This window comes from Passer domesticus, chromosome 4 (genome assembly GCF_036417665.1).
Source record: "Passer domesticus isolate bPasDom1 chromosome 4, bPasDom1.hap1, whole genome shotgun sequence".
Lineage (NCBI taxonomy): Eukaryota > Metazoa > Chordata > Aves > Passeriformes > Passeridae > Passer > Passer domesticus.
The window spans coordinates 26,776,572-27,018,423 of NC_087477.1; the positions used below are offsets into that span (position 1 = coordinate 26,776,572).

At 37.6% G+C, this 241,852-nt stretch overlaps 1 protein-coding gene across 10 annotated transcripts; it reads left to right on the forward strand.

Moving 5' to 3' along the window:
- The first annotated feature begins 12,706 nt into the window (after positions 1-12,706).
- TTC29 (tetratricopeptide repeat domain 29) lies at positions 12,707-240,883 on the forward strand. 10 transcript variants are annotated; one of them, XM_064416703.1, is made up of 14 exons: positions 12,707-12,829; positions 63,431-63,662; positions 128,333-128,429; positions 130,807-130,890; positions 144,162-144,385; positions 153,723-153,908; positions 169,247-169,459; positions 172,062-172,147; positions 186,675-186,766; positions 192,342-192,465; positions 195,444-195,678; positions 230,708-230,800; positions 238,338-238,410; positions 238,791-240,883. In XM_064416703.1, exons 3-13 carry the CDS (start codon positions 128,338-128,340, stop codon positions 238,373-238,375), a joined length of 1,467 nt encoding a protein of 488 aa, XP_064272773.1. In that variant the 5' UTR covers positions 12,707-12,829; positions 63,431-63,662; positions 128,333-128,337; the 3' UTR covers positions 238,376-238,410; positions 238,791-240,883. The 10 variants fall into 10 exon arrangements, with proteins under 10 accessions (XP_064272773.1, XP_064272770.1, XP_064272771.1 ...); XM_064416700.1 differs by lacking the exons at positions 12,707-12,829; positions 63,431-63,662 and adding an exon at positions 116,018-116,171; XM_064416701.1 differs by lacking the exons at positions 12,707-12,829; positions 63,431-63,662 and adding an exon at positions 125,038-125,170.
- Positions 240,884-241,852: the final 969 nt, after the last annotated feature.

The following is a 241,852-nucleotide window of genomic DNA, read 5'->3' on the forward strand; positions in this document are numbered from 1 at the left end:
AATTGAATTTACTTCCTATTTCTGATTTTTTCCCCTATTTTTAACTCCTACTCTGAAAGCAGGAATGGGGCTGTGGCAGGGAGGTGTGGAAATTAGAACTATACAACTTAACAGAGGTTTGATATAACTCTGTCCATGAAAAATTGAGATTATTTGGTCATAGCCTGTAAAAAAAAATTAATCCTAATTCAAATAACCTATGTCCAAAAGAAGGAGAAGAAATTTGAAATATTTGCATTTGAAATACTGAGGCAATTTGTAGGTAAGGATTTACCAAGACAAAGTATTAGAAAAAAACTTTATTCTGATTACTATTAAGTATAAACTTCTCCCAAGTTATGTCTTTATACTGTATGCATTCTTCATTGTCTTCACTAATTCTGGCTAATAAATGATGATGGGTTGGCTAAAATGAGTATAAAAAGATTGCTTATTTACACAGAACAGTTTTGAAGACCAAAGTCATTTAGGTCTAATCCTTAAAAATCTATTGTTTCTTTAGACTATCACTGAGCATCTCAGCTAAATATACTGCAATATTTTTTTTGGGGGGGGGAAGGTGGTGGGGAGAGAAACACCAGAGGCACTGAAGACTTTCAGTAAGACTGAGATTCTGAAGAAAATAAAGGCCAGGTCTTTAAAAATATTTGGTACTTTCTATTAATTTCTCTAAGAATGTGACTGGGGAGGAATTGAGATAGACTGGGAAATTGAAACTGACTGGGAAATTGAGATAGAAGGATAATCAAAAGTTTTATTCATGATGTCAAAATCTTCCTTCGAACTTTTTTGGGGGAATCACAGCAGTCATAGAAGAGAAAAGCAATGAATTCATAAATCTCCAGTTGCATATTCTTATAGGTGATACTGCAGGGGAGACCTGCCCAGTGGTAATTTCACTCTTTGCTTCATTTAGGATTTCTTGTAAAGCTTGTTTTCAATCATGCCTACAAGTGGAAAATAAAATAGTTGCTGTGGTTAAAGATTTACTGAGAGGTTAAAAAGTTGGTTTAATGGTATTTTAGGGTTTTGGTAACATTTTCTCATGTTTCACTTTTTCACCACAGATGTAACCAATTTATCCCTTTTCTACTTCTCAGACTAAAATCCAACCAACCAAAAAGACCCCCAAAAACCAAAAACAAACAAAAAACCCCAAACCATGTTTATTGTGCTGAACAACACCTTTAAACAGTGCCACTGATTACTTACCACTTCTTAAGTAAAACAAAATTAGAAGAACTTTTCTTATGGTATGATTGTTTTTTATGTCCATAGAAACTATGGAACCATGAGAAGTTTCACCCTTGGCTGAGAGCTTGATCTTTACAAAGAGCCATTTTCTGCTTCTGTGGGAATGTGTGTGTTGATAGATCTCTGAGAAGGTCATACAAACAACATATTGGATACGCATTTTTATGGTGCCTTAAATGTTTAAAAAATCAGACAAATTTGCATAATGTTTGGAAGTATTGTTTAAAAATCTCCTGTGATCTCTTTGTCGTGGCTATATGCTAAGTGTTCTGATTTGGTTTTAGAAGGTTTTCTGTATGGCATTAATTGTCATTCAACTTCCTAAAATGTTCCAGTGTTTATCTTCTGTACTGATGACAGAAATCTGACATTTCATACAAAGCTGGGCTAATAAGCAGCTTTTGAAATTATTAGACAAGCAGTACCACTGCAAGTACTGAACAATTTGAAATGGTGACTCAAATCAGCTTGCTCTGAGCCCTTTGAAATGAACAAGCACAGTGTTTGTGTGCTAAGGAGTCTCCTAAGGAGTTCTCTGTCCTTATCATAAATATTCATCCGTTCTAAGAGGCATTGCTTGAAGTGCTTTTAAACCATGTTTAGTATTCTAATAAAGGATACTCAGATAAGGTTCACACTGTGTTGTGTTGCTGCTCTACAAACCCATTGGAAGAGTGGGAGTCAATTCAAAGAAGAGTTCACCATTTAAACAGGCTAGAATAAAATAAGAAGATAAAAAGTGGGTACATGGGGACAGTAATTTGGTTGATCTCCATCAGACACAGTTGGGAATAAAATTCAGGCCAGGACTCTGAAATATAAGAATCCGAAATTAAGTAGAAACAGCACAGTTCTGTGAGACATATCTTGACTTCTTCCAGTAGGCTGAGTGAATAGAAATGGTGACTTATATTCAGGCTATTCCTCTTTGTTTAAAGACTTTGTAGCATTACAGCAGGCCTTTTAATTTTCTGCAACAGTGTAAAGGCATAAAACTGTGTGCAAAGCAGTTCTTTTATTCTTTTAGTGTTTGACATGCAAAAGGTATACTTGATGAAGGTCAGTTCTTTCTCCAAGTCTGAAGTCCCAGTACACTTTTCTGTCCTAAAATTACTGTCCTAGTCTTAATCTTTTTGGTATCTGTTAAGAATACTTGGCTAGCACCATTTATTTGTGAAAATAGTGAGGACCCTGCTCCCATAGACTGGTTTAATGTCTTTGCTACTTTGAGGGGCCTTCAAGAGATTTAAATTGGGTTACATACGTAGTACATGTATGTAATGCAAAGAAAATATTACAGTCCTATTTTTCTCAGCCTGGTGGATTAATATCACTTAGGAATACTTTATCCTACAATAGTCTTCTCCCTCTGGGCTGCAGCTGAGCTGAAATTGCTGGGGCTGATTCAGCCTGAAATGGTGGCTTTGCCCACTGAAGAATTTAAAACACAAGAGAAGAGCTGCACCATTTAACTCAGCAACAGTCTGGGCCAGAGAGTGCAGGAAGTTTTGATACCATGAAGCTCTCTGAATTTGTCCATGTCCATAGGTAATGCTCATTCCTGTCCTGTAAGCTGGCATACTGGTGTGGACTCATGGGAGATCATGTATGTAGCAATTCCGTTCTTTCTTGGCAAGAGTGGAAGTATTTTTAACTCCAAAAGAAAGTTCAAGTGCTGTGCAGGATCTTACACAATATTGGTGATTCCAAGTTTGCAGCCTAAGGTAGGAACCCAGTGCAAATAATATATCCATCCTGCTGTTGGTTCATACTGTGTTACAAGTCAGACACAAATATGGATTTTATTTCAGAATCAAGCAAATGGAACAGGGAAGGCATTGTTCAGGAAATAATTACAAACAAAAGGAGGCCTGGCTTTTGCAGAAGAAAAACACATTTGTATTTGAATTAATGATTTCTTGAATTAAGCGTGTGTTTCTTATGGCCAAGATATAGAAGATCTGGAATTTACTGCTATTTAAGTGCCAGTTCCCGAGGATGGCTGTAAACTGCTGTAACTTGCACAGCTAACTTTTAGTAAATGATGTCTTTGTTCTCATAAATCAATGCAGTTTTTTTATCTCTTGTAAATCTTATTCTGTCTCTCTTCCTTATCTTGTGGTTTTCTCATTTACCACCCATGACTTTTGCAATTCAACAGTTTTTAGCATGTCAGATTAATATAAATATGTAGAGTTTTTGTGGATTTCTAATTCTACTCCAGCTGCATCTGGTTTTATGCTGTGCTTACATACTTTGTTACCCGAGTACTAGTGCATGTGTATCCCAATCAATGATCTTGCAGAAGTGTTAAGACCTTTACCTCTTCTCGTTAAAGTCTAGAGTTTGCCTTTTTTCCATTTGTCTTCTGGTTTCAATCTTCAGTTTTCTGAAAAGGACTTTCATTTCAAATGAAAGAGGATGCTCCTGGGTATACATTTGACTGCAAGAGCTATGGTGTTTATTGGAGGAATTTTATAAATCTGGATGGACGTGTGAGATTTGGCAGCTCTGATCACAGGCAGAAAGGATCCCTAAAGTAAAGAACCAAATTCTGGTTAGCTATGTCTCCACTCCCTCTACTTTTCTTTTGCTTTTCTGAAACTGTCTAGACACTTACTGGAAGAAACTCTCATGGGGCAAATAAACTGTAAGTTCAGTGAACTATGGTGGGAAATTAATTTGGAATTCATCAGTAGAAATGCTGGTGTAATTCCATGAGAAACCTGGCTGTAAGAGTTAGTAATTTAATAAGTAAATCATCACATTACCATGTGGTTTGCATCAATCTAACCAATGTTGGAAAATTTGAAAGCCTCTCATTTAGCTGTTGATAAATTATAAATCAATTGTTGGTAGACGTTGTGAAAGTAATTGTTACAGAATTAATAGAATCAATAATAGTTTATGCTACTCACAGGATAAAAGGCTGCCTTTGCCAAATCAGTTACTGTATGGCATTTGCTATTCTCATGTATGGAAGTATTTTAAAATACAAATGCTTAACACAACAAAAACCTCCATGTCCAATTGCTATATTTACTCCATGAAAGAGAAGAGAGCTGGAAAATTGCATAAGCTGAAGCTGGTTTCTGTATTCCTGGGGATACTTTCAGTGGTGCCAAGTATTGATTGGATAACAGAAAGCAGGATTCTTCCTGCAGCCCTAAGGGATCCCTGGGACTTCTTTTCATTTTAGGTTTGTTTCCTTTCACATCAGCCATGAACATGGATGTTGAACCTTTTGTTGCCTTATTTTCCTTGCATCCTTCCTGATGGTCCAGAATTGGTTCCCTGCTTTTCTACGATCCACTCACACTGTTTTTTGCCTGCAGTGGTTCACTGGTTTTATGCTTTTAGATATTGACTAGAAATTGATCCATTATTGATTTCAAGTAACTGTCCTTTTACAGCATGACGTGCACCTTGACACAGGAGAAAGAAGAATGTACTGCAGGGAAGAAAAAAAAAGGTGTTTTGTGGAACAAATCAGAAGGTATTTCTAGGATAGGATAAAAATGCTGAAAATGGTAAGTCCTCCCGAATATGAAGCACATGAAATTACACCAAACATTACCAATTGTGAGAACACAGTAAATGTGGGGTTTTTTTGTTTGTCCTCATGTAAGAATGATTTGATAATGCTTTGATGAAAAAAGGAAAGAAACAGAAAAAGGTGTTGTAACGCGACTCCGTCCAGGTGCAGGAGTCATGGGGTTAACAAATTATGTTTCTGTATGATACTGTGTGATTTATACCTTTGAAATTTCCATTATAATGGATTATCAGTTTGCCATGAACACTGTAGTCTTTCTAACTTATTCTTACTGAGTGATAAATCTGCTCATAAATTTCTGAGATCTTTTTGCTTGACACTTTCTATGCCTGACATCAGCTACAATGTCCAGTCTTCAGACACCTGAGGCAAATAACATTCAGCTGTTTTGAAGGCAAAATTTGAGGCAAAATTAGAGTTTTCTTGTACTCCCAGTGACACTTCTGTGCTTTTGTAACTAGCACAGCTGCTGTTATAAATCTTGAAGTAGGATTGTTTCATCATTTTCAAACTGGAGTGAAAAACAAGCTGAAATTCAGAAATGTGAGTTCATTATTTCAAAAGCTGACATTTGCAAATGCACAATAGAATGTCCTTTCTCTTCTTTCTGTCTGGTTAAAAGAATAATTTAAGGTCTTACACATCAACAAACAGTGTAGTAATTAGGACCATCTGAGGCAGATGCAAGCAGTGTTTCCTCAAGACTTTAATTCAACATTCTCAAAGTACGTGCTTTAACTTAAGGTATGTTGATTGAAAATGTGTTGTTCAAAGGACAGTTTATTTTAAAATTCACATGCTTTTTTTTTTTAAGCCAAATATCTTTTTTCAGTGTTAGAACTCAAGAAAAGCAAATGCAATTATAGGGACTAATGCTGTGACACTGAAGCACACTGTACATATTCAGAAATAAAATACATGTGTTCAGTTTATCTTAATTCACTTCCACAATTAATTATGATAAACACATAAATAGTGCTGGGCTGTTTAAAGTCATTCTACAAATCTATTTCAGAAGTTCATTGAGATTATTTCCTAGAGTGTATATATACAAATATATCTTAATTTGAAAAGAGCTAGATAACTATATGAAGTAATTAACCTCTTTTGTACTTTTGTTGTTTTGTCTATGTTGTAACATGAAGTTTAATTAGTGTATCTGCTTCTTTGTTTAACTTTATTGCTTTTTATGGTAATGTGTATCTTTTTTTTTGGTAATGTGAATCTTACCAGTATCAGCAGAAGAAAATTTTTCCAAAACTAGAAAAATCACAAAAGACCTCAAGCATACACTTTACAAAAAAAAAAAAAAGTTGTCTCATCTTTTATGATAGATAAAATTTACATTGCTTCAGTTCAGGAGTATGAAGATACTTTGTGTGGGTCTTGTATTTTTCTTAAAAGTTAGAGAGCATAGCTTTTAAAACTATATTTTTTTTACAAGATGCAGCCAACATCTGAACAATCTGGAATCAGGTCTGTCTATCAGAAAAGTTTTCTGCCATCCATCATTATATACATTTTCATATATCCATTTTCACTAACAAACCTAAGCTTTGGCTGTTTTTAGATACTTATAAAAATAGCATGGATTTGGTAATACTAATTTTTCTCTTCTTCATGTAAAATGGAGGCACTATAATATTTGGAACCCCCCTTGAGTGCATGGTTTGACACAGCTTGACATTAATGTTTTGTTTCAGCACAGTAACATTATAAAACTGAAGCCAAGATCAGTAATAACATTTCTCCAGACCTCTTTTAAAATCAACCATATTTGGGATTATTTTTCTTTCATAAAATGTTTTACAATAATTTTGTTTTCCTGTCTTCCATGCCACTCTGTATGCATGCCCATGATACACGGCAGTCTTCTGCTGCGAAAGATTAAAATCTAAGATAGATCAGGTGGTGTATAAGAAAGGAATTTTTCATTTTAGGTTTACCACTATCACTAGGAAAGACAATATTGTTATGGAGACAGCTGCAGGGAAAGCTGACAACAGGACAGCATTGATCACTCTCTTAGGTTTGGGGATACTGTGGGTAAGGATATATTCTCACTATCAGCCAGCCTTGATGCAAAGCATTCTAGCTAAATATCAGTGGTCTATCTGTCCTTGTAAAGATGTTGTAACATAAACTCATGGTGCTTATTCCTCCTTTGGTAGTTCCATTTAGGATCATGGTGCTTTTATGGTAAATGTGATTCATGTACACGTGAAAGCTGAACTAACCAATGCTAGTAGCCCACCCTTCACAGGTGCAACAGAGCCTGAACAAGATTGATCCCTTATCCAAGCCTATTGCTCTCCTGCTTAGAATTTCCTAGAAAAGCTGGATGCAAAATTCACTCATTTAAGGAAAAAAAAAGGGGCGCATAAAATATGTCCAGCTCAGAAGAGGGCCCCCCTGAACTGTGGCATTAAAGTGCAGTGTGTGCTTCATTTTACATTGCTGATTTTATTTGAAATGCTTTTGTCAATTTGTTTCTTTACTTTTGGGGGTTTCACTCATAATCTGTATTAATAGAGACATGCTAATCACTTCTGGTCCCCATTTAAAGAAATTGCAAATAGCACATGCCCGATACCTGCCTGATACCCATCTCAGTTTGAACAAGGAAGAGGGGAATAACTGCTGGTGGCCATGAGTTAAAACTCTCCCAAGGAAAATAATGGCTTGGTTGCTGGTTTTACAGAGCATAAACTTTTTCTCATACTTCTTTTCATCTTCCTCTTGCAGACTGAGTTGTGTGTATGTCAAATGGTGCTCTTGGCCTGGTGTCTGAGAAATCTGCTGCTTCTGACGTATTTTCCCCAGGGAATTGCAAATGTTTGTGCTTGTCCTTTGGCAGCCCATGATCAGAATATTTTAATTGCCTCCTAACAGCTTTAAAATGGGACTGACTAGAGATGCCCCTTGCCTTTGCTTGGCTCCTTCTCCTGGAAGACAGTCTGAGTATTTTTGAGGTGCATTGGAAGTGACTTCCCCAGTCCTGGAGAGTTATATGTTTCGCTCATTGCTAAGGGCTATCCAAAGATGAATTCAAGTATAGAAATTCCCATTTGGAGATGTTGCTGAGAATTAAAAGAACAAAAGAATAATTATTCTCTTCTTTAATAATGCTGTATAAGCTTGAGTCTGGGCAGGGAGTCTCGGCAGATAAGCCAAGGTGTGAAGCACACACAACCCTGTCAGAATTTCCTGCCTGGATATTTGTATCTAGTGATATACAAATTAGACTACAATAACCATTCAGAGACTGGAAAAATTTACTCAATGGGGGAAAAACAAGAATGTTATTTAGAATGACTATGACAATTCTCCTCCTTGCCTAACAAACCTTAATTTGAAAGAGGGCATCAACATTGCTGTTACCTGCTCTGGTTGCGTGTCAAGCAATTCTGACAGGAGAATTCATTATAACTGGCAGTCAGTTGATTAGTTCAGAGTTTTCTTGGGGTTTAGTTTTTTTTATTTTATAAGGCTGTTATGATAAAGTTCTACTGTTGAGAAGGCTGTTTTGTCATCCAGGAAAGATTTCAAAAGTTACAGGCTGCACCAGGGGTGGAAAGGTCTTTATTACACTTCTTCTGTCTAGCCAAACTTGAAAACTAGACATGTTTGCTCACAGACTGAAGTTTATCAGGCAGAAAGAGTAATTAAATTTTAATTGTGTCAGCCAACTACCTTGAAATGAAGAGAAGTCACTGTGTGTTGCTCCAAGGAGAAAGAAGGAAATGATTAGTTATAATTATACTCAGTGTCCAAGAGAATTGCTTCACATCCCTTGCTTGAATCTGTTGCTAAGGGAGGAAAAAGATCTAAACAAAGGATCTCTGATCCTTTTCTTAATGTCTTAGAACTTCTTGAGTTCAGGATTCCCTTTGGGAGGTAGAAGAAACCAGATACTACTGAATCATAATATTTTAAGGATTGACAGAAGAACTGTTAGGTGGATGAGGAATTGGTTGCGTTGTTGCATCCACAGGGAGAACCGCTCACAGTCCTGATCAGGGACATCAGTGACAAGTGGTGTCCCTTAGGGGTCCATAATGGGACCAGTGCTATTTAATGTCTTCATTAATGACATAGACAGAGGGACTGAGTGCAATCTCATCAAATTTCCTGTGAAGACAGTCTCAGAGAAATGGGATTGTCAGCCTGGAGAAAGGAAGGCTGCAGAGAGAGCTTGTAGTGGCTTTTCAGTACGTAAAGGGGTTTTATAAGAAGGATGGGGAGACCCATTTGGGCCTCAAAGAGTAGGGCCCATTGCAGTAGGACAAAGAGGAAATTGCTTTAAAATAAAGATTTAGACTAGACAAAAGGAAGAAATTTTTTACAATGAATGTTGTGAAATAATCACACATGTTGCCCAGAGGGGTGGCAGATGCTCCATCCCTGGAAACATTCAAGGTCACATTGGATGGGGTTCTGAACAACCATATCTGATTGAAGATGTCCCTGCTCATTGAAGGGGTTTGTGCTACACAACCTTTGAAGGTCCCTCCAACCCAAACCACTCTGTGATTCCATGGGCTCTCAGCAACTGAGTGCAACCAACAAAGCTCTGTTAAAAATACACTCACAAGAAACTTGCTGATTTTATTTTAATTTAGAAACTGTTATCAAGAGGAGATCTCAAAATATTTGCATTGAAACCTTGGCTTGCAGTTTAATCTGGAAGTCTCTGCAGAAATCATTTGTAGAATGTCACACAGCATAAAGTAGGTGGTCCTTTGCTGAGAAAACAAAAGATAAAATACTCTAATGTTAAAATTTGGTTTAGGTGAAGCTGGCAAAGGTGGCTGTCATTGAAGTTATGTAATACATTCTTTATGAGACCTTTTCCATGCTATAATTTGAAAAGTGTGGACCTGATTTCTCCATGGATATCATCAGTCTTAGGCTCATTTTCTGGGCAAAGTTTCAGTAGACAAAAAATTCAAGGCAAAACACAGTCTACACAGTGGGTTTTCTTTAAAAAAAATTTGCAACCACCTTTATCAGGTGGTTAAAGAAGCTGGAGAGCCTGGAGTCAGGAACCTGTGTAAATCTGTAGTCTCTATGCAAGTTTGGCAGCAGCAGTCCCTGAAGATTCCATCTGTGCTGCCCATACTCTCGAGCTCAGGGGATCTGGGCTCAGTAGGGGTTTTCTTAATGTTTGACATCCAAATCTCCCTGTGGCTCCTGTGGTTTATCTGTTCTCCCTTCCCAGCATCTTTGTAGCTCTATTTTATTCGTATTGGATCATGTTCACTGATGTTGAGAAAGGCAGATGAGAGGGATTTACACCAGTGAAGCTGAATATTCATGGTATTCATGGCACTTTGGATATCAGGTTTTACTTACAGTGATACAGGGATAGAGGTCCGGAGTTTTTTGCAGGTAAAACCAGCAGGATTTGGAAATGATCCAAATGTGGGATTTGGAGGAAAGAAGAAAGAAAAAGAAAAAAGCAACCACAAAGCTTAATGAAAAAAAAAAGTGAATTTTTAAGTGATAAGAGTAAAGAGGATGGGCTGGATTCATTTTTTGTTGTGTTTGAAGGTGTGGTGTCACAACAGAGCAAAAGGCTGGAAGAGCCCAATTGGAAGGGGACAATCAGAGCTTGAAAGAAGGAACAAATTTTTAAGTCACTGATGTTCACAAGGTGAAGGTAAAGACACTCTTTTCAGTTTGTTGGCCTTCCAACCCCAGAGACAAGGTACTCTATTGAGCCCCACTTTGAAGAGATTACTGTGCTTTGTACAAATGCTCGGCTAGATAAAGCAAGAAGCTTGCAGACCTATGGGATTTGTTGTCAAAAACTGTATGCCTTTGATTTCCACAATAGGGATTTAAAGAGAAACTGAACAGGTGGTTGGAAGAGATACCTATTTGGGTAACTGAGAAGGAAAGCCCCAGGAAGCTTGGAAAATGCCCTAAATGGCTCTGATTGGAGGCCGAGAGGTTGTACTGGGTGAGGTGCACTCTTGACCTGCCAGTCATGTACTCTTAGGATGACAATTTTTGGAGCCCATGTTTCGTTCTTGCACAGTGTTAAGGTTCAGGAGCTTTAAGGAGGAAGGGAGAAGGCCATTTTGAAAGCTCCTGGGCTGCAGACAGAGCACAGCTGAGATATTGAACAGGATTAAAAGGGCTTCCAGGGAGCTGCTTGCTGACCCCTGGGTTACCTTCCTGTACAGTCTGGCACCTCTCTGTTGCACTTATACTTGCTGAGTGCAACTGGTTGGATTGCTTATTTATTCTCCTATATAACATTCCATGTCACATAGAAATCACCCTACATTATATTATCTTACAAGCCATGCCCCCAAAATATACATTGACTCTTTAATTTTAGAAGATAAGATTTCTCTCTAAAAATTAAAGTGTTTCTCCAGCTATTTCACTGACTCAGAACAAAAAAATCTGTGTATTGTTTAGATGTAATTAGCTGCAATAAATTACTGAGAAACGGCACAGTTTGTGGATTTATTTTGTAAAAAGACTGTTCTAATTTGATGTTAGATAATGACACTAATAATTTGGTAAATAATTTATATTTAGTCTCTCTTTTTGTAACAGTATCTCACTTTAAAATTATGTTTATATTTATAATTTTTTGTTACATTTTTACTTCTTGGCAATGTAGTAGGAGGGAGGAAGAGATAACTGCAGGACAAGAATAAGTTGTTCCTCCAGCTCTCTGTTTCCTTGCAAAGAAAAAGGCAGGAGACAGGTAAAGAAGTGACCTGGTGCTACATATTGTGAGTGATGGCACAGAGAAGAAGCTGTTGCAGTAGTTAACCCAGCAAAACACAGATGAAGTTCAGCCAAAAGCAGATGGCTAGTGGTCCTATAATCAATAAAGCTTTTATTTTCACTGTTTTTGGTCACCCCAAGTTAAATCACTCATATAAAATCTGCTTTCCTAATAGTTAACATCATTCTGGCCAGAACTTAATTAAACTTATCACAGGTTGTGGTGAAACATTTCTCTCACAACTACAACAGGTGTTCTGTATATTAGCTGTCTCCAAAAATTAGGCCTCCAAAATTTTGCCAAAGATAAATCACAATTTAACCAGACTAATGGTATCTCTTAATTAAAATATATGTGGCATATTTAAGAAAGGAATACCTGAAAGTAAGTATGGTAAGGAATTCTATTTAGGTGTTGGCAATTACTGTGTCTGAAAAGAAAAAAAAATGACAAGTGTTCATTTATCTTTTTTAATTATATGTAATTTGTAAACTTAAAATTGTTTCCACTTTTAAATTAGATCTCAACTACATATTACTTACATACCTGCAATTCAGAATGCTACTTGAAGTGGAATTGTTATGATTGATTTTCAAATTGTTATGAAGAGAGAAATTATAGGGGATGCGCTCAATTAAACTTCCATTTATTTTTCTTAGCTGAAATTTGAAACAAAAGATAGTCCCAGAAAATGCTTTATCGTGGATTCCTTTTGGCTGTGAAATACAGATGAACCAGAATTCATGGTGACTGGTGGAACACAACATTCACGAGTAGTTTAGTTCTTTTCTCCACTTTCACTTGTTTAAATTATGTCTGAGAAATTAATTCCTCAGAGATAACAGTCCATGTAATTTTATTCAAAATATGCCAACTAATACAATTTCCAGGCCAGCAGAATGAGCACAATAAGTATTTTACAGCTTTCAGTTTAAAGGCTATTGAAGTATATACAAGTCTTTCAAAGAGAATCCATTTGGCAAAAATTAAACTCTCCAAGCAAAGGTTTTCCTAGCTGGCCATTTCTTAATGTCCCCTCAACCTCTTTTTACTTTTCCCCACTGAGAACAATCTGATTTACTATCAGATTCTTCCTTCTGCTCCTGCCTTCCCCAGCTCAGCTGAAGGCACTGCCTGGGAGGTAACTGCTGCCACCTGGGCTCAGGATGCACCACGGGAAAAGCACTTCATTTCCTTCCCTCTCCTCCTGCAAGGACAGGAGCAACAAGGTGCTACCTCTTACTTAAGCCATCTGATTTTTCTCCATGGTATGTAATGAATATTTATAATTTGTTTTGTGGGGATTTTTTTAATTGTTTTTTGATGTATTTCTGAAAATCTGGTTTAATTCTTTGGTTTCTTGGTCTTTTCTGCCTGTTCTTGTTTTGGTGGGCAATGTATCAAAAGGGAATAGAAGTGTTACTGAGTATGAAATGGTCTGCCCAAGTCCCACTGTGTTGCTGGCCTCCAGGAAAAACAAAATCTCTTTGCACTTTATGCAACTTGGTTGATTTTACTGCTGGTGTGTTTAGAAGAGTACTTCACATTAGACACAGGAGAGCTTTCTGGAGGGCAGAAAGTAAAAGGATTATGTTCAGTGCTCTAAACAATATCCATTTTCTGCTAGAACCTGAGAATTTAGAATACAATTAGAAGGAATCTCTTTTTCAGTGGTGTTGCCAGTTGGCGTAAGAACCTCACAATTTTTAATTTGAAAGGAGAGAAAAGAGATTATACAGCCTAAGAGAGAAAGGAGTAGTATTAGTAAAATAAATTTAGAGTGAATTTTCTTTCAGGCCTTTCTAAATAAAGTGAGCTTTCATGTACATGCAAATAGAGAAATGTATTTGTGTTGGATGATGATGGAAGGGTTTATAACAGCACTGTTTCTGCAATTGATTTTCCATCAGAAACATGGAGGTGTGTTGAGTTAATTGGTAGTTTAGTGCTTTGAGGACAAAAAAATAATTAGCTGCTACAGTGCTGGTTTTCATGTATACTGAGTATGGATTTTCTCCATATAAATGGGCACAATCATGTGTTTTTCATATGTTAGCTCTGGCCTTCGTCATCTTACAAATATGTTTGAAAATATTGCTAAATTTCGTGCAATAGGAAAGAACAAAGCATTAGAGACAATAATTTCATGCTTTGTACAGAATAAACAAAAAACCCCAGAACTTTCCAGGCAAGGGAAGGGAGTGTGTCAAATTAATCTATAAAAGTCAGACAAAAGGACTTTGCTTGGAAAAGAAATGCAGAATGGTTTTAATTAACATTTTGCTGCAGGTCATGCCATGTTCTTCCAATTAGGACTTTGGTGTAAGAAGGCCTGTCTCGTCCTGAAATGTCTTTACTTCTTTAAAGAGAAAGACTTGGTCATTTTCCAGAAATTGGGGAATGGGATACTTTCAGTTATCTTTAGTTTGGGGCGAGTATGGATTGTGATTATTTTTCATTTTTGAATATAATTGAGAAGAGTTGGGATCAAGCATGTTTAAGAGTCATTCTAAACTCTTCAGTTTTTTTCTTTCAATTCAGCTCTGTTTCTTCAGGATATTTTTCCATTGCAAAACTCTGACATAAATAATTTCCCTTCATGTTGTAGTCACTGTTTTTCTCTAATGCTCTGTTTAATATTTTGTCTGTAGCATTTAGACACAATGGGAGTAGGTTTCTCTGTGTTGTCATTCAGTGTTATGTGTATGTTAGAGTTTTAGGGTTTGTAAAGGCGTCACTCCTTTTTCATTATAACAACTCCTTTTTTTTAACAGTCATGTGTTTCCTCTGTGTCTCTGCCCTGCAATGGGCCCCTTTTGTTTGCAACCTCCTAGTTCTGCCTAGAAAGAAGTACTGAGGTAAACAGGATGGTTTACTGAGGGAAGAGTTTCATGCTAATCTCCCATTTCATCCAAGATATATCCCACTTCCAGCTGAAACACACAGAATGAGCAGCACAGTTCCCATCAGGCTGATGAAACCAAAGCTATACAAGCAAGAAGGATAAACTAATATGTTTCTGTATCTAAAGCAGACTGACAAAAGAACTGTGGTAATCTTATTCGTGGATATTTCTCATGTCAAACACTATTAACAAAAGATGCCCCACACTGCCAACCATTGGGCATTGCCATCCATTGTTTTAAGTGCTAAGACCCATTTCTGGGGAAAAGAGTATCTACATCAGAATAATGCTACATGAGGTCATATAAATATCAACCTAGGTCTTTAATTATGTGAGGAACAATTAATAATTATGCCCTCCTTACCACAGAATTTTGCACTAATGGAATAGCACAGGTGTTACTACAATTATACTCTAGATGAGCTGTAGATCAGCAGCAGTGGGGAATATTTTTTTATTAGTACTTGGTTTGCACACCAAGTCGTCAAGAGTTCAGAAGTTCCAAATCCAGACTTGCCCTTGATCTATCATTGGGGCACTCTACACAGTCCTACTCTCCCTATGAAAAAACCTGTTGCATTTATGCATGGTCCTCTAATCAGAAAGGATCATTGCATCTTGATATAAAGACATATAGGTAATTGTAAATTTACTATTTCCCAGTGTCTGGTTTAATCCACTAGACAGTGAAAATTATTTTTAGAAATTCTCTTAGAGCTACTTTTTATTTTAGAATAGGAAAAAAAAAAAGGTAAAAGAACATTTCCTTGTCATTCTTGAGTGCAGCATGCTGCAGCTGCTGCCCCAGAAGTGGTGTGAGTCAAACTCCTTCTCATAGTTAGGGCCATCTTTTTCTTTTGAGATATTACCAGTATTTTTCTGTGGAATGAATGTGGCAGGGGAAAGTTTTTTGGCCACATCACTCACTTCCAAAAAGAGGGACTTCTGTGTATCCTTTACAGACAATTTCAAGTGTTTAATGAAAATAATGTTGGACATCCTCAGGCAAAGGTCAGAGGAAGTTTTAAGACTCAAAAATCTAGCTTAAATATGGGACTGTGCTATGAGATCCCGAAATAAGTGGAAAAAAGGAATTATTAGTGTTATACAATAGAATGTACTTTTGAGTGCACTGGTTTGGGGTTTGGTGCTGGCCAAAAGCTTGCTAAATACTTTAACTTATTAACAATAGAAAGTGAAGAAAGTTTGGGTTTGGTGGAAAGGGTATTATATACAAAAATATAAACAATACTTGCTCTAGCAGCCAATCAGCATCTGCTGTTGGGATCTGACATAATCTCACAGGCATGTCAGAACACTTCACGCTGTTATATTTACAGACCAACATACTGAGGGCAAAAGAGTTCAGTTTTTTTGGAAATTGTGTCTGGAGATGCTCCTGTTATTCACAGTATTGAAAAGGAATGGTCAGAGCCTACGCAATAGTTGTGTTGCTGTGTTCCCTTCAGCTGTGTTTATTTCATTTAAATAGTAATGGACACAATTGCTATGTTGTTTTTCTCTGAGTACTTAGCCATTTACAGGCATTTGCACTTCTAAGATGGATCCTGTTTTATTTTTACCATTCAGCTATACATTACTCTACATAATGTAAATGAGACTCAGCGATGAAATCAATTTGTTGAAAGTATTTTGTACTTTCTAGCTGTCAGGAAATGCAGTATATTTTTGGTGCCATGTTTTAGCTCGTAGGCCGAGTCAAGTGTATTGAATTAATTCTAAAAATTAGGATTGTCAAATGCAGTGTCATTGCTTTAAATGTGTATGGATTTTCTTCCAGCTTGCAGATGCCTTGCAGCCCATTGCATGCCTGAGTTTTTCAGTGCTGCAGGAGCTATCATTAGGTGCACAAAGCTTTGAGTATTATGTGTACTTTTCTAAATGGGCTGGGTGCATGGGTGTCCTTGTGTCTTTAGGGGAGAACCTGTCAGAATCCCTTTAAGGTTTCTGTTAGGACTGGGGGATGGCAATTCCATGTAGATCTCTGGCATTGTTGGGGTGAGGAGAGCTGCCAAGGGGAAGCTTTCCTGGTGCCCTCCAGTAGCCTCAGGATCCAGCCCAAGGGTGCGAGGCAGAAGTTGAACTTGCTGGGAAGAGTTTGGATCAGGCTCCTCTCTGAGAACCAGCACTCTGCAGAGAGCTGAGGGGAGAGATGGCAAGCAGAGCTTGACCCAAACAAATCTCAGTCCCAGCACTGGGACAGCTTGGCCCCTGCTGGTCAGGGAGGCTGATCCCTGGAGATGCTGGCACTGCATAAGAACACTTTGAACTGAATTCAGCACAGAGAATCCGCGCAGCTCTAATTGAAACAGCCTTTTGTTGTAATGAAAAGAAAGCTGCAGAAGGGATGGTAAATGATGAATCCCTTCCTTTTATTTGGGGCCCACAATTGGCCTGCTAGTGTTATACAGAGAACGTTCTGCACTCCAAGTCTATTTGAAATTTAGTCAAGCATTGCAGTAAATGATGTAACTCACTGCTGGGAGCTTCTCCAGACCTCTACTGTTTTACTTGCTTGTTAGTAAGGCATGTTTCACAGTGCAAATACTTTAATTCCTTTTTGTAGCTTTCTCTTTCTTTTTTTTTTTTTAATTTACAGATTCTATATTTGCTTTTCTCAAATATTCCTTACTTAGGTCTTTGCTTAAAGCAATTCTAATCAAATGATTGATTTAATTTGTATCCTTTAAATCATGGACTAGGATCTTTTTGACATGTAATAATATTCCACATTCATTAAACCCTCAGCTCTTCAGCTTTAATAATTGCTTCCAGGCTCTTTGGAAATAAATAAAGGCTGGACTCTTCCACTTGATGCATTACTATATCCTTTATCATGAGTTGCAACTCTTACTATTTTTTCTAGTCTTCTGCTTATGTCATTTTAAATAGTTTTTGATCTCAAGTCTTACAACACAGTAAATTAGCTTAAGGGTACACAACTGAACTTTTTCCTTGTGACATTCAGATGTGTTTATAAAGAAATTTAGGATCATTTGTGGCTTTTGAAAACAGTTAGGGAGCTGTAGATTCCTTTCCTCCTTCAAGTTACATATAAACTTTCATACATATATGCTTGCTTCCCCTGTGTGTAAGGGACGTGCTTACTGCCTTTATGGGAGAGAAGGTTGGATGCATTAGAAACACTTGAGAAAATCTGTTCCAAATTTCTCCTCTGTTGCTGCAGTTTTCTGCAATAGAGGGTCAGAGGGTTTTTTTGCTGAGCCAAACCCCTGGTTTGAGTTAACTGGAATTTAGGGGCAGATATAACTGGTTATTTTCTCTACCAGCTACACCCAGCTCAACCAAGAGGTCTGTGAACTCCAAAGGGGATGCTCCATGCATGGCCTGTTTAGCTTTACAGGAGATCAGCCTTTCAGTTCTAGCTTGTCTTGGACACTGTGTGAATATAAAGCTAGCCAGGCCTTAAAGTCACTGCTGATCATGTTTTGTGTGTGTGCAAGCTGGTCCCAGCAGCCAAACTTACATAAATAATCTGCTATAAGAATAATGGTCTGCCTTACTCAGTCTCCCAGCTCCAGAGACTTTCCAGAGCTTTGCTGAGATCCTTTTCACCCTCCCTGTATCTTTTGAAGACAATAAATAAGAGATAGTGGGGCTGCAGCAGGCAAATGTGGAGATAAGAAGCCAAGGTTTATATAGTCAAGGTGCAATATTTTGCAATGTATTGAGATCTGAGAAGTGTAGGCATCCCTGTAGATCCTCTTGAGTGCAACAGAACCCAGTCCACATGTGATACACTGTCTTTGTCTGCAAGATTCCTAAGTTCCACAACTTTTATGACAGATACACAGATATTTGCAGCAGGGAGGATTTTCAGGAATATCTTTAATTTCTGTTAGAATCCAGGTTTAATGTTTAATATGCTCTTGCCAGAAATTACGTACTCAGTTTGGAATTTTTTTTAATCATCTGATAAGAATTTTACAAATCCACCTGGAACCCCTGGAACAGGGATTTTAAATGTAGGATGTTGAGTTGACCCACAGATGTTCTGTTCATAAATATATGATAATGCAGAAGATGTGTTGTGCCCCAAAGTATTGACTTCCATATGCAGGAAGTCTTTGTTGTAATGCTGTGTGGTTTTTACATTATTTGAGCTACTAAGAGAATAGTGTGGATCAGATCCCATGGGGGGATCCTTGCAGCTGGCTGACAGATGTGATTTGTGACTTCTGGGAGGAAGAAGAAAAGGGAAGAGTCTTGCTGCAGGTGTCTCTTGGTGGTACGATAATACAGGACCTATGTTTGTATACAGATGACTGAGTTCCTGTGTTGTTCCTTTTGTCTAAAAAGGATTTGTTTGTGTGAATATTATTTTGATGTGGCGAAAAGGGACTTTTCTTGCTGGGCCACAACAGCAAGCATAGACCGCACAAGAGAGGAGAGCTATCCCAAAAGTGTTAAGTGTGGTAGCATCTTAACTAGAATAATGTCTCAGGTTTGTGAGTTTGCAACTCAAGTAGAAGTTGGCCCACTGAAGGGGTTACAGATGAGGACAACAAAAATGGTCCCAAGTCTAGAAACCATGAGCTATAAAAAAAAGTCAGTCTGCTGCTTAGTCTAGAGAATTCTGAGGCCACCACTTAGTCAGTGTCTAATAAAAAACCACAATCACAGATGGTAACTTTCCCCCTACATTTGGGTGGGGTAGGAGGACAGTAAATTCTGTGAGCTGAAACTGCCACAAAGACAGCCTGGATTAGGTTTTAGGAAACCTACCAGGAAGGTGACTCACTGGAACCCCACAAACTGTCTGCCATGGGAAGTGCTTCTGAGAACAAATGAAGCAGCTGTTGGTCAGGAAAGACATAGGTGTAGGTGTTGTTCCACATGGGGTACTTGTGCAGAGAAACAGGCCACATGGCTGTTTAGAGGCTCTCTTTAACCCCATAGTTTCTCGGAGGATCTGATTATACTAAATGTTAATATTCTCTTTCCCTGAAGATCTTCAAAAGCCATCTGGACACAATCCTGAGTAAATGCTCTAGGGAAGGCTGCTTGAGCAGGGTGGTTGGACTAGGTGACCTCCAGGGGTCCCTTCCAGCCTTGCCCATAGCAGGTAGTTTTCCAGCAGGGCACAGACTGAACACTGACCCTTGTTGTTGACAATTTGGTGTGGTTTACAGCCTGGAGCTTTCCAGGAAAATGCATCTGCTTATTAACCAGCAGCTGGCACTGCCTTCTCCCTGGCTTCTGAGGGAGATGATGCTAACCAAAGGCAACAGGAGGTTCTCTGATTCCCTGTTTTGAGCAGCCATAGCACTCCAGGCTTCAAAGGGAAAGGAAGCTGGAACACTCTGTATTCAAATATTAAATATTGCTGTCTAATAAAAATTGACTGGAAACACATTTCAGAGAGCCAAACTCCAAACTCTTCCACTGGAAGTGGTTATCAGACCATCAGTTTGATGCTTGCCCAGTTAATATATGCCTGCTTCAGCTTATCTGAATTTAAGTCTTCTCAGAGAACACTGCTTCTCTCTCAACCTTTTTAGTATTACTGCTCTTTTCTTCCCAAATAAGGAAGCTTCAACCACAGTGTGTGCCTGCCAAACTTTAGCTTTTTGGAGCTGCAAATCTGAAGCAGGATGCTATCTGGTTTTATGAGGTCTTTCTGTTATTTCTATAATCATCAGCCAGCCAAGAACCCCTCATTTATCCTCCTGTTCTAATCCTCCTGTGTAAACAAAAGGCAGACACAGTCTTGGTTCCAACTCAGCTAAAAATCGAGGCAACTCAATGTGCAAGTATAACTTAGAGAGGGACCTATTTTCCAGAAACATATATGTTATTTCAAAGGAATTGTATTAGGGTCCTCTACTGTTTGAGAAACACCTGAAAAATGTTACTTTCTCAAATGCATTTAAATTTGTGTTGAAGGAGAGTCCAGAGGCCTTGCTTACAATTAGGGTTTAATTATGCCAGATGTGGCTGAGCAGTGCCTATGGTGAAGAATTTGTTTACTTTTAAAACTGATGAAGGGTTTGTCAATGAAACTCAGAGCATGATAGCGAAATAATGGGATTATGGGCATAAACACTTACTTGAAATGAAATGAAGTCATATTGGTAAAATCTGTAAGACTTAAAATAAAGAAACAAAAATAAACAAAAACTCTCACATGAAAATGTTGACATTACTAAATCTCTGGTTTGTTTGTTGTGGCCTAGCCTAACATAAGAGACATCCCAGCATTAATCCCTGCTATGAGCACATAGGCAGTTTTAAACTTATTTTCAAGCAAAAACCCTGTGTGATATTCTAAAGGCTGATGCTTTCCATAGTTTATCAATTTGTTTAAATATAGAGCTTTTAAAAATGTGTTTCATGACTTTATGATGCAAATTATAAAGCCTTTTGTTTTTTCAAGATGATTTTTAATTCCAAAATTCTGGGTTCTTCCTCCAGCCCTTAAATATTGCAGATAGTGGGGTGAAAGTCTGACCAAGTCAGAAGTTAATGGAAATTTGACTTCATAGAACACCATCTCAATAGTAAAATTACACAAAATCAAGTTAAATAATCAGCATATGAGAAACATGGAAACATTTGGTGGCATAATATTTGTCAGCAATCAGTAAACTCACTTAAAGTCTGTCTTTTGAAGATGTTCCAGAAGCTGCACAATTTCCATAGTTCCTGAAATCTTAGGAACGAATATTTTCATTGGATCAGTTTTCTGCTCTTCAGTAAGACTTAAATGAGTAACAGCTCAGACTCGAATGCATTTGTTTATTAGCCTTTCTTCCTAAAGGCAAAGAATCAAACCTTTGTCTGAAGTAAAGTACTTCTACCTTGCAACAACATTCATCCTATGCCAGTTAATGCCAGCAAAAGATTTCAACATTTATGGATATTAAAATGTATTACAAATATAAGAATAGTTTTAAAATATGGTCAGACAATAATGGCAGACTGGGGTCCACAGAAAGATTTAAAATTGATGTGGAGATAGTTTGCATTCAGAAAACAGCAGATAATACACAGATCCTACCTAAAGACATGAACCAAAACAAAATGAGAGCCAAAAAACCTCAAAACAAAGAAACACTGGAAAAGGCAAAGAAATGGGTAGATAAATCCGCTGAATAAATCATTACTGAAAGAATGTGCCTTTTGAGAGCTGGGCTAATTGCATACATTCCTCAAGCAAAATGGAACCTGACTGTGAAAATGTGAAGATTGGCAAAAATCAGGACAAAATGAATCCAAAATATCAATAAACCTATTAAGGGCCATGTGAGAAACCAATCAATAGGGTGGCCAGTAGGGCACAGCTGCTGAACAGTCCACTTTAATGCCATCAATAGCCCATGGGGACAAGTCAGCCTGTTGGTTTGGGAGCATGAAAGACAAAGATTAAGAGGAAAGAGAAGGAAAAAAGAAACAAAGTAAATTCAGTGATTTTGGGGGGGAAACATACTCCTTGCAAGAATTTAATTTAGGTATGATTTAAGTGAAGCATCTAGTGCTGATTTGAGAGATGTTTATCATCTGCACTGGAATTGAGAAGGGAATGATGGTAATCTTAAGGTAGATTGTTCAGAAGTCAAATGGCCGAGTTCTGGTCCTCTTGAGTTTCAGTGGCAAAAATCCAAAAACTGCAGTTAAAGAAGAAAAGGATCAACACATTTGGCTCTGCAGTGCTCCTTAGCTTTCTTTTTTTTTTTTTCCCAATTGTTTGTTAATTTAATTGTCATGCAGTAACATTGTGAGTTCCTTTGCTAAAGCACCCCTGGCAAATTCTGTGTGTCAGAATACAGAGCTTGTATTTATTTTAAAATCTTAGTGGAAATATTTTTGAGACTAACACACTGATGGAGACGGGGGGGGGAGCTTGTCAAATAACACTAAAGCTGTTAATAAAATGGGCTTCCCAAACATGATGTGTTTCAAATGTGCCTCTCTCTGTCTTGGTAGTTTCTATCACTGCCAGAGGCTTTGCTCCAGAAGCATCTTTTTTGTATCTCCATAGGAGCACAACCCAAGCCTTCCCTCTCCCTGTGAGCTCTAACAAGCCTGAACAGCAGCTCCATTACTGTTCCAAGATGCAAAGCCTTCCCTGTGCTTTAGATTGTAGATTTAGGAGACTAAATAGACTGTAGTTTTAGGAGTGGCTGCCATGCATCCTTAAACTTTCTTTAGTTCTGTGTTGAGCATCTTCCAACATCAAAACCACAGAAGGATAGAGTTTTTGACTCTTTGTGAAGTAAAGAGGGAGGTCAACAAAACATTTGTCTTGGACTTCCAGAGGATGGCCTTTGGCCTGTTTAGGTTGCTGGTTTGGAGGTTGGTTGGGAAGCAGTCCTTAATAACAAAAGTCTGGACACACTTTAAGAAAGAAATCTTTAAGGTGCAGAAGCAGGACATCCCTGTGTGCTGAAAGAGGAGCTGGTGAGGAAGAAGACCAGCCTGGCTGTACAGGGTTAAAAAAGAAAGAAGAAGGAGCAGGCAACTCAGGAATAAGGATGTTGTTAGGTCATACAGAAAGAGAATCAGAAGTTGTCCGTCTGACCATCACAGTAAAATCTAACAAAAAGTGTTTTTATAAATTCAGCAACAACAAAAGGAGGGCCAAGAAAAATATTCATCCTGTTTCAGAGGTGGAGGGGAACACTGTGACCATGGGTGAATGAAAAGCTGATGTACTTGATGCCTTCTTTGCCTCAGTCTTTAGCAGAAAGAAAGGTTATCCTGAGGGGAGCTGGTAGATGGGGACAGGGTCAAAATACATCCCCTGCAATCCAGGAGGAATTAGTCAACAATTTGCTGGCATTTTGACGTTCAAGTGTCCAAGTGGGGCTGGATGGAATTCATCCAAAGATATTGAGAGAGCTAGTGGGAGAGGTCACCAAGCCATTCCATCATTTGTCTTTAGTCCTGGCTCACTGGGGAGGTCCCAGACAACTAGAGGTTTGCCAGTGTAACACCCAGGCACAAGAAAGGCTGGAAGGAGGATCCAGGGTGCTACAGACTTGTCAGCCTGACCTCGGTGCTAGGGAAGGTTATGGAACAGATTATCAGGACAACCAAGGGGTCAGACCCCAACATGGGTTTAGGCAAGGCAGGTCCTGCTTGACCAACCTGATCTCCTGTTATGACAAGATCACCTGTCTGGTGCATGAGGGCAAGGCTGTGCCTTTGTCTGCCTTGCTGCTGGTTTTAGTTCTGTACCTCTCTTGCTGACTTCCACAGCCTTCCACTGTAAATGCTCCTTGTATATCCCACATCCTTGGCCTTACCGGCTTGCCTGGGAGATTGGATTTTGACCTGCCATGGCTCTGCCATCTTCTCGGGCAAAGTCCCACAGGTGATGATTTGAGTAGTGTAACTTTGCTGTCATTAAATTTTAAGTTTGCTTGGTGACCTTTTCTCCATCTTGCTGAAGAAATGCTTCGGATGCACCTTCTTGCATCACCATTTTCCCCATAATATTTATCAGTTGTCTTCTGACACCTGGAAGGGAGCCCTTCTGCTAACTTTGTGGGCATCCTTCTCTTAAAGCTTAATGGAGGATAAATGATATTTCAGACCCTCTTAATCTACACTTGCATCTTCTCTACCAGTCATGAGTCAGTTTTAAGTCTTTGATTCCCTCTGAGCAGCCCTAAATAGTACTGTTGAATTTATTCTGGATTTTTCTTTTAATATTAAAATTTCTAGTTCATATGCCAGAGGCAATCCACTAAGTTGGCACTGTATTCTGTTTTTTCTACCACAGAAAGAATGATAAAATTAGAAAGCTGAAGGTTTATTGTCCTTTTGCTTCTTCTTGTTTATTCTCTCCTTCAGATTAAATTTCCACGTTCTTAGGTTTCTTCATGCTTCCCAATATTTAGAAGCTGATCATTGCAAAGAAAGTTTTTCAGTTTTCTTTTTTCTTTTCCAATGTTTTTAAAACAGAATCTGGAGGAAAAAGTTTTCAGATCACTTAATACTTGTTTAGTCTCTACCAAAATTTATTTTAATTTAATAGGGTTTATTTCAAATTTTAAAAATCTAATCTCTATGAGTATAAGAACAAAGCACTCTGAAAATTACTCTAGGTCATAAAAATAGGATTTTATTTAAATTTATTTTTTAAAACTGTAGTTCTTCTAACACAAGAAATAAATTTAAAAAATAACTGCAGCTCTATCTTAGTTCCTGCTGTGGAGATACATTTAAATGTGTGTGTGTATTTTTTAAAATTTAAGTTATTGACCTCAAAAACATGATGTCAACAGCTAACACATCTAGAGGTATGAACGTTTCTGAGTGCAAATCATCCTCGACTTTCAGATAATGTCCCAATTGTGCTTATGTGTCAGAGCATACAGCTTTAAAGAAAATCTATTTTGGATGTCTCAGGACACTTTTGTTTCAAACGGTTATGTTTTTGTGACTAATAGTGCAAAATTTACTCTTCTAGGACATCTTTGCTGAAGAGAGAACTGTGTTTGTCTTGTTTTGTCTTTTCAGTTTGGTTTTCAGGGTTCTCTGTTCTGATAAAGTTCATTTCCCACAACTGGAAGCTGTGAGTCCCACAGGACTTTACAGCAACAGCAGCAAAAGCTCAGCCTTGATTTCTCATTGCCAAAGTACTGCAGTGAGATCTATGTGTCTCTACTCTCCCAACCAAATTCCTTGTTTAATTCACAGTGATTTTTGTCCCACCTCACCACCCAGGTTTGTGTGTGTCTCTAACATTAGGAGCATGTACAAGACCAGCTGAAGGTTAAAGCCTGTGTGCTGACAGGACACCTGGTGTGTCAAACAGCAGCAGCTCTGGCTGCTCCCATCTCCAGCCTGCTGGCCAGAGCTGCTAAACATAGCTGGGCTTATCACAGCCCCAGTGAGGGAAGTGTGGCATTCCTGGGGCAGGGAGCCAGCACCAGGCACTTCAGACGTGCCTTTCATCACTCTCCTTCCCTGGGATAGAAGTGGCATTCCTGGGTCTATCAACCAACATCAATTTTGGACAAGCGCCTGCCATGCAGAGCGCTCACAGTTGTTTGGCCCGATAGCTGCTGAATTTATTTTGTGCTAATCAGTTTTGTTATGACACTCTGCAGTGAAAGAGGCAAAACAGGGCTGGGATAATGCAGAAATAACTAGAATTAGTGTGTGTGCAGATGGACAGCTCTAGCACTGCGTGTCACTGTGACCTGTTTCCACTCGGTGAAGCCAAAATGACCTTGAAACAGAAGGCTCTGCAGCATGTTAAAACCAAAAACAAACCTGGAGAGCCTGGAGATTTGCAGGACAGTCATTGTCTCTGTTTCCTACTTAATTAAAAAGTGAATTTGAAGGTGATTAGGATTAGTAGTCAACTAATGTTTGACTACTTTATGTATTTATATTTTTTTAACATTAGGAAACTTGGACACACGAGGAGTTCTGCATCTCCCTTTCCATTCGTGCTGTGCTGAATGTGCACTTTCTAAAGGCACAGACCATGTAAATGGCAATGGCCATTCTTGTCTGGGGCAGGCGAGCACCCAGCCCGCGTGCTTCAGATGGAAATGCCCCTCACAAAGGCTGATGTGGAACTTGGAGGGCAGTGGAGTAAGTGCAGGACTGTGACAGGGGTTTCACAAATAGTTTGAACAAAACCTATGCAAGTCACACTTGACCTCTTTCAATTTTAATATTGAAACTTAATGACAAGAAAAAATTATCCCATTACATATAAATATATATTTAGGGTGCTTCCTGCTTTTCCTGGGTTTATAAATAGCATAAGGACAAGCTAGCAGGAAAGCAGAAACATGCATATTTGAAACCCTGTTCTCTGAAAGCAGCAAATCATCCAGAAAACACTATTTTCAAGATATTAACTTCCCATCTGTACTATTGTGGTACTTCTAATACATCTCTGCTGGAATCTAGGCACTTAAAATTTTAAAAATTGCAATTAAAAAAAAATCCAATAAGCAGAAATTTATATGTGTTTCTTCTAGAAGTAGTTTGTACTTAGGGATAAAAATATGGATAAAGCTCCCTCTATTATAGTGACCACATTCTCCTGAGAGAATTTAGGCCATGGAAGAAAATAGAAAAACAGAGGATTAATCAATATCTAAATTTGACTTGACTCTGTTCTGCTTCTCAGCAGACAGGAACTGCTGTGGGGAGGTGACAGTGCTCTCCTGGGAAAGGGACTTGGCTGCCTCTCCTGCAGGGGCTGGCTCCTCTCTAGCCACAGGAGAGGTCCTGGTGCCAGCTACAGAGGTCACTGCTCATTTGCCCTCTCCCTTGAAATGGAAAAAATGAAACATTGCCAAAGAAGAGGGGAAAAAAATGCAATGGAGAGGAGGCAGTGTAAGGCCAAAGGCAGAAGCGTGGGTTGTTCTGGGTGTGCTGGAGAGGAAACGGCTGGAAAAGAAATGTAGCAAATTGAGACATAGACTGAACATCCTGGGGCAGGATTGATGGTACTGGAAGTACAAACCACCCTTTTAAAGGGAAATATCAGATGGGAAAAGAGCAGGAAAAGGGAGGGAGTACAAGGGCAATGAAAGGAAATACAAGGGCAATGGAAATCTTTCATTCTTTAATGATCTATATTGTATCACAATGTAAACAGCACTGCCAGAGAGGGAATACAACATTGTTTCTTTGTCTCTCAGTACAATTTGGCAGCCTCAGGCTGATAAAGCCAGGGCAGGAGAAGCTAAATTGAAATTAAGTTGCAAAATGTCTGTTGGTTTTTTGAGGGAAAAGGAAAAAAAAAAAAAAAAGAACCTAAATGTATATTCAGTGTTTAATGAATCTCAAAGACTTGGTTGTTGAGATGGTAAGATTGTGTGCTCTGGGAAAGCCATTAGCAAACCTTCAGGTACCTGGCTTTGACAAGGAAAGATGGGTTGCTCTGCAGGAGCAAAGTGGATTAGAAAGAAATTGGAGAGATATAAATGAGTGGAGTGAGATGGACAGGTGAATAGTGGGGACCTGCCCAAACACCATTACCAAGTTCTGCTCTATGAGATCACTCTTTGCCACCTTTACTCTGAATATGAAGAGTAAAATCCCAGGATCTTCTTATTGGCTGCCCATGGGCTGCCCTTGGATGGGCAAGTTCTGTGAGCCTCAGTGCTGTGAGCAGGACAAGCATGTTAGTATGGGCTGGGTGTTGTTTTGGGATGGGTTGGGACCCCATGGTAGCACTGCCTTGCTTCTGTTGGCCCTGGAAGGAATCAATGTGACCAGCCCAGATGTGAGTTTCTTACATTGCACATACCTCAGGACCTGCTCAAATGTCCCAAATCCTATCTGGAGTATATTTCTCTGGACTCAAGTGTTCTGGCATGCAGCTGAAGCATCAGCAATATCCATAGATATTGATAAAATGGCATAGATGGAAGGACAAGTTGCATGATTTTTATTCATTCTCTAGTGGCTCCTGATAAAGTGTCTTCCCATGGCACAAATATTAACCATTTTTAGCTAATATTTGTGAACTAGTTTTCACTGAAATGAAACCTCTAGAGAGACTTCAGGTCTGAGTAGGTTTATTCTGGGTTTATGAGAGTGAGGAAATACTTGTAGACTGGAGCACTAAGATTTTTTTTTCCACAGCTATGTGGAAGAATTGAGTAATTGAAGAAAAAGACAAGGTTTTGACTATGCCATTCTGGAATTAAAGCAATGAACTTGAGGAGGAGCAGCTATTGTTAAGCTGATTGTTTTTCCTATCTTTCTATAATCCTGTCAGTTCTGCCAGCGTGGCTGTGCTGTGAACCAACTCAGGGAAGAGAACTGATTTTAAAGTAAGGTTTATAGGGAAAAAAAGGAAGAGATGTTGTGTGTTTTTACTGAGTCAGATCAGCTCTCCAAACCAGCTGATAAAATGCTCACCCTAATAATACCCAGTTTTAACTGAGTGGTTTTGGAAGTCAGCTGGGAAGAGGAGAAAGTGGGATGGACAGGGCAAGAGCAGCTCCAGCTGATGTTGCTGGCTAGGAAATGTCTCATTGAACCTGGCCTCAACTCAAATGCATTTCTTTTAAGGCAAGAGTGGTTTATAAAGTACTTGGGTCCATCTGGTTCCCAGCTCTCCTTCCTGCTCCCAGACTGTCCCTGGCATCGATGCTTGTAAAGCCACATGTTAAACAGATGTGAATCAAGTGAAAGATCCTCTTTATGTAAGGATGACTATGTGTGAGTTCTGGACAATGGAGAGAAATGTAAGCTTACCTTTATCTTCAGGGCTCACACAGACACAGCTGTACTAGAGACAGCTAAGAATTGATGATACAAACTCTCCCTACTGCTTCTGTCACCCAGCCTGGAGGATCACGTTTGCACCATGAATGTACTCAGAGGGATACAGAAGGAAGAACTGCAGAACAAGTAGAAAAAGTGGAGGTTTCCTGTCTGTAGAAATCTGTCAAAATTGGTTAGTCAATCCTTGCTGTGCAAGTAACAGAAAGATGATCTCTGAGAGAGCCCTGGAGATAAGAGATAAAATACAAGGCTGAGACTGTCCAAGACTTGAGATGAGCAGGAGCACAGTCTGGTTTTTTCCTGGTCTACATGTAACCTAGTGACAATATTCACTACAGAAATATTCCATAGCAAGGATGAATCAAGAACTTGCTTTTTGTAGCAACTTGTCACTGCAGCAGGCCTCAGTGATCAAGTGAAATTAACCTTCAGGGTGAAAAATGAGTGAGACTAGACTGTGTATTTTGAAATCCAGTGGTAGTAAGATGTGTTCCTTAAACCAGTAATCACAATTAAATGGGTGAGAGGAAATTTTCAGCTCTGCTGTACACTGGCTAGTGTTAATGATTATAAAGAATTTGAAATAAAATCAAATCTTTGTATAAAAGGACTCTCTTTGGAGAGACCTAAACATCTGTGAAGGATTGGAAATTCCAAGCCTACAACTGCAGATTTATCAACTATAATGTGATGTTTACTTAGTGTGTTTTATTGCTAAGCAACCATTGTGCTCTGGAAAATCAGACCATTCTCAGCACAGCCACTGGACAAATATCAGCCATATGAATGGGTGGGAATGTGTCTTGTGTTGAAAGTTGCATTCTGTTGGTCATGAAGCCTTGATGATTCCTGTCTGCAGGGGGAAGGGAAGGGAAGGAAAGGAAAGGAAGGCATTCTCCCTCCCTAGGAAGCAAGTTCTTGGCATGGCTTATTAACTTGACTGTAAAAGGGTGCCACTTGCTGTTTAGTGCTCCTGAGACTCACCATGGGATCTTAAGAAGCCAAGAGACTTTTTGTCCCACTTCCCATTTCTGTCTTGTGGAGGCTTCTTTCTTGTGAGGATCTTATTTCTTCCTTCTAATTAAAAAAAAAAAGAGTAAAATAATGTTTTCTTGTTTTCTTTTTCTTGCCCTTTGTAAAAGTGTAGGAGACTGAAAATAAGTAGATTTTTTTTCTTCTTTTTTTTTTTTTTTACCAGGGTTCCAAAACCATAACAAGGCTCTGAGCTTTTTTATGCATACATAGCTGAAAAACAGAACCTGGAACATATTTTGCCTTGCAGCCTGCTTAGATCTGTTTTTCTCAGACATTCCCAATTTTCTATACCTTCACAGCTCCAGACAGAATTATTGCATTTTTGATCAAGATAAATTTCCATTGCTGTTCCTTAAACAGACTTCTACTCACTCAAACTCTTACGGTACTGAAGTGTTGAGGTGGGAGTTAACAAAGGCTGTTTCTGGGACAGAGGAAGAAGCTGTCTGTGCTTTGAGCAAACCAGAAATGTTGTGGGTGAAGTTACACAGTACTGAGCCCTAGCAAGCAGCTTCTGGGGGCAGGATGAGACTATATGAACTTGTAGCAAGTTCATGTAATCTGCAAAATCCTTCCAGTGATGGGAGCAGACACAATATAGACAAGGTTTTTCTTCTGAAATCTAGCTGTGATCTGCAGAAAAATTAAACTGGTAATTTTTTTATGCACCCTTATGGCTTTCTTCCATGACTAGAATGAACTTTATTTGCTGGTGGCTAAATCTGGATTCTGCTTCCTGTTCAGACTTCAATGGAAGTAATTATGCCAAAATAAGTGTTTTCATGCAATGCACTTTAAATATCCAAAACTACAAATTGATTACAGGTGTCCACAAAAAAAATTCTGTCAGGATTCTCTATCAATATCTTTCCTCAGGCATACCTTAATATTAATTCATTAGCTTCATGATAGATGAGAAAAAATTAGGTATATTATGTGGATTTTTTTGTTTGCTTGCTTGCTTTATGCCTTGCTTTTTTGTAATAGATTTGATGGTTTACAAATATGAGCTTTTAGCTGTGTCCCATGTTTCCACTTTATGTCTGCTTAGGAGAAGTGAATAGTATTTCTCTAGAGACTATTCCTCAGTTTTTGGAGGGTGTGTTTTCCTATTACCATGATATATTAACAGACATCTGGCAAAATATAAAGCATTTTCGTGAGTAAAATCGATGTCTTTAAAAGCTTGATATTCACTCTCAGTTCCTACTAGTCCATAATTGACATCATATTGCTTAAGCCATTTTTGAGGAGGTTGTTTTGAAAACAGAGCAAAGGAAAGGACAAAATTAATTCTGTGCTTTCCTGTATTCCCAGAGATGTGGCTCTCAACCATGCCTCTGCAAAAAAAGTGTGACTTGAGGTAAGGAATGAGGGAGTCAGAGAATGATCAGAAGCAGGATAAATGGAAAAGTGGAACTTGGTTTAGGAATCTGCAACAAAATCAGAGGATGATTTTGACAGAATCACATAGACAAGATCAATATTCATAGGAAGGTTTATGAGGCTTTCTTTTTTATGGTAGTAAGAATGGAGTACAGACTCGTATGAAGTTCTTAGAGACATCTTCAGAGGTGAAGTCAATAAAGAAAAGATAATCTCTTCTGAAAGAATAAAATCTTAAAAATCAGAAAATGTCCTGAATAGGAGAGCTGTTCACATACAATGGTTTTGTTCACGGCAGAAACCTGATAATGACCTTTAGAATTTCAGGGCAAAATTTGCTGTAGGATTGACTTGGGCACCTTTTCTGATTTTTGACATTTCTAATAGTTTACAATATCAAACTGAATTGAAATCAGAGTTTTCTCCTAGCTGTGGAGAGTCCAGTGTCTAGTTCTGTTCTAAGTATTCAAAGATGTTAAATAACTTAACAGTTTCTGAAGGGCATATTTTCCTGACTTTAATCAGCCCCACTGATTAAATTTTTATTTAATAAATTAATTTGATCCCCACTGCACTTCCAGTATTTCTTACTGTGAAATAAGTAGATGCAAACTGAGATTAATGTGCTTTCTTCTACATTACTTGGAAAGATGCAGCTTTTTTTTGGATGAGGATATTAAGTATTTAAATGTATCCTTTACCATTCTAGATGGTAAATATTTCTCTGGAAAAGGTGCCAAAATTCATAGAAATAATGTCTCAGATAATATTAGAGAAGTGTCCTCTATGTTCCTCCTACTGCTTACTCAGCTCAGATGTTGCTTTCTTACAGTTATCTACTTTACACTGACAAAGATCCCTTTCCATGGAAAAATCTCTCTTAAAAACACCAAACATTCCTGTGAGATCACTGAGACTTACTTTGAACTTAGTAGACAAGGTGCTGCTGTTCATAAGGTCTTAATGAAACATTTGAAGTATTTGCCTATTTCAGACATGAGAGTTAAGTCATACAGCTTCACAAGGACACTCCCTTGATTAAAGTTAGGCAGGGGGCTTTAAATATTCGTACTGGTCTGTGCACTAGTAAACCATGTTCCAGCTGCTGTCGCTCACTTATGAGACTCAGTAACATTCTTCTGCCTTTAGGAGCATACTTAAGAGAGAAAAAATGAACTGTTTAAAAAAGGCTTTAAATTAGTATGTCAGGTGGGTTGGTTTTTTGGTGGTTTTTGGGGGTTTATTTTTGAGATAAGGTGGCATCATCCTTTATCTGATCTGGCTAGGCATGAACTTCAAAGCTCTGTCAAGATAAGGAATGTGATACCCAGATTATACCAAGAGAATGTTTGCAATAAACCAAATTATTCAGTGCAGTCACTCGATCACATTGACACGATCTATGTCTGCTAACAAACCCTCTGTACAGCACCCTGCTGGTTCTCATCTCCTACAGCATATGCTGCTATTGCTCAGACATGATAACTTTTTTCCAGTTAACAAAACAAATGGTGATTTTGACTGGCTAAGTTAATTCCATCAGCTTTGCATTGCTGTTTCCATTTTGGAACACATTTAGGGTTTTCCTTTATACTTTCAGAAGAAACTCTTATGTATTCTAGGGGATGGGGCCAATGGTGCCCTTACTGTTGTTTTCTGCTACCTAATGAGGAGCTATAGACAAGGCAGAGCAGGCTCTTACTGGTGTTCACAGGGAAAGACCAAGCAGAATTAAAATATCACATCAAGAAAAACTTTCATTGTGCTCTCTTTCTTTACAGATGTAGCAGTCCTTACTCTCAAATCAGTCCCTCTGCATCCAGAAGGGTTTGCCCTGTAACTGTAATTTGTAGTCTAGGAGTTATGAATGCATGTTGGAATATATAAGTTTAACTGCTGTATATCAGGAAGAAAAATCTAAGTCTGCTTTTTAATCTAACCTGCATGAATAACACCGAGGGGAGGGCAGCATGTCTAAAGGAAACCATGCAGTTAAATCCTCAAGGTCCTGTGTGTGACTGATTAATTTTAAATTGTTTTCATCACCCTGAAAACTGGCCTGGTCTGTTCTGGCATAAAGAGGGAAAGCAGCTCAAATTCAAAAGATAAGTTAGTTGTTAAATGGTCGGTGTGGGGACTGTGGCTTTGACTCTGAACATAAACAAGATTTTTCCTCATTGCTTAGTGCTGCAAGGGCAGTGTAGCTGTTCTAAATGGGAACCATGTGGAAGAGGTTAAGGAGGGGACTTCTAATCTGACAGGCTGATTTGTAGGTATGTGATGATGTCTGATGTCAGCCAGAATTGCCCATAGGTATTGCAGGGTGAGGATGGTTGGGTTTCATTTTTTCTCCCCCTTTCTCCAGGCCTGAGAGCGCTGTGTTGTTGCTTTTTGTACAAAATTATGGGGAACAAAAGGGTTCTTTTCACTATTCTGTGTGAGAATACCTGGAAAAACCTTGGTGTACTCTTGGCATTATGCTAGCAATAGACTTCTGTGAAGTTCTTTGGCATCAAGAAAATTAGGGCTGGCAGTTTTGGCTCAGTGCTTAGAAGATAAATTCCTGAAGTTGCATACCTAGACTTCCCTTGTGTTTCTTGATTAACAGGCTATACATAGCACAAACCAGAGCTACTAACCAGTGCAAAGAGATCCGAAACTTGCCTAAAACTTGGTTCCTGCAAATGTCTTATTTATAACTTTAAAAATTCTCCTAAAGCACCAAAATGGGCAGGTTAGTTGGTGACTCACAGATTTAAGCAGTGCTGCACTTAAGGGGGGATCAACAGAGCACTCCAGTATGTAAGAGACAAAATATGAGGAGTGTGGTTATTCCTCCTTGCATTTTAAGGATATTAAAGGGAATAAAATTGACTCCTAGGTGAAATGTAATCTGGAAGTATTTATTTTCACTGGCTCTCAACCCATTTTGACTGCCAACTATAGAAGGTTGATTGATTTCCCTTCAAAATTTATAGCCAGCTGCTTCAAAGGACAAGTTTTGAAAATCTTAACAATACCAAAGGGGATCCACTATTAACAGTGGTAGAAGTGTTATTGTGGAGCTGCAGTTTTCCCAGGCAATGTAAGATGGTGGCCTTAACTCATAGGGTAACACATGAGAATTCCTAGCAGTGCTCCACTGCACAAATGCAGTGTTGGATTTGTATCATTCTGCTTGCTGAGTTGGGTTAAAGGACACAGTTCTGGAAGTTTGAGTCCACACAACTGCATGTGTAATATTATCCTAAATTTGAATGTGTACCTAGTGACCAGGTAGGTTGTCAGGTTAGTGATGGCCACTTAGGCATCTAACTGTACCACAGAAATCCTGGAAAAACAGAAGCACAACCTTGGAATGCCCAAATTGCAGGGCTTAGTGGATTTTTTTAGCATATTTTGAACTTAGAGGGATATGGGAGGCTTTCCATATCCCTCTTTAAATGACTACATTCATGTAGTGGTGTGGGGGAAGCCAATCACAGAGAAACATAGTTGATTGATTATTAAAATCACAGATGTCTGAAATCGTGAACAGGTCAGCAGCACTCATGACATCCCTCAGACATTTCTAGTAAAAGGAGAATGAATTATTTACCCCAAAAGTAAAACACAGAGCTTTCAAAGACCAACTCAAGATCTCTAAACTCAAGTCTTGTTTTCTTTTCTTAGTAAAAAGTTTTGTGGGAGGCCATGTAGGTGGAAGTGATGTATATTAGCACTCAGAGCTATGAGTTATGTAACACTTCTTAGTTTTAGCAGCGTTTGCTGCACTCATTGGATGTTTATATTGTGATAAGGCCTAGAGACAACATGTATTAGACACATGAAAGTGTGTCCCACCCTTAGGATGAGGAAGGAATGAGAAATAGCAGATGTCCAAGACAAATACTTGTGTCAGAATAAGAAAACTACCATGATATACAGCATCTTACCTGTCAGGCTGAAACACCACAGCTTATCCCTTGTCATGTAATGGTTCTGGTTAATTCTGTCCCTGATGGAAGCTGTGAGGTAGCTCTTGAGAGAAAATGCAAACAACTTTGCAGCATTGGCTCCAGTAGAAGTGCTGTGAGAGAAATCATGATCCTGTTCCTCAGGTGAATGTAGAAATGTGTGAACACTGAAAGCCTCTGGCAGGTGTCACAGCAGAGCTTGTCACCTGAGACTTAAAGGAAAATTCCCTGGTCTAGACTGCCTCTACAAATGGATAAGCCAAACTGGCTTTCAAAAAAAGGTTTTACTAATGACATTTCCTACCCACTTGAAGCAGATGTCCCCTGAGTACCGTTTATGTTCACAGCTTAGTTCAGTACACATACACAAAAAGAGATAAAATGGGCCAATAGGGTCATAATATATTCTTGCTCTTCTCATGTAAGAGGAAAATACAAAGGAATACCTACTGAAGAAGATGAAGGAAAAATGATCTCTTGATGAAGTTTTTCTGTGGTTGGATTGTGGTTCTTTGCTTCTTGCTGGAATTAACAGATCTTTTTGTCATGTAGCTCTGCTAACCACCTATAAATGGTACTTTCGAAGGCTATTTTTTCCTTTTAAATTTAGTTTGTTCTGTTTAAATGAGCTACTGATGCAATCCTCTTTTGTCCTTTGAACATATAAACAGATGATATTGAGGAAAGTCAAAAGTTCTATATTTTTATTCCTAAAAAGGAATGCCAAAAGTGAAATTTAAGCTAAAAATAGGAATAAATACTAGTCTCTCAAATTCTCTTCAATGAGACCAAGATATGTGAGCTATCAGAGTGCTGAGATAGGCATGTGTCATGCATTATGTCCTGCAAGATGCACTGCAAATTGAAATATAGGATAGGCTTACTAGGGACTTTTTGCTGTGTTTGAACAGTTGAGGCTTATTCCTTCTTCAAGTCTTCAGATCAACATCTCTCTATGAGTGTGGTATTTGGTTGTTCAGTATCTCAAAGAAGACTGGGTTTATGTTGCCTTTTTTTCCCATTATGTTGTAATTACAATAGTACTATGGGGAAAAAGAAAACTGAAAATTGCAGGAATAGAATATTATGCAGTGGTGTTTCCCTGAGGGCTGGTTACGGTAGGTGGTCTAATAGATTGTACTAATGTGACTGGGTAGTCTGCATTAAATGCATACTTAACTGTGATTAAAGAAGGACTTCAGTTTAGTTTTATTCTATAAAAAAAAAAAAAACCAAAAAGGTGATATTGTGCTACTTTTTGCCCATTTCTTTAGTTAGGCTGCTTGGAATGAACAGTCTTTATCTGTCAAAGTAAATAAGAACTGTCAAATAGGAACTTTGATAGCAGTTGTGATAAGAGGTAAGATCAGCTGCAAACTGAACTGAATTTAGGATGGCCAGAGAACAGCACTGAGCGTTCTCCTTGCTCCCCAGGTTAAAACCACTCTTACAGACGCTGTGGTGTGACGTCTGCCTGACATCCGTGTCAGAATGAGCACAAGGCTACGGGTGCCCCATGTGTCTTCTGTACTCTGTCACTCATCTTCAGAGACACTTTCTAGAAGGTGGCTTGGGACTCCTTTGGACTGAGGACAAGGCTGGCTTTGCATCTCCAGCTTTTGCGGGGAGCTTTCTCAGCACCCACCTGTTCTCTGGGTGATGCTCTGGCCCTTCCCAGGATTAAAATGAACCTGTTGGTGTCTGGTTTAGTTGTGGTCTGTGCCACAGCTAAATCGAAATTTTTGGTTGGATATTACTGGGATTGTGCATCCATGGGCAGAAACAGAAATTTGCTGCTGCTCTCAAGCTCTCATAGTGACAATACCCAATCTCCTCCCTGTTTATGCCTGTGCCCAGTGGGGATGTCCAGAGCAAACAAAGGTGAGTTTGGTCCTAAGTACACAGCACAAACCATTTGGGTCAATTGTTTGTGTACTATATGCTTTATTCACTTACCCAATGCTATTAGCTGAGTATTATACAGTTAGATTTTCCTGGCAAGTGACTAAGTGGTTTTCATTAGCATAAATGCCCAGCTTTTTGCATTTGTGTCAGAGACCTGCTAAGCACTATGAGACAGCTTAGACTCTCTCACAAATTACTTATTCCCTTTTCCCACCTCTCCAATATACTGTTAAATGACAATATTTCTAATGCAGTTGCTCCATGTGCTTGCTTTGATTCTCTCCATCAGTAGTTTTAATTTTTGAAATTATAATAATTTTCTCTGTGATAAAGATTCAGAAGTGAGTCTCAAGGAACTGAGAAAATAATGTTGAGGGGTTTTTTCTGTTAGCTGAAAGCTGCCTAGTGTTTTCTTAAAGTGAAATGTACCTATTTATATAAATGATATCAGGGAATGAATGAGGGAACAGCTCACAGTTTGTATTGTACCTATTGTGTTTCATTTTATACAACTAATCACAAAGGTTTCTGTTGGGGTAAACAACACATTTCCTACAAAACACAGTTTTGGCGAGTCTGAGCTGTAAATTATTTATGAATATTATTCCTGGCAAAATACATAGGTAATCATATGGGATGCTGCATCAGGAACAAGATACCAAGTTATGCAGTAAGTAGGACAGTGAAGATTAAAGTATAAAAATAGGTGACTTCACAATGTACTTCTGCTATATTTGTCAGTATTAAACAAGTCAACTAAATGGAAGTCCTTCATGGTGGATAGTCAAAGGAAAGTATGGAAGTAAAATACTATTTTATATATATTTTATATACTACAAAATACTATTAAGAAAAGTACTGACAGTGTTGTTTAGTCTGTCCAAGGAATAGCCCATCCTCAGAGTATTTATTTCATGAAGATTTCATGGAGATTTGCATCCTCTCTGTAGATTAGCCAGAGAGAGAAATAAACTTTTTGTGACACATGTTTAAGCCAGATCCCTCAATCACTCACCCAGCAGAAATGTTTGCCTCTGCTGTCCACCCCATGGAGCTCACAGCAAACATTCCGTGTGCAATCCCATAACATCCTGCTGACATAAAAATGCACTATTGAGCAAAAACGCCAAAGCATGCCCTCACTTACTGAATATTTATAGAAAGATGCTATCAAAAGATGAAATAAAGAAATTTGAAAAGAGAAATAAAAATATTTTTGGAGGAATTTTTAGTAATATGTATTGATATTTGGCATCAATTCAGAAAACATACCATGCAGGACCTTGGAGGGCTTGCACATGGCGGTAAAAATATTAATGTAGTTCACCAAAATTGCAGTGGGCCTGTTCATGTTCACCCACCCACTGCTGTTCCACTGAAATCCTGGCAAGAGTGTGTGCTTTTACTTTAGACAGTGGGGTTTTTTTAGCAGCAGAAGTTGGTAGGGTACATTCCCATGTTGGTCTACACTGGGAATGATGACAGATGCAATCTGCATCATGTTATTCTATTTATTCTTACTTTCAAACTAGAAAAGTGAATGTCTGTCTGCTAATGCTGCTGCTCACAGCTGGGCCACAGGCAGAGCCCTTCTGAAGGTGAAGAAGAGACATAAAGTGGGAAAACTGTTCCTGAAATTACATTTTTTTAGATTTTTTTAAAGGGAGAAATGTCAGGTTCCCTTTATTTGTATTAATTTCTAAGCAAGTAGAGATATATCTATATTTTTTTCACTACTGAGTATTTCAAAATTTGCATATTGAAAATGTCAGCCTAAATTTATCTACAAATTTAGTAGCTGAATTTTATAGCCTATTAAAGGGACTTCATGAGAGCATTTGAAAGTGAGATCAAGAATAAAACAACCCTTGTCAAAATGAACAAAAATACATTTTGTTGCATAATGGTCTGTTGGTTAGTTTGTTGGGGTTTTTCCTAATATATTTGCTCACTAAAATGTTGATTTACAAAATTTCTGTGTCTCACAATAGGACATGAAATCTGTGTCCAGTAGAGGGTTTTCTGAAGTAATACACTGTTGTGAACAATTTAGAGACATCTGTTTCTAATCTCAAAAAGCAATTGCAGAATGACCCAAGGCTTTCAAACATTAATTTTCAATAGGCTGCATCTTTTTTTCCTTTCTGTTGATTCGTGATGGACCTTTTCTGCCACAAAACATGTGTAAATTAAAATGCATGTGTGAAAACATGTTTGTACTGTATGATGTGTGCATTAGTGCTTTTGGAAACAAGGCATTCTTTTCCTGGAGTCAAATTTCTGAGGTTTGCCCCTTGACATGAGCAGTTCACTTCCTGCTCGCCAGTTCTCAGCATAAAGCTGGGGTTGGATTTTTTTTTTCTATTATTTCAAATGAACCATAGGAAAATTGATCCCATGTGATGTAAAAACTTCTCAGCGTGGTAAGTACACTTCTTTCTTTTAAGCTGCAAAGGACTGAAGTTAACATTTGTTTCAGATTTCCTGCAATACCATCACTGCTGTGTAATAGCTGAAATGGTTCCATCCATCCCATTATGAAGATACTTTACTTCTTGACAAGAAGACATTAAGTACAAGGCAAATTGGGGGTAGGGAGAATCAAAACTGTGTGAATTGTTTAACCTTCCACCACGGTTCAACAAAGTTTAAGAAAAAAAGAAGAGCCTTTGGCAAACTGCCTAGATTTTGTAAGGCCACTCGCACTTTGTGAGCCCCCAAAGATCACAGTGTTTCTGGCTCAAGGCTGAAATCCCATTGAGCCAGGGCTGAAAAAAGCCTTTCAACTGTGTTGAGTAAACACTTCAAGAAACAGCTATTTGTCATGATGCTCTTAAATGTTGGATGGGAGCTGACTGCCACATCTTGGACAAAGATGAACAGTAACATGAATACGTTGTTTGACATGAAACACTTTCAGAAGGCATGGCTGTGCTTGGTGCTAGGTGGAATAGGGTGTTTGTTGTTTCTGTTGAAACTCTGGGCTGGAAAAAGGAGCAAAATGATGAATTTGTGAACTGAACACTAATACTTCTTGAAACTCTACTGAATAAATCATCTTGAAAAAAAAATGAAGCAAAAGCTTCTTCCTATAACAAGAGTCCTGATTTCTAACACCCAATTTTCTACTTAGGAGCCTAGAAGAAATCATGACTCCAAGAAATATACTTCATTCTGAAAAATTTGGACTACTGATGAATTCAATGTGGGGATCAGCTAAGAATGCAATTGGTGGTCTTATAGCCATTTGTGTGTGTATGTTTGCTGGTTTTGTTATGGTTTGAGTTTTATTTGTTTGGGGCTTTGTTTTGGTGGGAGAGTTTGAGGGGTTTTTTTTGGTTTGTTGAAGAAATGCTGGCAAACTCAGGAGTGAGCATGTTCAGTCCTGTGGGCTCAGGCACCATCCACAAGACCTTCTCAACCTGTGCAAGGGTTTACAGAGTTAAGATAATATCCTTTTGGTCACTGTGATGTCTCCAGACCACAGTAGTTTTATTTTAGCTGATTAATTTATAAAGTAGAAAAAAGGTTTGTACCATATTCAGTGCTTGAGGGCAACTAGGGACAATGAACACTGCTCAAAATCTCATCATCAGCTGACTGTTTGGATATTTGTGCAACTAACTTATCTAGTACAATTCAAGATATGGAGAAATGGGTGTTCATCAAGTTACCCAAGCTGCAGTGACACCTCAGACTTATCTGTGCAGCAACATAAGTAAAAGGAAGGTTAAAACTGCTGCTGTTTTTTCCCATTGAGGAAGATATTGGACTGCTTACATGAACAGAAGTTGTCGTCGCCTCACCTTTCCATGACACTCAAAATTAGTCCAGCATACTTAAATACCTAGCCTTGGACCACATTTAGTACTGAGCCTTACCTCACATTTAGTGGCATCCTCATCCTGGCTTTACTTTTTATATGGCAATTTTATAAATGCTTTGATTTTCTGTGCTATCAATCTCTCTTTAATTAGAAATACACAACCTTTTCCAGATAAGAACTTTGTGTCCTTTTAAAATCAAGAAGCACGGGGATTTGTTACCTTCTTGAACTTTAAAAAAAATTTGTTTAGATTGCATTTCAGGTTAATATTTGAGGTAGGGTTGAACATAAGCTAACTAAAATATTATGGGCACATTCCTTTATATCTTGCCCAAGGAATAGAAAGTTTTTAACATTGGGGCATGTAGTAAAGAACAAAGAGAGAAGGGATGAGAGTATTCTGCCTGGAAATGGAAGCACCTCCTTAAATACTTGATGAATTTGATGACTTCTTTGCTGTTTTATTTATTTGTAGAAAGCATAGATTTATTGACAGATTTGTTGTAACTGGGAATAAAATTGTCAGGTTTGTTCCTGCAGCATCAGTAAAAGGTATTTAGTTACATTACTAGGCAGTTTCAAAAACAATTTGGCCAATTTAGGTTCAGACAGCCAGTACAATAAAGCAGATGGTATAAAAATTAGATAAAAAATACACCAATGAAATTAATATTAGAAGCTTATGAAACTTTGTATTTTATTAATGACATTGAAATGATGCTGATAATATATATATATAGTGGAGTGTGGTATTTGATGTTGTAATATCTACAGGGCTTAGTACCACAATTATTTGGTCTTCAGACTCACTCAGCAAAATATTCCTGAATCCTGCTGCTGTTCCACTGCAGGACACACCTTGTCATGTGTTTCTACTTAGAATCTGTGTCACTGGACAAATGTTTGTTATTAGCAAAAGTTTCTACAAATGAGTTTCACCATATATTTTCTGGTTCATTTCAATTCAACAACAGTTTTATATTTTGCCCAAAGGCTAGAAAGCTAAGTTTATGTCAGAGATGTCTACTTCAGCTATCATAGTTCAAAATGAACACTTTGTTTTAAAAAGAACTTAGAAGAATTATTTCTAAAAAAAGGAAATGTAATTTAATTAGACATTTTTAAAAAAACTCTTATAAACAAATATTTGATTTATACTGTACAATAAGTATTCAGTTTCACAGCAAATAGCTGAAGATGGGCCTGATAAAGTGCATTGTTTTTATAGTAAGTTATGGTGGTCATAGCAACGTCAAAGTTCTCTACTAGATTTTAACTTTTTTTTTTTGTGCACTGCAACCCAAGTTGTTTGTTTGTTTTTTCCATGGATAAGCTCTGTATCTGTTGTGATTGCAGGGAATAATTCTGACACTCAATAGCATCACAGGAAAATACTAAGTGTATGAAAACTGGTCATACATTAGAAGTACTGTCAAAGATGTGCTGAATCAGACACTTGCATATGGTTTGCAGTTAGATTTAATGTTTTGTCTGTAAACAAATATTGGAGTGTCTCAACTTCATGCTTAAGTAGTGACAAAACTGACTTAGAGTGTGCAACCTTTTCCTGTTTAAGTGGTATGGATTAAAACTCCTGATAGGTATGCCCAGAGGACACAACCAGTTTACAGCGTGTCACTAAGTTTTTATCACTAGGGATTTCACATATGTGCATAGTTAAAGTTCAGGGCAGGTAAGGTAATTAATTTGTGGATGTAATTTGTAATGTAACTATGCAAGCAGGAAGGCCTTTGTCCTCATTCCCATAACAATCTCTGACACTTTTTAGATTTTCTGCTTTTAGACTAAAGCTTCTCGTGTTTCATTTGAACTCTGCTTGATTTTTGGATGGAGAAAATGGAGCAAAGGGAATGTAAGATGTTGATGTTCCTCCCACACATCCCTTCTTTTAATGCATGTGTAGGAGGGACAAAGAAAAAACTATAATTTCCTTTACTTGCTACAGCTTTCATTTCCTTTCCCAATGTGGAGGCAAAGACTGTAAGAAATAAACAATGCTCTGGACTGTTTGTTGGGATTTCTTGTTGAAATTTTAGTGTTTGAGTTTTTCTTCCACAGGAGATTTTGCAAACTTGCCTTATAGAAAACACATGCCCAAATCAATTCCTCCTGAGTCATCAGTCTCATTCAAGGATGTGTGCTTGATTCCAGGAACATACCTAAACATTGTGCTGAAAGTTTGTTGAATTGCAAGTTGTGCGAATTGCCCTCAGTCTGTGCTTGGGCAGGCAGGCAATTTTATTAAGACATCATTTGCCTAAAGACAGAGCAAAAAAAAGAAAATATTTACTGTAAAATGAACTAAAAGTAGACCTCATGAGATCACAGGCAAGGCAGGCTGTGCTGTGGCATTCCTGAAAACACTTCCCTCATCTTTTCTTGAAGGCTTTTGATGCTACAGATTTTATGACTTTTCAGGTAATCTTTTCCAGGCCTTCACTAATTATGGCATTAAAAAGGTGTTGTTTTGGGTTTTTTTCCCCTATATGCCTCTGTAAGTTCACTATTTCTTTCCTGTCTGCCATGGGCACAGTCAACACATTAATCATTTTATTCCTTGCAGCAGCTTGTCTGCTGTTGAAGATTGTTATCTTGTCTTTGCTAAGATACAGAATCATTATTCAAAGATTTTCCAGGTGGTATTTTCAGCTGTTCCCAGAGTTTTACAATCTTCTCTTAACTTCCATCTTTGGTTCTTCAGGAAGGGTGATGGCCCTCTTCCAAATAAGTAAATATAGGAAATGGATCAAAAAAGTACTTTTAATAAGGGAGTAGAGAAATCTAAGAAGACACCTGCCATCCAAATTAGGTATGGCAGCCAGCCAGCTGGCAGCCAAATATGCCAGGGGAGGAATTTCATGTCCTAACCCTAGGATTAGACCACTGAAGTGGCCTCAGAGAGCAAAAGTAAGGTCTATAGCCAATGTTAGTTGAGCTAGAATTGAGTCGTATGGAAAATCTTGTAAGACTTCAGTAGTTACAGCTATTTATTTTAGAAAATAGGTAAGCTATATAATAGAAAAATTAGCCTGAACATGTTTTTTCTTTGTAGCAAAGGGGTCTCAAAACACCCAAACCAATGCAGGACACAGAATTTTTTGGCAAAGCTCCATTGGCAGATAAAGGCACGTGCATGCCACTGTGTTGTAGTTAAAATTACCCCCTTCAGTTGAATGTTTAGTACAGTGGTACTAAAAATTCTTTAGGATAGTAACGCTTCTTTTATTCATCTGGCAAGATACTGAAGCACATACATAATTCCAACCTTGTGGCCAGTCCAGTTAAGTGAGTAAATCTGTTCATGTTCTGTTTTCTGTCAAACAAACAAAAAAAAGCCCAAACCTAGCAGGTTTCTTCTTAAGAAGGAAAAAAAAATTAAATATAGCCTTCTTTAAATACACCTCCCTGTCTTCTTTGTAGAGAAAAAGCACTCATCAGTCAGGAGTCCTTCTAGAGGGCCCTGTAGGAGCTTATTCTTGTTCCTTAGTTATTTAATATTTAAAAGAAAGTAAAAGATAAAAATTAAAATAGCAAGTATAATGGGAACTTATAAGTAAGGAAACAGATGGAAATGGATCAGGAAATGGGAACAGGAAAATATTAGGATTGTCTTGGTCTGAGCAACCAAAAGATATTTCGTACAACAAAACAGATATTTAGGAGCTAAGATTGTTGGCTGAATTTCTGTATGACATTTCTCCTCATAAGCAGTAATTTTATTTATCATACAGTCCAGGCCTTCCTCAATCAGCTTTATTGAAGTTCCAGGAGTACTTAGAACAAATGTGTATAAGAAGCAGTAGAAATTCTTGTAAGAACAAAGTGATAAACATAACTGTGTTTGGTGCTAGTTCAGCCACTATTGGAACACTGTGTAATGTGCTGGAAGCCAAACTCCAAGAAGTATTTCCATAAACTAAACATGGCTCGGGGAGAAAACACCAAGGTAACTTGACAGATTCTTGTGGCTTGAAAAAGGTGTTGGATGGTAAGTGGTCACATTTGCTCCAGTCCTGTGGAACAGGGCTAGACAGTCAGAGGCTCTGTTATTTATGATATATTTCTCCTGTAATTTTTTTCTCTCACTGGTTCTGCTACATTTGATCCAACAAGGTGGTTTGGTTATTTTTTAAGGGATCCAGAGAAAGGCTGTCCTTCAAAGATAGTTCCTCCTTTTCTTGAACTTTTCCATTTGTGGAACATCCCTGAACTTACCTTTGACACCAGTCCTTGAGTCATCACTTGATCCTGGATGTTTTGTCTTGCTTTCCTGCTCCTTTTGGAGAATTGAAAAATATCCACAGAAAATTGTCTTAGCCTTCCGTGGCTTGCGTGTATTCTTCATCTGCTTCCATTGCTTTGTTCCACTACCCCACCCAGGTTTTTCTCTTTAAGTGGTTAGGGATTTTTGCTTCAGTTCATCATTGTTTTCATTATTACAACCCTTTTTTTTTAACAATTTCCAGCTTTGCATCTTTTTTTTGATAACTTGTTTGTGTCCTTGTACCACCCTATTCCTTTAGCACATGTAGTTCTTCTCTGTTCCTAGAATTTACTAAGACTTATGTCCTGTCATCCAAGTTCCGGTTTATTAGGATAAACAAATTAATTTAATCTCCTTCATTAGTTTTGTCTTGGTAGGATGGATGAAATGGGTTTATCAGATCAGTTATCAAAGACTTGCTTGTGCAGAAACATTCTGCTGTCGCATAAAAACCACTAGTCCTAAGAGAAAGCATAAAACATATTGACAGTTATTCCACACTGGAAATCCAGTGTGTTCATTGACAATATTACTGGCAAGCAGCTTGGTGCTAGGGGGAGAAAAATTCTGTGCCTACAGTTAATCTGCACAACACATGAAATTCATGGTCCTATATTAACACATGGTCTCTGCAAATTTATTGGAGAGGGATTAAGCAACAGTTTAAAAAAATAATAAATTTGCCTTCAAAAAGGGCATTTCTTTACTAAATGGTAAATGGTTGCAGCTGTTAAGTTCCTCCTAATTGTGGGAAGAATAGTAAAAGAAGAGGTTTTTTTCATTAGACTACCCTTTCTTTCTCTTTAAATTCTCAGGCTCATTGGGGGAAATTAATGTTTTCATTTCCAGGAACTCTTGCTCCAGATTTCTCTGGTGTATTTGGAGCTGACTTAAGACCAACAGAAGTCAGAAACAACAGCCCAATGCAAGTCTGTCATTCTTCAAGTAAAATTATTTTTGAAAGTGTATTATCTGGGGTCCTAATGGATTCGGCAGCTGGAAAAAGGAACAGTGGAGTAAAAAATTAGTTCTTGCTGTAGACAACATTAAACCTGTCTCACTTCAAGAGCAGGTCAGCCCAACTGGGGAAGGAATTCTTGCTTCATTCAGTTCACTTGACCACATGGTAATCCATTAAGCCACTGTTGACCATTCCCTCTTGATACTTGAGCCCTTCCTTGGCAATGTCCATGTTCACTGGCACTGAGTCTGTTCCCATGTGGATGTTTTAAAACTTTCACTCTCATGTATATCCATGAAAGTGTGGGATCTTTTTACATGAGGGTATAAATCCCTGTGATAAACTGTGATGCAGAAGAGAGTATTATTGAAAGCATAGCTAGAATTAAACTATTTCTGTAATTCAAAGAAAAATAAGGCTAGTGGCCTTCTTTTCCTTTTTACTGAGATGTATATACAGCCTCATAAAGCATGTGAGATGAAGTTTCTGTTCAATCAGTAGTTTCCACTGCAATCTGTAGGAACTTTTGTTGATTTACTCAAAATAAAAATGCTTATTTAACCTTAAAAATATCAAGAACATCAACTCATGACTTGTCTGTTTTTACTGGAGATTCCTCTGGATGACTGGAAAAAGTTGTTCTGAGTTAAAAAAAGAATAACATGGAGAGAAAGCCAAGCTAATGCCAAAGGACAGTTTAAAACTGTTGAGGACAGATGTTTTGTGTGTTCTCTGGGTCACTTTGGGGAAAAATATGCTGCTGTGACTCCTTAGAAACTGAGTCGATACTTACAATCTGGCTTATTTCTTCATAAATAGAAAAGGCATCACATCAGTTACCAGTAGTAGTGCATTTAAAATTTATCTCTTTAGTTATGATTAATTACGTCATTAGCTTAGTCAAGATTTAGTTAAACTGTGGGCAATCAGAAATAAAAAAGACAAAAATGGAAAACAAAAATAATCCTGTAAGCTGGACCTTATTAAACTGGATGAAAGAAAATCGAGTACTTAGAGGTCTTTCACCAGGACAGACAAGCGCCTGTGAAAACATTCAAAACATCACCTTTAAGGTTGTTTGGTTAGGCTCTGCTCTAGCATGGGTTGGACTGGGAGTAAGAGGTGTGGGTGAAAATTATGACTGGAACAGAGAGAATCTCGAAGCTGTCCCACAAAGAGCCCTGTATTTTAGTCATGTACTGAAATGGGTAATTATCAGCCTCCAGAGCAGTGCAGGTTTAGGAAAGTGCAAAGGGTGCTGCCTTCGAGGACAACAAGCATTGTAATGTCCCATTGTGCTGTTCAATATCATTCCCAATGCCTTCCTTGCAAGACCTTCCCAAGACCTTCCAGGTCTTTCTGGATTCTTCCACTGAATCATCTGTGAACGACGTGAAAGTGGCAAATCAACTAAGGGATGGCAGAGTAACATCAGTGTTGTAACACTAGGGAGAAATCAGCAAGACATTTGTGTGGAAAAAGAGAGGAAACAGTTCTCCTTAAATCTGGCATTACACTGGGCAAAGGTAAGGGTCTGCCACTGAAGGTTTCAGGGTTTTTAGCAGCTCAGAGAAAAATTGGCTTGAGGTCCTCAAAGGGCACCCTGTAGAGAAACAAAAATATTTTGGCTAAAGTTATGGTGCTGGCTGAGCACTGATGGGTTGTCATGGGTCTTACATGGGAAAGATGGCTTGGAGCTGGGCAAAGAGGACAGCCTTCAGAAAGGTTTCTTTGATCCCAACAAACTTGCTGGGGCACTGCACCTATTGGGAATCAAATTCTGCTGGAGCTCATAACTCAGTCCTTGGGCTGACACGGAGATTTTTTTCTGCCCTGTAGTGTCTGTGTAGGTTATACACAAGTGGGGACATTGCCTCTCTGTATGGGCTCTGCATGTGGAAGAAGCGTGTGGTGCTGGGCAGGGCTTTCCTGAGGCAACTCTTTAATGCTCAGGAATGGTCCAGTATGTGGCCTGAAAACTGATGTTTTTGGTGCCTAGGAAGCAAGTACCTAAGCCCAAAACCTGACTAAAGATTCATCACAGTGGGGTGTTGATCCTCCCAGATAGCATCAGCTCTTCTGCATCCTGCTGCTACATCCTGAAACATTCAGTCTTTCTAAAATTCCTCCTGACGTTAGTCTTTCCATACCTTTCCATACTCTCTTGCTAACAGTTCTTGGAAGGCAGAATGAAGAAATGAGCTAAATGTTTTCTGACTGTTCTTCTGGCAATGTGGACGTGCATCTGCTGAATTACACTTTCTAGGCCAAGTGCACATCTGATCAAAACTCAGAAGGGAAACAAAGGGGCAGCTCCCCTTGCAAGGTACTGGGTATCCCATTCACCTGGGGGAAGGAGACATTGAAGCAAAAGTTTTCTTATTATTGATGCAAATTTGACACCTTGAACAATGCAAGAAGACAGAAGAATCCAAACAAACTCAAAGTAACCCTGTCGGAACAGAAGGTGCAACTCATTCCCTATGATTAAATGTATTGTTTAATGATTTACTGAAGCTTCAAGTTTTCCTCTTTAGTGTGAGAAGTCCTGAATCTGCTATATAATGGTAGCGTATAACCTTCACATTAGGGCTGCAAAAAGCACCAGCACCATCTTTAGGACTGGCTACCTTGACTTAACCAGATCTTCCAGTTTTTCTCAGAGAAAAATTACTCTTTTATGAACATGCCTCATCTCCAAACTGAGGCAAAGCACTTTCCAGACTGCTGTTGACTCCTGCAGTATGAACTTCACAGTTAAATATCTTTTACTGTAGCCAAGAGTACAGACAATACAGACTTTGCCTTAGAATAAAGGATCCAAGGAGAGTTGTTGACTTATTGATTTTACAGTACAGGGCACAGTTACCACATTTGTTCTTTGATCTGACACTCCAGATATCAACCACTACCAAGAAGAGAAGTAACTGTAAGAAGCTGATATTTATAGTGGTACTCTGCTCTGTCCAAGCAACAGACTCCTTTGTCATGGAACAGTGACCCCTGCTAAAGCAAATCACTCATTTCTACTACATGAAATAGTAGCTTCCTCTGAAATAACCAGTTCCAAGTGCTAGATGAACAGTGCTGAGGTGAGGTAGCAGGCGGTGCTGTACATGAAGGAATATCATCTTTCTCCCTGCAGCAGCTGAGATGCGGGGATGCCCTTTGGAAAGCCTAGTAGGAGTTTCCTGCTGACACTGTGCAAAGCAGCTTTCCCACCAGATGACATTTGAACACCCACAAACATTTACAGCTGTGGCAATGTAGATTTCCCTTAAACTCCAGGAAAAACACCTTGCAAGTGGTTTATTTGCATAACTCGAGAATGCAATTTGAAAGGGAGAAGACAGCTCACAGCTGTGTATTCTTACCCTCACCTGGGCTTAGCACAGAGTGCCTGGTCTGTGCACCAGTGCATATAAATAGAGTCCTGTTATCCCAAAGCATGGCAAACACTCCAGTGATATCAGCACTGCTGTGGCTTTACCCCTTAGCATGCAGCTCAGCTCCTTTTAGCAATAACCAGACATTGTGTTTAACCGTTTCACTGGCAGTGTTGCACAGCTCTCCTTTAAGGGACCATCTACATGTTTTCATAGCAGTTTTACAGCCTTAATTCAGAGTGGGTGATAAATAAAGTCGTTCCCAAACTTAGAAATGCTGAGAGCCAAGAATCACAGTTTCTCAAATCTCCAAAATAAATAAGTCATGTGTCAAACTTGCCTATCCATTGGCAAGGGAGTGCCATGAACGCTAATGTCTGATTGTTGATAAGGGAATGTGGATGTTGTGAAGTGTTGACTGATATAGCACTCTAGGGAATGGAAAAGAGAAAGTGGTGGAAGATGCAAAAATGTGTCAGCTGATATCTCAGTAGGGCCTTTATTTTTTTTCTGGTTCGGTGAGGATACAGTCCTGATGGGTTGCAGAGGAGAATAACTCTCTAACTTCCAGCAAAATCAGTTCTAGGAATTTTATTCTAGTGGTTTTGTGGTGATGAACAGTCTGAGTGAGGTGAACAAGGCTTTTTTAAGTGACTATCAGGGCTGGTACCCTTGGCTTTTGTTTTTATCATCATCTTTCATCTTTGATGAATTACGACCTTTGTTATCTTTATTAGAACATCCAAGAGCTCATGTAACAGAAATGATACTTTGGCTTGTTCTTTACTCCATTTACTTGTCTATAAATGAGGGCTATTGTATTCCAAAGGAGACTTTTCCATCTTTTTTGTTTTGTTTTGAGTACCTTCCCATGTATCTTGAGGCTTCTCTTTTCTTTGTGGTACTTCCTCTCTAGAATCATACTTCTTGTTCTGATAGGATGTGTCAGTCACTCCTCCTGTTGCCTGCAAATCAGCCAGGATCATTTCCAGTAACAGAGGCCAGTGTCATGATGCACTAGCACTGGTATCCCACAACTATAAATAGATCCTTCCACAGACCTCAGAAGGATAAATAGACATTCAGAGTTGCTGCAGTCATATAAGAGAAGAATAAAAGCTCTAAAAACTAATGCCAGGACCCAATGTTTGGTTATTCAGAGGGCTGCTTTTTCTCTCAAAGGGCTTGGCTTTTGTAACTCTTTAGATGTTTTTAAATTTTTTTAAATAAATTTTTATTTTATTTGTTTTCTTCTGGCACATGGGCAAACTGCTGCTACCCAACGTGTGCTGTAGTTTTGTTATTAGTTTTTAGGAGAAGGAAAGGTTTCACTGTTATGGTAATTTCTGGTTTTCATATGTCCTTTTCACAGCTTCTGTCTCCATATCTGCACAGAAGTGTGATATGTGTGTAAGAAGGTTCCCTGTATGCTGTGTATAAGAAATCTGCTTAATTCTCTGCTGAATCAAGCAAGAGTCATTTCAGTCAGGGGCACCCAGGAAGTATTTGAAAATACTTCATCTTTGCCTGCTTGGAGTGCAGGAGCTTTTGGCAGCACATCAAGGATATATGTACTCTTCTCAGCAAAAGCAGTTGTGTAGTCAGGAAACTCCTACTTGCTGTGGTATACATGCTAAGCCTAATCCCCCTCCTTGCCATCTTGTAGGGTACAGCAAACCCGGTGGATGTCCGTAAAAATTTCACTGAGTTCTTTTTGATTTGGAGACTTAACCGACAAATTCTGGTGAATATTGATATGGTATCTTAAACTGTCTCCTCAGTCTGCAGGTCTCCGCTGTGTCTCTGCTGGAGGTTTCTGCCTCTGAGTTGAGTCAAGGAAATGCCTGGAGTCTCAGCTATTGTAATGTGAAGCATATTAGCTTTAAACAGGAAAAAGTGTGTATTTCCTTCTTGTAAATCAGATTTGGGGTTTGGAAAGCAAGCTGGGGATGGTAGAGATGTGTGGCTACAGCTTAAACCATCACAGCTCTATTTGCCTTTTGCTGAAGCCTGTGACAGGATAAACCTCCTGACCTTTGTTCTGGTAAAAACCAAAAAGAAGCAGAAGCCTCTGCTGGCTTCTGTGGATGACAACTAAACGCAGGGCTCTCAAAACTTTAGTTTTGGCTAAAGAAACTTCACGTGTCACACTTCTGGAGGAATTGATCCCATGTGCTCATGGAGGCATTATATGGACGAATCTTCAAAAGGTTTTTGTCATGTACTTAACATTTCCTATTTTTCAAGGACAGCTCCAGCAAGTGACTTTTATTCCTTCTTAGAAATTTTGGGTCAACTTACATGGGTGTAATAAAACACGCAGGCTGCAAAATAGATCATATTTAATTTGATTTCCTTGTGTAGCCTGTATAAATTCTAGACTAGAACAAAAATGACCACATTTTGCCTGTGTTTGCTCAGCACTCCCATTTGTAAGGCTCTTGTTTCAACTGATTATGACGTGCCAACTTTAAACCATTTAGCCTTGGCATTTCTATGGCATGTTTTCCCAGTGTCACTATTAGGCTGAATGAAGATTTCCAGAAACAGCAAAAATTACTCAGCTTTCTAAGATAGAAAGGTGGAGAAATGTATTTTGCCATTGTGGCCAGAAAATAACTCATAGTCTCTTCAGTAAGTGGTTCTTGATACTTATTTATTTGTTTGTTTGTTTATCTGGCACGAGGTGTACTGAGGATTTTTTCGTTTTGGTTTGGTTAGTTTTTTTCTGAAAAAGCAGCTGTGTATGCTGACTGGGGCCTTTTTAGAGTTTGTCATATTAAATTGGCAATTATGGACAAAAGAGGGATACTTTGAAGTGCCTGAGGGATGAGATGTTACCCGAGGCACCTGGACAATCTCAAGAAGAGAACCCATGGGAACCTTATGAGGTTCGACAAGGTCAAGTGCAAGCTGCTGCACCTGAGTTGGGACAACCCCTGGTATTAGTACAGGCTGGGGGAGGAAGGGATTGAGAGCATCCCTGCAGAGAAGGGCTTGGGGATGCTGGTGGATGAGAGGCTGGGCACAAGCCAGGAACATGAACCACAGCCCAGAAAGCCAATAGTAACATAAAGCAAAAAGAACAACCAACCCAAAAAGCAGCTTGGCCAGCAGGTCAAGGGAGGTGATTCTGCTCCTCTGCTCTGGTGAGACCCTAGCTGCAGTGCTGCATCAGCTCTGGGGTCCCCAGCACAGCAAGGACGTGGACCTGTTAGAATGGGTGTGGAGGAGACCATGAAGATGATAAGAGCACGGGAGCACCTCTCCTATGAGGACAGCTGAGATAGCTGGGGTTGTTCAGCATGGAGAAGGCTCCAGGGAGACCTTAGAGCACCTACAATAGCTAAAGGACCTACAAGACAGCTGGGGATGGACTCTCTAGAAGGGCCTGTTGGGGTAGGACGGGGCAATAGTTCTGAGTTGAAGGAGGATCGATTTAGACTAGTTATGAGGAATAGGGGTGATGAAACTGTAACATGCCATGAGAGATGGCAGATGCCCCATTCCTGGAAAAAAAAAAAAAAGGCCAGGGGCAGGATTCTGAGCAACCTGATCTAATTGAAGATGTTCCTGCTCATTGCAGGGGGTTGGACTGGATGAGTTGCAGATGTCTTTTCTGACCCAGCAGCCCATTCTGTGCCCCTGACCCTGTGACATCCCTGGTGTCCCTGCCTGCCCGTGAGGCACGGCGCTGTTCCCGGGAGACACATCTTCCTAGGGAGACACATTCCCCCTGGGACACAGATCTCCCGGGAACACAGATCTCCCGGGAACACAGATCTCCCAGGATCGCCGCTTCCCGCGGCAGGCCCGGCGCGTGAGGCGCCCCGTCCCGCCGCTAGATGTCGCCGTTGCTCTTCGCCGGCTTTTCGGCGCCCTCAGAGCGTATTTCCAGGGAGCGAGGTGTTCCGTGGAATCCCAGTGTGTTCCATGGAATCCCAGGGTCTTCAGGGCTGGGAAAGGACCCGTGAGACCGCCGAGCCCACCCGTTCACCCAGCACAGCCAGGTCCATCACTAAATCGTGTCCCCAAGTGCCGCATCTACGTGTCTTGTAAATACCTTCAGCGGTGGGGACCCAAACGCTGCCCCGGGCAGCCTGTCCCAACGCCTGACCCCTTCAGTGAAGAAATTTTCCAAATTATCCAAACTTAAACCTCCCCTGGTGCATCTTGACTCCGTTTCCTCGTCTTATTGCTTGTTCTCTCGGAGAAGAGAGCCATCCCCTCCTGGCTGCAGCCTCCTTTCAGGGAGGTGTGGAGATCAGGAAGGGTTCCCGAGCATCCTTCTCTCCAGGCTGAACATCCCCAGCTCCCTCAGCCGCTCTTCACAGGATGTATTCTCCAGGCCCTTTCCCAGCTCAGTCACGCTTGTCTGGACTCACTGCAGCCCCTCAATGTCCTTCCTGTAGTGAGGGGCCCGGAACTGAGCCCAGGATTTGAGGCACAGCCTCACCTGCTCCAAGTACAAGGGATGCTCGTGGCCCTGGTCCTGGTGGCCACAAAACACACCCGAGGAGTGAAGGTCACCCCAGCTCCAGGCGTGTCTGACACAAGCACCCGTGCATGGGGTAGGTTTCCCAGAAGTGCAGTTTTGGTTAGTTTTATCTAGAATTGTGATGCTCTGGGGGTTGTGCTTCTTCCAATGGATAAAACACCCAAAATCCACATCTTTCACAGAGTTCACTATGCCTGAAAAACACAAGTGGAAATAGTAAACTTGCTTTATTCCGTTCTTACTGCAATGAATTATGATTGTCTCAGTGCCAGAAAATTAGTCAATATCACATAATTAACAGAACTTCATGCTGCAATTTGTTCCAAAGTAACACATCATGTTACAGTTCCCAAATTGGTACAGAATCATAGAATTGTTTGGGCTGGAAGCAATTTTTAAAGATGACCTAATCCATACCCCCTGCCATAAGCAGGAAAAATGGGTTACCCTTTTATTCAAAGTTTGAGCCTTCATCTCTCCTATAAATTCTGAATACTATGTAGATGAGTTTATAGCATGTTGCATTCAAAAATCTGGATTAACAAAGCATTGTTGAAGCTGAAAAATCAAGCACAGTTGTCTGTACATCCCATGTTTTCTCCTTTGTACAGAAATAGAAATGACCTGTGTATACAAACACACTGTTTATTTTTGCCATGTCAATGTGTTTTCTTCTTCACCAGGGATGGTCTTTACCTCATCAGCATTCAATGCTTTGTTCTATCTTCATTGAAAAATATGAAATATGAGATTCATATTCTGTGACGCTGATTGAATTAGTAATTTATTGTGGACACTTCTGTAATACTTCACAATATCCATACAAAATCAGGCAGTGTTACTGAGCAACAAGGACAGTGTTTTGAGACAGTTTAAAATTATCAAACAGCTGTTAATTCTGGTGAGCATAGCGAGACATCTTGAAAAAGCTTTCCAAAGCATTCTGCATTTTTATGCTATATTAGGTATTCAGAAAACTACTATAATAAATTAAACTTTGGCTGAAACTGTGAGTGCTCAACAAACCTGGCCAGATGTTTCACATGGGATGTGCAAGAACTTAGAGAGTTTGTGGTCATCAGGTTAGTTAAGGTTTCTGCTTAAAGTTAAGAACTGCTTAGTTCTGCCTTGTGTTATGTACAGAAGCAGATATAGAATCTCATTTTTTTAGGCAGCTTTTAACTGTCTTGACCCTAAGAATTTACTTTTTTTTATTTTTGCTATAGTGATTTCCTGATTTGCCACTCATCTTCTGCATTATTAAAAACAAAGAAAAACAACAGAAAAATAAATGAGACAAAATTATAAGGACAGTAGCATTTATTACCCCTGTAGAGCAATGTGCATCACATGAAACATGGAAAGAAGAAAGCACATTAGAAAAAGAAGAGGCATTTCTAATCTTGATACTGCTTATCTTAATACATTCTTTACTTGCAAGCATAATATTGTTTTTAATATTGTGTGTGATTTCCGTTGGTATTTAGAAGAGCAAAGTGAAAACATTGAACTAGATTTTGTGGAATCATAACACCCCCCACAGGGGTCATCAGCAAGATGGCAATCTCTGGGTGCATCTGACAGCCATCTGCTACTTGAGCTAACAGTGGCACTGACAGCAGTGGCTGGGAGTTATTTCTGTGCTGCCTGTCAGTAGAAAGGAAGAAAGGGTGTGCAACCTCTTGCCACGTGTGGGGAAATTTTCCCATCCAAGTTTCTGGGAAGGAAGTCTTGGCTGATGGACTGGATCCTCAAAGACTGAACCTTTCTGTTGACTACTCCTCCTTTCCCTGTTTCAGCCTTCCATCTCATCCTCTTTCCTGCAACTGTAGTTTGTCCCAGTATTCTCCCCTCAGTCCTTCTTCTCATTTCTCTTTATCATTTGTAGCTACCTCAGGGCTCTCTCTGGTTTCCTGGCTCACTTCTGGTTCAGCTCTCCCTGAGCTGCTGTCTTCTGAGCCCAGCCCTCTCCAGGATTAAATTAGATTAGCAGATATTCCTCCCAAACCTACCAGTTTCCTGTTACCTCCTGATAACTCCTGATGTCAGGCTCTTACCCCAGCTGGTAGCACTTTTGCCCTGTGCTTGCCATTTTAATTTCATTTCCTCCTGCATCAGTTTCTCTCACCCCATCCTGCACAACAGGGTCCATTCTATGTCTTGGACCATAGGGCATTTTCCTGAATAGGGTCTCCCCTGCAAGCCAAATTATTTTCCAGCCTGTGTTTAAGTTAAAATTTTGTTTTCAGCTCTGAAAAACTTTACATCTTCTTCAGTGTATTCTTTCCTAGAAGCAGTTTTCACAGAAGACACCTTCAGAGCTATTTGAGTGAGTGAGAAAAGAGCATAGTCAAGGACTGGCTTAGATTCTGTCTCAAATTTTGTACTTAAATCAGTTTGGTCATATTAAAAGGAGACAGAAGGGGGACAGCACATCTTCCAGCTCCTTGCCTTCAGTGCTGGGTGTCACAGTAAGGCCAGAAGGGATGATCAGATCATCTTGTTAACTCTCACATGCTGCTAGCCTCTATATTTCACTCCCTTCATATATATTGAAGCTGATAAATTGAGTTTTGACACTCAGATGATCATAGTTCCTTAGACAAGGATTGGAAAGCCTGAGGATAAACACTGAGAAGCAGTGTGAATCACTGCCTTTGCAATATGGATGGTTTTTTTCTGGGAGCTGACATGATGGCAGTGTATAATACAGTCATGAGCAGATTAAGCAGGTGATGTCATAGCATGTATCCGATGCTTTCTGTCACATTTCTTGTTGCAGGGCTTTTTTTTTCCACTATTTTCTCCTATTTTCTTCCACTTAATCAAAAATATAAAACATGAAAATTATACTAATACTTTGAGTAGTTGTGCAATTTTCTTTTTTTATACAACCAGAAGTGAGGAACAAAATTTATTCTCTTTAAGCTGAATTTTATTTGATCCTCTCCTAAGTAGATTGCCATTTAAATACTCCATTATAAACCTGCAGAAAGCAAATGATGCCACTGAGGACATTCCCTGAAAATGCAGGAAAGTGAAGGATTGTGGTTTGGTTAAACCTCAGTTACTCGGTTTATGTCAATTTATCTCAACACTGAGAATATGGGTATTTTACTTGGAAAACCTTATAATATTTAGACATTGATGAGTGAGGTAAGTTACTTTAAAGAGCTCTGCTTTTTATGGGTTTATGCAGCTAGAACAGCAGTCTAACAGATTTCCAGAATTTCTGTTCTCTTAAAGCTGTATCATGCTTAATTCAGAAACAATTTCATGAGTTCTGAGTGCATTATACACACCATTATCAGTTCAGGATCTGGGATGTTCAGGTACTTTTTGCCTTTTAAATATCCTTACATTTATGAACTCTTTCAGAAACTTTCATTTTGAAAAATCCTCTTCTGAAACAACTTTCAAATTAGGAAGAAACACAGAGAAGTTTGCTGGTTTTGTAAGAATAAGAAAATTTGCATCCAAATCCTAAATAGGCCCAGCACATTAGATGGACAGAGGAAGGTGATGACTTTTTTTTAATTATTATTTTTTTATTTACTATTATTATTTACTATTATTTTTTTCTCTTTTGAAAGAACACCTGGAGAGCCCATTTGTGATGGCTGCCCAGTGAATATTACATATCCACAGAACAGCCCCAGGTATGCAGAAGGTCAGACAAGGTGTTCTAGTCCCACTGGCTTCAGCCTATAAATGATAGAAGGATTTTGCTGCCCAGTGTTTGCAATGAAAATAGAATGGTAGATGGTGATGAAATATGGAGGTGCCCTGAATTGCCACTTAATATCTGGATAATGGAGACTGATAGGTGACTTGGCTGGTGTCACATAGGAAATTGAGTTAGTACCAAGATTTAGACTGAGCTTGGCATAAGCCTGGTCTTTCTCTTGCACTGTCTCATAGTTAACCAACTGATCTGTGCGAAGGCTGGATACAATTGCCAGCTCCTCTTTAGTTCCCTGTGAGGAAGTTATACTGCTATGAAGCAATCTTTGTTGTCTCCACCTGTAAAGGATGCACCAAGTCCCAGCCTTTGGGCTCATGTAAATGTGCTGGAGCAGGACTTTGCAATTAACTTCTTCTCTGAGCCCTTAATGAGGGTGGAAAACAGCCTCATGCTAAGCAACAATGCTCATGAGTGCATTTAGCAAACCAAATAAGCAAACTTCAGCAGTGATGGATGCAAGTGTAAATTCTCATCAGGGACTCACTCTTCACAGAGGTGCCTGCCCTTTGGACTGCCTCTGTTCAAAGTTTAAATCTTTGCAGCATCCTTAAGGATTCTCACTACACATAAAGTTGGGGTTTCTCTGCCCATCCCAGCTCCTGTGCTCTGCTTTCTGTATTTCTTAAAGTGGACTCTGTAAAATACATGAGAGTAGGTAGAAAATGCTGCTATAGCTGCTCAGTGGTTCTGATATTTGCCCAGGAAAGCTTGGGTGTGCTGTGACTAAATTTATCCTGTGTCCCAGAAGAAATGCTTTAGTTGCCAAGCTCTCACTCTCTCGGTTAGGATTGTGCTCACTTCCCTTTATTTGCCACAAAATGCAGTGTGGTTCCTGCTTATTATGCTGGGATAATTTTTGAGTCTCCATTCAGAGAATCTACATTTCTCCACACATCAGCTTTAGGAACACAGCAGCACTTCACAGGGAGGACCATATAACCCAGTATTTTTGTCTTGTGCAGACAATTTTCCATGCCTCAGGTTCCAAAATGTGAACTGGAAACAGTGTACCTTATGCAGGGGAAGGCAGAAAAGAGGAATGTTTATTATTCTCCCACACATATGGAAATCTAGAAAAAAAAATCATCTGGAAAAATGTGTGCTGTTAAAATAACTGTACTAACACAAAATGTTTTTAGGTATTTCATGTTATTTTTCTGTTGCAGAGAAAGAGAGCTGTTGCTGCTTTTTCCTTGTTTCAAGCCCTAATCTTATGTGATGCATATCTAATTCAGGCTTTACAGCAAAGATTTCTGGTGTAGTGAGAAGTGAAAATGATGGTGAAATTTTCCAGTATTTCCTCATTTGCTTTTTCTGGATCCAATTGTGTTTGTTACTGCCTGAGTTGTGTGCAGACTCTACACTTATTTTTCCTCCTGCGTAGTTGTGATCTCTTTAATGTTTATTTTTGAAGTCCCTAGGAATACTACAAAAGGGACAAAAGTTGAGATGCAGTTACAAGGGGCTTTTTAAGGCTAAAATTTATTGTTAAGACTCTGCATGTCCCAGACCACAGAAGTAATCAGGGTAAAAACTTTCACAGTGTTTCTTGAAATGTATTTTCTCTCACATTTAAACAGTGGAAAAAAGTCTTTGTGTCACAGTAGAAATGGAGTCACTAGCAGGAACTCAAATGACCAAATGGCCGAATTTTCACATTTGAGTATTCTGGGTTTGGGTCCTCTTTGTAGGGTTTTAGGTTTTGTTTGAGAGTTTTTTTCTGGTTTGCTCTCAGCCAAAATGCAGGACATGGACAAAGCTGAAGTAAAAACTTTTTGCTTGAGAAAAATTTGAAAATTTTTTTTTGTTTTGCGCAAACAAAAATGTCTTTATTTTCTGTGCCTGTGCTCTCAACAGACATTGGTCTTAATGGAAAACAGAGCTTGGGATTTCCTACTGGTCAAGAAAATTTTGACTTTTTCATGTAATCAGAGGCAAATAAGCATTGATTCCAGGGCTGTTTGTTTCAGTGGAAGCATCGAGGTTGCTTTATGTTGTTATAGTGGAGATGTGCACCTATAAACTGATTGCAAGCTATGCTAGAGATGTAGATAAAAACAAGAGTAGTTTGAAGAAGACAGAAATGCAGCTACATTATCTGAGAGAGAGGCACACATAATATATGTGTTTTGCAGGTTTGATATTTTAACTCCTGCTTAAGACACATGTGAGTCAGTCACTGCAAAGCTGGCACTAGTTTTGGAGCAGAAATGTAAGGCTCGCAGACTGCTGTTCTTAATTCCTCTGGAGCAACTTTGGGAAAATTCTGTGTATAATTCAACTGACTTTTGTGTAGTTTAAGTATGACTTAGTCTGTGCACAGTTTACTCATGTGCTTGGATGTATGGATGTACAGAGAAATGCGAGTGGAAGATTAGTGTTCAATTAACACATTAAAAAAAAACCAACAAAAACCACTTCTTCATCTAAATAATGCTCTATTTATTTTGACTGGATAGTTTTGCTTTTAAAAACTTGGATGAAATTCAGCCCCAGACAGTTTGAGGGTATTAATTGTTCTTAAAGTTGTATGATGTTATGTTTTTCAAGATTGCCTGGTTCTTAAAACGTTTAAAGAAAAAAAAAAAGAGGTACAGAAACATTATTGAGGATGTACTCCATTTCCAGGAGAGGGAAAGAAAAAAAAAGAGGAGATCTATTATTTAAGGAAGAAATACAGCCAGTGTGATAAAAGTGCCTTCCCACGTCTTGTGGCCAGGTGCTACGTGCATATAAATGTTTCACGTTAAGCTTTAAGATCAAGGAAGAGTCTGTGGGGAACCTTGTTTCCTGGAGATCTGCTTGCTGGAGTAGCTCCCAAGTACTGACTTCCCATTTTTTATTTGGTTATTAAGGATGAAAGGCAACATCGTTTTCTGGAGCAGCGTTCCTTGCATGCCATTATCTTTGTCCACAGCTATGAAACATTCATTTCTATAGGTTCATGTGGATGCTTAGCCCCACTCAGCTTAGACTCCTGCTTTATGTAAGTTTAATTCAAAGGATCACCTTTATGTCGTCCTGTAGACTGAACAAAAGACAGATGGTTTCATTAGTTGAGAAACTGTCTTTTTTACATACAGCTGAGTATCATGGGTGTCCAGCCTGAGTAATTCAGGGCACTCTCTGGTACTGCTGAAAAGGAAACTTTGAAAGTCTAATTTTCTGCCATGATTCACTCTGGGCAATGTGTGTATGTGCAGACTTACATGTGCAAATTGCCAGTAGGAAGTTTTGCATGCTCCAAATGTGTACAGAACCTGGAGGAAAAACGTGATTGCAACCCATTTGTACTCAGTTTGCATCAACAAATCATCCCTAGAATTAGAGATTCCAGCACTTACCTATTTATTACAGTGGCTCTGCATAAATATCCCTTCCAAAAATATTTCTTTTTTTTTTTAATGACTGGCATCATTAACAGATAATTAAAATATAACAAGCTTAGCAATTTGGGGTTTTTTGCTTGGATACAAATCCTGGTTTAACTACTCTATTTTTAAAATTTAACTAATTATTCTATTTCTAGTAAATGCTATCAACATTAATGTTTCTGGAATTAAAACCAGGCATTTGCCTGGCACTTGCTCTTCAAAAAAAATAATCTTTAAAAAAATTCTAATTAAGATTTTTTTTTTAAGCTAAGCAATTACTGCAAAATATTATTAGCCATATGAGTGTCAGAATCATGCTCAATCAAATGTAGCATGCTGCTGTAAGATGGGAAATGATAATCATTATACAGAGGTAAACAGGAAAGCACAACAGATGCAGAAATTTAGAGTGAAAGAAAACCCTTCTAAGTTAGCAGAATTTGGTATTTTACCAAGGCTAAGGGGAGTAAGAGTAAGTTATTTGGGGTTTTTCAGGGATGAAGGATCCAACCTATAGATATTCCTTCCACTCTGACCTGTGTGCTTCTGTCTCACTCTTTAATGTAATTGAAGGTACTGAAAACAGGTGTCAGGGAGTTGCTTGGGGAAAAGCTAATAATGGCAATCTACTGTCTGGAGAATTTATGCTTGTGCATTTTCTCTAACATGACACTCATATCAAATATAAACTTAACAAGGACTGATCTATATTCTGTTCTCTTCAGATGGTGTTACTGAATCCATTTCCTGATGGCTCTGGGGAAGAGTAATTGTGTTGCTCAAAACCAGGCACGTGGTTAGTATTGTATAGAAAGAGAAATATATTTTTGCCTAAACCCAAGGTTTCTTTGCAGAGCCACAGAGCCCATGCAGATATATATTTATGTATATGTCTGAATGCATCTATATATATAAAACTCAAACTTCTTAATCCTTCTGACACAGACATCCAAGCGCTGCCAACTTTGAGTTTAGTTTAGAGAATAAACACAGATAAAAGCACAGTAAGCAGGGATCTTGGCAGAGGAAGGAGACAGACACTCTGCATGGTCCATTGCCAGCAGCTTTTCACTGCAGTAAGTACTTCAGCCTGAATACTGTTTTTAGAATAGTTCAGGCAAGTTTATGAAACCAGTGTAGGAGTAAGAGCTCAAAGATTTCTCACAGATTTTTCAGACCTGGAAGGGGATAGCAGGGAAGGGAACTCCACCTTCCCCATCTGAACAGAAATGAGCACTCATGCTTATGCTCCTAATTTGAAAATGCATTTCCTACCTCTAAGGATGTGTTTGAATACACTGGGGAATACATATAATTTGGGAATACCTTCACTGAGAGAAATGATGCATCCTAAGGGTTGTGTTATCTAAGGAGCTAGAATTGAGTGCCCAGTATCCTCTGCTTTAATGTATCTTTGGATGGCAGGTCTGTATCAGTAAAGGTCGCAGGAATAAATGTTTTCCTAACTTTCCTGTAGAAAGCATGGCAGTACAGTTTCTGAGCATTTTAAACTAAAACACCTTTTTTGTGGGCCCTATGATACACATTCAACTTTGCTCTCTGCCTCAGACACTGTATTTGGTTCAGTAAGCATGGGTTTTTTAATTAAAACACTTGCTATGTGGTTCATTGTCTGACATAAATTGAATATTTGGTGGGGAATTCTGATCTTGGATTCCATAATATGACTCTCTGTGACTGCAGGGTAACTGAATTGGGGAGCAATGAGAAGGCTATGTCCTTATTTTATACCTTTATATTTTTCCTTCCCTCCATGCACTCTCATTCTGATTTCCTACATTTATTCTGGTTTATTTGGGGTTTTTTTGTTGTTTTGCGTTTTGTTTGTGGGGTTTTTTGTTGTTGTTGTGGGGGGTTTTTTTTGTGGTTTTTTTTGTTTGTTTGTTTGTTTTGGTTTTTTTGGGTTTTTTTGTTTGTTTTTTTGGGGTTTTTTGTTGTTGTTGTTGGTTGATTGGTTGGATTTTTTCCTTCAGGAATCTTTTTTATTCACTGTGGATGCTTAACATTTTCTTTTTTTCCCCAGACTTATGTTAAACTTAACAGATACATCAAAGTAAATACCTTTAGTTCTAGAATTTCCATTTTATCACTGTACAGTTTCTCTCTTTTTATTGTTTCTAGTCCTGTGGTTTTGATTGTCTTCTTGTCTATCTTCTGTCATCTAATCTTTGTTTTCCTTTTCTACTTCCTATCTTTCTTAATTTATCTGTAATTGTTCCCATAGTAGGGTGTGATTTTTTTGTTCCCCCATAATATGGAATAGCTCTATTTCTGTTTTTTATTAATTCAAGCCTGAAAGATAATTTTGTTTTGGTTATTTTATTTTTTAGGCTCAGCTTTCACATTATAGAGGGACAAGGTGGAGTCTTGTACTTCTGTGTAAAGATGTACAAAAAAGTTTGCTGGCATTTGCCCACCATGAGGAATAAGGCCTTGCACTCCAAAAATAAAAAAGTAAAGAAAAATCCAAAGTGAAGGATCCTGGAGGAGCCCCTTGAGAGCTAAAAACCACCCTCCCCTGATGTGAAAGACTCATCATTTACGCTGCTTCTAGTGGGTCAGGTAAACCTTTTTTATCAGTAACATTTGTTTGGTTGTTGTTAATTTGGCAATGCTTTGGTCTGTTTGTAGCTGTGAATTTCAAAGATGTGTTCTGGGAGGGAAAGGGAAGTTTTAAAAGTAGCGTTCCTGCTTGGAAAGTGTACCCTGAGATAGCCAGAGCTTGGATTCAGCTGGATGCACCCTCGTGCTTTCCCTGCTAATGGAAGTGCCTGGTCATTAACACAGTGAGTCACAGTAATGTGTTATGATCTGATCTGGCATTTATAAGGAAATAGAGTGGCTGGCCTTGGATAGCTCTCCTCCAGGTCATTTGTCCTAGTGATAAAGAGAGTGCTTGCTCCCCAGAGGAGGCAAAGCTGCCCATTATGTCAGCTCACACCCTGGAAAAGGCTACTGATTCCAGTGCCTCTGTTTGAGATGTGCTCTCTCAACGGGGTCAGTGTTATAACTGGGAGGGGGGAGCAGCTTCAGCTGTGAGGGAGTGCTCAGAGAAATGGCATAACTGGCTCTGTCACAGATGAATAAAGAATGTAGACAAGCGGGCTTGTTTTATATTCACTTTAAAAAAAATACATATATAATGATTTGTTTTTTGGATCATTGATTTATATGTCAGACAGATGAAAAGCAAAATTTCGATGATGCCTTTATCATTATTCTGACAAGGACTGCTTTTAAGTTAAAGAGTGATAAAGAATGCCAACTTTTGACATTACTAGAACAGCCCTATCAGCTTTAATTTTCTTTTGTTTTCTTCATGTCAAAGAAAGGCCATTAGAGATAAATTGTGATCTCAAACTAGTTAATCTAACGTGCATTTTTTCCCCATAAATTACCCCAGCCACCTTCTAAAGCATTATATAATCTCAACGAGAGGCGAGGTACAGAAAGTAGAAACTGCAGATATCCAACGTCATCCGTCTTTAGGCCAGGGGTTCTGAACTCCGGGAGAGCTGCCCAGAGCTGAGGCTGTGTCACAGTGGACAGACGGACGTGTGGAGCCGTGTGTCCTGCCTGCCTGCGCTTTGGTGTGCGCGGCGTCAGGCACCGCTAGAGTGTGCTCGGCTACAGCTCTCATCAGGGGCACACGCCGTGCAGCTCGGGGAGGGGTCAGGGCTGCTGAAAGTTTGGTTTTTCCAATAAATTAGGGAGCTAGTGCTCTTGTCATGATAGATCAAAGTTAACTGACCTCACGGCATTAGCATCAGTGTGCCCGAAGTGCAGAGTTTATACGTAAAGCTGGAGAGTTTCATTTTGATCAGTCTGTGTCTATGCTGGTTTCATGTTTCTTGTGAGAAGCAGCTGTGCAGATTTCATGCAAAAGTTTGTTTCTTTACATCACACTTGAGCTTTGATTTTTGCTATTCCAAAGCTGTAGTTTCCCCCTTTTTCTCTATTTTTCTTCTTTCTACTAATTTACCAATTTGATGAGTGTTCAGCCATGGTGTTTTCTATAAAACATTATTGACAGCTAATAATAACTTGCACCTCTTTAGCCAGGCATAGTCTGTGTTTTCAAAGCCTTTATAAGCATTGCCTGAATTAAGAGTTACCCAATCAAGAAGGCCAGTATTATTCATGTATTTTGACAAGTAAACCAAGCTAGAAAACAAAATCAGATTGTTTCCTTGAGACCACAAGACTGTGCAAAAGCCAAGACAACATCTATCTTTTCACATCTATTCCTGTGCTCAAACATAAAATGCTTGGGTTTCCAAATATGTGTATGATCAGCATTATGATTAAAGGGTTTTGATTAACATTTTTTGGGAGTAGATAATATGACTTCTGTATATTGTTGCTAGAAGTTTTCAAGTGTAATTTATCATCCTGAGTATGTTATAAAAGGTCTGACACAAACAGAGAGTACACTAAAAAAAATTCCTTCCTGCAGCTCAGCTGGATGTTACCATAGATAAATAAGGCAGTATGTGAAGTTTAAGAGAGAAACAAAGAACTGGCCAGAGAAGATGCTGAGAAAATCAGCAGAAAATATAAAAAATGACAGGGGAAAAAAAGGGAGAATAAATATGAAGAAAGATGAGTAAGATTGTATTTATTTATACCCAGGGCTAAATTATATATTATAGATACAATATGCAGCATATAATAATTAGATTTTATTTAGTAAAATAAGGGCATAGAGCCTAGAATCACCCAAATTTGAAACAGAAATAAAAATCATGTTTTCTACCAGAGTATGTAGGCTCTTCTGTCAGTCTACCCTGTTTTTAATGCATACTGGTAATGGAATGGAAATATTCTGTATGTCTCACTATCGTGATGTGATATATCAGTGTGTGTCATAGCATGTCATATTATATATATATATGTGTGTGTGTGTGTGTGTGTGTTATAAGAATTGAAATATTTGGAGAGAAAATTAATTGAGCCATGAGTAGTAGCATACTTGTAGGAGTGCAGAGGCCCAGAATAACAATGCCATGCAGAGAGTTATTGTAAATATAATCACCCTAGATTTTAGCTTGTAGACTGTGTTTGCAGCATCCTCCTTCAAGACTTTGGGATCACAGAATAACTTTCAGTGTTTAGTCACTTTCTGCACCAGTGATTCCATCTGATGGGGATTCAATTGATTTTTCACATCTCAGCATAAGAAGGCCCAGACTGTGCCCTCTTGCCTGTGAGTGTTTGGTGGCACCAGCAGTAAGGCATGTGAGGAGAAATGCTTTTAGGAAAAGCAATGAAGACACAAATACCACAGAGAGCTTTCAGGTTTCATGGAACTGCAGACGTTTTTTATCTGAGCAGTTCAAAATGTGGATTTTACACAGAAAGAAGCTTTGCCTGGTAAAAATCTTGGCTTTTTACTTAAAACATTAAACAAAAGTATGTTACTGTTTCTTAATTTGAAGCTGCATTAATTTCCTTTTACAGCTGCATTTAATACTCAACCCTTAAGCATGAAATTAATTCATATTATTTTCTTAATCCTGTTAAAAATACTCCTGAGAAGGATATCTTTCCTGGGAAGAGCAGAAGGTTAGAGACAGATGTGGGAGCAAAGCAGTTGATGCTATGTTGGGTGACATTTTACTTTCTGAATGTACTGTACCACCAGGCAGTTTATTTGCATTAACTGCATTTAGTTGCTGTCAGGGCACTTTAAACTTCTGGACAAACTGAGAAGAATAATATATTCTCCCTGTGTCCTTGCTGCTCTCCTCTGCACTTCTCTGATCTCAGTTTCCTGAAGCAAAATGCAAACAGACAGAGGCCAGTGGAACTGTACTGGCATTGTCTGTTAGTGAAATGAAAAATGGGACCACCAGGAACAAGCATGTTGGGAAATATCCAAGGTTTGGAACTGGGTAACATCCATTTTGTGAGGTGGGGTGGGAATTAAGGGCAGGAAGTGGTAGTAGAATTTATGTGATCATGGAAGCCTTGAACTTACCTAAAGAACAAAAAATGTCCACTGAAAAACCCTACATATGAATACCGTAACTTCTTTTCCCAAATTTATTTCCAACAAAGTCAGGTCTTGGATTTTCTCTGAAGTAAACTAAGGTAGATTTGTTGGGTTTTTTTGGGGTTTTTTTGGGGTTTTTTTTTTTTTTTGGGGGGGGGGGTTTCTTTTGTTGGGTTTTTTTTCAATTTTTATTTTTCAACCAAATGATCAGTGAACTAGCAAAAAATAATCATGTGTAATGCATAGTTTCTCTGAACAGCAAGACCTAAAGGGTCTGGACATAAAAACTGTACTTAGACCAGGTTCCATATTTGGCCAAATTTCTCTCTGAGAAATGTGAAAGATAAATCCATGGTTCTGGGGCTTTAGAATGGCAAACTGAAAAGCAGAGGCTATTTAGTGACTGCTGGGAAGATTACATATTTGAATGAGGAGGAGACATATAATACTCTGAATCAAAAGAAGTTTTAGCAGCAACCAAGATGATACTATTAGGAAGGGGTACAGCTCTCCCTGGAATGAGAGTCATCCTAAGCTGTGTGTTAAAAGTAAGAAGAGAACCCAAAAGGAATGAAAAAGGGGATTGTTTAGGAGGAAGAATTATGCCCTGGAGGTTAAAAGATACAGAACTGAAACAGGAATGGCCAAAAGCTGTGTTAAACCAGACTTTACTATTCATTTCATTTCAGTTCCCTGCAGAGCTCTTCAGCTTTGCAAACAAAAATTGAACAAGGAGAAAAAATTCTCATCCTGTGTCTTTTCCAAGGAGCATGCTAACACTGAATAGAGAGATGTGTTGGTGGCTTTAAACAACACCTCACACACCTGAGAGCACATTCCTTGGTATTGAGAAGTGCTGAAAAAAAGGGGCTACTGTCCCAATACTTCCTTGTGCTTTCTTCCTTTCCCAGAATCTGCACTCCCTGGCTTCTGTGGTATAAGCACAGTTTCTTCTGCCCTGGTTCTTGTCTGTAATGTGCTCTTTCTGCCTGTCTGAAACAATAGTGCATTAAAGTGAACTAGAGCTATAAAACATGCTTTGTAAACAGCATCATTACAGCAATGCTGCTCATAATGTTAAAGTACAGGATTAGGGGTTTGTTTTTCTGGGTTTTTCTGGGTTTTTTATGAAAAGGATGAGCTTCTGAAATGATCATGCAAATATCATAGCTATTCCAGCATATCTGCCCTTCCTGAGCTCCTGTTTCTCTGAGATCCATATAAAATTTGACTGTTTTTTTCCCCTTTATTTTCTACCCTTAAATATTGTAAATCAAACACTCAACAGATTCAAAACATTCCTTTGAATCTTCCTGGAAGACTCCCTACTGTGCTCTCTGAATTTTTAAGCCTTTCAGCCTCTCATATGACAAGTGTGTTTGTTTCCAATGGACACGTGCACAGCACAGTCTGTCGGATTTTCCCCAGCGCTGTCGCTCACAACGAACTTCAGCTTTGCTCACATCAACTTCTTTTTGAACACTGGGAGTGTTCAGGTCTTTCTCAATGAGTTCTGGAACCATAATTTTTGCATTGGAAGAATAAATGAAGATTCCTGCAGCCCCTTGGTTAATCTTTGCTCACATTCAGCTTTGCTTTTGGGCTGGAGTCACCAAGGCAGGCAGTGTGGTTTTTTTTCAGCCTAGCTCTGTGTGCTTCCTCTAGTGATCCAGCCATGTCAAACACTTCCTTCTGAGGGGGGAGAGCTGGAATTTCCCAGGTGCCTCACAAAACGTTTAATGAAGTGTGTAGCACAACCATTTCATTACAACATATTGTGTACTTTTGCCTTTAATAACTGCATTCCTCATCTAAGATGTCTCTGTAGCTCTCAAAAATGAATTACAGTGGTATTATTTTTCTCAGAATATATTTTTCCATGACAAGAATAGCACTTTCCTAAACTATTGTATTTATTAGCAACCTGTTACCCTCTGACACTACTGTCATTTTCATCAGCTTGATAAAGTGAGTATCATTTAAAATCTCTTTAAAAATTATTAAACGAGTTCTAGCGGTTTCCCTTTTTATTTCTCTTTTTTGTTGTTTTTTTTTTTTTTAAAATTCTGATTGGATGGCAGTCAAAAAATCAGATTAGCTCGAGGGTGAAATAATTTCCTGTGGTGGTACAGAGGAATCACAGTGTCTGGTGAAGAACAGGCTGAATTAGAAGGTGTTGTCCATCTCCAAGCCAAAGCATGAAGCTCTGTGCTGCACTATTGCTTCAGCTTCGGGATGAGCTGCTGCTTTGTTTCTTTGCTCCTTCACTGCTTTTGCACATTGCTTTCATCTACTACCCTTTTCTGGCCACTAAAGATGGGAAGTTATAGATCAAGATTGTATATTGATGGGGAAGAAAAATTTGTTAATTAACTTTGTTCGTGGCTAATGAATTTTACCCTGTTAGAGGGATATTGTCAAATCACAGAATGGTTTGGGTTGGAACAGACCTTAGAGATCATCCAGTTCCACGCCCCCTGCCATGGGCAAGGACATCTTTCACTTGCTCAGGGCCCCATCCAGCCTGGTTTTGAACACTTCCAGGATTGGGCATCCACAGTTTCTCTGGGCAGCCTGTTTCAGCGCCTCACCACCCTCACAGTACAAAATTTCTTCTAATATTTAATCTAAACCTACACCCTTTCAGTGAAGCCCACGTCTCTTGTCCTGCCACTATCTGCTCTTGTGAATAGTCCCTCTCAATCTTTCTTGTAGGCTCCTAATGATGGCATCAGAGAATTTATCCTTTAAAAGAAAAAACAAAACATAAAAAAACCTGATTAATACATTGCCTCTCTGTACCTTAAGAGTATCTCTGCCGTAAGTAATCATTCCTAATTTAATAAGCAAGTTTTTAAAAATAGTTAAATAGTTACTGGTGGACAGAGCTGTGAATTAGTTACCACTGGCACCTCTTAGCTAGGCTGTGGAATTAAAGGCAAAGAGATTGAGCTGCCTTTTGATCCGAAAGTCATCCTTCTGAAATATGCTCTTACATCTTTGGAGAAATCATGTGTGACCTAGTTGCAGTGGACAGGGGTAGGATGCAAACTACTTCCAAAGAGGTCCTTTCAGTTCAATCCCCTGTAATGAGTGTCATTATGAAAAGCATCACCCACTGTGGAACTCAAAGGGGTTAGAAGAGTTGTGATCAAAATAATTTCATTTCTCTTATAGTTGAACAAAATTCTCAGAACAAACTATTCATTTTTTTAAACTCTGGCTTTATTGTTCATATCTTAATTCTATCCTAGGAGCAGCAACCAGTAATTCTACATTGAAAACAATCTGTAGCAAAAGCAATCTGCAATTAGCCTGATAGCAAATTTTGTCCATTTCTATTGTACCTCAATATTTTCATACTTTCTGCTGATGTTTCTCTCAGTTAATTCCTGCAATTGAAGAAAAAAAAACCCCCGTAGATTATTTCCTATAATTAAAAATCAAAGAATTATATCAATCAAAGAAAGAAAGAAAGAAATCAAGTTCTGTAGACGGTTTCCCCATGCAAGTCAGAGACAAGGGGGATGTGAAAGCACTGGATCATTCCAGGTCTACCAAAAAATATGAACTTGCTGAGTGGATGGTGCAGATCAGCTAGAAATTAGCATCTCTAGGGACAAATAGGCAGGAACTGCAGGAAACTGCAGCGTTTTCACTTGCAGGGATGGAGGTAACAAAGCTGAAAGAGATTTCTATAAATCATAAATAAATATGATAATATCTGGGAGATCTGTGCATATTTCTATCCATTTGTTTGAATGCCTTGTAAAAACTGAAACCAAACCAAAAATAACCCAGTTCCTGGATATCAAATAGAGCCAATCCAGCAAACGAGAAAATTCCTGAAATTTGTCTGAAGATTGTGGGCTTCAGCAAAGGGGTGATGGAAGAGAAACCTGATCCAGAAGGAAGGCTTAGTAGGGGTATCAAAATGGATCTGAACACTTCTTCTCTATAATCATGACACATTCAAAGATGCTTTCTATTTATTTCAATTTTTTTTCCAAAATGGAGTAGTATCTTTATTTTCCCTTTCCCTGTGTTAAATTCCTTCCTTTCCATAAATGAAGTACTTTCTTCACACTGCTTTTGATCCAGTATGAATCAGCCCTTCAATGTTTTTTAATCTGTATTTAGCATCCTGAGTGTTTCCAAAAGTGCTTGACCCTCCTCTGCAAATCATATGGTATCTAATACTGAATCCTCCCCCCTCATTTGTGACCTGAGTCCAGAGAAGCTCTAGTGGAAACTAGAGAATGTGAAGCCAATGTTTCCATGTATTTCAAATAAGATAAAGGTAGATTTCCATTTTAATGTAAATGTAACCTTGCCCTCCGCCCCTCCCCCCAAACCCTGAAACCAGCAAAGAATAAAATAACAGAGGAGTTGATCTGAAGAGTTACATCAGTCAAATGGTTCTCCAAAGCAAGGGAGCAGCTCAAATACAATTTTAGCACCTCTGCCTTTCAGAACTCAGTTGGATGTAATGTCTACATCAAGGAACTGACAGAATGAAGCTAACTGGTGTGAAAAAAATCCACTCCTTCTGAAGAAGCTTCTAAATACCAGTTGTCTAAATCTATTGATAAGCAGGGATGCATTATTAATGAAGCCTGCAGCCTGCCTAGTGCTGCTCAGATGGTTCAAGCATTTAGTAGGAAATATTTCTGTGAAGTGCTGCACGGAATAATGACAGTGTCTGTCTTAAATCGAACAAATGACTGTAGCAAGCTCTGGGGAGGCTCAGAGCAAGCAGATGCTTTCCAAGTGAAAGGCAGTGGGGTACCACCTGCTGTAGGCAGGCAGGCAGGAACAGTCCACTAAATATTGACTTGTTAATAATTCAAGACAACAGGAACCCCTAGCTCTTCATGGATGGCACTGCCCCTTCATCATGTGGCTTTTCATCACCCTAATGAGCTACTTGAAGAATCAGACACTGAAATGTCTTGCAGATATTCCCCAAAGACTGGGATTCAAGCTGCCATAATTCTGAATAAGAAGTTTTTGGCAGTACACAAAATCAAGAGAATTTTTAAAATGGCAGGATCAGTACTTTAGCTAAATATTGCTGCTTGCTGTGTAGTGACTCAGTCTGCAGCTTGTGCAGCTCCTGGGGCAGAATGTCTGCCTTGTGTGACATTTCTGTGGCTAAGAATAATTGACATTCCAGTTTATTAAGGGTATCAATAGTTTTATTTGCAACAAAGAAAATCTACAAGAGATTACTTGCAACAGGGATTCTCAGTCAATATTCTCTGAAAATGTATTAGAATGTGTTTGAGACCCTCCACAATTCCTACCTTCATCATGGATGTAAAAGCAGCATTTTCAAATGAAGACTCTTCAACTGAAATATTTGGAATTGAATAATCCATTAAAAATTAATAACCCCTCAAAAGTCAGCAAAGCTTCTATGCAGACTTTGTGGGCCTCTTGGTTTGCTATCAACAGCAGTTTGTTCTGCTGTAGCATTGCAATCTTTGATAAAATGCAGAAGATCCTGTGTTTGTAGTACATGTCCTGGTGATTGGTGCTGTTGCTTCTCTTTAAGATGCAACATTAAAAGAACCTTCCCATTCATTCCCTGGATTTGAGTCAAGATGTTTTTCTCCCCCAAATATATATTTTTTTAAAATTTTGTAATTATATTATTTGCACAATTTTCCCAGCTGTCAGAGAGTTACCACTTAGCTACCTGACTTCTTTGCAAACTTCACTGGATATTTTGCTGCACTTAATCAAGCTAAGCTTCACTTCATGAACAGTTAATAATTCCAAGTGAGCTATGGTAGGCTCTTTCATAAAGCATGTGATTATCTATGAGGACCTTAACCCTGAGTAACTTTAAATTACATCATATTCACTAGTGTTGCTACAGTGTGCTTCCTCTGAGTCACAGCCGGTGAAAAAGTCTTGTGACTTTCCAGCACTGAGCACAAAGCTTTAGTTGGAAAAGCCCGGAGTGTGTGTGACTTTCACTGCCAAGCTTCTGCTTATGGCTTCCCAATTTTTTTGTTGTCTTCATGCATTCATAAAGTTCAGATTTGCAAGGACTTAGAAAATTATCTGGGCTCCCTTGTGCAGCTGCCATTGCTACACTGGTGCAAATATTACTCTTCCTTCTGCCCCAAAAATGCAATTGCTTCTGCTGCATAAAACTCCTGCACTTTGTATGCTAAGGAGAAGCAATATGAGCTTTTACTGAAGTTGAGGTTTTTTTGTTGCTTAGACAAAAACCTGTTTTACAACAGATCAGTTGTCTGATTAGACATTATTGCTAGAGAGTATAATTTCCTCTGCAGATTAAAACTGTCTTTATCCTGCTTGCTAGTTTTGGGATAAACTTGAAATGCCAGAGCATTGGCCTGCTGGAATGTCCTAGATGTCTCTTTCTCAGTTTTGCTTAGTGGAGATTACTGGTGCTTCTAAAATGGTGCATGTTCCCTGTGACTTCAGATAAGATAAAGATTAAAAAATGTCAAAACTTCTCATGAGCAGATACATGTAAAACCAGAAACAGATGAGTATTTGTATTGTGTAGGTATCTGCAAAACTTGAAGATACTGGCAGATGAGAATACTAATTCTTATATATTTGCTTGAGTGTTCATTTTTCATGCAGAATATGGAGAGTCTGATTCAAACCTTTTGGAGGTGGCCACAGGTGCTAATATTTTGTAATTTGATTTTCTTTTTTTCTTTTTTTTTTTTAATTTGTGAAAATCAAGTATTTAAAAGCCAAGATCAGGGTTTAGACTACAGAAGAATACAACCAGGTAACAGTAGGTCACAGACCCATGTAAGAAAGGGAGGTAGCTGGTGTCTTTCTCAGAGCTCATTTTCTTTGCGGGAACAGCTGTTGCCTTCCTGTCCTTTCTCCTCCAACTTGAGCCAACAGATAGGAATTAAAGCCCTTTAGTAGGCTGCAGTATACCTAATTTTTATCCCAACCTCTTTCTCCCCTCCTGGGCAAGAAGAGAAGTTGTGTTTGTCATAGTGGCAAGGCTAAGTAATCATGCAGGTTCCATGGACAATTTGAACATTTAGTGATATTAAGCTATGTTGGTCAAACAGAGAGATAAAACAGTTTAGAACTGAAGGTTTTTACTTTATGCTAATAAATCCAGGTGTATAAAACACACGTAAGGAGCTGTATGGCCAACTATCATTTATGGTGAACCAGCTGGCACCTGCACAGAGCTGTCTGGATACATCCTGCCTTTGCAGATAGGAAAGCAAAGAAAAAAAATGGCGAGAAATTTTCAAGTCAGAGACTGAAAATTTCGTCCCAAATTTTATTTTCAAATAGATGTTACTTTCAAGGTATATGACTACAAAGTGGCACGTACATGTTTTTCTTGCCTACAATGTTATTACTAAACATTGATCACTTTTCTGCTTTCTAAATTAAGTGGTGGGATAAACAGCAATCTGGTTTTCTCAAAATACTGCTATGTGTTGTCAGATCCTGAGATGTCAACAGAATATGTGACACTGTGGAGGAGCTCTGTGCATGCAGTTTGCATGTTTCAATATGCTGCACGAGTAGGAGCAATAAATTGCCGAATTCCTCACCAACACTGCCAAGCAGACAGGATTTAAGGAGGAGAACATAATAGTGTGATTCAGGAGTGCCTTTGATCATGAGAAGCTTAAGCTTTTGAAATATCTTGCAACTGGCTAGCTTAGAATGAAATTTTTAAAGGCTGCAATGATCTTAAAGCCTTCAAAGGTGTGCTTTCTGTCAAAAATGGCTGTGATTGCTCTGCTGTGTGAGGCTTTGCTAACAGGAGAAGTGCTTGCCTGCTACGTCAACATTAGCATGTGTGAATGCCAGAGAAGTGCTGTCAGGGAATGAGTTTTAATGGCCATTGAGCTCTGTAGTGCTTCCAGGGCCCCATCAGTGCAGCCACCAGACGATATGTTGGGGTAGATGCTGCAAGGGATCTACCTTGAGAAAGCACAGCAGGCGGACAAGATTTTGTCCAATGCTGAATATCTGTTTGGAATCAGAAATTCCATAGGCTGCACCATAATTAAGTCTGAACTAGACATTTCTTAAAATGTTTGCCTGTGTTCTTAACCAAGCAGAAAGTCTTCATTTTCCAATTGCTTTAGTATGATCAGAAACAACGCTCCAAAAATCTCTACCAAAACATCAGAGGAATCCCAACACACTCTTTGCAAAAGGCTGAAAAGGGAACAGAGTAAAATATGCCTTTTTATTAATTCAAACTTCTTCTGTGATTAAAATTGTAACTAGTTTTCCTCTGCAAAACCAATTTTGCTTCATCTGCTGTTACTCTTGTGAGTGCTCCTTTGACAGAGGAGAAAAAAATTTGTGGGAATTTTGCATTGTAGCAGTGCATGAGATTGCATCTCCTTGGTGACACTTGCTGCCTTGTTGGAAACTACAGTTGCTGCTCCATTTTAAAAGTTTCTATCCTGCCCTTCCTCATACCCCTGCTGATTTTATTACTTTTGTTTCTCTCTGAAGAGAGACGAGTGCTACAGGATGCAGTAGGTTAGGAATGCATATATTCAGTGCCAACTCTTAATTTGATGTAATTTTTCTTTAATTATCTGGACTCTCCAACTCCAAAGCCAAAAATATCCTCAGAATTTATGCTATTGGTCATGCAAACAAATGTGCTGATTTTTCAAATAGGTTGACTAACAGGCTGAGGGGCTTTTAAATGGAAAAGGACTAAGCTGTTCCACTACCACAGGTGGAAGTAAAGCTCAACCTGTTGCTAATCTGCCTGTGTCCTGGTCCTACTGTTGATTCATTCTTATGGTCTTGGTCCCTTCCTCTCTTCCTCTCTCAGCCTTCCAGGTTTAGGCCCTCATTTAAATTATTTCCATGGACTGAATTGTAGAAGCTGAAATGCACAGTGAGATGAGAATCTGATTTGCTGGCTGAAGAAATTAATCACTAAGAGCATTATGCAGTCCTGCTGTAAGAACTCATGGGGAGGGTGTTTTGAAAGGATGCTCTAGAAGAGCTGCCTAGTCTTGTATCATGACTCCTGACCAATGCAGATAAAACCATGTAGATGGAAAGTTATAGTCTCAATTAAGTTATAATATTTATGTTCAAATTCATTTTTTTTCCCCATATTTGTTAAACAGTAAGAGTTATTGGATATCTTCTTTATTCAAGTAAGCAAAATGAAGCAAGGAAGTTATGTGGACTATAATTCTTGGTACCTAGATGTTCTGTGTAACAACTTTTACAGGAACAAGGCTCTTACCTTGTGCAGCTTTGCAAGAGTGTAATGTGAGGAAAACATGCCAGACACTACTGCACCCCTAAGGAAACAGACCTTCAGAGTCTTTCAGCCTTGGTTTGCTGAGCAGCAGAAGTATCTGGATGTAGAGAGAGCAGGAAGCCATTTCCACACAGGTTTTGTCAAGGGAGCAAGAGTGGAAGGTGTGATGCAGTACAAACATCATACAGAATACATTGGCTCTGATTATAGATACACGGATTTTATCATCATTGGTGTTACAGCACTAATGGTCTAAAGACAGAAATGAGGCAAGGCTTTAGGAAAAAGAAATCTTCCATGCAGAGCAGCTTTCAGGTGCATGGATCTCTTCCTCATACTTCTATAACATACTTCTATAACAGACTTCTATAATATACTTCTATACCCACTGCAGCAAGGGCTGGAGCCCTGAGAGCTGCTGGCTAGTGGGGAACATCTCCTCTAGTGAGGCCACCTTCCATCCACAAAGAGGTGGAAACAGCAAATGGAAAGGATCTTCCATGCAAAATGAAACTAAAGCTCTTGGAAAGCTGCTAAATGCCAGGATGCAAACTTCATTAAATATCATTTACATTTAAAGCGTTTTAAAAATCCTAGGAGATTTTTGTTTACAGTAGCTATGTAGTTTAGTGTAATTGGTTGTTCTATCACCTCAAAGTCATGTTGTTTTGGTTTGAGATATGATGTTTCCTGCCTCAGAAAATGACTGTTCTTTTTTCCAATCATTAGCAAATCACTGCCTTAGACACCTTCCGCCTCTGGTTTTTCACCAACTGATTGGTTGCAAACCACCTTATAATGCAGTGGCAAACTTGCTGGCATACAAAAACACATGGAGTACTCTTTTCATTATACAAGAGGGAAAATATTCTGAACCCATTCTCAATATTTTTATATTAGACCTGAGATCACATTAAGTCTCTCAGTTTCACTTTTTTTTTTTTCAATTTTTGCTCAGGACTGTCACTTGATGGCAACTTTCAGAAATGATTGGATGCTTCTTTCAATGAACTGATCCTTCCAAATGATTTATTTTAATATTATTCTTCCTTTCCTTAGCAGTATTCACTATTTGATACTACCTTTAATAATATGCTGAGAAAGAAAGTTTAAATAGTAAGGCAATTGGTCAGTGAGAACATGACCATGGTATTTAACCTGGTTCCATGTTCTGTTATAAAATATTCTCACCAGAAGAAGTAACCTTATTCCCTTTTTTCCAATTTTCCTTTTAAAGAACTAGTGCATTTTTAAGTACATCTTAAATAAGTTTGTAGTTTTTGGCATCTTAAGGTGCCAGAGCAGAGAAATGAACCATAAATGAGAAACATCAAAAGTAACTTAGAATTTTTTTAATATTAAAGCGATGAATCACAGGCCAAATTAACAAGTAAAGGAATCCAGCTATAATGAAATCTTTTTTTCTAACATAACACTTCATTATAAAGGGAGTTTTTCTATAATAGTAGCAAGTGTAATTACATTTTTATATATAATTAGGACATTATTATCATTTCACCATATCAAAGTTCATTATAAGACATCTCCAATGCATTTTTCATAGAGCAAAAATAAAAAGAGAACAGGGGTCCTTCAATTAAAGTGGTATAAGGACATCCACAGAGACTGAGGAAAGCTGATCAAACAGCTTAGCCCAAAAGGGACCAGGTGGAAACTCAACGCTTCTCTGGCGCAGAGAAGTTGTGTTTTTACATATCCTACTTGTTATTAATTATACTCTTCACCCCTCTCATCTACCACTGCATTGTCTGAGAGACAAAAATTCTTTTAAAGTTGTAAACCAACTGAACTGAATATGGAAGATATGAAATACCTGGGTTCTGTGAATCTGAGTCCTGAGATCTCCTCTACCATCTTGTGCATGTGGCTGTTATGCCCAGGAAGGGAAATCTCTGTCACCAGCAGGACATGCAGCTGGAATGAATGGGAAGTGATCCATTTTCTAGATTAGTTTCAAAGTGTTTAGGTTCTCTTTATTTTCTAGTTTGAAAAATAATCGGACCCTTTCCTCTTTCAAAAATCCCTTTCTTCCTGAGTAAGGTGAGGATTAAGGAACTGGCACAAGAACAGTCAAGTATCATATTGGTTATTAGATTGTGTATTCCTCAAACACTGACAAAACTATGCATCATTTGACTGTGCCTTGCTTACTTTCCTACTCCTGTAGGATTTTTGTTTGCTGATCCCCCCAAACACACAAATCCCTGTATGTTTTTTTAACCAACATAAGTGGTGTGTTCTCTTCTGCCTTCAAAATGCATGTTAAATTTCTCTGGCAGAGCTGTGGGCTGGATGGTGTTTAATTTTGAATTAGCATTAGGCTGAGGGTATTTCATGCCATTTACCTGTTGGTCTTGAAGCAGGACACAGGTAGGTTAAATCACAAATAGAGCAGGAAATTGAGTATTTCTGGCCTTGTTTCAAGCAATACATTTCAGACCTGCATTTTGGAGAATACTTCCTGTTCATTTCTGGGTCTGGCAGAGGCTGGAGGTGAAACCCCATCCCACACTGCCAACAGCCCTTCTGCTCACCTGCCAGCTTCCCAAGCTGACAGGAAAAGGCACCAGTCTTGCAGGACTGAGATCAAGCTCCGTCCTTTAGAGCAGCAGTATAACACAGGTATAGCATCCCTAAATTAAAACAGATGGATGTTCTTACGTTTCATTTCTTAATTTTTTACTTTTTCCTTTCTTTTCTCTCCTTGCAACTTCCATTAATTGTTTGCATTTAGTCTGGGATTATCTCCTGTTAACTTGTTTTCCTCTTCTCACTTCCTCTGGACTTAAAACCCTTCTACACTACCATCTATAGGCAGCTATATTATCCCCATGGCTTTGCCAGATATCACCAGATTTGCCAGAAATCACAGGATTTTTATCCTGTCAGGACAAAATTAGTTCAATTGTCAATTCCATTAAATTAGTTCAATTGTTAAAAAATGAGATAGCATTTTTAGGGATCTGCCAGCTCTCTCCTGAAAGGAGAAAAGACTGAGATAACAAGAAAGGGATGACAAAATCTGCAGACCACCTGTGTACACACATAGGCAACTTCTATAAGTAACCACAGGTCTCCACTAACCTCACCATTGTCTGTTAGGCTCTCTGTAACAGCATAAAAACTATTTTCTTTTTCAAAAGATTTTTGAAACGGGTCTAGAAGGAAAAGAATGTGGAATCTCAGCTTCAGGTTATGTTATGTCTTTGAGTCTCTGACACAAGGGCCTCTGTAAATCTTTTAATTCCTGCTGCTATTCCAAAAAGACAGAGATACTCCCTTCCTTATTTACCAAACCAGCAAAAACACAATCACGCAAATATTGGCTGCTATGTAGTGCCATGTGAGTGGGGTTTGGATGATTAGGGAAATGAAAAACCAGTGAACTAAATAAACTGTATTTACTGAGGGACTTCCTTTAACTGCCCAAAAGAAGAAAATCTGTCACTTCATCTTAGCAGTACCTGGTAAAAATCAGGTGAATTACCATTTTTAATGTGTCACAGCATATAGAGAGTCAGATGTTATGTAAATTTCCTATTTTATTAATCACATGGAGCTCAATTACTTCATTGCACTCACAGCCAGTAAAAAAATGGTCATGTGGAAAACTCCCAAGCTTCCTGAACTGCTGCTCTGCCTTCTCAGCACTCTTTGTCTTGTAGAGTGGCTTCATTCTCTGAAATAATAAAATAATAATTTTTAGAGAAAAAAAAAGACATAAAAATGATTTTGTAAAGAGCAAAAATATGTTAAACCAGCCATGAGAGGCAGAAGATGAAACTTCTTATCATTATATTATTTTATTTCTGAGACAGTAAGGCAACAGGTGATGTTTATGATAAGTCTATGAACTGTTTGTAACTGGATGTCATGAGGCTCTGCTGCATCCTGGGCAGCTGAAGCCAAATAATCCCATTACTGTAATGCTGGTTTTCACTGCAGAGCCCACTGCTCCAGGTTCATCAAAGCACTGGCCGTGGCTGCAGGATTTCAGCTTGGAGTGATCCATGCCTGGAAAGCCCAGAGAATGAACAAAGTGGGCTCTTGTCTGTTTGAGAGACTGTAGATATCCCCATAACCCCTCACCACTGCAGAGCCTGACTTCCAAAGTATTTATGCAGCAGCTATTTGGCCTTTGGCCTTTTCTGAAAAAGATTTTTTTGCACTCACATAGATACCTGGTGGCAGCACTGTGAATTTCTGGTGCAGGAGTGCTGAGCTAGAGGAAATCAAATCTCAAAGACCTCAGTAAGATGCTGAGAATCCAGTTTCTTGCACCGAAACTTTTAACACTTGGACTTCTACCTGATATAATTTGAGTTTAATTTTCTGTAACAATGAGCATAGACACAACTCTTCTCAGCTGCAGCTGGGAGAGGCCAATATCTTATAGACAAAGAAGGAGCACAGGAGGAGAACAGAAGGAGAAAATATGGACCTGGGCATTCAAAATGCAAGGGGCCAAAAATGAAGACCTAAAAAAATGTTTAGGCAAAACTTCTGTCTTGGTTTTTCTTCCCTGTAAAGTAAGGATGTTAACAGCTACATCCCTCAAAAACTGTTTTTAGAAATTTTAGGAATTTTAGTATTTGTTCAAGTCCTGAAGAAATCTTGTCTCCTTAATTAAGTTCTTGGGAAGAAAATTAGTTTAGTGTTAACATGATTCTGTCTGCCTTTCTTTTTTCTTCAGAGATATTCCTGTCCCTAGCAAAAGTTCCATACTGCACTTGAAATGTGGCAGGTAGGAAAACAGCAGGAAATATTGTCTATGGGAGCTTCTCACACACAAATATTAACACAGCTCTCTGCAAACATAGGAAGGTATCCATGACTTTATTTGTACTTACATCATATTCTGGAATTTTTCTTTATGATTAGGAGTGTTAGAAGAATTTTATTTCAGCAAAAATGTAATTCTTTTGAGTTTGATGAACTTTTCATGAACCTTAAATGGGAGGTAAAGGCCTCTAGTTGTTCCTATAGCCACAATTCCTGGTGTAAACATCCTCAGGAGCTACTCTGTGCAGGGAAGGTAGAATGGATATGGGAAAAGAGCAGCATAGAGCACCCATCATTGTTTTGACCACTAGTAAAATCTTATTTCTGACAGTTTCAGTCAATTAAATTTCCATTGCATTTTTTCTTTTACTGGTCTTGATCAGTCTCAAGATTATAGTAAATTATTTCAGCTTTTTGGATGAGAGAAAGTACCTTTTTAAATAATTAATACTATTGGTATTCTCCTTTCCCAGGAACACATTTCAGTATGAACTGATTCTTTTAAAGTTGACAATAATGTGTTTCTAGTGATTGCTCCCCTTGGGGTCCTCTCTTCTTTCTCTTGCTGCCCAGTACAGCCAATCCAGCAGTGCCCAGCAAATGAGGCATTTCTCAGAAGATTCCCAAACATGTTACAGATGCACTGGCAATGCATCCTCACTCAGATGATCCTCACCCTCACAGCTGGTTTTGACCAGCTGAATCACTGTTCAAGTGCAGGGTATGCATTACCTCGATTATTATAATACAATATTTCCTCAATTATTATATATGACAAACAATCCATAAAACAAACACAGAAGAAGAAATACAATTGGTCAAAGTGAAATACTCACCTTGGTACAATCTGAGAGAATACTGAGAGGTACTTCAAGGACTGTAATGACCACCAGTCGTACTGAACTAAAAAAATGAGTACTAGAACTAAATTAAATTATTGTACTAGAACTAAATAAAACTAACTAAATAAAATTATTCACCTGGTGCATTACATTTTAACAGTATAAGCAAGTGGAAAAACTCAGTGAAGAGACATAGCCCTTGATTTGGATAAGCAGCATGATAAGCAGTATCTGGTGAAAAAATGACAAAATCCATTTGTGTAGAGAAATTCATTTAAATAGGATGGTACTGAGATAAGCTGAGTACCAGATGCCTGCAATTGAGGAAATCATATCTGAATTGACTGGAGCAGCACAGACTGTCTCACAACCAGGAAATTTTGTATTAAGCAAGCAACTGTTTACCTTAATCACCACACTGCAAATGGAAGGCTGAGAGACAATGTGGATTAAATTTTCTGTAGAAGAATATTAATGCTGTCAGCCAAATGTACTAAGAAGGCTCCTTGAGATAAATCTCCTGGTGATCAGCATGCTCAGGTCTAGAAATTTGAAGTTAGCAGAAAGTCAAGGTAGTTCATGTCTGCAACATCCTTTTGCTTCTACAAGCAAGCTAAGGAAGCATAACTAAAGTAAGGGAAAACAAGAGAAGAAATGACTGCCAACAGTGTTATACAGGGGTCACTTGCTCTCTGTCATGAGGGTTCCCTAAACGTGGAAAGGCTAAAGGGACATGACAGCCACCCATAGTTGAAGTATGCCTTCCTCCTAGTGAGGAAGGACAGGCTGAGAAACTTTTAATATCCGTAAATTTTCGGAACTAAATTATTCCCAAGCACTTAAGGTGTCAGTGGAACAAAGATGTGGACACAGCTGCTTCATCTTGGTGCATGCTGTGTGTCACCCTGGAGCAGGTGACTGGCTGTTCCATGAACAAATGCAGGATTCAGAAGGTAGGGACAGACAGAAGATGGGAAGCCAACAAGAAAGTATCTGGAACAATACTGCTCCAAAAACGACACCAGGCACCTTTCATATAAAAGCTGCTGCTGTCAACAGCATGCAAATGATGAAAGTAATGAATTGGCTTTTTTAATACAAAATTTTGTCAGTTCAATTTTGCCATTTGATAATTGAAATTCAGTTTGAAAATAAGTGTGAGTAGTCAGAACTTTTCTTAAAACCAATAGAAGTTGACATCAAAATATTTTCAATGCATGAAGCTGAAATATCTATGTTACCTTTATTCCTCAATTTAGATTAATTGAACAAGGTACAGATTGTGGTTGAACCTTGAAAACAGCAGAGTTCCAATATTGTGGTAAAATATATAAAAAATGTTCAACCTGCAAGAAATACAAAAGATGTGTAAAGTCTGCAAAGCTATCAACAGACAGTCTTTAAAGTAGCTGGAAATATCCAAAGATGAGAACAAGAAACAACTAAATATTTGTTGGTCTGTCAGTCTGGCCAAACATCAGGAGCAAAGGACCCCATGTACACAGTGAGTTCAAAGAAAAAGAATTATCCTGGTAACTCCTCACAATATCCAGGCCATGGAAAATCTGATCTCTGAAAAACAAAACAAACTCTCAGATAGAATTGTGAGTGCTCTGGAGTCAGCACATGCTGCCCAGACATCACCCAGGTAAGCAGTGACCTGAGAAGGGAGTTTTCCCATTACCAAAGCAAAAGCTGCCAAATCTGTGTTTCTTTCAGGTGTCCAATGCATAAGACAAATATCAGAGCAGAAAAAAAACCAAAATCAAGCACAAAGTGCATGGAGTGTTGTGTCTAAAAAGGAGATTTGGACAGATTATTCCACTGTCTCAGCCTTACCTTCTGTAAGAAATGTTTGGTTCTCCACAGTAAAATTGTTTGTGTATATTTTATTGTAACTGTAGATTTGTAATTATTGTCATCCATGGAGCCAAGCTGACATCTCCTAATTACATTTTGTTTCCCCCAGTTATCTGAACAAGTGTGGCAGTGCTGTTTAGATTAGGTTTGCTCTGTTTCACCAGGATATTTTAGAACAATGTGATTATGCATAGTTGCACCTAGCTACTACTATCATGACAAGTACAGAAGTTAAATTATGAAGCAAACGTAAGCTTTGAAGAAATTTTTATTTAATCTGTATTCCCCTGTTTCATCTGCTCATCCATCCAGCACAATCTGCATCATTATTAACCACACCATATTTCTAAAAAAGGAGTATAAAAAGTAAGACATCTGTGTTATAGCATTAATATATTCAAAGGTTTTTACTTTCATCTTCCAGGCATTAACACTATGTAAGTGCAATGTAGGCACAACTTACAGCATCGATGAGATACCACAAGAAAAACGTACTAAGTGTCAAAAAAGAAGGAAAAGAAGATACAAGCAGACTGAGTATTATGTAAAAAGAGGACTTTTATTCATAAATAGAGCACTTTCGCCTATTGCTCCTATATACATTTATTTCTAATTGCTACCACAATTTTTAAGGCACTGAGGCAAGCCTCCAGCAGTGTGCTGAAGGTGTGTTTGTGCTGTTATGCCCTCTGGCTTTGCTGCCAGCCTATTCCCTTAGATCAGAGCCAGAAGGCAGACTGTTTTCGAATACCGATCACCTCACCCGGACCTAATCCTTTGAGTTCTCTTTGGCATCTATTCCTTCTGCCAGTTTCCTCTTCTGTTCCTCTCTTTTCTTCTGAAGTTGACAACAAAGACATCCTCAGGGCCCTCCTTGATGTAAGACCACTCTTGATGTTGTTACAGTGTGGTTTTTTTTTTTTTTTGTACCCTAAAGTTGTGCTACTTTTATATTCAGCTAGCACAATATTTGCACACCAGAAGATAAAGAAAATGAGAATATGTTACACAGAATGATAGTTTCTTTTTTATTTGTACACCTTGGTCCTTTCAGTGGAAACCATTTTTTTTCTTTTTCTGTCATTCATCTACATACCTGATCAAGAACCTAAAAGTATCTTTTTACAGGCTGTGCTTCTTATATACCTTAAATTGGCCTGACCTGCCACTTTTAATTTTAAAAAGATGGCTGTATGGGATGTGGATGAATATGGAATTTCTATGAAGCACAAAACTTTTGAACGGTTCCTGTCCTCTGTGATAGTGAGTTTTAAAAGGGAAATCTCCAAAGAGCTAATTAGTAGACAAGTAGAGCTCAGGCTGAACAAAGCTGAAAAGATAGCAGATAACTAAAAGGACCTGGCCATAGCTGACAAAAATCAAAGCACTGACAGAGAGCTGGCAGTAACCTTGGGCTGCTAACTGACAGGGACAATAAAAAAAGCCTCTGAGTGTGGCAGAGAGTGACAGCCACAACCAGAGGCTCTCTGAAGAGCCTGAAACCTCCACCAAAACGAAGATATAATCTTCTGCCTGGCAGTGCCATACATTTTCCCCTCCCATTCCAAACTGGGGAAATTGGAGCTAATCTAAATAATTCTGCTGCATGAATGTGAGCCAAGAATGGAAACATCCAAGACTGGTGGGCAAAGTTTAGTGCCAAACCTATGGTCTGAGGGGACAAGTCTGCAAAAAATGTAAGTTTGACTGGGGGACAGTCAAGGTTTCTTTGCTTACTCTGACACTTTTGCTAGAGTAGCCACAGAGCTGCTTGTTTCTTACTCTCTGTAAACCTCCATGAGATAAACATTTAGCACAAGCTATGAAAGAAATTTAGTCACCATATGTTCCCTGAAATGTAATATAAAATGGAAAAAAAAATTAGCTTCTCTGCAGTTGGTGGGATAGGGGAAATGCTCGTTGCTGCATTGTGTTCATGGAGGAAAATGTGCTTGATCTGATTATTCTAGAATTCACTTAATAAATGGTGGCAATGCTTTGTATTTGTATGCCCTCATTGATTGTAAACATTTGTACACTGTGATCGACAACCTTGGGAACACTGTTCAGTAAATGATCCCTCACAAACTGAGATATTGAGGAAGGGCACACATTGGACCAGCAACCGTGCAAGTGAGTTGTGCAAAAAAGCCATGGAGGTCATTTCAAGAGACAGAGGAGAGGGTAACTGCAGGGAAACTAAGGCTGCAGAGGGCAGAGAGCATTTTTTGCTTCTCAGCATATTAATTTTAAGACAGAGATTTAACATTTTTTTCATATCTTGTTGTTCTACCTGAAACCAGTTGGTCTTTCATAGAGGAAAGACTTTGTGAAACAGTGACAAACCATTTCAAAAGTGGCCAGTTCCTTTTATCCTAAAAACCACAGTGAGCCTACTAGATATCCCTCTAAGTCACAGAAAATTGTAACACAATTGGGAAATGTCTTTTGTTTTTTGGAAGGGGTGGAGATGATTTTGACGTTAAAGAAGAACTGAACTTTTCTTTATGGACTCCAGAAAATCTTGACATCTCTTAACAGTCCTTGGTTTACCCAGTCCTAAACCCATCACTGAGGCCCACTCTCTTGGATATGTGTGTTTAACTTGATCTTTCAGCTAAAGGCTCAGTTATGAAATGTCATGCATGTATTTGAAGCATCAAAGGAGTCTTAGAAATATCTTAGTATCTATCTGCCCCAGATATGCAAGGACAGCTCATATACCTCAGTATTATTATTTCAATTTGCTTAAAAGCTTGAAAACATCTCAGTCCTTTTTTCAAAATTAAGACTGCAGTTTCGTAGTTTCCACCTGTCTGCAAACCAAAGCAAATCCAAAATCTTATAGAAATTGTCTTGCAGCTTCTCAGCCTCATAAAAGAGATAATATTTTGCTTCATTTATATCTGTAATTTCACAACTTCAAGACTGGGAAATTCTTTTATATGGAATTGTTGAATGTTAATATTTTTGTAAGTTTCACTCATTCTTCTTATCATCTATTTTCATTCTTGATTTCATAAGACCGAAATAGCCTTTGGCTATGCTTCATTTCTCTTTATTCTAAACCATGTTCTTCCCTCTTAGTCTTTGGCCTGAACTGTCCCTGTAAGATTCCTTTTTCCCTTCTTTCATGCTACATGTCTCACAGTCTCTTTTCAAGCCTTTGAGTTCTACTCCATGGCTCCCACTTTCTTCTCTGCAGGCGTTCCTCATTCCTTGCCTACATATATTTCACTTGCATCTCCTGCACAGGATATGTTTCCCTTGCCTTTCCCTCAGAAAATGACTTTACTCTTCCAAATATTTATTCTTTATTCATTTTTAGATACAGCTCTGTAAACATATATGAACCAGAAGGGCCAGCAGCAATATGTCCATCTCCTTCCTGTCTCAAACTGTAGTGTTTTCCTCTGTTTTACTGCACTGTCCTGGCAAATGCCCTCCCATTACAAAAAGGTTCACAGCTTCATCCTCTGTTCTTATGCTGATACAGCTGAAGAGAAAAGCTTTTACAGTCTGGTTTTGTTAATCTTCATGCTTTAATTCCTCACTGGCTAAAGGGCTGCTCCAGGTTAATATGCTAACACATATCTAGACTAAAACCCTTGTAAATTGGTTTTGGAAGGTAGCACTGCACTGCATTATACTCAATACATTCAAAATGAACACAGTTTGTAAGGGTGACATTCATTTCTGGTAGCAACTGAAACAAAATTGGGCCAGTTTAACTGAGATTGACATTAATATATCACTGAGCAGTTAGTTATATCACATGAATTAGATATTACAAATTCAAGAATCATTTGTTATGCTTTTAATACAAATTTTCCTGACATAAGTGAGATAGAGATAAATAGCCACTCACAAAGATGTCATTTGGTCTCTTGGGTCTATATTGATGATTCCTGCTGAGAAAATTTAGCAGCAGTTTACCATGCAATAAAATGTGGAACAGGCATCCATGGTTTTTGTAGGGGTCTTTTATGATTGGTTCCTTTATTTTTAGTATTGATTTTTATGAGTAGTACATGTGTGTGTGTTTGTGTATTGGCAGAAGAAAATCCATGGAGAAACTTTGGAGTCTCCTCCATTTACCTAACATTAAAAGAAGTGTCATATTGTAATGATGAGTACTTCTTTGCTGCTTCTTCCAGTGGCAGGAGAACAGCTCTAATGAGGTTTTATTTAGATGTTAACTCAGATAAATCTCTACCTCCCTTTTCTCAGAATTATCTTGCACAGCCCTACTGGATGTCAACATATTCAGTATTCCAGTAATTGCCTTTAAACTGTGGATACCTAAAAAAGCTAATGTTTATTATTTGCATGTCACATTTTATTTACGTAGACAGCTTCATGTATTGCTATGTATTATTACATTAGGTTGAATGGTTCAAAATCTTATCTCCCTGAGGTTTGTGGGAAATTAGGAAATGCTGCCTTCTTGTTCTGCTTTGAGGCAGAAATTCAGAAATGACAAAATTTTCTCTTGGGTAAATATGTAAGCCTCTTCTCATGCACCAAATGCTGACGTTAACCTGTGCTCAGGCTGTGTAATCTTTCTCAAGTACAGCTTGGTGACTCTGGGTCTTGTGGGCAGCACTTGTGTCCAGGAGCATTCCTGGTACTTGGAGGCAGCAGGCAGGGGCAGTTTGTCCACAGGTGTAGATAACACCAGCAGTTGTTCTTGCAGCACACAGGGCTTCATTTCCCTAAACAAAAGTATCCACTACTCAAAAGATGCTCACTGAACATCATGCCCATTTAGAAACATCCAAACAGAGATGGAGATCAGCTCTTTTTATTTCTTGCATCCTTCCTCTCAGGATATGAGTCCTCCTGTCAGGATGTGAGTCCCGTCAGGCTGCCTTTTCCCCTGTCTGCAGGGTGGCAGGGTGGCCTCTCCGAGGCTCTCTGTGCACACAGAACCCATTACACTGACGAATAACTCGGTGCTGCTGTGAGCCTGAGAGAACTTGAGGCCTCATGGGCCTCATCTGACTCTTCTGCAACTGCTTCTGCATTCCAGTGATGTAAATGAAAGCGCCCGCCGCTCTTACAGCAGCAGAAGCTTGAAGTGCCTTTTCTTTTCATATGTACATTCCTTGAATGCTGCCTGAAATGACCAACAGAAGAATGTAAAAGAAATGAAAGCTGGATCTCCTTCTACCAACGAAATCCCAAATAATCTGTTATGGCAGGACTGAATATTTACTGAAGAGACAGAGTCACAAAATTAAATTAATATGAGTGCCGCCAACACAGCCTCACAGAGAAAATGTGGAGAAATCTAAAAATCTCTTTTCTCCCAGTCATACTACACTGCACATCCTTCTGTAGTTTTTAATTTATACACATAATAAAGCTGTCAGACATTGCATGCATACTTTGGTCCACCATACAGAGATTTTCAAGGGCTATCTTTAAGCAGCACCGACAAGGGATTATTTTGTGTACATCTGGTTCGTGAGAACTCTGTCTAAAAAATTAATATGAAATTTTCTCTTGTTAGAATTTTGAATTAGTTATTGTGGCATTAGTCAAGTAAGATCTTTTTCAGTCTTTTCACAAAAAGAATTTCCTTTCTTCTTTTTCAAAAATTTTATTTGGATAATTTTTTTTTATTTAAATGAAAATCAATAAAACCCACATTGCAGCTATTGCTGTTAAATGCATTTTAGGGAGACCCTAATAGTTGCTAGAGTTTTGCTGTTTATTATAAGGAAATGGCATCTAGTAAAATACACCTGATGGAAAAGCAAATCTATGCAAAATATTAATTTCCCTATTTTTAATGGGCTAATAGTAATATTTGGAGCCAATAGTGCTTTCTTCCTTCATTCTTTTGGCAAAGAGAAACATACATTCTCCTTTTGGAGATTCATCTCCACACTGTTTTGCATTCAAGCTGAGCTAAATCTGATGTCTCTTCATGTCACAGGATGTGCATGCCTGCTTGCTGTGGTGGGATTGCTCACAGGGAAGCTTGCAGTTGCTTCCAGATTGTTGCCAAACACAGGAGTTTTATGGTTCGAGTTACTGATTAAAGGTCACTTCTCTATTTGTATTCTACTTTGACACTTCAGGTGAGATTAAATTCTTGAATTATAAAGATATTTAGGCTGCTATGAATTGTGCTGAGCAGTGAGAGCTCAGAGTTCAGCTCCCTGGTGACTGAAAAAGCCCCAGATTGTTCCCCTAGAAGCTTCAAGGGCTGACTGTTAGAAGAGCCTATGTTGAGACCAAAACCTGCAGTTTTGGAGCAGGCTTTTAATTGACAGTGCCTCCACTAGTCTAATGTATTTTAATACCATACATGATTTTAATCTCATAAGCATATTTTATAAATCAAAAGGGAGATGTTCTGTTGTATTTAAAGCTGTTAAAAAGAATATTAACGTTATTTAAAAGAACCAAATAGCATATGGGGATAAGTATGAAATAAAAATGGACTACAAAATAACCTCTTCACAGTAAAAATATTACTCAATCATGTGAAAAAATGTTAATTGCAATCAAGCGTAAAGTACAATTAAGTATCAATATTCCCTATTCTTGTCTGTTCATTTACTGCAGTAAAAATGATTCCTGAACTGGATCTGGCCTAGTGACCTCACCTACCTGTGCCTGAGGATTTGAAATGATGCTTCTGATCTCAGGTCACCACAGCCTCATGGGGCACGGGGCTGAGTTACTCTGGGACTATCAGAGCTCCCACTCTGCCAGGATATAGCTCCTTCCTCCTTGGCTTCCCCCAGGACCCATCAGATGAAAATTGGTGGGAGGGTGATCTGTAACTTAGGCAAAATAATCTTCAAAACATATAATTTAAATTCATTTTGTGAGTTTTCATTTTTATTTTTCATTTTCATTCAATGTCTTCAATATTACCTCATCACAAGTTTCTATATTTCATTTGAGGGGGGAAGCTGTGTGTGCACATCCAAATAGCTGTCAGAAAGATATTTCCCCAAATTCCAGTGAACACACTGGTTGTCAGTAGAACTATTCACCAGCAAAGCTGCAGGTTAGTTTAACTGAAGTCCCAATTGTCTTCCCTTTCTTCCCCCAAATTACCTTACATGTATAAAAAACCCCATGGGGGAAGTCGCACACACTAATTCAGGGACATGCTTGCTTTACTCCAGTGCAAGGGAGACAAAAATACATTCTGAAGAGTTGGTATTATGGCTTTTGGATGCACAAACCAGGTGTGTTAACTTGACTCTCTTGCTGTGTAATGCTAAAACATTGTGTTGATTCTGCATAGAAATTCTCAAAGTGCGCAGTCTTCCGGCACTGAGCACCAGTAAAATCTCTGAGTACCTCATAAATCAGATAGAGAAAGCAAACAGTTACGTACCAAAGCTGCATAGCAGTATATTTGGCTTTTAGAAGTTATTTATTGTCTCTCTTTCTAACTGTAAAGAGCATGCTAAGGGCATTTGATTTTAGTTACCTGTTGCTAACTGCTCCATTTTAGTGGGAAAAAAAAAAGAAACCTGCTGCAGCTTTTTAATAATTTTGCAGGTCTACAAAGACAAGAAAACAATGTATTTAGATCGAGCAGAAGCAGTGGGAAACATGGGAGTTGCAGTTCACTTTTTCTCTATGTTTTTCTTAATGTTTATTATTAGGGTGATGTATTTTTATATTCTGATCCCTGTGATCTTCAAAGTCAAGCTTTCAGTAGTTATAGGCCTATGAAGATGTTTTTTTAAAGACACATATTATGGTGGGGGTTTGGGTTTTTTTCATTTGCAAAGTGGCTGTTCTGTTTCAATTAGGCTAACTCAAAGAGTAACATGAATTAAATCTGGAAAGGCACCCCAACTAGGTAGAACACTTCTCAATCTTCAGGAGTGAATGAATTATGATAGCCTTTGGCTAATCATTTTGCAAGATTTATAGCCATTGCATATTCAGTTGCTGACTGTCAACCCTGTCAGGGCACAGAAAGCCCAACATGATGAAAGAATCTGCTGCTGCCAGTGGCTTTTCTCCACTACCCTCAAAAATGCTTTTCACATGGAGAAGTCAGAAAAACACAGAAGGGCTCAATCAATCACTCAAAAATGCTTTGAGTGAAAGTTGTTTGCATCTTTCTAAAAACCAGCCCAAAGATCTAGTCCAAGTGTCCCTGTCTAACAATTCAAACATCTTGGATGATACAGAAATCACACAATACAAAATCCAGACCACCAAGAGTTGATGGGTTGCTTCACATCACAGGTGTGTTACAGTGCTCCTCTACTTCTCAGTAGAGATACAAGAGAATTCAGCCCAAAGGTCATGGCAAAATATTGACTCAAGCATTCTGCCCTCCACTGAGACAATAATAGTGATGTCCCCTTCATCTGACAGATACCTTTCACAAAAAAAACATGGCGAAACTTATTTTTCACCAACTTTGTTTATATTTACCACAGGCAATGCATCAGCAGTTTAATGGTCAATAGGAAAACCTGGATTATAATTTAAAGACTTGAGTCAAAAACATGTTTCTTACAAAGGTGTAAAATTTGCCTGGGAGGACAAACATGCCAGTGAACTAATAAAAGAAATGTATAAACATGTAAATATTATTGTAAACTGTAATGATTATGGCAACACTTTAATTCCCTAAAATTACCACTTTGCAGTCAGGCTATGCTTCTGTAAGACTTAGCTTGATTATTTTGTTTGGTTTTTAATGACTACCTGTTTGTTATTTTAATTGGTCACAATCTCCTCTAGTGATTCACTAACAGCACTAGGCAAGAGAAGCTTCTTTATATCCACAAATAATCAGGCAAAAATTGCTTCACAGTCATCAAACATTATTTATTCATCTCCATCTTTTCAATAGAACTAAAAACCCTTACTGATAGTTGCAAACATGCTATAAAAGCAGAGATACAATGGCACCTGCCACTCTCAAAGCTGTTGACTTGAAAATTTCTCTTCCATCAGTCCCTATGTATTCTAGAAGCAGTCTCTCCAAAAATCTACCTCAACAGAGACACCCAAAACTATGCAATTTGAATGAGACTTTTAAGACATAAACCAGAAGTGTAAGATTAAAATAAAACAGATTGTTGTTTTTTATCTTCACAATTGTAGAAGCTTTATTAATTCCATAGCCAAGTTCATCTCTCTTTGGTCAATAATTTTGTGTGATATGTTGTTTAAACCTTCTCTCAAGATTGGAGAATTCAACCTTTCTCATACTCTTATCATAACTCCTCGATATGAGATGGAGTTCTCATCTCATCTACTTCAGTTCTTTATCAATAAATGAGAATAATAGTGCATTTCACAGCAAAAAGATATTGGTGAAAATGTATTGATAGCAGGTGCTTTAAGAAGCATCTCACATTTTGCTGGTGTTAATCATTCTGAGAAAGGGTCAATAAGTGGTTTCTTTTGTTTTTTTAAACTTTTTGAGAGAGTTTTAGAAAAAATGTGAACTGGGGGCAGGGGACTTTCTAAGCTGCAAGACTTATAAAAACAATAATTATTAAAGAGTGATTGGTAAATATAATTGCTTAAAGGAAACTGAGGCCAGCTCCTTTCCTAAAATTAATCTGTGCTTTTTGATATCAACTACACATTCTTCTAACCTATCTGAATTCAGATTAGTTTAACTGTAAGAGGTTTCACTTACTAGAAGGCTGTTGCAATTAAACTTGCAATGGATAAACAATTTTTAAAGATAGTAAATTATACCCTTTCCTTGATACTGCTGCAAGCAATTCCTGCTGGTGAAAAGGGATGTATGCTCCTTGGAATTATTTTCCGAGAAATAATTTATTCTTATGAAATAGTGAAAATAAATACAGTCTCCTACAGCCAGGCATACTGAGCATTGGATAATTGTATCCCAAAGACTGCAGATAGAAACACTGACAGAAAGTTTTGAAGATAAAACAATTGCCTTTTAAAGATTCACTTAACTGTTGATAAAAATGAAATGGCATATCTGAATAATAGTGTTGATGCAACTAAAGATTATGGACACAGATAAAGTCACTCCTGGCACTGCTTTATTAGCAATACCTGAACAAGAGAAAGGAAAATTTTAAAGGCTTTTGGAAAAAGATCAGTTCAGTACAATGGACATTAGATTAATGTCAGGCTTTCAGAGCTATTTTCAGAAAGGAAGAGTATTAAAAGTGTTTTCACCAAAAACACCAGGTGATGTACTCTCTTGTAAACCAGACAGATTACTTGCACATGTGCCAAGAATGCGCTGAGACTAAGAAGTAACCAAAACAGAATGAGGGGAGTTGGGTATTTCTTGTCTTGGACACTGCAGAGATGTTTGTGTCTGTGTTATTTATAAACAAATATATTTAAATAATTACTTCAAATGGCTAAGCCTAGATTTTTTCAAGCACAACAGGACCAGGTGTATCAACATAGGAGAAGGAATTAAAAAAAAAGATAAAAATAAGTATTTTGCATTAATTGCTCCATTCACAGAGATTCATATGTTCTGTCTAGCCTGGTGGCCTTTTTCACCCACTGAAAGGTGTTGCCTAGACTTGGGATTCCTTGGGATTCAGGCATAACTGATTCAAGTTAGAATAGTAACATCTATTTCTCTGAAGTGTTCTTATGTATTTAAAAATAAAATGAGAGTTCTTATCCAAATCCTGCAGATGAGGAAACTAAGACACTGAAAGTTATGTGATTAGAGTAAATTTGTCCTGCAAGTTAAGGGACACGGTCCACCAAACTCACTGCTATTGACCCTGGGTCATGTTGATGTCCCTTAGGCGAGGACTGCATATATGAGGTGACAAATGTCTTATTTTTTAAATATATGGCATTAGCTGCTTAACAGAAATACTGATTTATGTTTTGGACACATAGAACAAAAGTGAGCAAAAGGGTTCACTGACTCAAGTGAGTCAAGGTCAAGCTATATAATAATAAGGAACTTATGTATCACATATCAAAAGCTGTCTGGACCTCAACTCTCAGAAATTTGCTATGGGGAAAGATATTTGAGGTTATCAGTTGTCTCTTGCTTCGTTATGTGCCTTCATTTCTCATCCTCCATCTCAGCTCCAGTTCCATCTAAAACCTGCTGCCTGTGCCTTTATTACACTTCTCTCTGCACCAGATTCAGCTCCAAGGCTCCACAGCACTCTTCTACTGTAAGACATAGCTCATTGATACATTGCTGGGAAATGGGAATGGGAGGAATAGAGCTTAATCCAGTTTCCAACCCTGGCTCTCCGTTCTCCCCACAGCTCTGCCTGTGCACGGAGTTTGGAAAGGCAGACCAGTGCCACAAGGGGTGCCATGGCTGCTCATTCTCTCTTCCTAACCCTTAAATGTTCATCTGTGACAGAATTAAGGAAGGCTTAGATAGAACTGGATATACTCTTGTTCTCTTCCCATGCATCCTAGTAAGAAAAGAAATTGCATGTGTGAATGTTTCATTTAAAATGTGAAGGTTCCATGTGTTTTCCAGTCCCTTCAGATTTCATTGCACTACATCTGAAGGCTTACTTGAATATAACCCAGTACACATACTTCACTGATCTCAGTAAAAATATTGCCAAGTAATTGTTGATCATTAAGTGACCAGATAAAGAACACTTATGTTCGATAAGTTTGTGTGGTTATCACCTGAAAATATGTGCTGAGGCAAAAGAGCTTAGGGAATTCAGCAGCACAGTGGATGAAACTGGAAATTCCTCTAAGATTTTCATTGTTTTCAAACTAAGCAACTCTTTGAGCAGACATGAAATTATTCATTTACAGTCCCCAAATTCCCATAAAATGATTCCCTTTCGACTCTCCATTTGGATGACAGTGCAGTGCATTAGAAACAAGACTGTTTGCCTGATGGGCTATATGTTTTTATTCACACATATCCAGAAATAATAGAAAAAGTCCCTCCAACTTTCAAAAAATAATTTCCATCCAACAGAGACCTAAACTATGAAAAATTTCACTCAGCAGCCAGAAGTTTTCAGAAAGTTATGAGCTGAAAATGGGGATAGCATGGCAAACGTCACCACAGCCTGAGCAGTAGTAGTCATTTTCTCTCCTACTGTAATATGTAGCTGTATAATTTATTCATGTTCCAAAATACATTAGGTAAAGGAATGAATTCCTAGTGCTGGTAGACTTAACTCAAATCCTCTAAAAGTCAATACAGTTTCTCATGTGTAAGATTAAAATGGGGGAGTTTCCTCAATTAATTGTTTTCCAGTTGCACTAAATGAGCAAGATTCCATTTTGGTTGGAAATACAAAGTGCTTGTCAAAATGCCACTTCCTACTGAATTTCATCTTCCTGCCCTGGGAAAACAATCCCTAATAGCTTTCCCCTCCCTCCATTGACTAGCTCTCTTCATATTTTCTCTGCTTTTTTGAAAAAATTACTTCAATCCCTAAGAATAAAAATGCTTGCCTGCAAAGTATATTGTTTTAATTTAATTCTTCAGAGAGGAGAGCTCTTCAGAAATTAAAACATATTCTTTTCTAGCTATTGAGCTACAGTGCCTCCTTCTGCTTTTTTTGTGACCATCTCCACTTTTCACACTGAAATGAATTCCTTTTGTTCATTTCACAGAATTCCATGGCTTGAATTTTTGTTTTGTTTTTTTTTTTGCATAGAAATTAGATTGTTTTTCCCCCCTATATAAAAATCTGTTCGCATAGGTCCAGATTCAGGGCAGAGTATGTATTTAATTACCCATTAATGTCTTATCCTTGGAACATCAATGGGTAAAGACAAAGTTTGTTTTCACCGGGAAAAAAGTTAAGCCCCTAACGTATTTAAATTGTTTTGAGTTAATAGGCAGCATTCACTGCAAAGTTTGTTTTTGTATTACCTTTTTTTCTTGAAACCATCAGAAATTTCTGTTTTACGGTAAGGATTGCAGTGTGTTCTAAGCAGGCCAGGACTTCCAAAGCATTATTTAAATGCCTCAGCTGAATACCAGCATTCTTTCATCCTATTTCACACACTGAAGTACCAAAAGGGTAAATAACTTGCAATATCATTTTTGACTGACTTGACTTTGAAAAAGGCACAACCTACACAAACAACTGAGCAGTTGTTAGGTGCTTAACTGGATCTCTAAATGATCCCATATGCTAGTCAGCTAATGCTGATAATGATTATAAACACCTCAGTTCATCATATTAATGAGTTATGGCCAATAGAAAAGGACAAAATATATAACTTTTCCACAAACTTAGTTAAATGTCAAGGTTTTTAAAGGCCTAGTTAGCAAGTATATTAGATGAGATATGTCAGTTTTCCAATTTACGACTCTGACTTGTCTCTTGTGATTCCTTATAGCCTCTAGCCATTCTCCTCTTACCTGAGGCATTCTCTGGCAAAAACCTGATGCTTCCAGTCATTCTGCATTCTTGTGTTCCTTCAAAAATAATTGGACAGGCACCTCTCCATAAACAATCATCATTAGTCACATAAGGTACACAGATAAGAATACCATACAAATAAGTTTCAATAGAATGTCTTGAGCTAAATAATAATAATAATTTGGCCAGCATGCTAAAAATGTGATTGACAGGGAGTTAATGCACTTAACACTTTTTCCAGCAGGCTGTTAAAATTAGTTCCTTGATGCTCAAAAAGTCCTGCTCCCAGAAAAGTGACACCGACATTGACCAGTGAGTTTGTTGCTGTTCAGTAACCTGCTCCATTTCCAGACTATATGATTAAAGTCATTATGGGAACTGTCAGGAGGAGGGAAAAAAATGAAAACTGTCATAAGAAGCAACTGTTGGAAATCTTGGGATTTTTTTTTTATAATGCTAAACTATTTTAAAATATTTTCTGTAATTTAAATATCACAATATCCAGCCATATAATAAGGATCCATGTAATAAAATAAATCCTTTGAGGTTACACATAAAAATGGTATATATGAGCATCTTTATTACATAAAGATATATACATATATATATATTATATATAGTAGGAAGAAAATTAATCATAAATGTCCTTCTACATGAAAGGAGTGAATTACCTTACCAAAAAAAGATTTTTCTTTTAAAATTTACTATCAGAATTAAATCCTCTAAATTAAATAAATGACACGGAGAGCAGAGAGAGAGAAAAAACAAAGATTTGTAATTGAAAGAATTTTGGTTTTTAAAAAAAAGCTTTTTGACAGTGCAATGCTTTCTAACATTAATCCTACAAAGCCAATAAGATGCCTCCTGAGAATGCACTAAATTAGAAAATTAAAATGTCCTGATTTCAACTTTCAACTTTTGTAAATTTATTTTAATACTTGATGCAATTATAGATTAAGAATTTTACAGAATATTTTACAATATTAAATACCCACTCAGTTCTGGTTTTGCTGACCCACCAATTGCACTGTAAATTGTTGTTAGTTATATAGAGATTGCAACATAAGTAATGTGTTGCTCAGACATAAATTATAATATTTGTCTTGGATTGAAAATTGATTTAACAAATTCACAAATACTTAAAGTGTTTAAAGATCAGGAGGTTTTACATTTCAACATAAAGATCTGACTCTTTACTTACTTTCGTTTAAAATATTTTTATAGATCCAAAAGGTGTTAAGACGACAGCGTCTTTTATACAATAATATCAACAATATAATTATCTTATATTTATTTTTCTTTTCTCACCTGCTACGCCTAGGTTTTGACATTAAGAATATTGCTTTTGATATTTTCAGCATTAAAAACCACTTTATGCTTTGGTTCCATTTTACTCCCAGTCAGAAAGATCAGAAAAATCTCAAGTCACACAGTGAGAAACTTTATCCACTGAATGAGACATTATCCATTCCACCAGACTACAAATCAAAGAGTATCTCTTAGGCTGCTTAAAAATTCATTTTAAAATCTGATCCTGATTGTACTTTTATGGTAATTTCATACCATCAATCATCCTTTTACCTTTAGTCTCTAGGTCCACTGCTTTCCCCATAGATCTCATTCTCTCTACCTCATTATAATTCTTTAGGTGAGAAAACAGGGTAAGAAACCTTAACAGAAAATGAGAGAAAGATGTAAATTTCTTGAGAAAAGTCAGGTTCACTAAGAAGCACAGCTAATGATATGTTCTGATCTAGGATTTTTTTTTAAATTAAAAGATGGAGGGCGATAGAATAGAGTGAAAAACACATTTGCCATGCAAATAATGTGTTTGTAATCTGCATTCTAACTCAACAATATCATTTGTACAACCCAGCTGTCAAAATATCTTCTTAGATGGAGTTTCTGAAAAAAAAGAAAGAAAAATAATAAAATAAAGATTTTTGGATCTCCACAGAACTTTTTCTAATTAAGTGCTGAACTTTCTAGAATTCTGTACTTTCCATTACCAATGAGGCTGAGCCATTTTTGCTAATCCTATAGATTATGTGAATTGCAGTAATTAGGAAAATGGAGGTAACTGAGGCGAGCTAGAAACATACTGATCAAAACTCCTTTCTTACACCTAAAATTTAAGCTGCAAAATTATGTAAAATGAACATAAAACCTTGTTGGTGTGTTCAGCAGTGGTGGTGCCTTCATCAGGCTGATCATGGGAAGGAAAAGCTGCTCTGTGTTGTTCCACCAGTTCTTTGTGGCAAATACAATTCTTGGAAATTTTCAAAGTCTGGTCGACTTGCGGTGGCTTCTACAAGAGCTGTACTTTCCCAGGAGCCAGTGTTGTAGTTTCACTCCTTTCATTGCAATCCTGGCCATAATGAAAAGCCTTTTTTACAGCATTGAGAGATATAAGAAATAATGAAACGACTGTTCAAGACATCTGGGTTGGAAGAAAAACTATTGTTAATCACAAGGGAAAAGAAGGATTTTTTGAGTACTTTGGCTCATCCATGTTACAGCTCCTAATGTCTTTAACAAAATGTAGCCATAAACCACTGAATTCTGGTAATAGCAATAATCCCTCCAAAATGGTTTGTTACCAGCAGTTAGTGACCAGTTTCTTAGTTAATGGCCTGAGGGGAAAGGCTTTAAAAAAGCTGTATGCACTGTTTCCTCTCAGGCAATTTAACTGGCTGTATTAAACTGTATTTTCATTGAGCTTCCTAACATTTGTACTCTGATAAAATTCTAGTCAGGGAAGGGAATGTGGTGGTGGTGGAGTATGTCATCACTCTACTTTGTAGGAGAAACACCAAAAAAAAAGCTATCTAGTGTCTTCCTAATCTGAATAATGTTAGGACTTGGTTCTGATGGTAATAACAAATGCAAGAGTCTTTAAATATCATGTAAAATTAGGAGTAATTAGCAACTTTATCTGAAGAAAGATGAAAGAGTCTTCAGCTTTATGGTATGATACAATGCCCTTGGAACAATCAGGGAATACAAGAAAAAACATTATGTGCTTTCATGCAAAATCAAAATGCTAATCTGAAATGCTCATTTATTTTCATAAACCGAGTAAAAATAGTGCCTTATTTGGAGGAGTATCACATTCTAGCATGATACTTGATAATATTAAAAAGTTAATAAAACATGAGTATAGGAGGGCACATAAAGCAATTAATATACAGTTTTCATTTGTATTTTACTGACTTAATACATTGTTTCATAAAGTGTTTTCAACTATGTCACTAATGTACTGACTTACACAAGTGTTTGTTTTTTTTTAATTCATGCTTTATCCATACTTTATAAAAAACATTTTCAGTCGATGAAAATATTGTACAGCACAGTGCTCTCTTAAAAGGTAAAACAAGAATAATCATTCACTATCTTAGTTGTGTAACAAGCTGTAAGTCAGTCAAATCCACAAACAACCCTATACTGATTCCTCTGCCTGCTCCACAACTCACTGGGCTTAAATGGCATCTCTTCGTTTTTTGCTCACATGGGTAAAAAAACTCATTAATCAGAAAGTTTTTCCCAAGTATAGCAATAAAGTCAAAGGAATGATTGGCATTACACAGAACACTCTGTAACATACACACAGGAATATAGGCTCTCATTAGGCACAGCATATTAAAAAAAAATCCAAAACAAAATACTGTACGTCTTAGCTTGTGCTATATAGGATGCAGGAAAGGCAGGGAAAAGAACCACATGTAGGGAAGTGGGGGTGAATGGAGAGAATTTGAGGGTTCTGGAATCCCAGCAGGAATAGCTCTGGGGAACTCTGACAAATCTCCCTTACTGCTTTGGGGAAGGGCTGTAGATGGCAGAATCCCAAGGGATGCTGCTTTTGTGCAGGTCACTGAAGTAAGGAATTGTTGGGACAGAATTGCTCCATTTCTGCATGGCCTGTGTGAGGCCCTTGAGCAGCTGGTGCCATTACCCAGCCACATCATGTGTGGTTAAGACTTAGTGAAATTGGCTTTTTCATGAATCTTGCTTTTGTCAAAGTGATACCAGAGCATTTTTTGCTGTCAGATCCCAGTTCAAGTCTCTCTTCCACCCACCACAGGAAGAATCCTACTCCCAGTAATTTGGAATATGCCATAGCTATTATAAGGACTAGACTAATTTCACAAAACTATCAGTGGTTTAAAACAGCACTCTTGTGCTGAGGTGGGCTCATTCGAACTGTGTCATCTAACTAGAAAGTCAACTGAATTATGGAGAGTAGATCAAGTATACCACAGCCAAATATTTAGAAATAAACAGACATGATGCACATTGGAAACACACCATTCATGCAGTCATAGACCATCTTAAGTAAATAAATAGTGGTAATAAACAGCATTAAAAATTACCACATTGAAAGAATTACATAGCAACCCTGGAATTTTAGCAAAGTTGTGTAGAAACAAAGGGACACAGAAAACTAGCAAGAAGTGGAGAGATGGGCTTATGATTTGAGAGTAGAGACTAAGGTCATCTTGGGAAAGAAAGGCTGAATACACTTGGGAAAGTGTAATCAAGAAAAATACTTATTTCAAAGAGCAGACCTTATGTCACATTTCCAATTTCCAATTACAAGCTGAAACATCATTCTTTAATAACAAAATAGTAACTGCCTTTTTCTTTTTGTTTTCTCTGTGTGTGATATATAAAGGGAGCTTGAAAACCTTTTGGTTTTTGGGGTTTTCGTGGCCTTCCTAATCCTCAAAATATCAGATGTTAACCCCAATTTTGCTGGAGGACGTTTTTGCGTTTTTGCATTTTTCCTGTACTTTAATTGAACTGATAAGAGAGAAGGGACTGAACATTTAATAATACATTCTTCCTTCAAAAAATTAATGAAACAAGAGTATGAAACATTAATGGAATTACTTCATATTAAACTATCCAGAGAAAGTGCTAAACATAAAGGGCCTTCTCATTGAGGTGATGGTGTAGGTTAAGTGCTCTCTTTGCATGGATGGGGATTGGAGGAATCTGGGTTCCCCTGGACATTGTTTCATCTCTCATCCCTACAAGGGGCTGGGCTGTTATATTCACTTGTCTGAGGCCAGGCAAGGTTCCAAAACATCAAACTGAAGACTAGTTCCTTTGAGCTGAGGGACACCTCAGTTCAAAAGCTGAGCAGAGGAAGGAAAAGAGTGGACTAAAAACAAGAGAAAGAGATGAGAGAGAAGAAAGGGACTTTCTTGACATCAGCGCTGACTTGGTGCTGTCTGATTTGAATATTTGAAAGCAGAATTACTCAATTTGGATCACCTCTGTTAAAACAAAACAGTTGGTGTTCATGTTGAGTACAAAGACACCCAGAAGCTGGGGCATTTCTCTTTTGGTTGTAGAAATCTTAGAGCCATTGTAAAATCTTGATTCTGCTATGACTTGGAATGCAGCAGCATTCATTTCACACTGAGCTGACAATAGAAGACATCCCATGTAGGAAAAGTTCCTATCTCTGAAAGCCTCCACAGAAAGAGTTGGACTGGCAACAGCCAGTTGATTTCTAGACAATTTTCTTACACTGATAGTGAAGAAACAGCTGATGACTGAAGTTGGAATTTGAGGAAATTGCAGCTGATGGCTTTTGTGTTTAACAGTATTGTGGTAATTTACAAACTGCCAGGTAGAAAACTAACCATTTTAAGGTTACTTCTTCAGAGCATTTTATCATTAGGATGACTGTGTTCCCTACCAGTTGTTTTGCAGGAAGTTGTTAGCTCAGGAAGACTGGCAGACAAGTGCCCTGCTGGTGCCAAAGCAGTGATTCTTTGCTTACTTGGTTTGTTCCTGTCATTCTCCAAAGAACTCTCAACTTGTTTCACTTCCCAATGTTTTATTTAAATCTCAGTGAGATAATGGATCATGGGAAAGTGCCTCCTATTTCATGGCTGAGCCTGCTTTCAAATCTGCAGGCTCAAACAGAATTGCATAGTGTTATGTGACCCTTTGCACTGCCTGCTCTGTCAAAGCTTTGGCCACATCCTGCCCAGGTGGTCAGTGATGAAGAGATCTCTGCCATGATTTCTGGATTAGAAATGGCGTGAAAATACAACTCTTCCATTTTAAAAAATAAGAAAGAGAGAAATACACAAGTTGGTTTTGTTTAAAATCTTTTTCTACTTTACTCCTCATGCTAATACATTTGTGACAAATATTATTTTCCCGGATGACATTTGTACAGTCGGTCTATAGGAAATGTCAGCCAGAGAAAAAAAAATCCTGCATTAATCTGCATTCTGAAAGACTCCTCATTATTTCTTATCCAAACTAGGAGCTTACTAAATAACAAAATAGAATGCAAATAATTAAATAATGCAATTAAGCTCATATAAAGTTAGAGCCATCCAGAAATAGCAGGGGAAAATTGTACACCGTATTTATAGGTGTATATATGATTTATAACAGAAAAAATGATGGGATATTGATTTTATGCATACTTTATATTCTTATCACTCAAATAATGTAGTTAAAAAATATCTAAATTAAGGTGGTACTGTGCTATGGAACAACATACAGTGATGAAATCAATGGAATCTGTCAGGGGTCATCTTCATAGACCTTTTCAAAACAAATTTCTGTATGGGATCTGCAATGGGGACAAAAAGGAAAGTTCAAAAATATCATCAATGTGTGAGATTTAAAAAATGAATGAGAGTAATTTCTCCATCTTTTTAGCAGATTAGATTACACCTAATGTCTGCAAGAAATTATTTCCCAAATTTTTGTTCTGAAAAGTGGGACAATGAGCAGTCATTCCTTGATGACTTTCTTCCTAACAATAATGATTTAATGATTATAGCAGCTTCCAGTTACTCCTCTTTTATAACTCTTTCTAGTTTATGACAGCCTTTCTCTTACAGAAACTCTTCCCTACCCTCAATTGTCCCAATGATTATGCACAGATCCAAGAATGGACCTCCAGGGGAATGTCATGGAGAACAGGGGAACTCTATACACTGTCCTAGTCTCCTAAGAAATGAGGAATGCCCACTAAGCCTGTCCAGTCCAGCCCTGCCTTAGGAATATAAAACTGTGCAGTTTCATAAATGTGCTGGTCCAGAAACTGAGGCACACTGACTCATTACAGAGTCTCCGTGCAATTTTCTTTAACAAGACAAATTACTGTAATTAAAGAGATTTTTCTTCATATTTATTTTAACAAGGAAGGTTTAGAAAGTTCCTGATACCAAAATCAAAAAGGGTCCTAGGGCAAGAAGAAACATTCTTTTGACTATCTTAAAAACAATCCAATTTAAGCTTAGAGCAGAGAACAGAAGATAACTGGTTCAAGAGGTTAAACTCATCCCCCTGGGGACAAGGAAACGTGTGACCTGCATGGCCAGACAGAGGGAAGAGTCTTTATAGTTTGGAAACTAACCAAAAAAACCAATTGCACAGCAGCTATTGGCAGAACATAATAACTTTGTGTAAATAATTTCAAATAGATTAGAAAACATATGCTTGTGGACAAGCAGCATTTATCTAAATATTAGAGACCCTTTCTTGAGTCAGGTTGTGAAGTTCATTCAGTTGTAAAACACCAAGAAATGAGTCTGAGAAAAAAGCTTTTCATATAGCTGAGAATTGAAAATTAACTATTTTTAATTTAATAAGATCAGTCAAACTTAAAATTCAGATAATTTTATATGTAATCCTTAGTCTATTGAACAAGTAAACATAAGTAAAACTCAATACAATCGCAGGAATTAATAACAGAATATCTAAGGAAGGAGAAAACAGCTCTTTTTGCTAACATGCTACAGATGATGAGAAATAGTCTTAATTTTAAATAATTTGAAGGGTGTTTGACACTACAGTAGGGAGCAATCAAGTAATAAGAACAATTTTCTCTGTCTTCTAAAGGATCTCTCTTTATCTTCAGTATCTTGCTTAGGTTCGCTAGTCAGATCTGACTACTGCATCCTATTTTCAACCGATCCCTTACACCCTGTTAGTCTTCAGCCTCCTGAGAGTATTTTTATTCTAGCCTAAATTTAGGGACTTTAGAGAGAGCATTTGGGAAGTTGAATTAAATTGCAATTAGTTTCTTCCTGATTTTTTATATTGTTGGCATGCCAAAAGACAATCAGAAGCTGCTTACAGGTACTTATAAAGTGAATTATCTTTTAAACATACAAATAGGCACCACTAGCAATGAAAACCAGTCCCTTATGGACCAAATCATGAGCAACACACCCAGGCCATTTTAGACATCTCAGGAAAGTGCTTCAAAAGTCTCTGTTCTACAAAGACTATGAGAGTCTGACATAAAGAGTGATCTCTGCTGAGAAGAGCAGCAAAAGTGCTGCTCGTAATCGTGAGGGCAACTTTGCTCACAAAAACAAGTAAAGCAGAAGGCACTGAAGTTACTCACACGGAGTTGCAAAGGTCCAGGTGTGCGTGTGATGCACACCCCCAGTAGCTCCTCTGCTCCACAGCCATGGCAGCAATGTCAATAACAGACAGCCCGTCCTACGTGCCTGAGAATCCACAGAAGAGAATGCTCTGAAGAGTCTTGACAAGCAGTGCCCTGGGAGTTACTCTGCTTTCAAGAGGCTGACTGCATTCTTTGTGCTTTTGGCAGCATCACTAAAAAAAAGGGAAAAAAAAAAAGAATAGAGAGGAAAAAAAAAGGCATTCTTGGATCTCAATTTTGTTTTCTATTGTTGAAAACTATTTCTGAAACCAAAAGAATACAGCCTTGCATCTGCTAGACCGGAGCTACAATGTTAAAAAGATCAAAAACTTATTTGGGCTGGTAAACTGAGCAAACAGTATGGAAGTTAAAGAGAAAACATCTACAGAAACGATGCTTTTAGACCCTAGATTTTTGAGAGAGGGCATGTCTTAGTTAAAAGAAATTTAATATATTTTTCCGTCAAGTTGTTTTTTAATAAATTTTAAATTCTCTGTGCATATTTTTGGGTAAATTCAAAATTTAACTTAAATTTGAAAATCATAGATATCTTGTTTCTCTGCTATGTCTCCCCCCTCCTTGTTTTTCTTTTTATCTGTTTCTCCTGTTGACAAAAAGTCAACAATTTCAGTGTAGTATTTTTCTAGTGTCACAAATGTGACCTTGATCACCCTTTCTTCTGTTAAGTCTTCAGAACCTTCTTGTCACAGCCAGCCATACTTTTCCAGAATAATACTAAACAGCTTGAGAATTTATTCAGTCTTCAGTTCTAACTATATCTTTTTCTGCTCCCTCTGATCAATCTGTCTTGAGTGCTGCTTTACCCTGGTGTATTGTTTTCTTTCCTGCCCATATTTCTGAACAAGTCTATTTAGATAGTCTGTTTCATCAATTTTAACATCAAACTCTATCATTACCTGTTTTGCCTTAAAAAAAAAATAAACTTTGTGGAATCCCATAACATCCTAACTTCAGAGCAGCTGTCTACCTAGTAAATTAAAGACACAACTTCTTTATCATGTGTCGGCATCCCTGGTTAGTTAAACCCAGCTTGGTCTGGAAACAATAGCCCAGCAAAGGAGGGTGCAGCATGAGCCTTGTGAGGCAGGAGTGCAGAGGATCCTTTTCCCAGGATCCTTGGAAACACTGCACTTGGCTGTGCAAAGCCAGCACAGCCCCTGATCTGACCACAGAAAATAAGGAGCTGCTCTTTCATGAGGGCCTTGTTCAGTGTTCTAGACTGGACACGTCTCTCTTCCTAGCTGTATTTAATTCATTCATTCCCTGTCTCTGCCACTGCAGATCCCACCTACTGTCCTGAAACAAAAGCACAAGCTGTGAGTGTGGTCAAATACTTTGTTAATGATTTTTTAAAATCCAAAATAACACAGAGCAGTATCATAATTTCTCAAGAAAACATTTTCTGCACTATTTAAGTAACATCCCTTATTTATCCTCACAAGAGGATAAATACACCTGCCAAATCAGGCAGAAACAGATGTCCTCTCTTTATGATAATTTTTCTCTCACCTATAAAAAGGCATATGACATCTCAGTGCAGAATTGTGACACAGTCTTCCCTGTCTGGATGTTTTCTTCTCACTCTTCTATCTACTGGTTTACACTTGGAAATAATTCTATGTAGTCTTTGTCCCCTTTCAAAGCTAGTCACAGTTCTATGGTTGAGCACTAAACTTTTTCCTTTTTTTCTTCTTTTTTTTTCTAGTTGACTATTTGTTGTTGCATTTTAAAGTGCTATTCAAATCTGGAGCACACTACATTGATGAGCTGCTAGACTTAATATGTGCATATAAAACCACATATATATTTATATATGCTAATCCGTTTGGAACACCCCTTATTTGGGAAATGCATTATTAATTATTATCTCAATAACAGCAAAACAAGTAAAAATCAATGCACTATGAATAATTCTGAAAGTAAAGATGTTCTATTCCCTAAAAATATTTGTTAACAGGTATGAACTCTGAAACATCTGTTTTCCTGACTTTCCTTATTTAGAGAATAATTCTGAAAATCTCATTTGTTTCACTTTTTTTTTGTTTGTTTCTATCATGTGATACAATAAGTGAAAGGAGGTCATAGGCATGTTCTCAGTTTATGAAAAATGGCATGGCTAAGTGAAAGATCCTTTATGCTAGGTGAGAATCTAGCCCCACATTTCTAAACACTACTCCTTTACTATTTAAAACACATTTTTAATTGAAAGAGAAATGAAGAGATCCAGTGAAATTTGGTATATATACACAAGAAGCTGTGAAGCATACTGCCTGTAATTACAAAAATGAAGGTCAGATTAATACCTAATATTAGGTATGGCTAGGATAATTTATATCACTTCTAGACAAAATAAATACAAACTATTTCTTATGTGCACTTTAGAATGGAGCTGACTACAATGCTGCATGGGAGTTAATTTTTGCAGTGGAATTTTTAAAAGAATGTATGCAGGGAATTCACGGAAGAGGAGACACTGCCATGCTGCATTGAAGGCTGAAATAGTCAAGCTAAGAAGAAGCTACGTGTAGAGTTCATAAAGTAGTTGTGAGGGGACAAATCACATGTAATACGTTTTAAAAATATCATGGCAATTGGAAATGAATAAATCAAAGCTGAGAGGAAGTTTCAAACAAAGAGAAGCACCCAAATATGCAGAGATGAAAATCACACTGAAGGCTGGACTGATTTCAGTGACACAAAATGTAAAACTGCAGAACACAAAATAACCTATTTAGGGACTAAATATGGAGAATGTTTATGCAAGACCAGGTTAAACTTCTGAGCAGGTTCAATTTTCAGAATTACTGTTAAGTAAATATCTACAGGCTGCAGAAGGAAGTTGCAGTACATGGGAATGACAAGTTTTAGGGACAACTTCGGAGCCAGGAAGTCCAGGGCATGTTATACAAAAGCACAGATTCTTCCACACAGAACAGGATTGTAACTGGGATTTCATTCAGGATCTTGGACTAAAAGGGTTCTATTAGTGCCACATTATTACATTTTTCCAAGTCACCTTCAGTTTAGCTAATCTCATCCCTAGCACAAAGAGACTCTGTCTGCATTTGCTGTCTTGTCCCATTTCCTCTGATGCTCCTGCAGTTAATACCATACCAAGGTGGGGGATTTGTAGGTCTAGCATTGATTTTATCCCTGGCAAAACAGGTCTGAAGAAATGGGCTGAGCAGGGACTGCTTTTCAGCTTCAAATCTGGCTACTGGGTTTGTGTGTTTTGCTGGAATGTTTTTTATCAATGTCATAATTTTAAAATTTTTCATCTAATTCCCTTCCCAGCCATAACTGATCACATTCTATAGCAAATAACTTATATGGGAGCAAGTGTTTTGCCCAAAATCTTATGGGGATTCTTAAACATAAATCCTCTCTCCTATAAGTCTACCTGCTCTGCTGGAATTTCCTTCTCAGAAAAAAATTCCTTTTCCAGCATCAGTCACTCCTTTATCTCAGCTCTGGCAACACTGTACAGAAAAGGTCAGCTCCAAGCAGCACTACTGTGTGTCATTCTCTTGACCTAGTACTGGATCTCTCTTCTCATCTCTGCTGGATGCAGCAGTGCTGGTTTCTCTTCTTTCAGAAGTGGCTTAGGAAGAGCACTCTTCTCCATTTCAGAGTCTGCTGCTTTCCTTCCTTTTTATTTAGGAAAGAATAAAGCATAAAGGTCAGCACCTCCTTCTAACACAGCACCAATTCCCTGGCACTCAAACAAAAAAATCAAAGCCAACACTATTAATGTGGTTTTTGCAACTGAGATAATATGTTAAAGGATAGTTTTTGTTCCTCTCCTTAAGAGAAATGCCAGATAAAACTGTTACTCTGTTTAAGTGGTGCCTGACTGAAGATCTTTAACATGTGGAATAAAAAAAAAGCAGTAAGAAAATAGTTCCCTTATCAGGACATTCCCACCTGGCAGCTCAAACCTATCCTGCCAAAACTAGCTGAGAATGGAAAGTCTGTTGACATATCTGCCAATGCCATCTCACCTACCCTTCACAACTGCAGGCACTGTACTTGGCAGCTCTGAGATTGGTTCACTGCATATCCAGTTCTATTTACCTGCATTTTCACTTTCCTTTTCTCACACAATCATCAGCCTGACAGTGTTTTTCCTATCTTTTCACTCCAGAAGTTTATTCAACAGGTTTCCAACAACTCACTATTTTCCACTAATATTAGTTATTCTTCTTTTTCACATTCTAATATCTATACCTTTCATCCTCCTCCACACTTCCTGGTGTTTCTTCACTAACCATTCATATTTCTTTGAGCTACTTCTTTCCTGTCAGAAGTTTATTCTCCTTCTCTTTCAATGTTTTTCTCAATGTCAGTCTTTATTTAAATCTTTATCTTTTTCTGAAAAGTCACCCTGAGTTTTCACATACATCCTTTTCCAAAAAAAATTTAATTCTTAAAGTGATGTCCTTAGTCCTCCTAATGGTAAGTCTCAGGTCAGCTCAAAAACAATGATGGATGAATGTCTACAAATTTGCACTAAAATACAGTTTGTTACAGTTGATCTCTCCAGGGTTTTAAGCCCCTTCTCACTTTAAAAGTTCCTTTACTGTATTTAACTGCATCACTGTGAAGAGGCTTAGCATGAACTGACAACAGTGGATGTAAAGGCAAATTATGAAATGCACCAGCAATGTTTTCATATTTTACACAGCCCTGTCCAAGATTATTTTACACAAAGCAATCTGGGCATTTTCTCCTCACTAATAACTAGCAGCATCTGACCTGGATAATTAGAGAACAATATAACCACTTTAAATTTCACCACTTAACATGTCATTTACTAGCCATGAGTATCTATTTTGATTTTTAAGTTTAGATGAGTCAGTTTCATAGTTGGTGGTTTTGTAATACGACAAAATTCTAGTCAAAATAAACACAGAACAAGGTAAAGACACTGCATCACAGAAGAAGGAGCCTTCTGCCTCAATGAATAATTCATTTGTGAGCCATGGAGGCCATAAAAATCTGAGAACAATAAATAAACATAATCTGCACCACAAAGCTTGGGAGTGCTGAGTGGGGGTTACTCACTTGAGCCCAAAGCCAGTGATAACAGTTTGGTTCTGGCTGCCCTGCCGAAAGCTCCAGGACTGTGTTAATATAATAAAAGCTCTGATCAGATCCCTTCAACCTTAGGTGCAAAGAAAATGCTGCAGCAGAAAAGCAGCTGTCAATTGTTTCTAAAACAACCGAAGAAAATAAGTAGAACACGTTGCTAATCCAAGCTGATGAGAAGAATGTAGAAAATTAAGAGACCTTTACTCCAAAAAGATCTTCAGTGGCTGGAGGCAACGAGTGTAGGAAATTTACTGTGGGCTATAATAATTGCTGCCTGCCCTGGGAAACAGCATCAAGGCCAGAGCAGTCATGGCTCCATGCAAGCACATCCTCTAATTATTGAAAAACCTGTGTGGAGTCTCAATGTTAATCAGTCTCTCAGAGACTTCAGCTTTATGTAGTTAGTGCAGATTTATGGCATTTTTCTTTTCTTGTTATTAAAACTGATATTTCACAAAGAAGAAACTATCTCCAGACAACTGTTAAAATGCAAAGTTTCAGCCATAAAAGAGAACTGCAGAGTTATTCTGAGACTGTTCCACAGAGAACCCAAACAAGAAGGCTAAGAAACAAAACATCAAAGACACAGGGAAAAATGGAGGAAGATGAGACTTTAAAATATTAACTAAAGACGCAACAGTTGGCCTATAGATTCAAGAGGTTATAGTGTAATTAATTAAATGCTTGTTACAATTAGGGAAATAAACAGCACACATGCTAATGCAACATGAATAATGCATAACTATAAAAAAGTAAAACAAATTGAGAGGTTTGCACAGTCACATTACCAGAGTCATTTGCATTATTGTATCAACGATGTACTTAAAAAACAAACACAGAACCTCAAAAATCTATTGCAAGGCTGGAGTTTGCTTCCTTTTATGATTGCTGCAATAATATTATAATGTACAAATTCTGATTATTCCACTGAGATGATTTTATAATATATTTCGGTCCCTAATGCTGGAGCAACTTTGAAACATTATACACAGTGGTCTTGGACAAATAATATGTTTAATCAATATTTCAGATTTTCTACCAGCTGGGTCTGCAGATTTCTGGAAAATAAAGTGGGAAAAGTTGTGTGTCTCAAGATCTTTTCTCTTACTCTTGCATATTACATCAATCCCTACTTTCCAGAAGTACCTGCCACTTCATAAATAGATGAACCCTGGGAGAGTTCACAGAAAAGAAACCATAAAAATTGCGAACTTCTATGTCACTGACAGGATTTGAGAAGGGCTTGGGGGTGGGGAGGGCAATAGATGTGCTATTCACACCTCATTGGGTTGTCATCATTCTGAAAAATATGAAATAATAGATCTGATTTGTCTACAGGTTTTAATTTACTGGTGATGGCTGACTTTACTCTTCAGTGGCCTAAATTAGCATCAAAATAATCTTTCTGGAAAGATGTGCATAAATACTGCATAAAAACTGACCATAGATAGTACTTATAACCCAAAAGTGGTACATTTATTCTGTCTAGAAAAAGACTGTGCAAGATACCCAATTATCTGTATGGGAACAGGAAGTTCAAAAGATGTAACTGGAATAAGCAGTGGGAATGCCTGAATCAGAGCACAAGATTGGAATCAGAAAAGGAGATGCACACTGACACCTGACATCGGCTCTTTATTCCACTTAAGATGCTAACACTTGAAAAGAAAATAAGGACTAAAATACCGCGGCCATATGTGCAGGAAAGATGCAGAATCATTTGAAGTACAAAAAATGTTATGCAAAAGCAAGCAATGTGTTCAAGAATTCTCTTATCAGTGCAGAAAGCTCTTAGATGTAAAGACATCTGGGACATTATTTTAGACAAACTTGCAGCTGTAACTTTAACTATGGTCGTATGATAACTTAAATCGTGTTGTGCACTCAAAAGTGAATCACTGCAGATTTTACTGACTGATTTACTCTGAAGGTGCCACCAGTTACAACAACAAAAATACATTAAAGCATTCAAGCGTCTTATCTTCTGTAAAGATTGTGACCTAGTCCTACTCACCACCAGAATAAATATTTCTCATTTCAAGATTTAGCTTAAACAAACACCAGCTAATCCTAGGAGGGAAAACATGCAGTGGGATTGGTATTTTATTCCCAGAATGACGTTTGAAAAATGTATCCCCATGTGAAGTTGGCTGTTACCAATGCAACAAATACTGCAATAATTGTGGCAATAGCAAATAGAAATAGCAGGGGCAGAGTGGAAAGCTGTGTGTGCTGCTGTGTTTGTGAGCCAGGCTGTGCTGGCTTTGGCTGCAGCAGAGTTTATGTTCTTCCCAGTGCCTGCTGTGGATCTGTGCTTTGCATTTGTGCTGAACACGGCGTTGGTGTTTTCTCCTGCCACACAGGCAAAGGCATGTGGAAATGTGGGAGAGACACAGCCAGGACAGGTGACCCCAGCTGACCAAAGAGATGTTCCAGACCATGTGACATCATGCTCAGTATATAAACTGGGGGGGGGGAATTAGGAAATGGAGGATGTTTGAGGTGATGTTTGTCTTCCCAAGTCCCCTGTGACGGGTCCCTGCTCTCCTGGAGATGGCTGAACCTGCCTGTCCATGGAAAGCAGGAAATTAATTCCTTGGCTTGCTCTTTGCTTTTTGTGGGTTTTGCTTTCCCAGTTAAACTGTTTTTATCTCAGCCCATGCATTTTCCAGCTTTTACTTTTCAAATTCTCTCCCCAGTCCTGCTGGTGGGGGAGTGAGCAAGGGAATGCCGGAGGCTGGGTTGCTGGCTGGGGTTAAACAATGACACAGGTAAAAGTAATTAGACCAATGATTACTAATTACAAATTATAACTCAGATGTCTATCAAAGAGTAAAGCCACTCCATAATAGCTGATGTATTGCATTAGCTCTTTAGATCCACATATTCTTACTGGCGTGAAGTTCTGTTTTGCAGCATTAGCTATCACTTTCTGCCTTAGTAGTAAGATCCACATCCAGAAAAACCTGATGTCTTCCTCACCTTTTTATAATAACAACATGCTGAAATGCAACTCTATGCAGATTATATGAACATAGGCAGGGAAGTCTAGATTTTCACACTTGTTTCTCTATCTGCATAATTGTATCTTTGCACTTTATTATTTACCTGTTTACCTTACAGCACATTAATTTTAAAACATGAGCAACTGAGTTTTACTGGGTGAAATATTAAATGCCACCTTTATAAAATATCGTATTCTATAGTAATTACTGCAAACTGCATTATTGCCCTCATTACTTAGAGTGTCTGAAATCATTGCTACAGAAATCCTGTAGTATTTTTAAAGGAGGAGAAATGTTGATTTGTGTAGGTACATAGGATTTTCAATCCCAAAACATTTTTAACCCTCAGGAAAATTAACAATACTTAATTAATTTTACTTTCAAATTATACATACAATTATCAGGTATATATATCCTCTGCTTCAACTTTTATGCATGTCTATTTATATTATTGTCAATTACTGAAAATACAGCTGGCAGCTTCGAAGACATAAACAGAAAGCAAATTTTTCTGAAGACTTGCTTCACTGCTTTTCTAAACTGCCAGTTATTGGCATTATAATAATGAGATATTATTTCACCTTTTAAAATAAGTAAAAATTTTTTTGGATAAGAAACTGTTTGAATGAACAGAATCTTTTAAGACTGAGTGGCAGATTTTACTAGACCTTCTTCACTTACAAACAAAACAAATACGCTGCAAAGACTTAAAAATTTTAAATCAAAATTGTTCCATTAAGTGATCAGTGACTGTATAAGAACAGATGTGTGATTTTCATTTTATTTTATTATTTAATGGATCTTCCTTAATTTTATTTTATAAATCATCTAAAAATTTTTGTTGATATCCTACCTTTGCCACTACTTTTACTAGACATGTGGTGTCATGATGCATCTTCATGTATGTGAATAAGAGATCTGAGATTAATGTTTCTTGACTAAATCTTTCCTGGGAAGAAGGAAATATGTAATTTTTGCTTACCTTCCTTGTGGATATGACTGTGTCATAAGCGTATGACCTGCTTTTCTGGGCATGCCTGCCAGTGTTTCTGTATGTTGTGCTGCCCTGTTTGCCTACTCCCTATCTGTATGGACACTGAATTATGTCCCTCTTCAAAAGACACCATAAAAATACTGAGAAAAATATAGTACAATAAACAGCAAAAACAAAGGACTGCTCTTTTAGGGAGAAGGTCCATATTGCTATGAGTTCTAGAAAAACAAAAATTCAGCTGTAATGACAGAAAGAAACACCAATACTTGAAGGAAAACACAAGGCAGAAGGAAAGAGAATTACCAGCTCATCAGAAACAAGCCAGGCAGCTGCCTGTATCTCACACCATTTTTTCAGCTCTTTATGTTGTTAAAATCTAAGTAGGATCTGTACACTGCCTGTATTTCATACACTTCAGTCACATATTTCTCTGCCGTGATACTTTAAGAACATTTGCCAATTAATTTGCAACTGAGAAAAGAAAGGAATTCCTGATGGCTCCTGGGGAGCTTGTCTTTGTAAAGCCTTTCCTGGTTGGACAGCAGGGACCCAGCTGTCAGGGACTGTGCAGGGAAACGGCAGCTAAGGCTGAGTGCAGAGGCCAAAAGGCAGTGCCTGAACTCTGCTCAGGTTAAAGAGGGCAAGGCTTCACTATGAGGCCTTCAGGAGAGTTCAGAGGCAAAGTTCACAGGGAGGACAAGAAGGCAGTTGTTAAAATTGCAAAATTAGATGATTATAAGATTACAATGTAGGTCCTTATAATCCTACATTATGCAAGATTCTTAACCCTGACTTTATGTAAATTGTTATGGCAGACAAGACAGTTCTGCAAAGAATCTTAGCTGAATCCTCCATACTGGGTTCTGGAGACCAGAAATTCCTCTCAACAAATCCAGCACAAAGGACAGATGGATGCTGACATTACAGTGAGGAGGAGTTAATGTTGAATTTCATTATGGACATTAGTTTGCAATATTTCTAGCAGTAAACTCAAATTATTATCTTTACTATTGCCATAACTCATCTCCCAGCTGGGCCATGTTATTAAAATACAATTTCACTTCAGCTTGTTCCCATGTACTTAGCTCAAACTGTTTAAATAGCTTTGTCAAAGAAATTATCATTAATCACACTGTAAGAACATCTATCTGGCAACACTTAAGGCAAAGCTGAACTGATGTTACAAAATAAAGGTAAAGGGCTGTTATAGAATCATAGAATGTTAAGGCTTGGAATGGACTTTAAAGATCACCTAGTTCCATGCCACGGCCATGTGCTGGGACTAGAGCAGGTTGCCCAAGGCCTTATCCAACCTGGTCTTGAACACTTCCAGGGATGGGGCATTCACAGCTTCTCTGGGCAACCTGTGTCAGCATATCACTACCCTCACAGTAAAGAATTTCTTCCTAAGATCTAAGGTAAATTTCCTTAAATTTTCTAAATATCCTCCCACTGCAGTACCCACCAAAGAGTCCCTCTCTGGCTTCCCTGTACCCTGCTGTAGCCTGAAAAGTTGCTACAAGGTCTCCATACAACCTTCTCTTCTACAGAGTGAACAGCCCAAATTTTCTCAGCCTGTCTCCCTCCATAGGAGAGGTGCTCCAGCCCTCTTATCAACTTCATGTCCTTCCTCTGGACTTGCTCCAAGAGTTCCATGTCCTTCTTATGTTAGCAGGGCCAAAACTGTGTCAGTACCCCAGGTTATGAAGGTTTTGAGCTCATGGTCAAGTCCCAAGAAAAGCCACCTTTAATATCATCCTTTCCAGAGCTGAGAGATTTAAAATTCAGAGTAAATTTGTGGAAAATGCTGGTCAGGATAGAGCAAGATAGACAACATGCCTGAATTCTCTGCATGTGAGGAAGCTGTGGTGTAAAAAGGCCAGACAGATGTGTACCACAATTACAACAGTGTGAAGCTTGTCCATGGAAGAATGCCAAAACCATCTGTTTTCAATAAACATGCTCTCCCAAAGCCTAATTCATGAGAAACTGACACAAATGTCTGTTTCAAATTTGGGGGAGAATGTGACTCAACAGCCCGGGCTTTGCAGCCACCACAAAACAAAGGCATTTACATCAAAGCCTACTGCAACTGCACATAGATCCAAGTTCTGCTCTTAGCTTACTGATAATGCTTTTCTCAGGATTTATGGCCCCTAACTGCCATTTCCAGCTGCTGTCTTCTGCTTTACACTCCCCAAAGATTTTACTTTGACCAAGATAAGCAAGCAAAATAAGGGTAAGGCTAGACTGAACCAGTATTAACTGGAGTTACACTTGGGCATCCCTGCAAACTGAGGGACAATAAATATCACCTTCATCTGTGAACACTTTGTTTTGAGGCAGATCCATAAAGAATGAGTGAAGCCAGCGGCTTTTGCTGGGAAACTCCTGCTTCCCTATTCTGGACATCTTGCAGGCAGCCAAAAATCTTCCTCTTCTTTGCGTGGTAGTGAAGAAAATCAAGCAAATGTTTCTGATTGCAGTAACGTATCAGTCCAACAGCAGCACTTTGCTGAATTCTCTGGCTTTAACTGTTCAGTTATTATTTTTGTATTATCTGGTAATTTTGATACAGTTATTGTGGATTCTTCATCCTATGTTAGGTACTCCCTGTACTCCCCAGAGTTTTGTATCCTGTTTTATACTTCTTCTCTTGTTTTTATCAGTTGTCACCTATTGTGCCTCAGTATTTTACTCTCGGGTACTTCAATTATATATGAATGTGATGTGCTTCACAGCAGCCACTTTCCATTTGCCATCTGAATATCTTTGTAGATGAATGTAGTAACCTACATTTAACTTCACAGGCAGTTGTGCAAATCTACTGCATTTCAGCTTTTGTGTTTTGGTGTGGTTATTTTGTCTGCTTGCTTTTATTTGATAATTGATTTCTAGATGTTTTGGGGTTTTTTATCCTCTCTTTCCAAATAAAAAATAAAATGGGAAAAGAGAAAAAAACCAAGTGCTTTGGAAAGTCACAGAGCCTGTTCCTAAATCTGAAGGGAAAGAGGCCAGCTTGGGATATGAGGGCTCATCTCTAAGGTTTAATCATATTGGCTCCCTTGGTGGTGCTCATTTACTTAAGTTCAGCAATTTTTTAAAGAAAAGTTTTATTACAAGACAAGGTAGCTTGTCTGGTTTCAATGTCTTAGCAGAAGAAGTAATTATTTGCAAAGCATTGGTAATACCTCACCAGACTGATTTTCAGAAGTGCTTTTATCTCACAATTAAGCAGAATCTGTTTTCCCTGTACTCCTATAAATAAGACACTTTGAAAACAGAGAAGCAAGATCCCTGTTCTAGTATTGCCTACAGAGATAAAAGCCAGGTAAAGAAGGTGGCAGGCATATGAGCTGGCATTAACATTTATAGAAATATCCTTTGACTTATTTCCAGAAAATATCTGTAATCTCTAAGACACAAATATTTGTATGACACTTTTGTAATGTTTTTGTGTAAATATAAACACACTGAAGGAAAATCAAGTATACCTCACATCATACTTCCCTATGCTCCTTAAAAACAATCACAAGATAGTGAAATAGAATTTAGTATCAAGCTCTTATAACTTTGAGGTTGGGCTGTAAATCTTATTAATGATGTGAAATAAGAATCTGTGCACTACAGTATATAAACCATTTTTATTTTTATAAATTTGGCTTTTTTTTCCTTGACTACTTGTAAGATATCTTTTCCTCAGTCTACAATATTTAGAAAATGTTCCAGGTAGAAAACATATGCTGAAAAAAAAAATTAACCTGCCCACAAAGCTTATGGCTGACCACAAATGTTTTAAGGGCGTTCTCAGTTCCTAAAGGTACTTCACAGAGCAGATAATGATCTTCTCAAACTCATGAAAAGTAGGGGGCTTTTGTGGAAAACTGAATTTTAGACTAATATAACGGTTTCTTAAGCAGTCGTCTTGCTGCTTGAATCTAAAAATACATTTAATGTAATATACCACTATTCAGGAAAATATATAAAACAATAAGCATATATTCTTGCAGGAAAAAAATCCCAGTGCTAGAAGAACAGAAAATAGCTGCATTGGACAAAAATAATTCAAAAGAGAAGCCTTCAATTTATAGCAATAATACATCACATTTGTGTGGATTTTTGCTTTTCTGAATCCCATGAGCACCTAACATATCTTTTAGACTATTTTGAAATAATTTTAAAAGTAAATAATTTGGTAGGAATTTTTAAATCAATTGTTAACCCATCATTTGAGTGGCAGTCTGACTAATCAGGAAAACAGCATGAACAAATGGTAAGTAAATACAAATCAAAACACATCAAGAAATAAATGTGTAGAAAAAAAAAAAAACAACCCAGAAATGCACTAGGGAATTCTCTGACTTCAAATGCTGTGCAAATACAGAATGAACTTCAGATGTGTTGTTATTGGTTAAACAATTTTTAATGAAATATAAAGACCTATGTGCTCTTAAATGGATAATTTATGTGCAATGTTATTGTCTCTCAAGGTTTAATTAAATGTTTGCCTTGTGGCTAATCAGCTACAATTAATAAATGAAGCCTATATTCATGTCACTGATAAGGAATGTTAAAATGGCCTCCACTGTAATTTCAGCATCACTTTTGTGTCTGGTTGATAACAACAATCTAATGTATAAGAAACTTCCACAAAATAATTTGGTAGGGACACTATGACAAAGTTCCAGTAGTATAATGGACAGGTTTATCACAATGGCTAATTTCAAGTTTGGATGTAAGTACCCAGTGGTACTGGATGTGGAAGTGCATAACAAAGTGCTTTTCACCCCCAAAGTTTCCAAAATTCAATTTAAACACCAACTCTGCAAAAAAAGGAGCAACATTTCTTAGCCTTGTGGATAGAAAAGAGTTAACACAGTCGAGCATAAACATCCATTAATCACCAGACCTACTGAACCCAAAGCATGTGAACTGTCTCTGGCATGACACACCTAAATGTTGCCTTAGACTGTGTAAGAACACATTATTTTCCTAGACATGACCTTTCCATGCCTTTTCACTCCTGCTACTTTAAGTTATAAACCTCTGTAAGTAAGCCTTTAAAATGTAGGTGAGCCTCTGCTGGGTATTCTCCCATCAGAACACATCCTATAAATCGTGGGCTAACAGAGAACAGGCCAAAGGCAATGCTGGCTGTCACTGACACTGCTCCAGAAGTCATCTAGAAAGAGAATTTTAGATCTGCCAACCTCAAAAGACATCTGTTCTCTGTAGTTAGCAAGTTGTTATTTGTTAGTTATCATTTACACTGCTCTAGTGCACACAGGTCTCAGGGCTGGGCTCCATCACAAAAAGGGATCTGTTGCCTGTGTCAGTGTTTTAGATGTTCCCTGCAATAATAATTGCTCTTGCCTGTATCAGTGCTCTAGATGAGATGCAATCAACGGGTGTGACCAGAAATAGAAAATGATAATGAAAGAAGAGTTTAATAGCAATTAAGAGCAAACAATTTTCAGGGACCAAGTGCAAAACTCTGGAGTTTCAGCTTATTGGGGAAAAAAATAATTTATCCGCCAGCTGAATATGAGCATGTCTTGCTGGCAGTCTTTCTTATTATCTCAAATCATTTTTTTCACCAATTTAAGCATAATTTATCATACAAGGAACAGAACTGTAAAGGATAATTCCACTGTCATCACTTAAGTCATTCATTTTGATTGCACCTCCCTTGATTTAGTTAGAGTCTCATTCAGCCACAAGCCATACCACGTACAGCATCATGAAATTCACTCAGAGGAGTGTGAAAGGCTGTAAATACTGCTGTCTTCCATTAGGATAAAGAAAGGCATAATTAATTGCTGTACAGTAAGAATATTGGCTGCATATTTTGTCTCAGGAAATGAAAACTTATTTAAGAATAACTTATTTCTCTTGGGGTTGTAAAGACATCTTTATCTGTACATCACGGTTCTTGTACCCAGGCTTCCATTTATTACAGAATGAAGACTATACAAATTAATGTATTAGAACTATTTAGCTCAGTTTTTCATGGAACAGCTTGTCCCAACATACAGCAGAATAAACAGATAATCACAGATTGAATACTGAAAATACAATGGAGTTTTCTAAATGTGATTACAGTGGCTTTTTCTCTCAGTTACTAATATCAGTTCTACACATAAAACATTTTTTTAAATGCTCTATAGGATAAACAGTCATAACCTAATTCTGATTACAATTTCCCATTCAGTCATGAAGGAGACCTTCAAACTCACTTGCCTGAGGCACTGAGAAGCTCCAGGTCTTTGACGCTCATGAAAGAAAGATAACAATCACTCTTCAGGGGAGAGAGATTTTATTATACATACCCCGTGGGTTTTTTTTATCCTTTATCAAACTGCACCTTTGTGGGCCTTTAATTTCTTAATGGGTTGTTTATCCTTTCCCCCATAATTCATGATGATAAGCTAGATGTCACAAAGATATTGTTATTGTGATGAAAAAGTTGCTCTGATGAGCTGAGTCAGTGATGTAGTTTGATTAACTTTTTATATAAATCTTTCTAGACAGCTTTCAAAAGAAGGCCAAACAAGTCAGTTGACATTGTAACAAATTTTTCAGTAGGTGAAAATCCATCTGATGCAGACCTATAAAAATACCTGAAATAAGTGAACAGAACCAGGAGGAGATATTGATGGCATAAATTTCATTTTATCACAACATATAAAGTGCATGCTGAGGCACATTTGTCTGTAATGCACATAGAATATAGAGTTACAATGGCATAATATAAAGACTTAGAGCATGACTTTTACAAAGTAAAAGTATTATTTGCAATTCCAACATTCACGACTAAGCTTATTAGGTGCTCTCAGGGAAATGCCAAGAAAATCTATGTACACTGATTGCTACCTGATAGCATGCTCAGTGTTGCCACCCTTCAGTTCCCTGGTTTTGTATTTTTAACAGTTTGGCCTTTCCTCCTTATTTTTTTCCTTCATACTTTTCACACCATCATACTTCAGTTTTCACCAAGCCTCTCCCTCTTCCCTCCCTTCTAAAGAAAAGGACTGGGGACACTTCAGGTTTGAGGCATTTTTGTGTAGTGGACAGGTGGAGAAGTAACAGGAAAATCAGAACTGTCAGGGACCAAAGAAGAACAGGTAGGCAGGAATCAAAACACTTATTTTTTAAATGAGCAGTATTCAAGTATTCAGTATTCAGGAGTATCCAGATATGTCCTGGTAAGTTCTGGATATTGCCACATTTAAGCACAGCAATTTGTTTTCCATGTAACCATTAAAGGTGCACAAACATATTTCCTAAGGGTAGCAGCTACTCATAGTAATCAATACATTGCACTTTTTGCCTCGCTAGGTTACATTTTTGAATATGCCAATGTCTGAAATCAATTTTTTTTCAAACAAATTAACTCTTCATGCAGTTTTTGAAAAGAGTATCTGCTATAAAATACTGTCATTCCTTGGACATTATCATTGCTTACAGAATTGGGAAAAAACCTACTCTAATGATAGGAGCAAAGAAGTGCTAGCAATTGAATTTTTTTTCTATAAACCGACATCCTTTCTCTTCAGGACCTGCAGGCCAAACATTTCTAGGCAAATTAAATTGGTGCTAGAACACAGCACTGTAATAGGAGTTGGTTTCATCCTTAACCACAGAAAGGCTACTGCCTCTTTTTATTACTATAGAGATGTAGACTGCCTTTGATTCTCTGCTAAAGAGTGTTCTCTCTAACTTACATATTGTTTGGCATGCAGGATCCTTTGAACACATCTCCATAAAAAAAATTCTTACTTTGCTTCCAAGTAAAATGAATTATATATGTTTAACACAGGAGATGTAGCCATGGCATAAATGTCTGCTTGTGAAGTACTTCAGATATCATTCCAGAATATTAAAAGTAATTTTAAATCTGCTGGTTTATTTTTTCAGTTTTTACAAGTTTTCTTTGTAGGTTTATGTACAGGATACAAACAATTGTCTCATTGAAGTGCTTAATCCAAAAAGCCAAATGATAATAAGTCCAATGCTTTACTAAAGTCACATTAAATTACATCAATAAGCAAAATCTGCAGCTTCATTAAGACAGCAAAGTCTGATTGCCAGACTCTATTTTTTCACCAGGATATAAAGATTTTTTTAGCAGGAGCCCACAGTAATTGGAAATGTCTCTCTTCTTTGAAATTATCTGTTAACTGAGTTAACAACATTGTCTATTCCATATTTTGCCTGATCAATGTCACATTGGTAAACTATTATTATCCCATTTATTATTATAAAGTATTAGAACAATACTAGCTTCACCCTCCTTAAAAAGTCTTAGTGTTTCAAGAACTTCTGAATATTAACATTGATAGATATGTTCATTCCAAAAGCTTTAATGGCAGTTTTCTTTCAGTAGCTGAACCATTCTCCCTCATCTTTGAATAGAAAACAACTCTTCAACATATTTAACAACATATTTACAACAACTGCCATCTTCCCAAATGACAGAACAAGTATGTGTATCTTCAACATTTGAAGTTTCTCACTGATTAATGTTTAAGCTCTGCTCTTGGGGTCTTAATAGGGTCTTGCTATTCAGATAATTTCCTGTATCCTATACTTGCAAACCCCCTCCAATTTCCTCATTTTAACTCAGTTGAACATATCTGTATTTCCCTCATAACCTTTTACTTGCCACAGCAATTTTCTGCAATTCTTGCCTTTCAGAGTACATGAATGACACCACATTCTTTCTCCAGTTTTGCAGATGTTTGCCTTGTAAACCACCCTGGCTTTTCAGCAAACATATTCTTTAGTTGTGGCATTCTGGCTGAGTGGGTATCTGCACTACCACCCTCAAACCACTTCCAATTACTATTCTCCCACTTCAGATTAAATTTCTTCTCCCAACAGACTTACCTTATAATAATATTCACCTTTATAAAATTAGCACTTCCAAAGCATTAAGTATATGCATTATTGGCTTAGACTTAATTCTGTTTGCACATATCAAATGTGATCAAATCATTATCAGTTATACCTAAGCTATGGCTAATTTTTAGTTCTGTGATCAATTCCTTTTCATCTGACAAGATGAGGTCTAATATAGAATTCCTCTGTGTTGGATGCAACATTTTTTGAAGAATTAGGAAATTGACATTTTAAATATTTTGAAATTCCAAGTACATTTTAACGCTGGCAGCATGAGACCTTCAGCATTTATCACTCAGACTGAAATTCACTCAGTACAGCAGTGCTTTCCCTATGTGTTGTGGGTGGGTAAGGCATAGGTCATGCTGTTCTCTAGTGTGATTTGATATCAGCTAAGTACCCTGTCAGCTTCTGACTTATCCACTAGAACATTGACCCATAAACATGCAAGATTCTTTGTTTCCGATTGCCATCAACTCAGAAACAGGTAATGCCATTTTTAAGTGCTTTCTGTCCACTTGATCCTTCCAAAATAGATTACAGCAATTGATTCTGACATTCCTGTTTTCTGAACAGTTGTAGCAATAAAAACTAGGTCAAATCTGTGCTAATAAAATGATCTCCTGCCAGTGTCAAGTTTCCAACACAAAAAGAGAAGTCACTGACAAATCTCTGTTCTTTATATTCTGTGACATCCCAATTGGGTTTCTCTTATAGTTTTCATTTGCACTTAGCAAAAGCTCATTGATTCCTTCTCAGTATTTCCATTTCTGACCAGTCCCCAGACATCCAAGCAGGCCAGCCCCTTAGAACAGCTCCTTGGTGACAGTATGTGCATCTTTAACATTAAATTTAAATTAAGCAGCAAACCCTCATCAACAGAAGTTGAGGACATTTGCCACAAACCAAATGCCTTCATGTTGTCACTGAGAGATTCAGTCTAATGTTTTTTTCTACTTGCTCTTTCCCTTACTCAGAAGTCCTGAAGGACTTTGGGAAGGTTCAGAGGTCCTGAAAGGATGGAGGGCAACAAAGACGATTCAGGGACTGGAGCATTTGTCTTACAAGTAAAGGCTGAGAGAGATGAGCCTGTTCATCTGAGACAACTGGGAGGGGATCTCATGAAGGTCTGTCAGTATCTGTAGGAGGGATGCCAAGAGGATGGACCAGGCTCTGCTTGGTGGTGCCCAGCAATAGGACAAGAGGCAACAGCAGAAAATTATGCACAGGAAGTTCCACATGAATATGAGGAAGAATTTCTTTACTGTGTAGTGACCACGCACTGGAACTCATAGTCCTGAGAGAGTGTGGCCTCCCTCACTGAGATATTCATGGACCATCTGGGCACAATCCCGTGCCATGCACCCTGGGACCACCCTGCTTCAGGAGGGAGGTTGGACCAGAGACCGACTGTGGTCCCTTCCAACCCTAACCATTCTGTGATTCTGTGCAAGAAGAAAACCTGCTCACTGCAGGTGACCCTTCAGCATCAGAGAGGCTGCCCACACTCCCTCAGGTGTCCGTACGATCCTGGCTCTTTGCGTGCCAGCTTCAGAAACTCGCTCAGCTTTGAGGGACGCTCCCGTTTGAGGCAGCTCGTTGGGAGCTCACCTGAGCCCCTGGAAAGCACACCAACACCTCGGGCCGTGCCGACTTCTCACAGCCCCCGCGCTTTCCAGGGTCTAACCGGGCTTCGGCGCCTCCCCAGCCGGGCAGGGAAGGGGCGGGATGGTCCGTGAGAACTGCGGGAGCCCGGCCCTCAGCGCCGCCCGGCCCCAGCGCCGCCCGCCCCCGTCGCCATGGCGAGGCCGCGGCGTCCCGTGAGGGGCCGGGCCGCGGAGGGAGAGCCCGTCCTGCGGCCGCGCCATGGGCCCAGGTCTGTCCGCGGGGAGCTCCGGCTGATGGGGTGCATTTATCGGTACCCGAGCCAAGCGCCAGGGCTGTAGCGGGACAGGTGAAGCACACGCTGAGGTGTCCCCAGGCGGGCAGCAGCGGATGGCGGCTGCATTCCCAGCGCCGCAGGGACCGCGGGCATTGAGGGTACGGGTCGGGCTGAGGCCGTGACCTCGTCCGCGTCACTTGGAACAAATAGCCTCCATCACGCTGGCTGTAGATTTCAAAAATCGTTTTTATTTTTTAAATCAATTTACACTATTACTTTCAGTGTAGTAAAGCAGCGTGCCAGTAAGTCTGTCCTGTCACATTCTGATGTGCCTTTATCTTACGAGGTGCCAAGGAGCAGCAGAAATGCCCACAAAGACAGCCGTGTGGTGTATCCATCCATCCATCCATCCATCCATCCATCCATCCATCCATCCATCCATCCATCCATCCATCCCTGCTTCCTCTCCTCCTTCCTGGGGAGGGAAATCCTCAACCTCCTGTTAATACCTCAGAAAACGTGTAAGAAGAGCAAAGGGATTTCCCAAAAGGTGCCGGGAAAGGCACCATTGCTCTGAGCGATCAGCTGGTGTTTTACCTTCAGTGCTCCTTGGAGCAGCTGCAGTCCATGGGGAGATTCCCTCCATTGTGAGATTCAGTGAAGCACTTCTCTAGAAACAAACTGCACCACCTCATGTTTCGCTGAATTTGGTGGCTGTTTGATTAAGTAAATGAGACATGGCTTGGACTTTATCATAAAGGATGTAAAAAGATGTAAAGTGGTCTTTAAATGACCAGCAATGAAATAGCATGGGTTTCAGAAGAATGTGGCACCTTCTGTCATGTGTCTGTGGTTGTAATTTACCTGTAAGAATTAGTTACCTTGGGAATGAGAGAAATACACCCTCCATTTCACTCTGAAAACAATCTCCCACATCTAAATTAAAAGTGCAGTTGGCATTATTATGAAGCAGCTTGGGGTTTTTTTTCCCCCTCTCCCAAGCTTTGAGTTTGAAATAGAAGCCAGGGCAATATTTTAGTTCTTGTGAGGCAGAAACATGCTAAGAAAAATGTCTGCATATGTGCCTGCTGTGAGACCTGTGTGCCTGATAGCCTCTTTTCCCACAGAGCTGATTTCATGGAGCGTGTGAGCCAGCAAGGACTTGTCGTGTGCTCCAGCCAGGTGCTTTGTGGCAGTCCCCAAATTACAGCTCCCTATCAATAGCTTTCCATGGCTGCAGTGGCTCTGTGGGGGTCTCCTTTCAGCTGCTTCCCCCCCCTTGTCTACCCCACAGCTGCAGTCAGCCCCTCTGGCTTGCCAAATTCCTCAGCCTCCACTAAAGCATGGCTGTGTTCATTTTCCCACTCAGTACCTCACAACAAAAAAGCTTGTAGAAAGCTTTGCATCTTCTCTGGGCTTCAGTATTGTTGTTCCAAAAGTCCAATTACTATTTCTCACGGAATAGCATCTTCCTAAAAAGGGGTTTTCCTTTCTATATAGTTTTTTGTATACAAAGCTGTCGTTCTCTGTGAGAAGTATAATCTTTTATACTGATGAATTACCCATATGTTTTTTGTTCTATTGATTTTTTTTTATTTTCTAGGACACGCTTCTGTTAAATTTTGCTGCCTCTAATTGCAGACCAGTTTATCTATAAATAATATCTATTTTCTTTCTGTAAAAAATATTATCATTAGCACGAGGTCCCAAAATAATTACTTAGGAGAAATATCCTATCCTGTCATCCTTTCAAACTATAATTCTCCTTATCATTCAGTTCTAAGTAACACAATTTAAAAAATTACTTCAATATAACCACAGCAAAATACTGCATCAATGAAATGGCTTTTGATCCCAGAAAAGCTAATATATAAAATATCTGCTAGTTTGATGCTGATCATTCAGTAACAAATTGATTCATATCTAATACCTATTTCCCAAAAAATAAATTTCCTTTCACTAAATGTAGCAAATAGTTAAATTCTTTTCCCCCTCTTATTATATTCTGTTTTTCCATCCCTATTAAAAGTTTATGCCTTCAGGCCTACCAGCAGGGCATGCAATACCTACATTAAACCAAATTTAAAAGTAAGGGTGCTCCTGCTGCTAACGTCCTCAGATCACAGACATGCAAAATGAAGGAACTGGCAGCTGAAACTTTAATGGTAGGAAGTGTAGACTGAATACTTGGGGAAAAAACACAGTAGCTCTATATGACAAAAAAGTCCTATTAGCATTTATGTACTTCAAGATGACAAGCTAGACGATTCTAAATAACTGTGAGGCTTTTGGCTTTTGTTTTAAGTACAACCCTGTGTTGTAAGTATAGCATTACTTACATTTTTTTCGCCTTCAAAAGCTTGTTTCTAGTATGATTATGTAGGATTTTGAACATTAACACAGTGCCTGTCGTTGCTTTGCACTCTGTGTATTCCATCATCTGTCCATGTTGTGTATTAACTTAAAATATTATCACTACTTGGACCTAGATAGCTTGAGGAAGTAAATGAGATAGCTCAAATGAATCCCATGCAGTTATTGGTTCCTGAATCAGCTATTCCTATGGAAATCAAAAGCACCTCAGTGAAAGAGAGAAATCCGTGGAAAGTTAAATAATGACCATTCCAGTGCTATGTCCTACTGAAATAATGCTGTAATTTGTGTGGAACCAGAGTTGGGTTTTAATGCACTGGAAATAACAAAGAGTGGCCTGGGAAGCATCACAAGAAGGAAAAGAAGCCACATTGCTGTGAAAGGGTTGTTTAAAGTAATGTTGGTTTTGTTTGTTTGTTTTAGTGAAAATGAACGTGTTGCCTCAAGCAGTCCTCCAAAGCCCAGGGGAGCATCCCAAGTTCATAGAGCAGCCTCTTTGCCCCCCATTAGAGTTTGCAAGGTAGGTAACTCTTCTCTTTCAAAGCATCATTTTTGCTGTGAACAGCTTCAATCAGCTGTGCCACGGTGACAAATCATGTTTGCTTTTTTGCAATATTTAAAACTACAAAAATCATAGGCAAGGAAATTCTCTCTTAGAAAAGTTCCACAATTAAAAGAGAAAAAAAAAAAAAAAGTGTCCATTGTATTTAAATGGATTTCTTGTTAGCAACTGAGTGATTTAAAATTAAATAGGAGCCAACTTACAGGTGAAGCAGACTCTTTTTCTGCACTTTATGAAGTACTGTGAGTAATTATGGAAACACCAGAGAAAAAAGGATAAAGTAGCTTGGAAAAGGCAAGTGACAACCTCTGGAAGAAAAGAAATTGTGTCTTTTAGCAAATGCCGTCTTCAACTCAATTCTGTAAAAAGAAGCAGTGTCCATTCCAAGTCACAGTCTCTTTTCTTCACATTGATTAATTACTTAATTAATTTTAATGTTTTTAATTCTCATTGCATATAGGAAGCCATAATGATTTTCTTGAGTTGATGGAATTTCCTAGTGTATTTTTTCCTAAGTATCACCTGCCCATGTTTTCTGTGTTATTGCTATACTAGAATAACAGCCTGGGTGACATGAGTATTTGTTCTTTTTAGTAAGCTCAGCTCTTTATGATGGATGACCATGTTTGTAGTTGCATCAGTCCAATACAGGTTATTACAGAACTTTGTAATACAGTAATTAGTTTGCAGGTTTTTGCTTATGGTTTGTTTTCCCTTTGACTGTAGTTTTCTTTCAGTTTGAGGGTGTTACCAATCAGAAGTCAGAAATTCATACTTTGGCTAGAAGGCAGGTGACATTTTAAACTGTATATGATTTTAAGGGCTTTCCCTCTGATTTTTTAAAAATTATTTATTAAGATACCTTTGTAAAGACAATGGAAAGGCATCAGGCTTTCCTTTGTTTCATTTTGAAATGTTTAACTGCAGTGTGGATCGAATTGCAGTAAGCTGATAGGAATTTGCTGCTGTAGTTCAGTGTTTCTGTTTGGGGGTTTTGACATTCTCTCCCTTCTTCCAAAGATCTTCCTAAATGTTGATTATTCTGGTGTGAAAATTTTGATACTGAAAACATTTTGTTGTTGATTATAAGTGAATTTTCATGGCAATATCCATAAGGTGTACATCAGCAGCAACTCCTGTGGATTGTGTTAAGTGCAGCCTCGAAGCACAAGCCTCTGCTGGTGCCACTCAGCAGCAGCAAATTCTGGAACAAATTTAAAGGCACTATTTGTGAGGGAAGTTTTCACTGTTACATTGTTTTAAATACAGATATGTCAAAATATCTCTGCTTTGCTTAGCTATTTTGTTTTCATTTAAATGAACTTTGTGAAATGTCTTCAGTAGTCTCAGAGCAATAAGGAGCATGACACTTATAATAGCTAACATTATGAAAAGAGTTTACTCTCATCACTGTAATGAAAGACAGCAGTGTAATACAGACAGAGAAAGAGCAAAGTAATGGATTTATGTGGAACACTAATGCTGAATTTCTTTTATCTTTGAGTGATTAACCAGACAATCTTTGTGCTCTTTCTCAGAAGGATGAAAATAAATTCACATTACTTTTATAAAGATAACATCTTCTACAGCTGGGATATCAGATTGTATTTATATTCACTTTATGGCCAGTAAGTGCATATTACCCTTTCCAGGCCTCTCGTGTGTGTCAGAGTGGAGATGCAAAGGTATGGTGGCTGAAGTGAAAGGTGAAATGGTGCACAGTTCAAATTTTAAACCTAGATCCATGCATCGTGAAATTTGCTCTTTATTTTGATGACCTTCAAATTATCCCCTCAGTGGAGCTCCTTTTGCACTATGCTACTTAAACTGTGGAAAGCCAGGAGCAGTATTAAAAGATTCCATTGCACCAAGGAAAACATTTTGAGTTGCATTTGGGAATTCTTTTCTTGATTTGCCTTTGTTTTTTAATTTTGAAGAAGCTAAATAGGAAATAGATTGGACCACTTTGGTCCATACTGATAATACAAAAATGTAACGGTTTTGATTTAGGAAACAGTTTAAATATGGATAGCTTAATCAATTATTACTGATTTAGCTAATACACAATTTCTTCTAGTTTAGACAGAAATATCAGATAACCAGATCCCCTGAAAGCTTATATCACCTCTGTTTTCTTTCAGAAATGAAGATTTGAACTAGCTACCGACCAAAAAATTAAGGCTATTTGTATGTGCTTATAGAATGTCTGATATATTACTGTGTCAATATTTCAGTGTTTAGCTCTACTTGGCAATGATAATATATTATACATGCCGCAGAAGTCTATGTTAGCACCTTACAGTGTTTCTTTTAATTTTTTTTCATTTAAATTTAGGATTCATTTGATCAAAGACAAAGATGCCATAGATGATTATTTGGCGAAGAATATCAAAGGGGTGTCAACACAAGAAGCTGCTGCGTAAGTTGGCTTTTTTGAGGCATTTTAACATCCATAAGTTTATTGTTTCCTTTGTTTCTAGTCATCATAGTAATTTAAATTTAAAGTTCCCTAGGCCTTACCCTTTTTAGCGGAACTTGGCATTTAAAAATTGAAGTTGATATTAAATAATGATGTTTCATTTCTCCTGATGTTAAATATATCAAAGCATTTATCTCCTTGGTTTTACTAATTTGTATATTTACCAATTAGATAAGATTTGTAACATTATTGTTAAGATTGTGTCAGTAATTATATTGTGCTGCCTTTTTTGTTTCTTTTTACTTCTCTTTTTTTTTCTGAGCCTTTGTGAAATATCTCCTTTGGGGTGGGAGCTCAGTGTACCGACACACACGTTCTTGTAATTTTGAATTACTATTTAGCCAAGCCCAAGTGCTGAATTCTGTGGTGAAGCATTTAATACCCCATTAGTTATTTAAAAACCCAGTGAATGAAAGAAATCTAGATAACTTTTGATTTTTTTACAGCTGAGGTATTTACATTTAGAAGTTGCAAGAGACTATGACTGACTTATTCTTCCAGAGTCTTTTAACAGATCTGGGGTTCAGCACCATCAAAATTAATGAAAGAATTCTAACAAACTGGATTGCTGATTGCTTAAGTGAGCTGATTTATTTATTTCAATATTTAAATAATAAAAGGATGCATATACAAGGGCTCTAGGCACCTTAACAATGAATATTGCAAGATCACCCTTGCAGCATAAAAATATTCTATCAGTCAGACAGGAATTCCACCAGCTAGTTTCTTGCACAACATGCTTCTTTACTCCTTCTTAGCCTAAGAATGTGCCTGCAAACCTTCCCTAAAAACTTCCACATTGAAATCTAGAAAATTACTGCAAGTATCATACCTCAGGGAGTAAGCACAGAAGTGAGGACCTTCCCTTACTGTCCCCCTGGTTCCACAGAAGCTCTGGAACTGGCTGATCTGCTCATTACACTCCAACAATTGTCAGGCTGAGTTGCCTTCCCAGGGAGCCGTTTCAGTCCTCAGCCCCAGTGGATTTCCATACACCATGCCAGGCACACAGTTACTCTGAGGTAATACACAAGAGGTCACTGCTATTTTGGGAAGGCCTTGGGACTTCAAAGTGCATTTTACAAACAAACAAAAAAACAACGCAAAAAATCCTCCTAAGTGATGTTTTTATATCTGAGCCCTGAGTCTGAACATTGTGGAAAAGGAAACCAGAGAGGACAGCCACAGGATGGAAGAATTTTATCATCTGTTCTGTAATACCTACACAAGTGGAGTTCCCTTACAGTTTTGTAAGAGGATTTTTCCAAAGTTACCAAAGCCTCTTAGAAGATTAAACTGAAATATCATATGTATTCTGGTGTACTTCTATGGAGATTTTTTTAAGTACCTACTTTAAAAGGTAACATTCATGTTCTGTGCATTTAATTCTCTTGGAATTTTAGCTTTTGATAATAAATCAGCAGTTACAAAATTTCTCTCCACATATATAATTTACTAATGCTCTTCCATAACCTTGACAAAATAATTTGAGAGCAAACAAAAGGTAGCAAACTAACTACACAATTACATTAGTACTACACAAATATAGTTAGAAAAAACTAAATGCATCAAATTTAATCTAAACCAAATTTATTATGTAAGGCAATGCCATGTCTATAAATGATCTTACTAAAATCAGTGTAATGCTTGGTATGTCTCAGCAGGCAACGGGTATTATTATTTTAAAAATATGAGAGATGGCTTGTAATATGCTGTGTAGTTTTTCAATATTGTTTCCATTCCAGAAGCAGATTATTACACTTCTTTATAAAAGGACCAAATTTCCTTCCTCTGACATATAAATATCTGTACTTTTGTTTAATATTGAGGTTAACTCTATATGTCAGTGATTATTGCACTGACAAATTCTTGTAGCCACACTTCTGCTTAACATTAAATACCCTTTTTTAAAATGTACATTAGGCAAACAACAAATTTATTATCTTCTAAATAAATGATTGTATAGGTAGTATCACATTTATAGAAAAAAGCAATATTCTTTAAAATTTTCCCCTAAAATTCTATCCTTCACAATATTCCTTAAAATTGAGATGAACTATTGAAGGAAAAAGGTTGCAGTTATTCTTGTATTGTAAAATATTGTCCTGTGTTCAAAACTTCAGCAAAAGAGAAGAATTCCATTAAGTGTCTTCATGATATAATCTCTCTTTTTTTCTGTGGAAAAATGAGGAGATGTTTTTCATTCTTTTTCTTTGTAATAATTTTTTGTCCCAGGTTGAGATGAGGGAGAAAAAATAGTGCTTAAGAAAGATAGTACTTTAATTATATTAAAACCGGTTATTGCTTTGTTTTTTCGTTGATTTTGTTTTGCTTCCTTCTCAAAGATTTTAACTTGAAATAAGAAGTAAATGTGGTGCAAGGATCTGGAAATAGAAAAAAACCTAAAAATTAATGAATGCAGAATGTGAGTGCTTTCTTGCCACAGAAGCAGGCTTTGGTATGCGGAGGTTGGCTGACTCCTGTGGCCTTCAGTGTGCTTTCCTTCATACCTTCTCTTCTTAGTCCTGACTCACCAAGTCATTAACAGCTCAAAATCAAATTGCAGTAAAAATTAAAAATAGTTCATGTGGCTGAACTAAGAGTCAAGAAGTTCACGATGAACTGTGAAGTAAAGCATTTTTCATCAAGAGATCGATTTCAGGATGGAATCTTCAAATTAGTTTAGAGCCTAAAGTGGGCCAGAATTTGATATTGTCATTCTTGTTTCCTGATCTTTTTGTCAGGGCCAGAAAGATCAAGTAACAGTTCTCTCCTCTTCATACAAATGAAAATTGTTGAAAGAGGAGGACATCATTAGAAGAGAGTTGAAGACTAGAAAGAAAAACTTTGCAATGTATTTGATTAAAGGAATAGATTTGCTTAGCTGTAACTGAAAAAATAATTCCATTAGTGGTGTTACTACATGTATTTTAAATACATTTGAGTTGGATCCTCAAGGCTCTGGTAGTCAAATGAAATGCAAATAGTTAAACAGAGATTGTAAAGGCTTACCTAGGTATGCAGAAAATTTGTATTTGTGTTTTCTGTCTGTTGAGTGGTGGATCAATGTGTTATGGAAAGCTTGCTTGATAAATCTGTGTCAGTAAAGACAGGCTCTGAGATAAATTTTTTCAGGCAGGTGATGACATTCTTTTACATGCATTCTATCAGATGTTTTTGAGATACAGTGGACTGTTCTCCAATGGCTGCCCCACTTTAGGGTTACCTGAAACAGAAGAAGGCAAGGCTTTAATTCTCAGGTGTGCTGTGTCCCCCAGAGCAGCTGTTGGCCATCTCTGCCATACTGGGAAGATGGGTCATTAAACTATTTTCAGATTGTTGGCTGAAAAGTGGCACGTGAAATTTCTGCTCTAGCAGTGAGGAGTGATGAATATAGTGAAGCACAGCTTCTGTAAACTCCCTGCAAAAAGAGCAGAGGGATTTTCACCCAAGTTTGACTGATCCAGGTTAGTAACACCAGCCTTGTGATTCGTTGAGCCCCATCTTTCAGGATCCAAACAAGTGCTTTAGAATAAAGTGAATGAGACTTTTGAAGCACCTGTTTCTCTCCATTGCTTATAAAAAGATCATAGGGTGATCAGATCAGATCAGCTAGACACATAATTTACCACTCAATCCCACACTGGAGAACTGTGGAATTTTGAAAGCTGTAAAAAGGATGACATAGAGGTCTTAGAGACTGATTCCTGAGGCAGCATTTTTACAGGAAGTTGTCAACTGCAGAACAGAAGTGACCTGGCATCCATTTTAAAACTTCTGTTGGTGCCATCTGATAAAAGATTCTTTTTTCCATTCTTCAGTCAGAGACTGAAAATTATTTACTACCCTCCCCAAGTTTCTGCTCTTTTCAGTGTCAGCATTCAGCTAGGTAGAGTTAAGGAAAAAAGATGTGGGAAAATTTATGAGGGATTAAGAGTTAGAGGAGTTAGTGGAAATAAATTCTTCCCTACATCCTGGTATGTCTTCTGCCAGTGATCTCTAAATACTCAACCCTATCTGTCCTCCAGGACTAAAGAGGGAGAAACTTCCTCACCTGACTAGAGGGCAGGAAGATCTGGAGAGTTCACTGAGGGAGAAAAATGGGATTTGTGGGCTGATGGAGAGGAGAATGAATGAAACCTACAGTGAAGGTTTGTTCTGTACTTTCATCATAGCCATGATGGACTAGTAAGCATTACTATTAGACTGGGATTTTTCTGACCTTGTCCTTTGTTAGTTATTTCAATCATGAGAGTTTAATTTATTTATTTGCTTCTTTATCTGTCTGTGTTCTGGTCTTTTGCATTGGAGGACCAGTGCTTTAAGGAAGCTGAACACAAATAGCTGATTGGGAATTTGATTAACCCATACTTTTAGTAACTGTCACCTTTACCATAAATTAAAAAGGTGACTTCTTAGGTTGCTAAAAAAATAGGTGGGGACCTTTTTGTCATTGACATCTTATTGCCATGTTGTCTTTTTCACTACCTGAAATTTTTATTGGGCTTCCCAATTTGAAGGGGCTTGGTCTAGGCACAGCTGTTTTATGTTGTAGGGTAGATTGACCATTTCTCTGTTAGTAAGCAAGGCTCTCGAGGAAGAGAAGCACTACCAGAAAAAAGGTGAGGAATATATCTTGTTGGTGTGGGATTAAGGCAAGGAAGCACGAGATGCATCTGCTATTACTAACAAACTTTCAAAAGGCAATTTGAGATGCAGACAGATAATGTGTCGGAGCAGATTCTGCTTTTCCCTTGTATTTCAGCCCTTGATTGGACTGATTGATTTGGTTCCAGTGATGCACTGCTGTGAGCTGCTTCCATTTCTTCTGTGTAAAATGCTGTGGAGACAGAGGGAGGGAGGCAAGCTCAAGGACACAGCAGCAAACAGAGAAAAAGTAAACTTCTTTCCCTTTCATGTTCAGTCCTAGCAAGACTTTGCTGTTCTTCCTGATGTCAGTCTTTGGGCAGGACCTGTAAGCACCTTATGGCCTCTTTGTTCACATTACTCTGGTTGAAAACTTGTGGAATGTTGTGTAAACTCATTTACATTTTATGAGGGTATTTCTTCACTTTTAGATACTAAAAGCTATGGAAGAGGGTAAATCAGAACCAAAGAAATTTATCCTTTCATGGTAAAAGAAATTTTAAATTAAGGCATTCTGTCCCAAACTCCCTGCTGGTTGTGGAAAGGGAGATGGCACAAGTCACTTAGTGAGCTAGATGATAAATTTTAAATTCCTTTCACAATATTATTTAAATATGTATTTTTTTCAGTCTGAATAATTCCTAACAATCTCACTTGCCATGACCAGGATTCAATGTTTATTAAACAACTTTCAAAAAGAGATTTTAGAACTTAGAGGCACACATTCTTTTTGGTCAAATGAATGATCTCTGTGAATTTTGAGCCTGATAAGCATATTATTTAGTGTAATTAGGCAGTGATCTGAAGAACAGAACTGTGTAGGAAGCGAATGGTTTGCCTTTCCTAAAGAAACTTCTCTGTGCATTTGTGTAATGTGGAAGATTTTTCTTGAAAAGGTTAAAAAAAGTTCTAATCAACTTCTGTACATTATGTAGAACTTCATTTTCTAAACTCTGCAAAAGAAAGTTTCATATTTAATGGGAAATCATGAATTATTCCATTTATTATCTACTTCCTCCTTTCAAAGACATGATCTGGATAAAAGGCGGGGTGAATAATTTCAAAAAATACAATACATTTTTAATGGGAAGGTGCAAACTACAGATTCTCATGACTATTAGCAAGTATAGAGGAAACAGAATTTTACTTGCAAAAACTCATCAAACTCTTGCAAAGATAAAATACATGACATACTTTAATAAAGAAGAACACAGCGAGCTGAAGTTTTTCTTTTTTTATGTAACTTGTTGTTTTTACTAAGTTTGGTCTTACGGTTTTTTAGTGCTTTCATTTCTCGGTCGTTCAACAATATTTACTACTGAAGATAATACACAAGCAGTACACAACTGACTTCTATTTTTAAAAGACTCCATAAAGGTGAAGCATCTCTAACACACAAAAAGAGGATGAGATAAAGAAAGATTGTCTAATCTACCTTGGTACAGTCAGGACTTCCTAATAATTTTTGCAATGAATCCTGCATTGTGTAAAATCCTCGCCTTTCCTTTCTTCTCAATCTCTGTGTGGTCTATTTGTCCTTATCCTACTGAGTAAATTCAGCTGGGGACTTGAATAACAGATCTCCTAAACAAAAGCAAAAGTACTGTGGGAATTGTTCATGTCAATACTGCAATAAATGCAGAACATTGTAGAGGGTTTTATGAAATTTCATAACAGCAGCTTGAGAGGATACAGAAAGTAAATAATTGTTTATCTGTAAAAAAAAAAACTTGCAGAGAAATGTAACAACTGCTTTGATATCATGCAAGTCCAATGGAAAGGATTCCAAACTCACATGTTTCCAGCTCTCAGACCGTCAGGTGAGCTCTGAAATAAAAGAGGGAAGTTGAGAAATACTTCATTTTGATAAATAGTAGTCCATAAAATATGGTTCAAATTACTTTTGATTAATGAACATTATTAATATAGAAAGAAAAGCAGAAAGATTAATGAAGATCATGTTTTTTTCTGATTATTCTGGAAATAATCACAGGTGTGTGTACTTCTGTAGGATGAACATTTTTGAAAGGGTAGAACTTTTGCCTTTCGTTTTAGTATTTTCTTTGCATTTATGTTTAGGGATAGAATGTTTCAAAAGTTCATTCCTAAATTTATATTTCCATTTTCTGGGTTAATGAGGATTCTTAATTATTACAGTGCTTACATTCATTTTAAAACACTTTTTATGTGTCATCCTTTGATGTTTATAATTGATTAATTTTTCATTTTATGTAGCTTTGAACAAAGGGAAGTGAGTTCAATATATGTGTTCTTTGCAGGATCCTACTGACAGGGTGTGCATCTCCCTTTGATTGCATGATTTAGGTTAAAGTGTGGTTTGACAACAATCCAGTGACTGAGGCAGCAGATGAAAAACACTGCATTGTTAAAGCTGAAAGTTCTTGTACCTATATATATATATTTAGTTTAAAGTACCTAAACCTCCTTTTATTAATATATGCTTTATTTTCATCTTTCTGTTAATAGTTCTGGATACATAGCTCCATGAAGCTTTTTTTTCTTTAAAAAATCTGTATTGTTACAAGTCAATTCCAAGTGCTGTTTTTCCATCTCATGATGTGTACAAATTGTTGTGCAATATTTTTTATTTATAATTAGAATAGGGAATCCTTTTTATAACATTTTGGGGGGTTGTGGATTTTATTCTTTTTTGTAATAAGATATTAGCTATTGCAAGTTTGTAATTTGGAATTAAAATGCAGGCACCTCACCCCAATGTAATTTAACACTCAGCCTTAGTAGTAAAATATTCTGAAGTGTAAGCTGTCTATTACTGCTTAATGGCATTTACTGTACTGTCATATCTTTTTTTAATGAGATTACTATAGTCTACAATTTAACATATTACCATGCAGTAAATATTTCATTAAAAGAAAAGTATTTAAATGGACAGTCTTTAAAGCAGGATTAAAGAGGCTGTGCCCTGATGCAGTTAAATAGCTTTGTATCAGTAGCAGAACGTGGTACTGAAATGTGCTGAGTGCCTGGACCATACGAGGGCTTGACTTACCAAAATACTTGTGTAGGTAAATTTTCCCGGAGAATTGGGATAGCACAGGACTTGGATGCATTTTGAGTTAGCTGTGTGCTCACCTTTGGTGGGTTACAGCCCAGGGACGTGGCAGTGTAGACAGCAGCAGTGTGAGTACAGGGGCTGGCATCACTGGAACCTGGGTGCTGAAAGCACCTCACCTTCCATATTTGCCAAGTGTTTGCACGAGCACTTTCTGTGTTCAACAATTCCCTGCACAAAATTGAGCTCATTTTGGGCATGGGTCACCAACGGTGTCGCAAAACTGTTCTTGGTTTTTGGCTGTCCAGCTATAATTAAATAATAATTCCTCTTTCAATTCCTAGGCAGAGCAGCCTGAATTTGTAAATTCTTACAGCATATTTGGCTTTTTTTGTATTTTATGTACTTTATTTGTTTTCACATAATGCATATATTTTTCAAATTTTAGGGAGTAAATTTTGATATTCCCATGTTTATGATGTGATTTTTTTTGCATATAGGTTAAGGAAAAAGTAGCTAAGTATTCACATACTTTATGTAATTTTAATTTTCTTGTAGATTTATAGACAGAAAATAGGGGGGAAGTAAAATAAATTTTTTAAAATAAACATAAGCAAAAATATCTTTATTATTTTTTCATAATTTTGTGATGCTTATCTAAGGCATTTGTATCAGTCATTGGCTTGCCAACTGCAGAAGGAAATCCCAAGTGGATGAAACCTATTTGAATACAGTTTTTAAACATTATAATAATTGGTAGAGTAATTATTTTACACTGGAAGTACACTTTAATATTTTATATACTATCGTTGTTTAATCCGTGCCATTTTGTTCTTTACAAAATGGGATTGCTACAGTACAATACAACTACTTGTATTGTAATCAGCAGCTGGAATTAAGTGGAAATACTAATTAAGTCCTAAAAAATCAAAATATATGAAACCTAATGTTAAATATATATATTTATAAATATATAAATCTGCCATCTGAAAATAGTAGTCTTCTGGACTTATTTTGCATGTCTGTAATTGACCACATCAGACAGGAGGCATAAAGAATTAAGCTCCTGATAAATGATTCTGTTATGCTATGCTGACTGTTTTGATTATTTCTAACACCAGTTCCTGCCTCTTGGCCTCTTAATTTCCTTTTTCTGTCCTCTCTTTCAGTTTAAAGGGTAGAATGCAAATAGCCTTATTGTGGAGGATTTTAACTTGGAGGGAATGTTGTGAGGTGCTGTGCTGATCTCCCAGCATTGCTTAAGGGTCTTGTAAAAGTGCAGTACCATAGTATAGGAAAGTCCTTGAGACTGGAACAACAGTGTAATTTCATTAATCTTACTGAACATTGCTATTTATTATTCTTCTACTGGTAAAGACAGATTAGAATCAGGTTTCCGTGATTTCTCAGCGTGACTGGAGATTGTTTTGAAATAGCAATGATAATGCAAAAAGAAATCCATATAAGAAATTACTGAAGTAGCTGTATAGTTTAGGAAAAAATTTGAATGTCTGTAGCAATATCTGAGTACACTTAAATTAAGCACAGTGTTAACAGCAGTGTCTTTTCAAGCTCACAGATCCACATTGAGTAAGTAGCTCCTTCCACCTTTGTGATATTACATGGCACAAAATCGTCACCTGTACCAAGGTGCCACTAAAATGGCAACTTTAATTTTGGTTATTTATTTGGTGCTGAAACTTTTGTGACACACAACCCCCATCGTGACACAGAGACTCTCAGAAGATCACCGAATTTTTCAGCACTTTCTAATGCTGCATCACAGTAACTGCTGGTGTAGGATCAGATCCACCTGGAGCTCCCTAATGTGTAAATAAACATTTAGCAACATCAGGGGTAGCAGCAATGACAGAAATGACTGCACAGGCAGAGAGGATCGGGGGATTCTTAGAATCAGCTGGCTCTGTGGTAAGTGTGGTTCTGATCTCTTGAGTTACATGGATGAGAAAAGCGAACCAATTCTGCTTTAAATTAAAACCTGATTAATTGATATCTTTGTTTTAACCATAAATACATAGGGATGCTCCAAATTTCATTTAAAAATCGTTTGCTTTATTAAAAAATCCATCTGAAACCTTTTTCTCTGGCATGATCTGATCACCCTGGGGGAGGGAGGACTTCGGGTTTGCAGTCACATCACATTCGGTTTCAAAATGAAACCCGGCTGCCCTGACGAAGCTGCCCGCTCTCTCTGCTCCGGCACATTCCGTGCCCTGCGGGCGGCCGTGCGCGCCGGGCCAGCCCCGCGGTGGCCCCTGGTCCTGTGCCCCGTGCCCTGTGCCGGGCTCGGCCGGGCCCTTTGTTCCGCGCCTCCTGCCTGCAGTTTCCCACTTTTCCAGTAGATGCCCCCAGAGACCATTAAACGCCGAGAACGGCTCCGCTCCGAGCTCTGCAAAGGGCAGGCAGTCTTCGCTCATTTCGCTCCTGGAAGTGACTTAATTGTTCAAAGGAAACCTCAAGTCAGCGCGGACCAATGCAGAAAAACAAACTCGCTTGTTTAACAATGAATCTTCATTTATTAGGTAGCAAGGTTCGAAAGTGTTTAGTGTAAGGTTGTTTATCAACGTAGAAACATATTACACTAATGCTAAGGGTGGGATTTTTTAAAATAAATCACAGAATCATAAACTATCCAGAGTTGGAAGGAACCTTAGGTATGATGTTTTAACATTGATATTGGAAATCAAGTAATCTTTAGTTATCTAAAACATGAGTTGTTCTGCTTAACCTCAGATTTTATATGCTGCATGACATCATAAAAAGCAGGATGGAAACTGTTCTGAGGACTGAGGATTTATAGTTTATCTGAAGGTATCATGAAAAGTTTGCTGCTCTCACCTACACTATGCCTCTATTCAAAAGGAATGTTTGATGGGGGGAAAAAAGGATCCTGGAATTTTCATCTGGAAACACTGATAAGTGTAACTATTTTAGATTTCATTGCAGTGTCAAGACCTCTTAGGTGATACAGATACCATTTATCCCCATAATACCATTGATCTCTTGCCCAGTTTTACTATTTGTGTGTGATCAGTCACTTGTAGCTTATATATTACAGAAACTTAAAGAAACAATAGTATTATTATTGTGTGCTTTGTACATATTAACTGACATGACTTTCATTTTTATGCCACTAAATTTGAAGGGTTTTTACAATCGATAGCTTCATTGCTTGTGTGCTAAAATCAGTCCTCTTTGGCTCAGAAAAGAAATGTGCTCTGCACAGTAGGATTACCTCAGCGTTATTTCAATTTCTCCATTAATTGGGATTGGATTTATTTAAATGCTCTCGGTTTTTTAAAATTACATGTTTTACTATATGCTTTGTTTTCCTGTACTGGTTTGCTAATAATGCTTTCTTGTGGGGAAAATGTGCTTTGACTTCAAGTAAAATACATCAGTCTACAGAAAATAACATGGACACAGTTTTCTATTGGTATGAATACCAGTTCTCTGCCCAGTGAGTGTTAAAAATTACCTGAATTACATTTTGGGTAGTGACTGCGGAGATCTTTTAGCACTGCTTCCTTTTTACTTCCAATATATCTCCTGATCTAATGCATGCACACACAAACATATACAGATCCCATTGTATAAATAAATAGTCATGTGTGTGCCTGCTATGCAGATTGTTATTCCACTGCTCTGAGTTAGGTTACTGTAGGATTCTGTCCTAGGCCTTTGGAGGTTGGTAGGAATTTTTTACCTATGCTCTTCAGGTTGGGGTTTTTGGGGTTTTTTTTGTGTTTTTTTTTTTTGTTTTTGTTTTTTTTTTTTTTTAATTACATAGAATTTTTAACAGTAAAAAAAAGGTATTTCATATAAAAAATAGAGAATACTATATTAGTATAGTATCTTTACAGTATTTTGAAGCTATATACTGTACATTTGGTGTATGTCAAATATAGTATATCATAGCAAATTGAAACTTAAATATTTAAGCATATTTTTCATATACTTTTATAAGACAAATGTTGCAAATTTTTGTGGTGCAGAATAGTTATATCTTTTCCCTTATCTGTCTGAGAAATGTGTGATTTTCAATCTCAAAAAACATCTATTTATATATTAAACACAAATTCAGTACTGTCTGGTCTAAATTGTATCAGGATTATTTAATATTTTTATGCTAAGTTCTGCAACTAAAATGTGAAAAGTACATGTGAAGGATTAATATGCATCTGTGTGGCAAGAGATTTTATTTTAATTATGTCACATATGAAATAATGCAGATTATTTGCCTCCAACATCTTACATTGCTGTCTTTTTTATTGGCATCTAACTAAGAAGTTTTTCACATCAAATCCATCTTATCAACATTGTTAAAGAATTGCAGTAACTGTTTTTAAGATCAAAGTATTAGTCTCATTGCGCTGTTATTATTACACCTGAATTTATTACATACACTATAAATCTCATTTTTCAGAATTCGATATTGATTTTAAAGCTGAGATAAATTTGGATTTAAATGGTTTTTAATCTAAAAGGACAGTCTTGAAAACAGTTTGGTAACTTCATGGAATATACACGATAAAGGTAACACATCTGTGGCCTTGACATTTTATTGGGGTAAAGGTTGGTTTTCTCCGACTGGATGACCATCCCTGCAAGCCTTTACATCTGTACCTTTGTGTTGCAGTCCCATTGGACTCATATTTTTCTCCAGAATAGGACACAATATGATTGTTTCATGCCATATAAAAGAAATATTTTGATTATTTCCATAAATAATACTTCCAAAGGCGTATTTCCACTTGAGAATATTTGATTCCACAACTTTTTGATATTAATATCTTATCAGAGTTTATGAAGCCACTAAATTCAATAAGAATTCATCATAGCATCACTTGTTTGTAAAATTAGGGAGAAATTATCAAACTTTTGCATCATTAAACCAGATGAAGTCATATGCTAAATGGAAGGAAAATAATATCTAATGATTCTGGCATATAATATGTTTCTGGCATAGCATTTGTTTGACATTTTTAAATCAAGCCATCCTGTCCTACAGCAAAACTGTTTAATGTATATATATGTAGCAACATATACATATATATATAAAACATATAATAACAATGTTATATATAACAACATATATGTTGTTTTGACATGAGCCTCAATTTGCCCTGTGCACTGTCTTAAAGCAAACTAAGGGTTCATTGTGTTTTCATGGACTAATGTAAACATGAGGGGGTTCCCATCAGTCAGCCTTTTCTACCAAATATCAGCTAAAGAATACCAGTGAGTGTATTTTTGACCATGTTTTCAATATATATATTGGTATTTATTGATTATTGCCATGTTTGCTTCCCTAGGGTATGGCATTTGCAAGCAGATTTTAGCAGATCTCTTTTTGAGCAGGAGAAATAATACCAAATAATACCCGCTCCCTGCTGCTGAACTGCAGAGGTCTCTTCCTGAAAGCTGTTGTAGTTATCTGCACTTATTTGGTAAGGTGGAGAACAGAATACAAGTTTAAAGGCTTAAAACCTCCCTTTCTTATTCCCAGTTACAGGAATTCATACAAGAAGAACATCTGCATAGACATGCTGCGCCGGGGTTATCACAAGTCCTTCTCTGAGCTCCTCACTCTGATCCAGAAGTGGAATGCCTTCAGGGAGGCTGCAGGGCCTGGGTCAGCCATATGGCATGAGAAGTCCCTGGAGGAGCAGCCTGATAAGCTGGATCAGCTTTACCACTTCCTGACCGGGGCTGAGGCAGCCCGGCGAGCAGGTAAATGGGGGGATTGTGGGTAGCGGAGCAGCGGGAGCCGCAGCCGCCAGTGCCTGGGGGAAGCTTCCAAATTGTTTCATGTATGAATTTGAAACGCTACTGCATCTTAGCACATTGCAGCCTTAGTCAACTGAGCTGTATTTATAGAATAAATGATTAGGAGCTGCAGATATCAGGAGAGGTTTTGTGAAGGAAGGGGAAAAAAAGGGAAAAACATGTAGAGTGCATTTTGATAACATCAGAAATGTTTGATGTATTTATAGCTTTGATAACGTCTCAATTATTTCTTCATAGTTTCATTATTTATTGTTTTTCTTCCTGTATTGATTTGAGTAGCTGGTTTTGTATTAGAAAAATTTAATAGGTGAAATACTGTTTCACACAGTAATACTTTTATAAATCTGTTTTTATTAAATACCCTGCTAACTGTGTTTGGATTTGTGACTGACTTAAAAAGGATTGTGAACATGTCAAATAAAATACAGCACACAGATGTAACATGCCACCTGTGAATTACTAGATATTAGTGAAGACATAACTCCAAATTACTGTATTTTCTCTATTGCCTACTATTTACTAAGCACTCACATTTATCATTTCCTTTTACTATAAATAGCAACATAACTTACTCCATCTTTTTTCATTGGAATAATTGCAGAGATGGAGGCAGACAAAGCTCTACCTGCAATCTTGTGTCATAGCTGAGTTGATTTCAGTGTAGTTGTGTTGTTTCAAGTTGCATTTTGATCATTACAAATATGAAAACATACAGTAAAGATTGTGAATCTGGAATCTGAGCTTTTTGACTGAAATTTAGAAACAGACAGCTTCATTTCAAAAGAAAGGAATTGCAAAATAAACCCTTTTGGCACTTAAAAAATATTAAGCGTTTATTTGATGCTTGCCATGAAAAGCCAAAAGTTGTGTTTCTTTATTTAATTCACTGTAATTCTTGACAGGAAATCCAATCAGCCATAATTGGGAAGAATCTTTATCTTTGCCTGGAGTATGACTAAAACCTGAATAGGCACCCCTGAATCTTGCAGAATATGAGAGAGAAGTCTGGGGCTTGGACTGGCCTGGCAGAAGAATTCTGCCAATAGCTGATGGTCAAAAAGTACCAGACATGGCTTATCTCAATGCTCCCTGCAGCCACTTGAGGAGAACAGTTTGTCTGCCTTCAGTGCATGATATTTTTCAGTGTTACAGGCCGATGAGTGACAACAGAGGGGGCAAACATAAGAGGCAAGGCATTCCCAAACGTGCAGTTCCTGCCCTTCTCTCACTGAAACTGGCATTTCTTGTGTGCTGGGCTCTGCAAGTCTTTCACCTCTCCCAGAGACAAGGTACCACCACCAGCTGCCTGATAGCACCTGGCCTCTAGGAGAGAGTATCTCCCAACTTTGCCCATTGATTAAAAAGAAAGAAGAAAACATAACGAGGACTTAAGAGTTGGCTAGTGTTGTTACTGAATTGCTGGATCAGGGCATAATTTGTTTTGATTTTTTTTTTACCGGTTTCAATGCAAATCTTTGCACAAATGTCTTGTTTGTATAAAATGAGGTTTGAGTTGCCTGGCACACGAAGGAGTGGATGGTAATTCCTGTTGCAGGTCTGGGAGCCAGCAGTGCTGTGAAGATTCACATGAATTGTGCAGCTCATCAAACACTAATTCAGTAGTTCTGCTAATCCGGTTACTCTCTGATTCTAATCAAATTGCTTGGGGCTCTGGCTTATGATCTCCTGACAACTCCAGTTGACACCATTTAAGAATCATTCAGCAGTTCACCTCAGCTAGAACTTACCATGATGTAGCAGCCACAACAGCAGCTGACCTGCATTTGCTCTTCAGCTGCCACAGTTCAAGCTTAAAAGGGTGAAGGTAATATTTGGGGCAGCAAATGGTGAGAGTTTCATACTGTGGTTGATGTTGCTAATATTAGGTTGGCTGAAATTTTACCTATTTCAGGTAACAGTTGTACTGAAAAAGATAGCAGCTATAAATGATGACCATGACAATTCATTGCTTGTAAGTTTTTTTTATTAATTGAAACTTCACAGAATGTTGGGGTTTGAACCTGGAGTGGCATGTGGAAAGCAAAACACTTACTTTGTCAGTAAAGAATTTTCTTATTGGTTATTAATTTTCCTCATCTGTTATTTTTGAATAATAGGGTTTACTGTCTTAATTTTGAATATAACTTAGAATGTCTCATTTTAGAGTTTTATGGTACTTACCATAGTGTACAGAGCAAGCTATGTACACATTCAGTTTTCATATTTATTGGTGGAAAGTGTTAATATTGTAATGGTTTCCACAGCTTATATTCTAGGACACTACAATTCTGGACATAAATAATTTGCTTGAACTGAATCAGAGCCATCCATCACAATGTGCAGGCTGATATCAAAGAGCAATTGCTTTCTTTACTGCTGGGTTTGAAAATACTAAGATTTTGATTACCAGCATTACACTGATTGCCTTTATACACACCAGTAAAGTTTCTCTTTGTTTTCATTTTCAATAGAATATTTTGGTTGAACTTCAAATGATACGGGAGTTGTCTTTTTTTTTTTAATTGCCTATTACCTGTACTTTACTGTGTGCAAAGAAAACAGCTTTTCTGGCCAACTTAAACTCATTTTTGTTGCATTTGAATATCTCCCAAGTATTTAAAAAATAGGGAACTTTAATCCTTGCAGATTCTCAGAAAAATGACTGATGGAGTTATTTTGCCCCGACTTCAGCATTATTCTAAAAGCACTGGCAGAAATATTGCCAATGCTTGACTATATTTTTATCTTGCCTTCTTTATACAAGTAAAGTAAATGTTTCTGACTTCAAAATTGAGGAAGTTTTAATTATTCTTTGATGTTCCTTTATCCTGGACTAACCTCTTTTTTTTGCTAGTTCTGGTTTCAGGAATTTAAAGGGGAAAAAAAGGAGGTAGTTGAGCTGTTTAAATATGCAAAGTTGTAGGTCTTTTTACAGAAGTATGCAGGATAAATGCCAGAGTAATGGATCTGCACAGCTCAGCATTTCATGTATACAGTGATTTCTTGGCACATACATGGGGGCTCCTTCAAAAGGCAAGCTGTATTTTGTATTTATCAGTACTGATAGTACTCTATCAGTATAGAGTGAGCTGTTTTGCTTGTAGATGTGGAAAGCCATACAAAGGAAGTTCCAGCTGAAGAACAATTAAATGAAGAGCTGTCCCAGCTGTTAACTCTGCTTTAAATATAATAAACCAGAGAAAGTGCCGCAGTTCAGTGGCTGCAGCATGTGTTGGGCACTCAGCACTGCAGTGGCAGATCACTGTGCCAAAGCCAGAGGATGGAATCCATGGGTATGAACACACCTTCAGAAGGGCAAGACACTGCTTATTAGCTGATCACTGGAGCAGCTGCTGGAAACCAGGAGTTAAAACCTGGGAGCTGCTGCCCTTCTGAGGTTCCACCTGCTCCTGGTTCCTGACCCCACTCAACCTTTGTGCTGTGCTGTGTGCTAAATGCTGAATCTGTGCACGTGCTGTAGGCTGCTGACCCTTGTTCTAGACAGTACCAGACACACACAATTAGAAAGAAGTGACAGCTTGGCTTTCTTTCACTCTAGTGTAGAGAAAAATTTTGACAGTATGAGTTAACATTAGTTTTTGTTGTAAAAGATTTCTTTTCATAAAGTGTATGAAGAAAGCATGAGTATTTGATGTGCATGCACTGGAAAATCTTTGTCCAGTATACTCAAGGTTGAAAACAGTTTAGCATTTTACAGTAGAAAGCTTTTCTGTAAGGTTTCCCACTTATGCCCTAGGCTTGGGCTAGAAATATTGCAATAACCATATTGTCCATGCTATTTTGAAAAAAAAAAATGGAAATAGCTTATGCCTTAAAACAAAAAAGTATAACAAAACCCTCTTTTAATATTTGCTTGAATGAGGCATAGTTTTGTTTGCTTTTGAGGGGCTGGACAGGGGAACACTGTTTTATTTTCTAAGCAGGTTTGTCACTCCTGACTTAATATTTCATCACAGGAAAAAATGCAGAAGTTTCTGGAGACCAGTGGAGAATGTTATTATTTTTGTAGTTATCTTAGAAAAAGTTGAAGTGATTCTGTCCAGGAAAGAAAGCAAACCATCTCAAAATACGGCCACTTGTAGTACTGCCATTGACTTCAACAGAAGCAGGACTTTTTAGAAAATTTCTGTAGTATATTTTTGTGCAATAGCTTGGAGTTCCCTTTTAGCATTCCAGACTACCAGTTAATTGACTCATATTTTTATCATTAGCTGGTTTTATCCTTTACCCAGTAAAATTATACCCTGACAATTTCCTTAGCATTTTTTTTTTATTGACTGCATTGATTAAGCATTTTCCCTATACATACCTGGCAGTGTTGGGAGTGGTGTGCTCTGTGTACACTCTAGGAAACAGTCTCTGCCTGAAACTTGGTGTCATCATGCTCACAACTCACATTTTCACTTTCTTCCTTTGTGGACTTACTTACTTTCCATCCTGGATCTTTCTCTGTGTAAATTCTTCACAGCATCAGCTGTCTTGCTACTAAGTCACTGATTTTGATCTTCCTGGCAAAAGAAAAATTTGTCTTCCAGCACTGTGTGTGGTTCTGACATAAAAAATTACTCCTAGTGACTTAATTTACCTTAGGCCACACCTTTACGTGCCTTCAAGAGTGAAGGGTCAGTTACAATCCAGTAATACATGCTTTAAACAGCTAACTGGAGGATGAGTGTTAACACCCGTTGAAAAGTTTCCATATGGCCTTTGTCTGGCAGGAACAAAGCACTGACTGGTGGCTTTCTGAGTGAGAAATAAGGACTTGTAGCTGGATGTTGAAAGATTTCTTTCTGATACCTGTAGTTTAAAAATCAGCGCAAATTCTTGTTAATGGAAAATGGAACACCTGCCTCTTATTCTTCAAAGGAAACACCAAGCCGGGATCTCTTCCTGATGTTTTCATCTGTTCTCTAAAGACGATTCCCATACTTCTTTCCCTTTTTTCCACTGCATCCTGTCACAAAGGAAATCATAGAGATATGGCAGCAAGTTGTACTTGAGTCACACTAGGATGGCTTGCTGACTTTCTGTGTGTTTCTTTCCTCTCATTTAGCCCTGTTGGGGTTCTCAGACTGCACCTCACTATCCCTTGCATTGCACTGCTTAGTAGTGGTCTAGCTGAGCACAGCAAACATGCAGATATGGATTTGACTGATCCTCTGCTCTGTGCACAGCCTTGCAGTTCTTGAGAAGAGTCCAGGAGCAAAGGTATTGTTAAGTGGGCTGATCAGGGTCTATGGCTTGAGCACAAGAGAAGATGCTGCTTGGCAGCTGAGGTGCATCTAAAGAGATCCTGATTCACAGCAGGGAATACCCTGTGTGTTTGGCGTTTAATGTTTAAGCTCAAGTTGAAGAGTTGGTTTCTTAATTTCTGTTTACCAAAAAGATCTCAGGAAGGTTTGATAGCCCAACTCTCCTTTTGTGCATAAACACTCAATTAGGGAGTTGCTTTTCGTTTTTTTGATCAACAGATACCTAAAGATGACTTGTCTACGTGTATTTTATAATCAGTTGTAGAGAATGTACTTTACAAAATCAGAGAGTTCAAAGTTTGAATATCCAAACTACTTGGAGCTTTTATAGTAGAGAGTATTTACCTATTCCTGTATTCCTCTCCTGGGGATATAAACGTTCATTTTCACTAATTCTGGCACACTGGCTTTGCCACTGTCAGTTAACTCCTTGATCGGTAACTCAGACTTTGGAGTGAATCTAAATCACTTGTAAAAGTCTGGGCTTTGGGGCTTTGTTTTATGGCCTGGGTGTCTGGTCAGCCGCTGTCCAAGGCAGTGCCAGAGACAAGGTTGTCTTTGTGCACTTCTCATTGTTATGCACCGGCAGGATCCCCATCAGAGGGTCACATTACAGTTCATTCAATCAAAGCCCTGGCAGTAGCTGGAGTCTGCCTCAGGTCACTTCCACCCCTTGGGATTTGTAGGGCACTACCTGAAGTTATTTGTGTAATTTTATGTCACATAAGTGCCTTGATACTTTGTAGCAATGATTTCAGAGGAGCAAATCTGTATCCAGTGTGTCTGTATCCGATGATGATACAATTATCTCTTCACTTTCTGGCTTATTGCAACTATTTTAATGTATCCTCTGGTATCTTGGAGTTCATTTTCACTTAGCTGTGATCTAATGTGTATTACTATTTTATGTTAGTGGTTATAATTAGGTTTTGAATTTCGCTGCTCATGTGGTAGTGTGCTTGTGGGAAGCTCTGCCTCTACTTCTGAGATAATCTCTAAAAACATTCCCTTGTGCTGCAAGCATTGTTCAAGATAAATCTCATCCAAGAAGCATCTGCTTTTCTTCACTGTGAGGAAAGGAATCCTAGGTAACTCCTATCCATATCTAAATTGGTTAGTTTGGATGAATCCCAACTGGGTGTTGACTTGATCTGTGTGTGTTGTCCTGGTTTTGGCTAGGATAGAATTAATTGTCTTCTTAGTAGCTGGTACACTGCAGTGGATTTAGTATAATGTTGATATGTGTGATAGATAATGATGTTGCATAAATGTATAAATATATGTTATAAACATATACAAATACAGGCATATATATGTATATGTGTGTGTGTGCGTGTACACACGTAAATATATATATATTAAGCCAAACCTAGTTTTGTTATTGCCATTCCAGAATCATTTGAAGAGATTTTTATGAGGCTACTGTACCAAAATTGTCTTAATTTCTAATGTATAAATAGGTTTTATACAATGCAGACTCCAGGATATTGTGAAAAAGAGGCACCCAAGAGGTGCTTCTTCAGTCCTGAGGAGAAACAAAAGGCATGAAAACTCACAGCCATGAAGAATATTCAGATTAGGAATACTTGAAGTCTGTATATTGATAATTATTCCTCTCAAAGCTGAATTTCAAAATTTAATCTGATGTTTTGGTTTGAAACCTTAGATGCAAATGATGAGATGATAATCTAAATGTAATTTCTGAGCTATTTCTTTTTTGGTGATTTTAAAGAGATTGTGAATCACTCATTTCTTGGAAGGGATGTTATCTCTTTTAAAATACTAGAAATAGAAATTTATATAATACACATTTCTTCAAAATCATAATTTTATATATTTTAATGGGAATTATTAGAAAGGTAGAAATCTGAGGTTACAACTTCCCATAAGGCAAAAATCTGAGAAAATAAACAAGAAAACAAAATAATAAATAAAAGTAATAAAATAACACAAGCAGTAAAAAAAAGCATTTTTTACCATTAGAGGAATGAATTTTTAAATCAAAAGATAAAAAGAGTGTTCAAGAATGGGGAAAAGGTTTCAGCTTGATTTCAAAAAACTTTAAACAGGAAGAATTCAGACAATGTCTCTGAAATGACCAAGCTGGAGCAAAAAGGAGGGGAAACAAGTAGTAGATGAACATCTTGAAGACTATGGACATGATTAGGTGGCAGCCCTTTTTCTCAAAAGAATAGTCTTTCCTTTGTTGTGCAACACACTGAAGAACTTTAACAGGATATTCATAAGTCAAATAACAGTCATGACAACAGACTGAGAGATTTACATTTATTCAATTAGATCCTATGTAATTTGTAATTTTAAGAGAGAACATACTAGAGAGGAGGCTGACAAATCCCTCTTGTGTGGTTTAGTGATGAATTTAAAGTACTTGTTTGGGTAATTGCTGCTGTGTCCAAATAGTGCAAGTGACTTGCATAGGTGGTGCAATTTAGAGCCATTAAACTCATTGTTTTGGAAGTTGGATTTCCTCCAATTCTTCTTGTAGATAACAGAAGAAGAGAATTTAACTGCATTTTTGATTGAAGTGTTTTGGTATGGTTGTCATAGTTTTAAAACACTTGTGAAAGATCTGGACTTCAAGATCTTGCCGACACTGAAAAGATTTCTTCTTTTGCAGTTGATTTCTGTGTGGTGCTCCATACCCAGAATTAGGAGGGGTTTTTCTTTTCTCCATTTTTTCTCTTTCTAAGCAAAGCTTACAAATTGCAGAGCTCCTGAAAACAAAGCAGTTCTGTTCACACATCCAGCTTAACCCAAAACTCTCTTACCTGCTGCCAGACCTGTGCTTCTTAACTCCTTCTTTACCCAAACACGTGGAAATTTCTTTTAGAGCTGGCTGCTTGGCTCATATTCATTTAACAGCCACAAACACACTAAGTAGCCCACCAAAACTGCAATGGAATTTTACCTAATTACTCAATTTCACATCTGACAGGAGCAGAGTTTGCACAGGGAATTAATTTATATTACCCATGAAACATACAGGTTCATGCTCTACTTTATTATTTCATAGATTTTTCAGCATTGTATAAGAAATAGATCTTTCAAATTCACTTTAGGGTGGGAACAGTATGATAAGATTTGTCAGGAAAGTTTTAGGTTTCTACTCCAAATTAGTAAAGTTTTGAAATAATTCAAGGCTGATATCTTGTGGGGGTTTTTTTTTAAGGTGGTTTTCCAAGGGAAATAAGTTGTTATTCTATAACTTTAAATTGTAAATAATTTTGTATTCCTATTCAGATTTAGGACTTGCAGGTTTTTTGTAAATTTTAGGGATAATATATGTTCATTCAGCTGTCTGAGATGATAAAGAGTAGAATCCAAACTTCAGGCCGTGGAGAAAATCTGTGACTTAGAATCCACTGCTTTCCACATTTGTTCTGAGAACAATTCCTTGGTGAACTGGGTGGGGGGTTCCTAGGGAAATGGGTGTAATTTCAGTTTGTCTTTAATTTCTAAGAGTGCTAAGGTACTAAACATGGGAATATACATGGAAACTCAAAGCATGTCTTGTAAGTCATACTTTTAACATGTAAAATTATATTAACTAATGGATTGTGTTTGCAGAGTGTTCTTTTTGGTTCTTCATCTCCATCAACACAGTTGTTACCTTAGAGGTCCAAGGTTTGGAAAGCTCTTAGGCCTTGTCAGGGCCCAGAAGCTCAGACAAATGTTTCTCTGGTCTCACTCTGACTTCTCTTTTGACTAGCCAGTGTTTTATCCAGGTTCTGTGTGTTTTATTGAACTGAATTCCAGTTTTGCACACAGAAAGGAGAACAAAAATATGTTTCCAATTGAGCCTGATTTGTAAGGTTATAATTTTCCTCTTCAATTTCTCTGAGTGAACACATAGCAGAACTTGATGGTATTTGAATGGTGGAAATAGAAATAGCTCTTAATTTTCATTGTGATTATTGCTATAACATGCAAAATTTCTGAACACTGATGATAATAAAACGTTTTTATTTTGATTTTTGTTTTTAAAGGGCACTATGAGAAGGTGTATGATAACCAGCTTAGCTTGGCCTGCTTTTTCAATGACCCTGAGGACAAATGGTTAAGTAACTACTTTTATGAGCAAAGCTATAACACTGCTCAATTAGTAGAAATTGATGGTGGGAAGAGAAAGGCACAAGCATATGTAAACATGGGCATCATCGAAGAGGAAGAAGGTAAGGCACTGGCATCACAAAGCTGCTTTGGGTGGCATCTCTAGTTACACAAACTGGGCTGAAATAAAAGAGCTGGGGACGTGTAGTTCTGTAATGTTTAATCCTGCTTCCAGTTTACACTTAGCTAAACATCCTGTATTTTTGTTCTTTTTAAAATGAACTTCTGGCTCTCTTGACCATAAGTGACACCCTCTTTGTTTGTTCCTGACTGTCACATTGGTGTTTGCTTCAGCCTTAGACCTCACCACCAGCTCCCTTTCTCCATGTACATCCTTAAACTGTGAGTCTCTGAAATCAAAAGATATTAACAGAAGTGACTAGAATCATAGAGCAGCCTATGCTCTGAGGGACCTTGACAGATCATCTGATCCCACTTTTCTTGGGAAAGGGAGCCTAAATGAGGCTCTTTTAGCACCCTGTCAATCGCATCTTAAAAACCTCCAGTGATGGGGGCTCTACCACATCCCTGGGGAGCCTGTTGCAGTGAACAGTTGTTCTTACTGTAAACTATATTGCTTTCTTATATCAAGGTGAACCTTGTTTCTGTATGTAAGAGCAAATATTACCTTTCATGGCAGAGGGGTTTGTGTGTGGATAGCAGTCTGAGTATAAAAAAGGCATTTTCCTCTGCCTAAAATCCTTTCATGGTGTGGGAGGGCAAGCAATAAGCCTCAAGTAATTGAATGAAACTGTTTTCCAGTTCTAATTTGTAAGTGTACTGCTGCTGCATGCCTAACTATTGCTTAAAATATGTGATTTGTGTAGCCACTATGGTTTTATTTCTAAATTTCACTGTGGGTTGAAACAATTCCAACTCTGAACTCGACTTGTGGTTTCTCATATGAAATGGCTTCCCTTAAAAAAAAATTGACAGAAATTGAAATATTTTGTGGAAATAGTCTAATTCCATTAAATGTCTGGTGGAATGGATGTGTTTTGAAAGATGGCCCCATTTCCCAGGAAAAGCCTTGACATAAAACAAAAAGTCTGCAGCTTTTTTTTTTTTTTATTGAAAGGGTGTTGTCCTATTTTTCCTCTTGTTCTCTTAGAGCTGACACATGGCACCTTTTTTATATTTCCTCACATCTTTCTTGCCTGCAACACCCAGACCTGGATTCAGTTTTAAAATTTGAGCATGTACCAATAATCAGTAAAATGGAAGGATTACTTTTCCTACCTGGTATCATCCAGGTTCCCAGTTGATAAGATAGCAGTTGCTTAAAGCCCAGCCAGTCACAACCAAGCCATTTTTCATTTTGAATGAAAAATGCTTAGGTCAGTTATCTATCTCTTACTCAGTAGAATAACATTACTAAAAATTTGCTGGACTTTAATTTTCTTTTTTTTTTTTTTGCAACCTTTTTACTTGGTCCTTTGGTTACTAGAAAATAAAATTTTAAGAAGGTGCAGACAAGCAAGCATTCATGTCTACTTGTAACTTCAAAGGCAGTGTGACTCACTGCTCTTACCCAAGCACTGCCCAAAAAAAAAAAAAAAATTAACATTTTCTACTTTATGATGTCTTAAGCAAAAGTTGTTGAATACTTAAATATCTTCAGGCCCATTATAAAGGCACATAAGTAAAGTTGTGAAATAGCTTGAGATGATCAGAGAAGCAGAAATTTTATTTTCCTGCTGAAAAATATTAGAAACTTTTAGAAGAGAAGCTTCTTATTAACCTTATTAATGAGAGATAAAGCAAAGTGGATTTTCAGTGCCCAGGGTAAAACTCCACAGAATCGTGGGCTCTGTCTGTTGAAAGTATTTTATTTCCAGAGAGAGAGAGGTAAAAGAAAAAAATCAAGACGCTGAGAAAGTAAGTATAGAATTTGCTTTGAGGGACCACTGAGAAAAAAGACAGCAGATGTATTCCATGCACTTTGTATTTTCAAGGGTGAAAAATTCAAGGGCAAGTTCTGATTGGAGAAAAAGTGTGAGAGGACATATTGGGTTGGCATTCTATAATATTCTATCAGTTTTAATGGTGTTATAAGTAAAATTTTAATTCTGCTTTTTTTTTGTTCAGTTATTTATAATTTGATAATTAATTTGTGAATCAAATTAGTCAGATTCCCTCTTCTCTGGGGGTGTATCTACAGGAATAAATGTAAACATCTGATCCCGGTTATTTTCAGTTCTCTTATCCAATAGTGTATTTTTCATTACTTGGGAAAGGAAGCTGTCTGTATATGCTTAGGACTGATTGCTTGGGAGTATAAAGTTAAACATGGACTTGTAAAGATTGCTGTTTGCCTTGGAAGAAAATCAATAAATTTGCTGGGTAATTTTTGTGTAATCAAATTTAAAGTTCTTTGACTTTCAGCCTGGTCCCTGTCCTAGAGGCTGGATATAACCTGATGTTCATTAATCTTCAAAGCTAAATATTTGAGGTGTTGGTGGTGTAGACTTCAGTCATGATATTTGGATGCAGGTCATTAGTAGCTGCCACTAAGGGAAAGAAAACAATAAGAAGTGAGTAGCCTGCTACAGAAACAAATGGAATGTTCTGCTTGGAGCAAACATTATTTTAATGGCATTTCTTCACAGAATGAGATTTTTAAGCTCTTCCCTAAAATACTCTGCCCGTAAAATAAGGTCTGAAGCATTCATTATTGTAGGGGTGTTCAGATTTTGATGCTGTTCAATTAGCTGTGCTATCCCCCTAGTTTGTCCTTCCTCAGAGGGCTGATAATAAGTCCTTTTATTACTTTTTGTTACTCATCATTTTACTTTATTTACTCATTTATTGCTTATTTTTTCACATAGCTCTTTAATGTGCTGATGTTACTTTACAGACACTGAAATTGCAATGACCTAACACATTTTTCACATGTTAAATCCGGAATTACTTGTTGACCAAGTAAGCACAAGCTTTGTGATAGAATCTTTTAAGAAATGTAAGTTTAAAAAAAAAAAAAACAAAACTTTTCTTCCTGTACTTTCAGTGCATCTTCAAAAGTAATATCAGTCATTATAACCATATCAGAGAGTAAGATTATAATCATATTTTATGATAGATTATATTAATGTGCTTTCTGCTGAAGTTAATTGTGAACCTGAGGTTTACACTGTTGTATGTTGCAGAAGAAACAGTTGGAGTCCACTGAAAAACACCATGTCTAGTATTGTTTTGTACAGGTTCTTGTGTCATTGCAATGTTTGAGTGCTTTCTGTTTTGTGCTAAATGCTTGCTACCTATCATGCATGAAGTGATTTGCACCTTAAATATATGCACCCCAAAGTTTAAAATAACTTATATCAATAAAAAGAGGAGTCTGAGGGAAATCCAGGAGTTTGTACTTGTAGGAGCTCTTTGCTTCAAATATGTTACAACAAAACCAGATAAATTTGTATATTATTCAAAAGCATAGCTCAACCATGCATCTGAAATTAGGGTACCTGTTAGTTGCAGTGCTTTAGGAACATTTCTGGACACATTTAAATAACTGTTTGAGAAAGCATTAAGTGTCACAGTAGAGTCCAATGAATAAAACTTTCACAATTAATTACAAATGTGTATCAGTGCCACTCCAGAACCTGGATGTCCCCTGCTATGAGAGCTGTGTGGAAATCATGACATTATTCTCAAGGCAGTGGTGGCTTTGAATTAGTCATCAGATTTAAATTCTGCTAGCACATAAGGATCAACAAAAGTGGAGGTAATACTTCATCTGAAGTCTTTACAGGCTGAAAAGATTAAAGCCAGTCAGAACTAGGGAGACAAAGGGAGCAAGTGCAAAGCAATGTTGGCAATCTCAGAGCTGATTCCCACTACACCTAATCCAGAAACTCAGTTTTGTCCATGTGTGTGTTTTTTAGATGGTGAGCCTTACGAGACCTCAATAAGGAATTCCTTTAGTCCTTTCTAAAATAGCTTAGACATTTCAAAAATCTGCCATATCCTGCAAATTAATGAAGGGTTTATAAGTGCTCAGTCCTAATCCAGCTCTGCCTTGATTTTAAGCAATGTTAAGGTCGGATTGCTTTTCAAACAGAGCAATGTTATACCAGTGTTGATCACTTCTGATCACTTTGCACCTACCCCAAAAATATTAATTAGTTGCACCTGATTTATTTGAAAAGGTGTAATTGTTTATCTGTGATCATGGATAAAATATGGTCTATTTCATGTGTTGATAGAAAATTTTTGATAGAAACTTTTCTGTTTGAAATACCTACTGAACGGGAGGGACTTAGAAGTTTCATTAATTTGTTAGGAAAGAAACCACCACAGGATTCTTGCAGAATTTAACAATCTCATTGAAACTGAAGTGTAGTATTTTCCCTGTCACTTTGTTGAAATGCAAGTTTTTATTAAGGAATTGCAGAAATTGATGGAAAGGTTCTGATTGTTTAAGGGGCATTTCACAGAATGGCTGGATTGGAAGGAACCTCTGAAGATCACCTAGTCCAATTGCTCTGCTAAAGCAAGTTTCATCTGAAACAAGTTGCACAGGATAGCTTTGAGTTATGAAGCTTAACTATTAATTACTGGATATATTTATCCAGTAATATATGAACAACATCTTAAAGCTGGTTCATGGCATCTTTTGGAACATAAAAAGTCTAAACTTTTTATTTTCTTGTTCTTAGTCAGGAAATTCTTGCTAAGAATCCATTCTTACTAAGAAGTTGTTGATTTTGTATTTTGAATTGTTTATGACAAATGCTTTTTAATTGAAAACTGTAAAGTATAAATAATTGAGAGAAACTCAGCATAAATTCATGAGTATCTATGCAGAGGAAATATGCACGTTTAAGCAGAATTTCCCCAATTGGTTTGCCTTCAGGCAGAAATAATTTATATTCAGATATAAAAAAGAGAATGTTAATATTGCAAAATGAAGTACTAAAAAGGTTTAAAAAGGCAAAAGTTAAAATTGCTTGTGAAATTTCATATGCTTTTGTGTGTGCACAATTTGCAACTTCATTGTAATTACATAAAAATATAGTTTCTTTTTAAGAGATTCCTAAGTATAGCCAGAATAAAATTTATCTGTGGAATTGGTGTCCCACATACACCTTCTACATTAATAAAGCTTTATGTTGTTATCTGTGCTGCAAGTCTGCCAAGCCCACTTAAACAGCAAATCCTCCATAGTATAGTTTAGAAACGTTCTGCTTTACAATCTGATTGCATAATTGCCAACAGCTGGTAAATAAAACAAACCAGGGGGACAGCATTTGTGAAGAGAGATTAAATTCTTCCTCACTACATGTGGAGTGCAGAGCTGTCACTGATAACAGAATTGCTGTGTTTGAACAATCCAGCCTATTTAACTGTGTTGTTTCCCCCATAAGGTGTATGGCCAGTAGCTGAGATCTCCTTACCATCGTATCCACAAGCCCAGGTTAGACACTAGAAGAAGGCAACCTAAAATGAATCCAATCTCTTCATTCAGGAACATAAGCAATTCAGAAAAATCTATCTTTTAGATGATAATTTATCCTTTTGTCCATGTTGGAGATTCTGTTCTGTAAGCAACTTGTCTTGGTACCCAGTTACCTTTGTGATTTTTGATAAAATATAAAGCTGATTATCTTTCTCCTTTTTATAATGACATTTGTCATTGTGTGGACCAAAAAGAGGAAAAGTATTCAAATATATATATTCCTATGTTTTTTTATAGGAAGCTTGTGTGCTAGTTAAAAAAATGGCAGTGGCCTAAAAGGGAGTCGTAGTTCTAGATTTAGAGGTTTTATTGTTTCAGACAGGATGCACAGGTTTGTTCTGCATTTGTACAATACCCTTTCCTCTGTGCTTCTACAGCACTTGTGCTAGGTGAGGTTTGGTGTGTGCTGTGATAAACTAAAGCTGGATGAGAACATGCTGCTCCCTGGCCAAGCAGAATGCTGCTGTCTCAACATGTGTGGCAAGTTCTGCCTGCCTTTCCGTCTATCTGGAGTTTGGATCAATGTCTATCCTCAAGATATTAATTGTCTAAAAACATGGTGGAAACTCAATGTCCTATTGACATCTTACCAAATTTGTTTGAAACTCACTCCAAAAGTAGCTGAAGAACAGGATGATCATATGGATTTGTTCCCTGTGGAGACCACCCTAAAAGTGTTCATTGTGTGGAGAGAACATACATATTTATATAACAGACCAAATCCAGTAGTAACAAAATATAGTTGGTTTATCATGGTATTCCTCCCTCCTCACCCCAGGTTGCATGTCCCAAACTATAAACTTCTCAGATTTATTCCTAGTTGTGATTATATTTTTTTTTTGTCCAAACAGTTTATTCAGGAAAAGGCATGTAAGAATAGTTTAGACCTAGGAACATACTTGTTTCCAAATCCTTTGTCGTTAACTACATAAACTTGTTCCTAAATTTTAAGTTATAAAGAGTCTCCACATCAAGCAACTTTAAAAACAGAAAGAAGCCTGGGACATGAAATTCTGCAGTTTGACCATTTAAGGTACTTCCATTCACTGATTTTCACCATATCAGCTGAAGTTAATTCTCCTTTGTTACTTTGCATTTACTCTGTCTTACTAAGTGTTTATATTGTTTTCTGATTGCTTAAGAATTGAATATATAAGTTGGCTGGGAAAAACTTAATTGCAGAGCATAATTTAAAATATTTACACGGCAATTTGCTAGGAGTTACTCTTTGGATATTCTGCTTTTCTCTGTCAGTCAGAAGCAGCCATAAATCCTTCTAGATTCTTGGGAGAACAGATTGAACAGGTATATTAAATAATTGAGCTCATCCTCCTGCAAGTGTGCAAAGTAGTTCCCCAGCAAATGACATCTTATTATTACAGGGCTGTTACTGGTATTGAACTAACAACTACTGTCTTGAATTGATGCTATGGAAATTAGGAATATTTTCAGCTCAAATTAGAAATCTTAAAGTCTGAAAAAAGTTTCAGAACATGCAACATGAAAGAAAAAGGGGCCTGTTAAGGTCATAAAAATATTCTTCATAAAATTATTTTTTGTTCTTATTTTTAAAAGATTTTGGTTGGTAATGAAGGTATTTTGAATAAGAGAACTCAGGAAAAATTCTGTAGTGATCCTACTTCTGAAAAGAAATCCTGTGAAAATGTAATACTTTCTACATGATTTTACTTCACTTGATTTAAATCAAGGTTTATTATTAAGCACAGGGAAGTAACGATATTCTTTACACTAAGGAAAAGTGAGTTTCTTTAATCTTTTTGTGGCCACTCCCACTTTCCTGCCCTAACTCTTCAAATGAAGAATCTTTTAGTTCATCTATAACACCTGGGGACCAGTCTGTATTCTTGCTTTCCAATAAGATCTTCAGAATATTCACAGCAGTGCACAGGTGCTGATTCTAAATTCTGTCATTTGCATTGTCATTAAAAGTTTTGACATATGAAAAAAAATATCATAAATTAGTTTTCATTCCTCTGTATTCAGTGATTGTAAAGTTCATTTTCAAGTCATAAAATTACTGTAAAAAAGCTATGGCTGTTTACTTGAACTATGAAAGATGAATCAGGAATATTTTAGAAAATATTTGATGTGTGCTTGAATATAATGTGTTACACTCAGGTGAACTGTTTATATAGATACTTCTGTATGAATTGCATTCTAAATGTTTTTGGTATCCAATATTGTTCTGTTTGCTTTATGTGCATGTTCATAAGACTATGACATTTAATGAAGAGATCTTTTTAAAGTATTGATAGCCATGAGTAGATTATACTGTGTTTGATCTGTGTTAAAGATTCAAAGTCCAAGATATTTGAATAGAACTTAGAATAAAAATGTAATTAGGTTACATCCCTAAAGTCTGATATATCTTTAAACAAGACTGCAAATGAAACTTTATTAAAACTTCAAATGAATTATTTCTTTGCTTTTTTAAATTCTTTTTCCCTCTCTTCTCTTTCATGTCTATTACTGACATTGCTGCTTGTATTTTACCTGTCTTTTCCAGGGTATTTTAATTATTTACTGCTTAATGACTAGTACTGAGATGAAGCTGCCCTCTCACAGAGATTTTTTTCCTTTGCTTCAAAGCTTTGAGAGGTCTTGGAATACTGTAGCTGGACCAGCAGTTGTCATCATAAACTTTCCTGGAGGCAGTGTTTCCTTTCAGTAATTGACAAAGGAGGCCATTTCCAGAGGTGCCTTTCCAGTGTCACTGAGAGCTGTTAGGGTTGCATGTCCTCAGCCATTACCAATAAGCTGGAGAAGCCATAGGTAAAGCAAGCACAAAGCTGTTAATAAAAATATATCTTGCTCTTCAGAGAATCCTTCAGGTTGCCTGGGATCTTAGCAGGTCATTAATCCAACTGCACTTCTGAAGTAAATCAGCTGCACCACAGAATAGCTCCAGTGCTGGAGTGCTGCATCTGATAATAAATTTATTATTGGAAGCTATGGAAAGTAAGGGGAACTGGGTGGAATCTGAATAAAATGTAAACACTGCCAAAAAAAGTATTTAAACCAAGGCAGGTATTTAACACAACTTAGCAAAAAAATTAATTTAGTGAAACCAATCTGCTTCAGTGTCACTCTATTTAAAAGATTATGATCACATTAATCTGTGAGGTTGCATACTAATATGACTTGTTTTCATTATTTCTGTTGAACTTAAAAACTTCCTATGCATGTGCCATTCATCCCTGAGTTTTCTGTTCCCTTCCCTTTCTGCATTGAGATATCCACCCACAGACATTGAAATATTTGTGAAACCTGAAATGGGAGCATCCCACTGAGTGTGGACCTGCTCTTATCCAGAGCCTGGAATCTTGCAGTGTGAGCTTCCTGAATGCTGAAAATATTCTTCTGAATATTTTCAGTATTCCTGAATGCATTTTGCATCTTGGGTAGCCTTTGCATATTGAAAGCACTTTGATGCTCTGCAAGTGTGAAAGAAGGCTTGAATAATACTGTGATGCAAGAATTCCATTCTCTCTAAAACAGGTGTGTGATCATTCAGCTCATGTTCAACATTGTTTGAAATGTTGTCCTCCAGATTAAAATGGATATATATAAAAAAGTGTTTATTTAAATATAATAAAAAAAATCAGAAGGCGGCATGTGACAAATGCTGCTTTCGTAAAATGTGTTAACCTAAAAAGATAAAGGAATTTTAATTGTAAACCAGAATTTTGCATGTCGGTTCTTTTGAATATGAATGTAAGACAGACAAGTTAGTGGGATTTTCATTTGGGACCTGTTTGGTTGTCTTTTCTTTTCCCCTTGCTGGTCCACAGTGCACCATTCCCAAAGCAGTTGTCATTTCAGCTGCCTGTGGGAAAACCCTCCTGTTTGCAGCTCAGGAGTGCTGGCAGCAGAAGGGGAAAGGGTTAGAGAGCAGCCAGGCAGCCAGAAAAGCCAACATTATCCCTACCTTGTGAGGTGTCTCTGGGAGAACCCTTAAATAAGCCCTTTTTAGAACAGGTTTGATGTCCCAGTGTGCTGATGGTGTGATACAGAATCTGTGAACTGTCCTGCTGCGGGTTCTACAGTCTGCACTGCCCTCTAGGTTTGTGTAGGTGTATTTTGAGTGCTTGAGATTTAAGGCAAGTAATATGGGTCCTCAGAGGACAAGACTACATATGCTCTAATGCTCACTGGATTACTACAGTTATGATTTTCTTTTCAGACAACACACATTTGTTTAAGTAATGTAAACAGAAATAATGTATCATCCTCTAAGGTGCAGTACCTAAGACTAGCCTGGCAGTCCTTCACCCAGAGAAGGGAAGATAAAAAACTGTCCTTTTGCACTGCTGTCAGTCCACCAATGCTACATCTCAGGTTGTGTGAAGCTCAACTTTCCTTTTCTCTCTTCCTCTCTCCTTTGTGTCCCCAAGTGCTCTACTTCTCAGACATGGCTTCAGCTGGCCTTGGGCAACTTGGACTCCAGGTAAGATCTACTGGTGTATTGTCAAACTGGAGGAATGGGCAGAATATGCCCTAATGAGCCAGCATGTTCATTGCAATATTCTTATGAATTGCCTATGTCATTTGCTATGGTGGAATCTTTCTGGGAAAAAACAAAATCAGCTTCTCTAAAGTAAATTCATATAAGGTTTTACTCATTATCTTAAAAATGCTCACTTTGATTGTTGGCTGATGACTGGTTCTGCTTGAAAAGGATTTGGAGAGTTATGAAACCACAAAATTTTGTCTTATGTTCATTTTACCTCAGGAGTCCAAGGTGGTTCAAGTGAATGAGAGGTGTTTGCTAAATGAGTCTTGTTTTATGTTTCTTGTGAACCCACCTCTGTTAAACACTTTTATAACAATCTCTGTGGCAGACTTAAGTATTTCAGCATGAGTAGTGCTGTCATAATTGAACATAGAAACTGAGCTTAATACAAGTAGTTCAAGCAGTTAGACTGAAATGTAAGCATTTATCTTTTGAAAGACAATAGCATTTTTGGTTTTCCTTGCCAATAACTGATGCTTCAACCAGATTTTGCGTTCTCATTGTATAGTGAAATAACTGATGGCAGAAGATGCTCTAGATTAAAATATACTACAATATACTCAAAGTTTATTTTACCTTTAAGTTGTTTTAATCTACAGTGGAATATTTTCTGGAGCCCTCAACAACTGTTTGCAATTTAGAATTAAATGTGCTTCCTGCTTCTGGTGGTGCTGCTGGGGCAGGTTACCTAACAGACCTGTCACTTTTCTTGTGCAGTTGTTTCTGTGGCATTATTTTCATTGGCAAATACGCGAGCTGATAGAAAAGGAAATCATTAGGTGCTCTCAGTATTGCTGAGGCATGGAGCTAGAGCAGGTCAGTCACTGCATTTTGCAGATTGTGACATTTTAAATTACCTGTACACTACTGGAAGCAATCTGTGGACCTAATTAACATCGCACCTAATTAAAGTCAGGAATGTATGTATAGAATTCTAGATATTTTTGCACTGCCTTTATTTGTTAAATACCACATTATTCAAATTTGAGTCTCTAATTTCAGTATTGAAAACTTCAGGTTTGTGTGCTGTTTTCTTAAGTGGGAGTAACTTTTTTTTTTCCTCCTTCAAGTAATCAATGCACTGCTGAATGAGTTCATTTTAATGCACTCAATCATGCCTCTAATGTTTGTAGCTTACGGGCGCAAGCATCAGTAATGCAGGAATGTTATATGGCTTTAGTTTGGGCCATTTCATAAAATATTCATGGAATCAAAAATGTGCATCAAAATAGCGGCTGGGAGAATTACATTTATGTGCCTGCTTTTATGGCAGCTTCACATTTAAACCCATTTGTGTTAATATCTAGTCAATCTTTCTACTTAAAAAAAAGGCAAAATAGTAGTCTCCATATATACCCCTTTTGGTTTGGTATCTATTTCGATATAAAAAATCTGTATTTTTGAATTGGGTTTTGAGAAGGAGAATTATAAATTAACTTTTAGATGACCTAAAAACATTTATATATTTACAAAATTGCATTGAATTATTTTGCTTGAATGAATAGATTTAATTTTTTAATTTGAAGCAATTTAGTGAAAACAGTAGCACAAATCTGTCAGAATTTCTTATAATAATATATTAACTATTTAAAACTGATTTTTTACTCCCAAAATTATATTGTGACAATGTTAGCCTCCCATACTTAAGATTAAGCTGTTGCTGATGGGACTTCCTTTGTTATGCCCTGAGTTATATTAAACTATAAAAAATTATTAAAGTGTAAAATTTTGGTAGTGGTAGTACATATGTTGTAAGAGTTACCATTCTGGTTTTTGATTCCTTTTATAAGAAGAGAAGAGAGACATCAGAGATTCTACAAGTCCTTTTGGTATCCACTGAGATAAATTCTGCATGGCAGTGTGAAAATAAAGATACAATTCCTATTAATGTTGCCAACTGAAAATAGCTTTACTGCTTTGTGTAACATTCTGCAAATAGATTTTTCAAACATGGATTTCCTAGAAACACCTTCTTGATTTTCTCTTTGAATTCCTAGACCTATGAAAATACATTTCTGCAAGCTGTTCCAAGTGATTTTCTTACTCCATTGTTTTTTCTTCTCATTTTTCTTTTTTTGGTCTTCGGGGTTTTTTTTATTTCATAATATAAGTAATTTAAAACTCTGCCTTTTCACTGCCTAAGTGAGATAATAATGCTTTTATTCTCAGAAATGTTCTGCAATTGGCTAATTGCTTTCTTTTAATGTTTTTTCAAGATTTTCGGATGGCTTTCTCTGTGTGTCTGTAGTCAGCACTTGCAGCAGTTCAGTGTTTAAAAATTAGAATGCACTGGCCTGATCAGTTCTAGCTAAACTGACTCATGACAGGGAGTAAACTCACCAGTCCCCTGAAAATATGATTTTCCCACAACATTTGAGTTTCACAGAAGCATTATGGATTAAATAAATAAGCTGATGTGTCATTTGCCAGTGGCAACAAAAGATTTCAGTTTATTTTCATGGAAGAATAAGTTCCAAAGTCTTAAATGTTTTACCTTCCACGAGTTAGAAATCTCTAAATAGCTCTTTTTATTTGAATGAGTCTTCAGTAAGCAAATTCCTAGCCATGTAAGGGCTTTCGTGTCAGGAATTCCATCTCTTCCTTGTTTAGGAAATGAGGTATTTTGGCTTTCTGTGCATCACTTTCTTTTTAGTATTTCTGTGAACAGATTGTTTTACATTTTACTGTGTAATTTTTCTTGGTAATTCAGTGTAGCCAGATGTAATATAGATCCATTTGAATATTACCAAAGAATCCTATTACTTTATCATTTTGAAGCTTGATGTAGATGGATTGTTTCCAAAGAGTTTTCATTGAGATCTGGCATAAGGAGTGTGGGGTTACAGCTCTTAGGGTTAGGCCAGCTCCTGAGAACTGTGAGGGGTATGGAGTGATGGAATGTATGAGTTCCATTTTTAGTCTGATAGAAACTTTCTCAACTTTTCTCAAGGGGACACTGCAAGAAAGGAACTTGGGTAAGAATCACCACACCTGATAGTTCGAACAACCTGAACAATAGTCCTTAAGATTGCAAGTTTTATTTACCTAAACAATATGTCCTGTTATCATGTTACAGTGTCCAGAGAAACTCAGATAGTGTTCCACTTCGTGGTAATACCACTCATTTGTTTGCTGCTTCCCATTCTTACTGAAAGTTTTTGGGTAACACATGAATCAAATTCTAGTAAAGAATCCATTACACATGTAGTTTATCCCCCTGACTCAAATGTATGATAATACCATTTCAGAAGAACAATCCCTTCATTAATGAACTTGGGGAGAATTCCAAGGAAGAGTATATGTGCTTATGAGAAACCAAGTGAACAAAATGCTGGCTCTACCTATTAACATTACATTTTAACTCAGCTTTCAATCATTTGTCACAAACCCAACATGAGCTTCTTCAATATCTTAAATCTACCTTTAGCAAATTGGATAGCTGGAATTCTGTTGACTTCAGCGTTGACTGTGCCCTAAGAAGTTAGCTGAACTGAACAGACAAAAACTCAGATTGGAAGCCTCTTGAGAATGGACAAGGGCTTTCATCTGGCTTTAGCAAATCTACATGTCTGTCTTCTGTTACATCTGCTGTCAGGGAGTCTGTTAATAGCTTGTACTGGTTGTGATAATTTCCCTTTGCCTTTCTATTTGTGCAGTCTGATGTCAAGCGTGTGATATTTTGGAAAGAATGTATAGAATTTTTCCTGTTTTCCCAGTGTTTTGGCCTATCTCTCCAATACCTGTCCCTAGGTAGGATGGAACTGAATAAAGTCTGCTGATTTCCCTTTCACCTGGCACTGCACTCTTCAGCACCTGTTGTCTCCTGTGGGATTCTTACATGAATTTTAGGCTGTAGAACCATAAAATTATTTGTCTATGACACTCATTTAATTCATTGCATTTTTGAAAGAGGAGTTTCTGCTTGTCAGTTTTAGCTGAACTCGTTTTAATCATCAGAGAAACTTAATATGAAAATAAATTTAATTCTAATAAAGATGAGTTATGTTTTATATTGCAAAGTTGAAAGCATGGTTATAAAGGGGTAACCTATGCAAAAGACAAATCTAAATTGAGTTAATAAGAGAAATCTGTCATAGCTGTTCTGCTGCCTCTAGGTTGGCTGGAGGCCTGGGGAGATAACCTCATTTTCTCAAGGAATGCTTAAAGAAGATTCTTATCCAAGCTTTTCTCCTTTCCTTTCCTATGACTGGGAAACAACTTTTCTCCTTCCTGGTTTCTTTTTGCAGTTTGAATTCAGCACTGTAAAAAAGACTGCAAAACAGCAATAGTTCCTTGTGAATCTCATCTCAGAAGAGGTGCAAGCTACAAACACATAAATGAACCTAGTTTATAGTTTTTTTCAGCTGTTAATAGAAATACAGTTGATATATTGATGATCTATGGGACAAGATTCCTCAGTCACACACAAAGTTATGAAGGCAGGGTCACATTCACAGTTGTCCCTGCTGCAGAATAGTCTTTGCTAAACAAGATATTATGACCGAAATGCTTGCTTTAGAATTATTTTTACTGTAAATAGTCTTATCTTACCTGCTTCCCAGAAATACCCATTATGTATGAGAAAAAGCTTTTTTGTTCTTTCCAAGAACTTTGAATTTTCATTGTCCAGCAGGTATGGAAATCTCCTAGACAGAATTTTATGCACAGAGATAAATCCAGCTGAAGGTAGAGGAAAAACTACTTGGATGTGAAAATAAATTGAATTCTATTTTCAAACTTCGCCTTAAAAATGTTTGAGTAACTTACATTTGAAGACCTTGGAGTATATTACTTAAGGCTCAATAATTAATGTATCAATGGTTAATGCTCTTGCAGTAAAATCTACTAGATAAACTCACCAGAGTTGGCCTTGCAATAACTGTTGAATAAATTACTTTGCATGATAAGTTCTTTTTTTCATTGATTAATTTGTTTGAATGAAGGTTTTTAGTTTTTTCCCACAGTTCTGATACCTTTATCCCCCACACTTCAAATCTTTCCCCACAGGTTTTCATTGTGGAAAAAGAAACTTGAGGAATGGTTTCAGTTGTGATTATTTATGCATAGATGCAAATTTGATGTATGAGAACCACAAAGGCTTTATGAATCTAGAATAAATTTATTTTCTAGAAGATCCTGACATTGCATCCATGGAATCACATCCCTTCAACATGTGGAATTTACAAAGGAAAGCTAATTAAGAATGTGATAAATTTAAATTAGAGCGTTACTGGGTACTGTGAAATTTGATCATATTTTCCAGTGATCTGTGGGTTATGTATTGAAGAGTCATGAAAAATCTGTGGAATGTTTGGCTGCAACTTACTTATAATGATAAAAATATTACAGACTACAAACTTTAACAATTTTTTATGATTGCACTGATTTTAATTATGAATTATGTTTTTCAGGTCATGTCACGAAAGCTGCGGAGTATTTTGAAACATTTTATGAGCTAACAGAGGGCACATCATGGACGGATGAGACAGGCCGCACTTACACTTCACTGGCATGTCAGCATCTCTGGAGAATTTATACGTTGCTAGCAGACAAAATGCTGGAAAATAAACAACACCAAGAGGCCATCAAAATGCTAATAAAAGCTTTAAAGATGGCAAAAGAAGGTAGGTGGAAAACAATGCTTTCCCATTCCTTCATTCAATGTGCAGGCCATGATTTTCCCAAGAGTAAAGTAGAAATTGTCATGGGTTTGAATGGGTGATTATTTCCTATGAAACTCAAATGCTATCAGTACTCTTGCAGATCTCTCTGAAGCAGAAATGCCTTCTTGCTGACTACAAAGATACTTTTAGGTTCCTCAAAGCTTTATCTCCAAAAAAAAAAATCCTGACAAGCTTGTGGGAACAATAATATAAAACACTGAACCCATAATCAGAAAGTAAAGTCACTGATGGAAGCTGATGTCACTGATTTTAACTGGCTAGTCACTGTTGATTTGGCATTTTTTGACTGATATTATCTGCTGGAAAAGTTACCTTTTCACTAGACATAGTTAATTTATACTTGGGAAAAAAAAAAGGTTTTTATAATAAGCAAACAAAATTTTCTACCTTAATGTACATACTTACTTTTAAACCTAAAGTAAAAAATTACAGAATCACAGAAAAACAGAGGTAGGAAGAGAAACCTCTGGAAATCATATGGTGGTCCTGAGCAGGCTGCTTAGGACTACATCCAGTCAGGTTTTAGTATTTCCACAGGTAGAGCCTCTATAACCACGCTGGAAAGACTTACCACTGTTCAAACACCCTCTCAACGAAGAAACTTTTTGTTTAAATACATATTAATTTGATATTTATAAGATAAATTAGGGTTTTCTAATTTAATAATGTATGCCAAATATATAATCTGTGACCTAGTCTTTGACTAGTAGTTGGAATAGATAAACTGTCAAAAACGGCAAAAAATGAAAATACTTTCCAAATTTAAAAATAAGTTCTGCAACAAATAACTTTGTGACTGTATAGGTCATAATACAACCTTGTAGTGTTTTCTACAGCTATAATCTGTAATATATGCTTAAATTACTGCTACAGTTACACTCCTCTTAATATTAGGTACAGTAACTAGAAGGACTGCTATGAAATTACATATGAATGTCTTCTTAATGCTAGTGAAAACTGCTGGATATTAGGTGGTTGTCAAAATGGATCTTACGTCTTTCCAAAACTTATTTTGACCAGGCAGGTGTTCTGGTTGCCTTTTTTCAAATTTCAAACCAATCACTTTCACAGCTTGCTGGGGCATGTAGCACATACCACTATGCGCAATATATGAGCTGTCCTCTTTAAGCATTAGGAATTTCTTTCTGAGGAGTTCTCCAGTCCTCATTCCAGCGCCATACTGGCTACTGGATGTTATCTGCAATGTCCATTCTGTTCTTCTGGACCATCATCTGTGTTTCTGCACTTTAGGAATTAGGGTTAGGTATTACCTGCTTCGGACTGTCAAATCCTCTTAAGAGAGGAAGAAAGTTCTTCATGTCCCCAGCAACTTTTAACTGCTATTCTTCTGTAAAATTGTATTGCTGTATCCTTATGTCTTATTATGCCTTTTAAGGGATGTTGAATATTGGAAAAGACCATCAGGTCTTTGAGTTACATACTTTTAATCATTGTAAGTAACATATGAAGTGCTATAGATAGAGCACTGCTGTGGCCTCGGTAATTATTATCATTCAGAGAGTTTCAGAAGTAGGTGTAGGCTTCTGTGTGTTTGGACAGAAAAGGCTACAACTGTAAGCAGACAATCTCCTTTTTCATTGTAACTGTATTTATTTATGCATTTTACAAAATACTTTGATATGCATTTATTCTTCAGGTTGATTTTTCGGTATTTCTTGTGTTGGAGCAGATGGATATTGAGCAACAAAGAAACTGGATTTTGTCTATTTTTAATATCATTTCATCAACAGGGTTCTTTTATGGCTACTCATGTTCTGGAGCTAAATTTTTGGATATAGTGTGATACTTTAAGAACTACATCATTAGTTTATATTTATTTTGGTATCAAATAGATGATTTTCTCTTGAATGAGCCATGCGAAAGAACCAGCAAGCAGTTTTTGTTAGACTGGTATCAGTGAAATAAAGCCTGGCATGGAAAGGTGGGATGCACCTTAGCAAGAGCCTGTCCAGGATTTTCTATAAGTACTGCTTGCAAGTATAAATTAACTTTTTTTTTCTTTTTTTTTTTTTTTAATCTGGTAAAACAAACAGGAGAGTAAGAAAGATGAGAGTGGTCAACTGGTAGTTCTCTCTTGGTGTTTCACCACAATTCACATTAGCAAAATATGTGGGTTGAGATACATTTTGTGTTTATATATTAAGGTTTATTACCTATTTGTACCCACTTTTATATTGAGTATATATAGAGACACTAGTATAATTTTCTAATGTGAAGACACTAGGACCATGATTAAACAATTAATGACAGAGAACCTTACACTTGTCAATTTGATTGTACTTTATTACTGGAACATATTTTCTCTGACTTTGCTGAACTTCCTTGGTGAACTCCATAGCCTTTATTTTTAATTGCTACTGTATGTTTTCAGAAAGAGATACATGTTGGAGATAAGGAAAGGGAAAAATTTACCACAGTATTTTAACACCTGTGTCTTGTTTAAGAACCCGCAAGAACTGTCTGCACCAATGTCATTTTGTGCAGATCATGCTGGTAACTCTGCCTTTTACCCTTCCCTTAGGAGGTGATATAAAGATGCATGGAGAAGCAGCCTATTGCTTAAGTCTAGCATATCATCTTTCTGGAGAACATGAGACAGCATTAGCAGTAAGTTTATTCTTTGCTTTAGCTTTCTCAATGTCTTCCTCTCCCTCCTCAGCATGTTTGGTATTTGCAGAGTGGAAAAAACTTGGAGAGACTTGGCTTATGGACCTTTCATAACTTTATCTAGTTCTGTAGGCAGGGACCCACATGGCTCAAGAATTTGTGGTTCCAGTAAATTCCAGATTTACCTCAAAAACCTGATTGAGTCCAGGTTTTCATGCTTGGATCTGTAGAAATTGAACATAAATTGACTGTTCAGGTTATATGTCTTCTGCTTCTTGTATATATGTGAATATCAAATAGTCTCTATTTTGTTGGGTTTTTAAAACACCAGTTTTGCAAATTAGTTTGGTACAGTGTATTTGTGAGAAACAATGAAAAATATATCAGTTCACACACTGAGATTGTTAGAACATCAGTAATTTAGAAGAAATATTAATTGCTCTTGAAAAGCTGTAATGCTGATGCAATTCCTGCTGTGGATACTTGAGTTCAAACTCCTCTTCTGATGTTTCCCTTGAGCCTTAATAATTCTTAGACAGTGAGAGCTTTGCATGTGGAATTCTAGTCTAGGAGGAGGGTTTCCTTGCTTCCTCTTAGGTCGGGATGAGAGGAAAAGTAAGCAGAAACTTGATTCTTCTGTGCCAGTCATCAGTCACAGTCCTCCATGATCCTCTTAGAAATGTGGAAAATAAATTTGAATCTTTTGTTCATAATTATTGCAATTAATCATGTGAATAATTTCTCTTTCTGTTTGTTGTTGTAACTGCAGAATGACTCAGTATCCTATTAACGAACTTGTTTTATAGAGGTCATTCATTGTGGGTATTTGTTATGATGGTTTTTGTTTGTTTTTCTCAGAAGTAGACCAATAGAAATCCCAGAATAAATTCACCATGTATATCAATATTACTTGCTTGGCTCTTGCAGTGTAGGACGTCTTCTAGATTTCTGTCTGATTTCATTTCTGTTATGATTTTTTTAGAAGTTATTGACCACCTTTATGCATTATTCTTCAATGCTGAAAGTCCTATCTTCTGCATAAATAAGTTGAAGGCTGGAAAGGGGGAGCCTGTTCTCAGTGAATTGCAGTTAAACCTGCAGCTGAATGTAAAAATACTTCAAAACTAAAAAGCTCCAAATAATTTTATAAAATTCTATCTAATATTTGCAACAGCAATGAGAATATTTTACAAGAAGTCAGTGTGATAGATTAGACAAGAATATTTTCTACTTCAGTTTACCTGCAATTGTTTTTTGCCTGACAAGCTTGCTGGCATTCTTACCTGAGCAACTTTTCTCAGACTCTCAGAAAATTAATTTAACTTTTTATTTCACATAATATACTTTGTGAATTCTGAAGCCTATCAAGATAAACAAATGTGCTAAATGAAGAAGTCTGCATCTTAATCTCTCCAAAATATACAAAGGATCAAACTACCCTTGAAAATGTCAAAAATATTAGTTGTCCTGGCATTGTTTCCTCAGAATCAATTTTGACTACGTTTTGTAGCTATTCCCTTCTCTTCATTGCTCTCCCATGTCTCTTGTCAAAAAGTTACAAAAATCATTTGGAAGTTGCATTTCTTTTTGTTGCGTGCAGATTTTTTTTTTAAGGAAACTTCTGAAACCCTGAATTTTTTAATGTACTGCTACTCATTTTAAATATGTAACCAATAGGTAGTACCTAATGTTTTCAGTCCTACAAAAACACCTGACAGTTAAGGAAAGCAATGTGCAAGGGCAGTAAGGTCTCTGTAGTACAAAAACAAGTTATACATTATGTTAAAAGTATAAAATGTTATTTTAACGGTAATGGAAATACCAATACTTTTCAGTGGTAATAATACAGTGGCATTTTCTAATATAATAGCATTGCCAATATTATTACATGAAAAACTTCTAAAGTACTTTTGTTCAAAAAATGCACTGTGTTCTCTGGAATTAAGAAAAAGGGGTACAGTTTTAGCTCCTTTGTCCTTTGCAGTGATCAATATAGACAGCAGTAAAATATCCATGGTTGACAGTACTGTTGAGCAGAAGTTGTCTTCATTCTCCAGTTGGAAATCATCGCCTGAAATTTCCCCTTCTGTTCTCAGTTTAATGGTCTCTGTATCCAAGGGGAGCTCAGATGCTTACGGAGATGAAATCATTGCCTCCTGTTCCCAGGGGCCCACTGGTTATCATTACACATAACATGCAGACAATACTGCTAGGAGCCAGTTTGCCTCATGGTAATATGTAGTTCATCACCAGCTTCTGTAGCATGCTAAAGAGGTCTTGCCACACAGCTTGGGACTATTCGGATGTAGACTCAGGGGTCTCAGCAGTTATTTCCCTGCTTTGCATCAGTTTTCATCTTCTTTATCCCTTTGTGCCGTGGTCCACCTCAGGCAGTCTCCTTCTAGGGGAATCTGAAAGGAGCAGCTGTTACAGGCACCATTTCCTCCAATTGTTGCCACTTGGTTCCTTTTGCTCTTTAGTCTCCCTCCCCCAACATGCACACGCAGGATCATGCATATGAACTTGTTTCTCTCTCATTCATGTCTTCTAGCAGGGCAGAGAAGCATATGTTCAAAATAGTCATTATCTGATGCAGTAATTAAAGACTGAAATGATTAAGCTGCAGCCTATTCTATAAAAAAATGCAGTCCCTTTGTATCAAATGGGCTGGTTTTGTTAGAGAAGGTTTTTATTTGCTAGGGACTTGGTGTTTAACATGATTTGATTTGGTGCATAATCTGTATAATAAGTTTAATTTGATTTGATATATATGATTGATTTCACTGGAGCTACTCAGATGTAAAAATATAAGTGCGTGCAAGTTTAAATAATTACGTTTAATAACAGTGGGGTATGTTCATAATATTTTTCATATCATCTGGTTTCTGATTTTATAATCAAGCCTAATGATTTTACAACAAAATATTAATCGTTCACATTATATAGATTTCATCTTAAACATTATAGATTTTGTCATGGAAAATTCTCCATCTGGGCTAATTTTAAAGTAAAAGTTACTGTTTACTTGTTTTTTCCTCAGACTCGTAATACAAGCAGAATATTAAGTGAAATATTTCTGTGTCATTAGAAATCTTGCATAAGGTATTATAATCTAATGCTTGATGTGGGATTATTTTTTTTTTCTTAGACTGGGCTTTCAAGAATTCTTCAAAGTGTAGGGTATTGTGGATTTTTTTCTCTTTCAATTAGAGTTGCATCCCAAATCATTAGGAAAAATCCAATTCTCATTCTTCATTTAAGTACTAGGGTTTTTTCTAAGTGTTTTCTAAGTGTTCCTTTCTTTTGGATATTGAATTCTGTGCTTCAGATATGTTACGCGTTTAAATAATAGAGGCAATGTTCATGATTACTGAGATTCATGCCAAGATAAATGTGGTAATTTATGACATAATGCTGTCTGCATGAATTGTCAGAATTACAACACACAAGCCACAGGCATAAAATTATCAAGAAAATTTATTAATTTGCATAGATATCTTCCCATTCAAAATGACCCTGTTACAGGAATCAGAGGTGATTAATGGCCATAAACTTAATTTCTGAAAAAGTCTGTGTCAAGACAACTGGGAATTTTGTGTCCTGTCATGCGGCTGGGGAGAATATGAGTGGGGTGCAGATATTCTGAATTTGGTATGAACAGTCTATTTTATCAGATTACATCTGCTATATCTCATGATATGGATTATGCCCAGATGGATGGATGGATGGGTTTGGTAAGTCAAGGAGGATCTTAGCAAGTGAAAGAACTCCAAAAGGTAGAGTGAATAATATTCTCTTTTCTTTTAAACATTGAGTAAGGTTGTTGAGAAGAATGAGCATGTGAAGTTAGAAGGCTGAAATTCAAGTCAGTGGTGTCTGAATAGACCTCTGAGTTTGGGTTTCAGCTTTCATTATTGTTACCTAAAAAAAGTCCCTTTCAAATACGGACTCACAATACACATCCAAAGATACTTTTCAATGGAAATTATTTCAAACTTCCTTCTTTTAAATCAGACATATTGTCCTTTATTCATCTCTAAGTGATCTTTAGCCATTAGTAATGAAGTGTAACATTTTCAGCTTAGCAAATGGTATCACATGCTTGGAAAAACATGTTAGCATACCAGTTTAAGAAGAAGTCTCATCATTCCTAGAGGCTTCACTTTCATTGGAGTGATTTTTAAACTGTATTAAAAATGGTATTCATATAGGAATTTAGTGGTTTTCTTATCTGAAGAATAAAACCCCAAAACTTTGAGCCTTCTTAGAAGGTAGGCACTTCTGATTAATCTTGACACTAATAGATTATGTCCAGAGAAAGGAGTGGCCCAATTGTGAAATGGCTTAAATTTTATCTTCCTGAAGGGTCCCACTGCTGCTAGACACTGGTGAAGATAATGCAAACAAAATTATGTGAGAGGATTAATATTGGGAGGGAACTTTGTCCTGACTGAATATACTGACTCAAATGCTAAGGGAATTAAGAAATTAAAAATCATTTGTGTTGACAATACTAAAGAAGACCTAGAACTTCAGGAAAGAGATGAATGTCTCATCATTCAACAAAATCATTGTTGTTAATTTGGCACTTCATTCTTAAAGTGAAGGACAATTCTAACTTTTTATTTGGACAAGAAAGTTAACAGTCTCTTAGTGAAGGAAGGAGTTCTTTTGTTGGTTTAAGGTAAATAAGATTTTTTTCCTATCTTAACCAGTTTCTTGAAAACCTGTTAGGAAAAGTGTTTTAATTATGAGAAGCAGCAATGCTACTTTCCTTCAATACTTCTTTGTACACCACACAGTTTTGCACCTTGGTGTTATGGTGTCCACTACACTTGCCTTGAAACATGGTGTCATTTTCCTTTTCAGCCTATGGTTCAGTTTTAAATAGAGCTATGCCAGTATGACATTTTCATTCTGTTTGTTTCTACTTCTGAAACTTTATATATATTTATAAGATTATGTAGCCTTACTTAAAATACATGTATTAAACATATGTATTAAATAACATTTAGAAGTTCTGGTATTTAACATATCAAATGTGGTTTCCCAAACTCCAAAACCTATTTTTGGTAATATTTTGACTCTACTTTAAAATGATAAATTGTAATATTGTATCATTATTTATTTATTTTTTTTTTATTGCCTTGCACATGCAAGCACTTAGACACACTTTCTGTCTAAGTATGGAAAAGAACTGGAGGGGAGTGCAGTGCAGCACTAGTTAAAGGATATTTACATCATAATAGAGATTCTAAATCAAGAGAATTGTTTTGATAACTCTGAATTACTTTTGGGACATTGTTCCTAATCGTTGTGTTTGAACTCAGAAGAAGCAAACTGCCCTTACTGGGGGTCTGCTCAGCTCTAATATCTTGAAAAATTGAGGACAAAGCCATAAAAATCCCTTAAACTTCTCAGCTAGTGAATAAGAATATCTTTACATCTGGTTTTCACAAGGCATGGCGGGCACAGCACATGGCAGTCATGGAGCCTCAGCTCAGGTCTCACCCTTTTGGTGTTGCTGCCAGGATGGAGCAGCCTCTGCGTGCTCTCCACTGGTGTGCCCAGTGCAGGTGGCTCTTCCTTGTGCTTTGCCAGGCAGGTTGGCAGCCAGACTGGGGACATAGCTAGACTGGGTCTGCTTCTGGGAAAGATGGTTGCAGTTAGCTTGTCCTGACTGAGATTTCTGAAACTCCAATAACTCTCTTCTGTCAGTTACAGGATGTGATTTAGGCATTTTCTCTGGAATCCATCAAAACGTTTTTTAAAGTAGCTAATAAAATATGCTCCTTTTTTCCTGTTACCCTGTTTTTCTTTTTTTTTTTTTTTTAAGAGCCTGCCAATGTAAAATTCCCCCTCATTTCATTCCCACATTGGATTTCTAGCTCAGAACCTAAATGCTGTACATAATTGAGGGAAAGGTACAGCATATCTAAGTCCATAGTTTGTCATCTGATAACAATAACATACAAGATCTTAGGAACTGCCAGCCCATTAGTGAGCTTCCATTAGTGAAACTGCACATTCTATATCCAGGGCTGTAGGAAATGGCTGAGGAACTGCAAGAGAAATTTGCTAATTTTGTTGGATAATCTACTTACAGAAGTCAGACTCTTAATGTGTTGTGAGAAAGGAAACATTTGTAGCCACACTACAAATTCAGGAATTTCAGTGCTTAAATGCGTATGTATTTGCATTTTAAATGCAAATCTGGGAGGTTTTGTTTTCCGTTATACAGTCAATTCTAATGAACAGGTTATAAAAAAAATCTGTAAAGTAAGGCTTTTAAAATTAGATTGGTTTCTCAAATTGGTACAGTTCAAGCTACAGCAATTGACTTATTAGATATGTGTTTAAATTTCAATTCAGTTATTCTCAATGACTTTGGGGGTACAAGTCATGTGTTCAGGTATTAACAAATGCTCAACAACTTTGCTTGATCAGAACCATTGATGGCTAAACTGGAGAGTAGGTCTTGATTCAGGCATTAGATCTTGAGGAATGTAAAATTTATCATTTGATAGATAAATAACCTGAGAAGTTAAAACACTGAGGCATGTCTGTGTAAAATGGAGAGCTTGATGCCTCCTTGCTAGAAGCAATTTGTTTTGCTGTTTTGCTTTCAGCTTATGTATTATTTCAGAGCTGATCAAAAGAATTGGTAGCAAAGTGTGAAATAAATTGTACTTCGAAAGAAATCGATTTCACATTCCTTGGTGCTTTAAATGATTTTAGTAATATTAATATTTAAAATATTTCTGTCTGAAATCTCTTTATGACTGCATATACCAGTAAAGGTCCCCATTTCATTCAGCTGTTTTTCATACTAGTATATTACACAGTAAACATTGTAGAAATACTATACGTTAACACTGAAATGGATGCAAAAGATCTCAAGTGTCTATTTGCATCTAAATGACTCAAGTTTTATCCAGTCAATAAGAACAGTCTATTAATCCTTTTAATGCATTACATGGGTTAAAACTTGAAGAATATAAGGTTTTCAGCTGAATAAGATCCCTTCTTGAACTTCTGTATTGGTTTACAGAAAAGTACCCACTACATTATCTAATTTAAGTTGGTTTTATACTTTCCTAGTTTATCTCTGCAGTTTTTACCACTGTTATGCAAATTTAACTGTTTGTTTGTTTGCTTCTTGCTTGCTTTTAGCTAGGAAAACTTTGTGTAGTTAAAAATATCTGTTCAAGATATTAGTAAGTATGAAGCAGAATATTTATAGGTGCTTTGTCGAAGAAGTAATGGGCATTTAAGCATGCAGATATATATTATGATACTATTAGCTTAGCAGGTTACAGTGAGTGATCCGACAGCCAGGTACATTCATGTAGACACAACAATCTTATAAAAACAGTCCAGACATCTGGATCACAGTCCTGCTATACAAAAACATTTCTTAACAATTCACGTTATTGCACTTACCCCAATTTCCATTCCTGTCCACCCTTTTCTCCTTGTTTCTTCCCCCGGCTCTGCCTTTGTCTTTTATGTGCTCGCAGAATCTCGCTTTTCCTTTACAAGTCACCTCCATCTGCTTATGTGTCAGAGTGGCCCCGGTGCCACACATCACATAGAGGAATTCTCAAGATGAAGGGCTGTATTCACATCACTACTTCTGTCTCAGCACTGTTTCATGCTTGTCACTGCTCAGCACTCAGCGCCACACTGCCTTGTTTTGTCAATAACCATTTATTTGTTGCTGGAATAGTAGCAACCATTACATCTGACCTCCCTGTTTCATCAATTATGAATAGATTATTGGATGTGAACATCTGCAAAAGCTTGCTGTTGAACTTACCTCCTGGCTGGGATTAGATAAAGTATTAAACTGTTGTTTATTGTCAGGCCAAAACTCTACTGGGAAGCCAGGGAATTCCAGGACTAGCAGACTCCCATCAGCAAGCACCAAAAATTGTTTAGTATTGCCACCGTTTCCCATAAGATCGTAGCCATTTATTATTTACACTTATTACTAGTTGTTATAACATACTTGATAAAAGCTCTTGGCAGGCACAGTGTTTCCAGCTATTGTCACATCTGTCAGGATGGAAAAGATACATAAACTGTTTTTTCCTCTTATATTGCTGTTAAAGGGTAACAGATGAAGCTTCTTCACTCCAGACTGTTAAGCCATACTTTATTTTGAAGAAATATGTCAACAATGTCTTGCTTGGAAAACATTACATTCCTGTCCTAAGTATAGATTGCAGTAACCTTTACTAGGGCAATGTCTTTTGCAGGTGAAATTTCAGATTGTACAATAATAGTAAGTGAAAATACTTGGATTTGATGTTTGCATAGTTTTTTTGCTCTGAAGGACCTGGATGATTTTTTGAAAATTTTTCAAATATGAATGAATAATAAAACCTTTTATTAGATATAGGAAATAAGAAAATTATTACTTCATTCCTGCAAAATTGTTGTTTAAAGAATCAGAATTAATATAATTCTTGGTGGCACAGAAGTCCAGAATTAAGGAGAGTAAGGCAGAAATGAAAATTAACCTTTATTCAATCATCTGTACATTTCATCTCTTTAAGCTTTCTGTGCAGCAAAATGAAGCATACAGGGTGAACTCCTGACCTTGTGGAAGCCAATAGAAGTTTGAAATTACTCTAGGGAAAGGAACCTTTTCAATTAGTTACTTGTATTTACATATCATCCATTCAGAATCAAAGCAAAATGTACATGCCTTGAGTATTATATGAAGCAGACAATACTTGATACAGGCAAAGAGCCTTAGGTCTGATCTTGATAGACTGTTAAGGAAGGAGTGAAATGTTTGCCTTCCTCCCTTAATCCTTCAAGCAGATGCACACACAAGTAACCTGAAGCATGCATTGCTGAGTGTTTGTAGAGCATGAGGGTAAACACTGCACTTGATAGCCCAGTAGATCAGGGGAGGAGGAGTGTGGACCAGATTAGTTATCCACAGGGAGAGTGGAGCCAAGCAGCACCTCAGTGGTAGCCATGTCCTAGCTCTGGAAACTCTTCAACAAGGATGTTCCCCTTTGACATTTGGCTTGGACAGACTTCTGGCTGGTTTCTTCTACTTCCCTCCCCTGTCCCTGACCCTGACCCCTTGCTCCAAGATGTGTCCTTATGCATTATCCAAATCAAGTCCCTGGAATAGGAGTTCTGGAACAGACCAGTTCCAATTCCAGCTGAATTATTCCTGTCTCTTTAAGGAGATTGACAACATTTGTGGGTTTCTAGTAATTTATCCAAGACTGTAGCCTGTGTAAGTGCATATGGCTAAGGGCAAGGAGTTAACATTCACAGGACTGAGTTGGTGAATTTTAGTTATGAGTAAAGAGGGAGAAGTAACAATTCAGTCAAATCAGGGAGTGCTGTCTCTTTCCTGGTCATGGCACCCAATTTCCGTATCCCTGAGCTGTGAGCATGCAGATGGAATATGTGCAGCTTCTACCCTGGATGCTCACTATTCCTGAGCACATATAGCATTGCACAAGGTGTGGCCTGCCATTCAGTTACTGGTGTGTAATATTCCTGGGATCAATGAGCTCTGCACATTGTGATCAATACATTTCATGAACAATACCCTTTTCTTTTGCTGCCCAACCTCTCCCACGCTGTGTTTTGGCAAAAAATAAGAATACATCTGGGTTTGTATTGTGAAACTTTTCTTTGATCTTACTCGGCACGGCCACAGGTGTGTAACCACTCAAATTATGGTAGTAAAGACTGCACTTTTTTGTCATTTTTAAATATGCAGTTCTGGGGCAGCTACTGGTCAGAGTTCATTGAACTGGAGAGTGCCTATGCATACAATTCTGTTGTCTCTTATTTTCACTGGGCTATATCAAAGTGATTATTTAGTAACCATCAGAACTATGTGGTTTTTTTCTAAAAGTATTTAAGAGGTAGGAAGTGGTATGAGTCCTGTGCTCTCACTTGACTTCATTGTCTGTCTACCAACACCTATTGTTGGCTTCAGAAAAATACTGTCAGATGCTGCTAGCCAGGCTGGGCCTTGGCCTGCCACTGCAGTGCCTGTCAGGAATCATTAGCTACTGATCTCTTTGACTAATGGTCCAGTTGATTGTCTGATTCATGTTCAAGATCTGTAAATGAGGCAGAAGCATCTTTCCTGCTCACCAGCTGTGAAATGGCTAAACACAGCTAGATTTGAAGAAATCAAAATAAATGTATTTCCAATAAAGTTTGGAAACAATATCAAATCTAAAGCTGAAAACAGAACTATGTTTTTGTGTTTTTTAAAGTTACAGTATTATAAATCAATGTTATCTCATGATGTGCTTGTCAGAGAAATGTATTTTGCCAAAACAGTGAAATGCTGGTAGTAGCATTAATCTTATATTGAGTTGGATAGATGTTCTTTATTCAACATAAATTCATATTTTCAATATTTTCTCTTTTGTCCATTATCCCCAGATGTATCAGTGTTCAACAGAGCCTCTGTGCTTTTGTCTGAGTCTTGTGTATGCTAATGGGGTGTGTGTGCATGTTTTTGTTTCATATAAAAGAATTACAGATGTGACAACAATTAAAAATAACGGGTGGGATTTTCGATGGAAGGGGTTCCTGAGGGAGGAGCTCCTGTATCTGTTTTATATTAATGGAATAAGCCCGGGAGGGTCAGCCTGGCATAATGCTGAGATAACTGAGAAGTAAATCTGAGTCTGAGAGCTCACTAACATTTTTCTTGGAAAAGCAGGTTAATATGAAATTCACCACTAGCTAGAGAATTAGTGTGAGAGCCATACCACAAACAGGCTCTACTTTGTGGATTTAAGCAGAGCTTAAGACTTTATTTTTACACTGTAATTGTAGACACAACAGACTTACAAAGACACTGAAAGAGAGTTGATTTTGTGAATGGGTGCTCCCACAGGAGCTATCCTGTGGTCTGTTATGTGGAAGACAAAGTTCAAGTCCACCTTCCACTTCTACCTTCCCACATCCTGCACAAAGGAGGAAAAGTGATTGAAACCCACTGTTCATTTCGGTATGAGACTTTGACTTTCATGTTATTTGGGTTTTTTAAGCTAGTGTTTCCACAGACCCACAGAAGTAAAAATTTTGAGATAGTCAATGTGCTTGATCCAAAAAATAATCTGTGACCAGACTCAGTGTGTTTTTTGTAATTGTTATGTTGTTAAGCTTAGGTTACATTTTTATATAGAGGTAGAAAGAACTGTACATTATTCTAAGCTGTTCAACGTCATATACAACAATCTTTTCCCACTAGTTGCTAGGAGTATCAAACTGTCTTTGAAATAATATGGAAATTTTACAATTTTATAATGGAGTCTAGCATGATCAAGATAAATCTATTGTAACAGCTTCCTTCCTCAGAATTCTTTGTACATGGCTAATTCTAAAAAAAACAAACAAAACAAAATATAAAGGAAAAAACAGACATTTTACCCCTTCAGTAACTCTAAATCTCTGGAGACTTTGTCTAACTTTTGAGAAGGAAATTTGGCTAAATATGTGTAATACCCAGAGTAGTTTTTATTATACATTACCAGTATAGATTCTTACATTGTTCCATTCAATATCTATTTACACATTATTACATATTTTATTAATGGATAATTACAAAGGAAATTACCAATATTGTTTTCAAATGCAATATTTTCTATAGAATACTGCAGCAGAAGCATCTTACCGAAATAAGATGGTTTTTCTTTTGTTGTCTGAATTTTTCCCATCCAGTAGAACTTCACATTTGTGTAGGAGTTTTCAGCATTAATTATTAATTACTCCACCTCTTCCTTGGATGTCATTTTCCCCTGCACAGAATGGCCAATATGTGTGTATATATATATATATATAAATACTATTTTCTGGCTATGCTTCTGTCTAAAGGCAAACTTTTCATTGGGAACCTATAAATTCCATTAGGTCCAAATGCTAATCAGTGTTCTCAACATTTATCCACTTCCCAGAGAACTGATAGATGACTGGCAGAGCCCTGCCCACTCAATACTGTCTGCCACATGCATGTCTTTTCCTATATGGTATCCATAGGAAGCCAGTTAGATGGATAGGTTGTTCCTATCCCATAAAAATAATCAGGAAAGTTTTCATGCTTATTTGTTAGCTTTAGGCTTTTTACAGATTCTGTCAGGCATCGCTGTGTTGATCCCACTTGATTTTCCAGCATATAAACTTTATAATTTTCTTGTTTTAAATGAAAATTTAAAATGTGCTGTAATTTCAAGAGACTCTCGGTGAAATCCTGTAATGCTTATATGTTTAACCATCATTTTAATCTGTTCTATCTGTTCCTCTTTTTTTCTATCCTGAAATGTTTCTATCCTGAGTGTAGAAGATTGGACATACAGAAGAGAAGAGCCCTCTTCACTTGTTTCATATAAATGGATACTGGGCAGTTGTGGCATCCAGGGATGCACAGCTCCTTTCCATCAAGCCCGTGTCCCTTCCTGTGTCCCCATGTCTTACCTGAAGCTGGAGGAGTCATTTGAAATATAGACATAAAGAGTACATTTTCTATGATAATTTATCAAGATTTCCTCCCTTTCATGGAGATGATTTAATTAATGTTATTTCCTCATTATTTAGAATGAAATATCTGATTTGTGTAGAGTAGTAGTAACCTGGGACCAAAATGAGCACTTTTCATCAATATGAATGAGGGGCTTTATTTATTTACTTCCTTCTTTCTTGCAGCTGTTGCAGCAATGCAATGAACCAACTTTTTACTTCAGCTATGCTTTGTATGATTTTTCCTTGGGTTTATCTGTACTTTTCAGTCTTTTTGATGTCTTTAATAGAAAAAAAAAGTGCAGTAACCAAAGCCTTAGGTTTCTAAGTAACCTTTCTGTGTCAGATAGTAATGACTGCAGGCCCTGTATCCAAGTTTAATATTGTAGAGGCCAGTTTGAAGTAGGAACTATTTCAGTCCAGCACATAACATTTGTGACACCTCCTGACACTCTAATAGCAGGTTTTCTAATATGGGCACGATTATTACAACAAATGCTGTAGGTCCCCTGAGTTAAATGCAATACCAGGAATTATTTCTCAGACACCTGTGTGTTTCCGCTACCATCGTGGATTATTAGAAGGATGTACTGCAGGCACTGACAACATCATATATGTATTCAGTTTAGGGAGGCTTCTGAGCTGATGTGACAACTTCCTAACTGAGGTGCCTTTGTACTCTTTCTGTCACACCTAATGCATTGATAACTCAATTGGCAGTGACCTGCAAGGATAGGATGCAACATTAGAACACTACTGATAAGAAAGCACTTGAGGGATGATAAATAGGGCAGTGCACATTAATAAATGCTACTTTTGGTGCACAGAGAGCTTGTGGAGCTAAAGAATAAGAGCCATGTCCAGGGATGCTGCTGCATGTAGTAAAACTCTTTCAAGAACTAGGAAATCTGAGTAATGGAAGCAGCAATGGAAATGGTGTCACACACACAGGTTGTCTTCTCCTGAACCATGCACTTTGCCAGTGACAGGGGTGCACTCTGAGTAGAAAATGCCCAATCTTTTACCTCAGTATAAATAGGCATCCTGGGGCATGCAGGATACTGTCATATGTCCCTGGGCATCTCCCATCCTCCTTCAGAACTGGTAAATGACATTCACTACTCCTTTCTTGGAAATGTGCAAAAAGGATTTCCATAGAGAGTCTTTGGAGATTTCCTGTTTTCTCATGTGTGTAATAGATTGGGTCAAGCAACAAAGAGGAGGGATGAAAGAATAAGATTTAATTTTATATGCACTCTCCTGTCATCGCCATTGAAAAAAAAATGGATGAAAAGAGAAATTCTGCAATACAGGTGATGTCAGTGTTAAATTAAATTAAGATCATATGATTTTATGCAGCAGCTGTAAGCCTTCAGTTATGGCAGGGTTCATAATAATAGAGTAGATTCCAAGCTAATGTTAACAAACTTCTCATGTGTGAATAATTAATCAGAAAAATAGCAGCATTATCTACAGTACTTTAAGCCAACATAGATTAAACGTATAACCTAATTTATTCAGTATAATATAATTTATTCCATTTTGGGGCATCTGAATTGTACCAAGATTAAGTTATGACAGATTAAAGAAAGAAAAATAATACTGAGTTGTATTTCAGCATATCATTCTAAAACAGTATGGATGTAAAGGACACCATCGTAAGTTATTGATTATCGGAAACTCATAAAAGCATGGGCTCTTAAAATCTTTTAAATTATGGATAAGGAAATTTATACTGCAAATCAGGGAGTACCTCTTTGGTTTTCTGCAAATTGCCAAAATACAGAGAAATAATTGCAAGTTACATCCTTTTGATTTGTAATTGTTGAGTAGTTTCAAACAACTATAAATAATGATCAAAACCTTAGTCCCATCATGGCTAATTAGAGAACAGTTTTAGAAATGGGAAAGCTTTAATTTTGTGTTCTCTGTGAGCAGAGAGATTAGTAGGGGAAGAAAAAGTGGAAATTCCTATTGGGGTATTTACTGTTTTTATCTTCCTGTTTCACAGGTTTTGAACACCTCTGTAGAAATCTTCACAACCCTTTGTGATTCTGCTGGCCTGGGCAGAGCATATGCAGCTGTAGCCGAGATCCTGGCAAGGTAGGTTAGCACATCCTTGTCTGACTGTCAGTGCAGATTCACTCAGCTGTGAAAGACTTCAATTGTTAGAGGTCTGTCGCTTTCCATTACTGACTGCTTAAATTTTAAGCAGTGCCCTTCTAGCAGTAAGTGACCCTTTCATCGAAAGTTATTTTAAACTATTACACATTTTTTAAAGTGTATGGTTCTAGTTTTTCTTTGCCTATAAACTATAACGTCCTTTTTCTTCCACATTTTGAGGGCTTTTAAAGTGTTGGGTTTGGTGTTTTTTTTGTTTGTGGAGGACCTTACTTTACTGGAAAATAGAAATAGAGACCTATTTTCCATGTTAAGAAAGAAAGGAAATCTGGAAGAATGTACCAAGCTTCAGTAGGTGTCTCAGTGTAATATTTTCTAAACTGTAAGTTTCCATTTATTGCACTCCTTTCTTCTGTGGAGGCATTTCTGGTTTGTGCATGTGTAACTAGGTACAAATTTGTTGCAAATATAATGCTTGTTTTCAGTATTTTTATTTCAGCATCTGGCATTAAAATCTTCCTCTGGGTGAATAGTTCAGATACAAATAATTTTGACATAAAGTCGTCTAATGAAATTATCATATGAAATAGGGAAAAAAGAGATTAAAGTGAAGGTTGCAGCTTATTCTTGACTTATCCTATGTTTGAAGACCTCGGTGCATATGATGCATGGTAGAGCTTGGCAATTGTTTATGGAGAGGGACTTGTCACTCGGCTTATTTCGGTGTGCAGAGCAAATTCTCCTCTTTGAGTCAGGTCCCTTGTCTCTTGGCCTTATGCAAGCATGTAGGGATCAGCCACAACCACAGTCTTCTTCAGCTCTCTGATGCATAATTCATATCTACATGTATTCTGAGCATCCTAAATAAGGACAGGAGAAAAGATATTAAAAAAGACACAGAACAGACGAAGAATACCAGGTCCCAGTTTTAAAACTCTCTTAAAGCCTAAACAAGAAAGATTTAGTAGCTAAATCACCAGCTGTTGCAATGAGTACACAGTTTTCTGAGTTCTCAGTAGCATTCATGAGCTCCTTGTATTCTCAAAAAGCAGCAGTCTGGGTAGAGGCTGGGTTAAGAGAACATCCCTGGTAAACCATGTATGTTAATTTCTTTTCTGTGATTTAGGCATTCTGGAATGAGAGCACATGCATTTGTTCACTCAGATGTTTCAGATTTTGAGATCTTTATTAACTTAGTTTACCAAACCCTTCATCTGAAAGATCATGCCAATGCAATTCTTTTCTTAAAAGCAGATCTAAACACAGAGTGGCTAGTGATTTTCTTCTGTATCAAATCTGTATTCCACACCTTCTGGGGGCATTCTTTAGCTATCCAGGAATGGACAGTCCCACTGCTATCCAGTTGTTGCAATTTGAAAAAAAAGAAAAACAGGAAATGAGGACCAATGGAAGCAGATACTAAGAGCAGTAAGATTCCTCAGTTTAGTATTTAAGGCATTCTCCTGGAAGAGGAATATAATTAATATAATTAATATAATTAATTTAGATGAAGGAGTAGTTCGATCTCATATGTAGGATCAGGGATTGAATCTATTGAAGAATAGATTCGAGAATAGATTGAGTCTTCTTGGTGAGGACCCAACCATAAATCCTTTCTCTGGAAAATGGCTGTTGTTTTACTTTTTATAAAACCCATCTGGTAGTTATGCCATGAGAGCATTTACGAAATTAAACACCTTACATATATACCTGCTCTGATGAGCTTTGGGTATGTGATAGGCATTAATTGTTCAACCCTGTAAAATGTCATGATGGTTCTCAGCAACTTTCAGTTGTCTGAGAAATTTACATGTGGAAAAGTCTGGGCGCCTATGAATCCTAGAATGATAGAATCATAACATAGTTTGGGTTGGAAGGGATCTTTACAGGTCAGCTAGTCCACCCCCTATAGTGAATAGGGACATCTTCAACTAGATCAAGTTGCTCAAAGCCCCATCCTGGCTGCCTTGAATATTGCTCAAAGCCCCATCCTGCCTGCCTTGAATATTTCCAGGGACGGGGCACCAACCCCCTCTCTGGGCAGCCTGTTCTAGTGTTTTGCCACTCTCATTGTAAAACATTTCTTCCATACATCTAATCTAAATCAACCCTCCTTCAGTTCAGAGCCTTTGCCCCTTGTCCTGTTGCAGCAGGCCCAACATTTGCTCAACAATTTGTCTGTGTCTTTATTATAAGCTGACAATAGATACTGCAAGGTCTCCCTGGTGACTTCCCGAGGCTGTACAACCCCAGGTCTCTCAGCCTGTCTTCATAAGAGAGATGCTCCAGCCCTCTGAGCATCTTGGTGGCCTCCTCTGCATCCACTCCAACAGATCCATATCCCTCCTGTGCTGAGGATGCCAGAGCTGGACACAGAACCCTTTGGATAAATGCACCAATAATCTGTCACTGCTGGTGACAGATTCCCCATATTCAGCTTGTTCAATTTTCCTTTACTTGTATTGTTACCTGATCTAGGCTAGATTTGTGTAAATAATTTTAAATTTGATGGATAACATCTTCACAGGAAGATGACCGTCTCCCAAAACTAATGCATTACAACCATAATGTCTGTGAGAATTTGCACTTATTTCCTCATGACAGATTGGAGAAAGTGCCTGGGCCCTCCTGAATGGCTCAGAACCTCTCTATGGCTTTGGAATATTTTGTGAATTCTTTGCTGCAGATGTTTCCAGAGACTATGGGAAACTGAAAATCTTTATCATGTGCATTTAGTCATGTCATTTTCCATGGGAAAGAATCTGACATAATAGCATCATGTTCTTGACTTATTCTGCCAGTGTCCACCATGGTAATGACTTCTTGTGGACACATGATTTATACATCCAATTCCATCACATGAGCAATCCTATAAAAGGTGCATATTTTCATAAAAGTCTAATAGGGGTAAAAATCTCATAGGGCATTTTAGCATGAAACTGGAAAATGAGTTGCTGTAGATGTGTAATCTCTTCTGCTGAAGTCATCATAACTGTTCTGTGGGATCATGAATGACTATATCTTTAGGAAATTGCATTTTATGCATTTAGGAAGGTGATGTCTAAGGAGATAGAAAGTATATGGCTGTATAAAATAACATGTAGATTTTTGAAGGAACTATAAAATATTAGCCCTTTGAGTAGGAAAGACCTGTTTATCATGTTATCAGGTCTTGTGCAGGATAAAGTGTTTCAGTAATCTTTCTAGCATACTTTAAATATCTCAAGCTGTAGTGCTTCTAAAAGTACTTCCTTTGAAAAATTGTTAAACTGTACCAACTGATTTCTAGCTGGCCTAAGTGAAGTCCTAACAGTGAGAAATATCTTTCTGATATGTATCAAATTGATTCCTGTTTTCCTCAAAGAGGTTATATGGCCTAGCAATTTTCATATCTTCTATATGTGGAGCAGAAGTTTTGATGTGAAAAGTAAAAAATGGCCAAAAATACATCAAAACATTTCTATTAATTCATGAAATTAAGAAAACCTTTTTACATTTTCTCCTGTCACTGATTCCATTTGCTTTATTACTTTCAGCCTCTAGCCCACAAACTTGGTGGTACAATCAACAAACCCCTTAGTGGCTGTTTCATCTCTGCTCTATTTGATTTCTCCACTCTGAGTAAATGATTAAGTTTTCATGCATTGGTTCAACCAAAATCTATGTTCACTCAACCACATCCTTTATTGATTACTTCTACTGCAAACAGTAGGCCAAGTGTGATATACATAATTGGACAGTTGTCAGGGGATGTGGGTGTTAACAGTCCTGTTTTCCCAATTGGAAACTGGAATCACCTTGATACACAAATATTCTGCACTGTTTCATTCTCATTCCTTGGACCAAGGAGTCCTTTTCCTCAGAATATATGTTTTTAACTCTCAAAGGTCTGGTTGAATGGATTTAATGATTATACCATATAATATGCTCTTCAAGTTGCACCTGTGCACTGCATATAGAAAACTAGAAAAACTGGAATTAATATTTGTCTAACACTTTAACCTTGTCCTTTAACTTATCTAAATCATATGCTGTATTGCTGTAGGGAAACATTTGATTTTCTGTTCTTTGGAAAAAAAAACAGGTTAAAAAAATATATGTTTCTAATTCTGAAATTTAGATGCCTTTTGACATTTGGTAAATGTTTACAGTCCAGTGTATTTTGTATTCTCATGATAATAAAATATTTAACTTGGGAAAGTTTAGTAAATCCAAGTCTGCTAAGTGACCTCTATGCTTTACAGTAGCATATACTTGAGCATTTCAAGAATGTTAGTTTGCAGTGATTTAGCATTCTTTTGTAGTAATCTTACCCTCTTAGTCACATGCAGATAATCACTGCAATATTTTAAATTTGCAGCTAAGCTTTGCTGTGTTTCCTGTTTCATGGCAGGCTGTTGTAATTAGTCCAACAGCATAAAAGAAGGAAATTCAGAGTTCTGCCAGATTTTGAAAGTACATATCCCTAATGTAGTTTATAATAAAAACTGTATTGTAAATAAATGCCAGGCCATCATTTCCTGCAGGAATATAGCAGCTGAAGGTAGTTTAAGATGGTGAGAAAATAAATCACAATTCTTTATCACTTACAGAAGCTCCTTTTTTTGTGAATTTCTTAATTAAGACTGGATTTTCTGTCTTGCTTGGTGCCTTGACATTTAGCATGCTACACTCCTACATTAGTGACTCAAGTTCATGGCTAATATTGAGGTCATCTGGAATAACACTCCAGCCTTAAAGGGAAAAAGGGCACCCAGCCTTATTCACAAGAAGCTCAGATGTCTGTCTTATATCTTGCAATCACACTGCTGAGGTCTTATATTGTTAATATGACTGGCTTTATTAAAAAAAAAAAAAAAGGAAATCTGCAAATGTTATTGTCAAAGTATGTTAGCCAATTTTCAAGTTAGATGCAGCTGTGACCTCAGGTTGCTCTGAGCTCACTGGGATTTGGGGCTGGCACCCGCAATCCGTAGTTTATAGGTTTGCCTGTGTGACCCTGGCCACCTTTGATCCTCCCAGCCAAAGGGCAGTATTGTGTTCAGGGAAAGGCTGTCACCCCAGAACTGAGATACAGCACTTTTATGGAGCTGCTGCTGCTGCACCACCAGGTTCTAGAGCAGCTCTGAATGACAGAAAGCCTTACTGAAAAAAACCCCTTCTTACCTCCTTCCCCTATTTTGGATGTGAGGTCCAGTCGAATTGAAAATATTATCTGCAGCTCAGTAGAAAGAAAAAATAAAATAATGGAAGGTTCAAAAGCCCTGTTAAAACATCCACCTGTGTTTTGATTCATGGCCTTAAAATATGGCACAATATTCTGAAAGAAAGTTTTGTTCTATTTTGCTGAAAGGATCCAGTTTTGCCCTCAGACATTCTGTGTGAGGTAGTCTCACTGGGCTCAGCACAGGTAGTGCTGGAGGCCATTTGGAAATAAAATCCAGTCATGGATGAGTCACCACAAAATAAAGTTGCTTCAGAACAAGGGGGAAGATCTTCAGCATTTGAAGAAGCCATCTGAGTAAATATTTCATTTTGTCCCTGTCCTTTGCTTCAGTCAGGGAAAATCAAATGAGGCTGTGAAGTACTTGGGAGAGTTTATGAAGGATGCTGAGAGCGCTAATCTAAGCCAAAGCCTGGTGGATGCAAATGTCCTGCTTGGAAAAGTTCACAATGAAAGAGTAAGTACTGTTTGTAGTAATGATCTCAAACAACTTGATTTGCTTCTTGGTAAAATCTGGTTTTGCCTATGAGATGACAGAGGAGGATTTGATCCAGGTGTTGCATCTTGCAGGAGTTACCCCAGGAGAAGTCACTGTGTGACTAAATGAAATGTGCCTTAATTTTCTGAGAAAGGTGAAAATTTCACATCAAATTTAACACAGAGAGTTTTGTTCTAAAACAGATGAATAAAAAACTCCAAATTCAGATCAGGACAAATTTACATGCTGTGAAAAATCTGCATCCAGATCACCATTGGCGCCATATATGCCCATAAAGAGTCATTGGTTAATGCAAATGAAATTTTATTGCACTATATATGAATGTATCCTGCATTGCATACTAATGGAATGTTTACAATCTTAGCTACATTTCTTCTTTACATTCTCTCAGCCAAATTTATGACATGGATTCTAGCAGCAAGTAGTTTGTCAAAGGTCTGTTAGCAGTGGAAGGACTTTCTCTTGTCTCTACTTGCACTGCAGTGACACTTGGGTTTTGAAATCAAAAGGGTTAAAGACATTGCTGCAAAAGTGGAAGATTCACGCTTTAGTACCTTTTTTAGATCTGAATTGCTACAAAAAATTATTTAGATACAATAAGTAATAAAAATAATTTGTTCTGTATGCTGGATAATATGGAACTTAGGAAAACTTCCACTACGAATAAAATAAAAAATAAATACCCTTGCCATGTTCTGTTGTGTATTTTTTTGGTCATAATTTCTGTGTGTAATATATTGAACAGAGTACTTTCGCCTTTTCACTTACACTATCCCTAAATACCCCTTTTTTTGTTTCCTGGGTTGCTCTCACTACTGAAATTGATGTCCTTTTTGTCCTGTTTTTATTTCATAAGCGGTAGAAATTTTTTTACTCTATAATCTCTAAATTGGCCTGAGAATGTTCTGTTTACATGTGTCTTAATATAAATGCTGAATTTCCCATTGAAAACTAAGTTTTAAGGTCTTTGACAACTTGATGAAGTAACTATAAAATGGGTCTGTAACTTAGAAGAAGGGTCATATAACACTGTGCTGAATTATTCTCCTCCAAATCTGAAAAATAATTAAATAAATTCTGTTTAACTACCTTCAGTATTTCATTCCTTCTTCCACCATTGCTAATAATCAATTCAATAGAACTAGTATTTTAATAACTTATCTCTATTTGATTATTCTTCAAATTCTCTTTCTCAGTTCAGAATTTTCTGCCTTTAGCTGAGGCAGTGGTGTAGAAGGGCACAAGTGCAGCAACTTAATCATATTAATGTATACAAAATATTTTGTTTAAACATAAATTAAAAAATCTTGACGTTTGCAATTCCCTGTTTTCTATATAATTTTTTCTTCAAGGTCAGAAGTGTTTAGCAAAACTGAGTGTGACTTAACATTTCCTCTTTTGGATCACTGCCTGCTGGTGTCACCAGTATTCTCTAAGTCATTATTAGGGTCTTTTTATTCAACGATGTATATCCCCCAGTGATAAAATTTGTAGAAATACAGTCCATCAAATTAAATATATTTCTGTTTATATCCAGATCTATCCATGGGGACCTTTAGTAAACCTGGGGTATAACTCTTCCTCTTCTTCCAAACACAAATCACTTTGACCAAATTCACTTTGCTCTGTCCATACTGTTGCTGTACCTTTCCAGTTTTCTCATCTCACTATTCCCTCACCAGCATTGTCTTTCTTTAATGCTGTACCCACAATTTGCTTTCTAGTCACAATTGTTTCATCCAGATGTTTCTTGTTTCCCAACATGCCTGGGTTTGTGTTATGCAGGAGTAGTAGTTCTCATTTCCCCCAGTTCAATAAGCAGGTTGCTTACTTAATATATACACTCTGAAGTTTGCATGATAACTCTGTCATTTCTCATTTCACTTTTTCTGAGTTTCTTAGTCTGATTTGCTACATTCCTCTCACTAATTGCATCACTTAACCTGCTATAGGTCTCATGAGTATGGTAAGTAGGTGTTTCTGCTTTTTATTATATTACAGCTTATCATTCTTTATTCATTGCCATGTCCTCATAGGTCTAATTCTGCTCTTTTGCAGTATTAAACAAAGCTGAAAGACTACCAGAATTGCCATTACTCTTTTTTTTTCCTTTTTTAATCATAAGCACTGCTAACTATTTTTAGCAGTAATAGTTTTCATCCCAAAAAGTGGTATCAAGTGAAACAGGTACCAGTTGGAGTCTCACCTCCCAGTCTCCATACAAAAGAGAATGTCAGTCTTATTAAATCAAGGTGAGAGTGAAGGTATAAAACAAAATGAAAATGCCTGAAAATGTTTTCAGGCAGGAAGTTTCTGCCATCAGAGCAGCAGAATTCCATGTCAATGGTGGGATAGAGAGATAAGTTATTTGAGTTTTCAGTTCAGCAACAGTTGAGCTATATTTTTCCTACTTTTTCTCTTTTGTGATTAGGAATATCCCTGGGGGTTGCATACCCCTCTCTTCCCCCATAAATGAGTAAGTTTAAATTTCTATTCTTTTCTGTGCTTTAAGTCTATCACTTCATTATCCTCTTTTTTTTTCCATTTTTAGGATTTATTTTTTAAGATTTAATACTACCATAAATTAGGACCTTTTCTCACACAGATATGTTGAATGCAGGGAAACAGTAATTTCTAAACAGCCTGGCTGCAATCTGTATTAATACTTAGCACTGATATTCTTGGATTTGTCTGCTCAAAATGCTACAGAAATAACCAAAAACCTGTTCAATTCAAATATATGAGCAGTGTTATCTGGATTTGAGAGGTTAGGAAACTGCAAGGGAGAGTGATTTCCTTAATGCCTGCCATGAGTCACTCCGTGGGCTGCCACACCTCTGAGGTGGCAGAGGAGCAGGCTCTGATGTCAAAATAAAATACAGTTGACTACAAGTAGCTTTTAACATTATTTTCTGGTTTTCTCTCTTCTTTACTAGGGGAACTATAACGAAGCTCTGGAATATTTCAGTCAGGCCTCTGAGGCAGCGAAAGCTTTGAACAATTTGCCCTTGGTGGCTGAAACAGAGAGTTACTGTGGCATCGCCAAGGCTCATCAGCTGATGGTGCCGTTCAACAGCCACGTAGCAGCAGCAGCCGATCCCCTCAGCCTGCAGTGCCTGCTGGCATGGAAGCAAAACAGAAGTGACATGTGCACTGACCCTCTTCCAGCCGGTAAGGCAGTGCTTATGAAACACATTAGTGCTGCATTGTCCTCAACACTTAAGTCATTTTTCTTGTAGAGTTTTATTAAATTATTTCCTGGGTTTAATCCTTGTATGGAGCAGAGGTTGGGCTTTATTCCTTTGTGCGCTTGTTTTAGAGGCTGAATTAAACAGGTTAAAATATAACTGGGAGAAGTGGAAAATAGTAGTTGCTCTGGATGGTAACTTTCAGTAATTTTTTCAGTGCTGTTTGCCAGAACATCACAGTTACATGTTTTAGTCAAAACATTATTGTTTTAATCTTTAAAGATAATAGTAATAATCTCCATTTGCAGTACACTTTTCAAGTGCATCCAAAAATAAGATCCCTTTTACTAAAAGTGAGAAGTAATTTCTGCTTGACATAGTTCTGAATGCAGAAAAACACGCTGCTTTATTTTTGGTATCCTTGTACTTGACATTAGAGAGAAAGGGAAAAAATAAAAGCAAGTCTGCTTACTTTACCATGTTTCCTTATCTCAGAAAGAGCAGAGGAGGGCTTTGTGTGGAATAGCCCTCTTTCTTCATGGGTTAAATTTTCTTTGCTCTTTTTCCCTTGTACAATACATTAATACAAGACAAACTGAATTATGCATTATCTCCAAGTACTGATAGTAGGAAACTGTGTTGTACTGAGGACAGGGGAGGTATATGTCTACTCTACCTTAAAACTTCCTGCTCTGCATTCCTGTGAAGAATGTGAATCTGGATTGCAGTGGAAATAAATGACAACTGGGGCAGTCGCAATATGGAGCTTCAGGGTTACTTTGTTATTCCCTCAATTATCCTACTCCTAAAGACAAAGAACTGCCTGGCTGCTGCTTTCTTGTGTATCTCACCCTCTCACAGAAGTGGAAAATTAAGTATAACTTCAGTGGTGAATTTTGTGTATTAAATAAGTGGTAATTGAAGATATTAGCAGTTTAAGAGGATCCAGGATGCCAGAGGCAACACTGGGAGCTACTGAGAATTATGGAACAAGGGCATACATTTGGAGGCTGAAGAGATTAATTAGATAGCATTCTGTTTAAAGTTCTAGTGATGGTAACACTTTTTCAATGGCTATACATATCTATATTTGTGATTTGTGTCTCAATAAGTGAACATCTAGCACACTGAGAGATTTTGTTGACTGTCAGAGTTATTTGGGTGTATGTCTCCTGTCTAGACCTGTAGTGCAAATGCCGAGAAATCCAGCAGAGATGGTCAGGAAAAATAATTCATAAAATAATTTTATATACTATAATATATATATTTTATATATATTTTGTATAAGGACTACTAACTGCAGCTGATAAAAATAAAAAACAAAAATCAACAATGGCAACAGCAAAAAAAACCCCAAAACACAGGAACCTCACAGACCTGGAATGAACTTTGTATCTCCAATATGAATTTTAGTTCTTGCACTTAAAGGGGTTTTCTGTTCAACTTTTATATATGGCTTTTCCCAGTCAGTTGTGAAACTCATTTATATCCTGAACTGATATGTTCCCCTTTAAGCTCAAGAATCCTGCTCCTCTTTAACAGTACTTCAGGGATAAACAGAGTATGATTAGAAAAGCCCTTTATGTCCTGGCAAGCGTGGTACCACAAACAAGTTTTGCCTGCTGAGATTCTCTTCCTTCTGTATTTCTGCCTAGTTTACCCTCTGTTACTTTCAGTATTGCAGTTTTCATTTCAGTTCCAGTTCACTCCAGGAACCCTGTGGCTACTGCATATTTAGCAGCTCTTCCAGTTCAATATCATTCTTCTCATTAGTGCTCCAAGCTTACTCTCATGATACCCAGATTACATCCAGGAAAACATAGTGTCACACTGTCAGCACAATCTGTAACATTTCTCATGTTTCGTGTGCCAAATCTCTCGTTAGTACTGGCATTACATTTTTAATATCTTTGTCTGGCAAAACATGACCTGGCACCAATTCAAGATTAGGATTTGCTGGCTTTGAGTTTCAGGTACAGCCTTTATTCTACCTTCCAGGAGAATGTCTGTGCATCCTATGATGAACTCATCACTTAGGAAATTCCTGCTGTGATAATAGAGCAGTATTTCTAGCTCTTTCAAACAGCTCAGTGTTGATAATCTACTAGATTTTTCTCAGTCTTTTTGAGGATAGAACAGAGAAAGACAAGATACAATGGTAGTTCTTAATCAGCAGGGAAATTTTATGAAAGGGAGAAGAAAGGCAGTACGTTTTTATTTCTAACTCTTCTGACTGAAAAATTTTTCTGTGTCAAAAAAATAACAGTAATTTCTGTATTCGTAGGCAAAAGAAATACTTAAACTAGTGGGGGAACAATTACATTTGAATTCAAGTACTGCCATATTACCTTATGTCTTTCAACCAAGACTTATTTTCTAAATCAGTCATTCCAATAACCAGACAGGAAGAACCATTAATTACTCAATTTACCTCAACATTTATTAATAAAATGGATGTTTTGACCAGAGTTGTCATGGACAAAAGGGATGGGATTGTCAGAAGACAATGTTTAAAAATGCAAAGGAGAATGTGTTTCTATCTGCTGTCTTTGACTCAGTCACCTGACTTCACTTACAGGAGAGTTATTTATATCATTGTGAGATGCCACTGCAACAACAAATATGGTTTTATTGTTCTTTTTATGTTTAGTAAAGTGGATAAAAAACATTATCAGCAGAATCAGTAGGCAAAAAGGATTGTGACTCCACATAAAATCCAAAAAAGGAGCCTACAGCCTAACATTGTCTGATGAGAAAACATTTCACAGGTCTTTCAATAAATAATCACCTGACTTGCTGCGTTTCTAGAGGAAAGAAGAATAATTAAAGGTGCTGAAGGCAGGAAATTTTTGAATCAGATTTTGCATGTTGATTACATTAAATGCTGACCAGAAATTGTTTTCTGTGAGTCTGGCAACTCTCAGTGCAGATTTTTGCGTCTGGCAGGGCTGTGGCTCAGCAAAAGCCCTTGAATGCTTGAAATCATCTGAACACTTTCAAGAGTAGATTTAAAATGCATTGTTTGCCTCATCCTACAAAGTCTTCAGCTGTTTTCTTGAGAAATAGATGTGCTTTTGACAACAATTTAGATTTACATTCCTTGACTTTGGAGAACTTGGCAAAACTGACACATTTTACTGTAGATTTCCTGTCTTTATTTTGTTGGAGTTTTTTTATGATAGCTTTAAATACTGCATATTGTCATCAATTCTGAAGTCTTATGATCAATGGAATTATCTGGTATCATCAACTTCAGCATGATCAGGACTATTTCTAGTATTCCACACCTGAGCAGCTTTCAATATAATTTAAAATGCATGCACCATCTAAGCCTATAGCTTGGAAAATACAATCCAATGAGCTTTTGTTCTTACTCCCAAATATTCTTTCTCCAGCCTCCTTTCATGGATGTAAGGAATGATACATTCCATAGTGTGACTGTGTCCTTTTGTGTTGTGTAAAAAATTACATTTTCATCCTACTGATTCACATTTCTGAAGGCTCTTTAAGATGTGTTATAGTCATTTTTCTGTGAAGGAATGGGCTAGCACAAAATTTCCAATGTTTTGGAAAACAGCAATCTGACCAGGTGCATTTTAGATTGAACGTGTGTGTACTATTGTCATTTGTTAATAAAAGGATTATCCATAAAGAATGGGAGAGGCAGAAGTGAGATGTGAGATCAAGAATTATGCTAGACAAATTCAGTTAACATTTTTCTACTGTAACTTACCAGGGTGGTGTTTGTGGGCCATTTTGGTAATCATGTCCAAGAGCAGAACAGACTGCTTCATAATGCAATAAACTGCACTTTTTTAAATGTCTCTTTTGTCTAAAGTACACTAATTGCAGGAAAACTTCTAATGTTACATCCTCCCTCTCAGCAGTCTGTGCACTGTGTGCTTCTTTGGAGATAGGGAGAAACTAAAAGGATTTTAGAGACAGATTTTGGGGTTTCTCAGAAAATGCAGCTGAACATGAAGGGAATTATGAACACAATTGTTCATCTTATATAGTGTGTATTTAATGACAGACATTATTGTTCATTATTACTGACAGACAGTAATAAGAACTGTGACTTTAAATTGTATAGAGGAGGTGTGTGAGCAAGTACAGACTCCAAGGCTGTCCCTGTGCCAGAGGCACAAAGGCTCACTTCTTAATAAGCCCGTTTTGAAAGGAGTTCAAATGCTTCAGTCCCCTACTGAAATTCACAGGATGGCTTCTGTACCTTTTTATGGGGTTTCTCAAACAGAATTTCTCCCTTCTGGAAAAATATAGTGGCTAAAAGATGTGAAATATATGCATTTAGGAAAATTATTAGGAAAACGAAAAGTTGAGAGGCGATTCTGTCTTTTTTTCTTTAAAATTTGGTAAACTTGTGCTGCCTCTTCTTTATTCACATCACCTAGCACTCATTGCTTTCTAAATTTTATCTTGTCTCACCTTTAGCTTTTAAAATATCAGTAATTTTTTATATTAATGCTAGATATACTCTTAAAATATTCCTACTAATACTCCTAATACTTACTAATACTCCTACTAAGTCTTTATGTAGTCTTAACTACGTGTTGAAATAGACCATGGTTGTGTATAGACGTTTATGGCTTGGAACAGGTGTGTTTCTAAAAATCAGCTTAAGTGGTTCATATATGTTATTTATGATTAGTTGGGATTTCTTTTTTAAGTATGTGTTAAGTGTGCTCAGAGATACACTGATTTTTAGCAAGTGAGAGTAATTATTGCTTGGACTACAGAAAGAATCAAGTGTGAAGAGAAGAGCTGAGGGTGACAAGGAAGTTTTTCAGCACGTTGTGGTCAGTGGCTGGATGTACCAGATTCTCAGTGAAGAGCCTGAGAACACGGTATAAACATCTGTGTCAGTTTTGCCAGGTGTGCAGTAGTTTGTTCTATTTTCTGTTGATGGCTGAAGTTTGTCTGAAAAGAGGGGAGTGCTGATATTCAGTGTTCTCATGCTTTGTACAAATGCAATATCCCGGGGGTTTTACTGTGATTTCTTTTAAATACCAACGTAAATAATTGGGAATTGCTAGACAGGATCAGATCTAGGTCAGGTGTGTGGATTATCCGTGCCACATTTAAGAGGAGGATTCATGGAACATGTTCATGTTTAACCATGGATTAATGCGTTAGAAGTTTCTTCATAGTTTTTGCTGAGAGCTGGCAGTTTTTTATGACTAAATGGTGTTATAAGTTAAAAAAAGTCACTATCACCCTGACTATGATTGTGAGTGTTCTTGTCACCAATAGTTACATAAAAACATTTTACCCAGAGGAGAATTTGGATCTTATCTAGGCTTTTTGCCATCTGATGTTTCGTTCGGAACCATCTAAATCTTGCCACACATTTCCTTTAGACACATCCTGTGCTAAATATTGTTGGCATCCAGCTGTGTTTTCTCAGACAAGCTCCCTAGATCAGCAGAAAATGGTTTCCTAAATAAGGTGAATTGTTCTTTCTTGTGGAAAAAAAAAAGTTGGAAGTGATGTTCAGGCTGCAGTATATTGTCAGACCCTTTAGTGTAGCTTTATGCACTGAACTAGCATAGTTTTGTGCATTGCACTGTCAGTACTTCTACATAAGTAGAGTTCCTTTCCAGTTTAAAAACAAAAAATTCTCAGGGTAGAAGTTCAGTCCTGCTTAATTTTATAGAATGATGCAAAAGAAATTGAATCTCTTGCCCAGCCTTGTTAGGCCACTTCTGGAGAAATCTTTGATTTGAGTCACCTAGAAGCTTTTGGTTTGACTGCAGCATTGATGAAGAGTCACAAAATGAAGCAGCTGGCAGGAGTTGTGCTCTGGCAGTGCCCTGATGGCAGCAGGGCCAAAGTAGGAACAGCCAGTTGGAAAACTTCTGAAGTGGCCCTAGGGCCTCTCCATGTGCCCATCCTTTCCTTTCCTTTCCTTTGTTGCATACACGAGCAGAGGTGTATCTAGGGGGTTTATGCTCAGAAAGGAGAATGGATCCTCACAAAGAGCCAGAGATAAGATTTTTGTGGGTTTGTTTAATATTGAGGTGGTTGTTGTCATGTTGTCATTAGACTTCGTAAAGAATCTTTTATTGGTGCTGTCTGCAAACATGCCAACCAGTCTAGACCTCAGGCCAACATGAAAACAGCTCTCTGCTGCAAACCCATCCTTACCCAAAGCTCCCCAACAATCTTTGGACACAGAAAATCAAAGCCAAGACAAAGAAACTGTGTTCAGTGCATATGTTCTGTAACAGAGCCCTTAGGTCATCTCAGGAGTCACAGGCAGTGTATCAAACAGCTTCCTTCTCCTGGGTTTCCCAATCCAGCTTTCTTTTCTGCATCCTTGAGAGTTTTTTCTGAGATCCTTTTCCCTGCCTAGGTACATCCTTTTGTGTTTCTATTATAAGTAACAAATTGCTGTTTTTATTAAGACTCTGTGTCTGAAGATGGTCAAAATTTAAATGATTTACATTTAGAATAAGCCAATCTATTTTGAAAAGTGAAGTGTTGTACTTCCACAATTTTATATATTTATGAAACCATGTTTCTTTCACCCAAAAATTCACATATCTTTATTTTTTTCTGTAATCACCAGAGATACTTTGTGATTTTTTTGAACTGGTTTTGAAACATTTATCATTTTTTTGTTTCTCTTCATTCCTTGTCTGCTCTCTTGTGTTTTCTTTCCTGTTCTTCACCTTTATACTGAAAATTATTCCTTCTCATTTTTTTGCCTTACACCTTCACTCCAAATTCCAATTTTATATATGTTTATGCCAACGCTTACGGAGTGTAAGTCAGTTACTTCTATACCGAGTAGCTGGCATCTCAACTTACATCTTCTTAGATGTATCTTTTGTGCTTGTATTAGAATCAATAGGACAGTTTTGAGAGTTTTTTCAGTGTTTTCCTACTGTTTCCACACTGTTCTTCATGCTCAGTGTTTTTATTACATAGGGGTCAGAGAATGGAGTGGAAAGAATCACACTTCCTATTGAGTATCTTGACAAGTTGGTTAATAGAAAGTAGTGAAGTATCAAAATGGCCTTTAAATAGATCTTAATCACCTGTGGGAACGGATTGATGAAGTTTAAGTACACAACTGGGTGATTAATTAGCTTGAAGATCCAAATGCATGCATAAGTAGATGACCATGCCTCCAGGCTCATCCACTTGTTCCTACTCACTCAGTTAAGCATTCAATATTATCTATAATATAGAATATTCCCATGGAAGGCCTCATACAGGTCTCGCCATAGAGCCAAGTAATTATTCAGTATTTTTCATGGTGTGTCATACAGCTATATCATTTTGAACATGGAGCTACTATCCTATAATATTGACATGAATAAGTATTCAATAGAGTAATTGATTTGGAGAGGGTGATTTGAAATGGTTTTTGTTCAAACTTTTTTTCATATTTTTTCCATGTGGTTTAATATAGTTCCTTTTCCTTACAATTCTGGCATATTTTTAATTTTGGGGATGTTGAGCTGCTGTGGATATTAGTCAAACATAATGTAGCTGGTGTCAGCTCCTGTAGGGAATTAATCTTCTACAGCAGTTTTTGAAATGGGAACTGCAAGTGCCCAACACCCGTCAATAAGTAAACCTTATGTTTATTCATCTGCTAATGCCAATGTCTATGGAAGCCAGTACTCAAGCCCTGTCTTTCTTGTGAAGGTGGATTTCACTGTCTGGTATTTATAGGTCACATAAACAGAGATGTGGAGCTGCCTGACTGGGTCTGTGCATCCCAGCTGGGCATCTGCTAGCACTGTGCATTTCCCTCATTGCTGCTAAAAAACTGAACCTGAGAACTGGAGGATGCCTGTGCTCTAGAGTAATCTTGCTCAGCTCATGTTGGGCACGCAAGGAATTTGACCAATAGGAACTCCAGCCCATACCCAGGTGTCAAGGAAAACTGGTTTTAGGAACCAGGAGGGGAGAGGAATGTGTGCTGCACGGTATCCACTGACTTCTTATCCTGGGTGCAGCACTTGCAGCCCTCTGTTTACCTCACACTTCAGGCTCCTGCTGGAAATGTCACTTCAGAGTGTTGTAGAACCAAGTTCTGTGACTCCAGAACCTTTCGATCTGCCAAACAGTGCCTTGAAATATGAAATTCTCCAAGAGTGAGCTTGTACTCACTGATACCTTTAGCTCAGTTCTGAAAATAATATTAAATCAAATTAAATTTCATTTTGTTGATATTCATACAAGTATGCACACTTAGGCTGCAGTAAGAAGAGAATTGAGATGAAACATTGACTATTCCAAACATTAAGAAATCAACTATAAATTGAAGAATAACTGGATTTTTGTTCTTGTCATCTTATAGATCTTGAAAAGGCTCATTGTTCATACAAGGAAAAATAATACTTCAGTTGCTGTATTAAAAGTGTCAGTAATGACTGCAACAAGTTAACTGTGGTTACCAAAAACAGATAGCTCAGGCTAATGACACAGAATTTGATTTAGATACATTTTATTTTTGTTTAGTTCAAAATAAAATATTTCTTTCTCTCACATAATTTGATAAGTTTTTAATGATTGTACTGCAATCCATTTGCCATTTGGAAGATGGATGTGCATTTGGAGTACATGAACATATACGTGTGTACCTACAGAGAGAGAAACTGTATGGCAAAGAGAGAAGAATGTTGAATATCTATTCAAAATTGTGGACCAAATACTGCTTTTTTTATGCCCATGAAATCTTACTGTTTTGAGGAGGGTGGCACAACTGTAACTATAAGTAGATTTTGCCCCTTTGAACTGCATTATCAAAAACTTCAAGACAATCAGAAGTTCAAATAATTGAGGGAGTTGCTAAGTATGATATTTATGCTGGAGAAGATAACCTAAATAAGAAGGAGGTTCTGACTGAGGCTCTTTTAATAACTGGATTTTAGTACATTATATTTTGTATTTCTAAATAATATTATTGGTGGGAAATGCTAAAAATATGTTAGTCACTAATCATAGTTGTAGTATATGTAAGGAATGATCATGCAACTAAAATGTGGAAGATGCAGGAGGAGTCCTAATACGTCGTAGGAAAATATGGGGTTAAAGTGGACTATATTTTAAGCAGTGTTCAGTTGACTTGCTGTGTGGGGAGAGACTGAGCAGTCCTGGCTAATGACTTGTAGGTACTGAATCCTCAGGTCTCTCAGGTGGTTTCACTCGACCAGTTTCAGCAGGATGATGAAAAGGTTGAGATAAAATAAACTGACAGTTGCTACTCATCGCAGGCAGCAAGCTGTACCCTGGCAGATGAGACCCTGGGAGCCCTCTTTTTTAAACAAAGGCTTTCACTGCAGTGAGCAATGAACTCCACACAAAAAAGGAAAAGGAGAGAGAGATTGGCAGCTGGTGACCGACAGGAGGAGGGAAGGGAGGGAAACTGAGAAACACAGCAATTGTTGGCTAATTAGAAGCTATTCCCACCTACTTAATACCAACCCATTAAGCAGAAAACACTTTTCATCTTACTCTCGCTGCTACACATGACATTATACTCCAATCAATACCCTCCCACTGGCTGCCCCACTGCCCACAAATGAATACATTGCAGTTCAAGAATGCGGTAATTGAGTTGGGGCAGTGAAACTGCAGCTCACAGTCAAGATCTTTTTCTGAAGATATGAATGTAATGTTTGATGCTTGGATAAAGAAATCAAATCCCTCTATTGACAGCTGTCAGCAATTGGCAAATGGATGAAGTCAGCAATGGATCCATTTTGTATTGAAGTGACAATAAGAGTTTATTTTCAAAGTGGGGTTTTTCTCCTCATTTGAATAAGAAATCCAGAGGGTTTGCACCCAGGTGAATAGATTTTTAAGGGCATTTTGAACTCTCTTCTTCAGTTATACCTACAAAATTTATAGATGCACACATCATTATGTGCATGCAACAGTACATCTCATATTTACAGCTGCTGGATTTGTATTTATTTTTAGTTTTGTAGGATACATTTACTCAGGCTACTTTTTAATTTCATTTCATTAGATCTCCCTAAGATTTTTAGGCATCTTCTTAAGTTTTACAATTTGGTCCGCAATAGAACCTTGTGCAGTAGATCTAGGCCTTACATTTCAATAGTTAGAACCTGGTACTTAAATTCTGCATTTAGATTCTTGCAACATGTCTCTTTCAAATTAAATCCCTTGTTCCCTGAGCCATCTGGAATTGATAATACCATGCACAATCTGCAGCATAAAGTAATACTGTGCAAACTGCAGTATAAGTCTTTCTTCATATCAGTTATGTTACCACAGAATCAAAACAGCAGGTCACTCTCCTCCTTGGCTGGACTGAAGACATCAGTGCCAGTCTTTTGGAACTGCTAGAAGGAGGTTCCAATACAAGACGTGACATCTCTCCATCCCTTTCAATTCCAGAGAGAATTGAGTATCAGTTCAGGTGATAAGATTCTTTACAGTGCAGGTTTGAAAATAATTTTTGGATGCAGATAAATTGCGTGCTGTGACATGTGATATTTGCAGAAAGAGGCAGCCATCACTATTGATGCTGTTCATTGTCATAGTGGTACTGTGGCATTTTCAGCATGGCATTTCTTCAGATGCTGTTTGCTCAGGAGCTTCTTACCTGCATAATCGTGGAATATGCTGTTATCTTGCCAGGCTGAGCCTTGAACCTCGAGTTAGACTTTATGTATATGAAATAATCTACTGGCTCTTACCATGTAACAGCCTGTCTATATCCAAGTAAGAACAGTCAAAGCTGAGTGAAGTCAGTAAGGCTGACACAACAAATGTTTTGCATCTTTTGAAATTGGAAGCCAAATAACCACAAACTGCTACTTTGTTGCTTCTTTCCAGTTGTATTGTAACATTTTAAGCTTATTAGTTAAATTATCATCGATGTTAACTCATCTAATTTGCTTCCCAGTATTGTAAAGCAGATCTCAGTCGTGTTACTTGGGTATACTCCCTGGGCTTCTTTTGATATATGTTAATGGTACCATTAAAAAGAGATTTGTGCTCTATAAAGTCTGGAAAGAGGAAATAATTGTCTTCTCATGGAGAGATTTGGGATCTTCACCACTTGTGAAGATGCAAGTGCCTCAGACATAGAAGTGGAATATGATAAGGCATGGAGACAGAGGTTTTTTTTACTTAGAGATATTTGGATAGGACAATCAAACCTACATATAGTTTCCATATAGGTATAATCTCCTATTTAAAGTAATCTGGTTCTAACATGTGTCTCTGTAAATTCTGGGACTTTGGTTCCTTTCAACACAGAAGTGTACAAGTTCAGTCTTCCTTTGACCAGATGCCAGTGAGAAGGATCAGAGGCAGGCGAGGGAAAAAAAGTGGAGAGCAGTTGGCAGTCTTTGTGTTTCTCAGTGCCAAAGCCTGTGGGGTTAATTTGAAGATGCCCAAATCACCTTGGCAGCATCATCTCCAGTCATTTCCAAAATTGTGGAATTTAATGAGCCAGCACAATAAGCATAGGATCATAGAAAAATAGTAGTGGAAAGGACTTTAGGAAGTCATTTTCTTCATCCCCCATACAGCAGCAATGATACAAAGTATTTTTGTAATTTCCAAGAGAAGTTTGTCTTTTCTGTTCTTAGAAAAACCTGGCAATTGATTTTCCACAGCATCCACAAACATCTGTTCTAAAGGATAAAATTAAGCAGAAAAAAATGAATAAACCAGGAGATTTTTCACTTGTTTAAAGTTGTCTGTAATTGAAACTCTGTGTCTCTTCTTCAAATTCATCCCTTCCATATTTGCAGTAAAATCAGAGACAGGACATATCTGGCACATACTGGTGTTTAGAATAAAATTCTCTAGTGAATTCTGAAGAGGATGGTTATGAGGATTACTTAGTCTAAGTATAAATTAAATATGTTGGAATGTAGTTCTTCCTTACAAGCGCAACTGATGGAAGGAGGTAGAGAGCAGATACAAGGTCCTGTTTCCCTTTTTGTTGATTTTCCAGTTGCAATGCCCAGTAGGACTAGTCCATATCACTCAGCTGAGCACAGTAGGTGGGTATCCCCTCCAAAAGGGCAGGAAGAGCCAGGGCTTCACACCCAAGAAATAAACCAGTGCAGAGGGAAGGGTTGCTACATATTCTTAAATGATCTCCCTAAGTGCTGTGAAGCTTTGTTATTCAAAGTCTCCTGCATAATTCAGGACTCTTCTCCTTACACAAGTTTCTGAAGAAGGAAAGCAGCGAGATTTTTCCATTCATTTTACCAAGTTAATCCACTCATACTTGAACTCTTCCTAGAGATGCAACTGATCTTAAATAAAATACTTTAGATCCTTATTTATGATTGAGGATTTTTTTTCTAGAAACACAAATAGGAGAACTGAACAGACTCTTTATCCATTCTAGATGGGATGTTTTGATACTTCAGAAACACAGACTGATTTTCCTCTAGTTTCAGAGTTCACTATTTCAATCCATATCCTCAAAAAATAAAATTGCACTACTACTGTAGGCCTCCACAACTTTGGATTCTCATAAAGCTGTACCAAGTCCTGTTTGCCAGTCTTCTGCAAGGAAAACTCCAAATATTTACAAGCCAGATAGCTCACCTTTTGAGCTCTTGTCAAATGCTTTTATTCCCTTTACATTAATTCTTTTTTTTTCCCATTCCATAGCAACTTAATTAAGAGTTTGGGGTTTTTTTCTCATCTTGGAATCTATTTTATAACTATCTGTCATAGCTCCCTTGCTCCAGTTTCTCAACTCACATTCATTTCTAAACGTTGCTCCTTTTTCTGTCCTAAGATTTAACAATAGCTGCCTTCATTACTAAAAGTTTCCTACAGAGACACTTCAACCTAAGTTAGAAGCTGGCAAGGCTTTTGTTTGCTTAGGATTCATTCATGGAAAAGAAAATCTGAGGCTGTGTTTGTCTTTTGCAGAAGTTATAACTAAGGGAAGAGAGTACAAAAAGCATCAATCTTCAACTAGATCAAATGATCAATAAAAACCCACTCAAATTGCAACCAGCAAACATTCTGCTCAAGCAGACTGTGCTTCAGAAAAATGACTTCATCATAGCTGAACAGAAAGTGTATCCTGTGGAAATAGTTATGGCCAGGCAGTGAGCTGATCTTCCATACATTCTTTCACTCCATGTGAAATAGAGGTGTGTTTGATTTTCTTCTACCAATTTCAGTTGTCTCACTGTGCTCTGAAATCTCCAGACTGATTAATGGAGCTTCTCTGGAGAAAAAGGATGTTTCTCTCTCCTACTTACAGGTACCCTGTGCACTGCAGAGGCACACACTGGTGTGGTTGTTATATTGTGTTTGGGGACCTGTGTTCTTAATGGAGAAAAAGGAGAAAATTGTCAGACTTAAAATGAAATATGTTCTCCATCATTGATTTCCATAAACTTGTTCAAGTTTTCATAACCATTGAGTCTCCAATGCCTTTCTACCTGTAAACATTTTCAAGTATTTGTCTCTGAGGATGCATGTGGGGGATCTGCTCATGTCTGACAGTCTCAGTTAAGAGGAAAACTTTTTTTTCCCCTGACCTTGTGAACACTGTGTACACAGAACTTTGTGCTCTAGATATTAGGGAGGCTGTTGCATTTAATTTTACTAGACTGAGGTTTCCTGTGCGCCTGAGAATCTCAGTTTCCATGGATAAAGCAAGGGCTTAAGAGCTTTTGAAGTAATCATTACTTAGAAGACTGAAGGATTGAGCTCTTACAGCACCTCTTACCTTGTTTTCCTGGAAACAGATGAAAAAAGTTTTCCTCCATCAGTGTTGTTTTAATTGTGGTTCTGATGTGTCTGCAGCTGATAAGTTTGGTTGCTACAGAAGGTAGCTGAAACTTTATATTTTATTTAATATTTTAAAAAATAGTTTTAACTTTAAAAGCGATTATTCACAGGCACACTCCCCAGTAAATTCAATTTTTCTTTTGTTTTATTAATCCTAGCTCTTCATAGATCTTTCCTTATTCCAAAGTTGTCTCCACTGGCTGATTTTGGTGGAGTGCTCTGCCCTGTACGTCCTGACTGCAGGAAATACATATAGCACACCACATCTCTGCATGGTGTGACTCCAGTGTGTGCTTCTCTCTATTGGCACAGTGTGAGACAGAAGTGAGCAACACTTCCCTGTTGCAAAGTCACTCTTTATCCTTGTTTTCCTGTCATATGAGCAGCATTGTAAGCAGAAATACTTGATACTACAAAGTGCCTTCCTTAAATCAGTTTTAACTGAAACTGCAGCCACTAATGGTAATTTTTTATGTATTGCATGTCACTACAAGGAAACGAGAGTGTTCCTGAACCTTCAACAGCAATCTCTCTGTAAATGGGAGATTCTTTTCAATTTAACCTTAAGGTAATTCAGAACTTCATGGCTTTATTATGCTCACTAGGGGGATAATTGCTGTTATCATTTAACTGCATTTACACACAAAATCGTGACACAAGCTCAGTCTTGTTTACAACAATGCAGTTATACGCATGTGGAATTGCAAACTTTAACCTAAAAATTTGGTCTGTCTTGATGACCAGAGGAAACCATGAAACAATTCAACATCCAGTTACAACCAATCCATGGTATCCTTTTGAAAAATCACAATTTTTATTAATCATTATGAAAAGTAAGATATTTAATGGAAAATTGTTTATTAATGAACAGAATTATGTGTTGGAGAACAAAGTGTAAGAGATTTAACACAACAGTATTGTTCTGAGGGGAATTTTGGTGCTTTTAGGTGAATTCTTGAAGTAATTTATATAGGAAAAATAGCTTAATACTGTGCTTGCCCCCAATTAAATGAAATTGGTATTCTTTCACACAGATGCTTGTTTTAGCAGGATGTGAAATATGATAAAAGAAACAATAATTTCATTGTAAGCTGAAGAAAAAGGTCCACAAGCATGAACCTTTACAAGTACCTTTGTCTTACTTAAATGACATTTACAGAACAGTTAATTTCCACTCAGCAGTGGCTCTCCATCATTTAATTGGAAATATTCTATACTAAGAAATTGTCTTTCAGTAAGGATTATTGCTTTCAGCTCTGGGATCCTCAGCACAGGGAAGGTGTGGACCTGTTGGAGGGAGTCCAGAGGATGGTCACAAGCATGACCAGAGGGCTGGAGCACTTCTCGTGGGGAAGGGCTGAGAGAACTGGGTGTGTTCAGCCTGGAAAAGAGAAGGCTCCTGGAGACCTCATTGCAGTCTTTCAGTACTTGAAGGGAACCTCTAAGAAAGGTGGGTTCAAACTGTTCAGCAGAACCTGCTGAGTGGCAGTGGTTTTGAATGGAAATTGCATAGATTTAGACTGGATATAAATAAGAAGGTTTTTACAATAAAAGTGGTGAAACTCTGGGACAGGTTGCCCAGAGAGGTAGTGGATACCCCATCCCTGCAAACATCCAAGGTCAGGTTGGATGGGCCTCTGAGTGATTTGATCTGGTTGGAGAAGTCCCTGCTCATTGGACTGGATGACTTTTAAAGGTCCCCTCAAACCATTGCGTGACTCTGATTATTGAATTTAGTACCCTTTTCCATGAAACTGGGGGAATGTGTCTTTTGGCTGCACTTCACTTCCTCTACGTTTCCTTGAAGTTGTGATAAGCTTCATGATGGAGTCCAGCCTGATCAAAGCATGACCCTTTCACTGTAGGCAGGAGTAAAAAAAAAAAAAAAAAAAAAAAAGAAAAAAAAAAAAAAAAAAAGTCACTCTTCAATGAATTTCCACCCCTCTACGGTCCTGGACAGCAATGCCACACAGGGTGCACTCACAAAAGAGCACTCCTTCCCTTCTAGCATTTGACATCGAGACACCAAGGCAAAGCTGATATTTTTAATACCCTCTGACGACTGACTGTGGTCATTTTGTTTGCAAGAGGTGACGAGAGAGGCCCGGGTGCGGGCAGGGCAGCGTGGGTGCCGTGCGGGGGCCGGGGCTTGCCTTTAGCCTCTAGAGGGTGCGCTTTGATCCCTCTTGATCACACAACAATTTGCTGTGACAAAAGCGACGAGCGGGTGAGTGCAGCCACTTATGCGTGAGCAGCAGCATCCGCCGGCAGCGCGCACTGCCGAGGCGAGGCTCCCGGCTTATGTAATAAACCATTCCAGCTCGTGTGTGCCCGCCAGAGATGGAGCCTGCCTCTTGTTTTGTCACTGAATGGGGCGTTAGATGTTCAATCAGCATTCAGATTTATGCTTCAGATGCTCATGAAAGAGGATGCTCTCCTTGGCACGCCTGTCAGCGGTGATGCTTGTGTGCAGGTTTTTTGTATTTTTGGAGGGTTTTTTCCTGAAAATATTAACACAAGCATCCTGCCACATGAACAAATCTGGGGAGATGTGAAGAGTTAAGAGATTTGCAATATTTTATTTTATCCTTTGACTTCCTCATAAATCTTTTTTTTTTTCTTTAATGTGAAAGGTGTCTTCAGGAACATAGCTTATCATCTTCCTATGATATATGTAAGCTTTAAAATGTAGTCTAAATTTGCTGGGAGAAAATAGTATTCAGGATCCAGTAATATAGTTGGATTCGAGACAGAATAAAAGGCTCATATTACTACATTTGATTCAAAACAATGGCTTAATTGGCCAGGAAAATGTAGTTATCAGATGATAAAGATATGAAGTCAAGGGCAAGATATGCCTGAAAACAAGCTTTTTCCTGCCTAAAATTAGGCAAAGTTAATAGGTTAAATTTTGTTTATTGAATAAGAGAACCCAAAGTTGATTGATATAGTAATTTCTGTGTTTGCTATGGCAAATATTTAGCTCATTATCAGTTTTAATAGCATTTTGCAGAACAAGCCTTTTCTTGACATGCAGAAAATACTATTAAATTTCCCTGCATAGATACATTGTTATGACATGCAATAACTACTTGAATATAAAGGGGATTAATAATTTAAAAGGTGTTAACAAATTAGGGCCATCATTAAAAATAGACTTTGAACCATTTTGTAGAAAAATCAGATTGAGGTAATGCTCTGCTCTTATGATAAAGAATTACAGCATTAATTCTGCAAAGTGAACTTATTGCTCCTATTCGTCTCCAAAACCCTGGAGCATTAAAAGACAGGAAGAATGAAATGATCACTGCGTTTTTTCAGGCACAACAGCTCTAATATTTCCATCACAGTTTCACAGCTCAGCTTGCATGGTTGTGCTGGAGGAAAAACCCATAAACGTCACGCTTCCCTTTGTTTTGTTTTTGCTGGTCTTATGGAATCGGGTCGAATTTTTTCAGACAGTTTATATTAATATACTGGGAATTTTGCTTGTACAGCATCTGTGCAGAGTATAAAGCAAACATTTCTTCTGTACAGAAGCTGTTCTTTTCTTGGTTTTTAAATGCATTCCCCATGTTCCTTTTGCATTTTGTTTTTCCTTTCTTGCAACAATTGATGACCAGAGGCATTTCAAGGTTGAATTCTTGTTGCTTTGCAAATTATTAATTTGTTTTGTTTCCAACTTGAGATGAACAGAAATAAGATCCCTTTTGAAGCCTTTTCTTCATTGTTTCAAATTGCATCTATGAAATATGCAGAAAAATGGACCCCTTTTTTTTTTTTTTGTGCAAGTGTATTAGTAAATACAGTTGCAATTCTTACTCATGTGAGTAATCCCTGCCCATATAGTTTCACTGCAGTGAGGGTCAGGTGTGGACCCTTGTTTTAGAAATAGCTCAGTCAAAAGATTTAAATAATATTTAAAAGGCTAACCTTTAATTAGTGCTCATTTGCTTGTTGTTTACTTTCCTACGCAAGTTGGAGAAGAAAAAAAAGTAATTTCTGGAATTTAACTAATAAATTTCACATCTGAAAGAGATACAAGGAGTTCTTAGGCCCCCAAAGGAAGCAAAACATTTGTTCTCCCCCTCTCTCTTATTCTCACTTGCCACGGCAGTCATCTCCCTTCATAATATTTCCCTCTCATCCCCCTTCCTGAGTTTTCCCTCCCCTTCCCCTTGCACTTTCTGAGACCACAGAACCCAGATGGTGCCCTCACTGTTGCCAGACCCTGGGGGAACTGCTTCTGTTTTACCCACCTCTCAGTAGCTGCACTAAGAAGCATGCCAAAAGTCCAGTGCTGAGATATGTTTAATTTTGATATTATTTCCTTTCCAGTGAATTTGTTTGTCAGCACCAATTTTTATCCCTAAGCTCAAGTCTCTGATATTGGCAGCGGTGCAACATCAAGTTTAAGTAAAACAATTAGTTTCTAGACATCTGGTTGTGATTTTAGCAGAGTCAGATGTTGTTAAAGCACCAATCAATAAATGGTTAAAGCATTGTTTATATAGCACCTCTATTCCTGCTAATACTGAAAAATTCATAACATCAGGACATTTTTCAGGCAGACGTGTGTTTTGGTGCATTCAAGGAGTACATCTCCTTTTATATACCAATTTAACCATGTTTGGGATTTTTTAATTGCACAGAATGAAGACATGGATGGAGAAAGTAGAATATGTGACAGAGGAGAAAAGATTCGTGTTCTGATAAAATATAAAATAAGAGTAGTTGTGCTAGAGATACAGTTAACAAGGACCACCAGTGATAACAAACTATTAGTATGTTATTAGCCAGTGGAAAATCAAGGACAGTATTAGTCTGCTCTGTGACAGAGGGGAGAAACTCTTAATAGATGACCTAGGGGAGACCAGTGTGCTTTAATGCTTTTTTGGCTTTAGTCTTCACTGAAAAGGTCAGCTGGGATCATGTGGCAAACAGAGTTTATGTGTGTAACAAGAAAAAAATCAGCAAGATCCTAGGCCAGAACAGGAGAAAGTAGGCTAGAGAGTACTTAGAGGAGATAGATCTTCAAATCAGATGGGCTGCAGAAACTTGATCCTCCAACCCTTAAAGAACTGGCTGGAACAATCTCGAGGTCATTAGCCATTTCTGAAAACTCATGAAGTTCAAATCAGGTTCCAGAGTTGTGGAAAAAGGCAAACCTCCTGCCTGTTTTTAGAAAGGGAAAAAGGAGGAGTCACCGTGGAATTTTGGATAGATCAAATTAAGATCCAGTCTTGGAAAAATACCAGAACCTACAACCAGGTGTTTGATAGATATCTGGAAATAAAAAAAGGAAATCTGCAACAGCCAAAATGGGTTTGCTAATGCTAATTGTGTCAAGCCAAAATAATTACCAAGCAACAGGACTGTCAGGTAAAGAAGTTAAAATAAGGAGAATATATCTGATATAATCTGTCTGGAGCTTTTATAGTGCATATAGTGTTATATGCAACATTTATAAGCAAGAAAGGAAGCCTAAACTGCATGAATCTACTATCAAGTGGGTGAAAAATGAATATTAATAATGCCTCTGACAAATAAAAGCTATCTGTGCTTGTTGTTAGAAATGGAAAGCTGTTTAGCTTGCTATTCTACAAGGATCTGAGTGTGTACTACTCCTTATCTGGAGACTGGAATAGTAAGTATGCTTTACCTTGCAAGAGAACACAAACTAGGGAAGGAACACAAACTAGGGAAGGAACATAAGGTGGTGCAATTCTAAAGGATCTTGTCAAATTGAGAAACACGTAATGTTTTCAGCCTTATGTGTGTGTTAGTGTGAGTATAGATAATCAGGAGTAATCAAAGGCAGAATTATAAAAAAGGAGCAAGTACAGTTCTGTAGAGGTGGGAAAAAATCAGGACTAGCAGTTAAATCACAAGCTGAACCTGAATGAACAGTGTTAAGCTGTTGTGAAATGTGCAGACATCTTCCTGGGGTATTAAAAAATGATGACTCCTCAAGTAATCCTTCCGCTCTACTCAACACCAGTAAGGTCTCAGCTTAGTATCATAGCAGTGCGGGGTTTAATGCTTTATGGAGTATGCAGAACAACTGGAGAAGGTGCAGGAAGGATGAAAAGGAGCTAAGTATCACGACCAAAAGAAAATATTGATTTAATGGTAGATTTGAGCATCCATGTCTACAGAAGAGGCTCAGAGTAGAACAAAATCGCAGGTCTGAACTTTGCAGAACTTGAAGAGGGCATAAAATAATTAATGATTTTTTCTCTTTGTCCATGATAGTTTGAACTAAAAGTAGTGGACTGAAAAACTGCAGGATGCTTCTGATTAGCCACTTTACAACATTGTAGGAACTTTTTTCCAGTGGTTTATGAATTGTCATTATGATGAGAGTGATTATATATATGTATTTAACATTCATATCAGAATACAGACAGATGCTGTAATTCAGGAGATAAGCCTGTGAAATGCCCATGACAGGATCTCATGGCCTAGAAAAGATAAAAAGGAATGATTTTCTGTGAACAAAAAACTGCATTTTATTTGGCAAAGACTCATTTGCTAAAAAAGAGTGGGTAATAAATTTCATTTCTGTGTGTCTCAGTTTGCCCATCTGTGAAGTCAGCTTTAAGATGTTGATTTTTTTTTTTGTAAAACAGTTTTCCAAAATACTCCTTGGCTTAAGGATATTGAAAGATATTCCTTACTTACTCAGTTCATCCCCTCGTCTTTTCCTTTCTGGAAGTTTTCCAGCTCTTTCATCTATTCTTATCCATGCTCTTCTCCTCTGCAGACATCATTCCTAGGCTACCAAAGCATCAATTTTTTCTGTCCCATTGATTCTGATGGCAACAATATTCATTTTTGCTGGTTATTGGAAAGCCTGGAATCAGTTTTAATGTGTAAACCATTCATGTTTAATGTGAGGAAGGGCTATGAAGACTGAGAGTGAAATCCACTTATTGGAGCAAAGTATTACACAGTTTTAACTCTTCCGTTCTTCCGTTGGCTGTTTCTTCTCTCTCTGGCTAAAATAACAGACCAGCCTTTTTCACCTCCACTTTCCAGCCCAGGACCATTTCATCTCTTCCCACTGCTGGAGTTTTAGAACCCCTGGTAATTAGCATTCAAAGATGAGCACATGCTGCAAGTGAAATGCCTGTTTCCCCCTACCTGGGGTCAGCCAAGACATCCATTTCCTCATTCAATATTTTGTGTGCGATCACAAGATTGCTTCTCTTGCTGCCAAGTCCTCTGATATAGTATGATGTTAATTAAATTTTATTTTTTCAATTTAAATATGTTTCCATGTAAACTCAAGGTTAGCCATAGGTAGCTAACAAGTAAGACGAATTTGACAGAAATTCTATTGGGTCTGTAGCGTTTTCTTCCTCTACTCAGGATTAAAGAATCTATAACCCAAGAAAGGGCTTTTCAAGGGAAACTAAGCAAATAGAAAATTGGGGCATAGGGTGTGTATTGTAACATATTAAATATTTGAGTATTTTTCCATGTCTTTTGGCCTCTAGAAATTACAAATATTTATAGATTTGAAATTCAGACAACTATTTTAAAAAATGAATTGTATGCAATGCCTTATGGCTAAACTATATCTATAATCTTTCCTATATCTATAATCTTGTAGCAGTTTCCTACAAGCATTTAAATTATTTGTTAACATTTTGGAGGAAGATGAGAAAGAGAAAAGAGCTGCAGATTGATGGAAGTTTTTTCAGAGTCTGACTTAATAAATGTGACAATCAAATATGAGGATTTTTGGAAAGAGAGATAAGCGACGCTAGCCTGAAGGCTGAACTTAATGTCAAAGAGGGTGTTCATGCAAAGCAAAACAGTGTATCTAGTAAACTAGAGAAATATCATCTTTGGAGGAAAAAAATCTCTAAAGATTTTATGCCACTTCTAACAGGCAACAACAAAAAAGCCCTAGCTGTACCTCAGGATATGATCAGTCTTTTTGAACTGGATTTGTTCAGTGCTTTTTTGTTCTTCAGTGCTGTCTGCAAGCATTCCCTGTCTCAGTCATAAGGCTCAGAGTTTGGCAGTTTTATTTCTTTGTTATATTTTCATCATGTGAGATAAAAAGTCACGGATGAGTGATATAATGGAAACAAATGTTACCTGTGTCTGAGCAGGAGAAAAAAGCCCTCAGTTGCACTGAATCCATGCTCTTATTCTTTCATAAAATTGTTTGAAATTTTTTAAAAATGATAGGTGATTTTTTTTCCTTCTCTGCTCAGCCAAACTGCCTCTCTATGAGAAGGGGAGTTCAGTAAGCACCTTAGGAAAAGCATTTCTCAGGATAGCTGAGGTTGAGGCTGTTGTAGGCATGATCTGTTCAGACTCTGTAGGAGGGGATGAAGGCTGCATCACTCTCGAGTAGCCCCTGGAGGTTAGCTCAGAGCAGCAGTACAGCTTTGGAGGGAGCTGTCAGCCCTCTGGGCTACAGGGATGTGCTCTTTTTAATAAGTACATTGCACAAGACAGTACCTACGAGGTAAAGGGCATTAAAGGGCATTTTTTCACAAGAAAGTATTTTTAAAATAATGATTAATAAGTCCAAAGCTGTACAGTTAATTTGTGAAAAATACAGTGTGTTCAAAATACCAAGCAGTCCTAGATGTTTTCCATGTGAATAGAGCCTAAACCAAATACATTCTACAGAGGAAAAGTTTGGTTCATCCCTTGCTCAGAGATTTGAATTTAAGCTCTATTTGTTTTCACCAGTTGTGAAGAAGGGCATTAGTAATATGAAGATCACTTAATTCAGTAGTGTCTCTTCAGGTAAACAGTATTTAATTTGATTAGTCAGCATATTCATTTCTGTGGTGGAGGAACTGGGACAACTCCTTGTTTAAAAATAGGGAATAGTAGTAGGTATGCATTTGCTAGGTATCACAATGCCATGTATCTTCCAATCAATTGCTTTTCAGAACGTGAGATGCAGCAGATTTCGAGGGTATTGTATGTAATTTACACTTTCATTTGTTTGTTTTAGTATGTGGTTATGGCAAACACTATATATCATGGTTTTTTCAAGTTTAGCTACTTCATTTATTTTCTGAAAAGTTAGTCTCTTTTCTTGGACACGTATTAGGTAAACACATCAAAAAGTTGCTCAAAAATGAAAATGGAGCATAATGTTATCAACACATTGAGCAAAACTCAAATGTTCATGACCAGCAATTGAGTGAGCTAAATCAGACAATACTTTAAATATTAAAAAAAAACATTTCAAAGAGTCCCTTAGATTTTCTTTTACATATTTTTCATTAATATAAAATCTTGAAATCTGGTGTTCATAGACATGATTCACTGGCTTGCTCACTGAATTTGGACAGTGGTAATCAAAACATCACTGATGAACTGGTCTCAAATGAAACTGCAAGATTGCCTAGGTTTTTATTTCAAGAGAAATGCATGTCTGCCAGAAATGAAGGATGAGGTTCTGGTTGTCCTAGAGTTATTACGAGTGGGAGATTATACGGACATATATGGTAGTGATGAACAGAGATCAGAGAGACCAGAACATCAAGGGGAAGGAGAAATGGGAATTAAGAGATCAAAGACTGTAGAGGAACTGGAGGGAGAGTTGGCTTTGTCTTCACTGCCAAAAAAGGTGTGCTTTTGGTGTGAAAAAACTAACAGTAGCTGTATTTATTTTGCTGTGGAAGACAACAAAAGCCTTGTAGCTTTTCCTGTGATCTGGCTGAACAAGTTCAAGTGCAGAAGTGAACTGCAACACCTCTGTCCTTTGTATCCATTTTACTTAACAGAAAGGTAATTTTTATGAGTGAACAGGGAAAGAATTACTCTTTGTTTTATTTTATTGAACACTATTCAGAGAGGAAAAGCATGACAATAAAGAGCAGCATAAATTGGACAAAAGTCTGACTTTCATAGTAAGCAAAATTTGTCACCACAAGAAGGACTCAGACTACCAACAAAGCACATGGAGAATAATGTCTGGAGAAGATAAGGCACTGAGGGTGTGCACCATGAGATAGGAATTTACTTCACTCCATGCCACTCATTTGCTTTGCAAATGTTTGACTCACTTTTTCTCTCTGATGCACCTTTTTCTCTTGTTTTTTCAATAATCACAGAAAAGCACAGCTGTTAATTAATTCTTCTCTTAATCTTTCAGGAAAGTGATCACTGAAACCTAAGGTCATATCTCTTTAATACTGGCTATTTATAATTAGGCAGTGAAAACCATACCTAAATATTTAAAGCAGTTTGAGATGTTGATTACCCAGAACTCCCAAAGGAAATATACACTTTATTTATAAGAAGCCTAGGGAGAGAAGGAAATGTGTATGATTTTTGGAAGTTTTGAAAGTCTATGTTAAAAAATTGTCCGACCAAAATGCTTCAGGTACAGTTGATTCTGATTCTGAATGGCAGTAATTTATATCAGGACCATTCTTTATTATCTTGCACTTCTTGGATTTCAGTCAAAGATGTGGAATTAAATGCTTAAATGGAGCAATCCAATTTTAAAGACAATTTCCATAAATTATAGCTTTTCATATACTTTCTCATATAAAATTAATTGAGACTTTTAGGAAACTTGTCTACAATTTCCTCCACCTCCTCAGTAGCAGACAAGACTTTGACAGAATGCTTTGTATAAAGAAGAACCTGTGAGAGCACAGCTATGCTGGGTCATATCCTAAGTTTCCGTTATCATAGAAGTTTCTGTGGAAAGAATTTGTACAATAAGAATACTTTCATGACAGTAAATCCAGCAGAAGTAGAATCTATCATGCTTGAGTTACATTGGAAACAGTTGGTTCAGTTTGGGAAGTATTTTAACTCTGTTAAATTTCCATCTACAAATGTGTACTGGAAGGCAACATATCTACCACCAGAGAATACAGTGTATAATTCTCATTTTTAATACCTGAAAATTATTAAGATAAAACTATTTTTATCCCTAATGTTGAAAAGCAATAGTAATACAGCTAAGCTGTAATAACTTTGTCTTCTGTTCTTCGGGATAGACCTCCGAGTAGCATCCTCTTGAATTCACAGCAAAATAATAAGTTTTTTAATAGAGTAAATTTTCCTCTAGGATTATGTGCTTATGTCTACTGCCTACCTTACCGAGGGACTTGATTCTTTGTTTAGTATAAGTAGCATTGGGATCACAATAAAAGAGAAGGCTGGTCTCCTTTGCTGTCTGCAGACTAGATTGCCTTAAGAGACATTGAGACCAGTAGAGAAAAAAGAAATTACACTGATCCAATAGATACACTGCTGAGAGGTTTCTATTATATTCTTACCTCAGACATTGTACCACCATTAAATTCACACTTTCAGGCCCTGGGAATCAGGTCAGCATGACAGAGAAGTTTGGCTAAAATGAATCTGCTATATTAGTTTTTGTGAAAATGATTAAGCTCCGCAGGTTCAAGATCAGGACTATTTTTCAAGCAGTCATTGTTTCAAAGCTAGGCAAATAAACCCTGATAGAAAAGAGAAAATCACAGGGAGTCAGACCAAGATGAAATTGAGTATCAGAGTAAACAAACTACCTGAATACATGATCTGGAGTCAGAAAATAACACAGAGTCATTTATTTGGCACAGTTAAAAATCAGCTGGGAGGCAAATTTTTTTAAAGTATTTTAAGTAGACTGCCCATCAAATAAGCATAATTATAATCAAAATTCTTACAACGTTCTCAAAATTCCTAAAGGCAATCAGCTCCACTCAAATTAGTAACTTGGATAAATCACCATTAATTAGCTAATATAAGCCAGCAGGTGGTTTTGAGCCCAGAGAGATTCCCTGGTTATTTAAATTATGTATACTATACTACACCAAAGATAGAATAAGTGAAATGCAAAAAACAGGCACAAGTCTGCTAAAAAATAAACAACAACAAAAACACTCTGTAGGGAGGATGCCTACCTAAGGTCTTCTCCAACTCCTGCACCCTACCCAAAGCAATACAAGATGTCTTTGACTCTCAGCTCAGATATTGTCATCTAGGAATGTTCTGTATGGATCCTATTTCAGCTCTGAAATATATGCAGGAAACAAAATCTGCAGTGGAAGCTTGCTTGGAAAGGTTAGTTCTGAAGAATTTGTGATTACTAGAAGGACAGAGAGAGCAGTGACTGTGTTTTACAGAAATGCACCACTGAAACCACAGGGATAGCCTTGTCCCACACACATTCATCCAAAAAACAGTGGGAGACTTTTTTTGTGAGCTTTGTAGGCATTTCCTATTAATAAGTAAAATTACATAATTTTAAAAGATTAATGTCCAAGTTTTCTGTGACCAATGCTGTTGTGGTCAGTTGTGGACAGTAACTGTTAGGAACCAAACCAAACACTTTCATATTAGTATGTCAGAAGAAAATGAGAATTTTTTTAAAATACTGGTACCAGTAGCGTCATGAAATCCAGAAATTCTTTGAGAAATGTGGCTCAAACCTTCCCATAAAACTATTGTCTTTCAATAACTCCTACTTGCATGGTGTTTTATGCTAAAAATCTCAGGGATTGCCATAAAATTCTGTCATCATTTACTGTCATGCTTATGTTTGGCAGTCATGCAAAATCGAGGCTCAATTGTATTTTAGAGTCTCTGATTGAAGAAAATGACATTGTATAGGAAGAAACAGCAAGATCAATCCAGATACTTGTATTTGTCCCCCTGAAAATCTGGACAGTGATGCCGTAATATTACTTTAAAGAATTAAAACCCCTGCCAGTTTTTACTGAATGATCTGTAGGTCTGGTAGTAATATTTAGCCCCAAATCATGGTCTGGGATCACCTGTGCCTTTCACATCAATCAGCTCAGTGTGATGTTCTGTTTACAAAGAACTGAGACTGTGTATCTCATTGTATTCCTGCCTCTGTGTCTGCCAGATACTCCGTGTTGCTGATATTTTTTTCAGGATGAGTGATGTATTTTGATGAACTTCTTTTCATACATTTATGCAGTTTTCTGGTCTATCCTACTTTTTTTTTCAATGTAAATGATAAATGTATTATAAACATGTTATCCAATAACTGTTTAGCATTTTCATTCAAGCACAAGTTACAGTAAATTGAGTCTGTTCAATATGACAAATAGCAGAAAAAGGTTTTTCATTGCCATATTACAACCCAAATCCTAAAGTTATTATTTTTCTAAGCAGAGAAAACATGAAGCCTGTACCTGCCTAAGCCTTCCCACCTCAGCAATAAACACATAGGAACTGGGCTTATTCCCACATCAGTGGGGAGCCAAGGCAGTTCCTGAGTTACCTGAAAAAGCCTTAAGACATGTTAGCAAAGTATGTAAAAATGGTAACCACCATAGGTAATTGTGTGGATAAAATTAATTCCATGTGTACCCAAAAGTAATACCCCCAGTTTTTAAAAAATATGTCTTGCATTTTGTTTTAAAGTACCTTAAAAATGCTGGTTTTCTGTGTACAGTACAGTATAGAGCTGTTCAGGGGAAAAAATCCCGCAGACTTGTTGTTCAACACATGCAACACTGCCCTTTGATATCTTTTTTTGGACTTTGTAATAATGCTGTAACTACCACTGTTCCCAAATATTTTATTTATAAAAACTGTCCTCCCACAGGGCGGCTGCAGATGATCTGCAAGCTGAAGACCAGTCTGCAAACTCCTCTTGCTCTAGGAAACGGTGCTCCTATTTGTAAATATCAGTGCTTGCCTTGGGATTTTTAACAACTGGTGTGCTCCCAATTTCAGTATATACAGCACAAGATCCAGTTCTTGGGTAAATAGTGGAGGTGACAGTTTAGCATCCAGTCTTTCCATGACAATGCTGATATGTTCTATTGTTGCTAAAACCATAAAAAAAGTCTGAGTGCCTTTATGTTAGCACCACAGGCAGAATTGGTGTTATTCTCTTAAGAGAAAAAATAGTCATCATATCTTGGAGGGATCAGCACTCACAAACCATCATTTGTTAGTAGCTTTTGAATGAGAGTCAAATAGCTGTTAATGTTCAGAAAATGTCAAGTTTGATAGAATGAGTTTTAGTCACCAAAAATAGGAAATTGAGAGAGTGATGAAAACCCCTGCTAGTGTTTAGCAGAGGTCATTTAAGTCTTGTTTCCTGCATGGAACAATTGGAAGAGTTTCTCTGTAGGTTTTTTATGCTAACCCTTCTCTAGTTTCCATGGTTAAAGATCATGCTTTTCTAATACTACCATGATATATGGAAAACAGACTGTAGTAAGCTGGATCAAAGGCCTCTTTAGCCTGGTGTCTGTCCAGCAGTGGTTAACAGATTAGGGGAAAATATAAAACCAGGAAATTTGGAAGGAAAACCTCTGTGTGGTATTTTCTCCATATCTTCAGCAAGTCAGGGACTTCTTGAAGAAATTGAATCTAGATCCCATTGTATTTAATAGGCTTTCCTGTGTTTGTTCATGAACTTATCCAGTGCATTTCTGTTACACAACTGGCAGCCAGGGCACCCCATTGAATTTGGCAGCTAAAATGCAGATTCCTTGGATCTGCCCTTAGCCCATTTTTTGCAGCTTCAGTTGTTTCAACCTTTGCTCTGTAAGAAAGTAAGTTATAATTTCTCACTCTTTTTCTTCATGGCACTCATGAAAATAGATACATCTCTTTATATCCTGCTATCAGTCATCTTTCTATCAAGCTGCAGCTTCCAATCTCCCTGTGCATAAAAGACATTTTACATATGTGCATCAATTTGCATTTATCAACACTGAATTTTATCTGATGCTTTATTGCCCAGTCATAAACCTTTTTGAAGTTTTTCTAAGTTTTGATTTTGATCACCCAGTACAATATTTTTTTGTCAGCAGTAGGTTCTGTCACTTTGCTGTTCACCAACATTTTGAATTGTTTGGTTTATTTAAATGTTTACAGAACAAACTCTGCCTTAGATCCCTGTTGAATTAACTACTGATGTTTTTCCATAATGAAAATCAATCCATCTATTTTCATCTTTATTTTCTGCCTTTAAATAGTTGTTAATCCAGGGAAGTTGTTAATCTGAGAATCTAATCAACCAGGTAATAGTTCATCCAGATCTCTTGTATTCCTCAAAAGAAAATAACCTCAGGAGACCTCTACAGAAGTGATCTTGATTTCTTTTTTTCATTATAACATTTTAATTTACTTATCTATCATTATATCCTTTATTAGAGTTGTAGCTAATTTGCCTGGTATGAAAGTCAGATTTTTACTGGTCTCTCCTCCCATGGCACATTCTTGGTTTTAATTAATGTCTTGTTTAGCACTTCATGTCACTCTTGTACTGAGGCTGATTTAAGCAATACCTTTGTACATGTCCTTTAAACCTCTTGAGCAAATACTACTTTCTTGCCTGATTGATTTCTCAGCTTGTTCTAATCCTGCTCTGACAGTGTTTTGGTTTGAGACTGTTCCTCCCTTACCTAAAAAATAAAAATGCTGATCTCTGCTGGAGGTCTTCCATAGTGACCACCATCCCAAGAATACATTTCACCTTTCTGCTGTTATCTTCTATTCCATGAGTTCTCATTCAGCTTTTGTGTGTGTGTGTGTGTTTGTTTTTCTGGTGAAAAAAAAAAGAAATATGTAATTGTGCTTCTCCCCACTATTTCATTCTTAGGGACACAAATAGAAATAGGAGAACAATGCAATGAAAACATCACATCTGTGGAGATGTGATGCTTGATATCAGAGCTCTGTTGTTTTTGTGTGGTCATCATAAATTAAACCGCTGGGTTAAGTTGAACTTTTATGCCCATACCCTGAAAACTTCCAGCTGTTGTGTTTTAAAAAATTCTCTCTGATATCTTGGAGCCACAAAAGTTCACATTGGAGTGCAGTTTAAAGCCAGGCTCTCATCAGCTGTTCCTAGGTGCAGTGAGGGGATCGAGTTGATGTTCGTGTGCTACAGCAGAGAGCAGCTTTCTGTGTCAGTGGCAAATGAGCAGGACACAGAGTGATTGCAAAACAGCTGCAACCTCCTGGGCTATCCAGGGGAATTTCTGACAGGCAGGTCAACCTACAGGGGTCCCGCTGCTGCTTTTAATTGAGAGCTATATGTTAGAGACACCTGTACCTTCCTTCTTCCATTTTCAAAGTTCAGGGGAAACTTCCCCAGAAATCAGTGTCAGAATATAATCATGTGGTTACTAAACCTGCATTGTCTTGTTCATTACTTTTTTGGGAAAAAAAATCTGTATTGCTAATGACTATTTCCACTCTTTTTTCCTTCATCATCTTTTCACATTTTTGCTGTCTTCAGGATTTTCTTTCATCTTTTCCTTGCAATGCTTTCCTGATAGGGACTTCACTCCTTTTTCTCTCCTCACAAAACTGGTTAAATGATCAGAGATGAAGTTTGATTTGATAGTGAAGTGCTGTTATTTGAATTTAGAGATAGCATCCTAATTGGTAGTGGGAAAAGAGGTTTATTCAAGGATATTGCTTTAACTTGTCTGCAGAATCAGACAAATACCACAGCATTAGATATTGAAAGAACATTCAAACCTCTTTGGAGAAACAAATGGAGGGAATAGTTCGCTGAAAGTGTTCTGGAAGGCTTTGGGTACTTGAGAGAAAGGGAGAGACAGAAATTGTTTGGAATGCATAAATGTGGTGAAACAGTAGAAAGCTCCAGCACTCAGAAGGAAAGAGTTGTATCTTCTGAAAGTTTTACCTGGTAGCCCAAAAAGTAGGGACAGGGATTTGAAAGAAGCAAAAAAAATTCAGTTTGTGATCCTTTGTGGTTCATTTTTGCCTGGTCTTCACTTTGTACAGGAGTTCTGAAAGGTTCTAGGCCTGCTGGCTTGTTTTGGAAATTTCAGAAGATGCAACATGTGCTCTGTGGTGTCTTGTGTGAGCTTTTCCAAATTAGCTTTAAAGATGGTATATTACATTTTTGCCAAGTCATATTTTCTCACAAGTGTATGATGTATGCTTGAATTAAGACGTCATGATTTATTTAAACGTCTGAAAAAAATTACAAAAAAAATTATTTCCTTTTTTCAACAGCTTAACTTTTAATCCTTTGTTTCACTGCTGTTTTTTCTATTTGCTTTCTGTATATAGTGAAGACCTACATTTATTTTTAAAAATACATAAAAGTACGTAGGTATAAATGTCAACTTTGATTGATATTGTACCCCCTGTGGTTAATGAAGTGACTTGGGAAGTTTTACAAAGTCAGGATTTAGTCCAGACCTGAACCAGAACTTTGGCTTATATTAGGTTGTTTGTTTACACTTATTTTTGGTGAATAGGTATGTCCTTAGCAAATATATTACATACAAAACTATGAATTAGCATTGTCTTACTAAATTTAGTTGTCCATTAGCAAATCCAGAACACTTCAAAATAAATGAGTATTGTTCCATAATTTAAACTTCTCTACTAAAACTACTTTTAAGTAGCTGTTGTCTGTATTGAATTGTAAATCATTTGTGTGCGAGATTAAACTTCAGATGAAGTTATTAAAAATATTGTGGTTTTGCTAGAAGCTCTTGGGGAGTTGTGTTGTAACTATTTCTATCTGTGACATGTTGTTCCTATAAAATCAGAAAACAAATTTCATACTAAACTTGCCTTTTCACATAATTGTTAATTGTGAAGCTACTTTGCCATTACAAATAATAATCTGAATGTAAATATATAAAGAAAAGGATTTGAGATGTCTATACTTTTGATATAGGTGAACTTGGTGATCTCTAAACTAGCTATGTCCTAGAAGACAGAGTGATTCCTCTTTCTGAATGCCATAGCATACCAACTCTTGAAAGAAAAGTACAAATAATGGATGCAAGATTGAGATCTTTAGTGTCAGAAAAAAAGTAGAAGAGAATATTTCTTTTTTTGAAGTGGTATTGTGTATCGTCTCTGCACTCAGGAAGGAGTGAAACCATACAAAACTAAATACTCATTACAATGGTCTGATTAGTTTGCATCTGATGCACAAATTTGGACAAGGTGCATAAATTAATACTTAGATTTGGATTAGTATTTGAAAACTAATCTGAAAGTTGTTTTATTAGCATATTAAACAATTATATTAACAAATAACACTACTGGTAAGCAAACATGCAGTTTGAAGTTCTTACCCAGAAGTAAAATGCACAAAACCTGACTTTTCTTTCAAGTAAGCAAACCTGCACATAGGTTCAAAGTGTTTAATTGAATTACTATTAAAATTGAAGTCAATGACTAGAAAGGGAATCTAGAGCAAACGTGCACTGCAGCTTACCCTAAAGGAAGAAATATTGGGCCAATGAAAGCAACCTATAGAGAATGGGAAATAACAGGCATGTGCTGGCATATTAGGAATGTCTCTTCATAGATGTGCAAGTTTTATTTCACATTGTCCTCACCCTTCTCAATAAGAATGACTGATAGCTTCACTTTGTGATTTCCCAGCTTTTAAGAGTCTATTTTTATTTATTTTTTATGACCAACCTCGCACTTGTTAAATGTAATTTTTGCTTTATGTAGCATAGAAAAAAGCACATCTGCAGTATGCTATCCCATGAATTAACAAGAATGACTGGACATAAGACAAGAAATCCTTTAAAAACATATGTTCACATTAAATATCTGGGCTAGCTCAGTAAAGGAGGTCTTATGGGGTCATTTTTGATGCAGTACAAGTAAACCATTTCTGCTCTTCTGAAATAGTTTCTTTCAGGTTTATATTGAGCTTGTATAACAACGCATTACATAAATAAGGGCTTAGTTTGTACATTAGTCTTTTACATCTTGGATTCTTACTAAATCCTTGTTTTTACTAACTTGATGCTTAAGAGATATTGATTTCTGCTCCTCATGCCGATGGTGTTTATTTTGATATGGCTGGGATTAAAAACTAAATTAACAGGCATAATCAGTTTTCTTAGAGTTAAAAAGGGTGCTTTGGTACCTTTGGTTACATTCTTCTGAAGAAAAAGGAGAGCAGAAGAGATGTGATAAAAAAGGGATCAATTTATTCAATCACTGGGTATAAAAACATTAGCCCTGGGAAAGGCCCTTCCTCTAAGAGCTTTAGCTGCCCAGTCTCACTTGTGTGGCACAAAATAATTTGCATTTTTAGAGAAAATTCACGTCTTCTGCAAGCTCTAGTGAAACATGAATAAATTGCTTTCTTTTCCTCTTTTTCTGATTTTATAAAGCTGAATCCATTAGGGGCTGAGTCAAACTGTAATGAAAGAAAGGCAACAACTGAGATGATGGAAACCCTGGATTAGATTTCTTAGTAGTCCAAGCCCAGCTGTCATGGCCTACGTGTCAAGTTAGTACTCTTTAGGGAGGCCTGGCAGTACATGTGAATATTTTTTTTTAACTGCTGTGTTACAACAGGTCTCTAAAGCAGCTAGGAATTAAACAGAGATGCAGAGATTAAGAATTAAATAGAGCCACAGCAAACATTCCACCAGGGAGATTTGTAGTGGGGCAAGTAAACCTTCCCAGGGCTATTGCCCCACTGCCATGCCTGGCAGGCTCACCTGTGACCTGGAGACTCTGAAACCTCCAAGTGGGGCTGTCTTATTCCAATTTATAGCAATGAATTTTGTCTGTTACACTTTGTGAGCTTTGCTATGAGGTGAGACTGTGGTTTGATCAGAACATACAGATCCCAGCATGGATTTTATGCCAGTTACTGTTTTTATAAAGAAGACCTGGTGTCAAAGCACCAAACATTCCTCTGAGTACAGACTGATGTTAAATTACAAAATTAATGGTACCCAGAGTCTTCTACCTAGTGCTTGGAATTTATCCAGCTTCCAAAGAGACTCTCACATCCTCCCATGAAGGGGCACAATGGCACAGTCAAGTGCCCCGGTCTGTAAAAGATTCAGACACCTGAAATCATCCCAAGTTCACCATTCACTTTGTGAATTTAGGGAAATCATTGTATTTTAAACCCTAAGATAATCTCATAACAGATCTCCTCAATTGTGGGAACAGTTTATAAAAAAAATAAAATCTGCCAGAATCCCTATCAGAGTTGTGCCCTGGGGGAAAATCCCTTCCTTATTTCTCAGCTTTGCATGATTTCTCTCATCTTGGGAAAGCATTTCAAGCCAGCAGCAGCTGGTGTCTGCCTGCACTTCCACTGGTGCCTTTGTGAGGAACAGAACTGAGCAGCAACTCCTAAATAACCCTGTTTCCTTTTCTGCCCTTGCATTGTGGTTGTGGAAAAGATCCAAAAGAAGCCAGGTCACCCACTGCTGCTCCCCGTCCCTTGCACCTAGAAGTGCCTGCCTCCCCTCAGCTCTGTTAAGTGTCTGCTACACTGGGAGTACCTGCTGGTGACTCTCATCACTGTGGTCAAGGAGTGGAATGGGAGGGTGACATTTTTTGCTTCATGAAGACATTTTGCTTTCCTGCTGTGTGCTTCTAAAATCTCTGCTGTTCCTTGAGCAAAACAGTGTGACTGGTATGGCATAATTCAAAGTGAATTTAAAATTTCTGAAGTCAAATGTTTTCTGAAAAGATCTGTTTTGAAGCAATTTGGCAAAGCTGACATAACCATGCTAACTTCAGTGAACCTGCATTGGCTGCATCAGTTGAGAATTGGGCCCAGACTAGCCAGAGCATTTATTTTTAAATTCTAGCTTCTGCTGGCTTTTTCTTAAAAGTCTCTGTAGTTCTATAACTTTCTAAAGTAGCTCACAAGTCTTGTGCTACTGCTAATAAAACAGAAAATCCATTTCCATTTTTCAGTGTAATCTTTTTTTCATGTGAATCTATTTCTCATCAAAAGAAGCGAGTGACTGGCGTGAAAGCTGGAGCTCTCTACTTAGCTGTAAAGACAAGTCTTGGTCTTTCAAGTTGTCACACGTTGTCTGGGAGAACATGGCCATAAATTCAAAAACTAGGAGGGAGAAACTAAACACTCTGTGTTGCTGTGGCCAGCAAAAGTATTGTTCCCAATGCCTGGTGAAGAGAATTAGGTCTGATTTCTGATTCTGTGTTCTCAATCTGTTGGTAAAATCAGCAACAAAAGCTGAGACAAAGAGGATTCTCCCAAGTGCCCATGGGAGAGGTATGTCCTATAGCACACCAGTGTCAGCACGTGTCACTGCAGGGACCCTCCATAAACCAGGACATTCATTTCCAGCAGATATTTTTGTTGGCTATTTTTAAAAGATAAGTAGGAGCACTTTTCTTCAGTCTTAGAGGGGAGCAATATTCTCCCCAGACAAGCTTAGTCACAAGAAAATTGATACTTCCATAAGGGATTCCATACCTTCTTTTTAAAGAACATCATCATCCAGACACTTCCCTACATCTCCTCAGGCAGAGAGGATGCTGTCATGCCTGGAGTGTCTTAGAAGATGTAAAGCTAAAGTCAGGTAAGGAGAAAAAAATCTCCATGGCATTCCTTTTTTTTTCTTGTAGCAGATGCATTGCTGGGATTTCTCTGCTTCGCTGGCTTCTGCTTCTGTACCCAGATGATACCTTTGGCTAAGCTCTTGGAAGACAGTTTCCCAGGCAAAAAAAACAAACTGCATTATAGAGACCTTAGATGACAAACAGTTTGCAAGCCACCAGGCAGAGTCATCACTGGAGATGCTGAAAGTCTCAGCCATGAAAAAGTGCTCTTACAAGTGTAATTATAGAAGGACAGGCAAACTTTTAGAGACCAGAAAACAGCAGACCCAAACTCTCAACATAAGGAATGAGAGCTGTAGAACAAGAAACTCTCAATAAAATTACACAGGCCGCTCATGTCAAAATACAGAGGTAAAGCAGAAAGAACTAAAATCAGAGATATTTTAAGTCAGAACAGTCTGATACTGTATTTGAACCTCAGTATGACGATGGCATACAGTTAAGCAAGAGGACGTGTTTAAGTAATCTGTGTTTCCCAGCTTTCCTCCCCTGGGACACCTTTAAGGAACCTGAATTTCAGAGAAAGGAGTGCTAACCACTCTGTGACAGCCAGGTCCTTTGAAGACATATCAGGCTGCATATTCAGAAATAAATATTACACACTGCCAGTGAGCAGCTCTTCTGCTCAGTGTTTTGCTCAGTGGGTAGAAGGTGGTGTTCACAAAAGACAGGCACATGAACTGTCCTGCTATGCTGTCTTGCAGGTTTTAATTGTGTTTTTATACCAAATATTTAACAGACAAAATGCACTATATCTGAGTAAAGGAAAAAGGATGAGGCTTTATGTGTAGTCATATACAAAAGTTGCACAGTAAATGCAAAAAGTAGATTCTCCAGCAGAGTATTCAAATCTACGGTAGAGACTGTAGTGAATTGGGGGAAGACAGCAAGAATTTTTCAGGGTAGTGGCTTTGTTATGAATTGGTGTCAGAATTGCCACCGTGCCTGAAATCTGTGTTTTCACAGCTACTGTTCTTTATTTATTTACTGAGCACCCAATATACCTGGCTTTGCCTTTTTTTTTTAAGTGAAGTAGCCATGATAGTTCTGCAAATATGCTGCTTCTGTTATGATCAATAAGTTGTCAGAAACATCACCCACCTTACTGCTTCTTTGCCCTTTGCAAAAAAAAAATTTTTAAAAAAAAGTAGATTTCATTCATAACTCTAATGATATGTGTTGAAACTTTGATGCAATATCATTGAGATAGACACATTTCTGTAAAAATCTGTAGGAACGCCTCTAAAAATACTGGTAAACGTTCTGTGAGACAATAAACTGTCTCTTCTGTGAGCAAGGTAAGGGTTTCCTTTCATACGGATTTCTGAGTAGATTTCAGGCTCAGTCTTTAGTGATAGGCAAAGGTAGAGGCAATAGAAGTGTTTTTATACTCCTTGTTTGTTCTCACCAGCTCTTCAGGGTAACCAAGAGCAAGTTTGGCTTCTACCACAAGAGAAAGCAGACACCTTTTGCTCAGAAGTTTGCTTTCTCAGCAGGTCCCCCCAGGACTTTAGTCTGTCTTTAGGAGACAGCAAGTAGGTTGTAGTTGTGGTCATTCTGCATCGGGATGGGGACTGAAAGAAAAGAAACCCTTCTCTAGGCCATTTGAGAATTCTACTTTGCACTGTGGAAACTTTGATTAACCAGCTGGACAGATGCTTACTTGCTTTCTGCTGCTGGAAAACTTTGAGAATATTTCAAGACACTAAATGGCAAATACAAAGTTGAGCCAGAGACAAAATGCCATACTGAAATTTTAAGCTAATAGTTTGGATTTAATGTAGAATTTGTTGACAGTAAAGGTAAAACTATAAGCTAAAAACTGGTAGCAATTTTGCTCGAGTTTCTTCATGTTTGAAGTGATCTTCTTGATGATTGTTTTCCAAAGCTGATTTTGCTGTATCACCAATATTTGTGTAGAATTTTTGTGATCTCTAACTTCCAGATACACAAAAGACACAGTGTCATATTTTGGCCTTGAGAAAAATCCTTGGTTTTCTATCTACAGTTAAAAATTTGGTCTAATAGAGCTGTTATTTAAAACTGATATTCAGCAAATGGTTTGAGCAAAAGATGTCACAGATGAATGTATAACAATGCACAGAACTGAAAAAGGTAAGATCAAGAGAGATTTCCATTGTACAAATGTCTGGAACATGCCCAAACTATGTAAGAGAGGAAGATTAATTTGTCTGAGAACTATTGAATATGAGTAAGTAAACAATGGAATTTATTAGTTAGGGCAAAATTTATATTCCTGTTAAGTTTTCTCACCCAAACCAGAAAAACCTTTCCGTTTCATTATAGTACCATAGGCTCTTCAAAAGCTTATAAAATAAATTCTGCTTCTCATTCATAAACTTGCCCATCTGTGAAGCCTGTATTCAGAGAAACCTACCTGCTCAAGTGCATGCTGTAGTTCATTAAAGGCTCCCATTTGTCCTCATAAAGACTCATTCATTGCCCTGAATAATATATATGGTGTGCTGAAAGAGAACCAACTCTTGCTTTTACAATCTAAATTAAACAACTTTGTCTAATAAAAGAAGCACTGTCTCACTTCCACTAGGCCATAAGCCCTAAGGGTCTTGTATTTTCATGGTTTTTATTTATTTATTTTTGCCAACTTGTCCTTCAAGGATCTGAAAGCTGAGAGAACTGAGCCACTTAAATTGTTTCTTTCTCTGCCTGCTTAGAAAGACAGAGGCAAGCAGTACAACTGTACTGAAGCAAATACTCATCCATAAACTTATTCTAAAATGCAATTAGATGATCTTCTGTCTTTTTCTCAGTCCCACCTTCTAACCTTCCTCATCTTGAGAGTCCATCTCTGTTATGTGTGGCTTTTCCAAATGCCCATGATTAATAACTGCTGTGATTCATTAGCCTGTGTTGTTGGCAATGTTTCCCCAATGGGAGCATTTGCTATCTAGGGATAGTCCATGATTGCTCTGCCTCCTGGAACAGTAAGATGCTTTCAATCTAATGCGCTGTCCATGTTTTAGCATAAAATAATATTAAGGCATCCACATAATGGAACCATCTGAAGATCCATTTTATTAAGCACTGGAAGAAAATGTGTGTGTGTTTGCATGTGCAAGGGAAGCATAATCAGCAAACCTATTTCACCAGAAATGTCGTTTCCACAAGGGTTTCACGTAAAGACACAGCTGTTTTGAGGTGTAGTTCTTTAGCTGTGAGCATGAAAAAATACTCCATAGCCAATATCTCACCTGGTGCAATTAACTTACTCAAATTATATACAGCCTGTTCAAAGAAGGAAAAATAGGAAACAGAGGTAGGTTTATTGTACTTATTCCATTTTGAGGGTATTTATTTTAAATGCAATCTACCTTCAAGTACAGAGCTGTACTGCTCTAAAAGATTACTGCTTCAAGTTGCTCCACATACCTTAACATAGCATGGACCCTTTTTACATTATACGATCAACTTTTTGACAGTGCAGGGCCAGCACAGCTAATGGAATAATAGCCTGCAGGGTCCAGCTAAATGATATACGAATATAATCAACCTTTGTGATGACTATTCAAAAGTAATCCCTTTAGCTTTCAACTGCAACATATATTTCAACCAGGCAAAGCCATATGAAGAAAATCTCTGCAGACTCCACTGATACAATATGGCCTTCATATCCCCACAGTGTGTTTGCCGCTCACAGTGAGTTTTAAATTTAAGGTAATGGCTACTGTATATTCATGTGAGCATAGAACAATACCTTTGATTTGTTGGAGAAATGTTACATTAGCTACCAAGGGCCCTATTCAGTAAACTTTGACACAACCCTTATATATGGTTTACTGCTTATTCTAAATGGAATATGCCTGATAGAAATGGTTTGCATGCCCAAATTGTACAAATTCATTAATCTTTATATTAACAAAACCTCCAAGTACAACTGCCTCCATTCCAAGTTAACCAAGTCAGGATACATGGTTAAACAGGTAGGCCCAACATGCTTCTAAAAGGCATTGCATCAATTTTCGTTTATCAAGACAGAAAAATACTTCGGAAGATCATCTACAAATATGGGATATACATGTTGTTTGCAGTCACATTATTTTCTGCTCTATCTCTATTCCTACACCATTATATCATTCTTCAGATTATATAACTCAAAGCAGCTGTGTGACATTTAAAAATGCTAGTAAATTTTAAAATACAATAATGGGTTCTATCTCATCAGCTGTGTATCACTGACATGGTAATACATCGAGATAGTCTTGCTTCCTCTCCCTTTTGTGACAAAAACATGCAGTATTGGCTAGTGGTGGATCTGAATACATGGAAGTAATTCTGTTAAAGAAAAATAGATGTAATAAAAATGCTGTATTGCCTCAGAGTACAACTTTTGTATGTACACTATAGTCAGAGTTCAGTCTCATCAGCAGGAGTTGCAAATAGGGCCTTGTTTGTGTACAGGCACTTGAATCCATGTGAGAACATAAGAGCATGTTACCATATGTTGTTGGAGGATTCTGCTAAGCAGGTGAGCTATAGTGGGGGAGTAGGAGAGCGTGTGGCCTTTCCCTGTATTTTTTTGCCATGGCATTCTTGAGCCCACAGGAACCTACTGCATCCTCAGCATCCTGCAGCAGGGAGTTCCAGTGATGAGGTGACAGTGCACAAAGAAGCCCTTGCTTTGTATCCAAGCCCACCACCTCCCACTTTCAGTAGACCCTACCTCATTTTTTTTTTTATTTGGAAAACACAGTGAAAAATTATTTCTGGGTCAGTTTGTGCTTGCTACACTCACTTTTGTCATCTTCTCAAAAAAATTTCTTTCTTTTTTTTTTTTTCAAACTTGTTTCAGCTGAAACTATATACCTGAAACAATAATCCTCTTATGATTTCATCACTTCATGGAGCTTTCAGTGGAATTCTTGTTTAATAAAGTCCAACAGTCTTTGAATAATGCAGACTTTGGATTTGAATGGATTCCCATCACACAGGCATGCAGTCTCAGCTGTTGTCTGTTTCATTTTCTTTATAATCTTTTGAGAGAATGGTGCCTAAAATTCCTGTCCTTTTTGGAATTAGTTGTAGCTTCAGTCTTTGTGGGTGTGGCCTTCTTTCTTTTGTATGGCTTTTCACTAACCATATAATGTAAAGGAGTTGCAGCCCTGCATTGTTTTCTACAAAACCATCATGAAATAATGGGATTTTTAGAAGTATAGCATTCTGTAGATACACACACGGAAATAGAAGGAACAGAGATGCCAATTCTAGCTGCACTGAAAATCCAACCAGACAATTTTAATTATATTTTATCAACAGCAGTGGTAATCTGTCAGGGACATCCTATTATGATTAATTATATTTACATTCTATTAATACATATTAATGTTATCTCCACGTTTTGCACAATAAGATGGAAGGAGAATGCTTGATGGTGTGATCTGTGGTGGTATATATGTATTATCATTATGAATATGAGATGCTTTTATTGTTTCCAAATAGCATAGGCCAAACAAATGCCAAGAAAACATTTATGGCTCAGTATTCCATCAGTTATCCTTGATATGCTTAATATGTGCTGGGAGGGCAGAGCTGTTAATCAGCCAATAATAGCTTGGTGCCCAAGTGTGAAGGCAAAAGGCCGAAAGGTGCACAAGAAAAGCAATTTCTGCTGTAACTCCCCATCTGTCATGTGCACATCCCCACTGTCTCTTGCACATGTCAGTGTCTGTAGCTGTCAGAGACACACTTTTCTGTGTTTTTTTCCTGGAAATACAAATGTTGCTATACCCAGCCACATTTTGGGCTTGAGTTACCACTTTGTACCACTTTTCCACCAAACTGCATCCACTGGACACTGCACTGGTGTGAAGCTGGGGTGGGACAGCACAGTTCTGATCCCTCGGAGAAGTGAGCACTTTTGACCATCTGGGGCTCTGGGCTGCTTGCCACCGGCTGAGTTTCTAAGCCAAACTGAGCTGTGCAGGTTTCATTAGATTTTTTTCATTTAAGACTTGGTCTGCTAGGAAAGGAATTCCCATTCATTTACTTTAGGCCTGGTTTCAGAACATGTCACTTGGAATAACTACATTGTTAAATACAGAGTAAACCATTAACACACACACTACCCTCATACAAAATGAGATTCCATATGGGAATGCCAATTCTCAGATATTCTTCATAGATTTACTTATCCTGTTCTTCCTTGCATACAACTATGGATAAAGTCCTAATTAGCAACTATACTTAATAAAAGCCCGTGCAATGACAAAATAGAAATGTTATTGAGTCATGAGTGATACAGTAGTTTTAATCTGTTCCAGACATTGTACCAGCAGAGACACTGCTTTGAACATTGTCTTTAACCCCCACCAGAACTGGATGATTTATTCTGGCCACGAGTTAAATTATGATGCCAAACAAACACCATTGGTATTGCTGTGACCGAAAGCTAAAGTCCAGTTTTAGGCATCACAGTACAAAGAGACAGTGACAAATTGAGGAGGATCCAGTTAAGAAAACATGAGTTCCTTTCAAATATTGAAGAGATTGTGTTTTCTTAGCCTCCAAAAGAGAAGATTACAGAAAGGAAAATAGTCTGTCAGGCTCTAAGGAGTTATTCTGAAAGAGGGCTGTTCCATTGCTCTTTGTGTCTGCAAAAGGTAGAACAAGAGAAAAATCAGTTTAATTTGCAATAAATATTTATCTTAAGTATTAGGGAAGAAACAGAGCAATAAGGCTGTGAAGCACTGAAACAGAGAGATTAGGGATGCTGGGAAACAGCCTTCATCAGAAGCCTTGGAGAATAGATGTCAGGGGTGGACTAGATAAAATGTGCACTTTCTTCATTGGAGGAGGCGAAGCAGATCAGTGGTTCCCAAAATAAGGAACAATGCCCCAGGGATGCTGTAGGTGGAACAAGGCAGAGGGAGGTGTTTTGCTGGAGAGTCCCTAGGAACAGAGCAGTAAGTGCAGCCAGGAGGTGGGAGTTTGGTGTGGAAACGGAGTGAGGAAGGAATGAGACAGCACCACTGGAGCAAATGGGCTCTGTGGCTGTCAAGAACTGCAGAGTCAAGCCACGGCCTCCCAGCCACCTTTTCCCTTATCACATCCCATGAGGAAGACCCCACTGAGATGTCACAGCCTCCTCTTGCTTCCTGCCCTGCTCAATTCCTCCCCTGCATGGTGTTCCTCCTGCCTGCCATCTTTCAGTGCTGTCTTGGCCATCATCTTCTCCCAAATGTATCTCCTTTGTTGGCTCCCAGCTGGTCCCACCCAGACCTGTGCTGTTGGAGAACCGCTGCACAGGAGGGCAAGAAATGAGACCAGAAACCCCTCTCAGTTCTGTGTTTCTAGAATTATATCTTATGTGACTCACCCTTTTTTTTTTTAGATTTCCTTTTCTTGTGGCTTTTTTCCATAGGTCAAGTTTTTCAATTGAGCCATTTAGCCTTTTAACCATTAAAAGTGTTGTAAGTCTAAAACACTCATGCACTTTTTTTTTTTTTTTTTAAATAACAGAACCTGGTGAAGGAGCAAGTGCCTCAAAGCCTCTGTGAGCCTCTGTTCAAGACATCAATTCAAGATCTTCCTGGTACAGCATTTGCTCTTAATCTGCAGACTTTATACCAATCTGCTGATTTTTACAAAATGTCATTACCATCAATACTTAACCTGATTTTGACAGGCAATTACACATCATCTCTGTATTACTATGTCTAAATAATTATATTTTTCCTCCTCATAAATGAATGAATTCACACTTCCCTCAGTTTTTTTACACATATTCCCAGTTTTAGAATTTAATTGCCTTTGATCGTGTAATTACTTTTAATTTACAGAAATAAGCCTTTGAGACAGAAACAAATCTGATTAATTAGATGCCAACCCCAAATGTAAAACATGTAGATACCGATGTATATACATAAACTTCTAACATTTTAGTATTTTTCTATTTGCTGTTTTTTGTTCTAGAGGATGCCTGCTTATTAACAGAGAAGCTGAAGTATAATGAGTACAAGAAGATCCTTGAAGAGTGGTGCAACAAAGTAGGAATTTCAGCAAAGGTTTTGGCATTAAATTTTTTTTTATCATAAGTATCTGTCATTTAAATATTTTTTTAAATGACAAAGAGTAGTAGAAGAGAAAGTTTTTACTTTGTGCCCCCATTTCTTAATGTCTTCCAAAGTGTCAAGATCCTCCTGTTAAGATATTAAACATGAATTGGAATCCAAGATGCTCAGTGCCTTGTAAGATCAGGCTCCAAATGTGTCTGGAGAGTTTTCTGTAAATCCCAGATTGTGGTCCCTCTCAGAAAAAACTTATTCATAAAGCTGCCAGTGGTTTTAGCATGTTTGCAATGGTTGGGGTTCAGCTGTAACTGAAACAGAATAGCTCCAGCCTGGGTGGGACACTGTGGTGCAATTTGCAATTTTGATCCAATCTATATCACAGGTTGGACTCAAAACACAACCAGGTTTGTTTAAAATCCATCTGGATGCAATCCAGTGCCATGTGCTGTGGCATAACCCTGCCTGGAGGTGGGACCAGAGGTGGTCCCCTCCCTGACCCATTCTGTGACTCTGTACTTCACACCATCAGGTAAACTAAAATTCTGCTTAGGTTCTTTCTGGTAAATGATCTGAAGCACTGATTTTGGAGTCTGTGTAAAACATTGTGCCCCATTTTGAGCTGATGAAACTCCTGACAGTGGGTTTCCCACATGACCCACTGACATCTGTGGTCTTCACAGTTCTCAGAGAACTCCGAGTCCTCAGAGCCTGCTGCTATTGCTGTTGGCATTAGGAAGAGTTAGAGAAGATGGAAGTTATCACTTTGCAAAATACACACAAAACCAGGATTTGGAACCTTTGAATTTTATTTAGGAAAATTGATGATTCATAATTTCACATATTAGAAAACCCCTGCTTTCAAACTAAACAAAAAAAGCTTTATCACTCCCAATAGCCAACCATTCCTTTTTTTAAATGGAGGTTTCCACACTCAGAGTTTGTAGCAAGGTCCATTAGACCTATAATCAGGTTTTATGATGGTGTTTGAGCAAGCATTAGCTTCTGCCATAGTAATAACTCAAGTCACAGTTTTCTTCAGGATTGTACTCCGAGTATTTGGTTGACATGTGACAACAGGGTTTCTCCTGTTTCCCTGTTAAAGAATAGTAAAAATGTATCATTAACCAGCTCTTATTAGACTATTTTTGATCCAAAATGCTGTATACATGCAATTTAAATACAAATAGCTCAATAATTTTATTCTTTTGTTTATATGTCTTTATTGTCTGAGCACCATGCTTATTATAACAATGTTAATTTAGAAGTCTTTTGCAAGGCTGAAAAGTTGTATAGAAATATTCCCACGTGCAATTATGCACACACAAAGCAACAAATCTCTTTGCTGAGTGTTAAAATGAGGTAAACATTTTATGGAAACCAGAAAGAGAAACAGGACTACGAGTTAAACATAAACATCTGTATTGTTTACCCCTTAATTTGCCCTCCTATATTTTAATAGTATTGATACGAAATAAGAAAACCATTCTAAAATCAGCACAATTTTTCAAATAATATCTTAAAATCCTGTTAATCTACAAGCTCTTCTAATCTTTGTAAATATAGCATGACTGCTAATTTTAGATATTTGGAATTTCTTTTATCAAAATATTGTCAAAAGAAATTACATAATTGAATTTGGCCTTCATAATAAAAAAAATTACATAAAATAACATAAACCATGCCAAGATTCTAGAAAAGACAATTATTAATTTATCAAAGGCAAGTTTCTAAATTCCTAATGGCTTTTAACCCCATGTACATTTCTGCAGGAACTGAACATTCTGGTTTTGTGTCTCAAAAGTTATTGTGTAGTTATGTTAAACAGCATCCATGATTTTCACTATTTTTTGCCAATCTGTAGTCGTTACTGCATGATAACTCTGGTATGCTTGTGAAAAATGGTCAGGAATTAATCCCCTAGAGCATTAACTCTCCCATACTTTTTAACACTTTTTCATCATGCAGCTTTTAATAAAAATAAGGGGAAATCTATCATCCTATAGCAATGTGTGTTCTGTTATTGAAAGTCAGTAAGCTTTGGGAGCAAATTGTGTTTATTGTGCTAAATATACCTGTCTCCCATCCCAGGAACAATTTGTCCCATGAGTAACTGTCAGTGTGGCAGAACGCAGGCGTTGTTCAGCCCCTTGCAGACCTTTTCAGTGGGAAAACAAAGGCACTTCCCCCTTCAAATTAATGGGGCCAGGGGGTTGGGCAGATGTTGTTCCCTGTGTCATTGTTTGGACAGGATCCTGGAGTGAAGCTCTCAGCTGCTGGGAGCAGTCAGAGCTGCAGGGGTCACGGCAGCCCTGGTGAGCACCTCCCACACCCCAACTGAAAGCACAGTGCTCACTGCACTTGGCTGAAGTGCCCACCCAGTGCTGCTGCAGAAGAAAAGTCACCACTCTGAATTAGCAGTGCTCTCCCAACATCACCTCCCTTTGCTGATCTCTCCTCAGACACAGCCCTGCTCGTAAGGTCTGTGGGGATCAGAGCTCCATTGGTGTAATGGAGCTTCTGTCTTTTGTCTCTTGCCATGAGAGGTGCTTTAATTGCTTTAAGGAACTCTTATGAAACACAGTTATTCTCCACCCTGACTCCTTCTTTGTCCTTACAATCCTTCCTCCAAGTTTTACCAGAAAGCTCCTGATCCCCTGACTCTTAATTTGCAATCAGGAAGGAGGACTCGTGAGTACGGATCGCAGTTTACAACTTTCTCTCTGCTCTCAGAAATCACAGGCAGAGTTGACTTTAGTTAGGAAAACAAGCAGAGCAATTCAGCCTGTAATGCCAGTCCATTTCAAACCAGAGACTTGTCAAACATATTACAGCAGATGAATATCTGAATGGTTCTGAAGTGTAATGTCTCTAAAATCTACATTTTGTGGGTGCTTAGGATATGTTAGGATGGCAATAAAGGTTGCTTTTTTGAGTAGGGCTTGAGTAGGTTTTGCTGTGGATGTA

Bases quoted from the DNA above. Each gene is read 5' to 3' on its own strand.
- TTC29 (XM_064416697.1), top strand. The intron at 144,386-153,722 runs GTAAATGGGGGG...TTGTTTTTAAAG, and splicing joins TGAGGCAGCCCGGCGAGCAG to GGCACTATGAGAAGGTGTAT. The intron at 169,460-172,061 runs GTAGGTGGAAAA...CCCTTCCCTTAG, and splicing joins TTTAAAGATGGCAAAAGAAG to GAGGTGATATAAAGATGCAT.